At 33.1% G+C, this 245,062-nt stretch overlaps 9 protein-coding genes across 12 annotated transcripts; 6 read left to right on the top strand and 3 right to left on the bottom strand.

Annotated features, from left to right (window-relative positions):
* Nucleotides 1-8,988: 8,988 nt before the first annotated feature.
* On the bottom strand, nucleotides 8,989-75,234 carry LOC139529809 (uncharacterized). 3 transcript variants are annotated; one of them, XM_071325724.1, is made up of 14 exons: nucleotides 75,109-75,234; nucleotides 63,452-63,494; nucleotides 62,693-62,721; nucleotides 61,218-61,451; nucleotides 60,378-60,578; nucleotides 58,625-58,876; nucleotides 57,141-57,359; nucleotides 50,253-50,530; nucleotides 46,946-47,162; nucleotides 44,185-44,447; nucleotides 43,150-43,345; nucleotides 42,811-42,954; nucleotides 11,486-11,565; nucleotides 8,989-9,652 (listed from the first exon to the last, which is right to left on the bottom strand). In XM_071325724.1, the coding sequence occupies exons 3-13, from the start codon at nucleotides 62,718-62,720 to the stop codon at nucleotides 11,498-11,500; spliced, it is 2,100 nt and encodes a 699-aa protein (XP_071181825.1). In that variant the 5' UTR covers nucleotide 62,721; nucleotides 63,452-63,494; nucleotides 75,109-75,234; the 3' UTR covers nucleotides 8,989-9,652; nucleotides 11,486-11,497. The 3 variants fall into 3 exon arrangements, with proteins under 3 accessions (XP_071181825.1, XP_071181826.1, XP_071181827.1); XM_071325725.1 differs by lacking the exons at nucleotides 8,989-9,652; nucleotides 11,486-11,565 and adding exons at nucleotides 36,897-37,184; nucleotides 39,321-39,397; XM_071325726.1 differs by lacking the exons at nucleotides 8,989-9,652; nucleotides 11,486-11,565 and adding an exon at nucleotides 36,897-37,184.
* Nucleotides 15,245-25,216, bottom strand: LOC139529676 (uncharacterized). Its single transcript, XM_071325520.1, has 5 exons — nucleotides 25,145-25,216; nucleotides 20,667-20,695; nucleotides 19,198-19,431; nucleotides 17,004-17,204; nucleotides 15,245-15,249 (listed from the first exon to the last, which is right to left on the bottom strand). The coding sequence occupies exons 2-5, from the start codon at nucleotides 20,692-20,694 to the stop codon at nucleotides 15,245-15,247; spliced, it is 468 nt and encodes a 155-aa protein (XP_071181621.1). The 5' UTR covers nucleotide 20,695; nucleotides 25,145-25,216.
* Nucleotides 75,235-85,110: 9,876 nt separating the features above from the next.
* Nucleotides 85,111-99,978, top strand: LOC139529807 (uncharacterized). 2 transcript variants are annotated; one of them, XM_071325721.1, is made up of 2 exons: nucleotides 85,111-85,165; nucleotides 92,224-99,978. In XM_071325721.1, the coding sequence occupies exon 2, from the start codon at nucleotides 94,150-94,152 to the stop codon at nucleotides 97,321-97,323; it is 3,174 nt and encodes a 1,057-aa protein (XP_071181822.1). In that variant the 5' UTR covers nucleotides 85,111-85,165; nucleotides 92,224-94,149; the 3' UTR covers nucleotides 97,324-99,978. The 2 variants fall into 2 exon arrangements, with proteins under 2 accessions (XP_071181822.1, XP_071181824.1); XM_071325723.1 differs by lacking the exon at nucleotides 85,111-85,165 and adding an exon at nucleotides 89,159-89,272.
* LOC139482920 (uncharacterized) lies at nucleotides 93,033-94,148 on the top strand. Its single transcript, XM_071266946.1, has one exon. It carries the CDS (start codon nucleotides 93,033-93,035, stop codon nucleotides 94,146-94,148), a length of 1,116 nt encoding a protein of 371 aa, XP_071123047.1.
* Nucleotides 99,979-103,162: 3,184 nt separating the features above from the next.
* On the top strand, nucleotides 103,163-120,602 carry LOC139529797 (uncharacterized). Its single transcript, XM_071325697.1, has 2 exons — nucleotides 103,163-103,278; nucleotides 114,871-120,602. The coding sequence occupies exon 2, from the start codon at nucleotides 114,908-114,910 to the stop codon at nucleotides 120,317-120,319; it is 5,412 nt and encodes a 1,803-aa protein (XP_071181798.1). The 5' UTR covers nucleotides 103,163-103,278; nucleotides 114,871-114,907; the 3' UTR covers nucleotides 120,320-120,602.
* Nucleotides 120,603-134,804: 14,202 nt separating this feature from the next.
* LOC139482919 (peroxidase-like protein) lies at nucleotides 134,805-140,284 on the top strand. The gene is made up of 4 exons (XM_071266945.1): nucleotides 134,805-134,946; nucleotides 136,507-136,648; nucleotides 137,752-137,963; nucleotides 140,073-140,284. Exons 1-4 carry the CDS (start codon nucleotides 134,805-134,807, stop codon nucleotides 140,282-140,284), a joined length of 708 nt encoding a protein of 235 aa, XP_071123046.1.
* A 1,029-nt stretch (nucleotides 140,285-141,313) lies between these two features.
* LOC139529796 (peroxidase-like protein) lies at nucleotides 141,314-153,634 on the top strand. The gene is made up of 8 exons (XM_071325696.1): nucleotides 141,314-141,352; nucleotides 142,370-142,473; nucleotides 143,086-143,187; nucleotides 148,601-148,681; nucleotides 151,336-151,894; nucleotides 152,208-152,366; nucleotides 152,657-152,826; nucleotides 153,465-153,634. The coding sequence occupies exons 1-8, from the start codon at nucleotides 141,339-141,341 to the stop codon at nucleotides 153,569-153,571; spliced, it is 1,296 nt and encodes a 431-aa protein (XP_071181797.1). The 5' UTR covers nucleotides 141,314-141,338; the 3' UTR covers nucleotides 153,572-153,634.
* Nucleotides 153,635-158,267: 4,633 nt separating this feature from the next.
* On the top strand, nucleotides 158,268-163,324 carry LOC139529806 (glutathione S-transferase A-like). The gene is made up of 6 exons (XM_071325720.1): nucleotides 158,268-158,539; nucleotides 159,071-159,136; nucleotides 160,122-160,202; nucleotides 161,233-161,313; nucleotides 162,134-162,202; nucleotides 162,956-163,324. Exons 1-6 carry the CDS (start codon nucleotides 158,288-158,290, stop codon nucleotides 163,172-163,174), a joined length of 768 nt encoding a protein of 255 aa, XP_071181821.1. The 5' UTR covers nucleotides 158,268-158,287; the 3' UTR covers nucleotides 163,175-163,324.
* Nucleotides 163,325-163,910: 586 nt separating this feature from the next.
* On the bottom strand, nucleotides 163,911-226,729 carry LOC139482918 (uncharacterized). The gene is made up of 49 exons (XM_071266944.1): nucleotides 226,450-226,729; nucleotides 225,070-225,202; nucleotides 223,816-224,038; nucleotides 222,873-223,049; nucleotides 221,464-221,492; nucleotides 221,139-221,302; nucleotides 219,816-220,125; nucleotides 218,762-218,882; nucleotides 217,219-217,443; nucleotides 216,473-216,682; nucleotides 215,679-215,959; nucleotides 215,194-215,344; nucleotides 212,210-212,428; nucleotides 210,956-211,118; nucleotides 204,488-204,744; nucleotides 204,179-204,205; nucleotides 203,322-203,519; nucleotides 202,692-202,827; nucleotides 202,114-202,139; nucleotides 201,053-201,194; nucleotides 199,460-199,695; nucleotides 197,834-197,995; nucleotides 197,267-197,456; nucleotides 195,572-195,811; nucleotides 194,807-195,024; nucleotides 192,953-193,058; nucleotides 192,248-192,364; nucleotides 191,702-191,837; nucleotides 190,782-190,965; nucleotides 190,091-190,367; nucleotides 188,461-188,647; nucleotides 187,871-188,091; nucleotides 186,566-186,795; nucleotides 182,956-183,109; nucleotides 181,373-181,557; nucleotides 179,843-179,980; nucleotides 179,090-179,264; nucleotides 176,977-177,121; nucleotides 175,233-175,354; nucleotides 174,413-174,555; nucleotides 173,119-173,266; nucleotides 171,614-171,817; nucleotides 170,839-171,060; nucleotides 169,743-170,525; nucleotides 169,161-169,373; nucleotides 168,820-168,915; nucleotides 167,920-168,245; nucleotides 167,136-167,334; nucleotides 163,911-166,401 (listed from the first exon to the last, which is right to left on the bottom strand). Exons 1-49 carry the CDS (start codon nucleotides 226,727-226,729, stop codon nucleotides 166,121-166,123), a joined length of 9,510 nt encoding a protein of 3,169 aa, XP_071123045.1. The 3' UTR covers nucleotides 163,911-166,120.
* Between the last annotated feature and the right edge of the window lie 18,333 nt (nucleotides 226,730-245,062).

Raw genomic sequence — 245,062 nt, 5'->3', positions numbered from 1 at the left:
CCTCATTTCATGGATCAGTGAACAAGGTCAATCAGTGAGTTTCCTTCTATCTCCTGCATTTATTAATCTTGAGGTGTTTTTCTTCAAATATCCTGTACCAAGTCAGAAAAATGGCAGTTATTATCTTATAGTTCGTTTCTGTGTGTGTTGCATTGTTGTTTTGTTGCACTTCAGTGATTCTGTTATGTCGTTGTTTTCCTTTTGTAGCTGTGTTTCCCTGAGTTTTAGTTTGTATTCCGGATTTGTTTTTTCTTAATTGAGTTATGACTTTCGAACAGCGGTGTAATACAGTTGCTTTTCGTTATCGAATTTTAAAATACATAAAGGTTAACATGAAACGTTCCGTAGCAACTGAGATCACCCCCCGTTTTTGGTGGGGTTCATGTTGCTAAGTCTTCAGTTTTCTGTGTTGTGTCTGTACTATTATCTGTCTGTTTGACTTTTTATTTTGGCCATGGTGTTGACAGTTTATTTTCAATCTAGGAGTTTGACTGTCCCTCTAGTATCTTTCGTCCGTCCTCGGAAAGTAGAACGTCTGGTCAACTTTCCCAAAAATGAGGTAAACATCTTATTAAAATAGATTTCAAATATGAACAATATAAATCAAGTTTATAAATATGGAAGTAAGATTTGTTTAATAAAAAGAGGTGGCTAAATATATAAAGGATACATGAATATTTCATCTATAATTACACACATGGTGTACAAAATTTGATGTATAAGTCGAGGTAAAGTTCAACAAGAATGTGTCCCAAATACACGGATGCCCCATCTGCACTATCATTTTCTATGTTCAGTGACCGTGAAAATAGGTTAAAATCTCTAACTAGGCATTAAAATTTGAAAGATCATTTCATATGAAACAAGTTTACTAAGTTTCAAGTTGATTGAACTTCAACTTATCAAAAACAAAAAAAACTTTAACCTGAAGTGGGACAGACAGACGGACGCACAGACCAGAAAACATAATGTCCATAAATGGGACATAAAAAAGATACCCAGTGTACATAATTACAATACAATAATTATAAAAGACAAGAACAGCAAGTCTACATTAGCACAAATCATAACAATATAGTCACAATTACAATGCTAACAAATTCACAGGTCATCGATGTTATTTCACATAAAATTATGTTCTTCTTTGAGGCCAAGAACATATATATCTACAATTCACATGGCAGTTTTGAGTTCTTTCTATCTCCTTTAATTCTGAAATCAACTCATTTCCACTCCATAACTCAACCCTGTGAACAAATGATAAAATTAATTCACAAATAAAAAAGTAATTGAAGCTTTACTAATTATATCTTCTGTGTGTCATACAAAGTGCCTTGATTACACTTCCCCTTAAAAGTATAAAAAGGGTCAGTACAACACTTATATGTAACTGCCTATGGCTTTTTAAAGTAGGTTGATATGCAAGAACAGCAATCTGGTAGTCATCATTAAGTTTCATGAAACACATGAGTTCGGAAAAGTATAATTTTGATACATTTTCTGAGGACTGAATTTTAGAGAAGTTTCTGCCAACCACAACAAACTACAAATTCAAAATGCAAATTGTGTAATAAGCAGTCATTCCACATCTTTGATTTTTTTCAAGCCACCTTCCATTTATATGATAAATGATATCACTGAAATATTTTTAACAATGTTTAATTTCAGAATAATGGACAGGAATAACACTGTATGCCTCTACCGGAAACTTAGTCGCTGAAAAGTCATTTTGAGATAAAATGATGGTTCAAGCGTTATCGATGAGTCTTCTGTAGACAAAATGCGCGTCTTGCGTAAAAACAAAATTTAATATTGGTATCTATGATGAGTTCATGATGATTTCACAATTAATAAGTGTAATATATAAAGTATATAGTTGAACAATGTTCGTGCAAGTTATATTTCTTATCAGCATCCTTGTTTTAATATATAATACTTCGGGTTGGATTAGATTTTTTGTAGTGTTCTATGCTGTTCCTTCCTCTACTTGATAGTTTACATAATGCTTTGGTCTAGCTTTTCAATAAACACTGTTCATTACCAGTGACCGGAACACTGTCAATAACACTTCGTAGATACTTTTTCCAAATGGATTAAGGCTGTGAAGTCGTTCATACTTGTCAGAATTCAGAAACTGACTATCAATATCCATGCAATGTCAATCTTAAAAGACCCAAATGATGCAAAACACCTCCCATGACAAACAACATCATTTTTGTGTGTAAATCTTATAACATAAACTGCTTGATAAATGAATTAGGTATTGACAATTCACTTGGAAACTCAACATATTTCCTTATGAAACTTACCAAAGACAAAATCCTGGATAATCAAATGTTTTTGGAAATTCAACCAAAGATGAATAACTGAATCTTCCATCACTATATTGGATACCTAAACTACATAAGTGTTCTTACACACAACGGTTTATTGCTAGGTCCTCCAAATGCTCCACGAAATTCTAAATTATTAACATCTGTTTTATCAAACAAAGCCGGGCTTCAAAGTTATTGTGAAACTGCCAATTCTAGAGGTGGTCTGAATCTGATGTGGATACTAAAAAATTCCGAAAGAACTTACAATCTAACTCTTTCATCTTGCAATTATATTAAAACATTTGACTCCAAGGCCGTCGGAAGGGGAGGTGCGTCGGGTGCGGTCGCACCCCCTCTTTCAAAAAAAAAAAAAAAAAAATATCAGAAGAATTTTCAGGCACGGATGAGCATTTGTCCTCCACGCTGACGGGTTACAGTGGTTTTTCTGTCACAGAATAGGACACCTCTGATACAGTTTGAGAGATCATCATTAGTATGACGTTCATTATTACTGACTGACTAGCATATATATTTCGTGATTTGTTTAGGGACCAGCTGAAGGACGCTTCAGGTTGCAGGAATTTCTCGCTGTATTGAAGACCTATGGTTGGCCTTCTACTGTAGTCTGTTGAACTCTGTTCTATGGTCGGGTTGTTGTTTCTTTGACACATTCCCCATTTCCATTCTCAATTTCATTATCTATAAAATTGGCAAATTACATTAGATCTACCAACTCATATTTGCAATCTATGAAAAGAAGTACGTATGGTACCGTAGTCTTGTAGTAAAGATTTTCCTAATCTCAAAATTGTTTATTGGGATCAAGGAATTGTATATTAAAAAGGAATGGAAACGCGGCTCGAGATCAATCGGGATATTCACAGAGCACCCGTAGAGCTATAATCCATGTCTGACTCGTTATATAAAGAATCATGACGGAGGTCCATTTCCTGTCATATAGATCGATCTTTTAAATTCACGGGGTCATCTTGCTTGAGAAGATATAAAGGAGAGAGAAGCCCAAAACGGCAAGGACTTAGGACTCATTTTAATGCCTCATCGAACATATGTTTGTAATATTCATCATGCAAATTCTTATCAGTATAGACCTCGGTCTTGAACCTTGATTGAGTTCCATCCGGATTGCAAAACAAAAAATACAGTTATGATTTTTTTTCTTAAAACTACGAAGTTCAAACCAAAATAGTTGATATCATTATGAAGCTGAAACCTTATACTAGCATTAAGCACTTTTTTTTCTAGTTTCTGGTAAGATTTCTGAATTTTCTACGATTTTTCGAAATTTCAGTTTTTAATTTCAACATTCCGTCAAAACATGTCTTTCAATTTGGGAGTGTAAAACGATTTATTTTGTATATTGGAAAGCAGATAGAACAAAGCGAGAAAATGATATATTATTTTAAAGAAGGAATATTTTCCTACAGTTTGGTCTAAATTACGATTGTTAAATGTTATTGGTACAATGTAAATGATATTTTTTTTTCATTCAACATGTTGGAACATGTTAAAACATATGTTGGAAATTTTAAGTAATGCGTCAATAAATACACCAACACGCCGTATTCTGGTAAGGGTTAAATATATAATAGATGTGACATTGGCATACAATTTAATAGCTTAATCTTTTTTCTATCACATAGCAAGTGTTGGTTTTATGAAAAAAGACCGAATATGACACGAAGACAGTCACAATCCCCTACCTACTAAATGTAACACAAAAAAGTAAGTTAGAACTGGCAACGTAAACTACTTCTCAAAAGAGTAGGAACTATTACTTACAGCTCTGTATGTCAAATAAAACAATAACTGTAAAACCCAAAAGGGCAATCCTTAACCTTAAAGCACAGCATAATTTCCTAAATTCTTATTAAAAAAGCTTCTTGTATCGTTGGTATTCCTCTTCCAAAGCTTATAAAAATTAAATGCTTCGCCAATGACCAAAATACTCCTGACTTGGCATGGGACAGGCGCATGTAAATGCAACCGATGATGGTGTTTAAACGAGATTTGTAGGATTAGAATCGTCCCTAGCCAAGCTTATCATGTATCCGTCAAAGGATAAAATCTTAAATTCAGAGAGAATCAACTATGTTTTTTTAAAGGATTTTAATAGATGCTTATTAAGCTGCTTGTTTTTTTATAATCCATCCTATTGTAATAAGACAAACGTACGTCATTCATGGAATTCGTCTTATTACGTTTACTTTTATTATGAACACATTATGTGTTCATAATAAAAGTAAACTTGAAAGACATGAAGCCATGTTGTCTTTAAAATCTCTAAATAGATCATGATAAAATGCCAGTAGGTTTATGTTTATATAAGAATGATTTATTTTATCCGAAATAATTACGGAACAAAAGTGATGTGTGCAATCCATTGTTTTTATCATATATATGAAATTGTAATGTTAACTTTGAAAGGTACCACTGTTATATTGATTTAATATGTTGAAATAAAAAGTACCTTCAGTACTAGTGCGATCAATGGTTTATACGCTTTCTTCAATTAAATATCTCCCTATTAACCGTTTAAGCTTATTGGAAGAGTATGGATAATCATGTATTTAACGTTCTGAGAACACATTAAACCCTGAAATTGGCTTACCCATTTTCAAAAAAAATCTAAGCTGTAGGAGGGGAGTGCCCCTCCCACACCCACCCCCTTCGCACCCCCTCTTGACAAAACCTTCCTACGGCCCTGCACTCATCTTCAGTTTACACAAGTATTCCACATTCCAAACTAAAGACAAATTGAAAGAGTTGGTATTATTTTGTTTCATAAAACAGAATGACAAAAGTAGATACATACGTGGATACAGGTATCTTGGAAGTGATAAATCATACTTTGTAAAGAATCACTCTAATTCTCTGAAACTGACATTATCAAGATGCTTGATTTCTTGATTGACAACATATTTGTTACATTTAAAGGACATGTTTGTCTAGACTGTCGGAATTACGATGGTAATCTATTATGCCCCTCTTCTTGCCGACTTGTTTCTTTATAATTATGAAACTGACTTCATACAAAAACTTCTTAAAAGGAAAAAAGATAAGAAGTTAGCAATATAATTTACCTTTACTTTCCGCTACATAGGTGATATTCTTTCACTAAATAATTAAACATTTGATGACTATGTTGAACGAATCTATCCCATAGAACAAGAGATTAAGGATACTACAGATACAGTTAAGTTTGCCTTATATCTTGACTTACATCTAGAAAATGACAATGGTCAGTTGAAAACAGAACTTTACGACAAAAGAGATGATTTCAGTTTCCTAATTGTGAACTCTCCATTTCTATTTAGCAATATTCCAATAGGGCCTGCATACGAATTATATATCTCCCGACTGATACGATATTCCCAGACTTGTATTTTCTTGATAAAGTGTTGCTGCTCACAATAAAGCTATTAATTCAAGAATTTCAAATGGTGAAGTTCAAATCAACCCTTCGTAAATTTTACGGACTACATCACGAGTTATTAAACCGGTATGGAATAACTGTTTTATAGATGATATCTTTTACGTTCCTTATGTCTTAACTACAATCCACTTACCTTTTCATGAACCTACCGAATAAGACTATTTATACCGGATTTTTAATAACATAAGCAACACGACGGGTGCCACATGTGGAGCAAAATATGCTTACCCTTCTTTTATTTGGCTATGTTTTATGATTAATTTTACTTTTACTGTTTGATGATATAAATTTGACGTGGATCGATACTTATACATCCCGTCAATGTGTTGTTTGTATTAACTTTCAGTTTTCCTTGTGTAATTTGTGACTTTTTGTATTTATTTGGGACATATGACGTGGCTCTGTACTTATAAATATCCCGCAATTATATTATTTTTCTGTGCTTCTTTGTTAAATATTTGTTTGTTTTTGTTCTAATTCGGATTGTGATACGATGATGACTCCGCTGTACCCCTATATTGACAATTTTACCTATCATATCTGTTTTGTCCATATATTGTTTTAAATATAATGGAATTTGATGCGACTGCCATACAAATGGGAGTTTTAGCGCTATGAAATCAGGTTAAATTCACCATTTTCTACATTTGAAAATGCCTGTACCAAGTCAGGAATATGACAGTTGTTGTCCATTCGTTTGATGTGTTTTATCATTTAATTTTGCCATATAGGGACTTTCTGTTTTAAATTTCTTTTTACTTTTTACTGAATTTTATCATCGGTACAAGGACATCATTCAGAAATATTATTCAACATGCAGACATCTTATATGTTCAGGTATTTTACATCCAACCTTTTAAGGATATATTCTTTACAAAGCACAAAACTGTCGGCATTCACCTCAATATCTAACAAAACCTTTAAACAGACATCAACAAAAGGAATACAGTTATGATACTGTTGTCAGGTCATTAAAGATAGCATATTTTGGCTTTAATATTGATTCAGTTATAAAGGTTATAGGGTCTTTGCATTGGAAATAACCACATTTATTCTAAAACCGGTTATTGGCATGATATAAAGGGTTATGTTTTCTCCTAAATGTTTATGATGGTGTGATACTAAACCCCTAACGGTAGGGATTGTGTTTTATATTCAAAATGGTAGATATGAAACACTTGGAAAGTAGAACGTCTAGCCAACTTTATAGGGAATTGACAGATTGCAGCTTTCTTTCCCAAAAGAGAAACCAAAGATACCAGAGAGACAGTCAAACTCATAAATTGAAAATAAACTGAAAACGCCATGGCTAAAAATGAAAAAGACAAAAACAGACAAACAATAGTAAACATGACATAACATATAAGACTTAAGAATAAACAACACGAACCCCACCAAAAACTAGAGATGATCTCAGGTGCTCCGGAAGGGTTAGCAGATCCTGCTGCACATGTACCACCCGTCGTGTTGCTTATGTGATTACAAATCAGGTAAATAGTCTAATTTGGTAGGTCACATTCATGAAAGGGAAGGGGATTGTAGTTACGACATAAGGAACATATCCGGTATTATTTGTGAAACGGTTATTCCATAACGGTCAACCAACTCGTGATAGCGTCCGTAAAATTTACGAAGTGATGATTTCATCTTCACCATTTGGAACTCTTGGTTTAATAACTTCCTTGTGAGCAGCAGCCCTCGTTCAAAAAATCATCATAGGAAATGCAAGCACGGGAATATCGTATCAATTAGGAGATATATACACCGTATGCAGGTGCTGCTGGAATGTTGCTACTTAGAAATGGAAAGTTCACAATTGGAAAGCTGAAGTCATCTCTTTTGTCGTAAAGTTTTGTTTTCAACCGACCCTCATTGTCAATTTCTATATGTAAGTCAAGATATGAGGCCGACTTACCTGTAACTGTTGTATCCTTTATCTCTAGTTCGAAGGGATAGATGCGTTCAACATAGTCACCAAATTTTGAATTATTTGTTGTCATTCAGAAAACAAGCATCTTGATAATGTCAGTTTCAGAGAAGTTTTTGTGTGAATCAGAGTGATCCTTTACAAAGTAGGATTAATCCCTCCCTAAGAAAAGATACTTGTATCTACGTTGGCCATTCTTTTTTTAAGAAACAAAGCAATACCAACTCTTTCAATTTGTCTTTTAGTTTGGAATGTGGAATACTTGTGTAAAGTGTAGAAAACTCGAATGTTTTAATACCATTACAAGATGAAATACAGTTAGATTGTATGTACTCTTAAAGATCTTTGGAATTTTTAAGTATCCATATCTGATTCACGGCATCTCTAGAATAGACAGTTTCAAAATAACTTTGAAGCCCGTCTTTGATTGCTGATAAGATAGATGTTAATAATTTAGAAAGAGGTTTCGTGGAGCACTTGGAAGAACCACTAATAGGATTTTCTCTTTGGTAAGTGTCGTGAGGGTATATGTTGAGTTTCCAAGTGAATTGTCAATATCTAATTCGTTTGTTACGCAGTTAATGTAATGAGTTTTACACACAAAAACGATGTTGTTTGGGGCTTTATCTGCGGGGACAACAATTTATTTGTCATGAAGGTAGGATAAGTGTTTTGTCAGTGGCGGATCCAGGGGGGGGGGTTCCGGGGGTGCGCACCCCCCTTTATTTTAGCCGATCAATGCATTTGTATCGGGACATATGTTTTGCACCCCCCCTTTGTCCTGGGTTAGCACCCCCCCCCCCCCCCCCTTTCGAAAATTCCTGCATCCGCCCCTGTTTGTTACATTTAAGTTTTGATTGACATAGCTTAGGAACAGATAGACCCATTCAAATTCTTAATTCTAATTTGTAACAACGACCTCACTGCCTTAACCCATTCGGAAAGAGTGTCTACGTCGTCCTTCTCACGCTTAGCCTATTGCCTGGCATAATCGTTGACTGAGTCCATCCAAATTTTAAAGTTGTATTTCCAATTGATGGATTTAGACACACGATATTTCGGACCTTTCGATAACACATTTCGTAGGGAAGTGTTATCAACAATGTTGAGGTCACGAGCAATAACGTGGCAAGCCGGATTATATGTGAATTGGGAACTAGTACAAGTGCAATCAGGATGATTAGACTTGAAGTCGTCAATATTGAGATTCTGCAAAACGTAATTTGAAATTTTAGTTGCAATAGGTTTGGTATAGGGGTAAACATCTCATTCAAAAAGATTTCAAATCTAAACAATATGAATCAAGTTTATAAATATGGAAATATAATTTGTGTAATAAATAGAGGTAGTTGACTATAAAAAGAATACATTAATATTCCATCTAAAATTACACAAATAGTGTACAAAGTAAAAAACATTCACAATTTTACTAAAATTTCCATCTGACTTGTATAAAAAAAATGGGAAAAAAGTGTAAAACCATAGCTAGCTAGCAACTTAAAATGGTAATCTTAAGTTATAAAAATTCATGGTTGTCATGGTTACATGCAAATGAAGATAATAATAATATTTATTACAATGAAAGAACAAAATGAATGTTACTTTATTCAAGTCCAGGTAAAGTTAAAACTTAAAAGATTGAGTATAAAGTATAAAATCAGTATATCAAATAAGTTAATAAAAATTTGTCAATATAAATACTGATATAAAAAACATTAATGCCAAGTGTACATAAAAACAAAATAATAAGTTATAAAAGACAAGAACAGTAAGTCTACATTAGCACAAATCATACAACAATAGAGTATAAATTACAGTGCTAACGAATTCACAGGTCATCAATGTCATTTCACATAAACTATTGTTCTTCTTTAAGGCCTAGAATGTATTCATCCATAAGTTCTTTTATCACCTTTAACAAATGAAATCAACTCATTTCCACTCCACAACTTAACCCTGTGAAAAATGATAAAATAAAACTCGTATTATTATTTGCCTTATTCTCTAATTTTCTTGTTTTTTTTCTCTATTATGTTATTTGCTCATCCAGGATGTTATACACATGTACTTGTTTTTATCAAGATTGCCCGATACGTATATAAACCTTTGAACATATCATCAAAAGGTGATGTGAATAAAAGCAACAATGTTTAATGACTGCAGCAGGATATTTTTATTTTTTATTTTTTTTAAATCATATATACTTTATTGAAAACTTTCACATTTGTTAGTTTGATACAGGAAGTACCGGTACCTTATCCCGGCCTCTTTAAACATTAGATTGTATATTTAGAAAATTTGTTAGTAATTGTTAGTATTCAAAATTATAAAATATATACAAAATGTTATTTTGTATCAATTATTTCAATATTGATCAATAAAGAGAGAATTTTATTTAAGAGAGAAAGTGAGAAGAGAAGAGAATAGAATAAATAAAAAAAACACAATTTTTTTTTGGGGGGAAAATGTAAAAGTATTTGGGAGTAGTTTTAAGCCATTTTTTTAGTAATTGGGAATTTTCTCCAGGGGAAAAGGCCGAATTTCGGCTGTAATTTGAGGCAAACAATATCACTGCTCATACAAGTGAGAGGTTGAGCTAGCTATAAAACCAGGTTTCGAAAATGCCAGTACTAGGTTAGGAATATGACAGGTGTTGTCCATTTGTTTGATGTTTTTGAGATTTTGATTTTGCCAATTGATTAGGAACTTTCCGTTTTGAATTTTCCTCAGAGTAGTTTTTTTTGTACTTTTACTTTTTTGGTCTAGTTTTTCACCAAACACTGTATAAATTCGTGGATTTCAGATGACAATAAATCAATCCAAGTCTTTTACATGAACATGTATACATGTACTTGCAGAAGGTCGATTTCTATCTAACACAGCTCATTAATGAAATCTGTAATGTCATCATGTTAACCAATCCAAATAAAACTATTTGCAGGTGAGAAAAATAATTTAATTTAGATGTGTAAAAGTAAAACGAATGGCCCCGTCCCAAAAAGTTGGGAATCTGCAATTTCAATATAAACACATAAGGACACAAACATGATGGTAGTCTCAGATATCAAAAATCAGCTCAAAATCTGTAGGGGAATAGAGAAAAAATCTGTATAACTGTGATTTTCAATAATTTATCAAAGTCCAAAGGCCGTAATTTCAGCAAAAATACACAGAGCAGAACGAAACTTAGCTTGACCTATAACTCATCATGGTTAACTCTCATACCAAAAATGAGCCCAATATCTGAAGGTGATTAGAAAATAAATCTGTATAACTGTGATTTTCAACAATTTATCAAAGTCCAAAGCCCGTAATTTCGGCAAAAACAATCAACCCAATTATGAAGGCGTTTAGAAAAAAAGTCTGTATAATGGTTTGTTGCGGAATGATGGAATGACGGAATTAAGGAAAGACGGAAAGACAGAATTTTGGACAAGGGTAAAACTATATGGCACCGACATCTTCGTTTCTGGGCCATACAAATATATAAAAAATGCTCTTGTTACATGAAAATAAAACATTTTATTTATTTGTTATCATACCTGTACAATCATATGGATAATCCAAACACTGAAAGCTAAAGATGAAAAATCCATTGACATATATATCCACTCGTTCAGGTAGATACTTTAAAAATCATAACTAAGCATAGGAGGCTATGAATTTTATACATAGCTGTAATAATACTTTTTACTTCTGAAGACAGAATTTGAACTTGATAAACATTTTTCTTTTAACAGAAGGAAAAGCAGCTAACAGATCTACAGATTTTAAAACTCTTATATTTACCGAAATACAAATTTAATGTTTGCCATTATGTTCTGCAAGCATTGACAGTCTGACATCATCAGGGTCAGTATCTGGTTTCCCTAAGAAAGTCAATATATCATTATTGGTAAAATAACATTGTAATCCCTTTAAGTAAGAATAATTACAGTATATGGTGTTCCTTAACAAAGTCAATATACCAACATAGGTATTGTAGTTAAATTGCAGTCAAACACTGAATTAAGACTTATCTCAATTGTTTAAGTTAGTTTAATAAACAGCTGCGCCATGAGTGCATGATACGCCCGACGCCTTGTGTGGTAGTTTTATGCAATAATCATAAATAGTTTCTGAGAAAATTTTAAAATTTTGAATTATCACCAAACAGTATACAGATAACTTCCTGTTATAGTTGATGTGTTTCCCTAGGTTTTTTTTGTAAACAGGATTCGTTTTCTCTCAATCTTTTTATGACTTTTGCACAGCGATATACTATTGTTATCGATTAGCTAAAACATACAATAACTGCCCAGATCTGCTCACAAGATGATGAGCACATTTTACATGAATCTCGAAAGTTTGAAATCATTGGGAGAAGTTGATTACACTAAATGACTGCTTCTTAAGGTAAACAAGTTTCACCATCTAGAAAATATGCATATATTATCTTCATGTGTAGTTCAAAAAGGGTTTCAGATAATGAACTAGGGTTTCAGATGTTAAATATTAAATAAGTATGCAAGAAGTTTTGAAGGCCTGCATTGAATATTTAGTAATTGATTAAAAAGAACAGGAACCTTATTTTCCAACCCGATTTTCACGAGTCAATATGATGAATTTCCATTTCAAGAAACCAAACAAAAAAAAATAAAAATGGAACATGCATTTCTGTTGTTAGGGGGTTCATACTCTCTGTATATTTTCTCACATCTTTTATTCAAAACTAAAGTCAATAGGACTGTGTATCCCACACATACACTTTTTTATTTGTCCTATAACAATAGCCATAAAGGCACAGTGAGATGGCAAATCATTCACACAACCAAAAAGGGTATCTATGCATGAAACTGGTAAAATATTTCTGACAGGAACATGGTGTTTAGGTCAGTATTTATAGTTTTATGATAGGATTAGTAATCAGATTATTAGCAAGCAGTGTTTATCATAGAGAATTTCACCAAAATAGTCCAATAGCCATTATTATGTTGAGAGGACATCATGCTACATATGTTTTTTTTCCACAGTTAAATTAAATACAAGTTAATGGTTATAAATATCTAGAATATGATTTAGAGAACCCCTCCTTTAACTTTTCTATAAATAAAGTTTCAAAAGATGTTTTTGCTGGATTTATTACAGCAGACCTTTTGTTTAGATTCATATTTACCAACCCTTTAACATTAGAAAATGTTATGTATCAACAAATGTAGGGTGAGCAATACAAGGTCATAGTATTGTTTCCAATGTTCTCTGAAACATGTCGTTGGACATTTTAAAAATAACATTTGGATCAATCAAATCTAAATTATCTCTCAACATAAAAAAGAATTCTTCCAATGGGAGGCTGATTATCCTGATAGAAAAGGTCTACCAAATTTTAACATTTGAATCTTGTTTCTGAAAGAACTAATTTAAAGATATCTATATCTTTTAATAATTTAATGTACACCAGTGCATGTTATATAAGTGTATTTGTTTTCATAATGTCTCCCTTGGCTAGTCTGAGGTGAAAAAATATATATTGCAAGTTATCCTTTACCACAAAATGTCAGTCTTTATGGAACAGAATTTATTAACAAATGTGAGGGGAAATCAGTAAAATATCCTGAGCTTTCTATATGGAACAGAATCTATGCACACAATATGGAGAAAAATCAATTGGAAACCCTGTGCAGTTTATATAGGAGAGAATTTATTTAACAAATTTAGAGTAAATCAATACGGATATTGTTAAATGTATTAAAGTTATAATTTTATTTTTTATATTTTCTATTCATCTATAATAGTAAAGATCATTATCACCCATTTTATTTATAAGATTTTAGTTTATAGCATTTGCATGTACACAATTTATTTGTTTTACAATTTAATTTAGTAGAAATACTGACATAGCTAGATAATACAATATCTAATTACTTACACAATTCCATATTAATATTCATAGAATTGTTATAAAATACCTCAAATGACATACTTACAAACCTGATCTTGAATTATATAATTTTTTTTAGAAATTAACCGGAGACGTCACTTTTTTGTTGTTGATCCAGTCTTGTGGTTCTATTGTGCTGTTTTTGTTTGCTGTTCTAGGTTGTTTTACATGTTCATTTTTATTCTATGGTTAGCAGGTCGAAATGTACTATTGTATTGTTAATTTGTGTATTTCTCTGTCCTGAATGTCCTTGCATTTATTTGTAATCTATTCCTGTCATGTAATGTTGTCATTTTAGTGTTATATTTAACATTGCCATAAAAGCATTAGGTTTGGCTAGCCACAAAACCAGATTAAACCAGCCATTTTTTCTTAAAATGTCTTGTACCAAGTCAGGAAAATAGCAGTAAAATATCTTATAGTTTGTTTCTGTGTGTGTTACATTGTCATTTATTTTTTGTTGCACTTTAGTGTTTCAGTTGTTTTCCTCTTATAGTTGATGTGTTTTCCTTGGTTTTAGATGGTTATCCGGATTTGTTTTCTATAATCATGGCTAAAATTAAATAACCTCCTGACATCAGCATTTTTATAATAGTACAAATGTAACTCCGAAAAATAAATTGACAGCTATTCACCTCAAGACAATAAAACATTTCTTTATACATAATCATGGCTAAAATTAATAACCTCCTGACATCAGCATTTTTATAATAGTACAAATGTAACTCCGAAAAATAAATTGACAGCTATTCACCTCAAGACAATAAATTATATTTATTTTATTTAAAAGCAGTAAAACATTGAATGATGTGTTTAAATTACCTCCCTTACACTGCTTTTAAATAATGTTTTGTACTTAAGTAATTGTCAATTAACCAGGACGCCCTTGTTTCCCCCCTTCTATGCCCCTAATTCCTAAACGGTTTGAGTCATAAAGCCCCAAAGCCAATTCTAACCATCCCTTTGTGGTATGAAAACTTGTGGTATAAATTCAGAAAGATCCATGCACCATTCCACAAGTTATTGTCTGGAAACTAGAAAAATGCTTAGTTGGACCCCTTTTTGGCCTCTGATTCCTAAACTGTTGGTACCAAAACCCCAGAAAAATTCACAACCTTCTTTTTGTGGTCAAAAACCTTGTAATAAAATTTCATATTTTTCTATTTACTTATACTAAAGTTATTGTCCAGAAATCCAATGTCTTCATACAACGGGGACAATGACAATGACGACAACGTGATATGAATATATATATGACTGCAAAATGTTTTGCTGTTGTATAAAAAGTAGTAAATATAAGATTGCATCATAGATTCCTTGACCAAAATGTTGTTTGTCAGACACATGTTACGTCCACAAACAACTCATCAAGGACATAAATAAGACAATGACGTCACCAACAACAAAAAAAATGTTTTTGTTGTTGATAGTACATACTGTAAAATTATGCACTTTCCCAATAAAGTAAATAGAAATACAAGAGTGGGAAAACAAAATAGAATCACAATTGTAAAAACCCTTTGTGTCTAAATCATACATCAGGGGACATTCCTGCTATAGGAACGTCCAAGGTTTACAAACCTGTATACCTGATAGCAGGATGAATTAATTCTTAGTCATGTCAAAAGTCATCCTATCAAGAAAAAATAATAATAGCATGAAAACAAATAAATGGAAAACTAAAGTAAAATAAAACAAGAATGACCCATCCACACTATCATTTTCTATGTTCAGTGGACCGTGAAAATGGGGTTAAATCTCTAAAATTAGAAAGATCATGTCATAGGGAACATGTGTACTAAGTTTCAAGTTGATTGGACTTCAACTTCATCAAAAACTACCTTGACCAAAAACTTTAACCTGAAGAGGGACAGACAGACGAATAGACAGATGAACAAAGGAACAGACAGACGAATGAACAGAAGGACCCACAGACCAGAAAACATAATGCCCATAAATGGGGTATAAAAATACACAACTTTAGCACCTAGAAACTATAACTGAAGACCATCTTGTCTTTTTTGTGAAGTAGACAATAAATATTTATCTATCAGGTATTGGTTCTTTCTAAAGGACTGTTTGAGAAAATTGACGAGATGTTCTTTGACAAATTTATTTCCCTCAGACACAAATATCTGAATAGTAGGTGCAAGCTCTTGAATATCATATGAGTGTTAACAAATGTCTATTCCATATGAAAGTAAAGTTGGAATATATACCTATATAGGTTAGGAAAACTAATAATTTCCAACTTAAAATTGTCTCGTTTGTCATAAATATATGTTTAAATATTTCCTTATGGAAAAGGAATAAAATATATATCATCTGATGAAGACATAATCTTTCAATCAGTTTAATATTGAGGTCTGGAGCTGGCATGTCAGTAATTAACTATACTAGTAGTCCTTTGTTAATTTATGTATTATTGTCATTTTCTTTGTTTCTTTTGGTGCCTATTCTGACATCAGATTCAGACTTCTTATTAACTGAATTTTACTGTGAGTTGTAAAGAGGGGGATGGTTGAGATTCTAGTATGCATGTTCTTTTTTTGCTTGTGTGCTTGGGCAAGAATTGATAGTTTATTTGAGGTCAAAAGTGTGAATTGACCAATGAAACAGTTGTTCTTAAATGATTCATCTAACAAAGTTTGTTGCACAGCCTTTCGCTAAGGTTGGCTGAAGTTGAGTGTAAGATATGTCTACATATAAAGTGGATTAGTCAAACAATTCTTGATATATTATTGTGACATGTGGACCCCATCATACCTCAATAGTACTGATAATTCCTAATCAACTTACAGGTATAGTTCATTACTAATACATTGATTTTACAAGAAAATTTCTGATGTAAAAATTAAGAAATAATTCCTTCATGTCATGCTCTATGCTCATTTTAACATGGGTAGGCATTATATTTGTCGATATTTTACACTGAGCGTTAGCAAGGTGTAAAATGTGGTCAAATATAATGCCTACCCATGTTAAAATGAGCATAGAGCATGACATGAATGAATTATTTCGATTCTAATAGGACAAATATAGTATTTTTATAGGTCGAAGCGTACGAAATTACAGTAAAAATGTTTGGCTGTTCCCGTTTCCTCCTGTGCATTGCATTTCATATTTGATAAGTTTAAAAACTACGAGCAGGGTAAATATATGTTGTTTCATAAAAATATATACCGGGTAATAAAAGTTTATGTTAGCTGCCTAAATGTATATATTTTAAAGGATAACAATGGAAAATAACGTTAATATAAACAGTAAGTTTGTGCGCATGTGTCAAACATATTTTGTGCTCATTAGAACACGGCTTTGTTTACAAAGTGTAATAAGGATGTCATATTAGAATAAGCGGTTTGATACTTCATAAAGAGATAAACATACCTTGACATACAGTGGCTTTATCTAACTGTAGAAAGGTCCTGTTACTATTATCCAGTTCACATGTATACACTGCTGGTCCACCCACAGACACTTTACCATCGGAACATGCAGCATTACATGATTTCCCCCATATCAGATTGGAGCAGTTAGTGCCACCTTCATAGTCACTTATATTGCTGACTTCCTGTTCACACCTAAGTACTGTAAAAACATGAATATGCAAATGTGAGACTTCAGTAGTGTCACAAGTTCAAACAATGCATGTTATCAATTATTGAAGATATATTGCCGATATTCATTTCATTCCAACATTTTTAATCATACATGTACCTATATCTTGTCTTGTAGATAATTTTTTCCATTTTAAATTTCTATCAATCTATCATGTCTATCATATAGTTTTCAAAGTAAAAGGCAAAACACACAAAAGCTTGGTTAAAATTGTCAATTAAGGGCAACTAATAATAAAAGGAGTAGACTTACTATTTCTGTAAACATTGCTGATCATTGATAGTTAAGTTTTATCTATCTTATTAAGTTTTCAGGATTATCAGTAAAAATTCTAAAATTGGAAGAATGAAAAAGAAAATGTGTCTTCTTGCGTACAACATTATAAAAAACATTAAAAGTGACGGCACTCAAATTTGTACTTTATCTGATGTTTGTGGTAATAAGAATTGTATTGGTTTCATAATATATTGTAACGTGACTGAAGGGAAGGCCAACACCGACACAGACGGACGTACATAGCCATCTATGGCATCACAATATATCCTGTGGTAAATTCCAAGTAGCTATATAATACGGTATTTATATACAAGTTTATTAACATATGTACATTACTTCAGGCACATTGACAACGTTAGCTACAAAGTTTAAACATATAAACTTTAAATACAAGTCCTCTAGAATCTTACTGATTCAAGACTTAAGGAATACACATCCTTTCAGTATCAGAGCTGATACACAAATCTGCCAGTCTCTTGACTAACTGACCTTATCATAGAGTTTAATTACTTCATCTCTAGACAAACCAATAGGCATTAGCTAATTTTATTACCCTACACACAAGGACATGGTTTCTGGTCTTAATCACATCTGACAGTTTAACTTTAACTGCAGATAATAAACTAGCAACTTGTCAAATTAGCCTTGCGTCATTAATTTTCTCTGTACACAAATAAACAGTTATAAAGCCAAACTAACTAGAGGTCAATATTTACAAAACATTAAAATATTACAATATGTAGGGGCAAAATTAAGTTACAGAACTGAACTAAAAATTTTACAATTTTTCGATTTATAAATGGGGATAACTTGATAATGGTTTAGTGATACTACCCAAATTCAACTTATTATTTTTATTTTACTATTTCATTTTCATTAAAGTTGAACAATTTTTGCTATATCTCTTAGCTACTGCCCATTTAAGATATCTCATAAACAATAAATAAGATATCTTATAAGCTATATGAGATATCTTATTTTGAAATAAGAATAAATAGTTTAAACAACTTGCCATAGATGATAAATGTATAATTAAGTGACAGTAAGCAGGCGCGGATCCAGAGGGGGGGTTCCGGGGGTTGGAACCCCCCCTTTTTTTTGGCCGATCAATGCATTTGAATGGGAGCATATAGCTGGAACCCCCCCCCCCCCTTTACTCTGGGTTGTGAACCTTCCCTTTTTAAAATGGCTGGATCCGCCCCTGGTAAGGTAGATGCATGGTATACCACGATCTTGGATTGTACAATCACAGTACATAATCGGACTAATAGGGAAATTTTTTATATTTACTTGTAGCAAGAAAACAAGTTTGGTGACACCATTTTCTCTTTTTATTTTCTTAAAACATATAATAAAACTTACCTTCTCACAACTTATTACAAAATTCTATCTCATAGAATTTTTTTATGCACACAAACATGTTTTTCCATGAACAATCTAACCAAATTTAGGCAATTTTCAATGATTCAAAGCTTGAAAAATAGCACGATGACCCATACCTTTTATTAAATTTTTGAAAAAAGCATAGTAAAATCTTCATTTTGGAAAATTATAAGAAAATTCTGTGTCAAAAAGTCTAGACTAATTATCTTTAAAAATTTCCATTTGGGAGCCTTCAAGGGGGAAAACCCCCGCAAATAGTGACAGTTGGCAGGTATATTATCATCTACCTTAATTAATTTCTTACCTTTTACAACAACAGTAAAAACACATTTAGTGTCATTTCCTAAGGAATAATCAATATAATTCCATCCTGTATATTCATATACTTTTACTGGAAGTTTGGGCTTAAAGTTATAGGCTCCTGGAATATCCGGGTTCACTTCAGCATAACGTTTTCCTTTATCAGCATTCAGTGTTTTAAGACCCTTATAAGGACATTCTTCCTCAGCACATGTTACACTTAACTGAATTAAAAATCCTGAAAAAAAGAGAAAACAAGTAAAACTGTGAGCTAATTCTCACTGATGATCCCTGTCGAAATATTTCGGTTAGCTGCGGCAGTTGTCAAGAGATGAATCTGAAAACCCATCACACTGTGTAGCTAATTAAATTACATAAACCCTGAAACCAAATTTCACAGAAATCCTTGTATATTAGTTCCTGAGAAAAATGTGATGAAAGTTTTCAACTTGGCTATCATGTGTAAAATGATACACATATAAGTGTTCGGTAAACAGGAAGTTGTTGAGTGATGAATCTGAAAAAGCATCACAGTATAACTGATTTATATAAATCCTGAAACCAAATTTCAGAAATCCTTGTATTGTAGTTCCTGAGAAAAATGTGACGAAAATTTTCAACTTGGCTATCATGTGTAAATTAATACATTTAACAAGAGTTTGGTAAACAGGAAGTTGTTGAATAATGAATATGGAAAAGCATCACACAGTATAACTGACTTATATAAACCCTGAAATTAAATTTTAGAAATCCTTGTCAAGTAATTCCTGAGAAAAATGCCACAAAAATATTCATGGGACGGACAGATAGATGGACTGACGGATGGACAGACAAAAGTAAAACAGTACACCCCCACTTTTTTAAAGCGGGGGTATAACTAGTGATGCTTTAAATATTCAATATCAGTATTACCATGATTTAACTAAAGTTATATGAAATATATTCAACTTGTTCCCGATCTTAAAGTCAAAACAGGAGCCTGTATGGCTCACCTGGTAGCTTCAGAGAAAAGAATGTGAGGAAAAATGTTGTGTTCTTTGAATTTGATATATATTGCAAATCCTATCAGAATATAAGCAGGGGGTATCTGACACCTCATAAAAATCTCATATGGTACAACTCTAATAATCACTGTCATGACTGTCACATTGTTCACGGAGGAACAATGAAACGAATAGCCATAACCCAATATAAAGTAATATTGGTAACATTTATTACTGATTAATATATATAAATAAATTCTCGTTTAAAATCTAAATTAGCATGTATCAAAATATTCATTCAGCTATCTTGAACTTTCAGTTAGATATAAACCGTTGCAACCTTTGAGAGCTTCACTGCATTATTGAGACAAAGAACAGCAATAAAAATGCTTTGGGTATTTGTCAAGTGCATGTATGCATGTGTAGACTTGGAATAAGTTGTATGAATACATACAGTTTATAACTACTATTTCATTATTTTGATACTAACCAATAACAATCAGCAGCTGTCTCCCCATTCTGTAAAACAAAACAAGTACAAGTAGTTCATGTGTTCATTTACTATATTATTTATATAGATTAGAAACTGGTCCAAAAACTGATCCCTGAGGAACACCTGCATGAATACTTCTAAGAGTTGAATAAAAGCCTTCTGAAACTACCTTTTGTTGAAGATCTGATCTCAATGCTCTTCATCTGTGTACTTGTTTGGCTTTATAACTATTTTGATCTGAGCGTAACTGATGAGTCTTATGTAGACGAAACGGGTGTACTAAATTATAATCCTGGTACCTTTGATAACTAATTAAGCCATATTGTTCAAGTTTGAATAAAAGTCCTTTAAGTCAAATTTTATCAAAAGCTCTAGATACATCACAAAATACAAACCTTACAGCTCTCCCACTATCAATATTACTGATAATTTTATGATATATTTCAGTTAAATGATTAACAGTAGTCTCCTGGCTGGAATCCAGATTGAAACTTTGACAAAAAGTCATTACTCCTCATATAATTATTATACAAGTATTTAAAAAAAAAACTTTTCCATAATCTTACAAACAATACTAGTGACAGAAATTGGACAATAGTTAAGAGCTGAATGTGGACTACCTTTTCCTTTGAAATAAGATTAACATATGTGCAATTTTCCATAACAATGGAACCTGTTAAACTGAAAGAGACATCTAAAATAATTTAGTAAATGGTTTGAAAATAAAGCTAGCCACCTCTTTTAATATTCTAGGACTGATACCATCAGGTCTATATATAGCATGTTTATTGATATTCAAAAATTTAAATTGTCTCAGTCAGATGTCAAAATTGTTTACATGCCATCTGATTGGCTACACTGCAATCTTGTGTTATTCCTTTAAATCACTTCATTACACAATAAAATTTATCATTTATGATGACACGAGGTCCCACAATAAAGTGCACAGGTAAATTAAATAAAAACTTGATAAAAATCTTGTATTGAAATGATGATCCTAGCTAAAAAATGTAATTATAAGTATTGAATGCTTCTTTTTGTAATTTCATAGGGTTGTAAAAGCGTTGACCCTGTGCACATTTTTAGAATACATGTACAAAATGTACTTCGGTCAACGCTTTTACACCCCAATGAACAGTGGCGGATTCAGAGGGGGCCTAGAGGGCGTACGCCACCCCCTTTTACTTCGTTTTTTTTTAAATTATGGACTGTTGAATGATTAATCAGCCTTAATTCGTTAACTTTGCCATTCCCTGTTTATTTTATGCGACAATTCGTTACTTATAAAGACATTATTTGCTCGTATTTACGTGTAATATATTATGAATAATGATAATGTGACTGTCAAAGGCACGTGATTCGCTACCGTGGAGTTGACCATTGCATCGAAAAAACGTTACAAAGTCATTTTGAAACTCAAATAACAGTAACGCTAAGGCTAAGAATGACAAGCATGACGCCTTCAAAGCGACAAAGGATAGAGCAAGAAGGCTCCCTATTTCACAATTCCACCCAACACAAGGTAATACTATATTACAAACACATGATAAAAAAAAAGCTCCACAGCTATAACATTTACCTTCGAAAACATGTATAACTCCACACCCCCCAGTCCATTAATAACATTGCTGAATAATGATCCCCTGTCAGTAATCTCTAGATAGATTAAAAATCTAAGGTGCAGATTATTTGATTTTTGGGGAAGGTGGGGGGTGGGGGGTTGGGTTAGGGTCTGAGTTATTTTAGAGAAAACATTTCTTGCCTTTATTTTTGCCTAAAAAATAATCTGGCTGTAAAAAAAAAATCCCAAAAAATTATTTAGCATTAAATCTATAAATAAAGGGCGTAGTTTTTTATTTTGTTTGCATGTTAATCCCAGGTCACCCTCAGAAAAATCAAATGGTCCGTGTCTAAACTCTTGTTGGTACATTTTGTATTTGAATTACTATTCAGTATGGCTTAGACAACAGATTTGTACAGAAGTCATCACTAAAAACTCTCAATAAATGTTTTTTTGGATTTATTTTTTATTGAACATCAATTATATTAGTATGTATGATCAGATTCATCTGGGGGGCAAATCTAAAATTTGCAATGCATTCTTCAGATGCTAGTTGTGACCTCTATTTCAGTGATGACTTGGCTATGGAGAATTTTTCTATGCCCATTTTTTACTGACAAATCCCACATCAAATATATTGACCAGTACATAACTTTGGATCCATCCAATCATTTTATAATACACAATTAATTGGGAGAATACGGAATAAAAAATGTCCAACTTTACACTTGCAGAGTTCTCGAAAATGGTCGGTCCAGTGTCGGTCCTATCGGTCAAAATGAGGCTCGGACCGGTATATTGAAAGCTAGTGCCGGTCTTCAGATGTACCTGCTGCTAATTTCCGGTACTGGTTTCCTGTTATAAACAAACTGAAACCTATGGAAACCAAAGTGCCGATCTACACGTGGCCTGCTAAATTTGTTCATGGCAAACAATATTAGATGGAGATAACAAATACTGAGAAAATGATTCAGATGATGAAATGGATAGAGAAAATGACTTTAAATTTAATTAAGAACAATCAGAAGATCAGAACTCAGGTCCTTCATTATTAATTTGTCCGTGGCTGTGAAAAATAAAACTAATAATAATAAAGTTAATTTTAGATAAAATATGTTATTATTTTTATTTTAGAATCAAATTGACAGATTTTTTTAGGACTGGCTAAAATTTTGTAGGACTGACAAATAATCTTGCTTTGTCGGTCCCATGACCGACGGGTCTAACAAAGTTTTCGCGAACTCTGCACTTTAACAATTAAATATCAATGCCCCACGTCAGGAAACCGTCAAGCTACTGCATTTTTCACATATTTTATGTCTAAAAAGCCAAAAAAAGGTAAAAAAAAAATTTCGCCCTTCTTCGTTCAGCAGATAATTAAATTATACGGCCCCACTTCCAAATATCCTGGATCCGCAACTGATGAAGTTACAAAAAGAAGCATTCAATTCTTAAATAAAAGATTACTGCAATTAGTATGGACAAAAACACAAGAACAATGTAATTTTGAAAATATTATTAAAGCTCTTTCTTCTCATGGTTCTGCATGGGGGTTAAATATCATGTTTGCACAAAAGGAAAATTGTAATCCTTGAAATACTGATATATTAACCTTTCCAAGTTTAATTTTTATAACCCCAATATCCTTTGTATGCAGAGGAATATTCTGAATGGATGATACCACAAATCAAATAATAATTTTGAACATTACATGTGTAACGGAGGGGGTCGGTGACGACACCTTCCGGGACGTGTAGCGGCCAGTACTTCGCCCCTATTCGACCATTGGGATACCTGATATCAGATTATGGCTGAACAACAGACAATGATCAAACGAAACTATATTTTATTCACATACGTACAATAATTGCATGTATTAAACAAAGTCGGATATAAACAGGAGTCAGAAAACTTTCTAAACTGAAGTTCAAAAATAGAGTAATTTCAAAGGTAAAATGAAATTGAAGTGTTCTCAGAGTTAGTATTAAAAGTAAAGTAAATTTGCTTCGCGTTGTGTTTTTAAAGTAGTGAGATTTGCACCATAAAGGGGTGACTAACTGTGGCGAACTGCACCGAAGTGGTGGCTAACTCTAAACTCAAGTGAACTGATACAGTCCGGCGAGTATTTGGAGACCTGTGCAAGGCCGACTCCCACTGAATATCAAATGATATTCTAAACTTGTCATTAAACAGGGTAACTTTAACTGAAACGGTACTGAAGAAAAGTTGAATAAATAAATATTCATAAAACATTATAAAAACATCGAAAGTTAAATACTAAAACAGTTAAATTAACAATCCTTACTTTTATCTTACTGTGTTTAAATAAAATTAAACTTAAAATGAACATTTAAATACTAAATAATTAATCTGTCCAAATTAAGGGGAATTAACGTAGACACATCAAGGCACATCTATTACACATGTATAAGCTATAAAACTGCAAAGCTTTTTATGAAAGCTATCACTTATTGAATACATTTATAGTCAGAAGACACTATAATTGAATCAATATTCATTTGCACACGCATATTAATGTACATGTGTTTACATTATAAATAAATATGGTAATGACATGATTAATAACAGATGAACGATAAAACCATAAAAAACGGAATAAGATTGTCATTTGAGAATTACAAAATACTACAAATATTAGTGTATTCTTAAATTATGTAAATAGTCATTCATTTACAATTGAACCCCAGCGGCACCCCTATAAATTAACAGACGTAAAACGGTATTGAAGTGGCCTCTCCTCCCTTAGACGCAAATATTGTGATACCTAATAATCATGATAATAAGAACTTAAAATTAGGACAATTTTCATCGAACGTCAATGGTAACGGATATATCAGAACAAAATCAATCATGGAGTAAAAATAATTGAACTCACACTTTAGATACAACTTACATTGTGGTAGATAGTCATCGACGGTAGCTTTCTGTTATGGGATCCCCTGAGTAAGGGGAAAGAAATATCGTTTGTGTTGTTAACTCCACAAATGACATGTACAATCTTAGGCACCCAAATCGTAGGTCTCAGTCGTAGGCACTTATTTGGATGCTTATAAATGACTGTACTTAAAATTTCTTCTGTTCGTTGAATGAAGATTAAATATGTTTATAATTTATCAGTATATCGTTAACCATGTAGCGAAAAGTACATGAAATAAGCATTTTATTTCAATTACCCAGAGGACAGAAGAAAACATTCCTACCGTAATCAATATAAATCACTGACCGTGATTTGACCCTCACATTTAATCAGGAACATATATATTAACGTTAAATATACTGTTCCCAGATTTAATTAACACATATTTAAGCTCAGTTGTTCATTGATACTTGTAGTGAACGCGGTGCGTTGTCTTGGATTTCGCTGGCCCGGCACGGACGGTTAGATTAATGATTAGACTATTTAACAGATTTGTTATAACATGAGCAACACGATGGGTGCTACATGTGGAGCAGGATCTGCTTACCCTTCCGGGGCACCTGAGATCACCCCTAGTTTTTGGTGGGGTTCGTGTTGCTTATTCTTTGGTTTTCTATGTTGTGTCATGTGTACTATTGTTTGTCTTTTTCATTTTTAGCCATGGCGTTGTCAGTTTATTTTCGATTTATGAGTTTGACTGTCCCTCTGGTATCTTTCGTCCCCTTTTTAAATGTGCCTAACTCTGTATGAGTCAAGGCTCCGTGTTGAAGGCTGACTTTGACCCTGGGACTACTAGTATAGCACTGCCGTCTCAGTTTGACCAGACAGGGCCGTAACTATAGGGTTCTAATTCAGGGGAGGCAGGGGTTTGGGGCCGCCGATTTTTTTTCTCTCAGTAAAATGGCTAAAAATGACCCGTTTTCCTTCTCTAAGAGACATCAGTATTGCTTGAACCTGGAAACAATTGTTTATGCAAAAACAAGCTGAGATTGCTGTGCGGGGTGAGCCAAGGCTCCGTCTTGAAGGCTGTAATTTGGCCTATAATTATGTTAACATTAATTACATTGTGACCACGGATTTGTTTTTTTCAATATGGCTAAAAATGACCCGTTTTTCTTCGATTTCCTTACTTTAAGAAACATCAGTAATGCTGGATCCTGGAAGCAATTGTTATGCAAACAATTATTACCTGTGTAAATATTTAAAGATATTTTTTTTTAGAAATCAAACTGGTAAGTTAAAAAAAACATATAAAGCAACTAAGAGGCCCCTCATGGGGGGTTCTAGTAATCACATAATCACCATTTTTTTGCCAATATAATCACATAATCATTAAATATTTGCTTATCTTTAGTAATCAAATAATCATAAACTAAAAATACAGTCCTAGGTAATCAAATAATCATGAAATATTTGGCTTAATAATCAAATAATCATTAAAAAAACGGCCAAGTAATCACATAATCAAAAACCCCATGAGGGCCCTCAACTAAGATCATGGAACGCAAGATATTTTTTTTTATCAAGGACCATGCATTTTAATATTGTTGATTGATTGATTGATTGTTGGTTGCTTAACGTCCAATGGCAAATATTTCATACATATTCAGGACGAGAACAAGTTAACAATAAACACAATAAGAAGTTGAGAGGTGGTTTCTGTTACGACCAGTAGACGGAAGAATATGAGTTTGGCTAGAAAACAAAACTGCCTATGACCAAAACAACATTTGCCCAACAACTGCATTCGGTGCTGGTGATGTTACAGTATGGGATTGATTCTCATACCGTTGTAAGCTGGGTATGCATATTCTGCAGGGCAACATGAACGGACAGACATACAGGGATTTATAGAAACATTGTAGTCCCTCATTTTGATAATCCCCCACTTGCGTCAAGACCCTTGTACATGGACGACAACGCTAAACCATTCAGGGCAAGATTTGCAACCGAGTACAAAGAGCAAGAAGCCATTGACACTATCTTTTGGCCTTCCATGTCTCCAGACATGAACCCTATCGAATATGTCTGTGATGCCATTGGCAGAAATCTCAATCACAGAGACCCACCACTGCAAAATCTTGGCGATTAAAGAGTAGCAATTGTTGATCAATGGAATAAATTTCATCATCTAAAGTTTAGAAGGCTTGTACAGAGTATGAGACGCCGTGGTTATGGAACTGTACCGGAAGTGAGGTGGTTACACATCCTATTGACTCAAATATTGACATTAAATTTGCCGAACATACCAAAGATTATTTGTAGAGAATTGTAATGATATTGGGTGATTAATTGTTGTAAAAAAATAAAACCACAGTAAAACTTAAATTCCGTTTCTGATTTGTGTAATTTGCGCCATTTCAATGAACGCAAAATTTAAATGCATAGAACCTGCATAAGTGACCAAACTTAAGTTTATGGTTTGTTTATGGTATATGTTAGCAAAATTAAATGTTTTCTCTTTTTCGAGGAATAACTGATTTTTTAAATGAAAAAAAAAATCGGATGCAATAAAAATAGGTGGTGATTAACTTTTGGAGGACTGTATATTTAGCAACATTCCAGCAGCGCCTGCACACATGGTATATACATATCTCCAATATGATACGATACTCCCGGGCTTGTATTTCCTATCATGATTTCCTTGATGAATGGTTGATGCTCACAAGGAAGCTATTAAACCTAGAAATCAAAATGGTGAAGTTGAAATCATCTCTTCGTAAATTTTACGGACGCCATCTCGAGTTGGTTGACCGTTGTGGAATATCCGTTTCGCCGATGATATCAGATATGTTCATTATGCGAGGTAAATTACTTTTGGAGTGTCGTTGGAAGTACTTGATAAATTGCATAAAATTGAGAATGGAAATGGGAAATGTGTCAAAGCGACAACAACCTGACCAACATGCTTATATTGGTAATTTTGAATCTGTTTAAAGTTTTGAATTTTCTACCCTATATACCACCTTGCACCATATTCTTATTGAGAGAAAAACACACACCTAATTAAATGGGCGTTTAAAACGTCAGAACGCGAATTCAAATGTTCAAACTCTTTTAGATCATTTTTTAGTAACAACAAACAAAAAACTATACTGTATGTCAACCTCACAATAATGACAACTGCAGTATGCATACTAAAAAAAATTATCCTGTTGAAATAACTTTGAATAAAGCTAATACTACCAATGAACACCACCCTTTCCTCGATTTGATATCTATATCATTAAAGAGAAACTTTATTCTAGATAAGAAAAAGTAAAAATGGCGACGTTCCCTTGTCACCATCTAATGGTGTTTATATATAATATCTCAACTTATACGATTCGCTCGTCTAGTAAACGTATTGGATTTTAAAGAGAGGAATTCATGTTTTACCTAAAAATTATTACACCAGGGTTTTCGATATCACAAACTAAAACAAAAAATTACTAAATCGTTTAACACCGGTACAAAGACATCATTCGTAAATATAAATCAAAAACAAAAAATTAAGAAGGGGTATAGTTGCAGTACTGTTGGCAGGTCATAAAAGATTGCATATTTGGCTTAATATTGATTCACTTTAATATAGGGTCTTAGCAGATCAAATTTATTCGTTTATAGTGTATTAATGTACGTTTTTCGATTGAGTTAAGCCTTCCAATTGATATTTTACCGTGTGTTTTTCTAAGTTGTGATGTTACGCTATTGTATATAGAAAAAGGGAGAAGGTTTGGATCCATTAAAACCTTTAATCCCGCTGCAAATGTTTACACCTGTCCTTAGTCAGGAATCTGATGTACAGTAGTTGTCGTTAGTTTATGTAATTTATACGTGTTTCTCGTTTCTGTTTTATTTTTATTTTATATAGATTAGGGACGACATCAAAAGTTCAATGAAGGATAAAAAAACTTAAATCACATAGTTTTTTCACTGACCCCCCCCCCCCCTCTTAACTTAATTTAAGAAAAATTGATTGACCAATAGGGATATATGTAAAATCGATTTTAGATTAACAAAACTTGCAGCAATGTTGACCCCTCACCCCCAAACTATTTGATTTAAGTTTGTTTTTTTATCCTACATCGATCTTTTGATGTCGTCCCTTAGACCGTTGGTTTCCCCGTTTGAATGGTTTTACTAGTAATTTTGGGGCCCTTTATAGCTTGTTGTTCGGTGTGAGCCAAGACTCCGTGTTGAATATCGTACATTGACCTATAATGGTTTACATGTATTTTGTTTTTAAATTGTTATTTGGATGGAGAGTTGTCTCATTGGCACTCACACCACATCTTCCTATATCTATTTACATCGGAAATAAACACATTTATTCTAAAACCAGTTGTTGGAATGATACGGGTTACGTTATTCTCATATATTTTATGATGGTATAATACTAAACCCCTAACGGGAGGGATTCTGCTTCATATTTTTATGATGGAAGACATTATCTTTCAATCAGTTTAATTGAGGTCTCGATCTGGCATGTTAGTAACTGCTAGTAGTCCTTTGTTCATTAAAAGACTAAAACTGTTGGAAGGACTCAAAATAACACCAACAATTACCAAAGGGACAAGTTTATCTAATGTGTAGTATTTCTAAGTGATCAGTAACTTTAATACATATATATTATTTGTCACAATATATACATATCAGTGATTGAGGTGATGGCAAGGTAGTCTGCTCCTTTTTTCTATAAACTTTACTTATAATGTTGAGACCCGCTTTAGACTTTAAAGAGTAGTATAGGTCGTGTATAGATGTACATATTTCCGTGAGAGGCCCTATGGAGAAACTGTGTATATAGTGTATATATGTTTACAGTGCTACAAGAAATTCTTGCTGTTCCTTAATGGAAGTATAATACATACAGAAGAAGAAGATGTATGTCTCATTGTCATTTTGTTTAGTTTCGTTTGTTACCTATTCTGATATCAGACTCGGACTTCTTTTGAAACGATATTTACTGTGCGTAGTTTTTTTTCCTTTTTTTCTACATTGACTTGAGGTATAGGGGGAGGGTTGAGATCTAATAAAAACCAAACTTTTTAACTCCGCCGCATTTTTGCGCCTGCCCAAGTCAGGAGCAAATGGTCTGAGAATTTCAATTTCCTAGAGCATTCTCAGTACATTTATTACATATGTCTGTCATAGTGTATACGATAATAGTGGATTTATACATGTAATCACGGGTAGTAAGGTCGTCATATCGAGGGGCGTTTAGTACAGTGATTTTGTCATAGTTTGGTTAAGTTGGTCATGGATAAGTTATGCTACTTCCCAAAACGATTGACTCAGTTCTTTTCAAATGAGCAAATACAAAGCAATTTAAATGTTTTAATCTATATTGTAAATCAAACTATCTAAATTGAAATTGTTATTTTTATGAAATTAACGCAGGATGACCAACATATCCAAATTGGTATGGTTCGGTTAAGCGATTGACGTGGTTCAGTTAAGAGTGTAGAATTTCGTCATGGTTTTGGTTACATTTGTCATGGTTTTGATAAAAATTAATACATATTTGTGACACCTTAAAATTGATATTTTGTTTGAAAGCAATTGTAAAAAATTTAAGTTACACAATTAACTAATTGACCAAAGAAGAAAACAAGTCTTTTAACCAAATTTGTTGGGCGTAAACGACAAATCGTACATTTATATATTTTTGTACCACGCGTTACCCATAACGGGGTCAATGGAAATATCGCGCGTTTAAAAGAGTTATGTCCCTTGAAAACATTCATATTAAAAATTGCATTGTTAGCACTCTCCAATATATAATTCTAACTGTTACGTTTTGCAACTCTAAGTAGACGTCATTAATCATTTTTCACGATGATTATGTCCGTCAGAGTCCACCTTCATAGAAATCAATGATACAATAACTCACCTATAAGATTAAACGATATGGACACAATACACTCTTTAAACATTCACAGAGCAAAATGTTAACCATTTTCTATGTTAAGTTGACCTTGAAATTGGGGTCAAAACTTTAATTTGGCACGAAAATTAAAAAGATCATATCATAAGCAACAAGTGTACTAAGTTTCAAGTTGATAAGACTTCAGCTTCATCAAAAACTTCCTTAACCAAAAACTTTAACCTGAAACTCTCACTTTCATTTCTATGTTCAGTGGACCATGAAATTGAGGTCAAATGTCTAATTTGGCTTTAAAATTAGAAAGATCATATCATAAGCAACGAGTGTACTAAGTTTCAAGTTGATTGGACGTTAGCTTCATCAAAAACTACCTTGACCAAAAACTTTAACCTGAAACTCCTACTTTAATTTTCTATGTTCAGTCTGAGACTACTATAACAGTAGTCTCAGGTTCAGTGGACTGTAAAATTGGGGCAAAAGTCTTATTTGGCTTTAAAATTAGAAAGATCTTATCAAAAGTAACAAGTGTACTAAGTTTCATGTTGATTGGACTTCAGCTTCATCAAAAACTACCTTGACCAAAAACTTTAACCTGAAGTGGGGCGAACGGCATACGGACGGACGAACGAACGGAGGCACAGACCAGAAAACATAATGACCCTCTACTATCGTAAGTGGGGCATAAAAACGTCGATCACGTTGCACAAAAATAACCCTTTACCACCCTCTTAATTAGCAAAACAAATTATAATGATCATTCGAAGCGGTCATAGTCTTGAAACTTCTGCTGATATATAGATATAGGAAGATGTGGTATGAGTGCCAATGAGACAACTCTCCATCCAAATAACAATTTATAAAAGTAAACCATTATAGCCTTGACGTTGCGTAATCCTTTCAGCAACATCTTGATTTTTTTCTCTTTTCCTGTCAGCAACAACCTTTCAACGGCTGATATATAAAAAGGGAGTTCGGTAACCCCATGAAAATTATATATCAAAAGAATGGAAAATAATAACTTAAAAACAATTATTTTTTATAGAAAAATCATAGGATTGGTTTAAACACAGAATAAATAAAGCTTGAAATTTCTTATTTTTGGTTAAAATTTGACGTTATGTCTATGTACTTTATGATTGTTTCCTTACCATTTTCAAATGACTGGAACTCGGAAGTTAGATCGGTTACAGTTTATAGTCAAGTTCATTAGAACCTCAGCAGCTCACATCAATCTTAAAGCCTTGCCATGGATCATAGAAATATCCTTCTCCACTTGACAGAAAATGCTACCAGGGCACCACACAGGTATTTGTATATCATAAAACAATTGAAGTGATTTTATTGTTTAATATCCAAGTTTTGTATATCTTTATTATCAAAAACTTGATATGACATTTAAAGCTTGACAATATCTTTAAACGTTACAATAAAAATGGCATGCTTTATAAAATAATTAATTCTTTCTTGGGAAATGTAGAAATCAGTAGAATATAAAATGATAAAAATAACTGACAGTGGTTAAACAGGAAAATTCTAGATATTCATCAAACATTTACTCTTAGTTGGTTTATTGTTTTATCTATATATGTAAGGAATATTTCCTTTTTTGCATTTTATCGTGATTATTTTGGTTAACACTTCATGGAAACCAAATTGCAGATGTTTGATATTGTTTTATTTCCAAACCAATGAAATTGTCGTGTCCAATTTGCATTTTGGGATAAACTTATCTAATATTTAGATAAAGGTTTTAAGTTTTACTTTCTTTGGAATCAAAACAAATGCCATCCGATTCAAGCTCAAATATGAAAAATCCACCAAATATGCCAAAAAATGTCACTTTTCAGATGGTTTTTGGAAAAAATGGAAGTGGCCGCATCCGTGTTCATCCTCAACCTTTATATATGTTACATATTATCATCAAATACAACTTACATTTCAATATTAAGGATGAACACGAATGCGGCCACTTTCGTTTTACACGGAAACCGTCTATAATTTAACTAAAATGCTAGAATTGTGAAGATTTCAGTAATTTAGCATGACTTAATGGTGCTAGTACCGGATATATGTGCATTGTATTGTCAAAAACAGCCCATATTTATGTAGCAGAAGCATTCTACTGTCCAATAAATAACTAAAAGTTTACATTTTAACAATTTTGTAAAACTGCTATATTTTGGGGCCAAAAAGGGGTCTTACTGAACCTACTCCTTTACCTGATAGAAACACAACAAAAAGTGATTCAGTTCCGAGAATTTTCTAAAATTTCTAGTTTTGTTTCTATACTAAACAATCACTGAATATCACTTATTTTTATCATAAATGATCACATATTCTGTGAGTAAATTTTTTTTTTTTTATTATGGTAATGCTAGATACCCATTATGTAAAGACATGTTTGGTTGCACTAAGTTCTCAATTGAAACAAAAATAGAGATATTATGTGAGCTTTAGTACAGAAAGTTTTGTGAAATTTTATAAGAGGACTTAAAAATGGTATCACCAATGCTCGAGTTTGGATAATGCTCGTAACACATCAAATAACAAGAACAGGAGTGCACACACTATGTCTTGCCTTCTTTACTAATCATTGCTAGCCTATTATGTTGATAATCCTAAATATAAACTTCATTACAACTGTCACATAAACTTAACATTAACCAAGAAAACTAAAAATTGACCAATGAACCATGAAAATGAGGTCAAGGTCAGATGAACCATGCCAGGCAGACAAGTACAGCTAACAATTCTTCCATAAAACAAATATAGTTGACCTATTGCTGATAGTTTAAGAAAAACACAAAAACTTACACTGATCAATGAACCATGAAAATGAGGTCAAGTTCATATAAAACCTGCGCAACTGACATATAGATCATAAAATATTTCCATACACCAAATATAGTTGACCAGTCACCTATTGCATATAGCATTAGAAAAAAAAAGACAAAAACTCAAAAACTAAACTTTGACCACTGAACCATGAAATGGGGTCAAGGTCAGATGACACCTGCCAGCTAGACATGTACATCTTACAATCATTCCATACACCATATATAGTAGACCTATTGCATACAGTATAAGAAAAACAAACCAAAACACAAAAACTCAACTATACCCACTGAACCATGAAAATTAGGTCAAACCAGATGACACCTGCCAGCTTGACATGTAAACCTTATTCCTTACATACATTGAATATACTAGCCCTATTGCTTATAGTATCTGAGATATGGAATTGACCACAAAAAATTAGCCTTGTTCACTGATCCATGAAATGAGGTCAAGGTCAAGGTCAAGTGAAAACTGTCTAAAGGGCATGAGGACCTTGCAAGGTATGTACATACCAAATATAATTATCCTATTACTTATAATAAGATCTTAACTTTTTTTTCAAGTAGTCACTGAACCATGAAAATGAGGTCAAGGACATTGGACATGTGACTGATGGAAACTTCGTGACATGAGGCATCTATATACAAAGTATGAAGCTGCCAGGTCTTTAACCTTCTAAAATATAAAGCTTTTAAGAAGTTAGCTAACGCTGCCGCCAGATCACTATCCCTATGTCGAGCTTTCTGCAGGCTCTGCAAAAACCATTAGTTCAAATTCTAAACAAATTCATCAATCTTAACCAACATATTTTTCATCTTAAATTATCTATAATTACAGTATTTTTTTATACATTTTTAGAGTTAGTTTTAATCATTAAAGACTGAAAATTTCAAAAGAGAAGCATCTAATTTTTCATCAAAACAAAAAACTAAGCAACTAGGTTTATATTAAAAATATTAAGGTAAACATTTATGTCAAATAGATTTCACATAAAAACAATAAAAATCAGGTTTAAAAAATATGGAAATAAGATTTTTTTTTAATAAAAAGAGGTAGTTCAATAACAGGATCAAAACCAAAAACAACATCCTCTGTTTAGACATGCATCGTGTATATGGCCTCAGAACACAATTATTCTTCCCCTTGGCTACAATGCATTTTTTGGTTAAAGTCAAGTTGAATTAAAAATTTTGCACCATTTCAAACATGAAATAAATTAACTGCTTATAGACCATTATTAATCTAATTAAATACTCTTGTCCCAGGACAATCCATCAGTACTTTTTCTTATGAAAGCCTTATTAGCATGCCAATGGTAGGATTTGAATCTTGAATAAATGACGAAGGTAAATTTCTACCCTACTTTCATTTTGGCCAAATCACTACTTTCAATTCAACAATTCAACAATATTTTTTTTCCACATGTTTTACTTATTTGAATATATATGCAACTGGTAGGACCACTTAAATAGTAAACATTTCAAAGAAAACAGTAGACAGATTACTTGAAAAGAAATACCCCATATAATAATGGGGAACTACGAATAGACCACGAACAAAGGGAATTAATTGTGGTCTGAGGCCATATAACTCAAAAGATGCATTAAGATATCATCTATAATTAAACACATGGTGTTCACATATAAAAAGCTTCATGCAGATACATTCAGAATTTGGCTAAAGTTTCCATCATATCTGATTCATATAATTTCCGAAAATGGGAAAATGATGTAAAACCATAGATAGCAAGTTATAACAGAAAATCAGATAAAAATTTACCCTGGTGACATGCAGAGGAATATAGTATCATTAGATATTTTGGTATCAGACCACATTTCGGTACAATTATCAGTCAAATCAGAAAATGTGAAAATAAATATTTCCAAGCTTCTGTCAAAATTTCATAAATTTAAAAAAGCAAGACGATTTGACAAACTTGTTGATATTTCCAAAAAAACTTAAACCTTAACCTGTATCTGAATGTTAATTGTTAAAAAACTAAGTCCTTCTACCAATTAAAAACAGAAAAAAATAATAAATATTTTTAAAATCTTTATCTAAATACTGTCTATTGTTATTTTACTTTTTTGGTCATTTAAAATTTCTATCATTAATTACGAATATTCACTTCATTTGAAATTTGGAGGACAGTTGCCTTATTGGAAATCATATCACATCTCCTTATTTTTATATTCTGTTGGAATTAACATAAAATTGCATTACTGGCTTAAAAAAAAGATCTAGTATAGAGTATAAAAGTACTTTGCATATTTAATAAATTGATAAAAAATATGTTACAAATAATTTAAAAACTGATATATAAAACAATAATGCCAAAAGCCCATTTAAGCAGTTATCTAATAAAAATATAATATAAATTGTAAAATATAGCGACTTGTCTTAATATCAAGCAACAATCAAATAACAAAATAATCTTAGTTGTAAAATACAATAATAGAAAGTCTACATAAGCTCAAATCATATTTAATAAAAATAATTCGATCTTAACTTCAGGAAAACATATGGAATAACTATATATTGTCATAAAAAATGTAAATAATATTTGTATGACTTTTAGATACACGTAGAATTTAAAGGCTTGATGAGCATTTCTTCATTTTTTTGTACTACAGTAAGTTTAAAAAAATCTGATATCATAGTTACTTCACTCTTTAATATAATATGGGTAATAAAAAATAAGTTTATGTTTATCACCAACAGTGATCAAGCATATTTCCAAATAGCACAATAGATGTTGATAATTAAATGCCTGTCCATTCCTAAAAGGTAAGTTTTCATCTTTGTTTCTGCTGCTGATTTATTTTTTCCTTGATATTTATTTCATACAATGTAACTTAACAATTCTTGCTCTTAATGAGGTAGACTTTTATCAACCTGTAAAACTGTAGTAGCCATTCTTTCACAATACATAAAAAACAAAACAAAGGAAACAAAAACAATCACATTGCCCCTACAAATTGAAATAACAATTCTTCATTAACATTTCAGTAAAACTAGGTAAACTAGCTAGTAATCAGTTTTAATTTGAACAAAAAATAATGCCATAGACTGCCATGAAATTATACAAATAAATAGTTGTGTTTAGCTCCATCAAAGAAACATAATCACAGGTGATCACATGATAATTTCCAGTAGTGATAAGTGTCAAACATTTCCAATTGCATCTAACATTAGTAGTGTTTCTTCTTTTAGGCACAGAATACATTCATCAAGGTTTCAAAAGGCAGTTTAGTTCTTTCTGTCATCTTGAATTCTAAATTCAATTCATTTGAAATCCACTGCTTGACCCTGTGAATAATGATACAATATTTTTAAAATTACAAAATCATTATTGATGTAACACATCATAAATAATTCTTTTTAACAGTTTATGACTCTAGTGTCACTGATGAGACTTTTGTAGACGAAACGAGTGTTTGGTGAAAATATAAAATATAAAAAAAATATTGTTATCTATGATGTGTTTATTGACAATGATTCAATCATTTTGAATCACATGGTATTGTATCCCAATAAACTTCTGTGATTTTGACTAAATTTTATCACCCCACCCTCATCACTATCAACTAAGAAATACTATATAAAAAGGTGTTGTTCCCCTGCCTGCAGCCATATCATTAACATTAGTCAACAGGAACAAAACACCCTCTCAATCTACAAGTCATCATAATCTCTGATGTATGATATAAAAAATATGTATATAATTTGGCAAAACTTTTAGTAATTTTAGGTCCTCAATGCTCTTGAACTTTATTTAGCCTTTTTACTTTTTTTTTATTTGACTGTCACTGATGAGTCTTTGAAAGACAAACCATGCATCTAGCACATATACAAATTATAATCCTGGTATCTATAATGACTTTATTTTCATATTTTGTTTTTAGCCTGATAACTACATGTATTTCTTATAAAGTTCAGTTAACTAGAACAAAATGCAAACCCCATATGTAAATTATTGTACCACAAATCAGATTAATCAGGAATAAAGAAAAAGTCTGGAAAAAGTCTAAGATATTAATATTGGGTAAGTTTTCACTGTTTTATTGTTCTATACTTTGGATATTTCCTGCTATTTTATAAACTTTAGAATGCCTAAGGTTAAGTTTTCAACAAACAAGTTTGAATTGTATAGTTTTCAGGATTTCAGATGAGAAGGATATTATTATTCGAAATATTTGATAATTGTATGTATTTTTATTGTTTGTGATTCTTGTCATACTCATCTTTTTAACATTTAGTTTGGAGGAAGTGCAATCTTCCCAACTTTGGTAAAAAGTCATGTAAAATCTTTTTTGAAGTTTGCTCAAGCATTATTAAAACAGTAAAACAACATTTGTGCAAGTTTGTGCAAGCATTACAATGTAAATGTGAAACAAAGTTTGTGGAAGTTAGCTCAAGCATTATAATTAAAACAGACACTAGCACTAGGACAAAGGTTTGGTAAGAATGAGGTTTAATTTAATTGACAATTTACAAAATGTATACAGTATATTCTGAACTTTGGAGTTTAGTATGATTTTCATTTTCTCTGAACTATTAAACATTTTTATTTAGGACCAGCTGAGGCAACCTCCTAGGTTCTGGATTTCCCTTGCATTGAAGACCAATTGGTGGCCTTCAGCTTTATCTGTTCTTTGGTTGGGTTGTTGTCTCTTTGACACATACCCCATTTCTATTCTCATTTTCCTTCATTTATTGTTGTGATTTGTGTAGAATGAACAATATTTTATATGGCATCATTCACATTAATGAAAAATTCTCGATAATTCTCAATTTTCAGTAATAGATGTGTTACTATTAATTGCAAAGTTTCGTACAAACTTATTTTATGTATTTAATCTAAATTCTACCCTAAAATACCTCTAAGGACGTGATATGACAATTTCAAAATGGCAGCACATGCATAATGTATATATACTGTTATGTAACATTATAGACAAGTGTGGACACACTATCATGTCTTGCCTACTGTTACATTGAAAAGTTTTAAAAGGCATTAACAATCAAACTGATTTGAAAATCAAAGGAAACCTGTTCATGTGCTCATATGAAATGTTAATGTGTAAAGAATGTCCATAAAAATATTTGCAGGTGAGACAAAGAATTCAATTGAAATGCTAAAAAATATAAAAAATGTTGATGTGATTTGAAACTAGTGAAAGTATGTGAAAATATATATGGATGATAAAAACACTGAAGCTGAATTTATAAAGGTGTATTATTCAAAGACACATGTATTCACACTTTCAGATAGAGCCTTGTATAACTTAGCCTAAAAAGGCTATTCATTGTAGTCACTGAACAATATTTGAAACCTTTGACTTTAGATGTATTTTTTATTCTGATCAAGATTTCTATAGTTTACATAATTAAGAAAGGAAAAGCAACTGGCAGATCTATTTATGTACATAGTCTTATACTTACCAAAGTATGAACTTAATGGTTGTCATTTTGTTCATCAAGCATAGACAGTTTGACATCAGGGACAGTATCTGGTGTTCCTAACAAAGTCAATATACCAACATAGGTATTGTGTAAAATTACATCACAATCACTGTTGGGAGACACATCCCAATAGTAAAAGTTCATATAAAAACTAGAGAATACATACTGAAATGTCTCAATATCTTCACTTGAGGTCGAGGTCAGTGAGTCCTACATATGCCACTAACGTACATGTGTATTTATCAAATTAGTGTTGAAAGTCTGAATTATGAAAGTTTTACTGCAAAAAATTAACATAAGCAGTAACAAAGCATCAAAATGAAAATGTTGTAACGGTAAGATTGACCATGCTAGGCAGACATGTACATGTAACAATCATTCCATACACCAAATATGATGATCTTATCGCTTAAAGAACCAGAGAAACAGATCAAACCATAAAATAGCAACATAAACCAATGAACCATGAAATGATGTCAAGTTTATATGAACCCTGCAAGACAAACAACCCATCCACTAACTATAGTTAACTTATTACTTTTATTATAGTAACTGATAAACTGACATAACCACACCAAATCAATCATTGTTCAATAAATTAAAAAAATTGACGTTGTGATTATATTAAAAATTCCAGTCAGACATGTACAACTTACATTAGGTGAATGCATAAAATATAGTTAACATAATGCTTAAGGTATCCAAGATATCCATGTAAATAAACTCATCATAGATACCAGGACTAAATTTTATATATACGCCAGACGCACGTTTCTTCTACAAAAGACTCATCAGTGACGCTCGAATCCAAAAAAGTTTAAAAAAAGACAAATAAAGTACGCATTTGAATAGTATTGAGATCCAAAATTCCTAAAAGTGTTGCCAAATACAGCTAAGGTAATCTTTGCCTGAGGTAGAAAAGCCTTAGTACTTATTTCAAAAAATTCTAAATTTTGTAAACGGTTAATTTATAAATATAACAATATCAATGATAATTCATGTCAGCACAAAAAAGTGCTGACTACTGGACTTGTGATACCCTTGGGGAAATAAATCTCCACCAGCAGTGGCATCGACCCAGTGGTTGTAAATAAACTCGATCATAGATACCAGGACTAAATTTTCCACATACGCCAGATGTAACTTTAACCTTTGTCCCTGTATCTATGAAATTAGGTCCAGATCAGGTGAATCCTACATATGCTCCTTTCAAACATGTAGACTTGCAAGGAATCCATTTACCACATAAAGGTAGTATAGGTAAATATTATTCATAATAAGAGAGTATTTCAGTTTCCAAGCAGTCATCCAACAATGACAATCATCAATGAAGTCAAGGAAAAGGGTTGTCTGAAAGACAGGAACTCGTCATAGGGTGTCTGCATACAAGTTATGAAGCCCCTACGTATTCTAGGTTCTGAAATATTATTAATAGTGAAATCGGTGTAAACTTCAATCAACCCTTTTCTGATTATCAATTTGTTTGATGTGTTTGAGCTTTTGATTTTGCCATTTGATATGGGACTTTCGTTTTGAATTTTCCTCGGAGTTCAGTGTTTTAAAAAAAAAAATCTATGTTTTTTTTCTTGTTGTTTTGTAGATATATACATCAAATCAAAAATCTGTTTATATTGTATACAATGTATGTCATGTATGTCTAAAGTGAGATAGATATCAGACAAAACAGGTATTAGTTTGTTCTAAAATCATTGGCCATGCAGGTACAGTAAAATGTATGCACAAACAAACACAAGACATATCAATGCATGATACTGATCGAGAAATTCTGTTAAGGGGGCTCGCGGGTCTAAATCAAATTATTTATCTAATATAGGATTTCGCTATATTTTTCTATAAATGAACTTTATCTTATACTTAATAAAAAAATAAAATAAAAAAATGGGGTTACCGTTCATTTACTCTCACAATCTGCTTTCGAAAGAAACATACATTTTTGTAAATGTCCTTTTTTTCTGTATAGGAGCTAATAGGAGAAAAAGTTGTAATATCGAAATAAAAAAAGAACTAAATTACAGAAATCACTTAAATTTACAATTATTTACAACAATAAAAAATATTGGTCACCGATGAGTTAAAAAAGATATTTCCATTTAAATGCCAAAAAATAGCATCTTTGGCACCAAAGGGAGATAATTTGGATCTTTTTCAATGATATCTTCATTTTAAAAGTCACCTGGGGCCAACACGAATTGATTTTTTGGAATGATTTTTGTACCATATGATAAATTAACAACTACTAAAGGTAATAAATAAAAAAAATTTAATGAAAAATAAATGTTAATTTTTTTTTGAAATCTTATACCCGCGAGCCTCCTTAAATGTAGAAGCATGGTGCTTAGGTGGCTTCACTAATTATAACTTGTTACTATACCACAACTATTTTTCCAGAGAGATGTTTTTGCCAGTTGAAAATAACACTGGTAGAAATCATCATGATGTTGTAAAAGATGGACCTTTTTTTATCTATAAATTCATATTGAAATAAATTGCTTCAAAGTAAGATAGACAAGGCTAAATGATATATAAAAAATACATGATAATAAGTTGGTGCATAGTATATGATCTGATCACCAAAAAATAAAAAAAAACTATTTAGAACTGAACTTTTAACAGTAAAATCTTGTATAAAATGTTCTATGAATAATGTTAGAACAGTTTATGTGATATTATGTATTTTTGTTTTCATAAAGTTTCGCTAGACTAGTCGGAGTTGAAAAAAAAATATGTATATTGAAAATTATCCTTTACCACAAAATGTTGATATATAGAACAGAAATATTTTCACAAAGTATAGAGAAAAATCAGTAAAATATTTTTTTAGAGGAAATCAAATATTTTTTGTAACAGTCTGTAAGTAACAGATTAGTTTCACAAAATATAGAGAAAAATTAGAAAAATACCTGGTGGAGTCTATAAAGAGCAGAGATTAATCACAAAATTTAAGGAACATCAATAAAAATACCATGTACAGTCAGTTAAAAACAAGAATCTTTTCACCAAAAAAAAAAAGAAGATAAAAGTCAGTAAAATTCCTTATGACATCTTTATAGACCAGAATCTATTCATAAGGTATAAAAGGAAAACAATAAAATACCTGGTTCAGTCTATATGGATCAGTATCTATTCATAAAGTATGGAGACAAATCAGAGAATTACTGTATGCAGACTATAATGAACTAGAATCTTTTCACAAAATATGGTTAAATATCAGTGAATTAGTGTATGCAGACTAGAATTTTATCACAAATATGGGGGAAATCAGTCAAATACCTGTATGCAGACTATATAGACTAGAATTTAATCACAAAATAATGTGGAAAAATATACCCAATACATTTTTTATGGAACAAAACCTACTCACAAATAAATGATACAAATCAGTAATACACCCTGTGCAGTCTTTATAAAACAGAGCATGCAAAAGATTTAGAGGAAATCTATAAAATACCTTGTGATTTTCTCTTCTTGCAGCAGCAGCAATATCCACCCCCACACAATGTGCACAGAGCTGCCAATGAACCAAACACTATTCCTAGTATTGTTGCAGTCGATAAACCACTGTTATCTTCCTTAGGAGCTCGAGTAACTTTCACTGTTAATGAAAAACAAAAAATAAATTCAAAGGATAAAACAATTTATCTCTTTGCGAAAATATAATTCTTTATCTATTTTGATTCTTCGTCATAAATAAAACTTACAAGATATATAACATGGTTGTGGTGTATTGTAAATTTTCCTTTATTTACCTCTATTCTTCACATACAACAAAACTAATATGACATATTACCTGGTGTGGGTGTTGTATATATGATAGGCTGTGAGCAGGCTTGATTATTATTGCCGGAGGACGCAGAAAGTACCCATAGCTCTTCTGTAACGTAACCATGGAGGTATATCAAATTCCATGTGATCGTCAGATTTTGAAATTTTGGAAAATCCTGAGGTAAACACCACCATCCCTGAAGATCATCACATTTAATAACCTGTAAAATACAATAGGGACCAGTGACTTTGGCTGCCATGTTCGTATTATAATCGAACCTTTTATCAATCACCCAATTATTATATATATACTAAGACTTCAGATATTTTTGCAGTTCATTTTGGGGTTCTCTCAAGGGTTCACGTTCAACATTGGAAACAAAATATGTGAATATTACTACATTCCCCAGTTTTTGGTGAGATTCTTGTTGCTCAGTCCTTAGTTTTCTATGTTGTGTTTTGTTTACTAATGTTTTCTGTTTGTCTTTTTCTTTTTTGGCCATGCATGGCCTTGTCAGTTTATTTTCAACTTATGAATTTGAATGTCCCTCTGGTATCTTTCGCCACTCTTTTCCATGCTTTATATCATTTAAATGTCACTTAATGTTTAGCAAACAACAATCAATCTGTATATATTTTCTAATGAGCAAATTAAATCTTTAATTGATTTGACATTCTTAAATTTCGAGGCAAAAATAAAATATTTGCCTTATAAACTCAATTAAACTTACCAAAGGGAAAACAATTTGCCTTATGAAAAAAAAAGAAAAATAAGTAAAAACACAAAAATACTGAACTCCGAGGAAAATTCAAAAAGGAAAGTCCAAAATCAAAAGTCCAAACACATCAAACGAATGGATAACAACTGTCATATTCCTGACTTGATACAGGCATTTTCTAATGTAGAAAATGGTGGATTGAACCTGGTTTTATAGCTAGCTAAACCTCTCACTTGTATGAAAGTCGCATCAACTTCCATTACATTGTCAACGATGCATGAACAAAACAAACATACTCAAAGAGTAAAAATGTCAAAAAATATAAACTCAATTAAACTTACCAAAGTGAACACAGAATCCATATGTATAAGAATGTAGAGGTATTTATCTGTAGCTGGTCTACAGGGGTCATGAGGTTTTTCATTAAGATTTGCTTGGCGGAAACATATCTTCTTTGTATTACTTTGTACCTCTATGTTAGCAGTGCATGTTTTGTATGCTAAATCAAACATTTGATCTCGGGTATTTGGTGCACGTTTTATTTTAAACATTTGAAGTGAATCTTCCAAACAACCATCCATTTTACAGGGAAGGAATGGGTTAACTGAAATTTATAAATATGAATAAATTCATAATATTTAAAAATAAACAATGTAGTTGGATGTGTACAACATAAAATTGAGAATGGAAATGGGGAATGTGACAAAGAGACAACAACCTGACCAAAGAGCAGAAAACTGCCAAAGGCCACCAATGAGTCTTCAACAAAGCGAGAAAATCCCACTAACATTATGTTTAACTTTAGTACTAACAGATTATAAAATCTAAATCATACAAAAGGCATGAAAATATCAACTGTTTTCAACGGAAAGTTGTAAATACTTGTTTGTGTAGTTTTCATGGCAATCTTGACTCTATCTAACAACAATATAGTTTATCATTTCGAGTTTATAACGTCTCCAAAACAAAGATCATTTAATTTAGAGTCCAATTATTTCAGATGAAAGTTTGGGTCATTTGTTCATATTTTACATGTTAAAGCTGACTATAAGGTATGGGTTTTTCTCAATTGTAGAAGGTCATGCGGTACGATACCTTTAATCTTAGAATTGCTTATATCTCCTCCTTTAAACTCTGGAGGATTGTTATCTTATTTACTATGATGGTTCACAGTGCTTAATAATTATTGAAATTTATGTTCTTGTCATTGCTGACACAGAGTTGGGAAACATTTATTTGTAAATTAATGAAATAGAAAAGTATAAATGGCAAGAATGTGCTTACAAATTAAGCCTTTAATCCCACTTTGTAAATAAAAGGGCACATATATTTATCTTATAACTATGTAATGCCAGTTTAAAAAAATAACTGAATCTACTGCTCTTAAGTTTCTATGAATAATGCTTTATTTTTGGCTTGCCTATGACTTTTGATGCAGAATGCGTTACACAGGGATGCAAGTCCGGTGGGAGTGTAATTTGATACCGACAGTTCTCATAGTGCTTAGGTTGTTTTTAGGTTAGTCCGGTGGGAGTGTAATTTGATACCGACAGTTCTCATAGTGTTTTGGTTGTTTTTAGGTTAGTCCAGTGGGAGTGTAATTTGATACCAACAGTTCTCATATCCGGTGGGAGTGTAATTTGATACCAACAGTTCTCATAGTGTTTTGGTTGTTTTTAGGTTAGTCCGGTGGGAGTGTAATTTGATACCGACAGTTCTCATAGTGTTTTGGTTGTTTTTAGGTTAGTCCGGTGGGAGTGTAATTTGATACTGACAGTTCTCATAGTGTTTTGGTTGTTTTTAGGTTAGTCTGGTGGGAGTGTAATTTGATAGCGACAGTTCTCATAGTGCTTAGGTTGTTTTTAGGTTAGTCCGGTGGGAGTGTAATTTGATACCGACAGTTCTCATAGTGCTTAGGTTGTTTTTAAGTTAGTCCGGTGGGAGTGTAATTTGATACCAACAGTTCTCATAGTGTTTTGGTTGTTTTTAGGTTAGTCCGGTGGTACCCACAGTTCTCATAGTGTTTTGGTTGTTTTTAGGTTAGTCCGGTGGGAGTGTAATTTGATACCGACAGTTCTCATAGTGTTTTGGTTGTTTTTAGGTTAGTCCGGTGGGAGTGTAATTTGATACCGACAGTTCTCAGAGTGCTTAGGTTGTTTTTAGGTTAGTCCGGTGGGAGTGTAATTTGATACAGACAGTTCTCATAGTGTTTTGGTTGTTTTTAGGTTAGTCCGGTGGGTGTATTATTTGATACCGACAGTTCTCATAGTGCTTAGGTTGTTTTTAGGTTAGTCCGGTGGGTGTGTAATTTGATACCGACAGTTTTCATAGTGCTTAGAATGTTTTTAGGTTAGTCCGGTGGGAGTGTAATCTGATACCCACAGTGCTCATAGTGTTTTGGTTGTTTTTAGGTTAGTCCGGTGGGAGTGTAATTTGATAGCGACAGTTCTCATAGTGTTTTGGTTGTTTTTAGGTTAGTCTGGTGGGAGTGTAATTTGATAGCGACAGTTCTTATAGTGCTTAGGTTGTTTTTAGGTTAGTCCGGTGGGAGTGTAATTTGATACCGACAGTTCTCATAGTGCTTAGGTTAATTTTAAGTTAGTCCGGTGGGAGTGTAATTTGATACCGACAGTTCTCATAGTGCTTAGGTTGTTTTAAGGTTAGTCCAGTGGGAGTGTAATTTGATACCGACAGTTCTCATAGTGTTTAGGTTGTTTTTAGGTTAGTCCGGTGGGAGTGTAATTTGATACCGACAGTTCTCATAGTGTTTTGTTTGTTTTTAGGTTAGTCCGGTGGAAGTGTAATTTGATACCGACAGTGCTCATAGTGCTTAGGTTGTTTTTAGGTTATGATTTTCTCAGTTTTTAAACATCAGTAAATTTAAAACATAACCTTACATAATTTGAAGGTCAATTAACATTAATGGTACCAATTTTTCTGCACCTGATGTATATTTCGACAACAAATGTCTTTTCCAAGATAGTTAAAATGCACTCCAAAAATATGAAATATATTAACTTATAGAATACTGTTACATGAATAATATTATATTTGGAACGATATTCATACATAACTTAATCGTAATCAAGAATGTTTACTTACATTTAAAAGATGGTATTTCAGATTCCATAACATCAAGTCCTGTTAAATTGGAGAGAGCACAGTTAGAACACTCTGTCATTGAGAAAAGTATTGTTCCATTTCCCTTCAAATCTGTATTTTGTTGAGACTTGAAACTGTCCAAAACTCGGAACACTAATGTAAAATCTAGAGTCGGCCATTTTATTTTTACAGATCCCTTAAGGTTACAATCAAACTTCTGTAAAGATAAAAAGAATAAATCATAAACTGTTTACACAGATATATCTAATATAATTTTCTGACGTAAGACACACAAATCAATGAATGTGTTTGTAGAGAGATGTTTTTGTGTTCTGTTAAATTGTTCCTTTTGTAATTGTTATACGATGATGACTGATGTACCCATATTTTGACTATTTTATTTATTGTGTCTGTTTAGTTAACGCATCAATGTAAATATACATTTATATATATATATATAGACAGTCATCAAAGTGAGAGGGTTAGCGCTATAAAACCAGGTTTAATCCACCATTTTCTACATTTGAAAATACCTGTACAAAGTCAGGAATATGACAGTTTTTGTCCATTCGTTTTTGATGCGTTTTGTTATTTGATTTTGCCATGTGATTATGGACTTTCCGAATTGATTTTCCTGTAAGTTCAGTATTTTTGTGATTTCACTTTTTTCTTCCTTGATAAAACACTTCAGGCTTGGTAAAATGTTTATTTACAAATAGTATCACTTTTCATGTACCCCTGACAAATAAATGGACCATCATATGTATTTCCTGTCATAACTATTATCAGTGGTAAAGAGATAAGAAGGGAACTATTGGTATGATATTTGCACCTTGTATATTCTTTAGTACAGCCATCAGGTAAGTTTTCACCAATTTCTTTCTTTAATTCTTCTAGGTTGGATATTTAATATATATAGAATAATACATGGCAAAATCCGTATTGCATGCTGTATCACCACGAGAAACCACTATCAGTCCCGAGGGCCGAAGGTCACGAGGGCTGATATTGTTCGAGTGGTGATACAGCATGCAATACAGATTTTGCCATGTATTGATCTGTTTATCATATATTTTAACAAAAGCATATTCATGATATGTATGGGGACACTTATTTGATTATGAGGTGGCCGGAGGCCTGGCAGATTTTAGAAATAATTATTTCGGCCCCAATTTCGACACATGAAAAATTAATATTTTGGCTCCAAATACATTTTTGTAATCATTTACACAGGTATCCAATATTAACAAAACTAGAGGCTCTCAAGAGCCTGTGTCGCTCACCTTGGTCTATGTGAATACTAAACAATGGACACAGATAAATTCATGACAAAATTCTGTTTTGGTGATGGTGATGTGTTTGTAGATCTTACTTAACTTAACATTCTTGCTGCTTACAATTATCTCTATCTATAATGAACTTGGCCAAGTAGTTTCAGTGGAAAATGTTAGTGAAAATCTACAAATTTTATGAAAATTGTTAATAAAAATTGACTATGAAGTGCAATAACTCCTTAGGGGGTCAATTGACAATTTTGGCTGTGTTGACTTATTTTTAGGTCTTACTTTGCTGTACATTATTGCTGTTTACAGTTTATCTTTATCTATTATAGTATTCAAAGTAATAACCAAAAACAGCAAAATTTCCTTAAAATTACCAATTCAGGGGCAGCAACCTAACAATTGATTATCCGATTCATCTGAAAATTCCAGTGCAGATAGATATCTTGACCTGATAAACAATTTCACTTTCTGTCAGATTTGCTCTAAATGTTTTGGTTTTGGAGTTATAAGCCAAAAACTGCATTTTACCCCTATGTTCTATTTTTAGCCATGGCGGCCATCTTGGTTGATTGGCCGAGTTACCAGACACATTTTTTAAACTAAATACCCCAATGATAATTATGGCCAAGTTTGGTTTGATTCGGCCCAGTAGTTTCAGAGGAGAAGATTTTTCTAAAAGATTACTTAGATTTACGAAAAATGTTTAAAAATTGACTATAAAGGGGTCAACTGACCATTTTGGTTATGTTGACTTATTTGTAAACCTTACTTTGCTAAACATTATTGCTGTTAACAGTTTATCTCTATCTATAATAATATTCAAGATAATAACCAAAAACAGCAAAATTTCCTTAAAATTACCAATTCAGGGGCAGCAACCTAACAATGAGTTGTCCGATTTATCTTAAAATTTCAGGGCAAATAGATCTTGATCTGATAAACAATTTTCATGTCAGGTTTGCTCTAAATGCTTTGGTTTTTGAGTTATAAGCCAAAAACTGCATTTTACCCCTATGTTCTAGTTTTAGCAATAGCGGCCATCTTTGTTGGTTGGCCGGGTCATCGGACACATTCTTTAAACTAAATACACGAATGATGATTGTGGCCAAGTTTGGTTAAATTTGGCCAAGTAGTTTCAGAGGAGAAGATTTTTGTAAAAGTTAATGACGACGACGACGACGGACGCCAAATGAGCTAAAAACCTGAAAGAATTATTATCAATTGTTGTTTTAAGGGATATGCAGTGAGAATTTCCCCTCATTTTCACCTAAATAAATACAATTTAGATTATGAAATCTCAAAAAAAAAGAAGATTAAAATGACCCCCTACGCACCTAAGAAAAATATCTTGACCTCATCAAATTTGCTAGTTCTCCCTCCCATTCCAACTTTTAAAATTAGATAGTCATCCGTTAACAAACTGCTGAATGCTGGCGCTTATTTAATGATGTGGTTACATTTTGTATCAGGCCAGGAAATACGGCAACTTGACGTCATATGTCCAAACTTGACTTCAGTCGATGTATATATAATGTCAGCCTTGATGACATAACATTAGAGACCTAGCAAAGCCTCAGAAAAAAATTAAATTATATAATCTTTGGTCTTTTATTTGAAAGAGATGCAGGAATGAATAAGTAATTACATAAATTTCAAGCAGATAACAACTGAGGAGTTCCGGAAACAATCTCGAGATGTTCCAAAAGGGGTGCGATATGTGGTATGTGATACAGGGTAGATGATGCAGACTGGAGTAGAGAACCTCCATTAGATATGCAAAATTTCTGTATTTTGTACTAAATATATGATAAATAGTTATATAGCATTATTAGTTAGTGTTTTTTTTTCTTTTCTGTTTTTGTTCAATGTTGTTGCTTTTATAAATAGAAAATTGATGCAGATATTATATTACATATACATGTATACAATACCCTCCGAATTCTTGTTTATATTAATCTTAAATTGGATCACTTACTTTTATTTGAAAACTAAGTGATTATTCAGTTAAACTTTTGTCCACTTACTTTCATTGGGGTACCAAGCGATGATTCACCAGCGTATAATAATACTTCAAAGAAACATTTGTCAGCTGTAAGTGGTGTAGATGTGTCTGTTTGGAATGTCATTTCCAGATCGTACATTGATGGTTTATCAACATTTACAATAGCGCCAAACTTGCAAGAAGTTATATTCTGTTCAACCAAGCTCTTCCATTCCATAAAATCATAGGTGAAATAGACAATTTCTGTTTTTTTTCCATCAAGTTTAACCTCTCTATCACAGATTTTTGGTATTTCATTTTCTGAAATAGGTAACAGTTTCAATTTTAAAATGTATAATCAATATAAACATTGAATATATGGAAATTGAATGTCAGTAAAAAATGAAAGTCCTGTAATACTAATATACCATCAATATCTTCTTGTACTAATGGACAAACATTAACTATTAGTATCTATTCATACAAGTGGACAAATATTGACCATCAATTTCTTCTTATACCAGTGGGCTCATAATGGACCATCAATATCTACTTGTACTAGTGGACAAACATAGACCATCCAATATTTACTCATAATAAGAGACATACATTGACCATCAATACTAATACATAGACCATATCGCTCTTTGGGAATCTGCGACAATGAACTATTGACATCATACAACAATCATTTTCTTCTCTGGCCTCAGAGTAAACATAGACGGTCAATGTTTGTCCACAAGTACAAGTAGATATTAATGGTCAATGTATGACAAACATTGACCATCAATATCTACTCATACTAGTGGACAAACATTGACCATCAATATCTACTCGTACTAGTAGACAAACATTGACCATCACTATCTACTCATACTAGTGGACAAACATTGACCATCAATATCTACTAATACTAGTGGACAAACATTGACCATTAATATCTACTCGTACTAGTGGACAAACATTGACCATCTATATCTACTCATACTAGTGGACATACATTGACCATCAATATCTACTTGTACAAGTGGACAAACATTGACCATTAATATCTACTCATACTAGTGGACAAACATTGACCATCAATATCTACTCGTTTTAGTAGACAAACATTGACCATCACTATCTACTCATTCTAGTGGACAAACATTGACCATCAATATCTACTCGTACTAGTGGACAAACATTGACCATTGATATCTACTCATACTAGTGGACACACTTTGACCATCACTATCTACTCATACTAGTGAACAAACATTGACCATCACTATCTACTCGTACTAGTAGACAAACATTGACCATCAATATCTACTTATACTAGTGGACACACTTTGACCATCACTATCTACTCATACTAGTGAACTAACATTGACCATCTATATCTACTTGTACTAGTGGACAAACATTGACCATCAATATCTACTAATACTAGTAGACAAACATTGACCATTAATATCTACTAATACTAGTGGACAAACATTGACCAACAATATCTACTCATACTAGTGAACTAACATTGACCATCAAAATCTACTAATACTAGTGAACTAACATTGACCATCTATATCTACTCATACTAGTGGACATACATTGACCATCAATATCTACTCATACTAGTAGACTAACATTGACCATCAATATCTACTCATACTAGTGGACAAGCATTGACCATCAAAATCTACTCATACTAGTGGACACACTTTGACCATCACTATCTACTCATACTAGTGGACAAACTTTGACCATCACTATCTACTCATACTAGTGAACTAACATTGACCATCAATATCTACTCATACTAGTGAACTAACATTGACCATCAATATCTACTCATACTAGTGGACAAACATTGACCATCAATATCTACTCATACTAGTGAACATACATTGACCATTAATATCTACTCGTACTAGTGGACACACATTGACCATCACTATCTACTTGTACTAGTGAACAAACATTGACCATCAAAATCTACTTAAACTAGTGGACAAACATTGACCATCAATATCTACTCGTACTAGTGGACAAACATTGACCATCTATATCTACTCATACTAGTAGACAAACATTGACCATCAATATCTACTCATACTAGTAGACAAACATTGACCATCAATATCTACTCATACTAGTGGACAAACATTGACCATCAATATCTACTCGTACTAGTGGACAAACATTGACCATCTATATCTACTCATACTAGTGGACATACATTGACCATCTATATCTACTCATACTAGTGGACAAACATTGACCATCACTATCTACTCATACTAGTGAACTAACATTGACCATCAATATCTACTAATACTAGTGGACAAACATTGACCATCTATATCTACTCATACTAGTGGACAAACATTGACCATCAATATCTACTCATACTAGTAGACAAACATTGACCATCAATATCTACTCATACTAGTAGACAAACATTGACCATCAATATCTACTCATACTAGTGGACAAACATTGACCATCAATATCTACTCATACTAGTAGACAAACATTGACCATCAATATCTACTCATACTAGTGGACAAACATTGACCATCAATATCTACTCATACTAGTGGACATACATTGACCATCTATATCTACTCATACTAGTGGACAAACATTGACCATCAATATCTACTCATACTAGTGGACACACATTGACCATCACTATCTACTTGTACTAGTAGACAAACATTGACCATCAATATCTACTCATACTAGTGAACTAACATTGACCATCAATATCTACTCATACTAGTGGACACACATTGACCATCAATATCTACTAATACTAGTGGACACACTTTGACCATCACTATCTACTCATACTAGTGAACTAACATTGACCATCAATATCTACTCATACTAGTGAACAAACATTGACCATCAATATCTACTAATACTAGTGGACACACTTTGACCATCACTATCTACTCATACTAGTGAACTAACATTGACCATCTATATCTACTCATACTAGTGGACAAACATTGACCATCAATATCTACTCATACTAGTGGACAAACATTGACCATCTATATCTACTCATACTAGTGAACACACTTTGACCATCACTATCTACTCATACTAGTGAACTAACATTGACCATCAATATCTACTCATACTAGTGAACAAACATTGACCATCAATATCTACTCATACTAGTGAACACACTTTGACCATCACTATCTACTCATACTAGTGAACTAACATTGACCATCTATATCTATCAATATCTACTTATACTAGTAGACAAACATTGACCATCTATATCTACTAATACTAGTGGACATACATTGACCATCTATATCTACTCGTACTAGTGGACAAACATTGACCATCAATATCTACTCATACTAGTAGACAAACATTGACCATCTATATCTACTTGTACTAGTGGACAAACATTGACCATCAATATCTACTCGTTCTAGTGGACAAACATTGACCATCTATATCTACTCATACTAGTAGACAAACATTGACCATCAATATCTTCTCGTACTAGTGGACATACATTGACCATCAATATCTACTCGTACTAGTAGACAAACATTGACCATCTATATCTACTCATACTAGTAGACAAACATTGACCATCAAAATCTACTTATACTAGTGGACAAACATTGACCAGCAAAATCATCTACAAATACTAGTGGACAAACATTGACCATCAATATCTACTCGTACTAGTGGACAAACATTGACCATCTATATCTACTCATACTAGTGAACATACATTGACCATCAATATCTACTCGTACTAGTGAACATACATTGACCATCAATATCTACTCGTACTAGTGGACAAACATTGACCATCTATATCTACTCGTACTAGTGGACAAACATTGACCATCACTATCTACTCGTACTAGTAGACAAACATTGACCATCACTATCTACTCGTACTAGTAGACAAACATTGACCATCAAAATCTACTTATACTAGTGGACAAACATTGACCAGCAAAATCATCTACAAATACTAGTGGACAAACATTGACCATCAATATCTACTCGTACTAGTGGACAAACATTGACCATCTATATCTACTCGTACTAGTGGACAAACATTGACCATCACTATCTACTCGTACTAGTAGACAAACATTGACCATCACTATCTACTCGTACTAGTAGACAAACATTGACCATTAATATCTACTCATACAAGTGAACTAACATTGACCATCAATATCTACTCATACTTGTGGACATATATTGACCATCAAAATCTACTCGTACTAGTGGACATACATTGACCATGTGCATCTACTTAAACTAGTGGACAAACGTTGACCATCAATGTCCACTAGTACCAGTCGAGAAACATTGACTATCGATATTTACTTGTACTAGTGACAGATATAATTATTATACCTCAATCCGTTGGCTGAGCGTGAGACAATTTTTTGGAATGTCACCTTCTGGTCTAGACCAATCAAAACTCGATAATTTAAAGGACAGTTAATTGAACTAAAATCAAGTAATTAAAGACAATGCTTAAGTTCTACGTTTTCACTCAGATTTTATTATTTGACTGTCAAAATAAAAAAATAAAGGGCTGCGCTTTAGCGCATGATACGCCTGTTGCTCTTCTATACGCCCTCGATACGTGTTTCATGGACATTGATGAAAGCCTTTTTGAGTTATTGTCCGAAGTGTTGAAAATCCCCCTTTTTTTATGAATAATGCCCCATAAATCCAAAACTTAAAATCTGAAATTTATAAAAATATGTAACTTGTCTTTTATGCTCTAAATGAATTTATATGATCAACTAGAAATATATATACAAATCAAAAGGGATGTTACATTAATATATTCACCAAAGTTTCATCAAATCCCCCTTTTCTAAGTATAAAAATTCATTACTTAAGAAAAAGTAAAATCTAAAATTTATAAAAATGGAAAGGGAGCTTAGGTCAATAGATATAAACAATTTATCAAAGTTGCATAAAATTTTGTGAAAGTGTTAGTTATTGTCCCAAAATTGGAAAATCCCCCCTTTTTTAAGCATAAAAATTCATAACACTGAAATGTAAAATCTGAAATTTATAAAATTTGAAAGGGAGCTTACATCAATAGATATAAACAATTCACTAAAGTTTCATGGACATTGGTGAAAGCCTTTTTGAGTTATTGTCCGAAGTGTTGAAAATCCCCCTTTTTTTATGAATAAAATCCCATAAATCCAAAACTTAAAATCTGAAATTTATAAAAATTGAAAGAGAGCTTACATCGATAGATATAAACAATTCACCAAAGTTTCATGGACATTGGTGAAAGCCTTTTTGAGTTATTTTCCGAAGTGTGGATGACGGACGGACAGACAGACGGACGGACAACGGTATACCATAATAAGTCCCGTCTAAAAGACGACGGGCGTATAAAAATAAAACATCTTGCTTCACTTCTGTTGATTTTTCTAATACCTGTAACAGTAATATTGTATGTATGTGACGTCATAGAAGATACTTTCAAATAAAATTCATCTGTTAAAGTCAACAATGATAGGACATTCAGTTTAATAAATTAAATAACACATAGCTGAGAGGGTGATAGAGCCGATTGGTACCCCTCGAAAAAGCAATGTCAACCTTGGCCTCACCGCGGTTGACAATGTTTTCTCGGGGTAACAATCTGCTCTATCTCCCTCTTAGCTATGTGTTACTTATATAGTGTCCAGAATGCCTTGGGCTTAAATTAAAATATTGTTTGTTTGCCCTTTACCGACCGACCCTTAAAATTCGTTCCGCATGAAAATCTTTTATTTGTATTTATCAGCAAGACTTTATTTTATTTTATTTTTTCGTTCCTACCAAAAATCTTTTATTTGTATTTCCCGCTCAAAACTTTTTTACCGGAATCCTCGGGTTTTATCTTTATTGTGAAAGGTCTAGTCCGTTTGGTATCACGTGAGCGTTTGACATGAACACTTGTATTTAGAATTTCAAAGCATTTGTTTGAAATCGATGTTGAACGCTTTGAAATCTTGATATGACGTACGTTAACTCTGTATTTTTATACTTGAAGAGCAGGGTTCATTTACAAAAAAGTTCGTTTAATACAAAATTATCAACGTGTGTACAAACCGTAGTATTTTGTGTAAACGGACGTTGTATTCTATGTAGGGATGGCCTTTTGTGATCCGTAGATCAGGAAGATTATGTTAACGATGCCTTCGACCAGCATTGCTATATTATTTATATCTGACATGAACCAAAGGTGACAAAAGCCTGTGAAGTGGAGAATATTTGGCAGTAAAATCGCCCAAGTTTTCCATACAGATCATTTATAAATGCGATGTAAACTATGTGACAATTGAGTTTAAGTCTTGTACCATTTTTATTAGAAACATAGGCACACACGGAAATTTAAACACTCTAGGGACTTTTTTACTAGTAATGTATGTCTGCCCGGACATATTTACCAGGACAAAGTTATCTCTTACAGAAAACCTTTAGGTAGAGGTAAGCGTACAAGGTACGTAGTACAGAATATTAGTGCAATCTAAAACTCTTCAAAGTTCCAGGCATATTTAAACGTTGAAAATATGCGGCACAGCTCTATATTTTGATATTTGAAAACAAAATAGTAGTGCATATGAATTAACTTCACATTCTACATGATACTTTTTTTTGAAGCGTAGTCCCAGAAACTTATTAGCAAAAGCAAAACAGACAAAAATGACATGCAGATTTTGTATCTATAAAATAAAATATTATACCTACCTGCCTACCCATGAAAAAAAATATACCGAGCCAAGTTATTTTTTTGGGGAAAAAAATAAAATATTTTACCTACCTACCTACCCTGTTTCAAAACATAGGGTCGGAAAAGGGCAAACAAACAATATTTTAATTTAGGCCTTGGTTTTGTATTTTTATGTAACTAATCATCAAAATAATATCTTACTTGTACAGTTTCGACTGTACCAATTTTTCCACTCTGTTTGTCCAGGTGATATTTCTACACATTCCACTATCACAAAGTCACGGTAATTTTTTTTTGGTTTCAAAGCATAGCCCTGTTTGCAGATCTTTTTCTCCCCAAAGGTTGAGATAAGATATGTACGGTTTGGTGTAGCACCTTCTATTGTAGAATCATCCACTTGAGGAACTGTACATCCGTATCCTGAAATTAATCTTATATTTAGATATATGTACAAACTAGTTGTAATTTGAGTAACAAAGAAAGACTTATATGTTCCACACCTGGCTTTAATATATCAGTGCTGTCTGTTTTGTAATACTGATGATCCCATGGATATCAAGATCTGTAGACTTTTTTTAAATTTATGTTTGGTAGTCGTTTACCACAAATTATGCAGTATCCATTATAGATTGGTAAATATCAGAATTATAGCTGAATAAAAGATGTTTGTCAATGAAATTTTAGGCACAATTTCAGTCTTTTTAAAGACACTATGACCTTGACCTATGGCCTACTGATCACCCCAAAAAGGATTTCTTTTTCTTTCAAGGGTGAATTTCATTCCCAAAAATTTCAGCTTTCAGTAGCTGCTCTTACCTTTTCTCCTCAAAATCAAAGGATTTTTCTTCACCCTATGGGAGCATTATCAAAAGTCGGGGCAAACAAAATGATTAAGGCCAGAAAAATATTGAGTAGAAACTAAAAGGCTGATGCTGAATATTTATCCAAAATTTTCATTGCCATGTTTTTTGTCTGATAAAATTATGACAGTTGGCACACTGAAATATCTGTTAGAATAATTCAATCAATACTGACAGTTGGCACACTGAATTATCTGTTAGAATAATTCAATCATTACTGACACTAAATTATGACAGTTGGCACACTGAAATATCTGTTTGAATAATTCAATCATTACTGACAGTTGGCACACTGAATTATCTGTTAGAATTATTCAATCATTACTGACACTAAATTATGACAGTTGGCACACTGAAATATCTGTTTGAATAATTCAATCATTACTGACACTTAATTGTATCAAGAGAGGCATACTATGTAAAGATCAAAGTACAGGTATTAATTAGACTACATTTAGGTATACAACTGAAGAAATTCAATTTACCTCTAACCACTATACTTAATAGTAACTGACTACCTTATCACAAAAATTTAACATCGACAGTATAAGTTAGTGGATCCTTAATATGATGGCAGGGTCAAGTAATTACTGTCAGATGGAGATGTATATCTAAGTGATTTCTATACACCAAATATTGTTGAAATTGTTTAAGTGTGACTAAACAGTTGACCTAATAGCAAACATTTATTATTAATCATTGATTATCAACAAAAGAGACTCCTAAATGGATGAGTTGCTCAATTGGTAAATATTTGCCTGTACTGAATTATATGTTACTTATATCTCTCCTTCAACAACTTTGTGTTGGAAAGTAAAACATTACGTTTAATGACGAAGTCAAATTTGCAAGAACTGATTTCCCCTGTTGAACTTATAGCTGTCACTATGTTGGTATATCTGCCAATTTCATATCTTTTTTCCTTTGCAGTTTGGCTTTCAACTGTCCAAGAGTTTCCATCACTATCCAATGAAGTTGGAATAGTCCATTTATCTAATGTGATGGCTGCATAGCTACTGTAAGTTGAATCCGGGTAGATTGTCACATCTTGGGGACATTTAACAGCATAAGCAGAATCTGAAATCATACAGACAATTATTTCATATAGGTTTATTAATTAATTGAATATGTTTTGTGAGCAGGCTCACATACCAAATGCCCCTCATTGGCACTGGCCAAACAAAATCTCAGATTTCTAAGTTAAAAAACTCACAACTCCAACAAAAGTTTTATGCAATTTTTTTTCTCTGAATATGCACATCTTCATTATATGTCCTCATTAACTACAAAGTTTTATGCAATTTTTTTGGGTGGTTTTAGGGGAGGTTCAATGAAAAACTGTTGCAGTAGTATATCTAGTTCAAAATCCAAAGTCCAAAGAGGTATAACTCCTATGACAAAAATTTTGAATCACAGTTTCCTTGTGAATATGCACATCTTCATAATGTTGTATGCTTTCAAAAAAGACAATTTTTCATAAAATTCTGTTTCAGAAGAGTTGCAATGAAGAACTGTTGCAGTAGTATATTCAAGCTAAAGTTCAAAGCGCCAGAACTCCTAGAATCAAAGCATGGTTTTTTAGCTACAGGTACTTCCAACATTTAAAATAGACCCTGATTTCACTTTTCAACATGTTTTGTAAAATAGACCCTGATTGCACTTTTCAACATGTTTTGTAAAATAGACCCTGATTTGTAAAATAGACCCTGATCAAACTTTTCAACATGTTTTGTAAAATAGACCCTGATCAAACTTTTCAACATGTTTTGTAAAATAGACCCTGATCAAACTTTTCAACATGTTTTGTAAAATAGACCCTGATCAAACTTTTCAACATGTTTTGTAAAATAGACCCTGATCGCACTTTTCAACATGTTTTGTAAAATAGACCCTGATCGCACTTTTCAACATGTTTTGTAAAATAGACCCTGATCGCACTTTTCAACATGTTTTGTAAAATAGACCCTGATCGCACTTTTCAACATGTTTTGTAAAATAGACCCTGATCGCACTTTTCAACATGTTTTGTAAATAGACCCTGATCGCACTTTTCAACATGTTTTGTAAAATAGACACTGATCGCACTTTTCAACATGTTTTCATGTTTTGTAAAATAGACCCTGATCGCACTTTTCAACATGTTTTGTAAAATAGACCCTGATCGCACTTTTCAACATGTTTTGTAAAATAGACCCTGATCAAACTTTTCAACATGTTTTGTAAAATAGACCCTGATCAAACTTTTCAACATGTTTTGTAAAATAGACCCTGATCAAACTTTTCAACATGTTTTGTAAAATAGACCCTGATCAAACTTTTCAACATGTTTTGTAAAATAGACCCTGATCAAACTTTTCAACATGTTTTGTAAAATAGACCCTGATCAAACTTTTCAACATGTTTTGTAAAATAGACCCTGATTGCACTTTTCAACATGTTTTGGGTTTGTTTTTTGTCGTTTCTTTGCAAAAAATGCATCTTTTTAATCATCAATCATTTATCTTTAAGACATAAATTACAGCATAATTTTATTGATGTAAAAATATCTGTTTAATAGTTTTTAAAAGATAAACAGTACCTTGACAAACAGTGGCTTTATCTAACTGTAGAAAGGTCCTGTTACTATTATCCATTTCACATGTATACACTGCTGGTCCACCCAAAGACACTTTACCATCAGAACATGCAGCATTACATGATTTCCCCCATATCAGATTGGAGCAGTTAGTGCCACCTTCATAGTCACTTATATTGCTGACTTCCTGTTCACACCTAAGTACTGTAAAAACATGAATATGCAAATGTATAATTTCTATAGTGTCACATGGTCAATCACACAATAACAATCGTGTTATTAATTAATTTTTATTTTTTTTCATTTAAACTTATTTGTCATACATTTTGAAATATACTGTTGATTGATTATTATTTGTGGAATACCAATTGTCTGGGCTTATGTAAACAACCAACAAACTACAAATCTTCTATAAACTTCTAGGCAAACTTTTGCAAAAGTCCAAAATATCCACAAAAATTTTGTAAAATTTCAATCCACAGAAAAAAAAAATTAATCCATAGAACCAAAAAACAGTGATAAAAAATATGATGAAGGTCATTCTTCTTTGCATTTCTACAATTGACATGAGATTGTCCAGAAAAAGTGATACAAACAAGGAATTAATGACCAAAATAAATCAAGTGCTATTGAGTGCTGAAGGGTCAAGATTGCTTCATTTTGCAGTGGGTACTAAAAATTAAACATTGCTTTTATAGTTACAGATATGTCAATAGTTGAAGTTGGTTCAACTACAATTATGCTGGACGAAGGAAATTAATTTAAATATTACTTAATAATGACATCACTAGAACCTTAGGTACTGATAATAGATTCATGCACTATAAAGTAATAGTTTCTTACTTTTTACATAAACGGAAAAAAAACATTGAGTGCCATTTCCTATCTTATAAATAATAAATTTCCCTCCAGAATCTCCATCTACATTTGTTGGAAGTTTTGGATGAAAGTCATAGCCTCCTGGAATATCTGGGTTCACTTCAGCATAATCTTTCCCTTTATCGTTGTTCAGTCTTTTTTCACCCGCATAAGGACATTCGTCTTCAGCACTTGTCAAACTTAACTGAACTAAAAATCCTGAAAAAAAGGAAAATTTGTGATGAAAATATCTAATCAAAGTATAAGGTCATTAGATGTATTCCACTTTTTCAATATCTAAAAAAGGCAAATTTTAAACAAGTCCAACAAAGGATCTTACACCTAACTGCGGCCAAGCTTAGCGAAAGGTTGTGCGACATAATCAGTCAAACAAACTTTATTAGATTAACTCTCTAAGGAACGATCGTTTTCATTGGTCAATTCAAACCTTCGACCTCACACCAGCGAAACTTCTTAATGAATGCTATAATCTAACTATTATTTAGAGCTTAATACATGTATAAGACACAGACACGTGTTTGTTTAGAACACTTTATGCATATATATGCTAACCTTTATACATCTTATGTTTTTTCAATTTTTCCTATAAACGAAATTCATACTATGTTATAACAAGAATGCTTTCAGTGCCATGTTGAGCATACCCACACTCATAAATCAGAGTAATGAAAAACAAAAAGTTGCAGTCTGACAGACCTGAAAAGCACACAAACATTTCAAGTCATCACTGTTGAGCTGCTGACAATATATTCTGTTAAGCAGTGACAAAAAATTCTAAGTTCATTCAACATTTTGAAAATTTAAAGTATCTGCAAACAAGAAGTGGGTATCTGACAAATCTGAAATAGTCTCTCATGTTACAACTCATCACTGTCCTGCTGCTGACCAAACATGATACAAAATTTCTGTGTGACGAGAATATTTGTTACACAAACAGACTGACCAGTGACCAACAAGCTGAGAGCAATATAGCCCCAATCTTACTTGTGGGGGTTAATATATACTCTGATTAATAAATGATATTGTAATTTCAGATATTAATGTGTGCAGTTAATTAATTATCATTGCGATTTTTTAAAAAATGGACAAAATTGTGAGATTAATAATTGTGATTACGTGAAAATCTGTATGCATATATTCATGTATATATGTATCAGATATAATAATGTGAGTTCTTATTATTGTGATTCTCACTTAGTCGCACTGTACATAAATTTTCATTTCAAAACTACATTTGCATGTATAAAATTATTCATACAGCTGTCTTTTGTCATGAGATGGGAGCTTAAGCTACCTGTTGAAGCCTCAATTTTACATTAAGATAAAGATAAATAATTTTAGGTATATTTTTCCAGTGCATATAGATAATTTGTATAAGAATAAAGAAGATTTGTGAATTTATACTCTGATCCCTTCTATTTCAATACCCTAATACTTACCAATAGCAATCAGAAGCTTTTTCAACATTCTGTAAAACAAAACAGGTTATTCAAGTGGTATTAAATATAGGAATTATATCTTAGGGGACCTGATGGTACTCATGGCTGAGAAATAATTATGGACTAGGTATAGATATAAGAAGATGTGGTATGAATGAAATGAGACAACTCTCCATCCAAGCTATCACTAGTAATTGTAATTATATCACAGTGACCTGATGATACTCATGGTTGAGATTTAATTATGAACTAATCCAAAAATTCAAATGTTGAAATATATTGAGAGAGACTGAACAACACTTTCATGACTTTAAGTCAACATGGACAAGAATACTATCATTTGTCAATGATTATTTGGATTTGTTATTCTTTTTATTACAATGGATTGATTTTTAATGTAATCATGTAGAACTTCACTTTTTTCTACAAATTATCACTTTAATTGTTTGATGCATGGCGTCATTGACAAATGGCTTTGATGTATGATGTCAGAGAAGTGATACCTATTATCATGATTATGGATATCTTGATATTTCATTGCAACCAATGTAATATATTGATTGAACCTTTAGGCTATTCCCAGGCTGACAAGGTCTTTCCTTTGTTGCTTTCTGTTCTCATTATTTGTGGATAATATTCTAAATTTTAAATTTCTATTCCCTATTTACAACTATTCATTAATAATTCTCAAGGTTACTGAGTAAAATGTCATTTCTTAATTTATTTGTTTTGCAAGGTTAATAACATTAATAAACTTACATTACTGTTTGTCACTCCAATCTTCAGAATGGCTAATTTTTTTCTATAAAGAAAAAAAATATCTTATTAAAACTACTAACTTAGGGCCTTTGACAAAGCTCATGGCTATATTGAATACAAACTTCAAAAATAAATATATTAATTACTATACAATTAATAAAATATTATGTTTGAGAACACAAGATTTTACTGATTTAAGAAGTATTGCACAAATGTAAATACCAATGTACTGACAATAATCAACCTATGTTTGGCATATATACAAATAAGAAGATGTGGTATGATTGCCAACTTCCACAAAAACAAATGTTCTGAATCCAGATTTTCCCCAATATAAAAAAAGTGGTGCCATTTTCCATGCTTTTGAGGGTTCAAACCTCCCAAAAAAACATGGGGGAGCCATCTCTAGATGTCACAGTTGTATGAACAAGACATACATATAATGTACCTGATGTACAAATGATGTATACATTTAGTTCATGACTCATAACAAAATATTTAAAAAAATAGTTTTATATGATATTTGTAGGTGTCATCTAGACATACAAAATCCAGTTACCTGTAAAACATAAAAAAAAGTCGTGCAGTAAATACATTTTTTTGCAAATAAGAAAAATGCAGTAAACACATTTTATGTAAATAAATAAGAGAATTAAATTAAGCACATCAACATGAAAAACATTATAAACATAGAGTGTAAGTGGTGACGATACTTCTGCCAAGGTTATATAATGTATAAGCATGAAATCTGTACCTGTATTACAATGTTTTTAATATAACACACATAACACAGAACATTATTGTCATGATGTGTTTGATGATAATGATTGGGGTTCTGGAAAGGGGGTTATAGAAAATAATAAAAAATAGAGGAAAATGAAAGAATATTGTAAATGGAGGAAATAGGACACCCCCAAAAAAAATACTAGATAATAAGTGGGTGCTAAAATATAAAGAATATATAATAATGTACAACTAGAGGCTCCATGGAGCCTGTGTAGCTCACCCGATATTTTTGTTTACAATTAATATATATGAAATAATACAACCATTATACTTTTGCTTTAGTTTCAGAGATACAAGCTAAAAACTGCATTTAAACCCTATGTTCTATTTTTAGCCATGTATGCCATGTTGGTTGGCTGGTGGGGTCTTTGGTGACATTTTTCAAACTAAATACTAAATAGTTAAAACTAAATTTGTCCCATTAGTTTCGGAGGAGAAGATATTTGTAAGATTACAAAAATTTAAGAAAAATTGTTGAAAATTGATTTTAAATGGCGATAACCAAAAACTGATCCTCATTGACAATTTTGGTCATTTGACTTATTTGAAGATCTTACATTGCTGAACATTTACATTATTGCTTTTCACAGTTTATCTCTATACATAATAATATTCAAGATAATAACCAAAAACTTCAAAATTTCCTTAAAATTACCTATTCAGGGGCAGCAACCGTACAACGTGTTGTCTGCTTTGTCTGAAAATTTCATGGTAGATAATCGGATGAACATTTTTACTTTTTCAGATTTGCTCTTAATGCTATATTTGAAGAGATATAAGCCAAACACTGCATTTTATAACTATTAACTATTAATTGCCATGTTGGCCATGTTGGTTGGCAAGCAATTTAACTTTGTCAGATTTGCTCTAAATGCTTTGGTTTCAGAGATATAAGCCAAAAACTGCATTTTACTCCCTTTGTTCTATTTTTAGCCATGTTGGCCATCTTGAATGGCAAGTGAGGTCATCAGACACATCTTTTAAAATAGATATCTAAATAATGATTGTGGCCAAATATAGTTAAATTTTTCCCATTAGTTTCAGAGAAGATTTTTGTAAAAGTTTACAGACGATGACGGACAACAGACTGACGCCAAGTGATAAGAAAAGCACACTTAGCGCTTTGGGATAGGTGAGCTAAAAAAAATGTAAACAATAAAGAAAAATGGTCTTAAAAGCTTTAAGAAGTGGGGAATGTTTGTATGGAATACAACTTCATAAAAGGACATTTCTCAAGAACAGTAAAAGTGATCCTACCCAAATTCGCATGAATCAGTGTATGGGGAAAATATGGATTCAGAATATTATTATTGTCATCTGCTTGACCACAAAAAAAATCCCTTTGAGGATAAGTATATTTCTTTAAGGAAAAAACATAACCCCCCTTCCCCTCTTGAAGTTAATTGGTTGTTCCCTAAAATGAATGTTTGCCTGTTTATTGGTAGTTGGGAATGGTATACATGGTATACTGACCTCGTAATGTATGTGTTGTATTGTGTCTCAAAAGATAGACTACCTGTTTATTGGTACCTGGGAATGGTATACTGACCTCTTAATGTATGTGTTGTATTGTGTCTCAAAAGATAGACTACCTGTTTATTGGTACCTGGGAATGGTATACTGACCTCTTAATGTATGTGTTGTATTGTGTCTCAAAAGATAGACTACCTGTTTATTGGTACCTGGGAATGGTATACTGGCCTCTTAATGTATGTGTTGTATTGTGTCTCAAAAGATAGACTACCTGTTTATTGGTACCTGGGAATGGTATACTGACCTCTTAATGTATGTGTTGTATTGTGTCTCAAAAGATAGACTACCTGTTTATTGGTTACTGGGAATGGTATACTGACCTCTTAATGTATGTGTTGTATTGTGTCTCAAAAGATAGACTACCTGTTTATTGGTACCTGGGAATGGTATACTGACCTCTTAATGTATGTGTTGTATTGTGTCTCAAAAGATAGACTACCTGTTTATTGGTACCTGGGAATGGTATACTGGCCTCTAAATGTATGTGTTGTATTGTGTCTCAAAAGATAGATTACCTGTTTATTGGTAACTGGGAATGGTATACTGAACTCTTAATGTATGTGTTGTATTGTGTCTCAAAAGATAGACTACCTGTTTATTGGTACCTGGGAATGGTATACTGACCTCTTAATGTATGTGTTGTATTGTGTCTCAAAAGATAGACTACCTGTTTATTGGTAACTGGGAATGGTATACTGACCTCTTAATGTATGTGTTGTATTGTGTCTCAAAAGATAGATTACCTGTTTATTGGTTACTGGGAATGGTATACTGACCTCGTAATGTATGTGTTGTATTGTGTCTCAAAAGATAGACTACCTGTTTATTGGTACCTGGGAATGGTATACTGACCTCTAAATGTATGTGTTGTATTGTGTCTCAAAAGATAGACTACCTGTTTATTGGTAACTGGGAATGGTATACTGACCTCTAAATGTATGTGTTGTATTGTGTCTCAAAAGATAGACTACCTGTTTATTGGTAACTGGGAATGGTATACTGACCTCGTAATGTATGTGTTGTATTGTGTCTCAAAAGATAGACTACCTGTTTATTGGTTACTGGGTATGGTATACTGAACTCTTAATGTATGTGTTGTATTGTGTCTCAAAAGATAGACTACCTGTTTATTGGTTACTGGGAATGGTATACTGACCTCTAAATGTATGTGTTGTATTGTGTCTCAAAAGATAGACTACCTGTTTATTGGTAACTGGGAATGGTATACTGACCTCGTAATGTATGTGTTGTATTGTGTCTCAAAAGATAGACTACCTGTTTATTGGTTACTGGGAATGGTATACTGACCTCTTAATGTATGTGTTGTATTGTGTCTCAAAAGATAGACTACCTGTTTATTGGTACCTGGGAATGGTATACTGACCTCGTAATGTATGTGTTGTATTGTGTCTCAAAAGATAGACTACCTGTTTATTGGTTACTGGGTATGGTATACTGAACTCTTAATGTATGTGTTGTATTGTGTCTCAAAAGATAGACTACCTGTTTATTGGTTACTGGGAATGGTATACTGACCTCGTAATGTATGTGTTGTATTGTGTCTCAAAAGATAGATTACCTGTTTATTGGTTACTGGGAATGGTATACTGACCTCTTAATGTATGTGTTGTATTGTGTCTCAAAAGATAGATTACCTGTTTATTGGTTACTGGGAATGGTATACTGACCTCGTAATGTATGTGTTGTATTGTGTCTCAAAAGATAGACTACCTGTTTATTGGTTACTGGGAATGGTATACTGACCTCTTAATGTATGTGTTGTATTGTGTCTCAAAAGATAGACTACCTGTTTATTGGTTACTGGGTATGGTATACTGAACTCTTAATGTATGTGTTGTATTGTGTCTCAAAAGATAGACTACCTGTTTATTGGTTACTGGGTATGGTATACTGAACTCTTAATGTATGTGTTGTATTGTGTCTCAAAAGATAGACTACCTGTTTATTGGTTACTGGGAATGGTATACTGAACTCTTAATGTATGTGTTGTATTGTGTCTCAAAAGATAGACTACCTGTTTATTGGTTACTGGGAATGGTATACTGACCTCTAAATGTATGTGTTGTATTGTGTCTCAAAAGATAGACTACCTGTTTATTGGTAACTGGGAATGGTATACTGAACTCTTAATGTATGTGTTGTATTGTGTCTCAAAAGATAGACTACCTGTTTATTGGTACCTGGGAATGGTATACTGACCTCTTAATGTATGTGTTGTATTGTGTCTCAAAAGATAGACTACCTGTTTATTGGTACCTGGGAATGGTATACTGACCTCTTAATGTATGTGTTGTATTGTGTCTCAAAAGATAGACTACCTGTTTATTGGTACCTGGGAATGGTATACTGACCTCGTAATGTATGTGTTGTATTGTGTTTCAAAAGATAGACTACCTGTTTATTGGTTACTGGGAATGGTATACTGAACTCTTAATGTATGTGTTGTATTGTGTCTCAAAAGATAGACTACCTGTTTATTGGTTACTGGGAATGGTATACTGACCTCTAAATGTATGTGTTGTATTGTGTCTCAAAAGATAGACTACCTGTTTATTGGTTACTGGGTATGGTATACTGAACTCTTAATGTATGTGTTGTATTGTGTCTCAAAAGATAGACTACCTGTTTATTGGTTACTGGGTATGGTATACTGAACTCTTAATGTATGTGTTGTATTGTGTCTCAAAAGATAGACTACCTGTTTATTGGTACCTGGGAATGGTATACTGACCTCTTAATGTATGTGTTGTATTGTGTCTCAAAAGATAGACTACCTGTTTATTGGTACCTGGGAATGGTATACTGAACTCTTAATGTATGTGTTGTATTGTGTCTCAAAAGATAGACTACCTGTTTATTGGTAACTGGGAATGGTATACTGACCTCTAAATGTATGTGTTGTATTGTGTCTCAAAAGATAGACTACCTGTTTATTGGTAACTGGGTATGGTATACTGACCTCTTAATGTATGTGTTGTATTGTGTCTCAAAAGATAGACTACCTGTTTATTGGTTACTGGGAATGGTATACTGACCTCTTAATGTATGTGTTGTATTGTGTCTCAAAAGATAGACTACCTGTTTATTGGTTACTGGGAATGGTATACTGACCTCTAAATGTATGTGTTGTATTGTGTCTCAAAAGATAGACTACCTGTTTATTGGTACCTGGGAATGGTATACTGACCTCTTAATGTATGTGTTGTATTGTGTCTCAAAAGATAGACTACCTGTTTATTGGTTACTGGGAATGGTATACTGACCTCTTAATGTATGTGTTGTATTGTGTCTCAAAAGATAGACTACCTGTTTATTGGTTACTGGGAATGGTATACTGACCTCTAAATGTATGTGTTGTATTGTGTCTCAAAAGATAGACTACCTGTTTATTGGTAACTGGGTATGGTATACTGAACTCTTAATGTATGTGTTGTATTGTGTCTCAAAAGATAGACTACCTGTTTATTGGTACCTGGGAATGGTATACTGACCTCTTAATGTATGTGTTGTATTGTGTCTCAAAAGATAGACTACCTGTTTTCCCTAATACCTGTTTATTGGTACCTGGGAATGGTATACTGACCTCTAAATGTATGTGTTGTATTGTGTCTCAAAAGATAGACTACCTGTTTATTGGTAACTGGGTATGGTATACTGAACTCTTAATGTATGTGTTGTATTGTGTCTCAAAAGATAGACTACCTGTTTATTGGTTACTGGGAATGGTATACTGACCTCTAAATGTATGTGTTGTATTGTGTCTCAAAAGATAGACTACCTGTTTATTGGTACCTGGGAATGGTATACTGACCTCGTAATGTATGTGTTGTATTGTGTCTCAAAAGATAGACTACCTGTTTATTGGTAACTGGGAATGGTATACTGACCTCTAAATGTATGTGTTGTATTGTGTCTCAAAAGATAGACTACCTGTTTATTGGTACCTGGGAATGGTATACTGACCTCTTAGTGTATGTGTTGTATTGTGTCTCAAAAGATAGACTACCTGTTTATTGGTAACTGGGTATGGTATACTGAACTCTTAATGTATGTGTTGTATTGTGTCTCAAAAGATAGACTACCTGTTTATTGGTAACTGGGAATGGTATACTGACCTCTAAATGTATGTGTTGTATTGTGTCTCAAAAGATAGACTACCTGTTTATTGGTACCTGGGAATGGTATACTGACCTCGTAATGTATGTGTTGTATTGTGTCTCAAAAGATAGATTACCTGTTTATTGGTTACTGGGAATGGTATACTGACCTCTAAATGTATGTGTTGTATTGTGTCTCAAAAGATAGACTACCTGTTTATTGGTTACTGGGAATGGTATACTGACCTCGTAATGTATGTGTTGTATTGTGTCTCAAAAGATAGATTACCTGTTTATTGGTACCTGGGAATGGTATACTGACCTCGTAATGTATGTGTTGTATTGTGTCTCAAAAGATAGACTACCTGTTTATTGGTACCTGGGAATGGTATACTGACCTCGTAATGTATGTGTTGTATTGTGTCTCAAAAGATAGATTACCTGTTTATTGGTACCTGGGAATGGTATACTGACCTCGTAATGTATGTGTTGTATTGTGTCTCAAAAGATAGATTACCTGTTTATTGGTACCTGGGAATGGTATACTGACCTCGTAATGTATGTGTTGTATTGTGTCTCAAAAGATAGACTACCTGTTTATTGGTACCTGGGAATGGTATACTGACCTCTAAATGTATGTGTTGTATTGTGTCTCAAAAGATAGACTACCTGTTTATTGGTTACTGGGAATGGTATACTGACCTCTAAATGTATGTGTTGTATTGTGTCTCAAAAGATAGACTACCTGTTTATTGGTTACTGGGAATGGTATACTGACCTCTAAATGTATGTGTTGTATTGTGTCTCAAAAGATAGACTACCTGTTTATTGGTAGCTGGGAATGGTATACTGACCTCTTAATGTATGTGTTGTATTGTGTCTCAAAAGATAGACTACCTGTTTATTGGTACCTGGGAATGGTATACTGACCTCGTAATGTATGTGTTGTATTGTGTCTCAAAAGATAGATTACCTGTTTATTGGTACCTGGGAATGGTATACTGACCTCGTAATGTATGTGTTGTATTGTGTCTCAAAAGATAGATTACCTGTTTATTGGTTACTGGGAATGGTATACTGACCTCTAAATGTATGTGTTGTATTGTGTCTCAAAAGATAGATTACCTGTTTATTGGTTACTGGGAATGGTATACTGACCTCTAAATGTATGTGTTGTATTGTGTCTCAAAAGATAGATTACCTGTTTATTGGTTACTGGGAATGGTATACTGACCTCGTAATGTATGTGTTGTATTGTGTCTCAAAAGATAGACTACCTGTTTATTGGTAACCAGGAATGGTATACTGACCTCTAAATGTATGTGTTGTATTGTGTCTCAAAAGATAGACTACCTGTTTATTGGTAACTGGGAATGGTATACTGACCTCTTAATGTATGTGTTGTATTGTGTCTCAAAAGATAGACTACCTGTTTTCCCTAATACCTGTTTATTGGTTACTGGGAATGGTATACTGACCTATTAATGTATGTGTTGTATTGTGTCTCAAAAGATAGACTACCTGTTTTCCCTAATACCTGTTTATTGGTAACTGGGAATGGTATACTGACCTCGTAATGTATGTGTTGTATTGTGTCTCAAAAGATAGACTACCTGTTTATTGGTTACTGGGAATGGTATACTGACCTATTAATGTATGTGTTGTATTGTGTCTCAAAAGATAGACTACCTGTTTATTGGTACCTGGGAATGGTATACTGACCTCTTAATGTATGTGTTGTATTGTGTCTCAAAAGATAGACTACCTGTTTTCCCTAATACCTGTTTATTGGTTACTGGGAATGGTATACTGACCTATTAATGTATGTGTTGTATTGTGTCTCAAAAGATAGACTACCTGTTTATTGGTAACTGGGAATGGTATACTGACCTCGTAATGTATGTGTTGTATTGTGTCTCAAAAGATAGACTACCTGTTTATTGGTACCTGGGAATGGTATACTGACCTCGTAATGTATGTGTTGTATTGTGTCTCAAAAGATAGACTACCTGTTTATTGGTAACTGGGAATGGTATACTGACCTCGTAATGTATGTGTTGTATTGTGTCTCAAAAGATAGACTACCTGTTTATTGGTACCTGGGAATGGTATACTGACCTCGTAATGTATGTGTTGTATTGTGTCTCAAAAGATAGACTACCTGTTTATTGGTACCTGGGAATGGTATACTGACCTCGTAATGTATGTGTTGTATTGTGTCTCAAAAGATAGACTACCTGTTTATTGGTAACTGGGAATGGTATACTGACCTCTAAATGTATGTGTTGTATTGTGTCTCAAAAGATAGACTACCTGTTTATTGGTACCTGGGAATGGTATACTGACCTCTTAATGTATGTGTTGTATTGTGTCTCAAAAGATAGACTACCTGTTTATTGGTAACTGGGAATGGTATACTGACCTCTAAATGTATGTGTTGTATTGTGTCTCAAAAGATAGATTACCTGTTTATTGGTAACTGGGAATGGTATACTGAACTCTTAATGTATGTGTTGTATTGTGTCTCAAAAGATAGACTACCTGTTTATTGGTAACTGGGTATGGTATACTGACCTCTAAATGTATGTGTTGTATTGTGTCTCAAAAGATAGACTACCTGTTTATTGGTTACTGGGAATGGTATACTGACCTCGTAATGTATGTGTTGTATTGTGTCTCAAAAGATAGATTACCTGTTTATTGGTAACTGGGAATGGTATACTGACCTCTAAATGTATGTGTTGTATTGTGTCTCAAAAGATAGACTACCTGTTTATTGGTAACTGGGAATGGTATACTGACCTCGTAATGTATGTGTTGTATTGTGTCTCAAAAGATAGACTACCTGTTTATTGGTAACTGGGAATGGTATACTGACCTCGTAATGTATGTGTTGTATTGTGTCTCAAAAGATAGACTACCTGTTTATTGGTACCTGGGAATGGTATACTGACCTCTTAATGTATGTGTTGTATTGTGTCTCAAAAGATAGACTACCTGTTTATTGGTAACTGGGAATGGTATACTGACCTCGTAATGTATGTGTTGTATTGTGTCTCAAAAGATAGACTACCTGTTTTCCCTAATACCTGTTTATTGGTAACCAGGAATGGTATACTGACCTCGTAATGTATGTGTTGTATTGTGTCTCAAAAGATAGACTACCTGTTTATTGGTACCTGGGAATGGTATACTGACCTCTTAATGTATGTGTTGTATTGTGTTTCAAAAGATAGACTACCTGTTTATTGGTTACTGGGAATGGTATACTGACCTCGTAATGTATGTGTTGTATTGTGTCTCAAAAGATAGACTACCTGTTTATTGGTTACTGGGAATGGTATACTGACCTCTAAATGTATGTGTTGTATTGTGTCTCAAAAGATAGACTACCTGTTTTCCCTAATACCTGTTTATTGGTACCTGGGAATGGTATACTGACCTCGTAATGTATGTGTTGTATTGTGTCTCAAAAGATAGACTACCTGTTTATTGGTACCTGGGAATGGTATACTGACCTCTTAATGTATGTGTTGTAATGTGTCTCAAAAGATAGACTACCTGTTTTCCCTAATACCTGTTTATTGGTAACCAGGAATGGTATACGGACCTCTTAATGTATGTGTTGTATTGTGTTTCAAAAGATAGACTACCTGTTTATTGGTTACTGGGAATGGTATACTGACCTCTTAATGTATGTGTTGTATTGTGTTTCAAAATATAAACTACCTGTTTATTGGTAACCAGGAATGGTATACTGACCTCGTAATGTATGTGTTGTATTGTGTCTCAAAAGATAGACTACCTGTTTTCCCTAATACCTGTTTTGACTACCTGTTTTCCCTAATACCTGTTCGCCCAGTGTCTACTAAGCCTTATTTTTATTTATTTTTTTACATAGTTTCATTATGTTCATTATTTGAACAGAGTATGTTAAAGGTTGTTGAAAAAAGTGCCAAATATTTGCATTGCTTCAATTTCCTATTAATCAATGTTGATCTGCATAGAATAATATACTGGAATAGTTAGTGTACAGTGTATTCATCTTCAGAATAATATACTGGAATAGTGTACTATGTATTCATCTTCAGAGGTGGATTAAAGGGGGGGCCATTTCTGGGGAAAATTTGGTGGCTTATATAAGGAATCACTGAAGTGTGACCGGAGCAACTCCCCTATAGGCAGTCAGTGGGCCCCCACTTATGAAAATTTCTGGATCCACCACTCATCTTTATAATATTTGTTAAAAAATTTAATAAGTCGAACTAGTCAGTCAATTAATAATTTAATGTATGCATGAATCTGTTTCATGTTTTACAATTGGTACATGATTGTTTTTACTCATTCCAATCTGACTAGTTTGTTGACCGTTATGGAAGGACTGGTTCACAAATGATATTGGATATGTTCCTTATGTCGTAACTACAATCCCCTGCCCTTTCATGAATGTGACCTACAGAATTAGAGTATTTACCAGATTTGTTATAACATAAGCAACATGACGGGTGCCACATGTGGAGCAGGATCTGCTTACCCTTTCGAAGCACCTGAGATCACCCCTAGTTTCTGGTGGGGTTTGTGTTGCTTATTCTTTAGTTTTCTATGTTGTGTCATGTGTTTTATTGTTTGTCTGTTTGTATTCTTTCATTTATAGCCAGGCGTTGTCAGTTTATTTTCGATTTATGAGTTTGACTGTCCCTCTGGTATCTTTCGTCCATCTTTTATCAGGACAAAATGTTATTTTTGTTATTAATCAATTAATAAACAATTATGATTATTACAAAAATCAGAATTATTATAATCAGACACATATACATTGTAATATAATACATGTATTACATTTATATGTCTCTGTATATGAACAATTAATGCTCCAAAACAAGCCATTAGCTTTAGAATTTTTCCATTTACTTTCATCAATTTCGAGAATTTATACCATGTGTAAATATCTGAAATAACTTTATTATTCTTTTTTGTTTCAAAAGTATGCAAAACGAATTAAATGCGAACGGACTCTACGGACGAAACGAACTCGGGGCGAACGGACCGGGGGCGAACATGTAATCAGGGCGAACGACCTGATACCGATACTTAGTACGAGTCCTTAGAAAGTCAAGTTGACAACTGTGTAAATTAAATACCTATGTAGGCCTTGAATATATCAGAATACAAAATAATTTGGAAAAATCAAATGTATTGAAAATAAATAATTTTACTCACACTATAGAAACATTGTAGCAGCAAATTTGGAATGTCAGGTAAGATGGGATCCTTTGCGTAGAGGGAAAGAACTATCGTTTTTTGTTGTTTACTAGATCCACTGTATGCTTCAACACCCACGTCAACACCTAGGCACAGTGCACACGATGTGGAAACTCATAAAATGATAGCACTTTGATGTTTTACTTCTCATCGAATGAAGATTTAATATTTACAACACAATGTAATCGGAAAATCAAAAATCATGAAGCGTAAAAAAAATATTTATTTTGATATTGCCAGAGGACAATTCTTTTTTCGAATTTCGGGTCGGGGATGTCGGGGTTTAAATTTATTTAAATTCGGGACCTCTAGATTTCGTGTTTTTAAGCCCGGGATTTCGGGATCAGGACCCCTAACCCCCCTTCTTGATATTACCATAGACATATATATAATTCCGTCTGATAAAACACAGTGTTATATTAAGGTATATAGGAATATTATTTTTCTGAGACAAGTGCCGGTGGAGGACATCAAAACATTCTACTGTACTGTAGTTTATATCAGAGACATATACAAAATTGTTTTATTTGTCTCTGTTAATATTAATTACTGACATTTAACACACTTTTGAACTTGAATTATATATATTAATGACAAGGAATTGTATAAATTTTAAATGTACAATTCCTTGTTTCATACAACATCATGTACAATAAATTTATTATGTATATAATGTTTCTTCTCTTTATACTTGTTCAGTTCTTTTTTAAGAATATACATTACATTATATATATTATAAATGTCTTGTGATAGGTGTTCCGGAATAATAGGAGGGATTCAAGTCCCATACTATACCGTGTGACCTGTCATGAACTTTGCGGTAGACTAATGAAGGTCAATGAACCTTTCAAGGTTGTCTACAGGTGTGACACATATATCTGCAACCTTGTGTGTTCACAAAGCGTTAACTGTCTCCATTCAACGCAAAAAAATAAATAAATTGTATGATACGGCCGGCACTGGATGGATATATATTATATATATATATGCCACTAAAAAAGTTGTAAAACGGTGTTTTTTTTAATATGATTTCTCTCTCATCCTATTTTTTTTTTAAAGTAATCAAAAGTTGTTTACGTTATTTCCCTTTGGCCAATCATTTTTACTACTAAACAATCCTTTAGAGTAATTGGAATAACATTTTTCACGTTAGAAGCTCTTAATTGTCTGAATACTGATAGTTTTGACACGAAAACTTCTACGGTTTTGAACAGTTTGTTAGAAGTTGTTCGCGATCTTCAGCGATTCGAGAAGTTTGAAAAGCAAATTCTGAAGATAGCTGTTATCCAGTGCACGGCTAACACACTTGCCCATAGAGGATCATAGAGTTGATGATATAGAAAAGAATTTAGAGTATGTGATGAATAGGAGCACTGAAATGGAAGAGAGTGTTGCCAACATGGCTCGCCTAATGCACAAAGTGGTAGATAGGTGCAAAGAAAACATTTCAGACATTCCAATTTTAAAACTGCAGAACTGCAACATAAGGATGATGTTATAGAGCTAAAGTGGCGCTCTATGAAAACCAACCTGATATTTTCTGGAATTCAATTTCTCTCGGAGAGACACTCAATTCGTTTATCAAACAAAAATTAAACATTGAGAAAAAAATCAACTTCGTTACAGTTCACAGATTCGGGAAAAGATGTCGCAGAGGTATCGTCCGATTTGGGCAAAATTATTTCAACAAAGAATAAAGAATTTTAAATTGTATTGAAAAATGGATTCAAATTAAAGGCACACATTTCGGAGTACAAGAACAATTTCCAAAAGAAATAGAAGAAAAACGAAAAATATTATACCCGATGGCAAAACAGGCAAGAAGGGAAAAAAGGAAAGTGCTGTCGGTTAGAGACAAGCTGTATATCGATGGTAATCTGTTCAAACCGAATACTGAAATATCTGGAATCGAAACACTACAATACGCATGTGCCGATAGTAACATACTTCGGCAAGATATGCCACAACGATACTGTAACAAACGATCAACACCAAGTCAATCTGAATCGTCACACCACTAAACTAATATGTGTTGTATATGGCACGCCTGAACCACTTTTATTAATTAATCTTAGATCATTTCAGATGAACTAGGATTATCTCAGATAATCCCGGTTTAACTCAGATAAACTAAGATTATCTCAGCTTAATTATAATTCGAGAAAAATCCTAGTTTATCTCAGAAAATACAGGAAATTCATTATCTGGAGAAAATCCCGGTTTATTTCAAAATAATAAGAAAATTTTGGTTTTCCTGAGCGATTTTCAGATAATCCTTATTTATCTCCAGATAATAATTTTTTCTCAATTTCAGATAATGAATTATCTCATTTCTCGAGAAAATCTAGGTTTATCTCGGTTTCGAAATATACAAAAGAACAATGTAACGAGTGATTTAATTGGACGACAATCGTTTGACAGATTTTATATAAAAAATACCGTCCATTTTTAGAGGAGGGGCGACATTCTACACAGATCTACACACAGCACGCAATTATCATATTAATATTAAACTACTTGTGGTGTGGACATCATTGCATGCCTTTCTTTTATTTGTTATTCCATATGTTTTTGTATCGGCGAAAAGCTCACTAGAGCTTATGTTTGTACTGTTTGTCAATATGCCGAATCAAAATAAAGTTTTACTTGCTTACTTACTTACTTACTTACCGTTATTGACACCTGGGCAAGCAAAATTTCTTGAATCAATTACAAAACAAGTAATATAAAGAAGGGCTGAATATACAATATACATATATACTTTGTACATCAGTGGCGGATCCAGAACTTTTCCTAAGGGTGGCCCCCTGACTGACCTAAAAAGGGGGGGGGGGGGCGCTCCAGTCATGCTTCAGTGATTCCCTATATAATCAACCAAATTTTTCCCACGAGCCCCCCTGGATCCGCCTATGTGTACCATACATAATAAACAAATTTGGTAGCTATTTCTTTTACACAAATTGACTGTTTATTACCGACGGCTAATTTCGACATCGATAATCATTCAATTCTCATATTTTTATTTATTCAGTCGGTCTTATTTTTTTTTAATCGCTACAAAGTTTTGTAAAATATTTAATTTTAACTATTGCGCATTTATCGTCATTTGTCAGTAAACGAAATAGAAATATCATAACACTAGGAAGAAGGCAATTAAGTAATCCAATACTGTAACACAAATAATGATTCAATTATGTAAAAACAATAGTTTCATCATGGTTATTCTTAAGACATAATTTTCTTTTGTTTTCAAAATAATTATATACATAAGAGTTTATGAAGCGGCAGTTATGAATTGTAGGATAAACAATAAATGTACATTGTTGGAAATACTTAGTGTATGTGAACTCGCTAGAAACAGGAGAAAATCGCATCGTTCTGTTTCTAAATCTTGAACCAAAAAGTTTAATTTTTGCAGGTAAATGTAATTAAGGTGACATGATTATAATGATTGTCAAAGTTTTACCTGTTATATTGCTAATAATATACAGATATAGAGATAGACGGATAGATAGATAGATAGTTTATTAACGTCTCACCATTAATATACACAATACAATATTTACAGATATCATAAAACATAAATATATATCAATGCCCCCAATAAATGTTGCCATATATAACAAGAAAAAAGTAATAAAAGTTTTTTTAAGACTGTTCAAAACATACAAATTAATTCATGCACGAAAAAGAAATTTTAAAAGATTTACATTCTTACAGTTTCCGTTTTATCTTTTTCATTAATTTTTCATTATAATAATCACTTAAATGAATCGAAAACTAGCATATTTTAACACAAGACATAATCCGAATCCAGTGATAAGAAACGGTTTCGTTGCTTACAGGAAATAAGCCTTCCACAATAATTAATTCAGAGCTCTTCAAAATTGACGAAGAACATTTAGAAAAGAAAGAAAAGACATTCATTATATGTTCGTCAATTCATGTACAGAGAAAGAAGGGAACTTCATCCAGTTCAACTAAAAAATCAATCTGAATTTCACAAACTACTTGATGATATTGGTGTTTTAACAAAGATATTCAGCATATTTTTTTGTATTAAAATAACTCTACCAAGTTGTAAATCGCTGGTCTTAAGCATGGATAAAGGAGGAAGGAAGTTATGTGATTTATATAAGTAAAATATAAATAAATTCATAAAACTTTGAAAAACAAGACAAGACAATTTATAACAACTTAGGCACACGTTACAAGAATAAAAGTTACAAATCTAATAGGAAATAATCTCCATGTTTGTAAAAAATCTAAAGTTTGATCATATTTCATTTTTTTTTCTCTATTTAGGGTTAATAAATAACTTTTTATTAAAAAAAAAAATCATTCTTCAAGTTTTTAATTTCTAATCTGTCCAGACAGTGGACAATTTCAACAGAAAAATAGTTAATCAAGGAAGCTGATAACTGTCTGTGTGATTGCATTTAAAATAAGACATTTTCAAAATTTCGGTGTTAAAGATATGCAGTCTTTGACCCCATTTTTCTGATATTTTAAAAACTTGAAAACTAACTCAGTGATCTAACACTTTTATTATATTGCCATTCAAATGCAATTATCGTCAAACAAAATAGTTCCAACCACCGGACCCCCCTCCCCCTGAATATTCCACTGAGGCAGATGACAAAACAAAATATTCTGAATCCAACAAACCTTATAGTGTTACAATTTGAAGGAAAACAAATTTGATTGATAGCCTTGAAAAATTCCGAATCGTCAAAGATCTGTTACCCCCCCCCCCAAACCCTCTTTCCCTTTTGAAGTTAATTGATTGCACCCTTCTCGGTATTTCAGATGCAATTCAAGGAGAACTCGAATGGCGTCTCGTGAGGATAACCGGTAATTTTTGGTACAACAAAGGTATAATTTACAATGCACAATACAATTACAAATTACAGGACACAAGCTCTTTTTTGTGACTCTAATAATGGTAATAGTCATGGTAATAAACTAAGAACATATCGCAAAGTTAAAAATAATTTTGAATTAGAAAAATATCTTCTACTGGACCTTAACAAAAGTGTTATTTCTAAAATGGTGAAAATCAGAATTAGTAATAGTAAATTACTAATAGAAGTTGGTAGATATACTAGAACACCTTTAGAACAGAGAATTTGTCCAATTTGTAAGGATGGAATTGAAGATGAGTTCCATTTCCTCATTCAATGTAAAGCGTTAGAACTTAATAGAAATGTACTCTTTTGTAATTTAAGTGATATAGTTCCATCTTTTGTTAATACTAGAACACACCCGTGATATCGCGGGTCTGTGACTGAATTAAAGTATATAACTATGCGCAAGCCTTATTTTAGTATTATATTTTATCTGATAAAGTCATGCCGATTATAAGATATACAGTTTTCTCTGCTTTCAAATCTTTCTGTTTGGAACTTATCAATTATTGATAATATTAATTATTTGGATAACAAAAGGTCCTGGAATGGAGTATTTTTTAATCAACAGCATTGTCCTATGTTAGTTATAAATAAAGTTGAATTCTGTGATTCACTGTTTTATGTCATGCCCGCTAACAAATTGAAAACGGTTCCTATATACACCTTATTTTTAGTCCAGATTTTTAGTATTCGTATTGTTATCATAGAAAGTCTTACTGATTAAAATACTACAATAGGTAACAATTTGACAATGATTGAATTTAGTTGTGATTATGATCCGTGTATATAGCATAATCCTAAATACACCGTTTGGTGGTGCACCTGTAAGATGCGGGACGTACAGATAAGGTAATTGGTAACAGGTGAATATACTATTGGTATCGGTATCGGACTCGACCCGGAACTTCTTAATTATTGGCAATATTAATTACGTGGAAAACAAGAGGGCCTGGAGTGGTGTAATTTTTAATCTACACCTTTGTACTACATTAGTTATATAAAGCTGAATTCTTTGATTCGTCGTTTTTACGTGATGACGGCTGACAAATTGGACCTCGTAATTTTAGTATTATAGATGTGTGAACAAGATAAGTTTAGTTTCATTTTGAAAAGTAATGATACGGACATTAATACTGTAAGTGTAGCTGGAATAAGCTATATGTATGATTTGAACATTCATTTAGAGCAAACATAATGTTGTTAAGAGCTTTTATAGTATTAAAGCTGGTTGTAATAGCTTGACTGATTAATAATATTAAAATTGAGAATGGAAATGGGGAATGTGTCAAAGAGACAACAACCTGACCAAATAAAAAACAACAGCAGAGGGTCACCAACAGGTCTTCAATGTAGCGAGAAATTCCCGTATCGGAGGCGTCCTTCAGCTGGCACCTAAACAAATATATACTAGTCCAGTGATAATGAACGCCATACTAATTTCCAAATTGTACACAAGAAACTAAAATTAAAATAATACAAGACTAACAAAGGTCAGAGGCTCCTGACTTGGGACAGGCCCCCTATACCTCTAACCAATGTAGAAAAGTAAATGCATAACCATACGCACATTAAAATTCAGTTCAAGAGAATTCCGAGTCTGATGTCAGAAGATGTAACCAAAGAAAATAAACAAAATGACAATAATACATAAATAACAACAGACTACTAGCAGTTAACTGACATGCCAGCTCCAGACTTCAATTAAACTGACTGAAAGATTATGATTTCATCATATGAACATCAAGCACAATCCTTCCCGTTAGGGGTTTAGTATCATACCATCATAACATATATGAGAAGAACATAACCCGTGTCATGCCAACAACTGTTTTTAAAATAAATGTGTTTAGTTCCGATGCAAAAACCTTATCAGTGACTCAATATTAACGCCAAAATATACAATCTTTAATGACTTGACAACAGTATCGTAATTATATCCCTTCTTAATAAGTCTATTCAAAGGTTTTGTAAGTTTCTGAGGTGAATACTGACACCTTTGTGCTTTATAAAGAATATTTCCATAAAAAATTGGATGTGAAATACCTGAACGTATTAGAAGTCTGCATGTTGAGCTATATTTACGAATGATGTCTTTATACCGATGATAAAATTTAGTAAATGTTTTGACTAGTTTGTGATATCGAAAACCCTGGTGTAATAACTTTTCAGTAATACATAAATTTCTCTCGTTAAAATCTAAAACATTGTTACATACACGAGCGAATCGTACAAGTTGAGATATATAAACACCGTAAGATGGTGACAAAGGAGCGTCACCATCTAAAAACGGATAATTAACGATAGGAAATGAAAAATCATCCCTTTTATCATAAATTTTAGTATTCAGCTTTCCATTAGTGATATAGATATCAAGATCGAGAAAAGGGCAGTGGTTATTGTTAGTTTTAGCTTTATTTAAAGTAAGTTCAACAGGATAAATTTCATTAATATACATACTGAAGTCGTCATTATTGAGAGCCAAAATATCATCCAAATATCTAAAAGTATTATTAAATTTGTTTATCAGATGTTGTTTCGATGGGTCTTTGCTTATTTTTGTCATAAATTGTAACTCATAACAATACAAAAACAGGTCAGCAATAAGTGGTGCACAGTTAGTCCCCATTGGAATTCCGATAATCTGACGATATACGGAATCCCCAAAGCGAACAAAAATGTTATCTAGTAAAAATTCAAGGGCATATATAGTATCAAAGCATGTCCAATTAACATAGTTTTTTTGTTTATTGCTACTAAAAAATGACCTAAAAGAGTTTGAACATATATATTCACATTCTGATTTTTTGAATGCCCATTTAATTAGGTGTGTGAATTTTTTCTTAATGTGAATGTGAGGCAATGTGGTATACAGGGTAGAAAAATCAAAACTTTGAACAGATTCAAAATCACCAATATAAGCATGCAATTTATCAAGTACTTCCAACGAGTTCTTGACACTCCAAAAGTAATTTATTCCACTATTTTCGAAGGCCTTATTTGAACAATTTATTATCAGGTTTTTAATTGTACCAAGTGTGCTGGTAAGAAGAATAGACAATTTAGTAGTTGAACAATGGCTTGAAGACGAAATAAATCTATATTTGTAAGGGGTTTTGTGTAGCTTCGGAAGCCAATACATAGTTGGGACTTTCATTGTATTTGGCTCTGCTTGTAAAGCGGTGGCTAAAAGTTTATGTTTGTTACAGATTTCGTTTTCTGAAAATGGAGTCAGTTGGAATGTTGGTGAATTGGTGATTTCCTTTTTCAGAACCTCAATGTAAAATTTACGTCAAACAATAATAATATTATTAGCAGCTTTATCTGCCGGGACAAAAACAAATTCCTTGGCTATAGTTCTTTTAGTTTATGTTTGACACGAGAAATAGGTTTATTGTGTTATTGTTAATAGTAAAATGTTCTTTAAAAGGATGAATACGTATATCAACTATCTTCATTACTGAATTAAAAAAAGAGTCCAAAGATTTTTTGTCAGCCTTTTCCCGTTTTATCCATTTCATACAGTAAGTATGGAGTGAGTCGTGGATGATATTACGACACTCATTCCAATTAATAATTGATGGGGGACGATATTTAGGTCCTTTACTGAGGAATGATTTTAACTCTCGGTCTTGAACGATGTTAAGATCTCCTGTTATAACATGGGAAATGGGTCCATAAATATATTCGGAATTACTGCAATTACATGAAGTAGGTGTATTTTCACTGATATTAACATCTTTACACAATTGACTATAATTAAACACAAATTTCCGGGTAGATTTCTTTGTATGAATAACACATGAATAACACCTCCACGCAATGTAAATATAAAATATGTATCTCTTATCCTGATCATTGAGAAAATATGTTTGGTTGTTTTTTGTTTGTTTGTTTGTTAATTTTTGTATTTGTATTTTGTATATGTCGGCTGGTATCATTTCTGTATAGGAATTTACACCAATAAAATTATTATTTATTTATTTATTTAATTACAAGTATGAAATATGTATAACTTAAGAAATGCATTCACAATTTCATTAACATATAAATTACTCCCAGTAAATTGATACTTGTCAATAATGCTGTTTTTTAATTGTTTTCTACTTTTTCTTTACACTTTTTTAATTTCAGCGGGAATAGTTGTTAATCTCAATCGTAGACCACCGTAACCGTTGAAAAATTGAACTTATGATGCGTCAATAATTTTCCTGACACAGCAAACACACAGTTGTACATGTTGTACACGACATGTTCTATATTTATAGTCGTGGGAATAACCCATTTAAATAACATCGAGAAAGTGCATTTCTTGAAAATCCACAGACCTACAATGCTAGATACCGAGATGATCGTCACAAAAATGAATTTTGTCGTCACAAAAATGAATTTTGTCGTCACAAAAATGAATTTTGTCGTCACAAAATTGACTTTTGTCTCAACAAAATTGACAAAATTGACTTTTGTCTCAACAAAATTAACAAAATTGACTTTTGTCTCAACAAAATTAACAAAATTGACTTTTGTCTCAACAAAATTGATTTTTGTCTCAACAAAATTGAAGGAATTGACTTTTGTCTCAACAAAATTAACAAAATTGACTTTTGTCTCAACAAAATTGACAAAATTGAATTTTGTCTCACAAAAGTCAATTTTGTCTCACAAAAGTCAATTTTGTCTCACAAAAGTCAATTTTGTCTCACAAAAGTTAATTTTGTCTCACAAAATTGAATCTTACCTCACACAATTGACTTTTGTGATTTAATTTCCATATCAGGTAACAAAAGTCAATTTTGTATGCAAATATGTTTATATTTGCATACCTTTTAGACAAAATTGACTTTTGTCATGACAAATATGAATTTTGTCTACAAAAAAGAAATTTTGTCATGACAAAAATGAATTTTGTCTACACAAATGAATTTTGTCATCACAAAATTGAAGTTCTCACAAAACAAGTCTGTAGCACATAGTTTTGTAAGACAAAAATGATTTTGTTATGACAGAATTGAATTTTGTACAAAACCACAAGAGTCCCATTCGGCGCCCCGTAGCTCGATCGTCCATATGATATGTCACAAAAAATGTAACACATTGCTGTGTGTCTGGTAAGTACTCTTATAAACATTATGGAGCTTTTATCGTGAGCTCTAGGGGGATACAACATGGACACTCGGACCTGAGCGGCTTAAGGAACGGGAGTTTTTTTTTGTGTCAGATGTTCAGACTAGATTTCTTACTTTCGATTTGAGACCCAAATGATACCAATGCAAATATAATGTATAAGTCCGAGTTAGCCTTGTCCCACCAATTAAAAAAAAAGTACCTCGAAAAGTAGCTCAATAAACTCTCACATTTGTATGCCCCCCGGCCGACATAGCGGAGGGGGCATTAAATTTTCACCCTTGTCCGTCTGTACATGTATACGTCCCAAAATTGGTTACCGTTCTCTAACTTTAGTTTGTCTCAATCAAATGTTATGAAACTTATACAAAATGTTTATTACTGCAAAACCCAGATCAAGTTTGAATTTTGAAGGCGTCACATTTACTGTTCTAGAGTTATTCCCCTTTACAATTGGAAAAAAATCCTAAAATATTTGTTTCTGTACTTTCACTTTACTTTGCCTCAACCAAATGTTATGAAACTTGTGCACAATGCTTATTACAACAAAACTCAGATCAAGTTCACATTTGAGTGGCGTCACTTTTACAGTTCTTGAGGTATTTATGCCTTTATAACGTTGTATATATACATATGGCAGCGGGGACATCGTCTGTGTTCCATGAACACATTCTCCATTTGAACATGTTATAGGCATATATATTTGTTCCACAACTGATGCTCTTTCGACTTATAACTCAAAAACTTTATGGACCAAAATTTATAAGCCTATACTTATCAATTTTAAAATCGTAGATTTTTTTTGACTACACCTTAAAGTAATTTATATTTTTTATTTGATGTTTCTTACATACTAAATCTGACCGTTTGTTTTCTCTTTAAATACATTTTGTTTTCAGGGCCTTTTATAGATAGCTATGGGGTATGGGTGAAGAGCGTAGGAGACATAGTTGCTAAAGTGTTCGTAATTTTGACTCTGGTGGAGAGTTGTGTTATTGGCAACCACGTTGCATACCACATCTCCCCATTTTTCTTTAGCTCACCTGGTCCGAAGGGCTTACTGAGCTTTTCTTATCACTTGGCGTCCGTCGTTCGTCATCGACCTGCGACCGTCATCCGTCGTCGACCGGCGTCCGTCATCCGTCGTCTGTAAACTTTTACAAAAGTCTTCTCCTCTAAAACTACTGGGCCAAATTGAACCAAAACTTGGCCACAATCATCATTGGGGTATCTAGTTTAAAAAAATTGTGTCCGGTGACCCGACCAACCAACCAAGATGTTTACCATGGCTAAAAACAGAACATAGGGGTAAAATGCAGTTTTTGGCTTATAACTCAAAAACCAAAGCATTTAGAGCAAATCTGACATGGGGGTTAATTTGTTTATCAGGTCAAGATCTATCTGCCCTGAATTTTTTAGATGAATCGGACAACCCGTTGCTGGGTTGCTGCCCCTGAATTGGTAATTTTTGCACTCAGTTTTGGCTTATAACTCAAAAACCAAAGCATTTAGATCAAATCTGACTGTGGTAAAGTTGTTTACCAGGTAAAGATCTATCTGCCCTGAAATTTTCAGATGGATTGGACATACGTTGTTAGGTTGCTGCCCATGAAATAGGATTTTAAGGAAATTTTGCAGGTTTTTGTTTTTATTTTGAATATTATTATAGATAGAGATAAATTGTAAACAGCAATAATGTACAGCAAAGTTAGACCTAAAAATAAGTCAACATAATCAAATTGGTCAGTTGACCCCTTTAGGAGTTATTGCCCTTTATAGTCAATTTTTAACCACTTTTCGTAAATCTTAGTTATCTTTTACAAAAATCATCTCCTCTGAAACTACTGGGCCAAATGAATCTAAACTTGGCCACAATCATCTTTTGGGTATCTAGTTTTAAAAATGTGTCCGTTGACCGGGCCATCAAACCAAGATGGCCGCCATGGCTAAAAATAGAACATAGGGGTAAAATTCACTTTATGGCTTATAACTCAAAAACAAAAGCATTTAGATCAAATCTGACTGTGGTTAAATTGTTTATCAGGTCAAGATCTATCTGCCCTGAAAATTTTCAGATGGATCGGACAACCCATTGTTAAGTTGCTTCCCCTGAATTAATCATTTTAAGGAAATTTTGCAGTTTTTGTTATTATTTTGAATATTATTATAGATAGAGATAAATTGTAAAGAGCAATAATGTACAGCAAAGTAAGACCTAAAAATAAGTCAACATGACCCCTAAGGAGTTACTTTTCTTCCTTTATAGTAAATTTTTAACAATTTTCATATTTTTTTTAATTTTAACTAACATTTTTCACTGAAACTACTGGGCCAAGTTCATTATAGATAGAGATAATTGTAAGCAGCAAGAATGTTCAGTAAAGTAAGATGTACAAACACATCACCATCATCAAAACACAATTTTGTCATGAAGCTATCTGCGTCCTTTGTTTAATATTCACATAGACCAAGGTGAGCGACAATCACACAGGCTCTTTAGAGCCTCTAGTTATTACATGACGGAGTAAAAATTGAATTAAAGAAATCTGAATCATCTCCCTTTTAATATTAATTCATCCAATCCTACCTAACATTATAACAAGTTGCTTTTTTAGAAAAAAAAGTCAAGACGTGAACCTTACCTTAGAACTTTTTTTTTTATGCAAATCTTATTCCAACTGAATTGTAAATTATACCTCAGTGTTTTCATTATCATCTGTGTGGAGGATAATATATTTTTTTTTAATTGTAAATCAGGACAATTTGGGTATGTTGAGAGTGGTGTTTAATATAAAGTGAGGAGATAATTAATGTTTTTATTTCGATATTAATTTTTACCAACATGAAAGGTCAAAATACTACCAATGGAACACACTTCTAGGGTTCTTATTGGTAGTCCAACAGCCATTTTATTTACTTTTCTGTGAAAAAAACCCATATTATATAGATATAGGAAGATGTGGTACGAGTGCCAATGAGATAACTCTCCATCCAAGTAATAAGTTATAAAAGTAAAGCATTATAGGTCAAGGTACGGCATTTAACACAGAGCCTTGGCTCACACCGAACAGCAAGCTATAAAGGGCCCCAAAATATACTAGTATAAAACCAAAACTAACGGTCTATATAAAAACGGTCTAAACAAAAACGAGAAACACGTATGAACTACATAAACAGACGACAACTACTGTACATCAGATTCCTGACTAAGGACAGGTGCAAACATTTGTAGCGAGATTAAACGTTAAAGTACGATTATTTTGCTTCATAGAATATGGAATATTTATTCCTACCAATAAGACAAAAGCAACTTACTTATCATTTGTTTGTGCATGCGGTAAAATCCTGTTCCACATAAGAAATGGGTTTGGATCCAGCAAATACAGTTAATTTGCTGCTTATACATGTATACTTAATATACCTGTCCGAAATCAGGAGCATGTTTTTTTTGTTTGCTTATTATCGTTGTTTGGCATAAAAAAATTGCCATTAATTTGATGCATATATGTGCATTGTTGTGATCCGAGCATATAATTAATAATATAAGAACAATATATATATGAAACTCACCAGGGTTTATTCAGGTGATACAGCAATTATACATAAAATACAGTAATAATAGAAATAATCAATGCAATCAATAATGTCAATACATGTGGTTAAGGTGAAGAGTTCGGAATCATGTGTTCTGTGTACTACGTCACGGATACATGATAAGGCACATATAAAACATGGACTGGTTCAGTACTGTATATTGGTGTTCAGCACCACAGCATTTTACGTTACATCATAGGCAATAAGAAAGCATTCCCTTTTTATCTTGTGTGTAACTCTATTTTATTAATGAAATCCGATGTATCTAGAATTCAATTCTAAAGTTATGCCTCTTCAATAATGGTTTTTATATTAGGTCAAATAATTTCTCAATCTCAATCCATCTCGTGGGAGAGTAACCCCTATTGATGATCGGACGCCATCTTTGTGATTAGTCGATGTTTGTATGTCTCCGAAGAATTTCGACTTTTATCTGCGATTTATAAAGTGTTCATATATCTTTGACTATCAGGATTACTTTTGGAGTAGTCTTTGCAGTGAGTGTAACTTTTATATGTCTTAAGCTCTGTTTTAAAAAGTGTTTTTCATAGCTTTTATTTGAACAAAACTAAAAATAGAACTTTCATTGACACAACAGAAAACTACTCATCACAATACCGTGTTTAATAGCCAGAGACCTACCGCTCTAGGGCTTGAGGTCACTGATTTGGACTTTGGACCATAGATTTAATTATGGAGAAGAAAAATAACGGTAACGGTCGGAGTAATAAAACAACTCAGGAAAAACAACAAACGAAAGAGTTAAAAACAAATAAAAGTAACAGTACACAACAACCTAATGATACATGTATTAGTGTTAGTGATGTTATATCCGGAGCTCATAATATTATATACCAAACAGATGACTCTTTATTTGGGGACCTATTTTCCAATAGTAGTTCACAACAGAATAACTTAAAAAGAAAGCTTAATACGGAAGATAGTGACAGCGAGACGATTTGTACAAAAAACACCGAAAATAAACAAAAACGTCCAAAACATGTACCGAAAAGTCCCAATAGTGGAATGCAAACTATCGAAACTAATACCGAACAAATCTTAAATAAAACGACGGAAGCTGAGATCCACGTGGATTCAACCGTATCTCCAGAGATGCTTATGGTCACCAAAATGATCAGTAATTTGTGCGTCACTGGATTATTAGACCAACTCCAGTGGGATCCACTACAGTATAGACGAATTAAACAGCGACTCGTACTATGCTACAAGATACAGAACCAACTAGTGGAGATACAACCAGCTATCTACTACACACCTGGGGACAACAGAACAAGGGGTGGCCACAGACTTAGACAGATAAGAGCTACTAAGGAAGTATACAACAACTCCTTCTTCCCACGCTCTATAAGGGACTGGAACCTTCTGCCAGACACAGTAGCAGCTGCACCAACACTCGAAGAGTTCAGGGCCAGATTAGCCAGTGTGCCCTGGACCCAGATGCAGCCTAACTAGACATCAGTTTGCCAAATTGTACAGTGTAAATAGTTTTAATTACTTTGTTAATATTCACTTTTAATCAATGGAGAAGCCTCCTGTTTTACCGAGCGGAGTTAGTTAATCACTCAAATATGAGGTCAACTCCTTAACGGAAGAAGAAGAAGAAGAAGAATTTGTCAGTCGATATGCGGAGTATGTTTGGTGAGATGAATAATCGTACAAACGATCTTGAGACTAACCTTGAACGTAAAATTACACATGTATAATCATTGTTAACAAAGTTTCTACCGTTAAGTATACAACAGTTCACGCTAATTAAAAAAATCAATAAATGTGTTAATATAAGAATTACATATAAAATCAACTACATCTCTTGGACATAGATCATCGACACCAACAATATCGTTTTCATCTCCACATCTACTATTAAAATCTCCACAAATCAAAAAGGGACCAGAATTTTGATGCTCATACACCTGTGTAATTAGTGTGTTAAAAAATACATCTTTATCAACCTGCCTGGTTGAGTTTTCCGGAGGCAAATATGCTACACATATATTAAATCTAAAGTCTGAATTTTTATGTTTGAAAGAGACCCACAAAATACCCTAAAAAAACTTGTATCATACTAGTTGACCAGTTCGCAATGCCTCATTAATTATTTCTAAATGAATTTTATGAATGTTTGGAAGACTGAGGTACATGTGTCCATGGTTTGAATCATTATTATTCTTTAAAATTTATACGTATGGATAGCTATTTCGTTTTTTTCTATATAGATTTTCAACTATATATTTTATTATCATATAGCATATAAGTGAGTAAGCAATCAGTGTAAAGTTCTTAATTATTGCCATGTTTTAAATATATTGAATACCCCGTATGGAGGTCAGTGCTCTTAATTGCAGGATGCTAATACAGATAAGAAGAAAAAATGTTCCGAATGGACAAAAAGAAAGTTTCCGAATATTTCTCCATAGACCATATTTCTAACTAAATAAATATGCGTGAACCCCTGATATGCGTGAACCCTCAATTAATAAACAAAAGAATGAAAAACTATTTTCATCACTAAAAGTGTGAAAAAAAAGAAAAAAAAAACAAACTGAGAATGAAAATTGTTTGTTTAACTTAAGAACATGAGCATGTAATAATTCATTTTCATATGATCGCTACAACGTATATCCAAATTATTAAACTTTTTTAAGGCATTGCATTGAATGTCAAGTGATTATGGATTCAATGAGGTCGCCTTATTCACTTGCAAGTGAATAATTCATCGACGTTTCTTAACTTATTTTGACAATTGAAAATTGAACCGAAGTGGCAGCTAAAAGCGAATTATTTCACTATTTCAGTCATTAATAATTGAACCAAAACGAATCATATTGCAAAGTTTGTAGTTTGTATATAGCTAGCAGCCAGTGCCCTTTTAACTTCGGTTTTATAAAATGGCACGTTCTGAATTTTGATTCTTTGATAATATCCACAGGATTTAGTCCTGACCATTTCTGAATATAACTAAAAGAATATATGAATCATATCATATGATTAATCAATAGGTAGTTAAGAAAAGCTCTCATTTTGTATTTGATTTTTTTATTTTCTGGCATCTCTCAATTTATTCCCTCACAGTAAAGAATACATATTTTATATTTGGAAAAAAATGATAGAAAGGTGCGAAGGGGCAACCTTAAATTTTAGGTATATATGGCAAAGAAATCCGACGGAAAAAGCGAGCAAGATTTCACAAAATACTACACAAAAAAACTATTAGTCTAATAGGAACACTACAAAAACTGTGATTGAACTCAGGTGCACGGAAGGGTGGTCATTTCCTGGCGAGTGACACCAACATCAAAATACACTAAACTGTGATAAATAAAGTTAAGTAACGATTGGGAAACTTTCTGAGAATAGCCCTGTATTGAAGTGCATTGAATCCTCTTCCAAAATCTGAGATAATAATGGTTCTACTCTTTTTTTTCAGTTGAAAAGAAACGATACAGCCATCCTCTTCTATAGACGTTGCAATACTATAACTACGACAGAATGGAATACAGTTATGGAACGCAAGGTAGAATGGCTAAAACAAGTTCTAATCAAAGTGGAAGAAACATAAAGCGACGTGCCTTGCGCGAACAGAAAACAGAGTCGAAGAAAAAAGGTCAAAATTTATATCTCAACATTATCAACTTTGATGGAAATGAAGAACAATTAAGGAGCCTTTTGGAGAAGGTAACACGCAGGTCATTTCCTTTTAAAGAATTCCGACATGGAAATGGAGGCGCAAACTGTATTGCAGAGTTCTCCAGTGCGAGGCAAATTAAAGAAGCCCTTTATGACTTTGTAACTCACAATAAAAAGTCGAACATTAAAATAATAGCTAGACAAGAACTTGTTAAACGTCAGATTTCGAAAGAGAGCCAGTTGTCACAACATTTAGACAAGATGACGAACGAAGCTAGTGATGTTCTTTCTACACACCAAGGCCAGATAGATAGTATTGAAAACAGAATTGATCAAACTGGATATAAAAAGAAAGGATTCATGTCAATGGCCGAATTCAACCGAGTAGAAGGCGAAGTAAAAGCTTTGAAATCTAATCTCAAAGAAATGGACCTGCAAAAGAAAGAGTTTCGGGATTTCTTACAATGCACAATTGACAAACTTGAAAAGGTAAGAGAAACAAAAAAGATTGATTCAGAACTTAAAATGATCTATTCAGCATTCCAAGTCGAGTGTGCTTGATTGAGTTCTGCTTTACCAATGTACGCCCGAAGAACAGATATAATATCAATGGTAACCGAAAACAAGGTTTCAATTTTACTTGGTGAAACAGGATCTGGAAAGAGTACACAAGTAGCACAGTACATGTACCAGGCCGGATTAGCTAACAACGGATTCATAGTGTGTACTCAACCACGTAAAATTGCCGCCATTAGTCTTGCAACACATGTTTCACAAGAAATGAGAACATCTGTCGGACAACTTGTAGGATATAAAGTAGGAATGCAAATAAGGCAGTCACATGATACGAAAATACTTTATATGACTGATCATATGTTATTAAACGAATGCCTTAAAGATGAGAACTTTTCTGCATACTCGTGCATTATTGTAGATGAGGCCCATGAAAGAAGCATTTATACTGACCTCCTACTGGGTATGATAAAAAAGAGCATCAATAACAGACCAGATCTTAGAGTGGTAATTACCTCTGCAACTATAGACCCTGAAGTGTTTGTGGATTACTTTGGAACATGTCCGGTACTGCCAGTTTCTGGTCGAATGTTTCCTGTCGACGTCACGTGGACAGAAGATGAATTAACGTCAGAAAATTATGAACAGGAAGCATTAGACAAGACTATAGAAGTTCATCATATCGAAGAAAAAGGGGACGTTCTCACATTTCTAACTTCCCCAATTGAAGTGGAAAGATGCTGTAATGCTTTTGAAAATGCATTGAATTCCGAGACTGACTTTATTTGTTTACCCCTCCATGGACGTTTACAACCTATTGAACAACAAAAGGTATTTGACCCACCTCCGAAAGGCAAAAGGAAAATTATGTTTGCCACAAACAGTGCAGAAACATCTATAACTATTCCAGGAATAAAGTACGTCATAGATACAGGTGTGGCTAAGAAAATGCAGTTTGATCCGAAACGAAACATAAGTGCCCTTTGCGTAACTACAATAACAAAAAGTTCTGCAGATCAGAGAAAAGGACGTGCAGGCAGAACTGATGCCGGAAAATGTTTCAGATTGTACTCATTAGATACCTATAATGACATGGCGCGAAATTCACGACCGGAAATACTTCGGGTTCATCTCGGACATGCGCTGCTAAAACTTATGGAACTCGGTGTAGTTCCATTAGACTTTGATTTTGTGCAAGCCCGTTCCGCGTGAAATGATGGATGCTGCCATGGAAACACTAGAGTCAGTAGGTGCAGTGTCTAATGGAAAGATAACACAACTTGGGAAATGGATCGCAAAACTACCTATTGATCCAAAATTTGGAGGATTCGTTCACGATGCGATTAAGGAAGATGTAGGCATTGAAGCTTTAATTTTATCTGCCGGTTGTGCAGCAGGTGGTTCTATCTTTTACCGATCTGGATCAAACGAAGAGAAAAGCAAAGCGGACAAACTTAAAGTAAGGTTTTGTCATGAAGGTGGGGATCTTATGACAATGCTTAATGTTTACAGAGAATGGCATGACCAACCGGAAAAAACAAAAGGGGCTTGGTGTTCCGAAAATTCTATCAACGGAAAATCAATCCGTGGGGTTCGAGAAACGGTCAATGAAGTTTTGAATATCTTAAAAAATGACCTTGGAGAAAAGCCAAAGTTTAAGCTGAAGTTACCCTCTGACGTCGACAAGAAATTGCAAATAATGTTGTTCAAAACATTTAGTCGAAATGTCTGCCATTACTTGGGACATGAAAAAGCAGGATATCTCGTTGTAAAGAAAGAGCAACAAGTACAATTGTTCCCTGCATCTTCATTGAAATCACTAGGATTACTTCCAAACTGGATCGTTATAGAACAGGTTCTGAAAACGTCACGTGACTTTGCAGTTAATGTAACAACTGTTCTTGACGAATGGATTCAGGAAGCTGTAGAGACAAACTGTATGCAGCTTGATTTAGAAAGTTTAAGTAAGCAGCGTGTTGAGCTACTTGTAATGTTTGAAGTTGGAGAACAGGTATTTAGAGAGTTTGTTGGTCCACGTTATTCAAAATTGCGAGAACTAGAGAACTCGTTCAAGGAAACAAATAAAGAAAAGGTTATAATTCTTGAGGCGTCAAAAGAGTTAGGAGAAATAAGCCTGTATACTCAACAGAATTGTAAACAAGATATTGGCACCATTGTTAGAAATAGAGTGGACAAATTGAGAGAGAAAATGCAACAAGACAAAAGCGAACAATTTTTGTCATCAACAAACACCGGAGTTCGGGTTGTAATAGGTTCTGGTTTGAATGTAGGTGATGTTTTGATGGTAGATGAATACAAAACGATTTTTATCACTGGAATTCCGAAATTCCGTGAAGAAAGATCAGAAGAAGAAATAACTAAAATGTTTGAACGAAATGGTAAAATTGTCAAGGTTGAGAAATTTTGGAGTAGCAAGAACCGAAACAACTGGGGGAAAATCACATTTGAGAAGAAAGAAGATGCTGAACGAGCTGTAAACGTAATGCGAGAAGGCGTTGATATAAAAGCAAGACCTAGTGTCGGATTTCAGAACACTGACATTCGTGGATTCAGAACTAAACTACAATGGTGCAGACGGCCATCTAGAGGATTTGGGTTTGTTAAATTTACAGATATAACGACTGCCTTAAGATCAAGGATAACTCCAATAGCTATTGGTGGAACTATGGCTCGAATTAAACCAAGTAAGAACGGATCTAATGAAGTGCATGTTGCTAACCTAAATCCTCATGTGAATGAAGATGTATTACGTCAGGGATTTATGGATGCTTTAGGTCTAGATCCAAGTGACATAGAACGTGTTTCAGTGATCCGACACAAAGTTAACACACCACAAGATATGATACACATATGTCGCCAACGCATTCGTAAAAAATTAGAAGAGTATGTTCACGAAGGCTCATATGACTTGGATTTAAGACCCCCTAGAGAGGCTGACTTTACTTTTCTGGCCTTTGTATCATTTTCGAAAACAGAGGAAGGTCTTGCTGCATGCGCAGGCATGGATCATGGTTTTACAATGAATGACCAAATAGTGACAATGAAAGCAGACTTAAAAACATCTTTAATGATTCCAAAACTCGTTTATACCAAATATTGTGACATCGTTGATAAATTGGTAGAAAAATTGTCACGAACAGAGAATGTGAATATCCAAAAGAAAGAACTGCGAAACGGCAACATGGTGGTGAATTTGCACTCTGACATTGTAGAGACTATCATTAAGGTGAAGGCCGATATTCTAAGGGCAATTAAAGGGAAAGTAATGGACATTGACTCGCATGAAAATATAAACAAACTTTTTACCTGGGATGGAAAACGATTGGTTAAGACTGTTATTGATAAAACTGACACCACTGTTGTGTCAGATGAAAGAATCCTATCGCTGTCTGTTCACGGAAAAGAAGAAAATCAAATGAGAGCTATTAAAATGCTAGAGGAATATTTACAGGAATTGAAAACTAGCAAGTCGAAAACTTTGGCATTGAAAGGGGAAGATAAACCTCCTGGAGTGATGAAGGAGATTATGTTGCGGTATGAATATGATCTTAGTAAGCTTGTCCAGGAATCCGGAGTCGGGTGCATAGAACTTAATCACCGGCTTCATTTAATCACTCTCATAGGGCAAACTGAAGCTATAGAGAAAGCATGCTCACTTATAGAGACAATGATTACCCTTGTAATTCAGAAGCGTAAAGAATGCAAGCTACAACCTACACAAACTCGTGATTGCATGGTATGTTTCTGTCCAATAGAAGAAGGAGAGGTGTACAGACTTGAAGCTTGTGGTCATCCCTATTGTAAAGATTGTGTCGAGCTTCAGTTTAAAACTGACATTAAAAACCACACGATCCCACTAACCTGTAGCGGTGAAGGATGCAACGAAAATTGGACATGGAAGGATATTTCAAAGCTTTCGGTCAACACTGGAATTCCTATAAACCTCTTGGTGAAGAAAGCTACTAATTCGTTTGTGTCGCAGAATAAAAAAGCGTACAAGTATTGTCCGACAGCAGACTGTTCTCTTATTTATCGTGTGACTGAGAAGGAGAAACTCTTCAGTTGTCCAGAATGTGAAGTTCGTATCTGTACAGCATGTCAAAATCAATTTCACGATGGTCTTACATGCAAAAGGGTAGATAGTATGAAAAAGGACGACGGTGGATTGAAACTATGGATGAAACAAAATGCTGGAAGAGCGAAATACTGTCCAAAATGTTCAACTCCGATTGAAAAAATTGATGGATGCAACCACATGACGTGTCGTGGTTGCAACGCAGATATTTGTTGGGTATGCCTCCAGTACTTCAACTCTTCTCAAGATTGTTATGGACATATGCAACGGGCACATCAAAGTTTTGTTTAGACATGAACGTCGTTTGGTAATATTGAATTGTCGTTTAAGATAAAAAAGAAAAAAAAAAAAAAAGGAAAAGAAAAAAGAATGAAAACAACCGAGAACAGAATTGCATCACTTATTTCTATGTATATACATGTATGTCGTTTACAATGCATGACAGACATTTATGCAAAATTCAACGGAAAAAAAAGTATGTTGTGCGCAAGTGGTTTATTTAAACTGTTACATACTAATAAGTAATCATTACTAGTTTATTATATGCTATTTGCCTTAACCATGCTGTTTTGTTTTATGCTAGGATTTGGAGCTTTTGAAATTGCGCAGAGATTAGTTTTATTGTTCTCATGCATATCTTTTGGTTTTTATACGACCGCAAAATTTTTGCGGTCGTATATTGGTATGACGTTGGCGTCGTCGTCGACGTCGTCGTCCGAAGACATTTGGTTTTCGAACTATAACTTTAGTATAATTTAATAGAAATCTATGAAATTTAAACACAAGGCTTATGGCCACAAAAGGAAGGCTGGGATTGATTTTGGAAGTTTTGGTCCCAACAGTTTAAGAATTAGGGGCCAACAAAGGGTCCAATAAGCATTTTTCTTGGTTTTCGCACAATAACTCTAGTATAAGTATATAGAAATCTATAAAATTTTAACACAAGGTTTATGACCACAAAAGGAAGGTTGGGATTGATTGTGGGATTATTAGTTTAGTTTAGTAATTAGGGGCTAAAAAAGGGCCCAAATAAGCATTTTTTTGGTTTTCGCACAATAACAGTGTATTAAAAGTAAATAGAAATATATGAAATTTAAACACAAGGTTTATGACCACAAAAAGGAAGGTTGAGATTGATTTTGAGAGTTTTGGTTCCAACAGTTTAGGAATTAGGGTCCAAAAGGGTCCAAAATTAAACTTTGTTGGATTTCATCAAAAATTGAACTGTATGGGTTCTTTGATATGCCGAATCTGACCGTGTATTTAGATTCTTAATTTTTGGTCCAGTTTTCAAATTGGTCTAAATTAAGGTCCAAAGGGTACAAAATTAAACTTAGTTTGATGTTAACAAAAATTAATTTCTAAGGGTTCTTTGATATGCTTAATCTAAACATGTACTTATTTTTTTATTATGGGCCCAGTTTTCAAGTTGGTCAAAATTGGGGTCCAAAATTAAATTAAATTTGTTTTCAACAAAAATTGAATATATGGGGGTCTTCGATATGCTGAATCTAACCATGTATTTAGATTTATGATATTTTGGCCCGGTTATCAAATTGGTTCACAGTGAGGTCTAAAAGGTCCAAAATTGAACTTTATTTGATTTCATCAAAAATTGAATTCTTGGGGTTCTTTGATATCCTGAATCTAACCATGTATTTAGATTTTGGATATTGGAATACCACAAAGGGATGGTAAGAATATATATACTTTGTTTAGAATAGCACTTTAATCAATGCTATATACAATTTACAATGCAATTTTCACTTTTACTACCAACTGATAAATTAAAACAATCTTTGCCATTCAGTGATTACAAGCACTTTGATTACCATTCTACGGTAATGCCTCTTTACAAGTGGAAACATTGAAGATTTTTTTCGTTTCTGTTCTCTTAACCTAAGTTTGTCTCAACTAAATTTAATGAAATGTTTATATAATTCTTAGTACCTCTTAACTCAGTTCAAGTTCAATTTTTGGCAGCTTCACTTTTACAGTTCTTGAGTAATGTCCCTTTTTAACGTTATATGCTAGTGGGGGCATCATCTGTGTCCCTTTGGACACATTCCCCATTTAATTTTTTAGAAGTTGATTAAAATTAATTTTAACCATGACATTTTATATTTTAAATATTTTATGATGTATTTTAATGAGTAGTTATTGTTGCACTCCATTGGAAATTTGAATTGAGATCATTTTTGAATTAAGGGAAAGGGGAGATGAAAAAAAGGAGGATTTATATTCAACGGCAAAGTGAATTGCTCAAAAGCAAAAAAAAAATGTTTTAGTTCATTAGACCACATTCATTCTGTGTCCAAAACCTATGCTGTGTCAACTATTTAATCACAATCCAAATTCAGAGCTGAATCCAGCTTGAATGTTGTGTCCATACTTGCCCCAAGCTGCGCCCTGCGGAGCATCTGGTTGCCATATATATCATTAGTTTTGTACCCATTCACCTAAAATCAACCATTGTTGCTTCATTCACAAAAGGATAATTGGTAATTTTTATTTGTCAAGTCCTTTATTGGATTAGTTTATTTTTATAAGACATTCAATATTGATGTATGACTCATCCTAATTGCAACTAAAATAACTATTTTGGATAATTATTAATGATTTTTACCCCAAAATCATAAATGAAAGATAAATTAAGATATAGCGTGATCTATATTTCTGTATTTAATTGGGAGACGGGTAAAAAAACAGAATTTTATATATTTCTCTTTAACCCGTTTATCGAAATGATCCGGACCGCGCAAATGTTACTATTTGCAGATTTCCCATTTTTATTTGCAGTTAAATTAAAATGATAAAATAGCTGTCATAGTTAATAAATCTTAAAAAGGATGAAAAGCGAAAACCAACGTTGTATGAATTTATTTAAGTCGTTAATGTATATATGCATGTTTATGCTTTAAATTATTAAATGTGATTTTTCATCAATTTATATTTCGTTATATATATGCAGTAAAACAATGCTTGCCAAAAAGCACCGGACTAATGCCATCACTTGGAATCCGACACTAATTCAATGTCGTCATTTTGCATCAGTAACTGAATCAGTGCCATTACTTGACATTATGTTTTACTGAATCAATATTACCGGGCTGATATATCTCATGATCACCACTTTTCACCAGTCGTTATTAACTTGAAACAATGTCGTCACTCTGCACCAAAATTGAATCAGCCAATATCATCCGTTGGAATATGTTACGTAAACAATGTCATCATCCTGGCACCAGTCAGTGCATTGATGACGTCCCTTACATAATGTCCTCTTAGTGACATCATTCACAAAAAGATGTCATCCATTAGAATCCGTGACTTAACCAAGGTCATCCTTTGGCACCAATGATTGAACTAATGTCAGTTGTTTGTTACTGTGTTACATATTTTTTTTTCGTGTATTGTTTGTACATTAATTAGGCCGTTAGTGTTCTCGTTTGAATTGTTTTACATTAGTGAATTTAATTCGGGGCCTTTAATAGCTGACTATGCGGTATGGGCTTTGCTCATTGTTGAAGGCCGTACGGTGGCCTAATGTTGTTAATTTGTGTGTCATTTGGTTTCTTTAAGAGAGTTGTCTCATGGGCAATCATACCGCATCTTCTTTTTTATAAGTGACGTAAGCAATGTCCGCTAGTGGCATACGTCATTGTACCAAAAACAACCACTTGGACCCAATCTTACATTTGGTATCAGTATGAGAACCATATTGACATCACATGTTATGAGTAACTGACCTAAAATGTCACCCATTGATATCACATAACCAATGTTATCAGTCACTTGGCATCATCCAGTGAACCGATATCGTCTCTTAAGTAATGTCTTTTGGTGACATCAGTCATCGAACGAAATAAATGTTATCCCTTTGAACATGACAATAAACTAATGTCATCCTTTGGAATCCGTCGCTTTACCAAACACATCCCTTAGAATCCGTCACTTAACCAATGTCGTCCCTTATAATCCGTCACTTAACCAATTTCAAACAATGAAATCCGTCACTAAACCAATACAATCCATTGGAATCCGTCGCTTAACCACTGCCATAACTTGGCATCAACCAATAAACCGATTTCACCACTTAAGTAATGTCCTCTTGTGGCATCAGTCACTGAACCAAATAAATTTCATCCCTTGGAGTCCGTCACTTAACCCATGTCATTCCTTGGAATTCGTCACTAATTAAATGTCATAACTTGCAATACATACTTATCAAATGTCAACCACTAGAATTCGTTACTTAACCAATGGGGTCCATTGAAATCCGTCACTTAACCAATATCATCCCTGGATCCGTCACTTAACAAATGTCATCCCTTGGAATCCGTCACTGATAAATGTCATCCATAATGTCATCCTTAGAATCCGTCACTAACCAAATACCCTCCTTGGTATCCGTCACATAACAATCGCATCCATTGGAATCTTTACTTAACTAATGTCATTTCTTGGAATCCGTCCCATAACCAATATCGTCCCTTGGAATCCGTCACTTAACCAATGTCATCCCTTGGAATTCGTCACTTAACAATGTCATCCCTTGGAATCCGTCACTTTACAATGTTATCCATTGGAATTCGTCACGTAACCAATGTCATCCCTTCGGATCCGTCACTTAACAAATGTCATCCCTTGGAATCCGTCACTTAACCAATGTCATCCCTTGAAATCCGTCACTAAACCAATGTCATTCCTTGGAATCCGCCACGTAACAAATTCATCCATTGAAATTCTTACTTAACCAATGTCATCCCATGGAATCCGTCACTTAACCAATGTCATCGCTTGGAATCCATCTATTAACTTATGTCATCTTTTGGAATCCGTCACTAAACAAATGTCATCCCTAGTAATTCGTAACTAAATCAATGTCATAACTTGGAAACACTTAACAAATGTCACCAATTGGAATTCGTCACTAAACCAATGTCGTCCATGTGAATCCGTCACTAAACAAATGTCAAACCTAGAATCCGTGACTAAACCAATGTCATCCTTAATCAATGGCAACAACTAATAAACCGATGTCACCACTTAATTAATGCCCTCTTGTGGCAACAGTCACTGAACCAAATAAATGTCATCCCTTGGAATCCGTCACTGAACCAAATAAATGTCATCCCTGGAATCCGTCACTAAACAAATGTCATCCATTAGAATCGTCACTTAACAAATGTCATCCTTGGAATCCGTCACTTAACCAATATCATCCCTTGGAATCCGTCATTAAACAAATGTCATCCCTTGGTATCCGCCATTTAAAAATGTCATCCGTTGGAAACCGTCACTTAACTACTGTCATTCCTTGGAATCCGTCACTAAATACATGTCATCTCTGGGAATCCGTCACTTTACCAATTTCATCCCAGGTATCCATCACTAAACTTATGTCATCTCTGGAAATCCGTCACTTTAACAATGTCATCCATTGGAATCCGTCACTTAACCAATGTCAACCCTTGGAATCCGTCACTAAACAAATGTCATCCCTTGGAATTCGTCACAAAATCAATGTCATATTCATTTAATAGAATGTTCTTTTGTAACATCAGTCATATTGAACCAACACTGTCACTTTTATCCAATGTAATATATTTGGCATCATTTTAATTGGACCAGTCACGACTCAGCCAGATCCATTGTCGTCGCTCCGCATCAGTCACTAAAGCAAAGCCCTCACTTGGAATAAGCCACTGACCAAACGTTTCAATTGGTATGATTTCAGTTGGAACCCAAAACATAATAAGTCATGATAAAAAAAAACAAAAAAAAAACTACTCAGCTCTCGTCATGCTCGTCTCAGATTTAGAATGACTTTTTGTCTAGTCCATATTTATAGACAACCATATATACATACAACTGACCCCGTTAGTCACAGATGGTCAGATACATTAAATCAACAAACCAATTACATGATGGATCCATATGACTCATTGCCCCTCGATTCCCTCTAAAACTGCCATATGAGCCAAAACCAATACAATAGTGTAATACACGAATAAAAACGAATTATATTTAAATTCATACTTATATTTAACTCTAATCTCAAAGCTAATATGTCTGAAGTTCACATCTATAAAAAGATATAGACATTCTATTACATAATTCTATAAATAACATTGAAAATTTCCATCAACCATACTATCGAAAATGAAAGTAAAATTTAATTTTTTGGAAATTCTCAACAGTGTAACTACAAATTTTGACAGATTGAAAACTGCCTTAAGCTTGGTAAGTATTTTTTTAGGATGATACGAAAATTAATTTTTACAAGTAATTAATTACTTAGATATACGAAGATGTGTAATATGATTGCAAATGAGACAGTCTTCTCCATCTGAATCACAATTTGTAAAAGTAAACCATTATAGGTCAAAGTACGGTCTTCAACACAGACCCCTGGCTGACACCGAACAGCTAATAAGTAAACTCGACCTATTAAGGGCCCCACAATTCACTAGTGTTCTGGTGATGTTGAAAACGGGAAAACAAAAGATCTAAGGGGACGACCATTTGATATTCTGGGAGGGGGGGGGGGGGGGGGGGGGTCAGGAGGATTTTGAAAATAGATAACTCAGCCATGATAATCACAAAAATAAATGGTTTGTTCTGTAGTACTTTGAAAATAAATTACCTGACTGGCAATGTATTGAAAATAAATAACTCAGCAGGTCTAATTGAAAACTTGTATGAGATGGCACCAGATTCCTCGTAAATTCATCTTTTCCCCCAAAAAAAAATCGCGAAACACTTCCCAATTTTTTTTAATAACAAAAGTATAAATATTATTTAAATATACTTGATATGTCTGAAAATTGGTTTTATTTAACTTGAGGTATCTTGTCTCAGGAAACCTTACCTCACTTTTATTTTAACATATTTTAAATGCTTCATGTAGGAAATTTCAAAACTAAACGCTTGTCTCCATATCAAGTTGTGTTCGCAGCGAGTGCCTTGCAAGAAGTAAATTCTGTTTTCCCTCAGACGAAGCCCTGATTTTTCGGGATCAATATTTCTTATTTATTTGTCTTTTGTTCATTGATTGCCCTTCTGTATTCTGTTAGTGTTGCATTCCTTTTGTAATCTAGTAATTGTGTTATGTACTTGATCATGAGTTTAAAAAAAAACCAGCAGCCACAGACTTAACTATGTGAATTCCATTTTTACTGTATCATGCACATTGGTCTTTTGATGTTGTCCCTAGAAACTTAAGTCTTGCACTGAATTTATACATTTTGCTTTGAGACCAAAATATTGTAAAAAAATTATTAATACAGAACTTGCATTTTCAGATTATGAAAGGGTCTTCGGAACACTCAGAAAAAAAAATTTGCCTAGCTCCGCTCGGCGAAATAGATTTGTCAATACGTTTAAAAGAGGCGTTACAACCAGACTTTAATACTATGTATGTATGTATGCAATACATGCATATGCAGTTGGGAATATAAAAGATTCATTTCTGCAGAGGATGATGATTAATTCTGATTAAAGTACATAATGACTTGACTATACATGTATTATTTATAATAAACAAATCATTTAAAAATTGTATGTTTTCGAATATCATAAATATAGTTGTGAAAATGAATAATCAGTCCTTTGCTTTAATGAAAATGAAAAATCTTGCTTCAATAGTGCAGAAAAAATCTGTCCTCTTAGTTTACAAAAATAAATAACCGATCAAAAACAAATCCTCCTGCCCCCCCCCCCCCCCCCCCCCCCCCGAATATCAAATGGTCATTCCCTAATCTAAATAAAATACATGAACTACGAGAAATGTGAAGCACCACAACAACAAACGACAACTACTGAACATCAGATTTGTTCATTTATCCTTTTTAATACTTAATAATATTTTGTGATGGACAAGCTTCGCTAAATTGGTTAGTGAATAAGCAATTAAAATGTTTGATTTTTTCAACGAAGAGGGAAAAAAAGGAAAATAAAAATACACGATGCTTTGACAAAAACAAATGACACTGAAAGGTATACAAAAGTATACAAGACACTACAAAGAAAAATAAGGAATGGCTTAGCCACACGAACTCCATCTTAAACTGGATGGGGCCGGGGAAGATCTGGGTATATTCATTCATTTCCGTACATCCCACATTCATTCATTTCCGTCCATCCCACATTCATTCATTTCCGTCCATCCCACATTGATACATTTCCGTCCACCCCACATTCATTCATTTCCGTCCATCTCACCATTGATACATTTCCGTCCATCCCACATTTATTCATTTCCGTCCATCCCACATTGATACATTTCCGTCCATCCCACAAACATTCATTTCCGTCAATCCCACATTCATTCATTTCCGTCCATCCCACATTGATACATTTCCGTCCATCCCACATTCATTCATTTCCGTCCATCCCACATTGATACATTCATTTCCGTCCATCCCACATTGATACATTCATTTCCGTCCATCCAACATTGATACATTTCCGTCCATCCCACATTCATTCATTTCCGTCCACCTCACATTGATACATTGCCGTCTATCCCACATTGATACATTCATGCATTCATTTACGTCCATCCAACATTGATACATTTCCGTCCATCCCACATTCATTCATTTCCGTCCATCCCACATTGATACATTTCCGTCCATCCCACATTCATTTATTTCCGTCCATCCCACATTGATACATTTCCGTCCATCCCACATACATTCATTTCCGTCCATCCCACATTCATTCATTTCCGTCCATCCCACATTGATACATTTACGTTCATCCCACATTGATACATTTACGTTCATCCCACATTGATTACAATACCGTCCATCCCACATTCATTCATTTCCGTCCACTCCACATTGATACATTTCCGCCCATCCCACATCCATTCATTTCCGTCCATTCCTCAGTCATACATTTCCGTCCATCCCACATTTATTCATTTCCGTCCATTCCACATTGATACATTTCCGTCCATCCCACATTGATACATTTCCGTCCATCCCACATTGATACATTTCCATCCATCCAACATTCATTCATTTCCGTCCCTCCCACATTGATACATTTACGTTTATCCGACATTATATTATCAATGGACGTTCATTCATGACGCATATTTCTCATTTCCTTTCATTTATTTACAAGTATCCCTAAGCCCCTTTCATTCGTTGACGTGCATCCCACATCTCCTTTAATTATTAACTTACATCTAACATCTCCTTTCTTTCACATATCACATTTCATTAATTAAAATACATTCCCACATATCCCTTTATTCATTGACACACATTCTCTATTCTCCTTTAATTCATTGACACACATTCTATATTCTCCATTTATTCATTGACACACATTCTATATTCTCCGTTTATTCATTGACACACATTCTATATTCTCCTTTCATTCATTGACACACATTCTATATTCTCCATTTATTCATTGAAACACATTCAATATAATTCTCCTTTAATTTATTGACACACATACGGCCTTCAACAATGAGAGAAATCCATACTGGACAGCCTTCTAAAAAAAGGTCTCGATATTTATCATAAAATATTCCAAATCACTTTTTCGAACAATAAATTGTAACACAGAAGATCATAGAAAGTTCTATCATCTTGATTTTAATAAATTACTAGTAGCTATGGTTTACGGTATGCATGTCGAAAAAAAACCTTGACAATAATTAAATTTGTAGGTAAAAAGACAATAGTTGCAATCAAAAGCTGATTTATGATCAAGCGTTAAATTTTATTATCACACTGTATTACTTAATGTGTATTTTTTTTAAATGATTTGTTGTTATTGACCTATTTGTCATAGTTTGCAATAAAAAAGAGAAAAAAACAAAGCATACAAAATGCAATAAAACTGTAAGACTATATTTATTTAAGATAGATTTATAACAATGTTCGACTTAAGTAAATCATCACCATATATATCGATAAACTAAATAATGTAACTAAGATGATAAAGGTCCAAATACCCAACCATAAATTGTCCACCTATTTGAGACTTTATACATATCTCCAACTTTGTGAGTGTTCAATCCTATCTTAACGTGACAGAGAGGTGTAATAGTATAACATTAGAAAAAACTGTAAAAACAAAAATGCTCTTGACACCCAAGGTCAGGACTGAGAATAAACAAACCAATTAAGTACCGATCTAAGAGTAGTCGCTGTTGTTGTAGGCTAATATCAACAACAACAAAAAGATAAAACAACTTTTTCCTGGTTGAATAGAATAGCAATTAGTACACATAAATTACATAAATTTTATAAGGAAAAGTCAGATTTTTGTATGTATGTGAAGTTAGCAGCCGGTTCGTTATTCGATATTCGATATTCAATATCCAACCGGATGCTAGCAGTCGGTTGGATATTCAAAATTTTGTTGAAAATCATAAATAAAAGAAATACTTGATAACATTAAAACATGATTTTCATAGTTAAGAGGACTGATAAGATACGTAGGAAATCGTAAAATGACCTCTTCAAGCTGTTGTAAATTTTCGTTGTCCTCGAATATAAACCCTTTTCTAAGTTGCATATTTGTCTTTATTTGATATAGATTGTTATCAATAAAAATACTTCAAAGATTTACTTTTATACATGATATTCCTTAAAACAAAAAGAAGAACCGCTAACTGTAGAAAACATTAAGAAATATAAATAGAAATATTTATGGAAAGCCCAAAAAAGAAAAATATAGTGAAAACCTACCTGAGACCGCTCAAATGAGGGTGAGAATCCCCTGGTCTTTCAATGTCCATAAAATTTAATCGAATTATAGACACTGTATATATAAAGGTTGTGTTAGAAGGATTTTCCGGAATATTGTCATATTCGAAATCTATGGAGGGCTTACATTGTCACTTTTCAGCTAAAAATTATCAAAATTTTAGGACAAAGGGCACAGGGCAATGGTGATAGCCCCCTGATCTCTCAATCTGTCTAATATTAAGCAGACATTTATACAACAGGTAGATACAAACGTGACCAAAAGGAAATTGGTTACACTTCTTGTCTTGTATGTTTACGGAGCGCCCAAAGTGCCAGTTGGATATTCAAAATATATAGTGAAAACCTACATGAGACCACTTAAATGAGGGTGAGACCCCCCTGGTCTTTCAATGTCCATAAAATTTAATCGAATCATAGACACTGTATATATAAAGGTTGTGTTAGAAGGATTTTCCGGAATATTGTCATATTCGAAATCTATGGAGGGCTTACATTGTCACTTTTCAGCTAAAAATTATCAAAATTTTAGGACAAAGGGCACAGGGCAATGGTGATAGCCCCCTGATCTCTCAATCTGTCTAATATTAAGCAGACATTTATTCAACAGGTAGATACAAACGTGACCAAAAGGAAATTGGTTACACTTCCTGTCTTGTATGTTTACGAGCGCCCAAAGTGCCAGTTGGATATTCAAAATATATAGTGAAAACCTACATGAGACCGCTTAAATGAGGGTGAGACCCCCCTGGTCTTTCAATGTCCATAAAATTTAATCGAATCATAGACACTGTATATATAAAGGTTGTGTTAGAAGGATTTTCCGGAATATTGTCATATTCGAAATCTATGGAGGGCTTAGATTGTCACTTTTCAGCTAAAAATTATCAAAATTTTAGGACAAAGGGCACAGGGCAATGGTGATAGCCCCCTGATCTCTCAATCTGTCTAATATTAAGCAGACATTTATTCAACACGGATATACAAACGTGACCAAAAGGAAATTGGTTACACTTCCTGTCTTGTATGTTTACAAAGTGCCCAAAGTGCCAGTTGGATATTCAAAATATATAGTGAAAACCTACCTGAGACCACTTAAATGAGGTTGAGACCCCCCTGGTCTTTCAATGACTATAAAAGTCAGCCAAATCATTGACTCTGTATATATGAAGGTTGTATTAGATGGATTTTTCCGGAATATTGTCATATTCGAAATCTATGGAGGGCTTACATTGTCACTTTTCAGCTAAAAAATATCAAAATTTTAGGACAAAGGGCTTAGGGCAATGGTGAGAGCTCCCTGGTCTCTCAATCTTTCTAATATTAAGCAGACAGGTAGATACAAATGTGACTGAAAGGAATTTGGGTGCACTTCCTTTCTTTCATGTTAACGGAGCGCCTAAAGTGCCAGCTGGATATTCAAAATATACAGCGAAAACCTACCTGAGACCGCTTAAATGAGGGTGAGACCCCCCTTGTCTTTCAATGTCCACAAAACTTATCTAAATCATAGACTCTGTATATATGAAGGTTGTACCAGCAGGATTGCCCAGAATAATCTCATATTCGATATCTATGGAGGGCTTATATTGTCACTTTTCAGCTAAAAATTTTCAAAATTTTAGGACAAAGGGCACAGGGCAATGGTGAGAGCCCCTAATCGCTCAATCTTTTCTTATATTATGCAGACATTTAGTCAATAGGTAGATACAAACGTGACTAAAAGGAATTGGGGTAGACTTCCTGACGTTATTCTCAAAAATCAGAGTCAATGATTTGCTTGACTTTTATAGTCATTGAAAGACCAGGGGGGTCTCAACCTCATTTAAGCGGTCTCGGGTCGATTTTTGATATAAAATTTGAATATCCAACTGGCACTTTGGGCGTACCGTAAACATAGAAGACAGGAAGTGTACCCAAGTTCCTTTTAGTCGCGTTTGTATCTACCTATTGACTAAATGTCTGTAAAATATTAGAAAGATTGAGAGATCAGGGGGCTGTCACCATAACCCTGTGCCCTTTGTCCTAAAAATTTGACATTTTTTGACTGAAAAGTGACAATCTTAGCCCTCCGTAGATATTGAAGATGACGTTATTCTCAAAAATCCATCTAATACAACCTTCATATATACAGAGTCAATGATTTGCTTGACTTTTATAGTCATTGAAAGACCAGGGGGGTCTCAACCTCATTTAAGCGGTCTCAGGTAGGTGTTTACTATATATTTCTTTTTTGGGCGTTCCATAAATATGTCTATTTATAATTCTTAATGTTTTCTAGAGTAAGCGGTTTTTCTTATTGTTTTAAGAATTATCCTGTATAAAAGTAAATTTAGCAGTTTTTTTATTGACACCAATTTATATTATATAAAGACAAATTTACAACTTAGAAAAGGGTTTATATTCGAGGACAACGAGAACTTACAACAGCTTGAAGAGGTCATTTTGATAAGTTCCTACGTATCTTATCAGTCATCTTAACTATGAAAATCATGTTTTTAATGTTATCAAGTATTTCTTTCTTTTTATGATTTTCAACAAAATTTTGAATATCCAACCGACTGCTAGCAGCCGGTTGGATATTGAATATCGAATATCGAATAACGAACCGGCTGCTAACTTCACATACATAAAAAAAAAACACCTTTTTATACGACCGCAAAATTTGAAAATTTTTTCGTCGTATATTGCTATCACGTTGGCGTCGTCGTCGTCGTCGTCGTCGTCGTCGTCGTCGTCCGAATACTTTTAGTTTTCGCACTCTAACTTGAGTAAAAGTGAATGGAAATCTATGAAATTTTAACACAAGGTTTATGACCACAAAAGGAAGGTTGGTATTGATTTTATGAGTTTTGGTCCCAACATTTTAGGAATTAGGGGCCAAAAAGGGCCCAAATAAGCATTTTTTTGGTTTTCGCACTATAACTTTAGTTTAAGTTTATAGAAATCTATGAAATTTTGACACAAGGTTTATGACCACAAAAGAACGGTTGGGATTGATTTTGGGAGTTTTGGTTTCAACAGTTTAGGAATTAGGGGCCGAAAAGGTCCAAAATAAGCATTATTCTTGGTTTTCGCACCAAAACTTAGTATAAGTAAATAGAAATCTATGAAATTTAAATACAAGGTTAATGTCCATAAAAGGAAGGTTGGGATTGATTTTGGGAGTCTTGGTCCCAACAGTTTAGGAATAAGGGGCCCAAAGGGTCCAAAGTTAAACTTTGTTTGATTTCATCAAAAATTGAATAATTGGGGTTCTTTGATATGCTGAATCTAACTGTGTATGTAGATTCTTTATTTTTGGTCCCGTTTTCAAATTGGTCTACATTAAGGCCCAAAGGGTCCAAAATTAAACTTAGTTTGATTTTAACAAAAATTGAATCCTAGGGGTTCTTTGATATGCTGAATCTAAAAATGTACTTAGATTTTTAGTTATTGGCCCAGTTTTCAAGTTGGTCCTAATCGGGGTCCAAAATTAAACTTTGTTTGATTTCATCAAAAATTGAATAATTTGGGTTCTTTGATATGCTGAATCTAACTGTGTATGTAGATTCTTTTTTTTTGGTCCCGTTTTCAAATTGGTCTACATATAAGTCCAAAGGGTCCAAATTAAACTAAGTTTTATTTTAACAAAAATTGAATTCTTGGGCTTCTTTGATATGCTGAATCTAAACATGTTCTTAGATTTTTGATTATGGGCCCAGTTTTCAAGTTGGTCCAAATCAGAATCCAAAATTATTATACTAAGTATTTTGCAATAGCAAGAAATTTTCAATTGCACAGTATTCAGCAATAGCAAGAAACTTCCATTGCACAGTATTGTGCAATAGTGAGGAATTTTCAATTGCACAGTATTGCGCAATATCAAGAAATATCTAATTGCACAATATTGTGCAATAGCAAGAAATTTTCAATTGGAGTTATCTTTCTTTGTCCAGAATAATAGTTGAATCAACTTAAATCATTGTGTTATACAATATACAATGTATATTCACTTTTACTACCAACTGATAAATTAAAACAATCTTTACCATTCAGTGATAACAAGCACTTTTTTTACATTTTGATATTTTATGCTGTATTTCAATGAGTAGTTATTATTGCAAACTCCATTAGAAATTTGAATTGAGATCAGTTTTGGAATAAGGGAAAGGGGGGTGTGAAAAAAAAATTGGAGGGGGGGGGGGTCAATTTTTCTCATTTTAGATTTGATAAATAAAAAGAAAATTTCTTCAAACATTTTTTTGAGAGAATTAATATTCAACAGCAAAGTGAATTGCTCAAAGGCAAAACAAAAATTTTAAGTTCATTAGACCACATTCATTCTGTGTCAGAAACCTATGCTGTGTCAACTATTTAATCACAATCCAAATTTAGAGCTGAATCCAGCTTGAATGTTGTGTCCATACTTGCCCCAACCGTTCAGGGTTCAACCTCTGCGGTCGTATAAAGCTGCGCCCTGCGGAGCATCTGGTTGAAATTGGCCCTTCTGTGAAAAAACATCCGGACAAATTGGCCCTACCTCAAATTTAATAAAGTTAAAGAAAGTTCAACATAAACCCTGAACACAAAAAAGATTAATTGATAGTTCGAATTCCACAGAACAACAATATTTATGGCAAATAAAACCAGTCTTCCATCAATATGACCATTAATGTTGTACAAGATCGTCACATGTTAAGAACGCTAGGTTCATCTTAAGTACATCAACACTAAACAGGCGGTGTTTACTCCACAACATTAATTCCGAGAACAGTCAGACTTGTAAATCAATGAAAATTTAAGACATGACAAGACCTATAGATGTATATGATATTAACATACATTTTCTGCTTCAGAAAATTGTTCTCAGTTTGAATAACTAGTAGCTGTCTAACAAGAACAGTTCCTCTATTGTGATTGTTTAAGTATGAACATAAAAATGAAATGTATACCTTATAATGTTTATCAGCAAAAAAATCAAAAACAAATTAAAAACTAAACAAGAACGTGTCCAAAGTTCACGGATGCCCCGTCCGCACTATCATTTTCTATGTTTAGTGGACCGTGAAAATGGGAGAAAATCTCATTAGAATAAGAAAGATCATATCATAGGGAACATCTGTACTAATTTCAAGTTGATCAGACTTCAACCTCATCACAAACTACCTCGGACAAAAACTTTAACCTAAATCTGGACAGACAGACGGAAGAACGAACGAACAGACGGACGGACGAACGAACGAACGGACGAACAGACGGACGGACGAACGAACGACCGAACAGACGGACGAATGGACACACAGACCAGAAACTATAATGCCCCAAAATGGGGCATAAAAAAGAAAGAAAAGAAAACATGATTAGTTCTGAACTAGCTTTCAGTTGTGTCGTTTTGTCTTTATTCTTTTGATATTTGCCTTTTAATGCGTTATGTCGATAGTTATCAAAGGTACAAGGCTTATAATTGCCAGACGCGAGTTTCGTCTGCACAAGACTCAACAGTGATGTTCATATAAAAAAGTTAGAAAGCCAAACAAGTATAAAGTTGAAGAGATTTGCCAGAGTTTGGCCAAATACGGCTAAGGTAATCTATGCCTGGGATAAAAAATTCTTAGTATTTCGAATAATTCAAACTTTTGTAAACAGTAAATTTATAAAATCGATCTTGTTATTGGAGCTTTTGTTAAATGGTTTTTTTACGATTTGTTTAATGTTGTGCTATTGTTACGACAAAGTCAAAGATTAGGAAAAGATATGAGATCTCGTTAAAATATTTGACACCGTCACATTCTGTATGTACATTATATCTGCCTGTCCGGCGCCTGTCATTCACTGGTTTTAAATGATTGCCGTCAATCATGTTTGTTTGCCAAACATTATTCCGTTGGTCTTCCTGTCTAAATAGTTTTGAATTTGTCTATCGTCGCTTGGGATGTGTGTTATTCTCCAACGATTATGCAAAAAAAGTTTACTATGCATATTACGAGATTGACTAGATAAGCTGTGAATGCATTTTACAGTGAAGTTCCGTACTAAATGGATAAAAACATTAATATAAAACAATGCTTTTGACGAGATTTCTAAATATGAATAGGAAGATGTGGTATACGTGCCCATCAGACAAGTCTCTATCCAAGTCGTAATGTATAAAACGTTAACAATGATAGGTCAGCCGTCAAAACGGAGCCCTTGTCCACACCGAACATCTACATGTAGCTAAAAAGGGCCCCAACATGACTAGTGGAAAACAATTTAAACAGGAAAACTAACGGTCAAACATGTTTTAAAAACTAGACAAAACATATATGTAGATGGCATTGTTATAATTCTTCCAATATTATGAAGACCCTGAACATAAAGCATAAAAGATTTATTTAAAGTCGGTTATACATATAACAATACAACATAAGCTCTGAACATACATATATCTCCTTATGTTTTACTATTTGGCTGAACACACGCCGAAAGTCTACTGGATCACGTTTGATCTTATCTTAAAATTTACGAAGACGTGGTGTGATTGCCAATAGAGACAAATTACACAGAGAATAACAACCAAATATCACCGTACGGCCTTCAACAATGAGCAAAACCATACCGCATAGTCATCCATAAAAGGCCCCGAAATGACAAATGTAAAACAATTGAAACGAGAAAACTTACGACTTAATTTATATACAGGAAAAAAGGAACAAAAATAAATATGTAACACAGCAACAAACGAAAATTCCTGAATTACAGGCTCCTGGTTAGGGACAGGCACATTTATACAGAATGTGGAGGACTTAAACATGTAAGCGGGATCCCAACCCTCCCCTAACCTCACCTGGGACAGTGGTTTAACAGTATCACAAAACAAAATCTAACAAAAACACAGAGTGGACATGGCCAACAACAAAAGACAATAAGTACAGATCTGAAAGAAAGCCAATAACAACTACTAGTAAAAAAATAAACTATGAATCTAAGACCAAATTATTATTTCTGGTAGAATATTGCATTAATGTTGTAACCGGAAACATTCATTATTCTGTGACGGGAAACTGCCTAATTACCAAGTTCAATGTATGAATAAATGAATACAAATTGCTTGACCAACATTTTTAATTTTTTGCAGATTGAAGTTTACAGAAAGACAGTTTTAACTTCTAACAATGGATAACAGACGTAAAGAAAACCAAGAAAAATCGACAAGTCATAATGAGGTTAAAAATAAACAATGGGGTCGTGGATGCAAAGGATTTAGTAGAATGGAAGATAAGGAAAGCAAAGAGCAATCAGCAAGTCATTATAGTGGGAGAAGAGATCAACCTTGGAATCGTGGATACAAAGGCTTTAGTAGAAAGGAGAACATGGAAAGCAAAGAACAACATGAAAGTCAATATAGTGGGAACAGAGATCACCATTGGGATCGTGGATGCAAAGGCTTTGGTAGAACGGATGACCAAAGAGATCATGGATACAGTAACAGAAATAGCAATGGCAACAACTCTAGTAAGAAATATCAAAACAGGAGTCATAATGACCATTCAGACAGGAAATACAACGACAGAGGGAAAGGAACACAACATGGAAAATTTAAATCCAGCTTTGGTGAAGGTGCTCGGAAAATGGCACGACGTGAGGTGCATGAACAAAAGTCAGAGTCGAAGATGAAAGGGCAAAACTTGTATCTTACAATTAACAATTTTAAAGGAAGTGAAGATGATTTAAAAAAGTTGTTAGAGAAAATTACAAGCCGACAATTTCCAATAAGTGATATCAGATATGAAGGTCAAGCTGTACTGTGTACTGCAGAAATGTTTAGCGCACGTCAGGTTAAAGATGTATTAAACGAACTTGTATTCCATAACAGAAAATCAGACGTTAAAGTTATTGCAAGACAAGAACAATTGGGACGTCAGATTCCCATACATACATTGATATTAGAATGCAATGAAAAGTTGACTAGAGAGGCTAGTGACTTCATATCTGAACACAAACTTCAGATGGAGAAAATTCAAGAAAGAATAGACCAAAATGGAAGAGAAGAGAATGAATTAACGGAGAACTTTGAACTAAAAGAAGAAATTAAAGCACTTAAGTCCAAACTACAAGAGATGAATTTGCAGAAAACAGAATTCCAAGGATTCTTGAAATGTACCATTGACAAGTTAGAGAAGGTCAGAGAATCTAGGAAGGTTGAATTAGAACTTAAAGCCGTCTACCTGGGATTTCAAATCGAATGCACACGACTAAAGCATGCTCTACCAATATACGCCCGACGATCAGATATTGTTTCAATGATTAAAGATAATCAAGTGTCAGTTTTGTTAGGAGAAACAGGATCGGGAAAGAGTACACAAATAGCTCAGTATATGTATCAGACTGGAATGGCAAATATAGGGTTGATAGTGTGTACTCAACCACGTAAGATTGCAGCTATTAGTCTTGCAACACACGTGGCACGTGAAATGGGAACATCAGTTGGACAACTAGTTGGATACAAAGTAGGTATGCAAATTAAACAGACACGTAATACGAAGATTATTTATATGACGGATCATATGCTGTTAAACGAATGTCTAAGAGATAAGAATTTCTCTGCCTATGCATGTATCATTGTAGACGAGGCCCATGAAAGGAGCATTTATACTGACCTCCTTTTGGGTATGATAAAAAAGAGCACAAAGACAAGACGCGATCTTAGAGTAGTGGTAACCTCTGCAACTATAGATCCTGCAGTGTTTGTGAGTTACTTCGGAACCTGTCCAGTACTATCGGTATCTGGTCGAATGTTTCCAGTTGATGTTGTGTGGACAGAAGATGAATCATCTTTTGAAAATCACGAACAAGCAGCATTAGACAAAACTATTGAAGTTCATCATAATGAAGAACAAGGGGACATTCTTACATTTCTAACTTCCCCATTGGAAGTGGAAAGATGCTGTGTTGCTTTAGAAAATGCATTAGATTCGGATACAGACTTTATTTGTTTACCCCTCCATGGACGTTTACAAGCAAATGAACAACAGAAGGTATTTGACCCATCTCCAAAAGGTAAAAGGAAGATTGTGTTTGCCACGAACAGTGCAGAAACATCCATAACTATTCCAGGAATAAAGTATGTCATAGATACAGGTGTTGCTAAGGAAATGCAGTTTGATCCAAATCGAAACATAAACATGCTTCTTGTTAAAACAATAACACAGAGTTCAGCAGATCAAAGAAAGGGGCGTGCTGGTAGAACTGATGCCGGGAAATGTTTTAGGTTGTACTCATCAGAAACGTATGATAAAATGGAACGTAATTCTCGACCGGAAATACTCCGAGTTCATTTAGGACATGCACTTCTTAAACTTATGGAGCTTGGTGTTGTTCCTTTAGAGTTTGATTTCGTACAAAGTCCATCACGTGAACTATTGGATGCTGCATTAGAAACACTAGAATCGGTAGGTGCCGTAGTTGACAGGAAGATAACAGAACTAGGAAAATGGATTGCAAAGTTGCCAATTGATCCAAAATTCGGTAAATTCATTCATGACGCAATTAAAGATGGAATAGTTATAGAAGCTATTATTCTTTCTGCTTGCTGTACAGCAGGAGGTTCTATATTTTATCGATCTGGAACAGACGAAGAAAAAAGTTTAGCGGACAAACGGAAAATAAGATTTTGTCATGAAGGAGGGGATCTCATGACAATGATGAATGTGTTCAGAGAATGGCATGAACAACCAGAAAAAATGAAGGGTGTCTGGTGTATTGATAATTCTATAAACGGAAAGGCCATTCGCGGAGTACGCGATACAGTTAATGAGGTTTTAAATGTTTTGAGAAGGGATCAAGGAACGAAGCATAAATTTCAACTAAAATCACCAGCAGATGTTGATACTAAATTGTTGTTTAAAACTTTCAGTCGAAATCTCTGTCATTTTCTTGGACACGATAAAGCAGGATATCTGGTTGTAAATAAATATCAACATGTGAAAGTGTTTCCTGGGTCATCATTGAAATCATTGGGACTGCTGCCAGATTGGATTGTTATAGAACAAGTTTTGAAAACATCAAATGACTTTGCCATTAATATAACTATCGTACCTGACGAATGGATTCATGAGGCGATGAAGGAAAGAATGATGCAGCTAGACTTAGACAGCTTGAAGGAACGAAGAGTCGAACAAGTTGCAGTATTCAATGTTGGCGAACAAGTATTTAGAGAGTTTGTTGGAGTCAAATATGCAAAAAAGCGAGAATTGGAAAATCAAATCAAGGAAAGTGGCAAAGAGATATTAGTTTTTCTTGATACATCAAAACAACTAGGGGAGATAAGTCTATATTCGCACGATAGAAAACATGCTATAGAATTTGAAACCATCATCAAAGACAGGTTGGAACATCTGCGAAAACAATTCAAGTACGAAAAAAGTGAACAATTTTTGTCTTCTGCACAGATTGGGGTTCGAGTAGTTATTGAAACTGGTATGGATATAGTGGATGTCTTAATGGCAGATGAATATACGACTTTATTCATTACAGGAATACCAAAGTTTATCGAGGAAAAGTCAGAGGAAGATATGATAAAAACTTTTGAAAAATTTGGCAAAATCGTTAAGGTAGAAAAATTTAGAAAAAGCAGAAATAAAAATAATTGGGGTAGAATAACATTTGAGAATAAGGAATGTGCTAAACAAGCTGTGGTAGAAATGAAGGAATCCCTAAACATAGGAGCAAGACCAAATACCGGTTTTCAGAGCGCAAACATTCGTGGATTTCGCACTATGCTACAATGGTGCAGACGACCTTCAAAAGGTTTTGGATTTGTAAAGTTTAAAGATCCAACAAATGCCACAATAGCAGTACTCACACCTATACATGTTGGTGGTTCAGTTGTCAAAATACAGTATAGCAAAAATGGAAGCGATGAACTTCACGTCAGCAATCTTAATCGTCTGGTCAATGAGGATGTTCTGCGTCATGGTTTTATGGATGCCTTAGATCTTGATATGGGTGACATTGAACGCGTGCAAATCATTAGAGAAAAGATGAATACATCGAAAGACATATTAGACACTTTCCGACAGCGACTTCGTAGAAAAGTGGAAAAGTATGTACATGAAGGCACTTATGAACTTGATATGAGACCACCTAAGGACTCTGACTTCAATTTTAGGGCCTTTGTCTCCTTTTCAAAACCAGAGGAAGGTATTGCTGCATGCGCAGGTATAAATCATAGTTTTGTTATGAGTGACCAAGTCGTCACAATGGAAGTCGACATGAAAACGTCCATTATGATTCAGAAGCTTGTCTACAATAAGTACAATGAAACTGTTGATTCCCTAGTAGAAACCTTACAAAGAACTGAGTCAGTAAATATTCAACAGAAAGAGTTACGAAACGGCAACATTATCATTAATTTACATTCTGATAGTGTGGAATCTATAATGAAAGTCAAGAGTGATATTCTGGGTATTATAAAAGGGAGAGTTCTAGATGTTGAAACGCATACAAATATAAACAGACTGTTCACCTGGGATGGTAAAGAATGGTTGAAGACCGTGATGGAAAAGACTGACACAACTATAGTTGCAGATGAAAGGATTTTGTCCGTGTCCATTCACGGAGAAAAAGAAAATCAAAAGAGTGCTATCGATATGATGGAAGTTTATTTACAGAAATTAAAGACCAGCAAGTGTAAAACTTTATCGTTGAAAGGAGATGATAAGCCTCCTGGATTAATGAAAGAGTTAATGCTGCGCTATGAATTCGACTTTAAAAAGCTGGTGCAGGAGTCGGGACTACAATGCATCGAACTTAATCATCGATTGCATCTGATAACACTGATTGGAGAAGACCGTTCAATAGAAGATGCCGGTGTAATCATAAATAGTGTTATAGAATCGATGATCAAAAATCGTAAGGAATGCAAATTACAGCGAACACAAACACGTGATTGTGTTGTATGCTTTTGTCCAATAGAAGAAGGAGAAATATACAGACTGGAAGTTTGTGGTCATCCATATTGCAAAGACTGTGTCGAGCTTCAGTTTATATTAAGCGTGAGGAATAATACATTTCCGCTTTCGTGCAGTGGTGAAGGATGTACCGAATTATTAGCCTGGAAAGATATCTCTAATTTGTCTTTAAAGACTGTAGTACCAGTAAACGAAGTAGTAAGGAAAGCTACCAGCTCATTTGTATCGAAGCGCATGAAGGATTACAAATATTGTCCAACCCCAGACTGTCCTCTTATTTACCGCGTGACAGACAAGGAATGTCTCTTTTGCTGCACAGAATGCGAGATTCGTATCTGTACAGCATGTCATAATCAGTTTCACGACGGCCTTACGTGTGCAATGGTCGAGAGTATGAAGAAAGATGATGGGGGTTTGAACCTCTGGATGATGCAAAACATTGGAAGAGCAAAGTATTGTCCAAGCTGTTCGACTCCCATTGAGAAAATTGATGGATGCAACTACTTGGTTTGTGCCGGATGCAATTCACACATCTGCTGGGCTTGTTCTGCCTACTTTGGTTCGGATACAGAATGCTATGGGCATATGGACAGAGAACATGGCAGTTTTGTTTAAAGTAATACTATTTATAATTCAGAATTGTTTGGGCATGATAAAAGAATGCAAGGCAATTTGTTTAGAAAAAACTATAATTGATAATTGATAATTGATAATTCAGAACGCTTTTGAAATATGGATAAAGAGAATATTGTAGAAACCACGATATCGTCTGTTTAAGATAAGATTAGAATTGTAGCCTTGGTATCCACTGTTGATTTATTTGTATTATAATGCTTACATAATTTGAAGTGGAATATGATGTCTTTGTCTTAATTAGTTATAATGTAGAGTTATAAAATATATTACTGAGTTTCATTTGGACAAACATTTTATACATCTATTTCGTTTTATCCATGATCTAACTGTACATCAACAAGTTAAGTAATCAATTTTAAAAAGGTGATTTTATATGACTGCAAAAGACACAACTATTCACAAAAGAACAAACAATAATCATGATGATGTTAAGAACTATATAAGTCATCGCACGACCTTCAACAATGACAAAAAGTTACCACTTATGTGTTAAAACTTATGTGTGAAACGGACAGATTTGAGCTCAATATATAACACAAAAAACAGTTATGACAAATGATTATAAGCAAAACCCGTCTAATCAGCTATAATCACTAGACAAAAGTAGCTACGGTAACTGTTTATCTTAAGGGCATACGATACAGTTACAGGGGAGGTTATGACGTTGCTAACGTAAAATGTTATTTTCGCGAAGTCAAACTGTGACATCGGGAAAAGATGCATTTTTCGACTGATTTTTATCATTCAAACTGATTTAATTTGAAAATGAGTGCATGGACCCCTATTTTTTAAAACGACATTTTGTTTCATTTTGCAGGGAGATTATGTGGACCAAATTTTATAAAACTGTAAATAGTGCATTTTTTTTTAATTTTGATAAATATACAGCAAAAAATGTCGTTTTTTTCTCAATTCGTGACCATTTGATAAATATGAGTTATTTCTGAATAAAAAAATGCATAAATGTTTAGGATACTTATAAAATACAGAAATTACAAATTATCTAACAAAAAACAATTAGTGTTTATCTTTTAAAACAACAAAATTATGTCTTTCTTTCGAAAGGTAAACTACGGCCACAAATCCGAATTTTGAGCAAATATACAAAATTTCGACCTCATTTAACTCAAAAAGTAGCACATGAAGGTATTTTTTATTACATATTTGACTTAATCAGGCAAAAAATAGCCTATATGGAAATTTTCATCGCACTGTAAATACGGGATCAAAATTGTATCGTATGCCCTTAATCGTCGAGCTATCATTGTATCAAAGTACAGCTATAGTTATTCACCGAAGGTCTTTCAGTTTTGAGCGATAATTGAAACAATGAAGCATAATATTTCTTCCAAAATTACTAAACTACAAGCTGGGATTCGAACCCGAGACGCCTGTCACTGTTATCTGCCAACTAAAACAAACGAATACTCCACTTATGGGAAGCGGGTATATTTCTTCTTGATTATGAGTAGCACCGATAACATTCAAACACTTCACATTTTTCTCAACAACGATGATTTATTACGCACATTTTTTTGGTTTAACCACCTATCAGAATTTTGCATTCTTTTTTTCCGAATATGGCTTATCAATGCATACCTTTTATCCACGACTGAAAATAAAGAATCAAGCGACACACTTTATTTTATTTAATAGGTTAAGTTTTTAATGTGTTCTATTTAACAATGAAGTTCAATTGGGTTGAAGACTAAAATTGTTTTTGATTAAACAAACTTTCTTTTGAAATACGAGTGAAATCTGAGATTATGAAATATGAGATGCCAATGACTTAATTATCCGTCAGAGACCAGATAACGTAGATGTAGGCAACTACTAGGCTTTCAACAATGATCAACACCAAGAAAAGGCTTCGACATGGCAAGTTTTGGAAAAATTGAAAAAATCCTCAACTATTCCCGCCCATCCGCCAGTCGGCCAATCAGCACCATCATTTGGCACTTCATGAAACTCGGTCAATGATATACGAACTTTATAAATGAATAAATATTTTATTGCAGAAGCAAAAATAAAGCTATAGCACAATAAAACAATATATAATGTCAATAATGACAGTAAACAGAGAACAAAACAATAAAGTCAACTGTTATGCGATTATATTAACGTTTTAAAACTACATCGTTTTTATATGCCATTTACTTTTTAATGATACTGCTGTCAAACGTCTTTGCAGTATAAATTTGGATTGTATGGCATAGCCTCAAATTCCAAGTATCATCTAAAAATATAAGTCCATATATGTCTGCTAGTTTAGGGCTTATACGATTTGATTTTTGGTGTTTTAACGCCACTTTAAAGCACCGCTTTTGGGCTATATCGTGGCGGCAAGTTTTTATTGGTGGAGAAAGCCGGAGTGCCCGGAAAAAACCAACGACCTTCGATAGGAAAACTGACAGTCCTAATCAATTAAGATTAGAGCCGAGTGCACCCGCACGAGCGGGGTTCGAGCTCACAACCTCAGAGTTGACTGGCTAGTGATTACAGTAGTAACTACTTAGAACTCTCGGCCACCGAGGCCCCCTTTAGGGCTTATAAAAAACCTCTCAGAAACCAATATAAAATCTTACTAGAGGTCATTAAATATAGGCTATATGAATTCTACAATGGAATTGCGAAAGAACAGGTTGTGAGTGATATACAATCATGACAAGAAATTTAGTTCAACTAATTTAAATTATATAGGTCATTGTAACAATCCAGTTTAACCTATTACAAGTGATGAGGCAATTTAACAATGCTTGATACATGATGTAGTATTATATACTGATAATTACTCTGCCATTTTAATTCATCTTCAAATATATAGCTCAATTACAGTGCAAAGTATTGTAATACAAATAATGTACTTGACTGGGCATCAAGTAAATGAACTCATCATAGATGTCAGGATTAAATTTTGTATTTACGCCAGACGTGCGTTTCGTCTACAAAAGACTCATCAGTGACGCTCGAATCCAAAAAAGTTAAATAGGCCAAATTAAGTACGAAGCTGAAGGTCGTTTTTCAATTCCATTTTTTTTTTTGGTAATTTTTAAAGTGCAGTTTTGATTATTTCGCTTATATAATTTTTTTTTTCATTTTTGACCCAAAAAAATAAGAAAGGACTAAACAGTAAAATCTTTATTACGGTAACGCCTGCTACATTTTACGGGGTACTAGTATGTATGTATGTTCCGTATCTCCCTCCTTTAGTAGGAGCACCACAATGGGTTATGGTGTAAAAAGGAAGACATTTAACACACTGTATCGGTACAGATTTAATGTGAGCATTTGCCTATCCAGTCTCCCAGCCTGGCCGTGACGGGTCTTACAACCAGAAAGTTTACCTTCCCCAAAACAATAAGTACAATGTAATAAAGCATACGAACACACCCACTCACCTGACTCACTCATCCTCAAAAATATAAAAAATGCATAATATAAAAAAACATTATATAAAAAATAAGGGATAAGGTCACCCCGGATGCCGCATAAAAGCCTAGACAACGAACGGGAAACCGGAGAGGACATACTTGGAATCCAAACCGATACCGCTAAATGCCCAGCTGTATTCCTGGTAGAGGAAAGCCGAAAATCCTATGATAAAGGATCTCGGAAAGAAACTACCGATCCATTAGGGGAACAGCTAAAACCCTCAGACATCAAATAGATTGGTCTGATAGTTTCCCACATGGAAACTACTAATGGATCCCATCTGACTACATGTCTCAAACAAACCTGAAAATATCTGCAGAAACCTTTCTCAACAAAAAAAATATAATCCAAATCATAAAATATACGATGTAAGGATAATAATATTTATCCATGAAATCAATTTGACAAAACAATTTCAATGATTTTGATGGATTGTCTCTGCAAAAATTTTCACGTCCGCTCTCATCGGCATGCAAATTAAGTTTAGTGCAAAACGGAATAATAGCGGATAGAAAGAAATTAAACGATGCGAAACAAAAGTTGCATAAAACGAAACGAAACGAATCAAAATTTAGAATACAAGTAATAGCTTTTATAAAAAGCTTGCCGTATTTTAGCTGATTATATTGAGATCAGTGGTTTGTGAGTATGTTATTTTTATTGGAATATTGCACACCGAGCAATATGAATGCATAGCCCTTTTTTTCTACTAATTTGTGATTTTAGTTGTATTATTGGTGGACCAGGTTTATATTAATGGAAGGAGACTTAATAAAATGGAGAATGATATTTATAATGAAATGAATACTGTGTCTATAATCAACTTGATAAAAGAGCATATAACCTACATATAAAAAAGAAGATGTGGTATGATTGCCAATGAGACAACTATCCACAAAAGACCAAAATGACACAGACATTAACAACTATAGGTCACCGTACGGCCTTCAACAATGAGCAAATCCCATACCGCATAGTCAGCTATATTAGGCCCCGATAAGACAATGTAAAACAATTCAAACGAGAAAACTAACGACCTTATTTATGTAAAAAAATGAACGAAAAACAAATATGTAACACATAAACAAACGACAACCACTGAATTACAGGCTACTGACTTGGGATAGGCACATACATTAATAATGTGGCCGGGGTTATACATTTTAGCGGGATCCCAACCCTCCCCTAACCTGGGACAGTGGTATAATAGTACAACATAAGAACGAACTATAAAAATCAGTTGAAAAAGGCTTAACTCATCAGATGGACAAAAATACAAGTGGACGTGGCCGGGTATGTACTTACTAGGATTACTACTTGACAAAATGGACTACTACAGAAGGCCTTTCAAATTTGAGAATGACACATCTTATACTTACATGTATAGAAGTGATTGATGTCTTTAATATCTTATTTTTGTCTTAGAAGATGCAATTAGTTTTGACAGTACAAGTTAAGTGTTGTTATTACTAATTTCCAGATGTAGTAATACTTGAAAAAGATGGTTTTATGGTAATGGGATTTGGAATGAAATATTAATTGCAAATAATTTTCTTCAACATGTTGTCACCTGTCTTATATTTTTTAATATATCAAACCCCCCCCCCCCATTTTGTCCTTGGTTGGAACCTCCCTTTTTTAAAATGGCAGGATCTGCCCCTGATTTCTGAAGATGAGGGCTTCATATTAATATTAGCCTTTCATAGTGCTTTATATTTGGTTGCACATGTAATCAAGCTTTTGTTACTTTGAATATTTATATTTTCATTTCTGATGGCAACCATTTCATGTAATACATATAGTCAGGATTATTAGTTAGTTTTACTTGTTAATGTTTATTGTCATGATCAGTGGCGGATCCAGAAATTTTCATAAGTGGGGGCGGTTGACTGCCTATTTAAATCTACCTCTGGTGATTGATATGGACTAAATAGAATTGCTGTTTGGTGTGAACCAGGCTTTGCGTCGAAGACCATACTACAACCTATAATGTTTTATTTTTATAAATTGTGACTTGGATAGACAGTTGTCTTTGGTACTTCAATATGAGAATCAGTTATATCTATGTACAAGATTGAGAAAAAAAATTTGTAATAAATTTAAAACATATAAATGTATTTAATTCTGTAATACCTGATATTGATCAGTTATTTGTGCTTTTTTCATTTGATGTTTATTCTCTGATAATGTCAGTATAGGTTGTCATAAAAAAATTGGGTCAGTTTGCAACTGTAATGTGCGGGTACAACACATCTGGATCTTCTTTCCCCTTTCATTCATAAAATTACGCATGAAATTTATCACAAAAATGCACCAGTTATTTGGTGAATGAAACACTTGTCATATTGTTTTATTTAAAGTCAGAGGCTGAGTTAGAGGGTTTTTCAGGGGGGCCTGGGCTGCCCCTTTTGTTAGAAAAATTTGGTTGTTTATATAGGGAATCACTGGAGCATGACTGGAGCGGGCCCCTTCTTAGGCAGTCAGTGGGCCCCTGCTTATGAAAATTTCTGGATCCACCACTGAAGTTTCAGTAAAGTTAGATTAGCTTTTTTGACATATTATGTTGAAATTTGAACAGAAAATGAATGAAAAACCTAATAAATTTTAAAAATGCACTTTTATTAAAAGCTTTCTTTGCTTATTCACAAGGACGTAATATATCCTCCATGCTATTCCAATCTGAGTTTTTGTTCATACATAGTCTGGTGCTGTTTCAATGCAAGTAGTCTTCTTTTGTCTGTTTCTTGAGAAGTATCTGGTTTACCTGTTCAGTCACTATAAAGTGTTACAATTCATATTTAAACGCAACACATAAATAGTGACCAAAATGGTACCGCTATCACATGAGAGAAGCTAGTAAAAAAAAAATGTATACATTTTAAATATTTTTGTGGGAGCATGAAATATAGTACATATATAGTTAGTTTTTTTATAGACCATAGACCAAATAAGCAAACAAATTCAAAGGAAATGTACATGTAAGATGAATAATAAAAAAAGAAGAGTCATGGCCAGGGGCCCAAACTTGACAGCATTTGGTGTTGAACAGGTTAAATGTCTGCATTGACAATAAATATAGCCTTTGTTAGAGGTGAGGCAGGTCACCTTTCCCTTAATCAGACATATAATAGGTAACCGCATGTTTCTGGGCTGGGTCGAAAAATAAATTAACATGACTTTGAAAAATGCTAAAAATTTAAGATAAAAGAAATACACCAAATTGGGGAGACATCTATTAAAATGTTTGAATATGAAGTTGACAAGAACTAAGCTTTTCAGATAATATACAGACTATTACAGTCAGCCTAAAGACTCTTTGCCTACTGAAATGTTTGCTTACACAGAGCTTTCCTAAAATGATTTAAAATCAGTGTGATAGTTTTCATGAAGAATGCTGAGCGTACAGGTATTAAGACAAAATAAATGTTATGTTACATGTATCTACCCAAATAAGTAAAATATAAAAATTCTCAACTTCAAAAACAATGATTAATCTCCTGATTTAATTGACTTATCAGTATGCTTACATCCACTGATGAAAATTCCATCTGAGTTGATTTATTATTAATTATTGTGCTTTGAATACACCCTTATTGCTACAAAATGTACATGTCTGACATTACTAAATGTACATCACAAATGTTCCTAGTCAAATAATTATGACGTCTGGCAAGGCTATTTTAATTTTTTTCTGGGACGCCTTCTTAGGACTGACATCTGGCAAGACTATTTTATTATTTTTCTGGGACACCTTCCTGCGACGTCATAACACAGAAGCCATTTTTTAACATGTGGACTTTGAGAGTAAATTTTTTTTTTTGGGGGGGGGGGGAACTTTGTGACCTAATTTATAGTAGAGGGGGGCCCACTTTAGTCATGCTTCAGTGATTTCCTATATAAGCAAACAAATTTTTTCCCAAAAAGGGGGGGGGGGGGGGGGCCCAAATCCGCCTCTGCTGATGCCACAACAGAAAAGTAATTGTTGTATCACGTCAATGGTTGAAGAGGGACAGATTCTCAGGTCAGCTGGGACAATTAAGGGGGAGACTTCTCCCGTCATGCTTCAGTGATTCCCTACATAATAAACCAAATAGTAATTATATCATTACGAAAAAATGTACTAATTGTAAGACCTGATGATGTGAATAAATTGAAATCAGACATATCAAATGCAGTTCTCAGTGCTGTTGATATATCAATGGACAATAACTGCTTATACTATAATAGTCCCAGGTCCAACAACCAAATTTTCCCAGAAAGGGGGGGGGGGGGGGGCTCCTGGACCGCCCTCTAAATCTGCCTCTGACAACTCAGAACGAATCATCATGTACGAGTATACATCAAATTGTCTACCCCACAAGCGAACATCTTTTGTGAGCTCGCTGTGTTGCAAGTATTTTGGGTTTGAAGGAAATAAGATGCGATCATATAATTTGCTGCCTTCAATAATAATATCATCTATAGTCGGATCCCTCTATAGTGGAGGACGTTCAGCTAGAGGGGGTTAGCCTAGATATACAACTGTATCCAGCTATGTTCGATATAAAGTCGTTCACCTATTAAGGACATTTTTTTCTTATTTTTTCTTTACACTTAGCTTTGATTTTTTATTACCATGCATTGTCAAGCTTGGTAACTCATAATTGATTCTCAGTGATAATAGAATGCACAAGGTGTCATACCACCAATTACTCCCTCAAATTTAGAACGTATGTGAAAGTAGGCCTACTCGGACAAAAAAAAGTGCATTTGATGTCATTGTTCACCTAAACTAACTAACAAATTTGCAGAAATGAAAGTTTTGTTGAAAGAGAAATATATTAAGACCATTTTGAGCCAAAATTTACCTGTCTATGAGTTTGCATGAAAAATTGAGGATTAATGCGCTCCATAGTATACTAATTTAAGATTTCCAGAAAACCAGGGGTTATTTTTAGTGGTACCTCCTTTCGGAAGCTCTCTGCTTTCTTATATGATTTTGAATGTATGTTGAAAATTGGCATGCAGAAAGGTGACACCTGTACAATTCAGGATATACCTAGTTTCTATGAAGTTAAACTTAAGGTAAAATATTTAGAAAGCTGTGAAAATTGCAAAATTTGGTTGAACAGATAGGGACTTTTAATTGGTGGTATGACACCTTTAAGCAAAATGCGGTGAAACATCAAAATCAGAAAACAATTGTTTTTTTTTGTCTTAACTGATCATTTGAGATAATAGTAGCCACATTTCAATCTTTTTGGGGGCAAAATGTCACATATTGCAAATTTAGAGCCTAAATCTTGAGTTTGTCCTATTTTTAGCTTTTCCCATCCTGACAATATGCTTTTATATAAAAAATGTCCTAAATAATATTATAAATGCACAGAAAGTTATTCTGCGGTGTTAAACATTGAAACATAAGTTGTTTACTACCCCCAAAAAAATTTTGTCATGCAGATTTAATGAAATTATTTGATTTTTACCCCTTATAGCATTGCGTCATACTATGTACTTGGCAGATAGCATAGCCTAATGTAAGCACTGCAGAAACTCACAAAAGCACCATTTATTATTCCAAATGAAATTTTTATATCTTAAATTTTATTAACTGATGTAAATAAACACAGTTAAATGACCATGACTGCACTGTTGATCAATTTGTAGTACTTTACTGACACCAGTGAAAAAAAGGGGGGTCAATATTCCTTGACACTTCAATACCTTGGATTTTTTACTAAATTCATTGCAAAAATTGTTGGAAGTCTTTAGAGAAGTAGAACAAACAAGAAAAAATCAGTAAAACAATGATCTTGATATTGAAAGTTTATGTTCCTGTAGCCCAAAATGAAATTTTCAAGTATTTTCTATCAAAGTCATACATTACAGTCAGTTTAAATTGAGCTGTGAAATTTTTATTATAAGTCGCATAATGCTCAGATAGGCTGTTTTTAACTACAAATTGACTAAGGATTAAGAATAAAGCAAAATAAAAGATTTCTAATCAACTTTTTTGTCTCTTTAGGTGTCATACCACCAATTACTCCCTCAAATTTAGAACGTATGTGAAAGTAGGCCTACTCGGACAAAAAAAAGTGCATTTGATGTCATTGTTCACCTAAACTAACTAACAAATTTGCAGAAATGAAAGTTTTGTTGAAAGAGAAATATATTAAGACCATTTTGAGCCAAAATTTACCTGTCTATGAGTTTGCATGAAAAATTGAGGATTAATGCGCTCCATAGTATACTAATTTAAGATTTCCAGAAAACCAGGGGTTATTTTTAGTGGTACCTCCTTTCGGAAGCTCTCTGCTTTCTTATATGATTTTGAATGTATGTTGAAAATTGGCATGCAGAAAGGTGACACCTGTACAATTCAGGATATACCTAGTTTCTATGAAGTTAAACTTAAGGTAAAATATTTAGAAAGCTGTGAAAATTGCAAAATTTGGTTGAACAGATAGGGACTTTTAATTGGTGGTATGACACCACAATACAAAGTATGAATCCGGGTCCATTCGCCCTGATTCATGTTTGCCCTAGTACCTGTTCGCCCTGATACCTGTTCGCCCAGGGTCCATTCGCCCTGATATTTATTTTTTTCTAATTGTTGTCTAGTCGATTTTTTTTTAAGTATTTGAACAAAATATGTTAAAGTTTGTTGAAAAATTGACAGAATATTTATATTGCCGCAATCAATTTATCATTTTCCCTTTGATTTAAATGCAGAGTAGAATACTGGAATACAATGTATTTATCTTTATTGATAGTTGTTAACAAAATATTTGTATTCAGTCAATCACGAATGTAGTATGACTAGTCTTAGAGTATAAATAGATGAACTTGTAAGTCCGTTTCATAATTTACAGTTTGTACATCATTGTTTTTATTGATTTCAAGCTGAATATTTTATCTAAACAAAACGTTTATTTTTATTATTAATCCATCAAGTGACAAGTATCACAATAATCAGTGATCCGAATTATTTCGTCATTAAACAATTAATGATCCTAAACAAGCCATAAACTTTTAAATATTTCAATGTTTCCATAAATTTCAAGAATATACATGATATATATACCATAGAAATATCTGAATAAGTTTATTCAACTTCAATGCCCTGAATATTAATATGGGGACGAAGTCCCCAATAACAGTAGAAAATTCAATAAAAAAAAAAAATTCGGGAAAATTTCCCGAATTTTTCATTGTAATATGAGGCAGGCATAACCTGTGAATGGGGACGAAGTCTGTATATGTATTATTTTTTTTTACTTCAAACATGTTAATAAAGGATACGGAAATACCGTAACGTTCCCGATTTTGGTTCTGTTGTTAGGGATTTAGCTGTGACGTTCTTTAAGTTATGACGTCCTATTCAATGTAAACAAAAGAAAGTTAACGCTTCCATCAGGTAACGGTTTTTTTCAAATCAAACAATTATTAAAAATGAAACTGTATTGAGTTCCAATCTTATATTTTACTAGACTGATAAATATAATTTTTTTTTCAAAGTCTCGTGAAAACAAGACAGATTTCTGCGCAAATGCGGGGGAAACCGGAACAGGAACTAGATCTGAAAAAAAAGTTAACGATTTTGAGTTCATTAGTAGAATGAAAAATTCGGGAAATTTTCCCGATTTTTTTTTTTTATTGATTTTTCTACCGTAATTGGGGACTTCGTCCCCATAATATGAGGCAGGCATTACCTGTAAATGGGGACGAAGTCTGTAAGAATTATTTTTTTGTAACTTAAATATTTGTTAAAAAAAAAGAAACGGAAATACTGTAACGTTTCCGATTTTGGTTCTGTTGTTAGGGATTTTAGTTGTGACGTTATTTAAATTATGACGTCATATGCAATGTAAACAAAGAAACGCTATCATCAGGTAACGTTTTTTCATATCAAGGAATTATTAAAAATGAAATTGGTATTGCGCGTTCCTTCCTATTTTATACTAGACTGATAAATACATATTTTACTCAAAGTTTCATACAAACGAGACCGGAAAAAGAAAGTACATTGTACATTTCTGCGCATGTCCGGGATTTCAAAACATGACATAAAAAAAATTGAACGATTTTGAGTTCATTAGTACAATGAAAAATTCGGGAAATTTTCCCAAACTTTTTTTTTTATTGAATTTTCTACTGTTATTGGGGACTTCGTCCCCATACTAATGAACTCAAAATCGTTCAAATTTTTTTTGTCGTGTTTTGAAATCCCAGACCGGCGCAGAAATGTACAATGAACTTCCTTTTTCCGGTCTCGTTTGTATGAAACTTTGAGTAAAATATATATTTTTCAGTCTAGTATAAAATAGGAAGGAACGCGCAATACCAATTTCATTTTTAATATGGGGACGAAGTCCCCAATAACAGTAGAAAATTCAATAAAAAAAAAAATTCGGGAAAATTTCCCGAATTTTTCATTGTACTAATGAACTCAAAATCGTTCAATTTTTTTTTATGTCATGTTTTGAAATCCCGGACCTGCGCAGAAATGTACAATATACTTCCCTTTTCCGGTCTCGTTTGTATGAAACTTTGAGTAAAATATATATTTATCAGTCTAGTATAAAATAGGAAGGAACGCGCAATACTTATTTCATTTTTAATAATTCCTTGATATGAAAAAACGTTACCTAATGATAGCGTTTTTTGTTTACATTGCATATGACGTCATAATTTAAATAACGTCACAACTAAAATCCCTAACAACAGAACCAAAATCGGAAACGTTACTGTATTTCCGTGTCTTTTTTTTTTGACAAATAATTGAGTTACAAAATAATAATTCATACAGACTTCGTCCCCATTTACAGGTAATGCCTGCCTCATATTAATTCCTTGATATGAAAAAACGTTACCTGATGATAGCGTTTCTTTGTTTACATTGCATATGACGTCATAATTTAAATAACGTCATAACTAAAATCCCTAACAACAGAACCAAAATCGGAAACGTTACGGTATTTCCGTTTCTTTTTTTTAACAAATACTTTTATAAAAGTCAATCATAGAATTGTATTGATTTAATTGATTGCACTAAATTGAAAGTGCTTCGTTAATAAATATTATAGCTCTTTACGATAGCAAATGAACACTTCATTACAATTTATACCGATGACCTACTATCATGATTTTTATCCGACCGCACATACGGACGCGTTGACACATAATGCATACCACTCATTAATAGCCAATCAGACGTTAATATGACCTTCATTTCCCCCATAATCATTCCGGAAACAGCAACGAAGCAGCCATTAAATAGTATTTATAATCAATGAAATACCATTAACAGATTTACCCGAACCTGACGTCTAGCATCTGACGAATCAGACCGTAACCGTATCACCATGGTGATACGGTAATAAAATAGAACAGAGGATAACTTGGTCGATCAACAAGGATAAATAATGTCATCGCAAATTTATAAAGTTAAACCTGAATTAATTTTAAAATTTTGAATGTTGATATTATAAAACTTTGATCAAAAGTTAAATTTAAAAAAAAATAATGTAAAACCTTTTATTAAATTCTGAAATATTAAGCGTTAGAACTTGATTTGATCGGTCATAAATTAATTTATCTAAACGGAAGCTTTCTCAAATTGTATTTTGGTATAAAACAATAACTGCATTCCTTGCCAGTTTCACATTTCACGTAGGAGATTAGGCTTAGTCTGTCTAAAAAAGGATTTAACAAAAATACCAACTCCAACTACAGAACGAAGGGAGTCCATAAAACGTACAAAACCAAAATGTCACACTAAGTTACACAAATGAAACGAATACATGGGAAACAACATTGTCATATTTCCTGACTTGGTACAGACTGTTTCCCGAAGAAATTTAGAGAATGATTTTATAGCTAGCAAAACCTCCCACTTGTATGGCAGTTGTTTGTACAGATTTTTAAATTCTATTTTCAAGAGGTAATCTACCAAGATTCGTGTACGAACTATCTGTACGTACTGTGTTGTAAAGGAAGGACATGAATTTTCATTAAAAATAATTGCCAATGAAGAGAATGAACCAGTCTACAATTGGCAAAGGAAAACAATGTGTTGTGCATCTACCCAAAAGAGATAAAGTCTGTTTTCATGGTTAGCATTACACTCCACAGTATTTTCATCCTATTTATATCGAAGAAAAAGTAAACAATGTACTATACAGTAAAAAGTTATACATAAACATTGGCTTTAAACTACGACAAAACGTACAACATAAGAACTAACTATAAAAATCAGTTGAAAAAGGCTTAACTCATCAGATAGATATAAATACAACTAACAAAAACACAAAACGGACGTGGACGGGTACTTGTACATCCCAACAACAGAAAAATAGAAAATAAACTGACAACGCCATGGTTATAAAAACAAGACAAACATTAGTACACAAAACACAACATTTAAAAAAAAGGACTAAGCAACACAAATCCCACCAAAAACGGGGGGTGATCGCAGGTGATTCGGAAGGTGTATAGATCCTGCTCCACATTTTAATAATTTTGTTATGTGACCATGACGTCATCAACATGTTTTCATGATTTACTCCTTAAAATGGAACACAAAATTAAATTAAAAGGAATGACTATAATATTTTTTTTCTATCTATTCGAAATTATCTTAAAATGTGGTGCACACTTTTAAATAACCTACTGCCCTTGTTATTCAGTGCGCACCACATACATGTAATTTTTTTTCATAGACAGAAAATGTATTACAGTCATTCCTTAATGAAATTTGGTGTTTATAACAAATGTAGGGTTAATCACATAAATAACATCTTTACACATAAATCGCCTAACAATAAAAATATATGGACAATTATTTACAAATGATAGATTTTCAACATAAAGATCAAAAGGTGTTCCTTGAACCATAGGAAATTTATGATATCAAGTGATGATATAATTTCATTCATTATTTTTGACTTAAATGCACTTGTATCTTCATTCCCTGGACGTTGTTTGGCGGAAAACAAATTAAGCCTTTAGTTCATTATTAACAAGGTCCATTTAATTTTTATTCGGACACGCAATGACGGTAAAGGTGATGTTGCTAATTTTTGTCATTCTTCTGAGTGTTTGTATGAAACCTTATTCTGGTCAAGGCATAGATATAGTGTCTGAATGCGTTGCAGAAGCTGTAGGATTAGTTGACAGAAGGTTTCAGACAAGTGGTGAGTTTATTTTTTGGTCTTTTTGTTCAATGTGTTTGATTTTACCTTTTTTAGAAGCTTAATGTTGTCATATTTTCATTCGAGTTCATATTTACCATAAGTATACCTTATATAAAATCAAAACTTTTACAAATTGTGACATGGATGGAGGGTTGTCTCATTTAGCACTCATACCACACCTTCCTATATATATCTAGTGTTTACTTATCAAGGATGTTTGTAAGTAAAGCGGCTCTTTTTTTAGTTTCAATTTATGGTGACACAGGGCGGTTATGAAAAGGTTCAAAGATGCCCTCACATCAAGGAAAGTCAGAATAAAACTTTATGTCTGGCAGAACATGATACATTATTAGTTGTTTTAAACTGGCTGTCAGTAACTGCGTAACAGTGTATTTATATTGGTGCTTTGTGTCTATTAATATTTTAAAAGTTGGTGGTTGTTTTTGCTTTTGATTCATCGTACCGATATATTGAGTTTAGCTTTTTTCATTTGATTTTTACACTTAGTTCTTATTTTGTGCTGGGACACCACTATCCAAGATTATAGACAGAAATGAATGGTCACAAAAATGTTAAATCCAACCGGATTCTGTATAAGTGTGCCTGTCTCAAGTCAGGAGCCTGTAGTTATGTGGTTGGTAAATGTCATATTTGTGGTTTTTTTTAATATAAATTGGGTCGTTATTTTTCTGATTTGAATTGTTTCAAATTTGTTAATATGAACTATATGGGCATAGGATTTGCTAATTGTTGAAGGTCACACCGTGAGCTATTGTTGCTGATATCTACGTCATTTAGACTCCGGTTGTTTTAAGTAGTTGTCACATTGGCAATCATACAACATCTCCTTTTTTATATAGAAGATAACAAGGGGACAATCAATATGGAAAATCTGGACGAATACCATTAATATGTGGAGTTTGAGGGTAGTGCCACGTTTTATGAACCTTAGTGACGCTTTTTGTAGATTTCAGAAAAGAATAGGCACATGTCGTCGCTACTAAACACTTAATAATCAGCCATATTAAAATAACTCAATATGAATTTTCTTCCGGACACCAAGTTTCGGGTTTTTAATCATTGTTCATCCAACCTTCTTTATCATAATTATTTTCATGTGCTGCATTGCTTTAAATACCAACAATAAATGAATCACTTTATATTTTGCTGCATTGCGTTAAATACCAACAATAAATGAATCACTTTATATTTTGCTGCATTGCGTTAAATACCAACAATAAATGAATCACTTTATATTTTGCTGCATTGCGTTAAATACCAACAATAAATGAATCACTTTATATTTTGTAATAAATCGTGATATTTCTTTGGCAGTGAATTGTAAATTATTGCCAAGCAATTTATATATAAATATTTCTCAATAGGATTCATTTTCTATTTTGAATAGCAATTTTGTTCATTGTTTGTTTGTTTTTGATTTTTTTGTTGATATAACTATTGACATCTTAGAGTTGGAAGATATATATCACAGGAAAAACATACAATATAAATGTAATTAAAACAGAGTACAAAATCAGACACTTTTCTTAATCTGAACAGGTATAGGACAAAGGCGACTGGGTTACGATCCAGTGTCCATTATGAGTTTATTCAGTAGAGTGAAAGCAGCACCAGTACGAGTCTCCTCAATGGCCAGGTCAGCTGATATCTCAGAAATTGCTTCAGACATAATCACAAGAAGGTAAGAATCAAATATTCATTTATCATTAAAAAAAACACCATAATGAATAAAATAGAACATAAATTGAAATAGTTTTGGGTCTGACAATTAAGATGGAGTAATTGGTCAGGTAACTAATTCAGAAGACAAATTGATTCCAAGGACAATGTCTTCCTCTAGATACCTCAGTAGATTCATGGCTGGTGGTGAATGCATAGCCAGAGACACACCCGGTCTCGCGCCATTTTAAATTCATAATTCTTAATTAATAAAGTACATAGATGTATTAATAAAAAATTTACACCGTTTTGGATCAAAAGACTGAACAATTTATTTGCACGGTAACCGAAGCCAAATTGGTTACAAGGACAAACAAAGCAGCGGCCAAAGTTTGACAATGTGGACCTATAGATACATCGTAAGTACTACTTATTTAGTGAATTATTTGCTGTCGTAATGACTTATAACACCACAATCTCCGTTTATTCGTCATTATAAAAAGGAACAACGACAACTGCAATATCAATTATGATAATAATAAAAACAATATTATAAGGCTATTACAGTAATCGTCGAGGAATATTGTCCCGAATAGACTTATATATTGCATGAGCTGGTAAGTGCAAAACACATTCTACGAGAAATGTTCACGTTCACCAATATTCATGGAAATGCTTTACAAAATTCCACGCAAATCTAAAAAAAAAAAAAAAAATGTAAAAAAATAAAATAGAGAAAAACATCGTAAATGAATGATTTCTTATTTCTACAAAACGTTCAATATAATTATCTCATACAATACATGTTAGTAGACAAGACTTCATTAGAAAAGCTTGTGAAAAAATAAATTGGAAACCAAAAATATTAACGAGAAGAGCCAATGGTACAATACAAAATAACAAGTGAAAAAATAAAAAAGTTACAATTTGCTAAATATTTAATGACAAAAAGACAAATCATAATTTAAGCCCTTATACGGAAAACTAAAGATGAAACTCACCTGAACCCGGAGGCGACCTCGGATATCATAGAAGGGGCAGTAGTTCTTTCTACACTAGTGATAAGAAAAAACTATTACTAAGATAAGTACCGGTACCGTATGAATGAGTCCGATCTAATTGTAGAATGAGTATAACCATGGGCGACCTTCAAGGCTTAGGTATGAGCCAGAGATTTGCTACTGCAATGGACAGTAACTGTGCCTTGAAAAATATAATGTGCAACCCTGCTGACATATATAGACAACCAAATGGAGTCTGTAACAATTTGAAAAACCCAATGTGGGGATCTTCTATAACAGCACAGCCTAGGTTTATTCCTCCACACTACGGGGATGGTAAGTATTATGATCAAAAAGATTTTAAGACAGACACGACTGAGAAAGAATCTTTACAAACAGTTAGAAAAGAACTAAGAGAGAATAATATTAAATATTTATTTAATTGCCAGGTTTTGACTTTCCTACACATTTGGATGTATCTACTATGCATTTGAATACCTGAATTACACCAAAAAAACAAAAAAAACCGGTTGAATTGGCTTGACATCTAACATCTCTAACATTCAAACCCCTACTAACAAGAGTTTTCTCATTGGCAATCATACCACATCTTCTAATTTTACAAGGAGTTTCAGGATAAAACATGTCGCACCAGGAAATTCCAGGATTCCTAAGGTAAAAGCTATTTAAGCAACGAGTAACCCTGATAACTTCTAATTTGCTCACAATTTAATAGAGAATGTCACCAAACATCAATTATTTTGTCAAACATATGGAAAGTGGCTTAATCATAGATTAAGGTGAAAAACACACAAAACTGTATGAGTACCTCAATATGTTATGTTTTAATGGAAACCAGGAGAAATTAGTTTCATTCACTTTCCACATAATGTGTAAAAGAGGGACGAAAGATACCAAAGGTACAGTCAAACTCATAAATCTAAAACAAACTGACAACGCCGTGGCTAAAAATGAAAAAGACAAACAAACGACGCACACACGACACAACATAGAAAACTAAAGAATAAACAACACGAACCCCACCAAAAAACTAGGGGTGATCTCAGGTGCTCCGGGAGGGTAAGCAGATCCTGCTACACATGCGGCACTCGTCGTGTTGCTTATGTGATAACAAATCCGGTAAATAGTCTAATGCGGTAGGTTACATTCAGGAAAGGGAAGGGGATTGTAGTTACGACGTCAGGAACATATCCGATATTATTTGTGATACGGTTATTTCATAACGGTCAACCAACTCGTGATGGCGTCCGTAAAATTTACGAAGGGATGATTTCAACTTCACCATTTGGAACTCTTGGTTTAATAGCTTCCTTGTGAGCAGCAACCCTCTATCAAGAAAATCATGATAGGAAATGCAAGCACGGGAATATCGTATCAATTGGGAGATATATACCCCGTATGCAGGTGCTGCTGGAATGTTGCTACTTAGAAATGGAAAGTTCACGATTGGAAAGCTGAAATCATCTCTTTTGTCGTAAAGTTTTGTTTTCAACCGACCCTCATTGTCAATTTCTAGATGTAAGTCAAGATATGAGGCTGACTTAACTGTATCTGTAGTATCCTTTATCTCTAGCTCGATTGGATAGATGCGTTCCACATAGTCACCAAATTTTGAATTATTTAGTTAAAGAACATCATCTATATAGCGAAAAGTAGAGTTAAAGGATAGTGCTAACTTCTTATCTTTCTTCCTAAGAAGTTCCTGCATGAAGTCAGCCTCATAATAATAAAGAAACAAGTCGGCAAGTAGAGAGGCACAGTTTGTTCCCATTGGAATGCCGACAGTCTGTTGAAAAACACGTCCTCCGAACGTAACAAATATGTTGTCAATCAAGAAATCAAGCATCTTGATAATATCAGTTTCAGAGAATTTTTTGTTCGAATCAGAGTGATCCTTTACAAAGTAGGATTTGTCCCTCCCTAAGACAAGATACTTGTATCAGTGTAATGCTTCCTGATATTCATTCTTAATTGTTTACTCTAGCGGTACACCGGTGCCCTCCGTGACGGATCCCATCCGCTATACAATATAAAGATAGTTGATATGCTAACTATAATATTCATCATTATGATGACGAGATTTGACTTTTTGCCGTTTCCATGTATTTCAAATGTTAAGGTTTTAGTGTTCGCGATGAAGGTGAATTAACAAAAGCACTAATTTATATAAAGTGTAAGGTTCATTTGACAACTTCAGTTTTATCATTCACATTAGATTAATATTTTGTTTCTTTTTTCAAAGGTTCAAGGTCTAACTTTTGAATAATGTTTCGAATTTTTATACGTCACACATCGACATTAGTTTTTTTTTCATATTACAAGAACGTACATTTTTCGGAAATCTTACCTATAATGATATTTGACTTCCGTAAAACTGCTTTGCATGTATTTGATGTCTAAACTTTTATTCTATTTTGTAAAAAGGTAAGAACATTGGCATTATTCCCCGTTATCTGAGTGTAAGTGGTGAACCATTGCCTAATCCCCGACACATCAGTAATTCTGTTCACAATGGAGGTATCAGCCCACCTAGAGGCTGTCAATTTACTGTTTTACTGACGTTCTTTGGCCAGTTTGTAGATCACGACGTCATATCTACACCAACAAAAGAAGATAGAGAAGGTATGAAAATATAACAGTTACCCTTGTCTTCCTCATGTATGTCAGGATCTAATTACCATTCCGGGGTACATAAAATTACTAATAGTTTGATTAAAATGGTATTCGTGTTGCTCTTGCTTTAGATTTAAGTGTTGTTTTTTTAATTATTTTCCATTGTTTGTAATGTTTCTACCGGTTACAGTCTATTATATCCTTTGTCCTGAAAATGTATGTCTTAATTTCATAATTTCCAATTTGTTGCAGTTGAAGGATCTGAACATATACATAAAAGCTATTCGAATTTGGTGATGTGTTAACTTAGGGTATGCATGATAAGAGTCAATTACTAGTCCACAGTTTTTCTTTAAAAAAAAAGTCACATTCGGGAAGGGACATGCTTACCTGTCTGCAAAAAAAAAAGGTAAGATAACCTCTGCTTGTTTTGCGGTGTTCGCATAGCTCATTCTTTAGCTCTTTGAGTAAAGTTTTGAAGACTCTTGGTTGCCTTTTCGTTGCTTTCACTTTTTGCCCCGACTTATAATTTAGTCGGTTTCACTTCGACTTGTAGCACTAGCCCACTAGCTCCGGTGATGACAAGAAAATATGATTCGCGTTTAGTCATCGAGGTTAGCACTAGCTTAGAGGTATGCTCCTGTGATGACACGAAATATGGTTGACGCGGTCATTTTCAGTGTTGTTTTCTTCCCCGAGATTTAAATAGCGTAAGCACAATTAGGAACTTTAGAAATAGAAATAGTGGATTTGAATGCTGTGTATTTTCATTATTTATTTGACATTCCCAAAAAATAGACGTACAAAATGTAGGTATACGTGAATGAAACAACAACCCAACGACAGAAAAAAAAAGAAGAAGAAAAAAAGACATATGGTAAACATAGAGTGGTCTTTATGGCCTCTATTTAATCACAATGACTACCATGTCCGACTTGAATATCTAAAACGTTTTTTTTCTCTATTTTCTGTTTTGATTGTCTTAAAAATACTGTTGTAACTTTTCAGGTTTTCCACAAATTTATAATGTATTGTTGATATTTTTCAGGCCTTGAGTTTAGATGTTGTCATGGGAATATGCCAATTTTGAGGTAGAGTTAATTGGACCATGAAACAATGGACTAGAAGCCACGAGGTGTAAATAAAAACAACAAGAAAAAGAGACACAAAAACTTCATTTAGATAAAACAAATAGGAAAAAAGGAAAAAAGACATAAAAACTTCCAACAGTATACACTCTCTACATATAACACAAAAGATTAAACAGTTTGAGCCTATTTAAATTTCTGAGGCGAAGCCAGAATCTCCAGAAGGGTCAACAGTTCCTGCTTTATTATAATTGACAACTTGACAACAATGTCGTTAATTGTCATTGAAAAGTTAAACATAATAATTCATAATATTATACAACAACGGATTGTTATAAGTTTTTGTCTAGTTCTAAGACGCCATCATCTTTGGTAACGATTGACGAATCTTCAATATCGTGTTCTAAAATGGTAAAACTAGCAAAATGTTGATATGAAGAAGAAAAAAGAAGGAAATTGTCTAATTTAAAGCTACAAAAACAATCACATGTTACGTTAAAGGGTTGGTCAAACCATCTTACACTCTGTATATTGATCTGACTTTCTATAATATTGCAGTTTATATGTTTTCACAAATCTTATATTATCTTTCATAGCTTGTGAACTGTAAAATTAGCATAAGCACGTTTATTGACACTGACGTAATGACATTGTTGGGCATACTAAAGTTAATGACCAAAAGTTTGACATTATTCAGCTGACACTCATTGAAAAGGAACGTATAAATTAGATGCAATGAAGAGGTTGAGGCACAATACATGAAGTACAATTCATTTTCTCTAGTCTAACATGACATTCCTTTGTTTTCTCTAGTCTAACATGACATTGCTTTGTTTTCTCTAGTCTAACATGACATTGCTTTGTTTTCTCTAGTCTAACATGACATTTCTTTGTTTTCTCTAGTCTAACATGACATTCCTTTGTTTTCTCTAGTCTAACATGACATTTCTTTGTTTTCTCTAGTCTAACATGACATTCCTTTGTTTTCTCTAGTCTAACATGACATTCCTTTGTTTTTAGACGACCTGAATGTTTTCCCTTCGGTACACCACCAGGAGAGTTTAACTCGACTTGTATGCATTTTGTTAGGTCTGAAATTGCTCCAACAGTAGACTGTTTACCAGGTAATGTCATCAATATATGTAAATGATATTTTTCAGACACTTTTTATTATCATAATGTTTGAGACACCATTCGTAATAATATTAGACAAACACGAATTATTCTTCCTTTATAATGAAACATTTAAGCAGCATATACTTGAAACTTGAAATGGAAAAAAAGGCTGATATGAGAACTAAGATAGCACATCTGACGCATTATTGACGCACGAATAAAAAAGTTAAAAAAAAAAAGCCAAATAAATGACGAAGTTGAAGAGCATTGAGGAGACAAAAATTAAGACAAAACAAGAGATTTAGAGTTTCTTGATTAAGTTTGAGAAGTTCTGACGACGTATTGTGACTAGATTTAGAATTAGTGACAAAAATAAGTGACAAAAACAATCAAATAAATGAACATGACTGGGGTAAAAAGTACTGCCGATGAACACGACGACAATCATGGAAAAAACTCACAATTATAAAGTAAAAATAGTGTGTACAATTTCGGTTGTTAGGTGATTGTGACTATTTATTTAACAGCGTCAAAATTTAATTTATACAGAAAGCATTCAAGGAATACTATTATGAAATAGTTTCAATAAATTTATTTATTTGAGTCTTTTAATGCAACAGGTCCACGAAACCAGATGAACCAGGCTTCTTCCTTCCTTGATCTATCAGTAACTTATGGCAGCACACACGAAACAGAACAGGACCTTGTTGATTTTAGCACAGGTAAGATACGTAGATTTTAGCAGAGTTAAACAATTTTCAATCTTGTAATCAAAGGCATAAGAACAAGAATCAGTACTTGCTAATAATACTAATAATAATGAAAAAGAATCGTGAGTTCAAATTTTCGAACTAACTAGTAGTAAAAAATTTACCTACTTTGTTTAGGAGAGTCATACGCGATTAAACAAACAAGGCAGACATAACAAGAGGCTGTCACAACGACAGCAAACCGGATTTATTAATATTTATTTGTGTCCTGGCAATATCACAAGAACCATTACTGATGAATGGTGAAAGTGAAAATCGTCAATATCAAATTTGACCTCCATTTTGTCATCAGTATCAACATATTAAAATTTGAAAAGCTTAGATTGAAAGGTTCATGAGTAAATGCAACAACGTGAATGGAAACGTCATTTTACAATCTTTCAAGAACCATTATAACGCCTGAACGGTAAAAGTCAAAATCGTCATTATTGAACTTGACCTCTATTTTGTCATCAGTAACAACATATCAAAATTTGGGAAGCTTTGGTAAAACAGTTAATGTGTAAATGCACGGACACAACTGGAAACTCCATTTTTCAATCTTTCAAGAACCATAACTCCTGAACGGTAAAAGTCAAATTCGTCATTATTGAACTTGACCTCCATTTTGTCATCAGTAACAACATATTAAAATTTGGGAAGCTTTGGTAGAACAGTTCATGCGTAAATGAACGGACACGACTGGAAACTCCATTTTTCAAGAACCATAACTCCTGAACGGTAAAAGTCAAAATCGCCATTATTGAACTTGACCTTCATTTAGTTGTCAGTAACAACATATTAAAATTTTAAAAGCTTTGGTTGAACGGTTCATGAGTTAATGCACGGACAACATTTGATTGCCGCCCGCCCGACCGCCCGCCGTACATCCCCAAATCAATAACCGACATTTTTGTCACAAAAATCCGGTTAAAAACGAAAAATTACAGAGAAACGACAAAAGCTCTATAAAGAGTACCATCCAAAAACTAAAGAGCTATCTGGTGATGGGACAGAAACGGACTTTTTCAGCTTGCTATTTAAGTTAAGTTTGAAGGTCATATCAGTAATACAAGATGAGGTACACGTCTATTACACACTTTTTAGCTCACCTTGCCTAGGAGGCCAAGTGAACTTTTCTCATCGTCCGTCGTCGTCGTCTGTTAACTTTTACAAATACCTTCTCTTCTGAGACTACTGGGCCAAATAGAATCAAACTTGGCCACAATCAACATTAGGATATTTACTTTTAAAAGTGTATCCGGCGATCCCCGCCTACCTACCAACAGGGCCGCCATGGCAAAAAATAGAACATACTAGGGGAAAACTTCAGTTTTTGACTTATATCTCCGAAACTAAAGCTTTTAGAGTAAATCTGACAGAGTTAAAATGTTCATCAGATTATCTGTCTGCCCCAAAAATTTTAGACTAATCAGACAACCCGTTTATGGGTTGCTGCCCATGAATTGGTAATTTTAAGGAAATTTTGCAGTTTTTGGTAAGTATCTTGAATATTATTATAGATAGGGATAAACTGTAAAACGCAATAATGTTCAGCAAAGTAAGATCTACAGATAAGTTCACGTGACCAAAATTGTCAATTGACCCCCCCCCCTTTTTTTAGGAGTTATTGCCCTTAATAGTCAATTTTTAACAATTTTCGTAAATTTTTGTAATCTTTTACAAAAATCTTCTCTGAAACTACTTGGCCAAATAGAATCAAACTTAGCCACAATCATCATTAGGGTATTTAGTTTAAAAATTTTGTCCGATGACCTCGCCTCAACAAAGATGGCCGACGTGGCTAAAAATAGAACATGTGGGGTAAAATGCAAGTTTTGTCTATTATTCTGATAACCGTTTTAAATAGAGGAAATCCGAAAATAGTAAAATTGTTCAGAATGTTGAGCTCTACCAATTGTCCGTATACGTCAAAACTGTCAGACGATTTCTTGTAGGAGTTATTGCCCTTAAATGATATATTTTGCCAATTTGTTTTCATTTTTGCCTATTATCTTGAAAACTATTAAAGATGGAGAGAAACTTTAAACTGCAAAAATGATCAGAAGGACAAGTTCTTCAAATAAGTTTTATAGTTGAAATCGTCAGTTGACTCCTTATTAGAGTTATTGCCCTTTGATTTGTACAATATTTTTTTGCGTTTTTGTCTTATATCGTAAAACTTATAATAGATAGAATAAAACTTAGATAAACAAAAATGATCACCAAGACAAGATCTACAATTTATACAAATGGCGAAAACTGTCCAACAACTCCTTATTGGAGTTATTGCCCTTTAATGAAGATTTTACCAATTTTTTTTGCGTTTTGCCTTATATGATAAAAATTATTATAGATAGATAGAAACTTAGATAATCAATAATGATAGGCAAGATAAGATATACTAACAACTCAAATTTTGCCGATATAATTAGTAGACTGTTACTCTTCATAGGAGTTATTGCTCTCTTTTGTGTTTGGAGCAAAAGCTAAATAAGATAGAGAGAAACTAAATGGACTTCAATGATCAGCAATATAAGAAAGAAAAAAAAAAGAAACTAAGATTTTTGTCATGAATTCAATTCTCGTCTACAATGTTGGAGAGTGTCCTTTCTTGAATATGCATATAGACCAATGTGAGCGGCACATGCTCTTTAGAGCCTCTAGTTCGTTTATACACAGTTTAGCTTTCGAACAAATAGGTTTTAATCTTGGTTATGGTAAAACTGAAGTAATCATTTGAAGAGTATAACAGACGCCATATTGATATTGGTAGCTGTTATAAAATTTCTTGTCGTATATCTTTAAAATCTCGTCTTCCGTTCTCGTTAGTGACGTAATCCAATGCGACTTATAACGAAATATTTTCTTGATATGAGCTATACAGCGAACGCCGCTCCCAGAGAACCCGACCCATCCTTGAAATTTGAATTATTGCCCAATCTTTGCTTTTTGTGGAGAATTGTGAAATGATGCTTGTATATTGGTCTTTGGTCCCTTTCTTCGACTTATGATTTATTTATCGTCTCCTAGGTGCCTCCGTCTTCTTTTTAAATAATTTCCGTATATGCAACTAGAAACTTACCTCATTTTGTTTATATAAATGTAAAGCAAACCATGTTAATAGTTTATAAGAATCATCTAGCTGAATCAATTGTTAGTTTAAAGAACGGTAGAGTTAAAGCATGACTTATTTATTAAAAACTTTTGTTGACTTTAAATATGTATTTTGGTTTATCTACATCCAATACTCACAAATAATTACCTCGAATAATAATTTATAGATCTATTAATTTTATTATTTTTTTCTTAGTCCATGAACATGTGATTTCTGGAAATTATTTTATATCTTGTTCCCGAAAATTAATATTTTCCAACTTACCCGTACACTGTTTTTTTTCTAATTCTTCAACTGTTCAATGTTTCGGTCATTGGTTATTTTGCCAAACCTCTGTCAATGTCAGCCTAGATGAAAACAAAATAGTTTGTGAGGTACATAGTGCACTTCTATAATACTAAAATTACGAGGTCCAATTTGTCAGCCGTCATCACGTAAAAACGACGAATCAAAGAATTCAACTTTATATATAACTAATATAGTACAAAGGTGTAGATTAAAAATTACACAACTCCAAGCCCTTTTGTTTTCCACGTAATTAATATTGCCAATAATTAGGAAGTTCCGGGTCGAGTCCGATACCGATACCAATAGTTACTGTATATTCACCTGTTACCTATTACCTTCTGTACGTTCCGCATCTGACAGGCGCACCAACAAACGGTGTATTCATGATTAATATGCTATATACACGGGTCATAATCACAGGGTTCACACTACTAAATTGTCAAATTGTTACCTATTGTAGTATTTTAATCAGTAAGACTTTCTAAGATAACAATACGAATACTAAAAATCTGGACTTAAAATAAGGCATATAGATACAGTTTTCAATTTGTTAGCGGGCATGACGTAAAACAGCGAATCAAAGAATTCAACTTTATTTATAACTTATATAGGACAATGCTGTTGATTAAAAAATACTCCATTCCAGGACCTTTTGTTTTCCAAATAATTAATATTACCAATAATTGATAAGTTCCAGTTCGACGGGTTCAAACAGAAAGATTTGAAAGCAGAGAAAACTGTGTATCTTATAATCGGCATGACTTTATCAGATGACAATAGTAATACTAAAATAAGGCTTGCGCATAGTTATATACTTTAATTCAGTCACGGCGCGCGATATCACGGGTGTGTTCTAGTTGTATTGTAAAAAGACTGTGTCAAAAAAAATCAGTTCAAGTTTTAAATAAATATTTTATCATTTTTGAAATTGAACCGTAACAATATATAAAAGACAGACAGAAAGGTAGAATAAGAGAGGCGAATGATACCAAAGGGACATTGAAACTAGTTAGTCGAACATAAACTGACAATACCATGGCAAAAAAAGGAAAAGACATAAACAGTTCACAAAACACAGCAAAGAAAACAAAAGACTGAGCAGCATGAACCCGAACAAAAACCAGTGGTGCTCTTAGGTGCTCCGAAAGTGTAAGCCTTTCCCACATGCTGCCTTCGTCGGGGTATTGCTCATATAAGTACAAAGCCGGTGATCAGTCTAATTCAGTAGGTCACATTCGAGGAAAAGAGGGACGGGATTTGCTTACGACGATTGAAACATACAATTATCATCTGTGAAACAGATAAACTTTCAGATGAAAGCAACTTAATTTGGCTGTTAAGCAACGAAGATATAGACATGATTTATATAATTAATAAACTTTTAAAACAACTGTCAAAACAAAGAGACGCACTATTATTAAACACTTGACTTAAGAGCTGTCCCCCTTTATTATATTTCTATTAGTGTGTGAAATTTTTATGTTCCAGGTGGAATCCATATTGCTTGGTTTTATTCACCAGTTTGTATATTTTATGCAGTTCTTTTCCTTAAAAAATGTATACATGTTCAATGTTTTAAACAACTCAATCATTCAAATCATGTTAAGTATTGTATGTTTTGTCTTGTAGTCATAATTTAACTGTAATCTGTGATAGTGAAAAACATCATTTGTATTCCATAACGGTCAACCAACTAGCGAAGGCGCCCGTAAATGTTTTGAAGAGATTGTTTTAAATTGGAACGCTTGGGTTTATAGCCTCCTTGACAGCAGCTATCAAGGAAAACATGATAGGAAACGTAAGCCATTGACTATTCACTAATAATGTAGTAATGAAATAAGAACATCAGTAACCTACTGTTGTCTATATAAAACTTTCTCAGACATGTTAACTGCAGGTTTGCTAATCAACGATAAGTATTTACATCATGATTTATATAATTACTTTAAATTGTGACATCTCGATTGTATTTTATCACAGGGAAATTGTATGAAGGCTCATTTGGATTGCTACCACAAGGAGAAGGAGAGTGTATTGAAAACACGAGATGTTTTCGTTCAGGTACGGACTAATAAATGAATGAATAATTTAAGATTGCTTTATAATTGAAAAAAATATATGAAACCACAAAAACACATTTTATTGCTCTTAATTAAAAACATTCACATCTATGTTATTAAATGTTACAGGCATTTTATAAATTAAAAGTTTTTAAAAGTTTTTTTTTCGACGTAGTCGGTATATTTTCGGTTTGTTCTCTTTGAACTTAAGGACGCTTAACTATGGCAACAGAATACGCATGCTCGAAAATCCTTTCTGTGATTGGACAAAATGCTGTCATGGTGGGTGATTTGGTTGTGTTTGAAAAAACGTCTCGTTCATTATATCGTAATGGAAAGCCAGTGAAAAACTAAAAATATTTGACTAGATCTTACAAAGATTTATATTTTTATTAAAATAATTGTTTCTCCAATAGCTTTTTGCCTCCGTGACAGCTGTTTATTCGGGACAATTATATAATTTTTAATGTAAACTTTGTTGTACGAACGTACCTGACTTTTAGAACGCACCTACGCATGTGAGATTTCCGCGGGGTTTTGGTGAATGTAAACAGAAAGATAACTGAACATAAACAGAGAAAACAGGGCCGTAACTAGGGTTCGAATTCAGGGGAGGCATGGGTTTGGGGGCCGCCGATTGATGCCCCCTTGAGAGGGGGGTTGGGACGCAGCTCCCCGCCGATTTTTTCTCTCAGTAAAATGGCTAAAATGACCCCTTTTCCTTCGATTTCCTTACTTTAAGAAACATCAGTATTGCTTTAACCTGGAAGCAATTTTTATGCAAAGCAACCTGAGATTGCTGTTCGGGTGAGTTAAGGCTCCGTCTTGAAGGCCGTAGTTTGACCTATAATTATTAACATTAAATACATTGTGACCGGCTGATTTTTTTTCTGAATATAGCTAAAAATGACCCGTTTTCCTTCGATTTCCTTACTTTAAGAAACATCAGCTCATTGTTGGATCCTGGAAGCATTTTTATGCAACAATTATTATCTGTATTTAAAGATATTTTCGTTAGAAATCAAACTGGTAAGTTAAAAAAACATATAAAGCAAGATCATAGAACGCAAGGTATTTTTTTTTTTTATCTAGGACCTTGAATTAACGTAAATTTAAGTGTATTTTTTTGGTATATATCAACATGTATATAACTACAACCAGGGACCTATATATACTAGTATATACTTAGTATAGAAAGTCCCTGCTACAACGAATGGGAGTGTTTAACTACTAAGGCATTGACCAGATTGTTATCGTACGATCGGGAGACGTTAAAAAATGTTTAATAACCCAACAGCTCATTTAGCCGGTAACGAATTTCCGATATTATAAAAGATTCACAATACAATGGAAACTTCCTCTGATTAATTGAGCCCCTAAATAAATGTGAATAGTTAAGTTTTATTCAAAATTGTCGAAAGCAAAGTTTCATTTGTGTTCTCGTATGAAAACTGAATAAATTAAGACGGACGGCCACACGAAAAAAAAAACTGAAACGGTTCACTTTCGATCAAAAATCCGGGAAATGACAGATATATCACGTATCATGATAACACTGTTAAAACTGTACAAACTTGTGTTGTTTATAATATAAATTCAAGTTCTTCGTGTACATATTGTCAATATTTCATTTTACAACTTCAGAAAAAAAAAATTGGTGTAGAAAATTCAGGGGAGGCAGTTGCCTCCCCTGCCTCCTAGGTAGTTACGGCCCTGGAAAACGTTATTTAAATGGTATCTTTGTGCTTCTGAAGGTTATCGAAATGATAGTTTTAAACATACACTCAAATTTAAATACGTCGGATATCTTTTTTAAAGATAGTTCTTGTTAAATTTAGCTTTTTATTTGTAGAATAATTATATGCAATAATTGCAATTTATGCAATCTCGGGAATGGAACCCTCTGGAATAGGTTTATGTTTATTTCATTTCGGGTTTTTTTTTCAGCTTATTTTATACATGGTACGAGACATTCTATTAGGTCTTAAGTTTTAGCTAATCAGTAATGACACGAGTCCAATGTTTCTAAAGTTACTTTAACATCGCAATTATCAATTGTAACGGTTATTCGTAGAACAATTTCAAATTGAAGAAACATCACCTCCATTTCTATTTTAAGCTCTAAGACTTTCTTGATCTTTATTTTAAATATACTTTTATATAACATTTTGAATTATTCGAAATACTATGTATTTTCTATCCTCTGGCGTAATTGACCGTAGATGTTTCATATTTGTAGATTATAATGTGTTGGTCATTGCTACAGTACACAGTCTCTCTCTGTCTTGGTTTTCAACATATTTACTGCTAATATTTTTTTGTTATTTACAGTTTATATCTATAATAATTTCTAAGAAAATAACCCCAAAACACTAAAAATTTGGTATTCCTTTATGAAGTGATCGACAACTTAATCTATATCGGTAATAGTTTTTTGTTTATATAATTGTAATGGATTATATCGAATAGCTTTGGCAGCAATGTTACGAAAGTTTTCATTCTTAAACCGTTAAGGAACATCGTAAACACTCAAAGTAACGTTATATTTCTCTTCAGGAAGTTCAGTTGAAAAGTAATTTTTTTATATATGAAACTCTGTTGTGAACTACACGCAATGGCAATGAAGTTGACTAAGAATTTTTTTTATATTTCAAGGTGACCAAAGACACACAGAAAACCCTTTTCTAAATACAATTCAAACACTTTTCATGCGTGAACATAACAGAATCGCTGACATTTTACACGAGATCAATCTACATTGGAACGGAGAGCGCATATACAAAGAGACAAGGAAACTTTTAACTGGCATTTATCAACACATAGTATTCACAGAATTCTTACCCGCATTACTAGGTGATGAATTAACTTCGCAATTCGGACTTTTACCAAAGCCTGTTGGATTTAACACACAATATAATGACAATGTAGATGCAGGAACGAGAAATGCTTTTGGAGCGGCTGCGTTTAGAATAGGTCATACCTTTATAGGATCATTAATTGGGTCGAGTGATATGAACTTTAATGAGATGCACAATATCCCATTAGAGAATGAGTTCTTCAACCCCCGCACTATCTATGACAGGAAAAACTTTGGTGTTGAGGGTATCTTAAGATGGATGTTAAATCAATTCCAATCACAATCAGATAGGTTCCTAACACCAACTGTGAGGAATAGGTTATTCCAGACGAGACCAGGGAACGGTTTTGACTTAGGGTAATATTAACTTGGCTACGTTATTTGTCGAAAATTGAATACACGTAACACCAAACAACCATCTCATACCTGCTACCGTATAGGGAATATTAAACAAACTTACAACTTTGTGGAACAAAATAATCAGACAAGTAATACGTTTAATAAACATGGGGATGTCAATTGCATAGACACAACATAAGTATGCAAAATGTCATCAAATATTTATACAAGTCATAACATCTTTATTGGTTAATAATTCAAAAAAAAAAAATTACAAGCATACACGGTTTGAACAAAACAAAACAAATATGAAAATGTTATATTTCCACAGTGCCCTGAATATTCAGAGAGGTCGAGATCATGGACTACCATCATACAACAGCTTCAGACGGCATTGTGGTTTGCAACCTGCTTGGACTTTTATTGCTGGACCAACAGGACTTGTAGACCACGACAAAGGGGCTGCGTTATCCTTGCAAAATATATACAAGTAAGATATAATTTGTATGTTCACATTTACTAAATGCTGTTCTTTTAAATTATTTTTTAATTTCGAATTGACATCTCCTTATCAAACATTTAGTATTTTCTTAAATCAACCTCAGGAATAGATGACCTTAGCTGCATTTGGCAAAAGGATTACTATATTTTGGTCCTCAACGCTCTTCAACTTCGTACTTTGTTTGACCTTTTTGTACATTTTTTTATTCGAGCTTTCGGATGAGTCTTGTAGACGGAAAGTGTGTATCAATGATAAGTTATGTTTTTCTTCTTCTACAGACATCCTGACGATATAGATTTATTTCCCGGGGGACTGTCGGAAACGCCCCTAAAAGGTTCATTGGTAGGACCAACGTTTGGATGTCTTATAGGCTTACAGTTCTTAATGTACAAAACAGGAGACAGATTTTATTATGAAAACAAATTTCCGCAAACCGGATTTACCAGTGGTAAGTGCATTTGCTAATAGTGTTATTTTGCGTTTAAGGGACACTTTGTTGTATGACACACATAATGATACATGTAGGTCACGCACATGTATGAAATCAATTTTGATTGGTCACTCGCAGTAATACTAAATAAGCATGTTACGTATTTCCATGCACATGCCATGACTTAAGGCATATATACAAATAAAACTCAAACCTTCCAGGGTTGACTATGCCTGAGAAAGTTGCAATTCTGTAGCTAACTTGATCAATCAATAAGGACAAAATACTAAGAACAAAGGGAAACCATTTGTCAAAGAAAAAAACCCAAAACACAACAGACAATAGTCTCCGAGACAAGTTTGCATTTCCGCTGATCAAAATGATGTAATCATGTTTTTTCAAGAAAAACAATTCGAGCAAAATATTCCTCTTCTGACCAATAAAACCCAAACATAATTCAACATATTTTGAATAAGAGCGAATGGAACCTTTGAGATTGTGAGAAAAAAAAAGATGATGCAATAATATTCAAAACCCAAGTTGCTATTAATCATGCTGTTATCTTTTTTTCTTTCGAAGCAATTTTGATTTAAAAGTGCCTTACATATACATTTCTGTCTTCAATAATTGAGCAATGTTTCGTCTGAATATTACAGAACAGTTGAATATAATAAAACAGCAGTCGTTGTCTTCCCTGTTGTGTCGAAACACTGACATACACTCAGTCCAACCAAAAGCCTTTGTTTCACCACTTCCGGGGTAAGTCTGTTTGTAAGTTAAAGGTGCTTAGTTAATGCTGATCTAAACTTAAAAACAGGTTTAGAACGGGCTAAGTACAAGTTGTGACCGGATTATAGCTTGAGTGTAAGTTAAGGCTTTAAAGCATGGTCAAGAACAAATCAGTACAGTCGAGTATGTTAAAGATATGAAGTTATTTCTAGTTAAATTCACACTCATTCGAGTACAAATCAGTACAAGCGAGCGCAAATACTGCAAATACAGACTTTTATTGGTTTGTAGTGGACAATGCTACATGTAAAACCTGACCCCCTGAAACCTTTATGATATCAGATAGAACGTTGTCCATATTAAACCGTTGAATCTTACTGTGAATATTTTCTAAATAGCATAGATATCACCTAGTAATGTATCAATTTTCTGAATGTAGAATGAATTCGCTACCTCCACGGGGACTTAAAAATAGCGAACTCTCATTAATTGTCAAGAACTAGGAAAATATATTATTTTGAAATTTGAAATTTTCAGGCAAAGTTTCTTTGTGGCTTTTAAAGAAATAAATATACTTGAAGTTATTGTATGGTGTCACAAATTGGTTATTTAAACGACAAGTCGGGTCATTGTTTAAGACATCATTCTAATAACTTATTGTAATAATATCTTTATGATGAGTTTATTTACAGTTATTTTTGCTTTGAATCAATAATTTTTTGTTGTTATTATCAGATAATTACATGGCATTTTTCATATCACATATACTATCAGCCCTAGGTTCAATATCAACCCAAGAGCCGCATGGCTCGAGGGCTGATATTGACCGAGGGCTGATAATACCTGCGATATGAAAAATAAGATGTTATGATCTTTTTATCAAATTTTGTAACAATGGAGAAAAATAACAAATTCATATATTGATCCTTTTACTTGGTTCCCAAATAGAAGTCAGTCAAAGAGTGAAAAGTTCACGGATGTCGGACCCAAAAATGTAGTACATTCGATATGAAATTTTTCTATTATATGCCTCAACAGAGAAAGAAACCCATTTCAATATGGACGAATTGACAAAGAAATAATTCAACAATATACATAATGAAAAGTTTGGAAAAGTCAACTTTTTTTAATATAACTTTCTAAATTATGTTTGACACTTTTAAAACATGCATTTATTTAATGATTTTTTTGTTGTTTTTTGTTGTTTTCTTTTTATTATTATTTTACACACTATACTTTCCAGTATCAAAAAAATTGTTTTGTACACTACTTTGTAATGTTTTTTTTACTGAAAACGTAGCATTGAGGTGCAATTTCCGGAATTAGCCGAGTATCACTGGAATGCCATGCGATAACGCTACGGAAAGGCATGTGATTACAGTCGAAGCATGTGATAAATTTTCATATCAGCCCGCTAAGCACCAATTCGAAAAATATGGAATTATGGTTAATTTTATGCTATTATCATACAGTAATCAACATACGATTTTTACTGTATGATAATAGTATAAAGTTAACGTAAATTTCATATGTTTCTAATTGGTGCTTAGCGGTCTGATATGAAAAGTGTATCACATGCTTCGAACGTTATCACATGCCTTTCCGTAACGTTATCGCATGACATTCCGGTGATACTCGGCAAATTCCGGAAAATACACCTCAGTGCTATGTTTTCAGTGAAAAACATCAATTATTTGGATAGTGGAAAGTATATTGTGTAAAAAACCCAAAATAAATGCATTTTTAAAAGTTTCAAACATAATTTAAACTTTATGCTAATTCTGATTTCATCTACATTGATCCATGTGTACAGAAAAAGAAAGGCCTGCTTTAAATTTCAATATAAGTTATAAAGAAATTAGTTATCACTGTTAATTAAGAAGCTACTTAAATTATTAAGTCTAAGTTATATGATTATGATAACATGAAAAATGCCATGTAATAATCTGATATTATATAATATAATTTCAGATGTAAAGAAAGGTATGATATGATTATACAATTATTTAGACAGAGGAGTATCTACAACTTATGGTATTGACGATAGGTGTATTGTTAATGACCACTTGTTTTGTCAATACATTCTTTTCTGATTGTCTTAAATAATATGAGGCAGGCATTACATGTGAATGGGGACGAAGTCTATGATATTTTTTTAAATCAACAATATTAAAAAGAGAAACGGAAATACCGTTACGTTTCCAATTTTGGTTCTGTTGTTAGGGATTTGAGTTGTGACGTTATTTAAGTTATGACGTCATATTCAATGTAAACAAAGAAACGCTGTCATCAGGTAACGTTTTTTTTAATAACAATCATTTTTTTTTAAATGAATAAGTACTAGTTCCTTTCTTAGACTGATAAATATACATTCTAGTTAACAAGACCGGAAACGGAAGTAGATTTCTGCGCAGATCCGGAAATTCAAAAACGCGACAAAAAAAAATTGAACGATTTTGAGTTCATTAGTACAATGCAAAATTCGGGAAATTTTTCCGATTTTTTTTTTTTATTGAATTTTCTAGTGGAATAGGGGACTTCGTCCCCACACTAAGAATCACCAAAGGAACATGCAAACTCATCAGTGAAAATAAACTGACAACGCCATGGTTGAAAAGGGAAAATAAACTGACAACGCCATGGCTGAAAAGGGAAAATAAACTGACAACGACATGGCTGAAAAGGGAAAATAAACTGACAACGCCATGGCTGAAAAGGGAAAATAAACTGACAACGCCATGGCTGAAAAGGGAAAATAAACTGACAACGCTATGGCTGAAAAGGGAAAATAAACTGACAACGCCATGGCTGAAAAGGGAAAATAAACTGACAATGCCATGGCTTAAAAGGGAAAATAAACTGACAACGCCATGGCTGAAAAGGGAAAATAAACTGACAACGCCATGGCTGAAAAGGGAAAAGACAAGCAGACAAACATTAGTACACAAAACACAATATAGATATCTTTCTTTATTTCTATTTCAAATGTATATTAACATTACAATCACTTTTTTATCCCACCAAATTTGCTTTTAAATGACGTAATCTCCTTCTGTAGTGTGCAAGTTGGAATTATTAACTATTGGTCAACAGATAGGGGAAAGATACCAAAGGAACAGTCAAACTTATAGATCGAAAATAAATTGACAACTATATGGCTTAAAAAGAAAAACAACCAATCGGACAAATAATGGTACACAAGACACAACATAGAAGCTGAAGACTAAACAACACGAACCCCACCATAGAATTATCCTTAATAATCCAGGAATATGAATTGATTGTTTATTTCAGAATGCACAGACAGCCATGCAATTCATTTCCAAGACTCGGTGAACAAGAACTTAATGCATGGAAAGATTACAATTTGAGATAACTTCATAAATAAAACTTTCAAAATTTCTGGTATAGAATAGAACTTTTTTATGCTTATGCTGGATAATCCACTCAAACCTTTGTTAGACAACGAAATATACGGCGATGACGATTAGAGCTTGATATCAACCCTCATACATAAAGGTGTTATGTTGACTGTAAATAGTGGTTCAATTCATCTATAAATTACAATTTAGAATAAAAAAATAAAACTGTTCTTAAGATAATTTTTTTTATCTTAAGAATTAGCGTTCGTCCAAGTTCCAAACAAAATCCCACAGCAAGTAACAATTAGAATCAAAGAGAACTCATCAGACAACGAAGTTCATTTAAAATGTTTATTTTCTTCTAATTTGTTTATCTTGTAATGCAGATACATTCTGCTGTTTATAAAAGTTTAAGAGTAGTTAACAACAATACCAAACCCCAAGGCAAATGTAATACTGAACGTCAAATAGCAAAATCAAAAGGACAAACGCATTAAAATAAATGAACTGAAAACAACTGTCATATTCCTGACTTGATGCAGGCATTTTCTTATGTAGACAATGATGAGTTAAATCTGCTGTTTTTATATCTTGCTTTTTACACCTCTCACGTAAATTACAAAAACAAGCTGTACGATTAATGCTAATGCTACAACGATTGTTAATGATGAAAGGCAAAGATGTGCTCAATTACAGGTTACCTACCACACGTTCTTCAACAATTTGAAAAACTTATTAAGAGCTGAGCATGATCAAATGTGAAATAAATCAAAACCGAAGACCTGACAATATTATTGGACAACAATTAACATACCTAACATATATCGACCAACGACAACCATTGAATCACACGATTGGGAGAAGTACATGCATAATGTGGCGGGGTTTAACAAGTATGTGATCGTTCACATGTTCTCTACAATGAGGCAATGATACAACAACACAAAATATGTCCAGTTGGAAATTCCTTGAGGAGATGGTTTGTTTTTCTCTCTGGACAAACAATCTTTTTTCGTTCTGATTACACCCACTCTCCCCAAACTAGTTTCCCCTTTCCTTCTCCAACAATTAATATCATTATATTGTATGAATAATTTAGAATTTTCTAGAAATTAAGAATCAAACCGTTAATTAGTGACTAATTTGAAAATGTCCAGATAGGATTTTTTTCACGTTGTTCAATTTAAATAAGAATATCATTGATTAAGAATTTTATTACTTCTGTAAATCATTGTTACCATCGTTACATACCTCATACACTTCTTTTAACCTACATGTATTATCTAAGAAAGTTGTAATATTTTAAAGGTTAAAATGAAACAAGTTGATAATATATCTTAAAAAAGACGCGCGTCATCAAATCGAACTATATCTTAACCGCACACACAATGTCCCGCCTTTCCAGACGTTTCTTAATCTTGTCCTATCGATCGTTGAACACTTCTGTTTTATCACGTAAGTACAGACACACAATGGCTGAGAATATGTTTCTGTACTGGGGTTCTGGTAGTGTTCCGTGTTGGAAAGCAATGATAGCTTTGGAAGAGAAAGGATTTAGTGGATATAAGAATAAATTAATTTCATTTGACAACAATGAAATGAAAGGAGAAGACGTCCTAAAACTTAACCCTAGAGGAGAGGTACGTGATCCAGAATTATATATAGCACTCACATAATCACTGCGAAGACACTTTATGCATGTTCTATGCAATAATCAATATTCAATTGCACTACTTTAACTTAACCGTAATCTATAATTTCCGTTTATCGTACATTATTTAAATATCTTATAAAATATTATATTTCAGAAATTCTTTCGTCATCATACATGCATGGATCCCCATACCTGACAAAATACGTCCAAATGTGTAGAAAATTTACTTCAGTCATTTTAACTTGCTTGCATTCCAATTTAAGCCTTTATTTGTTATTTCTTTCATTAAATAAATAAGATATAAGCGCGATTGCAGCATTCCTGTCTATTTTAACAACTTTAATCAGTAAAATTAAAAAAAAAAATCAAGTGTAATACTGGCTTAAGGGAATAGGCTCTGAAACAAATTACTAAGGTTTTGTTATAAACCACCGTTTTCTGATGGAGATGTTTGTTGTTTAATGTATTATATTTGTTTTTGTATTTCAGTCTGTAAGTAATATTATCCTAATTATAGGTACCGACGTTTACAGACGGAGATGTGGTCGTTAATGAGTCTAGTGCAATATGTGAATATCTCGAGGTATGTTTGGTCTAATATTTTTTGTTTTATTGGTCTAATATTTAAATTCATTCAATTCGTCCACTAGTCATACATTGTCATACAAATATTTATATAAAATAAAGATACGTTATTAGAATAAAAAAATTAAAACTTACATTTAAATTCAATACATTGTTTTTAATTATTAGAATCTAAACTGTTGGCGATTACCCAAGTAAGTCTCGTCCTGAGCATGCATGAAATATTTGCCACTGGAAGTGTATCAAACAACAATCAATCAAAGTAGGTCATTTTAACAATAATATATATATATATATATATATATATATATATATACAACTCGTCTAAACATCAACCCAACAATGTTAGATCTGTAAATTTGCTTTCGCAAATTTTTTGTTCTTCCCTCGCCGGGATTCGAACCCATGCTACTGTGATATCGTGACACCAAATCGCCTGCACTGCAGCCGTCCCGCTAGACCACACGACCACCTGGGCTCTCATAAAAAGAGCTTTCGGTGGGCATGTGTTACCTTTCCACGTCAGTTTTAATCTAGCGGCGTACTACAGTACATGATATATAAGGCATGAAGATGTTATTGTTACAGATCAGCTAAATTATCTATAGTAAAGGATCCTACAAATTAATGTAAGATACAGTCACAGAAAATAATTATATTCATAAGTATATATATATTTTATGTATCGTTCAAATGAACGGACTGGTTCACGTGGACAGACTTACTTTACGTGGACGGACTTACTTCACCTGGATAGACTGATATTGAGGTATCAGCTTCCAAGGGTGCGTTCGTGAATTGGAAGTATTTGATCAACAGATAAATGCATGGAGTTTTTCACTAAAGGTCCAAAATCTACCACAGATTCTCATTTCGGCAAGAGGCTGTAGTCGAGCATCAGGCATAGGTCGAGAAATGATAATCCGATCGATTGTCGTGTATTAATATGCATTCTTCAAGTCAGTACCATGGTTATTCTTCAGAGCACGTATAAAGATAAAGGGACACAACTCATACCATCCGGTACAAAACAGAGGGCGCTTGTTCTTCAAAGGATGAATGAGGTCAGTATATTATTTTTACTATGATATCTGTAACGATTGATTGCTCTCAATTGATGTCAGCGTACATGCTGCCTGGTATTTACCAACTATAACACTTCTCCGAGTTATACATAAAATGTATCATGTATGACCCCCATGCTCAGAGCCCCCATGTATGCTTGCAATACATGCATTTAGCATAATTTCTTGTTAAATTTGTAATCAGTCGTGATCTTAAACATGTTAAACCAAATTAAAAAAAAAATTGAAAAAAGTTATTTTTTAGATAAAAAATACTGCTGCTAACGAGGTACAGTACTTAATTCAGAATGAAGTAATTGGAACGACAACTAAAGGTAGAAAACAGTTTTGATTCATCTGATTCGTTTGAATGGTTTTATATTTTTTGTCATATCGGGACATTTTAGAGCTGACGATTCAGTTTAGGTTTTGCTCATCGTTTAAGGCCTGGTAGTTATCCATAATATTTAAATCCACATCAATTGTACTTTGGTGGATAGATGTCTCATGATCAATCATTCCACACCTCCTTTTTCGACACCCGTCAGTGAGATTTAATGGTATACCGTTGTCCCTCCGTCCAACAGTATGTCAACCCTTCGTCCGTTCCTTCGTGCAACTGTTTGTCAACTCGTCAACATTCTAGCAGCGCCAATATATACTTGTCCAAATATATATCTCCCAGTTGATTCTATATTCCAGGCCTTTTATTTTCTATAATGATTTCGTTGAGAGAGGGATGCTGCTCACGAGAAATAATTATACCAAGATTTCCTATTGAATTTGAAAATCATCCTTTCTTGAGTTTTACGGTCGCCACCGCGATTTGGATGTCCAAAATGGAATATCTATTTCATAGATAATAGCAGATAATTCCTAATGTCGTATCTAAAATCCAGAAAACACTATTTGTGGTGATGATACTTTTATTTCTGTAACACCAATCAACAATAAAACATCTCAATTAAATCTGTAACATCTTTCAATGACGTGTTATTTACCCAAGAGAGTATTGTTAATTTAATTCTAGGCTGTGGCGAACTTAATGCACAAAATGTTGTTGGATTATCTCTATGAATTTATGGAGACGAAAGAAGAAGATATGAATCCGGTAAGTCAGAATGATTGAGTCAGACTGATTGAGTCAGCGTCAATAAAAACAGGAATACACAATTAAAGGAGATATAGAGGTCAAAACACGGAGATAGACATGTGACTATACAGAATAGATATAACAGAGACCACAGTTCACACTCAAAGGACCTATAGCGGTCAACATACAGCGATAGGCATGTGTCTATCTTGTACAATATAAACATTACAGAGACAAAAGTTCACACTCTAAGGACGTATAGAGGTCAAAACACGGTGATACACATGTAACTATACATAATAAATATTACAGAGACTCAGTTCACACTCTAAGGACATATAGCGGTCAACATACGGCGATAGGCATGTATCTATCTCATACAGAATTAACCTCACAGAGATTTTCAAAAACTGTCAACGAAATTTATTATTAAACATGAATTCAATTGTTTAAGAAGAGAAAGGTATTGATCAGTATCCATAAAACGCATGGTTCACAATGTTTTCAAGCAAGAGATTAAAAAATAAACAGTATAAATTACATTAAGGAAATGTTCACTTTGTTTGTTGAGCAGAGACAAAACTCAAGATGAGACCGGTATAATAAATATATACGTGTACACTATCTACATGTAATACAGACAAAAAACCGACAATATCAACACTTCAAACAAATATATGATTATATACATCCATGACCTGTAATATAAATATCTTTGGCCACTGTCCAATGATCCCGCCATCGTTAAATTATCTTCCTCCATCGTCAAATGCCCATCCATTGCTATTACAAAAAGTGTTGAAAATCTTCCTCATTATCGATAAAAAAATATTTACAGGATACGGTTGCAAGAAAGACACAGACACTGAAAGACGAACTCAATCGCTGGAATGATTACTTGGGAAAGGTAATAAGATTTAAATAACAAAAGTACCGAACTTAAAGAAAAATTCAAAACGGAAGCTCCTTTATCAGATGGCAAATTCAAATACAAATCACAGCAACAGAAAACAAGTCACATTCCTGTCATTTTCTTAATTAGAAAATGGTGGATTAAACCAGGTTTTATAGCTAACTGAAAACCTCTCATTTATGTATTATATTTATTTATCTTTATAAGTATGAAAAATAATAGACATTGTTCGAAACTGTAATTACTTCTTGAAGAATTCCTAATATTTTGCTATTCTTCATTTAAACGTCACAAAGAGGCATTCACTAGAAAACACTCACACCTCACTGCAATGATGTGACTGAGGGTGCAGAGTCGAAAGGAGATGTTCAATATTTACCAATAACACTTAGTCTACACTGTTGCATTAAAACAAACCAATTCGATGAAATTACAAAACATTATATATATGAAATTGGAAAATCATTTTAACCAGTAGTTTACTAATGCAGAACTATGAAAACATTAAAACCACTAAAGGTCACCTATTGTGGATTGTCTGCATGTGGTTTTCGACCATAAAAGAACAATTTAAAGAGAAGTTATAGCCAGTTTGGTAAAATAGCGATGACTAATTTACACCCAATAACGGTTGTTTTACAAGTTTAGTCGACCTACCAAAATTTTTCCCCAGGAAGCAAGACACGAATATAAATATATATATATATATTGTCATGACGTAACACACAATATGCTATTTATTTACAGACTGGCGCTTATCTCGCAGGTCCTGACTTTACGATGGCTGATGTGTATTTTTTCCCTTTTATTGGATTTGGTGTCCGTGTTGGACTGAACCTCGACAGTTTTCCCGCCATGAAGTCGTATTATGAGAGACTGAGCTCTCGTCCTAGTATTAAAGCTTCATGGCCGCCCCACTGGAAGGAATCTCCAGGATCTTTCAAACCACTAATTGGCAAGATGTGAACTAGATGGATCATGTTGTGGTGTCTGACACCATTTATCACAAATCGTTGCTACAGACAAAAGAAAAAAAAATAATAGATATTTAGGACACATGTTCATTTGTAGTCATTAACCACACGCCTATAATCGATTAAAGCAGTTTTTTTTCAACTTTTACATATATAAATGTAATTAAACATTTGTTCATGCATTAGTATTGGACTATTTCTACAATTGTACATTGTAGTTCGAAACATGTACAACTCCGAATACATACTCTATATCATCGATTGCGACTCATCAACAGATTTTACACCTGTGCAACACAACTAAGCCCATTTTCTACATTTGAAAATGCCTGTACCAAGTCAGGAATGTGACGGTTGTTGTCCATTCGTTTGATGTGTTTTGTCATTTTGATTTTGCCATGTGATCATGGACTTTCCGATTGAATTTTCCTCGGATTTCATTTTTTTTATGATTTTACTTTTTACTAGCTGGCACAAGATAAATTACCCTTTCGAAAGAAAATCTATAATTTGTAAAGAAATGATTTCCGATGAGACATCTTTCCACCAGTGACCAATTAAAATGTATGTACACACAATATAAATATCTTAAGTCATCATAACACCTAGCAAAATTCAAACAGTATGGTCAGAAATAAAGTTGTTTTTTTTTCAGTTTATTTGGTCTTGATCATAGGTGTGAAGGTTTTTTTCAGGCTTTAATAACCTAATTATACACTGAACACTGATAAATCTATCTAACGTTTAATTTGATTTTGTCAAAAATAAAAACCCATTTGAATTATTAATTTGTCTAAAATTACTAAGAAGATATAAATAGAATTGTTTATTGAATCAAAACACACTGCCCATCTTTAGACATATCCTTCCTACTCAAAATTCCTAAAAAAATAAAATTTTCTTATCTTTTACTTTAATAAATGTTCACAACAATATCCCTCATACTCCAAATATCCAACGAATTCTATATCTAATATTCAACAAATCAAATATAATACAATACCGGAAAAATTAGAAAAAATATAACATTTCAATAATAATGTACACACTACATCAATATCTTTCAAATACGTTATATAATTCATAAAAGTCTATACAGTTCTAAATAACTCTTTTCGGCGGTACAAATAACATATCAACATTTTTTTCAATCATAATATAAAAGTCATGTCTTTGGAACAATAACTTCAAAATAATGATGGATTCAATTGAGGACTACGTCAGAGTAGGAGCTAAACAAGAAGACGTTAAACTGGATACATTGTCAGAATTGGTAAAATAAAAGAAACAACAGACACGGCTGCCTCTGCCTCATGGTCAGACTTATTCTTCCTATTTGACATTTACGTCGTCTCAAGAATCTATGACAAACAAGACGATTTAACTTTGAAATTATCCATTTCCCCCCACCTTTTTAGCAATATACAAAATGCACCTGCATATGGGATATACATTTCCCAACTTATTCTATATTCAAGAGCTTGAATTTGCCACTCGGACTTTGTAAAACGTCACCAGTGTCTGAGTAGAAAGTTAAAGAACCAGGGGTATTTTAAAGAAAGTCTCGTCCTTTTTCTAAAAAAAGATCATTGGAAGGTACCAATACCTTGTTGAGAAGTATTTCGTATCAACTTCACAAATAATACATGATGGTTTTGAAGTATAAATTCTGGAGGTTGTTTATCATCTTGATAAGGTAGGAATCTTTTTTTTACAGTTTTCTTTTATTTGTCGGTTTGGATATTAATTTTACTGTTAAGCCTACTTTTGGTGGTGTGACTTTGTACTTATACATCATTTAGTAATTGTGGTACTGTAACTTATGTATTCTTGTATTTTTGCTTATGTCTTTTGACTATATGCCTTTTGTGCTTCTGTGTTACATATTTGTTTGTTTTATAGTGATAAACACTTTAACACAATGTTGAATGTTGTACCCCTATTATGACATTTTACCTATTATGTCTATTTGTGTTGGTCACACGGTGGTGTAAATATAAGGAAATTATTTGCGACTGTCATACAAGTAAGAGGTTTAGCTAGCTATAAAACCAGGTTTAATTCACCATTTTCTTCATAAGAAATGACTGTGTCAAATAAAAAATATAACCGTGGACTTGATTTTGTTTGATGTGTTTGAGTTTTTAATTTTGTCATTTGGTTATGGACTTTCTGTCAGTAATTTTCCTCGGGGTAATAATACGCCTCTAATTAAGATATTCAAATGAAATGTGTATTAAAATAAAGATTTGTTCAAGGCATGATAATTACGAAAAATAATAATTTCGCTTCTTCACTCATAATCAAACCAAATATGTGAAAATTGACTTCGAAACGAACATCATATACATGTATATCCAAATATGGACAACTGATACCATTACCACTTATGTGAAATTGATTGCGAATATTGACCCATATGATAAAGTCTAAACAATTGTTTTATGCGGTACAAATACAATTTCAATATTTAGTAGCAATAAAGTAATCTAAATGTATGTTCACAAATAAACTTAAAAGTACCGTTTCTATGGGATATTTTCAAATATTTTCCTATTACCTGAAACTATCAGGATTTGAAGTTGAGCAGAATGTTGGTGAATAAACATAATAGAAACACTCTAATGTTTCATGTAAACATTAAAAAAAATCGCCAAAATCTTTAAACCCATACTCGCATGCCCGTTTTGTTTTTCAGTAAATTAATTTTATGTGTATCATAGTTATCATAATGATTCAGAATGATATCTGTTTCAAGGAAAGTCTGAATATAGGAATGGTAAGTTTATATATTCTTATAATGTTTAATTTGACTATAAAGCAAAACTAACTACTGATTAAAGATATAGATAACTGATTTTTCTGTCCTTAAGGTATAAAATTATCATCTCTCCGTTTACGTAGTCTTCAGATGCTGGTAGTTAACTTGAAAAAATATCTACGGAAGTGTGAAATGTCCTGTTTTCACTGAAGAATATCCACCGACTGAGATTGCTGTAACTGTAACATAGACTGGTAACCCGGTGATAACTGCTACAAAAGCTGGTATACCAAATGTTATACTTGTTTGATTGGTTTCCTGCCACTGGATAATATTAATTCCTCCTAATGTAGAACCAGACGACACTTCATAAAATATGGCATTGTCTGATGTAAAAATACTGTCCCATGAAACAACGATCTGTTTGTTTATCCAGTTAATTGTCAGGGTATTTGTTGCTGTGAAAAAAAACAAAAAAACAAACGGGTTAACCTGTTCAGAAGGTCCATCTTATGAAATAAGATTGCAGTTGTCAAAGAGAATTTTTTAATTAAGTTTTAATATTGGATGTTTATTCTATGAGTTCCTGTTTATTACAAGGTCAACAATGATTCAATGCTCATGTTATTTTATTAGGTCTCGCAAGCCTTAAAGTAAACAACCAGGATTAGGACATACCTTTAAAAAGGAAAAGGGACTGAGAAAAAAGTGTTTACGCGAATCAGTTAATTACCATCTTCTATCGGAGAAGATATATCTGTTGTAGAATATGACATAGCTTCATTTCTGCCTTTTTAACAATTTATAAATAGCTTACTAACCATCCACTACCGGAGATGACATATCTGCTATAGAATATGACGTAGCTTCATTGTGCCTTTTTAACAATTTATTAATAGCTTACTAACCATCCACTACCGGAGATGACATATCTGATATAGCATATGACTAAGCTTTATTGCTGCGTTTATACAATTCATTAATAGCTTACTTACAATCCACGACCGGAGATGACATATCGGTTATAGTATATGACGTAGTTTTATAGCTGCGTTTAAATAGTTTATTAATAGCTTACTTGCCATCCATTACTGGAGATGACATATTTGTTATAGAATATGACTAAATTTTATTGCTGCGTTTAAACAATTTATTAATAGCCTTTTTAACAGTTTATAAATAGCTTACTTACCATCCACTACCGGAGATGACATATCTGTTATAGTATATGAGGTAGCCTTATTGCTGCGTTTAAACAGTTTATTTATAGCTTGTACTGAGAAGTTGTGAGATCCTTCTGTAAGAGACATCTTTGTGAAATGTGCATACAGTACATCCTGTACATCAGGAAAGAACATTAACTCTGATGTTTCATCCCGTTTATAAAATACCTGAAACAAAAATGAAATACAAGTCCTTTTTAAAACTTCAAGTCTATTACTAGAACATGTGAAACAGATCTAAAAATCCAAATTCTTCTTGAACATATTTCCATTGATAGTAATATATTCTACCTCTATAAAAATGAGGGCTGCTTAGAGAATTTATGAATTTGCCACTTGATTAAAATAGCAGGTTCATAAGAATTTAAGCCAAATACATAATTATTATTTGTATGTTTAAATATATTTTACAATTGTACTGAACAACCTTTTACATTAAAAATAAAATTGGTTCCAAATTGGATAGTATCTCACCTCAAGATAATTCGATACAATATAAAGATAGATTTCCGTCAATAAACAGTGAATACAAATTTCCATAGGCATTTAGCTATATAGAAGAATGTAGTATGATCAAAGGCATTAACTTCATGTTGAAATGGTACCACTCTCACTTGCAATAAGATATTAATCAATTCTTTCAAGCTGTCTGTTAACAGTGGAAAATTCGAATTAAAGAGAAACATAATCTTCTTCTGATAATGCAATTCAATACATTGATTGGAAAAATAGTATAATGAATATAACATATACCTTGTATCTCTCTACTCCTATATGGTCATCAAATCCTGTCCACTTCAGTCTAATATTATCATTGACACCTAAATATAAACCCCTTGGACTGTACTCTTTCAATGACAATGGTAAAGCTTGGACCACTGCTGATGTGGCTGAGGGTGGTAGGTTTGAAATCTTTACTCCGTTAGATGACATCACAGAAGATAATCCTGCTTTGTTCTCACATTTCAGTGTTGTGTAAATGGTATACCCTATTAATAGACTGTAAGGGAACACTTTGTATGCTGTTGTAGATGTTACTTCAGTGTATAGTAGTAGGTCGCTCCCTCCAGAATGGTACCCTTAACAATACAAAACAATTTTTTATTTATCAAAATAATTTATATTATCAAAATATCAAAGTTATGTTTAACATGTCTGCTGTAATGAAAGTGATGATTTCAGTATATCATTTCTATGTACAACACTCCAGCAGCGCATTTACATAAAACGTATATCTCTTAGCAGAAACGATATTATAAAACTTTCATTTTCTTTTATTATTTCTTTAATTTGGGATTACTGATTACAAGAAAACCATTGAACCAGAAGTTGGAAATGGTATAGTTGAAGTCAACCCTTCGAAATGTTACGGACGCTTTCATGAAATAGTTGACTGTTATTGGATATATGAGTCACAGACGACAATAAGTATTTACCACAGAAGCACATTGATCACACAGGGTTTGATGGGTTTATTTTGCTCGAAAGCCATAGCAAAACAATCTAATTTAACTTAATATAACTGGTCAGTCATTGTAATCATTTAAATTCAATGATATGACCAAATATGACAAAAATACTGTACTGTTGAAAAGAAGAGGTAGGAATAGAAATAGATTTTTGCAAACTAAAATGTTAGTAAATATATATTACCTATAGCCCATTGGCATATCAGGATACCAGACTCAGGATCCTCAACGGCCCAGTTAGCAATTACTTCATTTAATTCCCAGGCCAATTCATCTGGACCTTGAAATATAACCATATAAAATATCTCAAATTGATTAACAAGATTCGAGCATTGGTAATTAACTATTGTCTTTAATCATAAAAGATCGAGTGTTGACTTCACATTCAGGAGACGTATTTTCTTGTTCCATTATTAACATATTTTATATCAGGTGTTTCAGGTCTACAAGTATTGGATAAAAAATAACACTCCTCTCAGTCCCGCAAGATTAGCTGATTTATCTGTCACATAAATATTTATTTACCTGCTCCATCATTAACATATTTAATATCAGGTGGTGTCAGATCTACCAGTATGGGATCAGAATATGACACGCCCTTCAATCCTGCAGCATTAGTAGCTGTAGCCGTCACATAAATATAGGTGTTATGGACCAGTGTAACATTGTTGTTAAAGGCAAAGTTCATTAAACCAGCACTTCGAAATGGTTGGATCTGTGTACCTCCCTCTGCATAACCTACAACATAAACAAAATTAAATCTATCAACACTTCTGAATGTTGGGATATGTGTACCTCCCTTAGTAAAACCTGCAATTAATTACTTGCATCAATACTAAACTTTTGAATGGTTTGATATATGAATTTCTACGGCCTGACTAGGGAAGTTAAAAAAAAGTATTTCGAAAGAAACATTAACGTTTATATTGATTTGTGATATCAATTAACACAGTCATAATAGACTTTCCATTCTTGTTTATTATTTCTTTAAATGACTTTTCTCCTGTTTAGGTCGAACACTGTATTGGGCATATTCCCTAACACATTAACGTCTGTTTATTGCTATGTAATTTCAGAACATATAAAAAACGTGATAAATTCATTTACCTATTGCCCATGTGTAATCTACAATTGGTGATTCGGGATCTGTAAAACTCCACGTTCCATGGATAGAACTCCATGCATGTAAGTACACAACATGACCAAGCACGTGTCCGCTTGTGGTATCAGTTGTAAAGTTCACTTCCTGTACAGATAGGTCATCAAATAATATTCCTGTAGTCAAGTCCATACTTCCGATTGTGATATTTGCATGATCATTGGTGGCTTTGAAATAGAAGGTGTGAGCATGCCAGGAGATTTTCTGACGACTATTCCCATGTCCATGTTCATCATGACGATAGGGCTTCGTGTAGATCAGAAAAACATGTTTTACATCATCAAGCTGTACAAACCCTTCTTTGTTTGCTCCAACAGAATCTGTTATTGGTAAATGACTGGAGAAAAAAGACACTTTGTATATATTACCCGCTCTTACTTGTTCTAACTGCTGGTTAAGACTACCTCTTATAAGCAAATATGATCGACCATGCTTCGCTAAATTGACATCTGACGACACAACAGCCGTACAAGTTATATCCGAAGGTATCCATGACAACGGATGGTAAATATCAGAAGCCGTACAAATATCAGTAGAACTAACGTTTACAAATTTAATATCATCTCCACCAGTGTTTTCAAATGATGTATTATTTCCGAGATTTTCTGAACCATGTATGAACTTTTCCGAAATAGGAGGAGTTACATCAATTATTACCCCATCAGAGACAACAATAGACGACGGTCTGCCAACACTATCAATAGCATACACTTTACTGTAGATTTTTATTCCTGCAATGGATCGATAGTTAGTTACTTCTTAAGCAATTCAATTTTGATGGTGTATTCTGCTTTTGATTTTGCCATTTAATTAGGGACTTTTCTTTTTTAATTTTTCTCAGAGTTCAGTATTTTTTTTATTTTACTTTTTTCTGTACATTTGGTCTGACAAAGATTATCGACTATCAGTTTGAATATCCCTTTTAGTATCTTTTGCCTTTTTTTTAAATATTATGTTCTTGCTCTTTAAAAAAAAAAGCACAACGTTTGTTTAAATGTCATGAATAAGCTGTACTCGTGTACAGTGCAGTTCACCTTAACTTACCCTGCAATATCTGTGTAGATAAATTCTTTGAGGCAGAGGTATGCAGTCCAACGTTATTCCATGGTAAAACACTACATTCCGTTTTGGCGTAAATTCTGTGTACATGAGTTGTCTTCCCTACACACCAGTGGTATGACAGTATACCTGACTCTGTATCTACAAAACCATGCCAGTGTGCTGCCACATAGTGCGTGGAGTTTTGGTACTCTTTGTCAAGTATTCCTGTTTTGTATGTACAAAATACATTTTCATACTGATAGATTCTCAATGCTTTAGTAATGCTGCATAAATTTATCTGGTGCATGATTGACCAGTTTTTCAATCATAATCATGGAAGCTATCGTTGAACAAGCTAATAATTTGAAAACTAATGTATAGCATAACAGACATAGATGCACTACGGAGATCAGCAAACAAATTAAAATCAAATCTATAGATATAAATGTATACTATGTAATGTTTTGATTGTTTCCTATCCCGATTTTTGCATTAAACTGAGCGTGGAGTTCGAATGGTGGGTATAACTTGCATTTGAGACGACGCTTAATTTGAAAGGTTTTATGGTTTCAACTATAGCTATAGTATCCAAATGTTCAATAACAATAAGGCCTTATCCATCATAAGAACGCAGGACGATGGATCAACAAAATACACAATAAATTGATCATATGTATATGCATTGTAACATAACCTAATTAATCAATTACAACGCCAGAAAATAAATAAACATGATTCATAACGAAATTGTCTGCCTGTTTAAATTAAATTAACTTACCCAATCCATCATAAACAATGCCAGACGATGGATCCACATGATCCACAATGAATCCATCAGATGTGGACGTTGTGTGGGCTCCAGCATAGTTATAAGCTATAACATTAGAATAATATCTAACACCAGGAATCAGGTTGATTCTAGACATATTATATCCTGTGGCTGTCCCTGGTATAACCTCTGGTATCGTCAGGATATTATAACCTAGAGACAAAAAAAGTCACAGATATAATGGCGGATCATAGCATTAGATATCAGGTTAAATCTAGACATATTGTATCCTGTGGCTGTCCCCGGTATAACCTCTGGTATTGCCAGGATATCATAACTTATAAACGTATATAAAATGACTTGTATAAGGCAAATTTTAGCATTACATTTCAGATGACGCTGCTTCTTGTATATCTAGCTACATTATTGTTTGGATGTCATAAGCTTAAAATATGTTAAATTATATCATATCACCAACTCTATTTGGATATACATTTTGTCCCCTCTTCAATGTTTGTTCTAATTTTTAGGACTTTCAATCTTATTAGCCTTGTGCATTATTGAAAGATGAAAATGGTAAACATACCCAGGAGTTGCAAAAATTATTTGTACCAGTACTTGGGTACTGAAATGCAGATAATGAAAATATAAAGATTGACCGAGTGCAGATCCCGCTGTTTTGCTTAAACCCTTTTAATCATTTATCTTTTTATTTCATTTTAGAATCAAGTTTTATTCTTACGGTAATCATGTTTTACTGTATTGATTGTCTACAAACAAATATAAATCCTCTCTTTTTTATTTTTTTTTTATGTCAAACTACAAAATAAGAAAACACTCAAGACATATTGTACCCTGTTGGTGTACATACAAGTTAGGTTTATCGACCTTGGCTTATCATAAGAGACATAACTTTTATTTTCATTATCCGCATGGACAATATGAACAGAGCTCCTAATTATGGAGGAACGTTCATACACTCCAAAATTCGAGTATGTTACACACTCTTCAGTTCTGGTTGAATGCATTGAAATCCTTTGTAAATGTAAACTTTTGAAATAGAAAATAGTGTTGTCTATGGTTTGATAATTCATAATGATGTTTTTCATTTAGGACGGTGTTGTATTATATTTTATGATTATTATTTCAGAGAGTTTTCTATTCTTTGATTTATTTGTTGATACAAATGGCACCTTTAACCAATTAAGATATGAGTTTAATTTTGTTCAGGCCATATTATTTCTATTTCTAGCTTCTCTGTGTATGCAGCATAATGTTGACCATACTCAAAATCTAACTACTAAATCTTAAATATTGTCTGTGTATCAAATTATTGTGATAATCTGGTCAAAATGAATTCAATATATATATATATATAGAGGTGTGGAATGAGTGCAAATTAGACAACTATCCATCCAAAATCACAGTTTGTTTAGGTAAACCATTATTAGTCAAAGTACGGCCAGCCTTCGCCACGGTATCTTTGTTCACGGTCATATTGACCATTTACTGACCTCCAGGAAACGAACTAAGATACAGTCTGTATTTTTCTATTGTTGCCTCAACATTCAGGAATTTATTTTTCCATTTGAAGGTTATAGGTCGTCCTATCCTCATGTAATCGTCATCTTTAGCTGTTGTGCCTTGTACATTCTCTGTTACCTATTAATATGTTTATCATTGTTTATGTTTGTGAAAAGAAATATAAATTTCATTAAAGACTACCCTTATACTACTGAAAATGTGTGCACAAAAATACGAAGAAACATGTTATAAGGAAAAAGGAGACAAGAATTACCAAACAACATGAAACACTACAACTGGTCATACCAACCAACAACACACAACTTTTTTAAGACAAGTTAAATTCATATTACATGCGTAGGAACGACACATATTGACCTGCTCGTAAAGCTTGAAGCAATTGTTCGGAATAGAATTATTAAAATTATGAGCCCTGAAATATCGGCATAATCAGCAAGCTGATTCAAACGAAATCTCATTCTGTTATTCTCATAGAAGACTCTCATACTTAAAGTTAGCTCAATATATGAAGGCGTTTACAAATCAGTCTGACGTGTTCAACTGTTTTTCACAAATTTTTAAAATTTAAAGCAGTAATTTTGGCAAAACATCAGTGGAGAATAGACAAACGTAATCTCAATCTGCACCCATCATAGTAGACTCACATACATGAAAGTCCGATTAACAGTTCGTTACAGAATGACGAAATGACGGAACGATAGATAAGGCTAACACTATATGGCCCGGACTACATTATGCGGGTCATAATCAACCAAAAACCACGGCATATGGCATAGAAAACAAGACTTTAGAATTTCAAACGATATTTCAAATTCAAATTTAGCGTTTCATTAAAATTTACCGTAAATTAACCGAAACAGTATAATGGCAATTGAATTAACAATACCAAACTCAATATTTTCATATTTTAGAAATCTTTAAGGTTTATTCAATATATATAGTTTAATATATCATACTTTCAGAAATAGAAACTAAACGCTTATTCATATGAATTCCTTTAGAACATTTTCATTTAAAATGCTTATTTATAATTGCCATTGGAAAATATTCATTTAAAATGCTAATATATAAATGACATTGGAAAATATTCATTTGTCAATATCATGTCTTGCATTTGCAGCTGTGTTTTACTGAAGAAAGTTTTAGTTCGTTGATCAAAGTTTAACATATATAACATTCCAATCAAGGATAGAAAAGTGAGGACATTCACAGTCCTCAAAATGCTATCATGTATATGATTTGGAAAGTATATATCTTACTTACAGCTGTGCCTCGAACTGTTGCTAAAACAGGTGCTTGTGTCATCACATATATACCATTTGTTTTAAATACAGCATAGATGTTAGAGGAGTACCAAACTTTCACATACACTGAATATACCAATGTGTTTATCAGTAAGTCTTTACCTGTTAATATACACATCAATGTTAGAGGAATCACAACAAACTCACAAGGGCTATCTGTCACAGCAAATTTATATGGAATATAAGTCAGAACATTCAAAATGGCTGTTCATCACAACATATTCACACATAACAGGCTATTTACAAAATTTTCACATGGAATGACAGTTACAACATATTCACAAGGGTTATTCATCGCAACATATTAACTAGGCTTACAGTCATAAAAAAGTACTATTGGTTTATTAGTCACAGCAAATTCACAAGCGCTGCTAGTAGCAAGACCTATGATTGTAAGTCACAACATACTTACAAGCTCAGGATTGTCTTGAGAAATGATGAATGTTAGTCACAGCACATTAACATAAACATATAAGTCCCAGCATACTGAGGGATCATCAAAATAACAAAATAAACACTGGATATGAAATATAAAAAAAGAAGCTATACTTACAACATTTATTTCCTAAAGATTATCATGGCGAAAAGCAAAAACTCCTAGAATCAAAAGAAACTGTCCATCAAACTGACAATTAACAACGATGGAGACAACTTAAAAGCGTATATTTGTTTTCTCTCACTTTATTCTAATAAGTATGTTCATTCCAAGCTTATAAACTTAATGCAATAGTTACTTACATTGTGCATAGAGGATACACATGACATTATGATTATTTTACCTGGACTAATCGTGAACATAGCATCCATCAACTGACCAGCGTCCTGCCAAACTTTATCATTTACTGGGTCAAAGATACCCTCAGGTCCTGACCTGTCTGCATACCCAACACTCCATTCATACCTACATGCATTGCAGGAAAATTCTTAATGATGATGATTTTTGTGTGCCAATAATTTTGTTACAGTCATATAAACCCAAAAATCAGATATAGGAAAAAAAACAGTTTAATTTTAAAAATATTTGGCTCCTTTGAGGTGTACATCATTAAAAGAACATGAGTAATTATTACAAAAATATTGAACTCAAACTTTTGACCAATTTTACCAGTGAGGTAAATTACCTTTACAAATGTTCGTCCAAACCAATAGAAAACTAACTCTTAAACTGTGTTCCTATGTAATGTGACGTTACATTTTGCGATAAGGCCTTGTCTTACTCGGGTGTGTCTATTTTTTTTGTTTGATTATGTTGGTTTATGTAATGTATCGGGTGTTTTGTTTTTCTTTTTTTTCTGTAATTAGTTAATACTTCAGTTTTATCATATATCTTTTATTTAGTCATTTTATCAAATTTACTGTTTGCAAAAGTATAAATTATTCTAAATAATAATGATGCTCTTGTCCCAGGCAAAAAACCCTAGCCGAATTTGGCACAACTTTTTTTAACTTTTCCTCAGTGCTGTTCAACTTTGTTCTTGTTTTGGCTTTCGAACTTTTGTATCTGGGCGTCACTAGTGAGTCTTGTGTGGACGAAACGCGCTTCTGGCGTATAAAAATTTAAAGCCTGGTGCCTTTTGTTACCTATTATTTCTATGTTTCTTTGTCCAATATGTTCTCCTATTTATTTGTATTGTAGTCCTGTAATGGTGTGTTGTCATTTTAATGTTATATTTAACATTGCCATTAAAGCGGGAGGTTTGAGATGCCACAAAACCAGGTTCAGTCCACTATGTTTCTCTTTAAAAAAATGTCATGTCAAGTCAGGAATAGGGCCATTGTTATATTATACTTCGTTTCTGTGTGTGTTACATTTTAACGTTGTGTTTCTTTTGTGTCGTTTGTTTTCTTTTATATTTGAGTGTAAATTCACATTATTATAAGACGTGTCACGGTACTTTGTTATCCCATAATTTTGATGTTATATTTGTTATTCTCATCGTATTTTGTCTAATGCTTACTTGGTTTCTGTGTGTGTTACATTTTAATGTTGTGTCGTTGTTCTCCGCTTATATTTAATGCTTTTCCATCAGTTTTAGTTTGTAACCCGGATTTTTTTTTTTATCGATTTATGAGTTTGAACAGCGATATACTAGTGTTGCCTTTATTAACAGAGTAACATAACTCGATTTGAATCCTGTGAGAAACGTTTTGTTTTTTTCATATGATATAACACCACGAACGATGATAATGTGCATGTATTGGTTGACTGCTGTTACATTGAAATGAAAGTAAAAATGACAATTTATAATTCCGTTTATTTGATCCTTTTTTCAAAACTATCCCTCGCTGTCAATATCATCGTAACTGACAATGAAATCTGCCACGAACCTCTCAGAACTTTGTTGGATATTGTGACAACCCGTATAATAGTAATGACATACGTGTGATATGATTAGACTTACCATTTAGGTTTAGACGGATTTTGTTGTGAAATCTGCCATGTAGCTCTGAGACTATTGTTAGATGCAGTCACAGCCTGATCAATAATAGAAAAAGCCATTAATATACTATCATAAGACTTACCATTTAGGTTTAGATGGATATATCTGAGAAATCTGCCATGTAGCTCTCAGAATATTGTTAGATGCTGTCACCGCCTGATCATTTTTAGAGTAACCATTTGTATCCTTTACTAGTAATAAGGTATACTGCGTATCAGAAAATACACCTACAAAAAATGAAATATTTTGTTACATTTATAAAAAAAAAACAATTACTATTATAATTTTTTTTTTAGATATTCATTGAAAACGTTTTTCTTTGCATCACATATAATGTAAGACCCAACAGTCATATTGAATGTCGATATATCTAATCAGGGTTTCCGCTGGCGGTCACCATTATCGAAATTTGCGAAAAAAATAATAATTTTGGCGATTAAAATTCGTCATTGGCGAAAGAATTTGACGAAAGAATTATATATAACGATAATCGGATTTATTTTCATCCATTTTGTTTAAAAAATTTTTCGGGTTCCTTGGACTTGACCTGGTCAGACAATACTTGGAATTCACATTGAACTCCTTCAAATTTTGACAGAAAATCAATAATCAGCTGATTGCATTTAAAGCTATCGACAACAAAGGACTAATTGATAAAGGTGTTGATTGTTTTGTTTGGCAAAATGATATGATTAAATGGCGTCCCTCATTTGTCATATAAAGGATTAATTAACCACTTTGCGACGCACGTGTTTGAAGCAAACTTTTTGACATATTTTCTCCTTTTTGTGATGATAGTCAAGAAAAGAAAACTGTTATTATGACAAAACAGTTTAAAAAGCAAGAAAATGTCTGATTTAAAACTTTATCCTTTGACTTTTATATGGATAATTGATTTCAAATGGTATTTTAAAGTCGTTCCAGTGACACACATGTTTCAAGCATAGTTTTACTTTTCAACTTTTTTCATTTACGATGGTCTAGAAAAGAAAACTGTCGTCATGAAGAAATCTATTCAAAAGTTTGGGAACAACCCCTGGAATGATAGCAACCCGTCCATGTAATACCTACACCTTAGTGGGATATAAGGGATCAATTTGAAGTGATAAAAACTTTTGTTTTGTTGTAAAAACCACTTCAAACCAAACCAAACCAAAAAAACAAACAAAAAGGAGCACATTTTTTTTATTTTGAAGAAACTTTCCCATAGAACTGTACATCTTTTTGATATTTTGTGGTCAGAACATGTCAAATAATTTGGTTATATTCTGGGACTTTTTATCTTCTTTATTATTAAAAGTAAGTGGCCTCCTTCTTTTAGAAAAGTTGTTCAAAATGTAATGAATTTTCCCCATTTTAAGTTAAAAATAAAGTTCTTCTTCTTAAAAGTAAATGTTTAGTGTTTATATGTTTATTCATTACAATGTAAATGTAGACTATAAGATAAGTTTGAGACAACAATGGGACAATCTCATCTTATTAAGGTGTTGGGGGAAGGGGTAGAAAAAAGGAACATTTTAATTAAAAAATTTAGTTATGTTACTTTGCGAAAAAAATGATAAAGTGGTGAAAAATTTATTGTTTTTGCGAAAGAGATGGCAAAAACAAATTGCCTCAGGGGAAACCCTGCTAATGGTATTCTTCTTTTTTGGATTACACTATGTTTAAATCATCTTGATCTACTGTCTTAACATCAGAATAAATGATAACAAATCGGCATTCTGGTGAAGTGGTGCACCAGAACAAGATGAAAATGAATGTCCATCACAATATAAAACAATGAAAGAAATAGTACATACATGATAAACACAATTCAAATAACAGTCATACAGTCATATCTAAAAATCAGTCGGTCATTCCCTAACTTCATAGAGTTAAAAAAACATATATATTTATAATGTTCGGTGGTGTAATCCTCTTGAAATTTGGCGAATTTTAACCATCACTGATTCTGTCAACACCAAGTACATACTTCTTGTGATGCATTTAACTTACTTTTATACATCAATAAAGGACTTTAACATATTCTGTCTGTTCAGGACTAAATCACTATTTAGCATGTTAATAGAATATCAACTCTAGAACTTAGATTGGTATCTTTACTATCTGACACAAAAAGTACAGCTATCGAAAGATTGTACAACATTGTATGTGGCACAAACACAATGCAGTGTACACAATGTTGATATACTTACTATCTGATTTATCAATACAGCTACCCAACATTTGGGAATATGGACATTTCTGGTCCTGTGGAGCACAAACACAGTGACCTTCACATGAAAGAGCATTACATCTTCTCATTAACTCTAAAGAGCTTGGTGGAGTCTTTGTAAAGGCTGAATGGACCATATGACTTCGCAAACCAACCTTTAAGAAAAATTTCAATAGAATGTGCCAGTATGTATTTTCGTAATTACAGAAAATTTTAAGCAATTGTATGATACGTAACCTGCATGATTAAAAAATTATACTTATTCATTATTATTAAACAAAATAACAAGACGATTATCCCTGTCTTCCTAGAAGGTTATTTAATTCAGTTCAATATAAATCACAAATGATAATTAAGCTTTTTCTTAATAGAAAAGGCTATTTCAAATTTGAGTGTTAAAAGGTTTGTCAGAAAGAAACATACTTTTTCAAACTAGTTCTTTAAAACATGAAATGGTGGGTTTGAATATTGGCCAGGAACAATTTAGATTAGGTTCACCCAGGGATTTCCTTTTTTGCTCTATAGATAGTTTTATGTGTAGTGTTTTATAAACTAGTGTTTGCGTTTACTACGTTTTTCTTTTAGCTTTGCATTATGTACATAGAACGAGCAGTCCATTTCCTACTTTAGTATGGAAAAGATGTTTCTCCTTCATACAAATATATTCAAAGTATTTTGAAATCAGAAACATAGCTATGAACGTCCTACCGACTATACTACTATTCATACAAACCTTATTTACTGCCCAGACAGTAATAAACAGTTCATCATAATTAGTCAGTTTTTCAGTCTCGACTTTGTACAGTTGAACTTTGCCCTCATCCCCATGATCAGTGTTTGTTTCAACATGAATGTACTTAGCTGTATGATCCTAATAAAGTATAAAAATTCATATTAAATTTATTATAACAAGATATTATATATTGTTATATGAGTTACGTCACAATAATTATACCCCCGCTCATTTTTGGAGGTCAACAAAAGGACACACACAATATCCAATTATCTTAAAACAAGTCACAAAAACAGCATTTCCAGATAAATATTGGTGCAAATATTTTAAGAATACTACGACGTCTAGAATGAATGGAAAGAAATAAACTAATATCCCCTACATTGTAGCAGCAGCGTATAAAAGAGATAACAGTAGTTTACAAATGATAAAATGTTATTAATTCATTGAACATGTTTAGCGTCTGGCGTATTTAATTATAATCCTGGTACCTTTGATAACTATTAAACAAACCAAGAGATCGCTAGAATAAAAGTTCAAGACTGGCGTACACATTGATCGCCCTGGTATCTTTGAACTAGTTTATCTACAGTATGTGAATACAAATCAATGTATCCTAGCAATGCAAGGTCCCCTCTCAAATCATATTCTTCCCAACATCATAGTAAAATTTTAGCCATGAATTATAACCCTACAGTTACCATATGATGATTTATCTAGCCATGCCAGGTACCCCCTATTACTTTATCATTCAACTCACCATAGTCAAATATTTAGCCATGTATGATGACCCTACAGTGACCATATAATAATCTATCTTTGAATGAATAACACTGAATTCAAGCCAGATCAGATACCGCCTATAAATGAAGGCAACAGTAGTATACCGCTGTTCAAAACTCATAAATCCATGGACAAAAAACAAAATCGGGGTAACAAACTAAAACCGAGGGAAACGCATTAAATATAAGAGGAGAACAACGACATAACACTAAAATGTAACACACATAGACAAAATCCCACGAGAATAACAAATATAACATATATATATAACATCAAAACCAAATACATGAATTTGGGATAGACAAGTACCGTGACACGTCTTATCGCAATGTGAATTTACACTCAAAAATAAGAGAAAACAAACGACACAACGTTATAATGTAATACACACAGAAACGAACTATAATATAACAATGGCCATATTTCTGACTTGGTACAGGGCATTTTTAAAGGGAAAAAAGGTGGGTTGAACCTGGTTTGGTTATGTGTGCTATAACTGTATTGTTCCACTTACATTAGTCAAACCTAGCAATATACGATGAGCATACAGTGACCTTATAATGATTTATCTTAGATAATGCCATGCCTGCAGGTACCCTCTATTATTGTACCCTACCACTCACCATAGCCAAATCTTTAGCCATAACATATGACCTTACACTGACCATATAAGGATCTATCTGTGGATGGATATTACTGAATCCTAACCATGGTAGGTAACCACTATAACTGTATCCTTCCACTTACCTTAGTCAAATCTTTAGCCATGTATGATGACCCTACAGTGACCATATAATGATCTATCTTTGAATGTATATCACTGAATCCGAGCCAGGCCAGGTAAACAGCATAAGTCCCCCAAGTCATCCATCCTTTTTCGTTCCTGGCTAAGTCGGGATTAACTGCATGGTCAGTTGACATTGCAAAAGTTCCTAATTAACAAAATATGCAGCAGATTGATGAGTCTAAAACGATGTATATATGATATTCTTAGAGTTGGCCGAGCTTTATTATGTGTGCTTTTAAAGAGCATACAGGCAATTTTTTGGGGTCATTTATTGTTAGATCAAAACCAAATTTTCAGAAAATTTAACAGTGTAAAAATGTCATTGATTATTTTACACAACTTAGAATATATTGACTCATACAAATATTTGGGACTTTGGTTCGATGAGTTCTTAATACTAGAAAAGGCAGTTACAGAACTTTCTAAATCAGCCAGTAGAGCATTGGGAGCCCTTTTTGGTAAATTCATAGCGACAGGTGGTATGACCTGGAACGTTTATCACAAACTTTATACGACGATGGTAGAACCAGTTCTATTCTATGGTAGTGCTGTTTGGGGATACAAATCCAACAGAGTAATTAACAATGTACAGAACAAAGCTGCAAAATACTTTCTTGCAGTTGGGAAGCGAACCTCCAACACAGCTGTGCGCGGAGATCTTGGACTAACCTCATGTTATACGAAGCAAAAACTATCATGCCTACGTCTAAAATGTTAGATCATACGAGTTAACGATGATAGACTTATATCAAAAGTAGCAGCGTGGGCCTCGCGGCGACGAAAAGGGGGCATCATCAAATAGACAAACTTGCAAACGATATACATGTTGCTGATATTGTACATAACGCCACTATCAGTGTTAAAACGGCGATGCGCCTCGTAAGTGAAAAACTAACGAACTTTGACCAGGCTGTTTTCAAGAAAGATTTATATGATGACAAAAACAATGCTCACGACAACAAGCTAAGGACTTACCGTATTTACAAGCAAAGTGTTAAAACAGAACAGTATATTCTCTCGCTTTTACCAAGAAACGTAACTCGAACTAAGGCATTTTTCCGCAGTGGATCGCTACCCCTAGCTGTAGAGACAGGGAGATACACCAGACCGCAGATTCCAATTAATAATAGACTATGTAAATTTTGTAAATTGAATGGGTGTTGATCTTTTTTTTTATGTGATTGTACTTGTGTAAATATTTTACTATTGTGTAAGATCAATACGTGACACTTTAATAAAATAAATTTATCTTATCTCATCTATATTAAATGGTGCATTTCGGTTCTCCTAATTTGTAAAAAAATGTTTTCCCGTTTCTAAACGCGAAAATCTTATCACATCTGTAAAACCAGTCTCTGCCTTGAAAAGAACAAAGATACTTTTTCAATTTTAGGAACGAAAATGGCTACAATTTTTCTCCTACCTTAAATGAATTAGGCACATTTTCCCAATTGTGCTGTACTGTTTACAAATATTCCCTGATATACCCATCACACACTACCATATTATCTCGACTCTCTCCATGTTATATAAATATACAAACCTCTAGATGGTGGAGTACTGTCTACAAACATTCCAGGAGAGGTAGAAGTTATACATATCTCAGCACTGTTACAGGAAATTAAGGTCACATAATAGGTCACTCCATCATGTAAATCTAGTCCAGTAAATACGTAGGACCTGGCTATACCATTCACCTGGAAATTGTAAAACAATGTAAGGTACAGCAGTAATTACATATATGATCTAGCAATATCATTCAATCATGCTATGATAAAATAATTCATTATTTACTTATAGGAAATACATGTAAATTGTATATGTAATATATACAATCAATAGCAGAGCTCTTGAAACTTTATTGTTGTCTTGGGTTGATATGTATGTGATATAGAAAAAGTCAAATTATATTCTTTACATACGTATATCATTAATTAGATATGAACATAACATTCACATAGAAATACTAAAACAATGTGTAGTCTAGGATATAGGATGAAGTTCTCAAACAAAAATACGGAACTGCAATGCAAATTCAAAAAGGGGAATTGAAATATATTTTTTTTCAAATACAAACGCTACCAATTAACGGAACAAGCGAAACTCAACTAGAGCATGGAGTTACATTATCTATAAATAACAATAAAAAGCAAGAAACTAGCTGTAACATTCATCAGAAAATTATGAGGCTGCGTTATCCCTTCTGATGGCCATAGTAATAAAAAACAAAAATGTGTCCACAGTACACGGATGCCCCACTCACACTATCATTTTCTATGTTCTGTGTACCGTGGAATCGGAGTAAAATCTCTAATTTGGCATTAACATTAGAGAGTTTATATCATAGGGAACATGTGTACTAAGTTTCAAGTTGATCGGACGTCAACTTCATCAGAAACTACCTTCACCAAACACTTTAACCTGAAGCGGGACAGACGAACGGACGCACAGACAAGAACATAATGCCCCTCTACTATCGTATGTGGCGCATAAACAGCCATAATATGTCAGGACATTCATATACCAGAGTCAGCTATACAATTTTCGAGATATTATAAGAGACCAGTAGACAGTTCGACAGAAAACCAGTATATACAATGTTATGTTTAACTGAAAATATAAAACAAAAATTTGAACCATCAAATTTCAGACAAATATTATCCGTATTTGGAAACTCATAATCAAAGTACATTGTACATGCTACTTGGCTTGGTTGAACTAATTTTCACTAAATATTGGCATTGGACAATAATGATGCTTAATCAGTTTCGATCACTATTGTCCATCAGTGATGCTCGGAGCTCAAATATTTGAAAAAATATGCAGTGGGGTGAGATATTTTTTGTATGCTCCGTGTTGAAGATCTCAGCTTGAATTGAGATGAACGATTGCAATTAAAGCGCTGTTCTCTTGTATTTTATGTGTTACACTGAAATGCAGTTCACTTTAGCGTTTGATAGTTCATTGATAGAAATTCTGGCGTATCACAAACAAACAACTTGTAACGTCTCATTTCATTGGGCGAAAGATTCAAATACAACAACATTTGTAGTTTGCACGTGAATTGACACAGGTGACTGACTATAGAATGGACTATGTTACTACGAACGTAAAAACAAGGATTTGACAATGTATAGTTTACAAATCTTTGGTCAAAAGAATTAAATAAATGTTTTGTGAATTTCAAATTGTTGTGTCGAAATATTATACTGCAGCAACATGATTATCGTGTACATAATGCACCGCATTATGAAACATATAAGGATAACATAAAATACATGTGCCGCTTTTGTACATGATTAAGTAACCACTTTTAATTTCTTTCAAAACGATGTTGATCCATTACAATAATTACAAAAACATGAAAAAGTTATAATGGGTTGCATATTCCTCTTTTAGTGTTTTCATGCTATAAAACGAAGATACAGAAAGTTACGCAGTAGCTAAGCGTTTGGTCATTAAGAATTTACGTATCATAAACGGAGCAAATTGTCCCCGAAATATAGAAACAAAAACAAAAATAATAATAGTATCATTTGTGCACGTGAATGAAGACGTAGTATGCAATGTATATCATGATCACCATGAAATTCAAATGAATTCAGTGAAGGCATTTTGGTGTAAAAAGGATTGAAATGTTACATCGGCGAAGATTTTTCTTTTGTATGTGTGGAACTAAAAAAAAAGAATCTTATCGCAGTTTATAAGGAACAATATAAAAATACTGTTTTCGATTTAAATTGGCTTAAAACCTCTCCTTTAATTTAATACCGTAAGAATGTGACATGCATAACATTGTTAAACTATCCGCCAAAGTGACGTGAAATATGCATTCGTATTTAAAATGAAATACAAAGCCATACATGTAAGATAAACTGATAAACGAAATATTAAGAAATTATTAATTATTAAAAGTATGACTGAATGCATGTACTAGAAGGGGTCCACCTTTTATCAATACATTTAATGAATAAACACGCTTTTAAAAACTGATTGTTTTCTCTGTAACTATTTAGATATTCACAAACATATAATCTACGCTGAATTTCAACAGAGAATAACAAAACAGTTAATTTATAAAATTCATTAAGTATATCGCTGTTTTATAAAGTACATATCTTTCCACTGTGCCATAGTTTTCTATCTCTATTTTTCTCTAAACAAAGTATGGTTGGTTACATGTTCTGAATTTACTTAGACATTCGGGATTTTTTCTCAAAATTAAGTAAACTGAATTACAAAAAAAATCACACTATTCTTAGTCGAATACCTAAAACTTGTAAAATGGCAGGATGGGCAACTTGGCAAAAAGGCCGAATAACGATTTATTTAAAAAAAAAAACTAACTAAAAAGGCAGGACCAAATAGACTAAAAATAAAAAGACAGGACAGAGAATACAACTTCGAAAAAAGAACTAACTGTTTCACCAAAGTCCACCCTCCCATGAAAATAAAATGGTAGATCTCTTATTCCAGAAACAACTGAGAGGAGAAGGTTGAAGTAAATATTTCGATGTGAAACCTTAAGATTTTAAAGTTTAAAATTTTACTAGTGCACAAAATAATAAATTCAATGAATTTTACATGCACATACATGTATCACTGAAAAGCTAGAATTGCTATGGGATAATCAACAACACAATAATGTACGTGATTACTGATCAGTCCATTCAACTTATTGTACGCGTGTTCTATTTTCGCAGGTGTGAGGGCGAAGGTTTGAATTGGCCAATGAAAACGATCGTTCCTTTACGAGTTAATCTAATAAAGTTTGTTTGACTGATTACGCCGCACTACCTTTCGCTAAGCTTGGCCGCATATAAGTGTATGTGTTGTGTTTTTTTATATGCATATACTAATTTTGTGTCATGAATAGATTCACTATATGTTTTGAAATTTAAGATATATTATCCAACTGACGCAAAAGTAATATCATAAAATTAAATGCAACACCTTGCCCTAGAATTAAAACAAATTTCTAGGTAACATCTATACGGAAATTATGTATGATATATAATTAGATTACTGTATGCCTCTATACTTCTTTTCCCGTTAGGAAAACACTATCCATTCCCTAATAAGAAATATAGACAATGTATTTTTAATGTAAACATGCACTTATCCTTGATCGAGAAATTCAAGTGTAAACTTACTGACTGTGAAGACAGCATGAACTCTCCCCCAATATGAGAGTTGATAGACAGATATTGTCTTTTTATAAACGACTCGTCATCATCAACAGCCCATACCACCTTCATAGATGTTCTATAAATCTGAGTCAACCCGGTAATTCCAAAGTCAACAGAGAATGTAGGTGATTTTGTCATTACCGGTGGTGTGTTGTCCACAATGAAACCATTCGATGATGATTCAGACCATAAACCTTTAAAATAGCATTACAGTTAATTCTACCACTGGTGTAGCTTTGAAAACCAACAAACTATTAATTTTTCTAATTTTCATAATAAATTTTCTGAGTAAAGCGGAATATTATTTTGTACCTAAATGACTTGTAAAATTTCAAATCAATATACGCTCGTAATCAGTTTTTACAACTGACTACAAAAACAAGTATTCGCATATGAAATATAAATCTCCTTGCATTAATTCCACGAAATCTGGTAAGGTTTAAGTTCTTATCGATTTAACCATAACATGTGTTACCTAAAAGATAAAACTTCGTGTAGGGATCACGATTTCTTGCTTGCCTGAACAACACTGGTCAATTGTTTCAGTCTCCGACAAAAGTAATAAAAAAACTTGACAATAATTATTTACAAATTAAGAATTTGTAAATTTCACAGTTACAATGTACAAAGTTTTGACCCAGTTGTCCTGCCATACAATGTAGTTCTGAAATATTAATTTCACAATTGATAGCTGCTATGTTTCTTATGTCGTAACTACACCCCATTTCCTTTTACAAGAATGTGACCTACAGGTACTGAATTATACTTATTACTGGGTTTGTACTTACATGGACAACATAACGGCTGCAACATGTGGAGCAGGATCTGATTACCCTTCCAAGAGAACCTGATATCACGCCCAGTTTTTGGTGGGGTTCGTGTTGCTTAGTCTTTAGGTTTTTATTTTGTGTGTGTGTACTATTGTTTGTCTGTTTGTCTTTTCTTTTTATAATAATAAAAAGGACAAACAGACAAACAATAATCATGGCGTTGTCAGTTTATATTCAATTTATTAGTTTGAATTTCCCTCTGATAACTTTTGGCCCTCTTCTAAAATACTGGAATAATCAATCATTTTCAACGTAAGGAAATGTCTTTATGAATTCAGGAATACAGCAGTTGTATTCCATTCGTTTGGTAAATTTGAGGTTTTGCCATTTTATATAGGAGTTTCCCTTTTAATTTTCCTTGGATTTTTTTTTTTACTTTTTACTATATTGCATCACTTGTTTTGTTATGTGGCAATAAAAATGATGTCTGAACACATACCAGCTTTATTATACGTCCTTATTGTTACATATACTCTCTTGTTCAAAGGCAGATCAAGGTTAAAACTAGTGGTGTTCAGTAATGCTGCAGTCTCTGTCAGATGGAGCTCTATAGGGGGCACTATATCATCATAACCTGGCTTTGTTCCTGCCCTCCAAACATACTTCTTGAGACCAGACTGAGGGTCGTCAAACCCATACCACTTGGCTGATATGTAGATCCTATGAAGTTAAATTAAGATTGTAAGATTGTAATCCAAAATAATACTGTTTCCTTCCATATAAATACATATATGATGTTCCTCAAGCTCACAGGCTACTAAGCTGATAAAGAATATTATAAATAAAGTATATGTTTAAAGCTGTGATATCTCATCAAATGAAAACCACTTTACTGGTTGGCTTATTCAGAACTATTAGTTCCAATTTATTCGGACCTTTCTCTCTTTACATATGATAATTTATTAGAGAAACGTAAGGTTTTCATTTGGCCCACAGTATTTGAAATAACATATTAATAAGAAAATGACTTATGCATTGATGTACGAACCATAATTTAAGACAAAACTGCAATTTTAAGAATAGACATACGTCATTGATTGATATTCTGTATCATACAATCCTGTTCCATCTTGTACTGTACCAGCTATCGGTGGACTGTTGTCTATTATCACACCATCTGATGTCACAGTGGTACACATGTCTGCTGTGTTACATGCCGTCACTGTGGTGTAATATCTTAGTCCTGTACCGAGATGAATGTTCCTTAATGTAAATTCTGAAATATTACAAAGTATACATTTGTAAGTGTATGTGTTGAGTGTGTGCCATCTTACACATGTGGTCCGTTTGTTGAAATACCTCAGTCCTGTTTCAAGGTGAATGTTCTCATATGCAAATTCTCAGATTGAAAATCTAAATTAGAAAGATACATGTTTTTATGTTACTCATGCTCACTTTGAGTTGACATAAATTTGTTACACTTATGCAATGATACACATGGTCAGTTGGTGTTTTATCTCAGTCCGTGACAAGATGATTAGATACAAGAAGATGTGCTAATGAGACAACTCTCCATCCAAGGCTCAATTTATGAACGATAACCATTATTAGTCTAAGTACGGTCTTCAACACGAAGTCTTGGCTCACATCGAACAGCAAGTTATAAAGAGACCACAACAAATTACAAGTGTAAAACCATTTAAACAGAAAAAGGGGAAAACCATCGGTCATATTTTTATTTAAAAAATGAAACGAGAACACTAATAAACCACAGCCATAAACAAAACTACTGAGCATCAAATTCCTGATTTAGGAAATAAATTAATTTATTTTTGTTATCCAACATATATATAATATACAACAGTACAGATTTAGATTCATGTCTGCTAATCTAAACATATAAAGGGTACCAAACTTTCACCCTCATCTTAAACAATAATGTCTCATCACAAAGAGAACACACTATAAAAAATCAATTGAAATGACCTAACTCAATGAAAAGACATACATGTATAAATACACGTGAGCATTCACTGAACGAATACATTTGATCTCTTCTACAATGTTAATACAAAATAAATAAAATAAGGTATGAATAATAAAGGAAACATTATTTTACCGCTGTTAAATGTTCATTAATGCACGTTCTGAATTAAAACTTTCCATTTAAGCTATGTATGATAATAAATAATTGTAAAAGCTAGCAATTTAAGAGTTATTCCAAATTCACAGAAACACAGAACAATTATTTATTATTTCTAATAAAACGTTTGATTGCCAGAACATTTACACAATATTAGTCCTAGTTTTCTAGGCGTAAAATTAGGTTTGACTGTCGTCGTAACATAATCCTGTTATATATTGAAATTGGGGACAGGATTGACAGGAATATAGTACGACGATATTGGTTAATGTTGGGGGATACACTTTGATATTATTAGTTACATCAGTTACAATGTGTATTAGTGACCTAATAAGATATATGGGGTCAGAAACGAGGACTATGCTAACTTTAAAGACCTCAATTATTAAAAACCTAATTCCATTTATCTATACAAAAACAAGTGCCAACAATGACAACGTATTACGTTTCCATGTGTTTTATGAATTTATTTTTAGTCATTCCTCTTTAATTTCATGACTACAGTTGTAGACTGGTTCCTACAGAAGAATAAATAAATTCCATGATAAAGTAAGATTCAATGATAACTATACATACCATGTGTGATTCCAACAGCCTGTTCATGTAAAATATCTTCACATTGAGGACAGGTCCCTACAGATACATAATAATCTTTAATAGTGGAGTGAGATTCATGGAAACCTGCCCAGTGTGCATGTAGAACTTTGGTTTCTGTCTGGTAGTCAATGTCCTTGACACCTCCTGTCAGCTGACGTTTATCTCCATCATACACGTGACCAGGTGTAGGTGGCGTTGTATCCACTTGAAAAGCCCAGGATGTGGCTAATGATGATAGTCCTGCCTTGTTGAAAGCCTAAAAAAAATTACTGATAGAGATGTAATTCAATTCATTTAGCTATATATTTGTTTGTAAGATGATTAATTGAGAAAGGAAAAAAGCTTTTAAAAACTTAATAGTATGTTCTGTAGGCTATTTCTTTTATTTAAAAATTAAAATTCATGTACACGTACTCGATTATAAAAGTCTGCAATTACAAAACGATAAGTAATTTAAAGAGATAGGTGAACCTTGAACTCCTTGTAAAAACAATTGCATATGTATTTATAAGTAAGGATACAATACTAATAGGTATTATATAAATGCAGTGTATATTACTTGAGAGATTCTTTGTGTAGGTCATTTCGAAATTAACCACCCTGACATTGATGACGAAAAACATTGGTATCCCTCAGTGCTATATTCGTATCTCTCTCAGTAATAACTAACCCTGACATTTATATAATAAAAATGTCCATCTTTGAGATCTAAAGGATTATTTTCGTCTATAATTCCACATTCCTGATCAAAAACCTTTAAATGAGACATCATATCTGTATATCCTGGCTCTGAGCCAACTGACCAGAGGTAATAATCTATACCAGACTCTAGATCAAGGAACACATCCTTCCAACTGTAAAATATAAACATAATGGTAATCCATGCTCTGATCCGACTAACCACACAAAAATACATTATATCAAAGTCCTCAAACGACTCCTTTGTGGCTTCTGACTGTAATTCTCAAACATTGCTGTATATTGAACAACTAAACACATTGATGTGTCCTTACCAGTTGAACAAACGATGCTATGTATTTGAACAGTGGAACATATTTGGATTTGTGTTTAAACAATTAAACATATTTGGCTGTGTATTTGAACACCTAAAAATATTGATCAAAGTCTGTGGGTTCAAACAGAAAACAGAAATAGCTATGAATATAAACAGTTCAATTGGACACGGTTTTGCATTACAACATCTAAACATTTACAGTCCCCACTGGATCCTTACATCTAAACAAAATCGTTTGGATAGGCCAATCCACTTCAATTTGAAATTTGGTTGTTAGTTGTTTCAATGATAATCATAACAGGTACCCAAAACATTATATGGGTTTTGTTCGAGGTCTATTTTTGCTATTGTCTACATCATGTAGTCCTTTAAGGAGATTTGTCACATTGACAATCGTATATTGTACCGATTTATTTGAAACTCATGGACCTTATTTTTACCATGAGTTGGGACATACCATAGACTAATCTCTGATGTTAATGTGATATGACGATTTGATATAGAGTGATTGATTTATAGATCTTTATGGTGGAGTGAAGTCCATTTGTATTTACTATTAGTAAGAAATAACTCACCACGGACCTATTTCTGTTGTAGAAGTGATATGGCGATTTGGTAACGTGATTGGTTTATCGGATTTCTCTGGTGGTGTGTAGTCAATAGTAATAGGGTCTGACACTTTTTGTGTTTCTCTTTTAGCAAAATCAACAGCTAAAATGAAAAAGAAATGGTAAACATTACCGTCATATCAAAATTTGACAAGAAATTGTTGTGCAATTCTCAAATTAATACAATGTAATGACATACATTTTTACTTTCAAATCAATCAAAGACGGTAACTCCTGCACAGAAAAACAAAACATTGTCAGACATTTAGTCGACTTACTGTTTGTCACAAGTAACAACGTTAACATATTCAAATCTGAAAAAGAGTGGTTAAATATGTCTGAGCCACGGAAGTGCAATACTAGTGTAAAAATCATGTCAAAACAGAAATACTGACTTCTTGACTGTCAAAGACTATTATTGGATAACACTTTGTATTGTATGTTGTAAGCACTAAGACTCCAATAGATATATTGATCAATGAAAATGTGATACTTTACTTCTTGTATATATACCTTTCAATGTTGCATAATACTGGTACCCGTTCTGAAGGTTAAGTTTTGGTAAAGCTTTGTGTTGTACTACTCCAATATTCTCAAAGTCATGGACATCATTTCCTCCGGAAGTTGTGCCTTAAAAAATTTACAATATAGATTATGTACATGCTGTTTTTTGATTTTATAATACACGGGTGCCACATGTGGTGTAGTATCTGCTTACCCTTCCGGAGCACCTGGGATCACCTCAGTTTTTGGTGGGGTTCGTGTTGCTTAGTCTTTAGTTTTCTCTGTTGTGTCTATGAGTTTGACTGTCCCTCTGGTATCTTTCGTCCCTCTTTTATCTTTCAGGAAATGCAATTTTTTACCTAAGTAAAGTTGCTAATTCATTTTTAGTTCTTACAGCAAATATAAGAGGAAATTAAAATGAATGTGACATTTAAATTAAATAGCAAAATGTAACTGCTGAAGCATTTAAGAAAAGTTTCTAAATTATACGCTGTGCAGTTGTCTAATAGTAGTTTTAAGTTCTAACAATATAAATGGAACAATTTGAAAATGTACAATGACAAAGAAGTTCGTCTAAAATGAATAAAAAGGTTCCGTTAAGCATTGTCAAATTTACACATGCAAAAATCAATTAAACGGTTATATCAATGAAAATGTGAATGACAGATGAAATTCAACAATTGACAAAATGGAGCAATGAAATATACTACTCACCAATACCCAGTAAGTATTGTTTGATACCAGTAGAATGTGGTCCTACTCCATATTCCTCTACGTCATGGAATCTGTCCCAGTTGACATATAAGTCTGTGATGGTAGTCTGTAATATAAGTGTATTGACATGAATGTGTATGAATAATATGTGTGCGGTGGATGATGATCAAAGACCACTTTTCGACTGTTCTAATTTTCAACAAGAAACTACTTAACTGCAGTCAGTTAATGAATAAATATATCGTCAGATTATCGGAATTCCAATGGGGACTAACTGTGCACCACTTATTGCGGACCTGTTTTTGTATTGCTATGAGTTACAATTTATGACAAAAATAAGCAAAGACCCATCGAAACAACATTTGATAAACAAATTTAATAATACTTTTAGATACTTGGATGATATTTTGGCTCTCAATAATGACGACTTCAGTATGTATATTAAAGAAATTTATCCTGTTGAACTTACTTTAAATAAAGCTAATACTAACAATGACCACTGCCCTTTCCTCGATCTTGATATCTATATCACTAACGGATAGCTGAATACTAAAATTTATGATAAAAGAGATGATTTTTCATTTCCTATCGTTAATTATCCATTTTTAGATGGTGACGTTCCCTTGTCACCATCTTACGGTGTTTATATATCTCAACTTGTACGATTCGCCCGTGTATGTAACAATGTTTTAGATTTTAACGTGAGAAATTTATGTATTACTGAAAAATTATTACACCAGGGTTTTCGATATCACAAACTAGTCAAAACATTTACTAAATTTTATCATCGGTATAAGGACATCATTCGGAAATATAGCCCAACATGCAGACTTCTTATACGTTCAGGTATTTCACATCTCAAAAACTAACAAAACCTTTGAATAGACTTATTAAGAAGGGATATAGTTACGATACTGTTGTCATGTCATTAAAGATTGCATATTTTGGCGTTAATATATTGATTGACTTATAGGGTCTTTGCATCGGAACTAAACACATTTATTCAAAAACCAGTTTTTGGCATGACACGGGTTATTTTCTTCTCATGTATGTTATGATGGTATGATACTAAACCCCTAATGGGAAGGATTGTGCCTGATGTTCATATGATGAAATCATAATCTTTCAGTCAGTTTAATTGAAGTCTGGAGCTGGCATGTCAGTTAACTGCTGTAGTCTGTTGTTATTTATGTATTATTGTCATTTTGTTTATTTTCTTTGGTTACATCTTTTGACATCAGACTCGGACTTCTCTTGAACTGAATTTTAATGTTCGAATTGTTATGCGTTTACTTTTCTACATTGGCTAGAGGTATAGGGGGAAGGTTGAGATCTCACAAACATGTTTAACCCCGCCGCATTTTTGCGCCTGTCCCAAGTCAGGAGTCTCTGGCCTTTGTTAGTCTTGTATTATTTTAATTTTAGTTTCTTGTGTACAATTTGGAAATTAGTATGGCTTTCATTATCACTGAACTAGTATATATTTGTTTAGGGACCAGTTGAAGGACGCCTCCGGGTGCGGGAATTTCTCGCTACATTGAAGACCTGTTGGTGACCTTCTGCTGTTTTTTTTTCTATGGTCGGGTTGTTGTCTCTTTGGCACATTCCCCATTTCCATTCTCAATTTTATGTATCATAAAGAAAGAAACTTGAGGTAAACCATAAATGTATTGGAAAGCTGTTAAAATTAAACGATAATATTCCACTTACTAAAAATGCTAATAGAGGTCTCAAAATGCATATGATATGCTGATAAGATATAGCTTTAAAAAACGAGAATGCTCACCCATATTTTGTCCGATACACTTATCTTTAATATAAATTCCTTGAAAACAGTCTAGAATTATATCCTACCTGATAAATTTGTCCTGGATTAGTACCAATCCACAATCTGCCTGCTACAGGTGGAGTCAGATCCACAATTATTCCATCGCTACAAGATCTAATCTCTGGAAGATCCTCTATCCAGGTCTCATGCTGAACTTTTGTAGCAGCAGCATGTACACATACAGTGTAACGAGTACCATGAACTAACTCATTGTTTGTAAATTTTACATTGATAAACTCCTTTTCTAAAAAGATATTTCAAGAAATACTTTAATATTGTTTTTTTTTACAATTTGCATTGTTTTAAAAGTTGCACTTGGACTTGACACTATAAACAGAACTAATGAGAACATTACCAGTTACCTCCACAAAATGACTCCCCATTTAATGTTTTGTTCTGATTCTCAAACTCATCTGAGTTTTAATAAGAACGAAAAAAATCGTCTTAACTTAAAGAGAATATGATACGAAAAGAAAGTGCTATCCTTGCTATAAATCATACTTGTCAATTGTGTATTTCATGTTATTATATGGTAATATGTTCACGCATCATTATCATTATTATTACATTTGATGCGACTGTCGTTCAAGTGAGAGGTTTAGCGCTATATTACCAAGTTCAATCCACCATTTTCTACATTGAAAATGCCTGTACCAAGTCAGGAATATGACAGTTCTTGTCCATTCGTTTATGATGTGTTTTGTTATTTGATTTTGCCAGGTGATTATTGACTTTCCGATTAGATTTTCCTTAAAGTTCAGTATTTTTGTGATTTTACGTTATACATATACCTGTATGACCACATTTGATTCTGTCTGGATGGTCACATGGTGTTTTCAAATTCAGCTGATTAACGTGACGATAATATGTTGTAACATCAATATCTTTGGCTTTTAGAACGGCATAGTCATAACTTTTATGACGTAACTTTGGCCAAACAGCTGAAATCATATTCTTGTATGGAGTATAATCTCTATCTGCTTCAATCCACAATGCGTTTTGTTTAAGGAAAACAGGTTTGCCGATATCAACTAAAATATATAGATATTGTTTATATTTTAAAAAATTGACAAGAACGGTTTATCAATAAATTCCTGTTATTAATGTTAGAGGTTTTTTTAACAATTGATAGCAGAAAAAATCAGCTTACAACATTACTTTCTTCCTTTGTAGAAATATTTTTCATGAAATAAAGAAAAAAAACTCAGGCTCGTACTTTATTATCAATGTCTTTTTAACAAATGTGAAAGTAAATGTTAAGGTTGAACCTTAATCTTTAGCCAAAATATTGTTACTGTTAATATCTATTTGATTAATAACAATTCAAAGATTTGCCAGGAGTTAAAATTTGAAATGTAAAATGACTTAAACTTATAACAATGATAATCTAAGCTATTCTTTTCAGTATCGAATAACTTTTGGAACAGCTTTAAATAAAGTCAAATAAGATTAACCAGAAATAATAAAAAAAAAAAAATTTGTGTAAGTGTTCGTTTAATAATAATGTATATAGATATATGAAGATGTGAAATGAGTGCCAATGAGACAACGCTCCATCCAAGTCACAGTTTATTAAAGTAAACCATCATAGGTCAAATAAAGGGCCTCACAAACTACTGGTGGAAAACCATTCAAACCGGAAAGCAAAATCAACGGTCTAAACTATATATGTATGTTTCCACAGTTTAATTGCTGGTAAGCCTTTGTCTTCGTGTTTTATACAGATTTATTTGGACGTTTCTTTTAATTTTCTAATCTGTTGTGTGTGTATGTTTGCAATGCATGTTTACACAGTTTTGACTGCTTCATCGCATATTTTGACACGTTTGCCTATTATATCTGCGTGGGTTGCTCAATCAGTTTTGCCAATATAAAAAAATTATAAATAAAACAAAAACTGTGATCCAAGTGAGACGTTTAGGTAGCTCTACAACTAGGTTTAACGAGACAAAAATAAAAAGACTGTATTTCGTCAGGAATATGACTGCATACATTTATTCGTTCTGTTAGTTGATACAGTCTAGAGTTATGTTTTTCAACCTTTTTTAATTTTACTTTCTGATGTTTGGTACATACATGTGTGTCCCACTAAGTGCAACTGCTTATCATTTGCATCATGAGCATCTTCAGCATCTATAAACACGTTAGGCTATACAATGATTGGTTTAAATATAACGAAATGGCGATGTGGTATGATTGCCAATAAAAAAACCTATCCACAACAATTCACATACAGTAGATGTAAGAAAGTATAGGCAACCGTACAGCATAGTAATGCCTAATAATATTACTTACCTTTAATTAGAAGCAGGATGATGATTGGTATCAAAAGTCACTTTGGCATTTATAACAAAGTTAGGATGTATTAGCATTGGGTTAAAATCCTTACAATCCTTCCTACCTATTTGCATCAGGAGCCCTTACAGAATGTATCATTATATTTCGTTGTAATTTAATTGGATAAAATGCCTGAAATTTTTTCTTACCATTAGCATCAGAAGCCCCTACGGCATCTATAACAATGTTAGGATGTATTTGAATTGGATTAAATGCTTGACAATCTTTGATTTCCGTTGACACTGTGGAGTACTGTTTGGCTTTGTTGTAGCCTCTAATAGAAAATCTTTTACATCGGGAGAAATCCATTGTACCATTCAGAACATACTCAAATGAAATCTGAAATTATGAAAAAGCAAATACGATTCCTTTAATAAAAGATGTTCGTTTATATATTTTAAAATCTTTTAATTAACCATTTTGTTTTCCAGTGGACAGATATATATGTCACTTTTATTAGAGATCTGTACGAGGGACGGAAAGGTAACATCGGCTGTACATTAACATGAGAAGTTTATTTTTTAGTCCATTAATAACTGTACAGTTACCTGTAGGTATCTATATTTACATGTATTTTTGTATTGAGAAGTCGTTTATTTGACATTTACCCAATTCTTTTTTCCAATGGAGGACAACCAATTATTCAATTGAAAATACAATACCTATGTAAAAATCTGACGTAATGCACTAAAACTCAAATTCAATACAAAATGTACCTGATGTCCAATCGCTGTATAATTTAATCTGGTCCACACCATGTACGTCTTTCCCTTTACAGAGTTATCTGTGATAGCAAACTCATACTTATCAACTGCAGCATATTTTTCTACCAAATCCTCAATATCTGGGTCATAGAACTGCGCAAAAGACACCATTAGCTGGAAATATTATTGTAGAAAATTCAGTTATAATACAACTTGAATGTCTCACTTTTCACAACATTAAATTTCTGTTTATCAACAAAATGAACACTAAACAAGCTCATGTCTTTCAACAATACAAAATGATCGTGATAATATATATATATATGTCTTTTGAAGTATCCACATATTGTTGAAGACTCATTTTGAGTACTTTTGTTTATCAATGAGTAAAGCTCATCTGCCTTAATAACGTCATTGAACGCTTGACTCTTTTGATACATTTGACAAATCCTACTTTTGAATCTATTGTATCACTATTCAAGTCATTAATACAGTCAACTGAAGTATTCCGCTGTTCGATATTCATAAACCGATTAACAAAACAAATCAACTATAAGAGAAGCAACATAATAAAAATAACAATGGAAATTGGAAATATGTCAATGAGACAACAACCCGACCAAACAGCAGACAACAGCCGAAGGCCACCGGTGGGTCTTCAACGCAGCAAGAAAATCCCTCAACTAGAGGATGGGTCTTCAACGCAGCAAGAAAATCCCTCAACTAGAGGATGGGTCTTCAACGCAGCGAGGAAATCCCTCAACTAAAGGTGGTTCTCAGCTGACCCTAAATAAAGGTGTGTAATAGTTCAGAGATAATGGACGTCACAATAAACTCCAAAACAAAAAACTGAACTAAAATTAAAAAACATATAAGACTAACAAAGACACATGCTCCTGACCTGGGACAGGCGCAAAAAAGCGGCGAGGTTGTAAGATCTCAACAGTCCCTTATACATCTAGCCAATGTAGAATACAGAAACACATAGAAATACGCACAGTCAAACTATTATAAATTGACTATAAAGGGCAATAACTCCTTAAGGGGTCAACTGACCATTTTGGTAATGTGTCCTAATTGTAGATTTTACTTTGCTGAACATTATTGCTGTTTACAGTTTATCTCTATCTATAATAGTATTCAAGATAATAACCAAAAACGGCAATATTTCTTTAAAAATTACGAATTGGGGAGCAGCAACCCAACAACCGGTTGTCCGATTCATCTGAAAATTTCAGAGTAGATAGATCCTCACTTGATAAACAATTTTACCCCATGTCAGATTTGCTCTAAATGCTTGGTTTCAGAGTTATAAACCAAAATCTACATTTTACCCCTATGTTATATGTTTAGCCATGGCGGCCATCTTGGTTGGTTGGCCGGGTCACCGGACACATTTTATAAACTAGATACCCAATGATGATTATGGCCAAGTTTTGGTAAATTTGGCCTAGTAGTTTCAGAGGAGAAGATTTTTGTAAAAGTTAACGACGACGGACAACGGACGACGGACGCCAAGTGATGAGAAAAGCTCACTTGGCCCTCTGGGCCAGGTGAGCTAAAAAGAACATCTCCCATTGACGAAGGACAGCACAGGACATCACATACAGTAATTAAACATGCATACTATATACTTACTTTCTCCGCCCCACCAGTTACTGTGGTGTTTAGATGCTTCACAGTTATGTCCCCTGTTACTGGAACATTGGCCATCACCATGACACCATCTGTACTGATGGTAGAGAAACAGATGGTGTTGGCACACAGTTTTAAAACAATCCTGTATTTTATACCTGGGTTCAATGTAAGATCGTCTATACTAATGTCAAAGGCTGTTGACACATGAAGGAAATCACGGAAAATACTCCATTGGTCTGAAATTAATTAATTTTGAATTGAAAAAAAAGTATTTATTAGAATGAACTTAAAATAAATGTTTATAACTATTTCATGCAATACTAATGAGACTTATTTATTTTGTTATAAGATTTAAGTATCCATTACAAACAAAACAGCAACAGTAACAGAATTCTTTAAATCATGAAATCTTATTCGGCTGCTCACAGCATTAAAACTATTACATGTCACTCTGTTCTGATATTTTTCATTTCAAACCAATGCAGCCATTCGTCAAGAACTTATTCCCTTAAGGTATATGGTGTGTCTAAATAATGATCCTTAGCATTTTTTAATGATTTGCCAAAATGTAGTTTATATCATGCTTTATTTTAACTAATAAAAAGAACGCGTCACCGGACTTATTTTCACGCTACAGGTTGTGCAAAATTGACAGATTTTGCATAGATTTTGCATCAAAATCCCAATTTTCTGCCATAAAACGAAAACTACAACATAGAATTATTAGATAAAATATAAGAAGATAGCTTAAATATTATGCTGTCAGACATTAATTGTCAAAAAAGAAAAAGAAACAAGAATGTGTCCATAGTACACGAATGCCCCACTCGCACTATCATTTTCTATGTTCAGTGGACCGTGAAATTGGGGTCATAACTTTAATTTGGATTAAAATTAGAAAGATCATATCATAGGGAACATGTGTACTAAGTTTCAAGTTGATATAACTTTAACTTCATCAAAAACTACCTTGACCAAAAACTTTAACCTGAACTTTGCACTATCATTTTCTATGTTCAGTGGACCATGAAATTGGGGTCAAAACTATAATTTGGCATTAAAATTAGAAAGATCATATCATGGGGAACAAGTGTACTAAGTTTCAAGTTGATTGGACATCAACTTCTTCAAAAACTACCTTGACCAAAAACTTTAACCTGAAGCGGACGGACGAACGGACGAACGGAGGCACAGACCAGAAAACATAATGCCCCTCTACTATCGTAGGTGGGCATAAAAATAGGTTCATCCCTCATGGAACTAATTTTCTTGCTATGTAATAAAATAGGTTAATTCCTAACACATTCTATTGTAAAAGTAACTATATCGGGATTATCTGCCCTTACATTTGAGTTGCCTCCCTTTATGTGGTAAACTTAAATCAAACAAATGATTCTGTTTTTTGTAAAATACAACCATAAATATGACAGAACATGTCATTTTCTAAATTGAAATGATAACTCTTACACATGAATTACCTACAACTCTCAAAATTTGCACATTTGATTAATGATCCAGACCGAATGTTTTCTGGTATTTCAAAATCAAAGATGGAGGAAGACACCCTATCTACCTTAAGAAACTAAAGCTTACTTCCAACACCAGATCTCTTTTCAACAGCAATATATGCATCAGGGGTGTATTGCTTTACATTAGCTGGAACTGTCCAGTATGCTTTCAATGAATTAGTGGACATTTGAATGTCAACATCATCTGAACAGGACAACCTGTGGTCCTAAAGGGAGATAAATCAAACATTTTAACATTATCTGGAACTGTCCAGTATATGCTTTCAATGAATTAGTGGACATTTGAATGTCAACATCATCTGAACAGGACAATCTGTGGTCTGTGGAAAATAAATCAGAAATGTTTGCATTATCTGGTTGTATTCAATATTAAGCGTACTCAATAAATTAATGCACATACATCTGGATGCATATTGATTAGTACAATTCGTAGTCCTAACGATTGGAAGTTTATATATGGAGTTGTTTTGATAATAGGACTTAGTTATGTTTCTTTTGAAATTTTTGAAAGCCTAAATTTTACCAAACTTCTACATAGTGATAGTTGATATCAAGTTCATTCTTAAAACATTGTAAAATTAAAGTATCGGCAATGTAAAACGTATGTGTATTTGCAGATCCGATGAGTTCGAAGATTTGCTTAAAAAAGTTATTTGTCAAACCGATGGATGGATAGATAGGCGCTTAGTGACCAAATTTATAAACTATTGGATTGGATTTGAGTCCTGCGCTTTTAGTTTAAATGTTTTTTTCTTTCATTAAAAAATGATATAAAACGAAATATATTATAAAGTATAAAATATGAATGCAAGTTTACTTATCTCTTTTTTTTCAAATACAGTTCAAGTAAATAAATAGATATAGGAAAATGTGGTATGTGTGCCAATGAGACAACTCTCCATCCAAGTAACAATTTATAAAAGTAAACCATTATCGGTCAAGATACGGCCTTCAATACGGTGCATTGGCTTACACCGAACACCACGCTATAAAGAGCCCCAAAATTTACTTATGTAAAACCATTCAAACGGGAAAATCAAAATAGAATATTTCTATAATACTGTGAAGATTATAGAACACTGACTTCTGCATAAACAAAAAAAAGGAAGATAACATTATACTAACCTCCATATGATGTTCTAATGCTTTATCTGAAAAGGATAGAATCAATGTATATTTCAGTTCGATAGTAATATCTCATATATCACACATCGGTGTTGACATTCCCTTGAATGGAAATGGAAAAGGTTGTGAACTCCTATAAAAATTGTGACCATCTCAAAAAACATCAACAACAATACCAAACTTCAGAGTTAATTCCAAATAAGGATAATGCGGTAAACTTGACAAAATGGTAAGGTACATTTTTTGTATATCAAACCACGAAATAGATGAAAGAAAATAATGTTCAATATTCGTGACGGTTATTTTCCAGATGAAATGATGGGTTCTGTATCCAGCTTAACCTTTGACTTGTATAACTAGTATTTGTTGTGTTTAATTGACAAATTTAGGGTAGAAAATCAAACAGAAATAATGTGTTAAATTTACAAAAAAGTTTATTGCAATTGAATGTAAATTTGACAAGGAGGAATACAACAGCGCTTTTTTAGTTAGTAGTTCATACCATTCATCTGAAATACACAAACATAAATATTTTTCTTTAGGTTTCTAACGTAATTGTCTTGTTAGAATTAACTTACAAATCATATTACAAGGTTCACCATCATAAATCAACACTCCTGACAAGACATCATTTTCTGTTACTACGGTAACACCATCAGAAGATATTGATGTATTCCCTACTGTAGTCACAGCTGTTACAGTGAAATAGTATTTCTAAAAAATGTAAAATTGTATCAATAAAATAAAACTATGTAAAATATCTAATGATATTGTCCTTGATTGTATCATTTATCACAGGATAATCAACATGATGGATGTAACACGAAATGTTTATCCAAGTTAACCCCCAGTATTTTGGTTTGTTTTTGTAGGGATGGTGTCGGTAAATATTTTGTTTTCTGGGTAGCGCATTTTGGGCTTGTGTTTGTCTGTTTGTAATTTCGACGGGGAATGACGTTTTCCTTTCAATTTCCGACTGTCAGGGTGTTGTTTCTCTGAATATTTTGTTTATACCTTTGGTATCTTCATTCAATTGTATTTCTTTGTGCTTTAATCAGTAGTTGAAAACATGAATATTACCCGAGTAGGTGTCAAGAGACAGTCCTGTTTTCTGGTGAGCTAGACTGGTACCGACATCCTTCATAGATACAACATCACTTCCTCCCATTGTAGTACCAATACCTATACTGACTAAAACAGAATATTACCTGATAAGATGTGAGAGACAGTCCTTTTTGCTGGTGAGCTAGACTGGTACCCACATCTTTCATTGATACAACATCACTTCCTCCCATGTTAGTACCAATACTTATACTGTAGGTTAAATCTAAATGTGGGTGAGAAAATCCTGACCAGCGGGCAGCCATACTACTGGTAGATGTTTGAAAGTCTAAGTCTTGTATATCCTAAAAGAGAAAAAAATGAAACACGTTACATTTTCTTTGTTCTCATTTCGATTTATCGAAAAAGGACATAGAAGTGTTATTTTGAGTCTCACTTGAACCTGTGTCAATCCCTTGACAACCTTGTCGCATGTTTGCTTAAGAAATATAATGTATAAAATCAACTCCATGTCACAAAGGACAATATGCAATTAAGTTCACATTGAAAAGACACAATTGATTGTCCACTCTGTGGTAATATAATTTACCTCGGAGAAGTGAAACGCTGAGATTGTATTTATTTTGACTGACACTTAAAAGTCAGTCTAATGTATATTTACACATACTGAAATGTTTACTATAAGTGATATATTGCCTTTGTTCATGCAAGTGCAACGTCCATGCATTCCTACTTTAATCAGACTTCCGATTGCAAACCTAATTCGGAAGACTTGTTGTACATACTACTTGTAATTTATTGTAAAATTTTTACAAAATAATGATCTTATGATGCTAGCATTACTAGATTTGCAAATGCTCACATCATTCAAACTTTGTAGAAAAGTGACAACTAACATCCGCATTCCACCATCAATCTGAATTCCGAAAGCAAAATAAATCTTATTCGAAAGACTCCTTATACGTACTATTGAATTACAAAAATAAACATGTTGTGTTCATACCTTTACAGGGATATCTGTTGAAAACTCCTGAAAAATAGTAATATATAAAATAATTGCAATCATCTTATAAAGTAGTACAATGAAGTAAAATTATGGACAAAAAAGAACCTTGTTAGCATACCACAAACATCAAATTCTCTAAATAATAAAAAAAAAAGTTAAATTAAATCCCGACTTTGGTTAGGCACATACACATTATGCTGGGTCAAACAAGTTTTATGTCTGAAAGATCATACCTGATTTTTATCTCAATAACAATAGACCAGCTTAAATAACTGCATTGATTTAGCAATACAAATATACGTGTACCTGAGTATCAATATCTAAAACCACTCCTACTGCTGGTAACTGTACATCATGTATGTAGGGACCAGATGACTGGATCACTGTTTGTCTTGCTGTGTTAGTAACTTTGAGTGCTACATAGTATGTATGATGTCCATGTAGGAACCAGTCCAGATCGGTGACCTTGACAGCTGTACAAGAGGGAGGCTGTGTCAGTGTACAGGTGCCCCCTGACTGTAATGGTTGAAAGCCTTGTACATCTGTTCCGTATGCATTGTGACCTGTATGAATATACAAATTTTATAATTTGTTTTCCACGAATGTGACTACCGGATAAGGCTATTTACCGGGTTTGTAATAACATAAGCAACACGACGGGTGCTACATGTGTAACAGGATTTGAGGTTCATAAACAATTATATAAAGAGCAATGTATCAAAACACACAAGCTGCTTTTGAAGTGTAAGACTGACTACTATTCAGATAAAATTTTGGAAATAGGGTGCGATCAAAAGAAACTGTTCAATTTAACAAACAAGCTAATGGGTAATACAAAGACCATAGTTTTGCCATCACGCGAGTGCGATAAAGATATATCGAACAGGTTCGGCGACTTCTTCCTCAATAAGATCGAAACCATCATGAGATGTCTATCAAGTGAAGATGATTCCTCTCTAAATAGAAATGACGCCTTCTGCGCAGATGTGAGGTTCGACGGACATGCACTTACTATTTTAACATCTGCATCCGTGGATGAAGTTCGGAAGATAATTTCAAAGGCTCCGTCGAAATCGTGCGAACTCGACCCGTTGCCAACTTCGTTACTAAAACCGTGTGTGGACAACTTAGCACCAATCATAACGAAAATAGTGAACAAGTCATTACAAGAGTCGTATGTTCCAAAAACATTTAAGGAAGCAGTTGTACGACCCTTACTGAAGAAACCGGGATTAGACAAAGAAGTTTTGAAGAACTATCGTCCAGTTTCTAATCTTCCATTTATATCGAAGGTCCTTGACTAGGGAACCATCTTCAATCGAACGATCTTTTTGATAGTGGTCAATCTGCTTACCGTGCTTACCATTCCACCGAGACGGCATTGCTACGGGTTCATCACGACGTAGCTGTTGCACTTGATAACAACTGTTGTGTAGTTTTATTAATGTTAGACCTGTCGGCAGCGTTCGATGTCCTCGACCATTCCATTTTACGACAGCGACTTGAATACTCATTCGGAATATCTGGAGCCGCGCTAAAATGGTTGTTATCATATCTTACTGATAGAACTCAGCGTATCGCAATCGGCTCTGTTCAGTCGGACGAAATTCATCTGAAGTATGGTGTTCCTCAAGGATCCGTTCTCGGACCGAAACTTTACTGCATTTTTTCGAAACCCATAGGTGAAATATGTAAACGTCATAATATGTGCTACCACTGCTATGCGGATGATACTCAGGTTTATCTCGTTATTAAACCTCTTGACAATTAGTACAATATATCTGCTCGACTTGAAACCTGTATGGCGGACATAAGCTCTTGGATGTGTTCAAATAAGCTAAAATTGAATGAAGATAAAACTGAGCTGATAATTTTCTCACCGAAACACCGATTAAAAGAGTTCTCAGACTGTCACCTCACTTTTGGTAAAAACATCGTTAGCAATTCAGCATGCGTCAAGAACCTTGGTGTTTACTTTGACAAAACATTGGCGATGGACAAACAGATTAGTGCAACCTCAAAATCTTGTTTCTATCAGATCAAAAATATCGGTCGGATTCGTCCATTCATTACAGAGAATGCAGCAAAGACACTTGTTTGCTCTTTAGTGACGTCTCGCTTGGACAATGGAAATGCATTGTTATATGGACTTCCCGCAAATGCAATCCAACGATTACAGCGTGTCCAAAACACCGCCGCAAAATTAATAACAAGAAAGAAGAAAAACGAACACGTTAGTCCAATTTTAAAATCTCTTCATTGGCTGCCGGTAGCATATCGATGCAAATACAAAGTGTTGCTTTATGTGTTTAAAGCTCTGAAACAAGAAGCACCCGTGTACCTTCAAGATCTAGTTAACATTTACAAGCCAACAAGAACTCTTCGGTCAGAAAACAACATGCTTCTAGTCAAACCAATAGTAAGAACAAAAACATACGGAGAGAGACGGTTTGATAGAGCGGCCGCCGTTTTATGGAATGACTTGCCGAAAGAATTGCGAAACACTGAATCTGTGAATGCTTTCAAGAAAAACATAAACACTTATTTATTCAGACAGGCTTTTCCGCATAATTAATACCCGGACAGTTTTAGACTTTTATTCGATCTCAGTTTATATTTTTATGTATCATACTAACTTTTTATTGCATTTTTATTACCTTAACACCTTTTAATTTATTTATTTTTTAAAACATTTCTCATACCTACTTTTTCCTTTTTATTTCCTTTACTCTTTTTATTTTTAGACATAAAGCTATTAGTCAATTTTTTAAATTGAAGCACTCCTGTTGATTTGCTTTTAATACTTTTTTTTCTCAAAATTAGCTTATATTTTTTAAATCATTTTTGATGAAAAAAGTTTTAATTTTCATATATTTAGTTGTTTTTTTTTTGTTTTGTTTTTTGTTTTTTTTTATTTGATTTTTAAATTTGTTTATATGTACTTGTTTCATTGTTTTTTATGAATTGTAAAGCGCTTAGAGTAAATGTGTATTTAGATAAGCGCTATATAAGCACTGTAAATAATAATAATAAGGATTTGCTTACCCTTCCGGAGCATCTGAGATAACCCCCAGTTTTTGGTGGGATTCGTGTTGCTTATGAGTTAGTTTTCTATGTTGTGTCTTGTGAACTAACTATTTTCCGTTTGTCTTTTTCTGTTTTAGCCATAGCGTTGTCAGTTTATTTTTCATCTATTCATTTTAATGTCCGTCTGGTATTTTTCTCCCCTCTTTTGTTACAGGATATGTTTAACATCTTGCCGAAGAGTTTTCGAATTTAGGTATGAACCATATGTGTACAATAATCTGTATGATCGTGTTAAGAACTTGATCATTTGTTCTCTTTGGCAAAAGTACAAAATGCTTGTTTACAGTTATCATGCTGACATGTGTTTCAGTAAAAGAAATGTGTCTCTTTGTTTGGTGTAAAAGCAGGTAAATTCGTATATTCAAAAATTCCCAAATTTCTGTTTTAAAGCACAATATTATCTTAAAGTGTATATCATAGAAATAGTTAAAAAGATGAACACAATCATATAATTCATATCTTGTCTTGACAACTAAAAACAACTTATACTGAGAAAAAACAAAACAAAACGTTTATCCAATGAAATATCTTGTCTGATTTACTGAATTAATTTGATGATAAAAAACTTTATAATGTCAGAGTCATTCTCTAGTCATAACAAAAACTGTCATATTAAAATTGATCCGTCCGAGCGAGGTCAGCGTTCGAGGCACATTGTCTGGTAGACATGTGAACCTTATATGACTTTCAAACAAAACATATGACTCAGTATAGAAAGTGAACATAAATTTTTGAAATAATCACTTACAAAGTATGTTTGATTTGCCCATTTGTCAATATATAATATTATCTTCCCTTCTATACATTTCTAGTAATATGATTGGTTAAAAGCATCCTCGTGGAGACCGTGTATATTTGATATTAGGTTAGTAGGTAGGCGGGGCTTATTTCATAAACGGTTAGTAGTGGCGTTACGTCCCTTTATATTCCATATTAGGTAAAAGGGAGGCAAGGCCTGGTACCTTTGATAACTATTCTAATATAACGTGCTTCTTTCGCTTTGTAAACAACACCGTGATAAAATTCTCGATATATCTATACTTAGCGCAGACTCCAAGATGTAAACAAATGGCTGTTTAAATACGCCTCCCACGTAAATCCACATGTATCCTAACCCGTGTGTAAACGGTTGTGGATTTCGCTGTGTTAACAATTACAATTGAATAAAACCTTACAGAACATTTATTCTGATTCTGACGCATAACAAAAAAAAATTACACATTAGAGAACGGAAAAATGGACAAAAACAAAATAAATTAAAATTCCGCGAAATTCCAGTAATGATTTTGGCGCATTAACGTCATTTCAAAACATGACGTCATACGAATGAAAACGTCAAAGCTGAAGGTTTTTTTTATTGCGTTTTGCGGATACAATTGCATTAGAATAAAGTTTTGAGGTAGGTGTTGCTTGTTTTCTGTTGTATTGCATTATTCGCGCATTTACTGATTTCAGCAAGTCAACATGGCGGCTCCTTGGTTACAACATGTCAACAGTGAATTTGACGGGAGCTTACGATAAAAAATGTAAATTTAAAATTGCAAATGTTGGGTTTACTGAGAAGTAAATAAAGTAATCACATTTTTTAATAGCGGTTAGTTAAGAAATCATTCATGCAGGTTTATTAGATTTGTTTTATATTTATCGAACAGTGGGTAAAATAGAACAGCCACACACACGGTATACCCATCATCGCTTCAGTTTTTGAATGATCGTATTTGTCCTATTAGAATCGAAATAATTCATGGAAGCCATAGATTTGTTGTAAATTTACACATGGCCTGGGCCGTGATATTCGTTAATTTTATCCCTCGCTAACGCTCAGGATAAAATTCGAATATCACGGCCCAGGCCATGTGTAAATTTCCAACAAATCTATGGCTTCCATGAATTATTTCTTAATTTACACCACTGGGTCGATGCCACTGCTGGTGGACGTTTCGTCCCCAAGGGTGTCACCAGCCCAGTAGTCAACACTACGGTGTTGACATGAATATCAATAATGTGATCATTTTATTAAATTTTCTGTTTACAAAACTTTGAATTTTTCGAAAAACTAATGATTTTCTTATCCCAGGCATATATTACCTTAGCCGTATTTGGCACCACTTTTTGGAATGTTGGATCTTCAATGCTCTTCAATTTTGTACTTGTTTGGCTTTATAAATATTTTGATATGAGCGTCACTGATGAGTCTTATGTAGACGAAACGCTCGTCTGGCGTACTAAATTATAATCCTGGTACTTTTGATAACTATTATTTCATACACGGGTAGTAGTTGTGCTACTTCCCTTTATAAAAACAAAACCGTACTGAGAAAAATCTTAAAGGTTTCAACAGACGAAAAAATTGTTGATTAAGATGGAAATAAATTCATAAAACACATTTAAACCTAACAAGTTGTTATTGTTGGCATCTGTTTTTTGTAGGATCAATAGAAGCAGCTAGTTTCTTAATGCTAACAGTACCAAAGACTTGCTCATTTTGTTAGGTCACTAGTCTAAACTTCACAAGTTAAGATAGTCGGTAAGATAAATTCGTTACATAGTGTGCTGAAGACGCAATACGGTATATATAAGGTCAGTAAATACCATATGGGGTGAGAGCGAAGTTATTGGGATTCGAGCTGCACTAATAATATAATATAATATAATAATGTAAGCGACTGCTTTACAAGTAAAAAAAATCGCTTGCTATAAAACCAGAATAAATCCACCTTTTACTACATTCGGAAATGATTGTTATAAGTTAGGACTCTGATAGTTGTTTTCCGTTCGTTTGATGTGTTTGAACTTTTTGCAATTTGATTAGAGACATTCCAATTTGATTAGAGACATTCCAATTTGATTAGAGACTTTCCAATTTGATTAGAGACTTTCCAATTTGATTAAAGACATTCCAATTTAATTAGAGACATTCCATTCCAATTTGATTAGAGGCATTCCAATTTGATTAGAGACTTTCCAATTTGATTAGAGACATTCCAATTTGATTAGAGACATTCCAATTTGATTAGAGACATTCCAATTTGATAAGAGACATTCCAATTTGGTTAGAGACATTCCAATATGATTTGAGACATTCCAATTTGATTAGAGACTTTCCAATTTGATTAGAGGCTTTCCAATTTGATTAGAGACATTCCAATTTGATTAGAGACTTTCCAATTTGATTAAAGACATTCCAATTTGAATTTTCTTTGGATTTTGGTATGTTTGTCATTTGTTAACCAATGTTTTGTAAAACCAAAGTAGAATTAAAACTTGGTTTAACCTTTATAGAACAGAAAACATTTCCTCGCTAAGAACATAATATACATACTTATGCCGACTCGGCGCAGAATTGGATGTCATTTTTAAACAAAGTCAATTATGTCACAATGGTTTTGCTCTCAGCCTTAATAAACGGCAAATGTCTAGTCCATGTTAGATATTTTAATCTAGAACAAATTGTGTTTATCAACTAAGAGGCAACTATTGTAGCAGATAAGCAGAAACAAAATTATGATCCTAGTTTCCAAGTTATGTGCCGTTTCCTTGTTCATTAAACTTGTTTGGTGTAACGTAAACCTGTTCTTTTGTTGTTTATGTTCAACAATAAAATCAACTGTGAATCTGCAACCTGAACACCATGATTTATAATTCCATTCTGTGCTTTGTCGAAACAAATGATAATAAATAACATACCGACAGCATACTGATAGTCCAGTGTAAACAATTCTTCACTATCAGACACAGCTGTACCAGGCCATGTGGTGACTAGATACTCCCCTGACAACTGTACTGTAAATATACTACTACCTCCAACAATCTCTGGTGGTGTAGTGTCCATGAAACATGGACCTAAAGTCTGAAATAGGAAGATCAGAAATAACAATGATAAATTGTTTATTGGCTAGTAATCTTAGTGATCTAACTTACTTCGTCTTACAGTGGTCTAGGTTAAAGTTCAGTAATTGGTTTCATTTTGTAGTGTGTCGCTCATATAAATTAACAATTTAGTACGATGTACGATGTACTTGTAATTACTTTTAAAGTTCGGAGTGACTTTTTGTCATGTTAGCCAGACGAATATTGTAACTGTATTTGCCCGAAAAGTACATGTCATTTTATGTGCATACGGAATTGCGTAGAATATATTCAAGATAAAAATGTACATTATCCTAAATAGTTTTGTCTAAAACATCAATTCAACGCCAAAAATCTAACAGTGAAAAGATAGACTAAAAATGTCTTAAAAGAGGGGCAAAAGATACCAGAGGGACGGTCAAACTCATAGATCGAAAATACATGTCTAAAAAATAAAATGAAAAAAGAAAGAGACAATTGATAGTACACAAGATACAACATAGAAAACTAAGCAACATGTTGCTCATGATATAACAAACCCGGTAAATAGTCTTATTCGGTAGTTTACATTCGTGGTACCGGTGAAAAGGGAATTGGTTTGTAGTTACGACAAACGGAACAGGTCCGATATCATCTGTGAAACGGTTATTCCATAACTGTCACCCAACTCGTGATGGCGTCCGTAAAATGTACAAATGGATGGTTTAATTTTCATCATTTGGAACTCTTGGTTTAATAGTGCCTTGTAAGCAGCAAACAACTCTATCAAGGAAATCATGATAGGAAATACAAGCCCGCGAATATCGTATCAATAGAGAGATATATACTTCGTATGCAGGCGCTGCTGGAACTTAAATTTATCAATTGCTTTCAAACTTTTTGTTATGTCAAACATAAGTTTGCATTTCCCTCTAAATATAACGTAACTAATTAAAATATGAATTTCGCTCCCTCGGATGATCTTTCATTCTTATATTAAATTTTATTTCAACTAAACAAAAAGACAAATGTATTTGTTTCGTCAGATCTCAAAGCAACATGAGATTTAATTGAAATGGCAATATATTTACTACATACTGTCACTATACTTACAGTTAGTCCTTCTACATTAGATTTACTGATAGTTTTGATAATGATATAAAACAGGGTTCCATCTGGTATGTTAGTATGCATTATTCTTGCATGTGCATGTTGTTTAGTCGATTCGAATGCCATGATATCAGGTGCTGTACTACCTTCTGTGGACGAAAATCCAACTTCATAGTCGAATACTCTGGCTGGTATATCTAAAGGCTCCCATGTGATCTCCATCTATAAACATTTCAACAGAAATATATACATCGACAAGTTGGTTAGTATATAGTGATGTAGTACATACATTTGTTAAGGCAAAATAAAAACGTTGAAAACTCTCATATTTTTATCAATTTCGCATTCCTTGTATCGACATGTAACGTCACTAAGCAAAGTCAACAAAGGGGTCTGGCTTATCATTGTATTCTTCTCCGTATATTATGCTTTTATCTGTAGATTTGAAATATATTAGCTACGAAATAAAAAAAAAATCTGAAAGTAAAATAGTGAAATTGTACTTCGCTTTAAGCAGCCATTTCGACGCAGTTTGGTGACGAAACATCGCTAATTAAGTATTTACCTTCAATTGAACAATCCAACCTCTTTTTTTTTTTTTTTTTTTTATTGATCTTTTTGGTGTTCAAACTACAGTGCATACATACATTTTTACAAGACATAAGTGAATGACATGACATGTATGGCATTGTTAAACTATTGATATTATGCAAATAAGACATAGTAAAACATTACAAGATAGTGGTGTGAATATTCAGTATATGATACGTCTTAAGAATACTTTGGAATACATTATACTATAACAATATTAAAAAATAAATTTAATTAAATAGCTTTCATAAATTCCCCCCATCTGTTGGCAAATGACTCGTGTTTGTCTTTAGAAATATGTAAATATTCTAATATCTCCAGACGTCTTTTCAAAAATTTAAGAAAAGCTTGCACAGATATGAACAGTCTGTCTAATTGTGTGTTCTTTACATAATAAATGTAATATTTTGCCTGTAGAATGCAATAATTTAGAACTAAGTTATCAGAACTCAATACACCAAAAATGACACTGTCTTTATTCAAGAATAGTTTTTCTCCAAAAACTGAATACCATCAATTTGAAAAATCTCTCCAAAATTGTTTTATTTCTGTACATTCAAAAAATTTATGCTCTATAGTTTCTATTTCTTTACAACTGGCACATTCATTAGTTATGGAAAGTTTATATTTTTCAAGAAGATAATTATGTGAGACTATTCTGTATAGTAATTTATATTGAAAAGCTTGTAGTTTGCTTTCTATAGTACATTTGAAAGCTAATGAATAAATATTTTTCCATTGTTCGTCACTAATTTCTATATTAAAACTTTCTTCCCATCTTTGTTGTGAAATAGGAGAAACACTTCCCCGATCGATAAAAAGTGAATATACATCTTTAGCAAATAATTTACTGATAGGCATTTTTTTTCTCATGCTCAAAAACGAATCCAAATGAGTTGCTGTTAGGTGACATGTGTTGTTGTAATAACAAATCTTTCCAGTCACGTGGTATAGCAAGCTTAATAGATAGAATGTCTACAAAAGTGACATTCAGGTTATATTTTTTGTTAATAGCGTCATGAGACAAAAAATCGCCTTTATCATCTACAATATCATTGATGAACCTTATGCCTTTCATGTACCAAGATCTGTAAAAAATACTCTTTTGATCAATTTTGATAAACGGATTGAACCAAATAAATTCTTTTCTAACATGAAATACATTTAACGGGATGAAAATACCCTTGAAACGTTTCCAAGCAGATAGCACTTCTATATAAAAAAAGAGGTGCTTTCAAATTCAAAAACTCATATTCACATCTGCTCATAAACAAGTCCTCTAAATCAAAAAGGGAGAAAAATGCTTTGGAAACATGTTTCAATTTGGAGTCATGTTCTGATAGAAATCTTTTTACCCACATAATACGAAAGGATAACAGCTGTACTTCAAAATTTGGAGCTTTCAGTCCCCCCTCGCTAGGAGACTTTTGAATAACTTCCGATTTAACTTTCGGAGTACTACCATTCCATAAAAAACTATTAATATCACGTTGTATTTTAATTACATAAGATCTTGGTACATGTGTAGATGAAATGACATAAATAAGCTTCGATATTGCAAGTGATTTAAGAACAATCCAACCTCATTAAATCCGTTTTCATGTGAACTTTAATTAAACCCCTTAGTTAGAGATGGGTTACGCATAAACTAGGCGTGTTCAGATATTTAAAAGAAAACTTTCAACAAGAATTTCAACAACGAACGTGAAACAATGGTAAACATTTTGTTTTTACCTGTAATACGAAATCCAACAGACTTAAACAAAATCCAATTAGACGAGTTTGCTATCTATTTATATCTATGTTATGTTTATATCAGGCAAATATAAACATCAGCAGTCTTCAAACGTTACCTTGATGGTTGATCAGATAGCGTCTCGACTAAAATACACACAATATGATCAAACAATATCTCGATTGCATGCATCGTTCATTGTATATTTTAGCCTTTCTTCAATTTGAATATTCGTTTCAGTATTTTATAAGTCGAATATGAGAACTTAAGCTGAATCAGTGAACATAAACTTGTTAGCTTATGCTCCTTGAAAACAGTTATCGATTTATATCATAAACATTGGTACTTTGTACACCAACCTTTGATGATATATGAAGCTTGTATTGTTTTACTGAGAGCAAGTTAGTCTAATAAAACTACATTGAACTTTTCACACAAACAAAGCAACAAACATATATATATATACATTTTACTACAAAATTCATTAACGAATTGCGTTTATCATAAATATTAATATTGGAGCGATTTCCAAAACTTCGAGCCTATAGACATGTAAAAGTTATCAAACACTCTAGAGTAGATGTCATAGTGAAGCATGATTGAGATTAAAGATTATTGAAACTGAAAAAAATAAACTGTGTTTCTAACTTCACTATCTTACCAATGATGATTTGAATAATGTCAAACCTATGACATTAGGTGATGAACTGGAATTACTGCAGAAAATATTACCATCTACTTCCACAATGCTTCCATTTTTATTTCTTGCCAAAGGGAATAAGTCAATACCATTCAACGCTGTGGCTTTTGTTCTATAATAAAACAATTTAAAATAGTATTTTATGGTAAATAACAGAATATTAAACACAAAACAAAGAATTAATGATGAAAAAACATCAATTTGTATGCGGTTTGTATATTTACATGCAGTCAGCAGTAGGATAAGGAATCAGTCTCCTCACACGATCTGGTTCCAGTATTACAATGTGTATACTCACATACAGTCAGCAGTAGGATTAGGTATCAGTCTCCTCACACGATCTGGTTCCAGTATTACAATGTGTATACTTACATACAGTCAGCAGTAGGATTAGGTATCAGTCTCCTCACACGATCTGGTCCCAGTATTACAATGTGTATACTTACATACAGTCAGCAGTAGGATTAGGTATCAGTCTCCTCACACGATCTGGTCCAAGTATGTAGTAGTCTACATTATCTGGATAATCTTTGACAAGACCTCCAGTTATGAGGGAATCTTTAACAACCACCTCCTTAACTCCTGGTACAGAACTATCTATAGTAACACCGTCAGAACACACTGGTTCTGAAGGGTCCAGAGCCCTGTTATAGGCAACAACAGTAAAATAATAGGTTCCATCTCCACTGACTGTGTGGCTTCCAAAGGTGTTGTATGTCTCTATTATCTGAAACAGATATATTGGTACCATTTCGAAATCACTGAACTGTACACTTTAAAAGTAGAAATGTCCACTGAATACGACTATGGGTAATTCCGATGAACAATGACAATGTTCATGTATAAACATGTTTGATGATCGGTCGGTATCAACTTAGTTAACAATACATCATCCTATTTTAGAATGATAAAATAAACACCACAAAAACGAATTTGTATGCAAATCATGTTAAGAGTTTGGTATGTCAGAAAATGCAAGTACACTATTACTGCAATGAACACATTTGCAAGTCCTGACGAAAGTGTTTGATTGCGTCAATCGAAGATCAAAATTTATTATTATTGAATAAAAATGGTAGAACATGCAGGCAAACATGTGCTTGATAACAAATTAACATTCCGAAAAATGATTTATAATATAGTAATTTGTTTAGTTATGTTTGAATTTAGCCAACTTTTCTAAGAAATTGGCAGGCTTTAATATTAAAAGTTATGATGAGCTGCGTTCAATGTGACTTACATTTGGATTTGAACCATCAAGAACAAAATCTGTCTTATCAGCAAAGGTTGTTTTTACTATATACTGATAGAAAAACACCCCACTTTCCCTGTCAAAGAACTGGTCCCAGTAAGCATGTAGGTCCATTCCTTGTTGGTAGTCTATTTCTGGGTTTCCTGGTTGTCCATCGTGGACAGCTCCTTGGTGTGGTGGACTAATGTCTACTGTTATCTAAAGGATATTTTTGAATGAATGAAAGATAAAGCAGTTATATAATATAAACAAATCTATAGACAGCATACCGGTATATATTCAGACCAATATCACCATGTACTATGGTAGCGATCGGTAGATTCAAATCAATCTGCTCAAAACATAGGTATGATTAGAAATTTAGTATAAGATACGTACATGAACCAACCGTTCCTAATTTCTGTTCAGATCTTTGGTCTGATTATTGATATTAGTGACGAATGGATACCAAACATGATTGCCATAAACAGTAGTAGTGTTATCAATATTAAAGACGGATAGACACAACAAACTTTTGGTCAGATAAGTTGTATTTTAGAAAGACACGTTATAGATAGATATAAATCTGTCTGACCAGAAATCTGGTCCGATTAGCCACAAAAGTGACAGAAATATATATCAAACCTTCTAGTCAGAGCAATGGTTAAATAAGCGATACTTGTGACAGACAAACACTAAGTTATTTGGTTAGAACAGTGGACATTCAGTCAACAAAACATGTTATGAATATCAACCTTTTTGGTCAGAACAGTGGTTAACTTAGCAATACTGGTTACGGATATTTCTATGAAATAATCATATTCATGCGTCCCTTTATCTTTATTAACTATCAGTCCTCCGTGTTGTTTTATTTCTGGTTTAATTTGGAAATGACGATGGAAACATCCCTGGAATGGTGTACAGTAACAGTTTGCTCCCCTTGCATAATCACTGTATTTATTCTCACAATGTATCAAATTCTGAAATAACAAATCACATTTTTAACTTATATGAATATTATTTAACTACCCTATACCAGATGCATTCCCTTCTCAAACTAAATAACTTATGTATAATTTCTACCACAAATGACAAAAACTGGAATTTAAACTGGGTTGTTTTTACACAATTTTGATAATTTGTTATACTGTAAAATAAAGCCACATGTTGCATTGTACATGCACACTACGTTTTTCGTTTAACTATGGATACACTATTGTGACATTGATAGAATAGTATACTTCAAAAAATCACTATTACCAGGCATATAATAACACTCTCACCGTATATGGGTGCTTGTTTGGAATTTTACTCAAAATGTCCTCCAACTTCGATTGTTTTATTTACCTTTTTACCTTTATTGTCTTGCTCTCACACTGTTGTCAATAATTAAATGAAAGTATATGCGAGTATCATACAGTTGAGAGGTTTAACAAGTCAGGAATATGACAGTTGTTGTCCATTTGTTTGATGTGTTGTATCATTTTATTTTTTTTATTTTGCCATTTGATAAGGGGCTTTCCGTTTTGAATTTTCCTCCGAGTACATTATTTTTGTTATTTTTACTTTTTATGTATTACTTGCAAAAGCAAATTCTCTTTAGTTGCTGGTCATTGAGACTCAAATGTAAACTCCAACACAATGTGTGTGACAAAATGAGCGCTGCTATGTAAGTATCATCTGATTAATTATCCTTGATAATAATTCTGTGAATTTAAGAGCTCAAGTGTAATTTTTTTGCTTAACACATTACACATAACTTACAGTTGCATCTCCAAAGGGACCTCACATGAAATTCCTTCTACATGAATTTTCTATGTCATCATAAATACAACAAGAACCTTAGTATATATTAAAGTTAGTAAAGACTCCAGAGAAATTTCCTACCAATAATAGTTCTTGATTATTATTTACAGTAGCCTGTCCCCCTAGTTCTTTTATCTTTATATAGATAGTTAATTCAAATGTGATACCCTACTTGTCCAAGCTCACAGTGGTATTGTCAGCGTATATTTGTTCCACCTAACAGAAGTTCCAGTGGAAACTTTATTATAAACAATGTTATAATACCTGTACCTGTCGGAACAAATATTCCATACTATTTATTCCGTTAGGAACATCTACTGTAATATTTATTCCTGTGGAAATAATATTCCAGAATAGTTTTTCCATTTGGAACTTATATTATGAAGGAACTTCTATTCCTTGACAGCATTCTCCTGAGGTATGATATACGCATGTACATAGAGAACTCTAGCGTATTGTCCTAATAGATAAATGTACTCAGTTTTAACTTACAGACGAATGACCCTGAGCTATGATATCTTCATGTCCATGACGAACTCCAGTTTTACTGTCATATAATCTCCAACACACAGAGTCCAAGCCACTGTGTACATCATAGGCCTCCCATTCAATCCTTCGGAAAAATAAAACAAAATAATACAATTTACACAGAGTCTAAGCCACTGTGTACATCATAGGCTTCCCATTCTATCCTATGGACCAAAATTGCTCTATTATTTTGCCTAGTTGATATATCCGCTTAAGTTATACTACCTCACAATGTGATAAGTTTTATAATCCAATTTCAAGCGGTACTATATTAACAGAAAGCATGTCTGTGCTCATCTATTTCACATCCCGATATGGTCAACCAACGTTAAGTGGGGTCCATAAAACTTTTAAAATTGCCGCTAGGAACTCTTGGTGTAAAAGCTTTCTAGATTGTAAGCAGAAGCCCTCTATCAAGATAATCATAAAAGGAAATGCAACCTTCTGGATATTGTATCAAATAGAATTGGTCATATCGGTCTGTTTGCAGGCATACATGTTAGTTACTAGTAAATCAGTCCTCACCTTTTTTTATTTTTGTTACATCAATATCATGAGCTGTACAAGAAGATGCGATTTTGTTCAATGCAGCAAATTCGGTTTTTAGATTAATGTATACTCTGAGCTTATCGATTAGATATGTTCGGAAACTTTTCACTGAATATGTACATACATGATTAACACATGTAGAGCAGGGTCTGCATCATGTTCGAAGCACCTGAGATCAAATCGTGTTTATTTTTTGTGTGTGTTCGTTTTTCTTATTTTTTTTTCATTAAGTGTCAACTTTTGCCGACCGTCTGTTTGTTGTTTTTTGTTTGTTTCATGGTCTGTTTGTTTGTTTTTGTTGAATATGTTTCGCAACGAGAGAACGGTCTTACAAAACGCTTCAAGACAAGAATGCAAAAAGATGGTTCAGAGTTACACATGTATGTCTTTTAAGATGAGGGAATCATAAAATTAACAGTACATCAAATTTAAAGCGCGGAGGTAATAGGGCTTACTTTACTTTACTTACGTCATTTTTGTAAAATCCTCCAAATTGTGGACACTAACATTCAATCGGTCACTCCTTGTTAGCCATATATTTTCTATAATAGGGGGCGTGGCATCTCTGTACACCACGATTGTTTCTTGGTTAGCTTTGTCCAGTATATCAATAGCTTTAACTGTAGCTGTCAACTGGTCTCCATCAGCCCAGTCTAATGTCAGGATGTCATACTGATTATTTATATTGGAAACAGAGGTAAAAGGTCGTGAATCCTTGACACTTGTGGTTATTGAGTCACTACTGTCAACCTGGTATGATACTTGGAAATCAACAATGGCTGAAATAAAAAAAAAACTTCGAAATAAAATATGACCGAAATATAAAGACTTGGAAATCAAAAGTGGATGAGATAAAAACAATTAAACTTTCAAGCACATCGATACTTGGAAATTATAATGGCTGAGACCGTTTGTCTGGTTGGACTATTTTTGTTATGAATAAATGAACGTACTGTAGATTCTCAAAACTTCAATCTATTAATCAGTAAAAAAAGAAATGCAAACTGTTTTCTACAAACACCATTTAAATGTTCAAAACATTCCAACACGATTTTACAAAATTATGGACGTTCGTAAAAAAACAACCCCATAACCACAGACAATGACGGACTGACGTGATCTAGACGTCAAAGCAAATGTTAAAATGTGTAATCGCGTGACTTTGTTACAGGGTTTTCTAAAACGGAAAAACACGGGTCACTTGCTTCTTCCAAGGACCATATATCTACCACTTTATCTATCTTATCCGTTTTAACGTTGAATTCCTAACGAAGAATGGAATAAAGTCTGCAAACATCCTTGTTCTGGGAAGTTTCTTCGATGATTTATTTCTAAAAGCATATATCGAACAGCTCAAAATGAAGTGATTTTTTTCGAGTTAATTAGCATTGGACACCATGGGAAAAGTTCAGGAGCACCATATTGCTCTTAAAGTCTCCATAAAAATATGTGTATTCCTATTCTCCTAACCAGTTACCACAACTTCTTTGAAAATCCGACGTAAGAGTAGTTTCATACTTTTTTTTCATACTTGTTCTTTTTTATCAGTTGTTCTGCATGCTTATAATTTTTTGCATTTGAAAAAAATATCTACCTGCACTTTGTCTTGCAGAAATTTCAAAATTGTGAACTTTCTATTTTTAACAATGTCAAGTACTTAATTTTTAACATGTTCATAGTGCTGGAAATGTATTATAATTTTGTTTTATTCTTGAATTTTGTTTATAGACTTTTTTTTATTTTAGAGGGATGTTTTGTTAACAAAAATGGTATCTTAAATATTAAAACATACCGCCAACATTTTTTATTCCGACATGTGTTCTGCTTCCATATAGATCCTCGTAAGTTACAACTCCTTCCCCTTTAGCATAAGTCTGTACAGGGTTTAACCATTTACCGGCATTATGTCTAATGTTTATAAAGCGACCTTTCCAATCAATCTTCACCGACTTATATCTTTAGTAATCCAAGTGTACGATGTATCTTTAGAAGCAGTTGAACAATATGTCGGCTTATTTCCTTGAATATCCACCATTGACAGGTTATCAAATAAGAAAAGAGTTCTCCCTGACTTGTAATTTCCAGCTTTATCATAGGTAACCAAATGTAAAGAATACATTCCTGGATCTTCCAAAGCTATAGATGCCTAAAATATAAAGCAAACTGTAAAGAATACATCTAAGATGTCGACAAAACTTAAGATTCATAAATAATATAAAATAGCCAAAAAGAAATACTTAAGAGTAAACAAAGCATCCTATATATCTAAAAGATTCCTTAGAAAAATGAGGTAATAATATTATCCTAAGAGATCACAGAATGAGACTATATGACGGATGTCATGAATGGACCATGATCTGCTAACCCCTGAGAGGAGCTGCGATCAACCAGTTTTATCTTAATCTTCAGTATTTATACATATATTTTTTTCTTTTTATTTGTCGTTTTTTGTTCTTTTGGCATGGTATTGCCATATTCATTCGACTAATGGATTCGAAATGTCATAATGATATCTTACGTCTCTTTGTTGTTTAGAGAAAAAAACAAAAATCATAAGACCAAAAAAAAAAGTATGAATACATATTGAAGATCTTTAACATATCGTTATGTGTTATAATATAAAGAGAATGCATTTGACATCACAGCGGTACAACAAAAAACACTTGAATAACTCAAAAACGTGTAGTTAAATATGTGTGAAAACGCAAGATTTTAAAGTAAAATATGACAATCAGTTAAACATTCTCATCATGTGACGTTTAGTAAATGATCTTGAGTAATGAAAATTAAATTCAAATATACATCCTTCCGTTAAGGTCCACAAACATTATAATTAAAAGATTTGAGAACATAAGTCAGTTGTAATGGCCACTAGAGATGAGATGCATTTTAAAAATATAACAACACTCCATAAAATGACCAATGTCTAATTGCTCACACACAAAACCAAACCAAATACTACTACATGTTTTTTTTTTTAATTAGGAAGCCGATCTGTCAAATGGTCTCTACGTATTCAGTATTGATGTGTTACTGACGGATAAGCAGGTGGACTTCGGATGTTATCTGCTCTTTGGTTGGTTTTTGTCTCTTTGACATTTTCCCCATTTCCATTCTCAATTTACTTTCACCATATCATCATCCCAAGCGCGATGAGAATAGAAAAGACACATTATCAGTAACGTAAAAGGAAGGTGCTAGAAAATAAAAATGATATTTCATAAATTATATGTGTCAAAAGCGCTTGACCTTCATATGGAACGCTGAAACTAGATTACTCATTAATTGATGATCTAAAATATATACATTAAGATAATTGCCCGTTTCTTTGAATGTTCACAAAAACATATTCTTTGGACAAAAAAAAAGGGAAAATATTTTTTTCTTCTGTTGAATTGTTTTCAATAGCATATATGCTTATGCATTATCAGTGACTTGTCTAGTATAAGGTCTACTTAAATATGTGTTCATTGTTACACATTCGTTGTAACTATAAGTAAAACATTTTCTATGTATTGTAACTTACAGATGATTCCGTAACTGATATATTCTTTTTTGACAACAATTCCAGGAATCTGCCGCCAGCACCAGCACCGTCTATCAAAACTACGTTATCCATTCCAAGGTAAAACAAATCATATTCATAATGGTCTAGTCCCGATAAGTCATCAGACCATCCTCCCCATGTAAAACTCAGATTAGGCTACAACAGATTCATATATGGACTAATAAAACGGATTCCAGAAAAAAATATCTTTGTTAGGGATTTGAATCATAAACATATATCCATGTTTACCATATCTATCAGATGTTGTCAATACACATACCATTACCTGTCAATGTTATTTTTTATAAATGAATTTTATTGGGGTTTTTTTTAATTTAAAAAGGTTTGCAAAAAAGAAGGCGACAAATACAGTTCACAAAAGTACTAATTGCATATCTTATATCGTTTTTAAACTGGGATATCAAAAGCGAACCATTTTTGTATATATAACTCAAAGTTCAGTTTTTGTAGTTACTGTAGTGTTTCTGTTGTTCCGTCGTTTTACTCTTATAGTTATTGTGTTATTCTCGAATTTGGTTTTTGACCCGGATTTGTTTAAGTTAAATGGATTTATGACTATATTATTGAATATTGGTATACTACTTTTGCCTTTATTTATGAAAAGATATACTACATGAAACATGCGAATAAGAAGTATAAAGTGTCTTAATCACTTGCTCATAACAAAATTGAAAGTAGCACTTGGTTAGTTAGAGATATTCCGCGTCCTATCCTTTATCTTGTCTACAACTAAGATAAAGGGGATCACTTCATAAAGTTTTTAACAAACTGAATTCTATTTTGGAGTTTGAAAAAATTAATTAGAGAAACCTAACTTTCATCTAAATTAGTTATCGTATTAAAGGTTGTTACATGATTGACCTTATTGATACATATCGAATTCTGGACACCCAATACTTACATTTTCAGTAATATCATCTACAATGTCCAGAAATGGAGTACATGATGTCCCTAGCGACTGAGAACAGTGGTAAGGGTTCTCTAAATCCCAGTGATACTCAAACATCCGTGAGAGAGTTTTTCCATTGTAGTAATATTTGTTTGTCTGAGAATCATCGAATTTAGCATCACGATCAGCAATAATTACATATCCTCCATTTGTAGACGAGAATTCAGCAACAACCCTGAAATAAGAAACTTCCCTTCTGCATTTTCTATTTTTCTTTGATCTATTTTGGATTTAAACAGGGTAGATGTCAGATATAAAACAAAACAAAAACGGGAAAGACATCTCAAAGCTTTTTAGTTGATTTCGATGGAGAAGATTTTCGGATAAGACGTACGTATTAAACATTAAGTTGACGATACTCAACCGATGTTGTAATCTCGTAAATCAATTATGAACAGGCAAATCAAGTATGTAAACTATGGTCGTTTTTTTTTTATCTCTTTTTAATTGTCTTACATTTGTAAAGTCGGGCTTTTTAGATCTTAGTATGTTTTTTTTATATCAATTTTGAATGTCTTACTGTGACCGGTATTTGTTAATAATTATCAAAGGTATCTTTGTTAACTTCTATGTCATTGGTGTATGTATAGTTGGGAACTGTCGAAGGGCACGGGTAATCAACTCCTGATAAGCATGTATCACTAGACTTGCAAATTTACTTAGTCAAAAAGTCATTAACGGTAAAATTACGAACCAGATAAGTACAATGTAAACTGGGGTTGAAGTCATAAAACTTTGCTCAGAGCTTGGAGCACAAAAATCATGCTCGAAACACCAAACCCTGTATTTTGATTGGTTGATTCTCGAGTCTGAGTACAAACATCTTGCTTGAAAGTTTTATGACCGTAAGGCCTGGTAACTGAAGATTTAAGTACCGAAATACGTGAAGAGCAATATGAACATAATTGATCTTGTAATAAATTCAGCCGCAAATTTTCTAGATTGAATTATTTCAAATTGTTCATGTCGAGGTCTTTTATTACCGTATATGGTATGGATTTTTCATTTGTTTATGCTGTGTTAATGCCCATAACTGCTTACAGCCACTTCATACGAACGTTGTTGGATAGTTATATCATTGACAATCCTGCCATCGTTATCTTTTTTGTAAAAAGATGTAATTCAAGGTATTGCAATATAGATCAAGTGTGTTTAAATTATATATAATCTTTTTGAAGAGGTCCTTACAGTATAATAGTTACATACCTATCATTATGGGATAACGACTGTGACCAAGACACAATATTAAACTCGTGGTTGCAGTATTCATGACTTTTCGGATGATCTTTATTTAAACCTTTACATGGTTTTGTTGTTTGACTTGAATATAATGCTGAACCTTAAACACATGCATTATATTTAATGACACGTTTGTTGTTTGACATTATATAGTTAATAAAAATATTGCATTTGAAGTTTGACATACTCTTCATATTGAAAAAAGAAAAAACTTAACAGTCGCGTTATATGGTGGGTTGTATCAGTAAGACGTTATTCATAAAAACAAACAACATTAAATGGAACCGTGTCAGGTTTTAACATTATTTGCTTTTATGTTCATACTTTTGTATTTGTCGGAAGAGCCTCATTTCATTCTTAACTTTTCCGTATTCAAAGCACTATTAACACTTTTATTTTCAATGCATTATATACAAAGTTACTATTTTATTACAGCTTTTTTAGGTTATCAAACGTTTTTCGTTTGATTTGTGTTTGATTTTGTTATGTGATGGAGTTTTATAGCGTGCAAAACGAAATTGGTTTTGCTCATTGTTAAATAATGAACGGTTATATGTTATAACATACATATATGTAGCATGTACCATGAAACATGTCAATTATATGTACCATGTACAGATTCGTCCAGCGCATCAGGTGTTATATGAAATGTCTCCACTGATGACAGCTAATCTTTCAAAATTCAGATCACAAAACTTGACAATGGTATTAGATATAAAAATGTATTGACTGTTGAGAGTGGAGAAATACTATACCACACAACATGTTGTTGTCGAATTTGTATATCTAATGAATTTTAGAAAAAATAAAAAGAATATGTAGCCAAAAGTCATCTTTGTTAAAATCAGTTTCACTGTTGGCGCGTTCAGTTTTTCATTCGGATCCGCGGCTAGTCATTTCAACGGAGGCCACAGAAGTTACCGATGTTCAAATCAATCAAACAGAAAAATATCAAGATGAAGAACAAATCTTTGTGTTTGTTTTGCGTGTGATATCAAGTACATAAATAAGCTCAAAGCCATCGATTTTACCGGTAGTAACAGTTTTTTTTTAGAAATAAGATGTTGCATGATTGCTTCTGAGACAATGATTCATCCACCAGCGATCAAATGACACCGATGATAGTTTTGGTATGAAATAAGGAAATGTGTATGATTGTCAATGATAAATCTGTTTTACAGAGTGTTTGTTTGTAATGCAGTAGTGTCGGTATTTAAGACAAGCGTTATAGTTTCAATGCATATCTGTTCTTGTTGTGCCACAGTGTCCTAAAAGGTTTTTGATAATATGAATAAAAGTGTCCATACGTCTCAAGTAATGTTAAATAAACTGCCATGAAGTGCATACCTTTATAGTACGATATGGTTGCTGATTCCTGAATGATACCGACTGCAATACCTTTAACAAAATGGGTAAGTGTTTTGTCTTTAAGTGGAGGGAACTTCTCAGGCTTATATTGAGCGCTCATATTTATTGAAACTTTTGTATACTGCACAATATTTGTCCAGATAGTTGGATGGCCAGTTGTTTTCCAGTTTGGGGCATTTTCTAGAATATTATATCCACCATCGTCAGCAAATTTACAATGATTCAATCCAATTACTGGTTTGACGTCAACTAAAATCATATTGAATTTCAAACAATAAAAATTACATTTATCAATAAAAATGACATTATACAATACAGTTGTGATATATAAATAATCTAATATATTAAAGTTTGTCCCATGACGCCATGGATTCCCGTATGGTTTGTTCAAGGTACAATTTGTACTTAACAAGTTTGAATAAAATTGAGAAAGGAAATGGGGAATGTGTCAAAGCGACAACAACCCGACCATAGAACAGACAACAGCCGAAGGCCACAAATGGGTCTTCAATTTAGCGGGGGAATGTTGGTTTAAGCAGGAACCAATATCCTCTGTACAACACATTGTAACAAGTTTTAAAAAAAATACTAAATTATCTTATATATACGTGTAATTACTAGGTTTTCATCGGCTTAAACTTGTGACATTTAGTTCTTAAAAAAGAAATAAATTTTGCTTATCGGTCATTTTCAAAAAATGTAGATATTTGTGTAAGTAACATATCTATAATATTAAACGAGAAGACCTCATTTTGTGTGTCGCTTCTCTTCCTTCAACGATAAATTAATCGTCATGCCTCTGTGTTCTATAGGTAACATGCATAGTCGCATTTGTCATCCATTCTTATGATTTAGATCGCAAGAACCACAACTAGTATAACTCTTTAGAGAGGACAATTATTTTTCACGTTTATCTACATGTTAACTACGATTATACTACTTTAGTATATAGAGACTCTCTGTATTCTGTCTACTGTATTCTTTGAAATTTTCACTATGTAAGGGGTCATAACAGTTGCATATATATCAAAATAAGTAAAACATGTTGACACAAGTACAACCAATCGTATGATAGATAACAAAAATGAAAAATAAATAAGCCAATAAGAGCGTTCTCCATGTCATGGTGTTTAGATCGCAAGAACCACAACTAGTATACCTCCTTAGAGAGGACAATTATTTTCGCGTTTCTCTACATGTAAACTACGATTATATTACTGTAACGTTTTAGCGTTTGCGCTGTTCCCCCCTTTTCTTAACTCTACCGTTCTTTAACAGGTCATGTTCAGTTTTAGTCATCAAGTTTTCTTTTGAATAATATTCATATATATATAATCATATGCATAAAAACTGTTTAAAAACAGATAACCTTCAAGTAATTCTGGACGTCAAATGCAACGTAAAAGTTAAAGCATGCACTTAGATACTTGTTTTGTATCTTTCTGATTATTTCCGTGATTTGAAACTTCATTGTTAAGATTATTATACATGTAACATTATTTCCATATCATGCACATTTATCATTGCTTCGTAGGGATACCTGGTCAATCAATTTTATGCGATTGTTTACATTGAAAGGTCAACTATGTTATTCCAGTACAATTGCCGTAAAGCAAGTATCGATTGTCGTTAAACGTGTCAAAGACGTCATTTTCTAGTCGCAATTTAGGTATAAAAGAGCGTGCGTACTGCATTGTTTCAGTTGTGGTTCAACTGGCCATCAGGCAGCATCTAGCTAAAAGCAATCTTCCAAACTGCTATAATAAAGCAACTTTAGGAGTCTTTCTGACCTTTTCCATTATAAAAACAACGTGACACATTTCAAGGTTAGCTTATTTAAAAAGCTTTTTCAAGTCATTAAATTCAATATTCTGACTCAATTTCTGTTGACGTAATATACTTAACGACTCGTTACCAGAGTCTTAAATTTAATTATACAATAAAAGACACTATTCAGTTTTAAAGAACTATTAACGGTCTACGTGACCTTCCGGCATATTCACACAATAATTCCATACATATTTTAGGTATAAAAGTTAATACTTTCTAATCCGTATTCTATACGAAAAGGTATTCAGAGAAACGTGTAGTTTAGGTATCCAATAGCAAATAGCTATACAGATCTATTGAAAAGGTCTCTATGTTTCTCTATACGCGTTCGATTATAACATAGTTTAGGAACACATCATACTTTATTGTAATTCAGCCGATTTTCTAAGTTATGATATAATAGCTCAAAGCTAGTCATTTTTATTATATTGGTAAATGTTGATTTTATTTGTATTGTTTGACCAGGAACATCCCTACGATTTGCTTGTTTAATCTTGGCGACTATTAAAATATTAAGTAATCAGTTACATTTGTTGAAGTTAATAACATTATATCTTATAACATCATAAAATATTTGTCTCGTAAATTAAATAATTAACTTCAATTGGTATTGCTAATTTTAGCCAAAATGTGTCAACATCGGAACTGAGTCCGTTGAGCACTGCCCGAAGGTAAAACAGTGTTCAGGGATCCAGTCCTGTAACTCAGTTACACTCCTCCCCGCTATACAAAAGAGTAGCATACACACAAGAAGTTCTTCTTCCGAGTCCATTACATTTTAAAAGTTGCAGAATTCACACGAGGCGGACACGTTACAATTTGGTGGCAGCGGTTGGATATTCCACTTTTAATTGGTGGAGAAAAACAAGTCCAGAACTGTGAGATGGCAACTGGAGGAATACCAAGACGATCAATTTTATGGAAAAGGAGGAACCAAGCAGTGGAATAACACCAGAAGCCCAGGGACCACAGCTCCCCGCATCAACAATGGACATGACCATGGATAATATGGTAGACATAACACCTTCAGGAGAAAACCAGATGCGGGTAACAAGAGGAATTTACAGACAAGACGAGTCATTAAATGGAGACCAACCCATAGAAACGGCAAGATGTAGAACTCAGAAAGAATCAGAAAGAAAACGACTCGAATGACGCAAAAATAACTGACGAGGAACAACGTTAACTATTACAAGACTTAAAAAAAAACACAAGGAAGCTGAGCGAGACATTTTCGAAAAGCTAAGGGGTTTTAAAACTAAAGACGAAAAAAGGTTTTCCCATGGAAGGGGGGATAGCTCAAATGAGGAATACCCTGGGCTGCGATTCCTTAACACTGAAAGGGGAAGGTTGCAGCAGGATGATCCCCGGAGGTCTGAGAGAACCGTGCATTGGCCGTGCATTGGCCGTGCATTGATAACTTTCCATGGAAGGCATCCTTTCCTGGTAATGATTGTACTGGAGACGAGACTACACTAGAGGCAAATGTATCTCCCTTCAGCCCAGGGGAGGATTGCAGGATATCTGTTGAAAACAGAAACAGGTGTGTAGACACCAATACTCCTATAGCAAATACGTATATGAATAGGGTTGTTGACTCAGCTGACCAAGGATATGACTCAAGTAGAAACTTAAAAATTTGACGTAAGGTTAAACACAATAAACCCAGTAACAAAGTCGCAAGTAAATGACCAAGACAATGTTAAAGCTATGAGACCCCCTTTGTACGATAGAATATCAAGTTGGCAAGACCATCTTGTCCAGTTTGAGATGATAGCTTTAAAAACAATTGGTCTGAATCAACAAAAGCTTATGAGCTTGCAACAAGTTTAAAAGGTGACGCTCGGGGAATAGTAACTGACTTAGAGCCAGAAATGAGACTCGATTACAAATATTTGCTGGCAGAGCTTACGTCAAGATTTGAGCCAGCCAATCAAGCTAACATTTATAAAGCCCAAATGAATTCCTTGTTTAGGAAACAAGGATAAGCACTTCCGGAACTAGCCCAAGAAATAAAACGTATCACACGCTTAGCCTACCCAACAGCTCCTATTGACATAAGGGAACAGTTAGCTAAAGACTGTTTCATACGAGCGGTAAATGACACTAAAATTCAACTTACACTTTTTAATAGGGAACCTAAAACAATTGGCGATTGTGTAAGGGTTTGTGTAGAGTACGAAGCATTTGTTGTTGATCAAAAGAGACTTACTAACACAAAACCAGCTATTCGAATGCAACATGATATCCCATTTGAACAAATAGATGACGGAGATAACATTTTAGGACAGATTGCAAAAATGAGTCATCAATTAGATGACATGGCTAAATTTCAAAAGTCTAATGACTACTCTGGTGTTACCTGCTTCTATTATGGCATTAAAGGTCATATGAAAAAAACTTGTCGTAAATACCAAAATGATAGACAAAATAATACTGTACAGTACCGCTCACCACCCAACACACAGCAAAGGTTTAATTATGGTTCACAATATACACAGGGTACCGAGACTGATAGACAGGGAAACTAGAAAATGCTGGTGAAGCGGACCAGTCACCAGCATTACATTTGGATGTTAGGTCTAATATTTACCAATTTAATGAAAATAAACAAGACAGTCTTTTTATAAAATGTTTTATTTCAAATATTAACATAAACTGTTTGGTTGATACAGGAGCAATACTCTGTATTATACATCCTAGAAAATTTGATGCCCTTCCTCCTGAAGTAAAATCATTATTAAAGATAAACAAAAGAAAACTTTGCATGGCAAATGTTGACAGTATCCCAACCTTAGGAACAATTGACTTACCTGTGAAGATTGGGGGAAGTTCGATAACACAAAAATTTACTGTAGCAGAAATTGATGCACCAGCTGTACTGGGGTATGACTTTTTACATAAAAATAAATGTAACCTTGATTTAGGCTTTGGAATATTAACCATAAATGGAATCAAAATAAATTGCATGAAGTTGAGTCAAATGCCTTCAGTTTTTAAGGTTTCCATAAATGAAAAAAAATGACCATTCCTGCCCATACTGAAATGATTGTCAATGCAACTATTCAAGGTGACTCATCACACATCATGGACGCAATTGTCGAACCAGTAATGTCAATTCATACTAGTAATCTCCTGATTGCTAAGGCTTTAGTTGACCCAAGTCAAGGTCATTTCCCTTTGAGGATTGCAAACTTGACAGATGAAGTACAAATGTTATTTAAGTCAACTTGTACTGCTGTTTGTGAGTCAGTTGACATGACTCAAAGATATGAAGATACTTGTAAAGTATCACAGATGATAACTAAAGAAAACTCAGAAGATATTCCTTTGTATTTACAAGATATGTTTGAGAGAAGTTTTGTCACTAGTGTTACTTTTTTCATTTTTGTGTTACCAAATTGTCACTTGCGTTACTGATAGAAAAAATACATGATAAAGATGAACCCCTGAATTTAATCAATAATTGTTTCGCTTTTGGACAATGCATTGGCTGTTCATTTCATTCGAGAAAGAACGAATAAAAGTGCTTTATTTTATCATCGGCAGATAATTAAGTTTCAAATTTTGGATACCTCGCAGTCACTCCTATATGTATGCATTAATCCTTGCTATTAAAACTTACAACAGAAAAACTACTTAACAACATGAAACTTTTAATGTATTCCTTATTTATGAAGTTTCAGGCTCTAATCCAAAAAGACAATAGTGAACTTATACTATAATTCTTTACTGTTGTTTTTAACTGGTCATTGTACATGTACGCTTTCGAAAAAAAGATAATTTTCTGGTCCATACCATGTGATGATAAAACTAAATTGCTTTCACAATGTTGAATTTACGTTATCAGCAGCTCAAGTACAGTTATTTGTACTTATGAGTTCATAAGAGCAAGTACAATGGAAATATCAAGTCTGTATGTTCTCTAAGATTAAGCCCTGGCCACTGCCTAATGTCAATTGATAATATGCTCACAGCGTTACACTAAAGATATCCGTACGAATCACAATCACATTCACTAACAAGTGTATCACGTTTAAGGGCAACGCCAAGTTTATATGTTCTAGAGGATAAAGGCATTTGCCCCTTGCCCCATGCTACTTAATTGTATACTCACTGTTTTCACAATGTGTTCCACTAAAGTTATCAGCACACACACAACCACTAAAGAGTTCATTAGTACAAGTTCCAGGGTAACATCGAGTACTGTCTGTTCTCCAGGAACAAGCCTCTTTATTAATTAAAATATCATTGTATGTAAATAGAAACCGCGAAACCACATTTATGTATCTATAATACTAAAATTACGAGGTCCAATTTGTCAGCCGTCATCACGTAAAAACGGCGAATCACAGAATTCAACTTTATATATAACTAATATAGTACAAAGGTGTAGATTAAAAATTACACCACTCCAGGACCTTTTGTTTTCCACGTAATTGATATTGCCAATAATTAAGAAGTTCCGGGTCGAGTCCGCTACCGATACCAATAGTATATTCACCTGTTACCTATTACCTTATCTGTACGTTCAGCATCTGACAGGCGTACCACCAAACGTTGTATTCAGGACTAATATGCTATATACACGGGTCATAACCACAGGGTTGACACTACTGAATTGTCAAATTTTTACCTATTGTAGTATTTTAATCAGTAAGACTTTCTAAGATAACAATACGAATACTAAAAATCTGGACTAAAAATAAGGCGTATAGGTACAGTTTTCAATTTGTTAGGGACCGTTCAATATTTATCAGATGGATGGGCCGGTGCAAAATGGGGCGGGGCAAGCACTTTTTTTGTGGAAATATTTGGATGGGCGAGAACTTTTTTTTAAATATTTAGTGGATGGGCCAGAACATATTTTATAGGAATTTTTTTTATCCATTTTATCGGTGTGTAAGAAATTTCTTTTGCAGGCACTCAAAAACTGGTAGCTTGGTTCATTTCTGTCAACTTTAAGGATTTAATTAAGGATTAAAAAAGCTAAAATTTTCTGTTCGGACTATCTTATTAATTATTTTGACCTTATGGAATACCAAGTTGTTTAATAGTTTGGTGTATTGCTGTTAAATTTATGGATTTAATTAATAGGTAAGAAAAAAAGCTCAAATTTTTAGTTGGGGATAAATTCAGATAGTCTACTTTAATTTTTTTGTAAATTTTTCAAATCAACTTGGATTTTCAAAAACCTATACAGCTTATTCATTAATATATTGATCTTATAGGAAACCAGGTTGCTTGGTAGTTAGGTGTATTGCTGTTAAATTTATGGATTTTATTAAAAGGTAAGAAAAAAAGCTCAAATTTTCATTTTAGGCTAAATTCAGATAGTCAACTTTAATTTTTTTGATAACTTTTTTAAATCACCTTGGATTTTCATAAAACTCAAGAGCTATCTCAATTATATATTGATCTTACAGAAAGCCACTTTGTTTGGTACTTTGGTGTATTGCTGTCATTTTTATGGATTTTATACATAGGTAAAAAAATCTAGAATTTTAAGTTTATGCTGAATCTAGATAGTCATCTTTAATGTTTTTTATAACTTTTTTAAATCAACCTGGATTTTCATAAAACTATACAGCCTTTTCATTTATATATTGAACTTACAGAATGCCACGTTGATTGGTAGTTTGGTGTATGTCTGTCATTCTTACGGATTTAATAACAAGGTTTAAGAAAAAGCTCAAATTTTCAGTTTCTGCTAAATCCAGATAGTCATCTTTAATTTATTTTATAACTTTTTTAAATCAACATGGATTTCCATAAAACTTTACAGCTATTTCATTTATATATTGATCTAAAAGAATGCCAAGTTGTTTGGTAGTTTGGTGTGCTGCTGTCATTCTTATGGATTTAATAAAAAGGTTTAAGAGAAAGCTAAATTTTCTGTTTTAGATTATTTCAAGATAGTCATCTTTAAATTTGTTCATAACTTTTTCAAATCAACTTGCATTTTCATAAAACTCTACTGCTAAATCATTTTTAAATTGATCTTACTGAATGCCAGGCTGTTTAGTACTTTGTTTTTTTGCTGTCATTTTTATGGATTTAGTTAATAGCTTAAAAAAAAGCTGCAATTTTAAGTTTGGACCAAATTTGGATGGTGACTGGTCACCTTTAAAAAAAATTTTTTTAACTTTTTCAAATAACTTAGATTTTCATATTACTGTACAGCTTTCTCATTTATATATCAATCTTACAGAATGCTAGGTCTTTTGATAGTTTGGTGTTAAGTTGTCAAATTTAGGGAATTAATTAATAGGCGAAAGAGGCTGCATCAAATTCAAAAACATGCCTGCCTATATTTGCTTAAAAGGACAATAATTTCTTTTTCCAAAAGTAGAACAGATAAAGGAATATTCATATTTGAACTAAATGTATACATATATATGGAATTAACTAGCACATTTTAAATTTTGTATTAACACCAAAGTTTATTCTTTGATTTCAAGACATAAAATTTTAAAAACTTTAAAATAGAAAAAGAACCTAAATCATTTTGATTGTTTTATAGTTTTAGAGGGGCAAGGACTTTTTTATAGATTTTTTTAGATGGGCAAGGACTTTTTTTCAGAATTTAAAAGGATGGGCGTTAGCTTTTTTAATGAAACAATATTAAGAATGCACCGGCCCATCCATCTGGTAAATATTGAACGGTCCCTTAGTGGGCATGACGTAAAACAGCAAAGCAAAGAATTCAACTTTATTTATAACTTATATAGGACAATGCTGTTGATTAAAAAATACTCCATTCCAGGACCTTTTTTTTTCCAAATAATTAATATTACCAATAACTGATAAGTTCCAGTTCAACGGGTTCAAACACACGTGGAATAGAACAAAACTTCATATTTCCCTCTGAGTATTATATTCCGTCTGAAGATCGTGTGACGTCACGAGCGCATAATTTTTGATCAGTATTGCGTATTAATGTTTATGTCTTGTTAAGTTATAAAAGCTAGAGAATAAAACTTTTTATACAAATTTATGTTCAAAATGTAAAATTAAAAACAAAAACAGTATAGGTAGTGAAATAAAACATGTATTTCTCCCGCCTTGGGGAGACATGAAGATTTATCCTCTCTTAAGCTTTAAAGTCATATTTCCATCCGGTGCTGCCCTCGGAAAATGTGTATATTCTTGGGTGAACAAATTTTCATATCTTTATCAAACAATGGAAACATATGTACAGTATGCTTATTCCTATATAAGCGTAAAGGCATTTTAAGTATAGCTAGTATATGCCTAATATGCATTTTGTTTTGTGTATAAAATTATACACAATTATCAAAATAAAAAAGCAGAAAGGTGCTGATATATATACGAAAAAAAAAATTTAGGTGAAAAAAAAAACTTCCAATAAAAAGAATAAATTGTAATACAAATACATTGTATATGTATTCCACAAATGATAGAACTTTACAAACCATTAATGTGGCTTTTTCTAGATTTTTTATTTTTATTCTTTTACTGGCATTTAAACAATTGGTGTTTAATATAGTTCTGAAGACAATTATCGGATTTCATCAGTGCATCGACTATTCTGCTGACATTCGTATGAAAGGGTTTTAAATATTCCTAGGGACATCCGCTAACATACAAATACACAAATATATAGTTTACGAAAGGATTTGATGGAAAACTTTTACTTCAATTCAAATTCAATGTGTTCAAAGTTTCTTCTCTCATTTCAATGTGAGACATATGACCTATCCATCAAACATTTATTTTATTAACCATAAAGCATCGTATCTACTATACTTACTTTGACATTTTGTATTATCAAGATGATTTGTGTAAGCTCTCCAATACTTGTTTGGTTTGATATCTCCTTCACAAATTTCACAGTGCTGGTTGTTAGAGGTAGTACAATTTCTGAAGTTACAATGATCAATGCGCCCACATACTGAAAATTTAAAACGGTGTTTTGGAGGAAAAAAAGTACAAAACATTTCAATATTATTAGTATAATGATATATACTGAAGGACTGAAGGAAAAAAAGAAGGGAAACGGAAAGTTAATATTTTTTCAATCAGATCTTGTCAAAATTCGTTTGCCTATGACTTTTTTTTTATCCTACGTTCTCAAGCGTCCTTACATTTTATTTCAATTCCCCTCGGAGATGCTTATTTTGACAGTATAGTTGTTCTGAACAAATAACACATTAAAAGTTGAATTCAGTTACACGTACAAGGTCGTTCTGAATAGAATCTTAAGGTCCAATTGGAACAATAACCTGAGGAGGTCTTTATGTTTATAGACGAGTCCATCTGACTGAATTACACAATTACAAATATAAAACATAGCAACATGAACTTACTCCTACAGTACGGTCCATCTGAAAAAAATCCGTTGTTACATCCCGAACAAATATCTGGAGATGAACATTTCCCTCCGCTGTTGTAAATAGTTTCTTTTCTTGTTTTTTGATAGTCATCATAATATCGTATGTTACAAGCTCCAGATAAATTAGTCTTTCCTGCACAAATTGCTGAAACAATAAAATAAATGTCCAATATTTGAATTGTGCTTTTATTGAAACGCAAGAAAAAAAACCCGTATATAGTAGGGGTAATCGTGTTAGTACCTAATACAACTATAAATATTCATAATGAGCTGTTAAAATTGGAAGCATGAAAATACTGGCAGATATTCAACATTATAATTTCTATCTCTAGATTAGCCTTCCATGACAAGGTAACTACGACTATTGAAGTTATATTTTTATATAGCGGATGTGGTGGAGTGGTCCAGAGTGCTTGGCATGAGGCTAAGCGATTGGTGCTGTAGTGTATTAAAGGTGTGTGTTCGAATCCCGCAGAGGGACGGACAAACATTTGTCAGTAGAAAATCTAAAACTCTAACACTGTTTTGTGTAATTTTCAGACTTATATGATGAAGCCCAGGTGGTCGTATGCATGTAGCATGGGTTCGAATCCCGGCGAGGGAAGAACAAAAAAATTGCGAAAGCAAATTTACAGATCTAACATTGTTGGATTGATGTTTAGACGAGTTGTATATATATATAATATATATATAATTTCAAGATTACATGTTTTCGTCGGTAATACATAGAATAAAGGAAACTAGCTGAAAAAAGAACCATATTCTCATTAAACATTAGATAACAAAGTTTTTCAATATCGCATAAAATACTCAAAATTAACATTTGAAAGACAGGCTTTGGCATATATTTCATGTCTGATATTTGTATGCATGATAATGTCTACTGATATTTATTTGGATTCTATAACAATTTAAAGATACTTAAGACTTACCATAATCGCAACCTGTAGACGCAGACGATTCTTGGGCCCATCCGTCGCGACATTTTAAGCTGAACTTCATTTCAGATCTGCAAAAAAAAAAAAACAACAATTCTCAACAGCTTTACTTACTAATAACAGCTATGTGTTGAAAGGCAGACTCAAACTTTTGATCTTTTAACTTAGAAGGTGTGACGACGAAATCATATATTGATCAAAAGATGCTTCACCGTATGAACATTTACACTGATAATGACAAACATTTTATTGAGAAATATATAGATTTACTTTCAGACCATTTTTGTTGTATATCTATCTACAGTTAGCAATATCCGAACACACACTTTTATACGCAGACACTTAATATAGTATAGTGTTAATCTAAAACTTACACATATTGTGTACAACGGCCCCATCTCCATAAACCACATTTACGCGTTGTTTTTCTTTCTTCATGCCACACTATTTTATTCACATTGTTTCTGAAAAAATAATGTAGGCATCAATTTATAACTTGAAAGCATATACTAAACATAACCTTATATCAACTGTCAAAAATTGCTTATTTTCAACGGTTAACAGAGTAGGACCAATTAAGTCATATACTACTCATATGTAGTATAACGAAACCAGAGATCTATATTTTGATAAGATTGGGACCAAGCTGCCGTCTTCAATAACGTAAATAGACTCGTTCCAAAGCTTTGAAAAACTCCTTTTCTATGAAGGGCTGTTCGGATCATAATTTATTTTCATTCAATTCATACTCTTTGCTTAATAAGATCGTCTGGTAGAGAACACTAGTTAACCAATCACATCAGGCTTTTTTTTTACAACATTTTAACTATTGATTGACACCTATATTTATATCAAATACAAATTTTGGCAACAGGTTGTGTACACGAAAAACAGTCATCTAGGTTTTTTTGTCAGCCAAGTTGTTGCCAATTTCAAGCAGTTTCTACAGTTTCTACAGAGTTATATCCCTAAATCAATACACATTCTTCAAGGCTATAGTTTAAAATTCCTTTCCTCCAAAATACATGAACAAATTATTACGCATAACTCTATGGAACGTAAACAAAGTGTTACGTGTACATGTACCTCTACGGTACATGATCGACCTGTTATCCATACCTCTAGCGTACGTGTAACAAAATGGGTTATGACCCGAACGGCCCTTCATATGTTTCAAAATCTCTACACAATTTTCTAATTGTATTGTGGTAACTTCAAATTGAATCATATCAAAGTTTTATTTATAGTCGATAAAATTGAGAATGGAAATGGGGAATGTGCCAAAGAGACAACAATCCGACAATAGAAAAAAAAAACAACAGCAGAAGGTCACCAACAGGTCTTCAATGTAGCGAGAAATTCCCGCACCCGGAGGCGTCCTTCAACTGGCCCCTTAACAAATATATGATACATAGTGAACAAAGTAACACAAGCTCTAGTATTTTTAAAATCGACATTATAATAAACTGCACACAAGCAAATAACATGTAAACAAAACCAAATATTAAAACAAACATACATACATTACAGCAGGATATTAAAAGCACATACATGACATAAGCAAATAAAATAATACTGTTCATGCAGATAAAAATATAGAAACATAGCTAGCTAATTTTAGTATTTATATAAAAAAAAAGGTATGCTAAATTCACTAATGACATGCATTACATTGGCATGAGCTGCCATTCCAGTTCTGTATTAGATTGGAAAATTGAGTTAGAGAATTTTCCTGTCATATTCGTAGGAGTTATCTTAAATAGTTCTAATGAATGCAGCAATAATTGTTCTTTTCTAGATTAGGATAAAATTGAGAACGGAAATGGGGAATGTGTCAAAAAGACAATTACCCAACCAAAAAAAACAGAAAACAGCCGAAGGCCACCAATTGGTCTTCAATACAGCGAGAAAATTCTGCACCCGCAGGTGTGCTTCAGTCAGTCACTAAACAAAAATAAGTACTAGTACTGCATATGTTTTAGTTTCACACGGGAAATTTTATACAAATATTAACGATGATTTGTTCCTTATAATTGTTTTATTTTTCAATTTGTGGACTTCATGTTCTTTTGGTCCAATCTTTCGGTAAGTATATTTCACAACTTGTTCGTTATGTCCTTGTTTGTAGTCAAGTTGTAGATTTAAATTAACATACAATGCGTATAACTTGTAAATTTTCAAGTTCGGGTTTTCGGTAAGACAAATTAATTAAAACGTTTTTCATCGATACGAATATTGGGTTAGGAAGTTTGGCTTTAGTTGTAGACTTCTAATTCTCTTTGTAATGTTGTTTTAAAATAAGACACGTAAACTCAGAAACAATCCGTGATACTGACTATTATGTGCTCAAATTTTGTGAATTTAAAAAAAAACCAAAGCTCAGTGTTATCGGAATTTGGACATTGACAATCAATATAAAAAGCAATATTTACATCATGTTAACTTTTGACCAGATGGTAACAGAAAAAGGTTCTTTTTATGTGTGATTTTCTTTGTTCAAAACTATTTCCAATCGAAAATCAGACTCTAGGAATAAATCTTGAATGTCCTAAAAAGCGTACATACAAATCATTGTTGAAATCCTAGCATATGAAAATGAAATTCATTAATTTTGTTTGTTAATTTCTAAAGTTAAAGTTAGTATTTACCATGTTCTCCATAGTTTTCACATGCCACAAACTTTAAATTCCCGTTTATAAACATAATTGATACCAGCTGATACATGGAAGACATTCGTGACTTATGATAATGACAACACAGCATTGATACAGTGCACCATAACCTAGTCGGCATGGTCTTTCGGACCAAATGTCATTGAAGGAAAGCATAACTGACTATTCCCAAAAAAAAAATAATAACAGGAAAAGTTAATGGACGACTTGTCTTTTGCTGTACCAAAAAATCATGATAATTTTTTATAAAATTAACACACCAAATGAAAACTTTGAATAAATTGGGCAATAAAAATATTATCATAGAACTAAATTGTAAACGGAATAATATATATTAAATAAAATAACATGCTGAAGCCCACCTCCGGGTGCAGGATTTTCTTGCTGTGTTTAGGATCCATTAATTGCTTTCGGCTATTTTCTGCACTTTCGTCGGGTTTTCGTCTCTTTGACACGTTCCCCATTTCCATTCTCAACTAAGATTTTTTTCATTTACAATATCTATGTCATTGAAATATTACAGGTACTCAGTATACAGATATATAAAAACGTTAATGTTTTAAAAGAGAGGCGGAAGATGCCAAAGGGACCTTCAATTTCATAAGTCTAATAAACTGACAACGCCTTTACAGAATAAAAAGGGGATTGGGGGGAGACAGACAACAGCATATATTACATAATATAGACAACTAGACTTGGCAAAAAGAACCCAATCAAAAACCGCAGACGAGCTTTTGTGCTCCGGAAAGGTATGCGAAACCAGGTCAACATGTGACACTTGTCTTCTTGCTAGTGTAAATACAAACCAAGCGGATCCAATCGAAATACTTTACCACCGTAACTTTTTCTTTCACTATCATTTCTCTCGATAAAATGATTTTATTTTTGAATTTAAAAAAAAATGAAATGATCAGAATTTCTCATACTGGCTTCTTTATTGTAAATATATTGATGTGGAATGATTGCCAATGAGACAATTCTCCACAAGAGAGAGACCAAAATGACACAAAAATTAACAACTATAAGTCACCGTGCCATATAAGGGATTAAGTGAAAAGACGTCATAAACAGTCAGAGAAAAAAACACGACCTTATATAATCCATTTTTTGTACAGCTTGCATTTGCCGTCGAAAAAGTTTCTTTGACTAATAATGAATTTATATAAATAAACTTCAAAACAGACACTATTTGCACGTTTTTAAATGTCTCGTACAGTCACCCGGTTGTATTCATGCATGAATATAGATTTTTGTAACAAAAAAATACAACAAATTGAAAAATATTATTCCTTCATCCTGCTTACCAAAAAATATATTAAACTTTAAAATTCGGTTGATAATTATGGAATAAAACATCTTAAACATGTATTGTTATGCAATGACTTTGTAATGAGTTTAATTTGCATTTGAAGTTTGAAGATTAAATTGACATCCGGGTTTTTTGTTATATTTTTTAATGAGCTCATATATATTTTCAGTGAACAACATTATATCAAAGTGTTATTTATTGATCGATGATGCCTTCTTATCTTATTACCACCGTTTATTATGATTTGGCACGCTATCAATTCAAATTGGGTCTACCGATCGATATCTGGTCCGAGAACACCTTTTTTTCGTAGTGCATTTTTTTATACGATAAAGTTTTAACTGGACCGAAATACTACTTTTTTCTATATTTCATCTCCCAAATTAACATGTAATTTCATCCCTGACTTATGTTTTATGTATAAGATATAAAAACTTAATTTGAAAAACATCCTAGATTCGGCATGTTCTCTTTTTTCACCAAATATACATATTAAAAAATAGCAAGCTATGCTATAAAATTACCAAATATTCCCGGACCATCTCTTGGGTTATAAGTAATAGTATATTATCCCGAGTATTTCTAAAATAAGGACATTACCGCCATTTCCAGCAAAACTGTGAAATTCACGTATAATAATTGCATGTATATTTATCAACCCCTAGTAGAAGTTTGTACGACTATTTGTTCAGACCAGATTGAAGATTGTTCATTCTATATTTTATAAAATTTATAACTATAAGTAAAATATCTATAATATAAGCAGTACCGTTGTTTCATTCTTATAACAAATTTATATCCTTCTTTGATCTAATTTAGCTTCAATTTCACTTCATTTTTTTTACATTTATAATTATGTATATCGCGCACCCACAGGGAAACGATCAATAATTAAAAAAAAAAAATTTAAACCGAAAAAGTAATTATCAAAGTATGTAAAAAATTAGATTAAATATATTTAGACCTTACCCACTTGCTTGTAGCTGGCAATAGCATCGATAAAACAGACTTAGGAAAAACAAAGTCAGTATAATTTTCTTCATCCTTTCTATTCCAATAAAAGTGAAAACTATTTCTTAAACCCCGATAATTTGTTTTCCTTATCAACCTATCAGATTGTTCGTATTCAGAGAACTATTAAAAATGAGACGGTTTTAGCATACGTAAAGTACATATACTAAAGTTGGTAGAGTTCAATCACACAAAATATGCAAAGTGGATGGTGCATACTTATTTATAACATTTTCAAAAGGAAAAAGAAAATTTAACAATTTAACGTACAAGATCTGTAGTTTTTAATTCTTCTAATAATAATAATGATGGAAATAAAAATAATAGCAACAACACTTTGAATGTCATTGAACTGTGTTTCGTTCATTGTTTGTACATAGATTAAGCCGTTAGTTTTCTCGTTTGAATTGTTTTACATGGTCATTTCAGTGCCTTATATAGCTTAGTATATGCGTTATGGGCTTTGTTCATTGTTGAAAGTCGTACGGTGACCTATAGTTGTTAATTTCTGTGTCATTCAGTCTTTTGTGGTGAGTTGTCTCATTGGCAATCATACCATATCTTCTTTTTTATATATAGTTTTATAATTGCGATTTATTGTATAAACTCATCAAATATACTAGGCTTATAATTTGGTCGCGGGTGTGTTCAAAACTTAAAATTTTCGAAAAACTAAGCATTTTCTTATCCCAGGCACAGATAACCTTAGCCGTATTTGACACAACTGTTTGGGAATTTTGGACCCTCAATGCTCTTCAACTTTGAACTTGGTTCGCTTTATAAACATTTTGATACGAGCGTCACTGATGCGTCTTATGTAGACGAAACGCGCGTCTGGCGTACTAAATTATCATCCTGGTACCTTTGATAACTATTTACACCACTGGGTTGATGCCACTGCTGGTAGATGTTTCGCCCCCGAGGGTATCACCAGCCCAGTAGTCAACATTTCGGTGTTGACATGAAAACTAATAATGTGGTCTTTTTTTTACAAATTTCCTGTTTACAAAAGTTTGAATTTTTCGAAAAAAAACTAAGGATTTCATTATTCCATTCATAGATTACATTAGCCGTATTTGGCACAACTGTTTGGAAATTTGGACCCTCAATGCTCTTTAACTTTGAACTTGTATATTTTTGTTTTTCTCATCTTATTAATTACATGTACAGTATATATTCGTGATGTAGGCCTTTTTTTTAGTAATATTTGTTTTAAATAGTATTTTTTCTGGATTCTTCACGGCCGTCCAGTAGGTTTCTTACTCCTTTTTTTAAACTCCGGGGTTCACCACAAAACATTTTATTAACTGTAAAAGCAAAAGTAGCATGACGTAAAGTTGAAAAGATTATGAATCCCCCACACGATGTTTTTTTTTGCATTTAATTGAAAAAGGTTCATTTTGATCTACGTTGTAATATATTTTGGTGACTATTGGGAATATATGATATTGTCCTTCACTAAATAACTGTTATAAACTTGAAAAAAAAGGTTGTTTTTTTTAAAGTCAAGAATACCTTTTTTTACTTTTCACTGTTGCACTCGAAAATACCCGGACAATATTAAACACTGAATGTTGGGGTTAAAACAAGAAAATTGTGCCTTTTTGATGATCTAAACATGAAAAGTATTCACGATAAGATGGCTAGTCGTGTAAAAAAATATTACTTTTATTACGAAATAGCAGTTAAATTACCTTATCGCATGTTTTATCATTCGAAAAAAAAAGATCTACACTCGAAAAAAGTGGAACGATTTACTAAAAACACCACAATCCTGAATTGACAGTATACCTACCGTGGATTAGCTTTTGTTGAAAATACAGTAAGAAATATATTTTGGAAAAATAGTTCCTCTCCTGTGAAAACTTCAAAATGAGTAAAAAAAAGTTTAAAATGTCGCAACATAAGTAAATTACTGGAGGAACAGATTCCATTTATTTTTGTACCGACTGTTTAGCTCCCCGGAACTTGTCAATTACGCGAATATGTATGCAGCTGGATTAGAGAAGTGCAGAAAAAATTCAAAGTAATCATTTGGTGTGCAACAAAGATTAAAACTTTTGAAATTAAGTTACTGAGCGAATCGAAACGGATCTTATCCCATGGTTAACATTGAAAAAGAACAGACCGAAAAGACTGCAAATACAGAAATTAAGACGTCATTTTCGTTAAAAAAAAAAAAGAAGGTTTAATTAAAATTCTATATTCTATTAACGGATAACATACTCTACGCACATATTTATCTTTTTTTAGACTGTACAGACACAACTTTTACATTGTTATATTCACAAAATGACAATATCTTTATATTGAAAGTTCACGTGACAAAAGCAGATTGATGTACTTTAAAACATTTATGTGAAAAATATGTATATCATGTAGGGAAATTGTAACAAGTTAAGAACTGTGAAGATGGAATACTCTAAAAATTAGTGACATGAACGATCTTTTATAAATTAGACATGAACGATCTTTA

Source organism: Mytilus edulis, chromosome 7 (assembly GCF_963676685.1).
Source record: "Mytilus edulis chromosome 7, xbMytEdul2.2, whole genome shotgun sequence".
In the NCBI taxonomy this organism is placed as follows: domain Eukaryota; kingdom Metazoa; phylum Mollusca; class Bivalvia; order Mytilida; family Mytilidae; genus Mytilus; species Mytilus edulis.
The sequence above is the reverse complement of the archived record's forward strand: the minus strand, read 5'-3'. Positions and strand labels throughout refer to the sequence as shown.

Excerpts from the sequence above, each read along its gene's own strand:
- LOC139529676 (XM_071325520.1), bottom strand. The coding sequence starts at position 20,694 with ATGGGGAGACAGCTGCTGATTGTTATTG. Across the intron at positions 19,432-20,666 it reads ACAGCTGCTGATTGTTATTG|GATTTTTAATTCAGTTAAGT; the intron begins GTTAGTATCAAA and ends TCTTTTTTTCAG. Across the intron at positions 17,205-19,197 it reads TTTTACTGTTGTTGTAAAAG|TACTTAGGTGTGAACAGGAA; the intron begins GTAAGAAATTAA and ends ATGTTTTTACAG.
- LOC139529809 (XM_071325724.1), bottom strand. The coding sequence starts at position 62,720 with ATGTTGAAAAAGCTTCTGATTGCTATTG. Across the intron at positions 47,163-50,252 it reads CGCTTGGTACCCCAATGAAA|AAGTTTGATTGTAACCTTAA; the intron begins GTAAGTGGACAA and ends TTATCTTTACAG. Across the intron at positions 44,448-46,945 it reads TGAAATACCATCTTTTAAAT|TTAACCCATTCCTTCCCTGT; the intron begins GTAAGTAAACAT and ends TATAAATTTCAG.
- LOC139482920 (XM_071266946.1), top strand. The coding sequence starts at position 93,033 with ATGGTAACCGAAAACAAGGTTTCAATTTTACTTGGTGAAACAGGATCT.
- LOC139529807 (XM_071325721.1), top strand. The coding sequence starts at position 94,150 with ATGATGGATGCTGCCATGGAAACACTAGAGTCAGTAGGTGCAGTGTCT.
- LOC139529797 (XM_071325697.1), top strand. The coding sequence starts at position 114,908 with ATGGATAACAGACGTAAAGAAAACCAAGAAAAATCGACAAGTCATAAT.
- LOC139482919 (XM_071266945.1), top strand. The coding sequence starts at position 134,805 with ATGACGGTAAAGGTGATGTTGCTAATTTTTGTCATTCTTCTGAGTGTT. Across the intron at positions 134,947-136,506 it reads CAGAAGGTTTCAGACAAGTG|GTATAGGACAAAGGCGACTG; the intron begins GTGAGTTTATTT and ends TAATCTGAACAG. Across the intron at positions 136,649-137,751 it reads TCAGACATAATCACAAGAAG|AATGAGTATAACCATGGGCG; the intron begins GTAAGAATCAAA and ends ATCTAATTGTAG.
- LOC139529796 (XM_071325696.1), top strand. Across the intron at positions 151,895-152,207 it reads GGGAACGGTTTTGACTTAGG|TGCCCTGAATATTCAGAGAG; the intron begins GTAATATTAACT and ends ATATTTCCACAG. Across the intron at positions 152,367-152,656 it reads TCCTTGCAAAATATATACAA|ACATCCTGACGATATAGATT; the intron begins GTAAGATATAAT and ends CTTCTTCTACAG.
- LOC139529806 (XM_071325720.1), top strand. The coding sequence starts at position 158,288 with ATGTCCCGCCTTTCCAGACGTTTCTTAATCTTGTCCTATCGATCGTTG. Across the intron at positions 158,540-159,070 it reads AACTTAACCCTAGAGGAGAG|GTACCGACGTTTACAGACGG; the intron begins GTACGTGATCCA and ends TCCTAATTATAG. Across the intron at positions 160,203-161,232 it reads TTCTTCAAAGGATGAATGAG|GCTGTGGCGAACTTAATGCA; the intron begins GTCAGTATATTA and ends ATTTAATTCTAG.
- LOC139482918 (XM_071266944.1), bottom strand. The coding sequence starts at position 226,729 with ATGATTTTAGTTGACGTCAAACCAGTAATTGGATTGAATCATTGTAAA. Across the intron at positions 199,696-201,052 it reads AAAGAGATCTGGTGTTGGAA|ACCAATGGAGTATTTTCCGT; the intron begins GTAAGCTTTAGT and ends AATTAATTTCAG. Across the intron at positions 179,265-179,842 it reads CTGTCTGGGCAGTAAATAAG|GTTGGTTTGCGAAGTCATAT; the intron begins GTTTGTATGAAT and ends TTTTTCTTAAAG.